General features: G+C 46.9%; 6 protein-coding genes across 13 annotated transcripts; 3 read left to right on the top strand and 3 right to left on the bottom strand.

Moving 5' to 3' along the window:
* Window positions 1–11438: 11438 nt before the first annotated feature.
* POU4F3 (POU class 4 homeobox 3) lies at window positions 11439–12738 on the bottom strand (the record flags this gene model as incomplete). The annotated part of the gene is made up of 2 exons (XM_084295389.1): window positions 11439–12323; window positions 12619–12738. The coding sequence occupies 2 exons, from the start codon at window positions 12736–12738 to the stop codon at window positions 11439–11441; spliced, it is 1005 nt and encodes a 334-aa protein (XP_084151515.1).
* Window positions 12739–27425: 14687 nt separating this feature from the next.
* LOC311214671 (RNA-binding protein 27-like) lies at window positions 27426–49861 on the bottom strand. Of its 5 annotated transcripts, none has more exons than XM_084295392.1 (21): window positions 49710–49861; window positions 48183–48301; window positions 47370–47494; window positions 46134–46228; window positions 45345–45538; window positions 44336–44596; window positions 43554–43787; window positions 42158–42292; window positions 39867–40016; window positions 37894–38041; window positions 37451–37604; window positions 36082–36345; window positions 35825–35953; window positions 34983–35105; window positions 34424–34498; window positions 34153–34317; window positions 33629–33733; window positions 33329–33520; window positions 32189–32275; window positions 31625–31735; window positions 27426–30999 (listed from the first exon to the last, which is right to left on the bottom strand). In XM_084295392.1, the coding sequence occupies exons 1-21, from the start codon at window positions 49766–49768 to the stop codon at window positions 30913–30915; spliced, it is 3012 nt and encodes a 1003-aa protein (XP_084151518.1). In that variant the 5' UTR covers window positions 49769–49861; the 3' UTR covers window positions 27426–30912. The 5 variants fall into 5 exon arrangements, with proteins under 5 accessions (XP_084151518.1, XP_084151520.1, XP_084151519.1 ...); XM_084295394.1 differs by having other exon boundaries at window positions 44336–44593; XM_084295393.1 differs by having other exon boundaries at window positions 46134–46225.
* Window positions 49862–50065: 204 nt separating this feature from the next.
* Window positions 50066–77604, top strand: LARS1 (leucyl-tRNA synthetase 1). Its single transcript, XM_084295072.1, has 32 exons — window positions 50066–50192; window positions 50407–50525; window positions 52800–52887; window positions 53596–53676; window positions 54109–54249; window positions 55353–55514; window positions 55774–55886; window positions 56323–56386; window positions 56912–56979; window positions 57322–57547; window positions 58856–58943; window positions 59050–59126; window positions 59775–59828; window positions 60805–60945; window positions 61616–61693; window positions 62711–62796; window positions 62889–62954; window positions 63055–63137; window positions 63783–63921; window positions 65443–65655; window positions 67060–67117; window positions 68081–68144; window positions 68673–68856; window positions 69064–69154; window positions 70045–70185; window positions 70786–70926; window positions 71033–71143; window positions 72256–72366; window positions 73725–73829; window positions 74980–75075; window positions 76057–76189; window positions 77195–77604. Exons 1-32 carry the CDS (start codon window positions 50187–50189, stop codon window positions 77398–77400), a joined length of 3534 nt encoding a protein of 1177 aa, XP_084151198.1. The 5' UTR covers window positions 50066–50186; the 3' UTR covers window positions 77401–77604.
* Window positions 77605–90904: 13300 nt separating this feature from the next.
* On the bottom strand, window positions 90905–121018 carry SH3RF2 (SH3 domain containing ring finger 2; the record flags this gene model as incomplete). The annotated part of the gene is made up of 9 exons (XM_084294995.1): window positions 90905–91198; window positions 91855–92222; window positions 94121–94353; window positions 95956–96126; window positions 98134–98228; window positions 103307–103630; window positions 105394–105489; window positions 107919–108188; window positions 120647–121018. 9 exons carry the CDS (start codon window positions 121016–121018, stop codon window positions 90905–90907), a joined length of 2223 nt encoding a protein of 740 aa, XP_084151121.1.
* An 11188-nt stretch (window positions 121019–132206) lies between these two features.
* Window positions 132207–136686, top strand: GRXCR2 (glutaredoxin and cysteine rich domain containing 2; the record flags this gene model as incomplete). Its single annotated transcript, XM_084295546.1, has 3 exons — window positions 132207–132614; window positions 134650–134865; window positions 136507–136686. The coding sequence occupies exons 1-3, from the start codon at window positions 132270–132272 to the stop codon at window positions 136684–136686; spliced, it is 741 nt and encodes a 246-aa protein (XP_084151672.1). The 5' UTR covers window positions 132207–132269.
* A 1701-nt stretch (window positions 136687–138387) lies between these two features.
* Window positions 138388–155648, top strand: PRELID2 (PRELI domain containing 2). Of its 4 annotated transcripts, none has more exons than XM_084295164.1 (7): window positions 138388–138478; window positions 143358–143415; window positions 145387–145460; window positions 146552–146712; window positions 149077–149182; window positions 154544–154609; window positions 155067–155196. In XM_084295164.1, exons 1-6 carry the CDS (start codon window positions 138404–138406, stop codon window positions 154586–154588), a joined length of 519 nt encoding a protein of 172 aa, XP_084151290.1. In that variant the 5' UTR covers window positions 138388–138403; the 3' UTR covers window positions 154589–154609; window positions 155067–155196. The 4 variants fall into 4 exon arrangements, with proteins under 4 accessions (XP_084151290.1, XP_084151291.1, XP_084151289.1 ...); XM_084295165.1 differs by lacking the exons at window positions 154544–154609; window positions 155067–155196 and adding exons at window positions 149343–149380; window positions 151709–151777; XM_084295163.1 differs by lacking the exon at window positions 154544–154609 and having other exon boundaries at window positions 155067–155648.
* Window positions 155649–245430: the final 89782 nt, after the last annotated feature.

Here is a 245430-nt window from a genome sequence, read left to right as displayed (position 1 = left end):
TGAGAGAATAGAGGTTAAATACGCAAATACATACATACAGGCTAAATAAATAAATAAATAAATAAAGGTTAGATAAATAAATAAATAAACACGGGCTAAATAAATAAATAAAGGTTAAATAAATAAATAAATAAATAAATAAATAAAAAGAAAGAAATAACCAACCCGGCGGGGCCCCAGCCATCCATGCTCCCGCCCTTCCCACCTCTCTTTCTGCCAACAATAAAAACCAGACTAAAAACCCAAAGAGCTTTTTTCCCTGAAATGCTGCAAGCAGCCAGCACCGCTACGGGGCCTGTCGGCAGCGCTGTGCTGAGGCTCCCGGTGCTGTTGCTGCCCAGCTCCTTCATGGCCCAGTTGTGCCCAGCAGGGCTGCCAGCCCCGGCCCCGCTGCCCGCACCCCCCAGGAGCCGCAGGACGGGGCCGAGGTGCATCAGATGGGCTCGGCTTTGTGACGGCAGGAGATCAGAACGAGTTTTGGACGTGATGGCTCAGATCCTCCCCAAACAGCGGGGCTGTCTGTCTGCCGCTACTGCCTTTCATCCCCACTTTCATCCGCTTGTTTCAGGATTGTCTCAATAATTTATTAATTACGGGCTGGCAGATCGGAGCATCTGCGAGGCCCTCTTCCGTGTTCAGCAGAGAGCTGGCCCCGTTCCATGCAGAGCCCCACTGCACCGCAGCCCCCGCCCTTACTACTCAGATTTCTTTTCTAAAAAACAAAACAAAGCAAAAAAAACCCAGCCAGTAATTCTTGGGCTGCAGCTCTTTCATGAGCAATTAGTTCTGAGGTGCACAATGCAAGTTGCTGTGATGAGCTTGTGTTTAAAATACATTTACACCTCACCTAGATCTTAGTCCACATCTGGATTCTGAATGCAGAAGTTGCTGTTGACAGCAATAGCCTCACTAATTAACCAGCAGGGAACACTCCAAGAGTGCAGATACAAAAGAGGACCAACAGGACACAGACACCAGCCTGGCTCCCGCTGCTCACTCACGTCGTAGGCAGCAAAACCTCAGAGCTGCTGTCTGGGCTGGAAACACACTGTTGGGTTTGCGCCTTGGGAGAACAAGGCCTTGGCAGTGCTGGGTCTCATGGAAGGAGCCCTTCAGGGGCAAACCCAACACCAGAGCAGCTTTGGTGACTGGGGCTCTGCAGGGGGCAGTAAGGGATGCTGTGACAGTGTGAGTGCAATGTCTTCTGGGCAGGCTGGGTATCTATCCGGAGAGGTTTTTATAAAAGCCTGCTCCCAGGGAGCCAGCAGCAGCCTGGTTTCAATCCCTTCTCTGACAGCAATACCCACGGTCTCATTGCTTCAGGGCAGCTCGGGAGCAGTTGGCTCCGCTCTGGGGTGTCACAGCACGGGGGCTGCTGCTGTGGGTGCTGGTTGAGAGGGAGCATTTTCCACAGAGATTTATAAACCTTCAGCCTTTTCAAATGTTCAGGTTGTTGTGATTTTTTTAAGGTGTATTTCTTAAGTGATCCAACTTCCCTGCCAGGCATGCAGGAACGATGCTTGACATTTTATGTTTTGGGTAGTCCCTCTCAAATCTGCCCAAGTTCCTTATGTCGCACCAGGTGGCCTTTGTCTTCCTCTTTGCAGCTGTGTGACAGGAGCTGATATCCAGCCCCGTCCTTGGGTTTCCCCTGCCAGGGAGTGTCACAGCCCTCGCGATGGTGACGGCTCCCGCGGGCAGGTGCCACCCCACAGCCCCCACGCCACGTAGCTGTGCTCCGCAGCTCAGCCGCATGGGCCCAGAGATGCTGACATCCTGTCATTCTTTTTCCATTTTTTCAGATTTCAGGTTGAAGTCTGATGCTGAATTAAAATTTTTGCCCTGGGCTGTCTGCAGGGCCTGCAGGCTACCGCGGTGCCAGCATCTGCCAGGGAGACCCGGGGGTGCTGTGTCGGAGGGCGGCAGCCCCGAGCTGGCACCGGGTGGCTGCGGGGGGGTCCCCGCTGCCAGGGGGCTGGCAGTGCCCCCGGCATTCCCACTCCCTGCAGTCCCAGTCCCTGCCCTGCCTCACCCCTCGCTGCTGCACAGTGCCTGGGCTCTGCACGGGGACCCGCCTGGGCCAGCCTGGCCACAGCCCCCCAGCTGCAGCGGTCCCTGACAAACGCACACTCGCTGGCTGACGTGGCAAACGGCACCGCTGCGCAGCGGGGCTGTGCGTCCCCTGATGATGTGCAGCCCTAGAGCAGCGGCCATCGCAGATCTGCAGGCACTTGGCTGGAAGCAACGTGCTGCCTTTACCTCCAGCATCACTTGTACCGGTGGGGCTGTAGCAAGGGGCACAGCACAGCACCGCCCCACACCACACTGCATCTCAGTGCCCAGCACCTATCCCTCTGCCCCTCATTGTGGATAATGTTATTTAAACCCTTCACCAACCCTGTGGCCTCATTCTTCCCCTACATTTATATGAAAAAATCCAGATTTTTCTGTACCTGGGGAGTCTGTGGGTCCTAGGTGGGCCGGGGAGCTCAGCTGTGGTGTGGCTAGAGATGGAGGAGGTCAGTGGGTGTGCCCACAAGCAGCGAGAACAGAAGGTTTCCCAAACTCGGGCTTGTTCGGAGGTTGTAGGGTGAACCCAGCCAACAACGCTGGAGCCGAGCCTTTCTGCTGAGTGTTCACACCACAATTATGCTCTTGCTGCACCTCCACAAGGGGTACCATATGCAGGCCATGCCATGCCATGCTGTAAACCCTCCTGAAAATGTGCGATAGCCCTGAGTAACGTCAGCCCCATCTTGCTGGCTGCACTCGGGGCCTAGGACCCGATGCCCTGGCCGGGAGGGACGGTGTGACGGGGACACTGAAGTCTGTGGTAGTCCAGGGGAACTTCCCTGCTTGAAAAACAGCCACATATCTGACACTAATGGAAAAAGACCATTAAAAAGCTTTATGATATTCTGTTCTCCTACTTCTGGTCCCTCTTTCCCTTCATTGCTGCTGGCATTTTATGAATTATTGATGTGCCTAGGTGCTCTGCTCCCCCGGTTCCTGCGCCACAGCTCCCGGTGCCTCTGCTGCTCCTTCCCCGCAGCCGCTCCCCTGGCCCGGGCCGGACACCGTGGAGACGCCCAGCCACCAGCAGCCAGGAGCCCACCAGAGGTGCCCGGCAGAGGCCCCATCAGGGCTGGTTCCCCGGGGCAGGGCTGAGCACGGCGCTCCCCGGAGGCAGCGGGGGCCTCAGGCCTTGCTGGGGGTGCTGTGGCACGGCCCCACACACCAGCACTCCTGGGGCGCCCGCAGCACCAGGCCTCCGGTGGGCCCCGGGGGGTGGCAGGGACACGGGGTGCTCCTCGCCCTCCTGCCAGCTCCTGCCCACAGCTCTGCTTCTGCCCGGGCTCCTCCTGAAGCACCGTCAGGGATTCACATCCCCGCTGCTGTGTGCAGCCCGGCGCAGGCAGTGTCCCCGGCCCGGGCTGGAGGGCCACCAGGCAGCGTAGAGGCAGACGGTGCAGCAGGGCACCCCAAAAGCAGGCCTTGCACGGGGCACTGAGATGTGCTCCTCCCAGAGGCACCGTGAATGCTGTCTGGGGGCTGACCTGAGCTGGGCACGCCATGGTGAGCCCTCCTGGCCTGTTGTGCATTTGGCTGCCGGGGGGTGCAGTAAATTGGAGCATTTCTGGCTCTGCTTCAGGTCTGCCATGAGTCCTGGGGAACGGCATCAGTGTTAAATCCCAGGACATCCAGTCCCATGACCAATTTCCTCGTGTTTCAGCGGCGGGGACTAATGTGTTTTCCATGTTAATGTGCACGCACGTGGCACCCAGCCCGTCTCAATGTGGAGCTGCTGATATGACCTGACTAACTCACTCGCCCTGTTTGCGCGGGACCCCAGGCAGCTTTCCTACACCCTCTGGCTGCCCAGGCCTTGTAGGCATGGGGCTGGAAGGGGCCCCCCTCCGCGGCCTCCCAGGACCATGCTGCAGCTGGAGGTGGCCACACAGCCTGGCGCGGGGCAGGGCACCAGGTCGCCACCTCCAGCCGGAGCTGCCCTGGGTGGGAGGCGCTGCGGGCTGCTTCACCGCACGGGAAGCGAGCGGCTCCTCCTTCCCTGGCATCTCTGACACAGAAAATGCTTCACTCTGTCCAAAATGCTGCAGGTGCTTTCACTGCTCCCTTCCTTTTAGAAAGCTACTGGGAAAAATATCACCTTTCTCACCCTTCTAAAAGCCCAGCAATACAAGTATTTCTGAGTATTTCCTTCCCTCTTTACACTGATACTGCTCGCCGCATTCTGAGCTGTGAGGCATTGCCGTGCCATCGGCAGCCCCAGCACCGGGGCTGACCCCCTGGAGCTGGTCCCAGCTCCCCCTCGCCTCTCTTGATCCGTCTGCAGCCGCCCGTCCCGTTCCTCATCCAGCACAGGGCTGGGGGGGGGCAGCACAGCCCTTCTGCCCGTCAGCTGCCCCCTGCCATTGCCCAGCCCTGAGGCAGAGCATAAAACCAACCAGGAAACAAGCAGGAGCTTGGATGTTTTCTCAGGTGCTTTTACATGTTCTCACTGCATTACCTGAAGAAGGACGGTGGAGTTCTGCATTCCTGTTTGTTTGTGTAGAGGCAGAGAGCTGCGCTCAGGCCATGCTGTGGCAATGTTTGTAGACTAATCTGTTGTGGCGTTTGGGGAAAAACAAACGTATTCAGAATCAACCAAGGTCTCAAACTTTAAATGCTGTCTCTGACTCAGACCCTAGCCACATCTGGTTCCTGTTCCCTGCGCAAGGAGCGCTCATGGTGGGGCTGTGCCAGGAGCTCCGTGCAGGTTGCTGTCCCCAGCTGATGGCCAGCCCCAGGGTCCGGGCACGCAGCCCCACCGGCACCCAGGCGGGGTCGGGGCTGCTCGGGGCCCGCTGCACTGGGCAGAGCGCTGCCAGGGGCCTGCAGGAGGGCCCTGGGCTCTGGCAAGTGGCCGTGAGTGCTGACACCCCGCTGGAGCAGCCGTGCGCATCCCATGCAGGCCCTGAAAATTCAGTCCTCGTGCTGAAAGTGTTCCTGATTTTTCAGGGGGTTTGTCCTCCAGGCCTAACGTTCTTTTATGTGGTTTTTGTTGTGCGAATTACACAGAGTGTTTGGGCAAGCTGCGTGCAGCACTGTCCCACAGGTGGCTCTGAAGGAAGATTTCAAACACTGAAGATGAAAGGGATGTTCTTTGTGTGCCATAAATACTTCAGCTTCTGCGTGTGGCTCTGCTCGCTGGGTGTCTGAAAGCACAAACAGCTCCAACCCATTTGGCTTCCCTTTCAGAACAAGTAGCTCAGCCAAGCCCAAGCGCGCTGCTGTCCCTGCACTTCGCGTTGCCTCTGGCGGTGTGAGCGGCCGGTGAGCTCTGCGCAGCCGGTGTCCGGCGGAGAGCGCTGACCTTGGCCCCGGGCTCCGGTGCCAGCGTACTGCCTTCTGCCCACAGCACAAGTGGCTCCGGCTGCTGCTTGGGAGCAACCTCAGGATGCAGCCACAAGGCACTGGGACGCCTGCGGTGAGGTGGGGGGGCTCTGCAGGGCCGGGCACTGGGGTGAGCCCCCAGCTGCAGCACCGGCACCTGCTGCCCGCAGCCGCCCGCGGTCCCGCAGGGATCAGAGGAGCTGGAGCCCAGGCGTATTGGCAGCACGCGGTTCCTCTCCTCCCGGGTGGAGATGCATTTTCTGCACACACAATCAAGCAGAAATCCATTAAATCACACTCACTCTCATTTGCAAAGGCACAGGCAGCTCTGCCAGGGTAACTCTGAGCCTGTTTCTGCAGAGACCGTCTGTTGCTCAGAAGCGGCCCAGCAGCGCAGTCCCCAGCGGACAACTTCATCCCGGGGCGATGTCCCCAGCGTGGTGTCCTTGGTGGGGCCCCTCCCAGCCACCCATGGGTGCAGACACGTCCCCTGCACCCCAGTCCTCCCTGGGTGCCTTCCCGGTGCTTCCAGGTCCTGGAGGCAGGGCTTATGCCGTGTAAACAAGGACCTGGTAAACTCACAGAACGCATGCATTAGACACACCGTCCTCAGGAGGAGAAAAATCAAAGGTTTCCCTGCAAATCCATCTGCCCTACATCTCTTCTCCATTTTGATCTCCAAACTCATGCAAGTTTAAAAAGCAAGTAAATGCTGACAGTGTGATTAACCTCCCCACCTGCTCCCTGCCTCTTTCTCTCCTGAACAGAGCAGCTCACCTGCCTGCTGGGAGCATCTCCTTCCACGCCGAAGATGTGGGGAGTCAAACCGGGGCGGTTCCACTGAAATTACAAAACGCTGTGCTTTTAAATAGGTGCTGAATTATTTAGTGCCTTTGCACTATCCGAACGCTTTGCTCTTTTGGTGGGTGATGGCTCGGTTTCTGTCCCAGCTTTTCCATTGGGAAAGTGAGTGGGTGGAGGGGTACGGCACGCCTCGGGCACCCAGAGCCACCCACCCGCAGGGCGGCGCCCAGGGGTGCTGCGGGGGCTGCCGGGGCCGGGCGGTGCCGGGGGGCAGGGAGCTGATCCCCGATCCCCCTGCCTGGGGACAGGGCGGCGCTGGGCGCTCCCGTGGCAGGGACCGAAGGTGCGGGGGGAAGGAACCCGGCTGGGGCCGTCGGGGGTCGCCCCGCAAGCCCACGCTCTGCAGCCCCGGCCCAGTCCCTGCAGGCTCTGTGTCCAGCCGCCTGGTGTTCTCCTTCAGCACACACCGGCTGTGGGACCCCGTCCTTGGGATGAAGCAGCAGGGCACTGAACTGTTAAACGTTCCTGAATGTGTTCCTGTTACCTCCACATCCCAGAACCATTTCATTGGTCTGCAACAAGCCCCTGGCAGAGAGGGCAGAGCTGCAGATGAGAAGTCCGCTTCCACGTAGGCTGTTCCGTTCTGATCTCACACCAGTGCCAGCGCTGCCTGATCCCTGCCACCTGTGTCCACGCACACCAGAAATCAATGTCTGGCACCTGGCTGACCCTGAGCACCCGCAGCCTCTGCGGCGTGAGAGGAGGGTGCGGGTGTTCCTGACATGCTGCATTCAGGGCTTCATTTTCACCAGGCAGGTTGGCGACGTTTAGCTGGTGTCAGTACTATTTTACAACAGTTGATCTAGATTTATATAGCATTATTGTACATTTTTAATTCTATTTGGATTTTAAAACAAAGCATTTCATTTTCATCTGCATATTGTTTCATTCCTCCACAAAACGTTATGACACGTATCTCCATCTATAGTTCTACATTTACTTTAGAAACAAAGCCTAAGTCATGTCTTGATGGCGGAATAAAACTAACTAACATTTCCAGGCAAAATGCAGAGCACAACTACTGGCATTAAAGACAAATTCACTTAATTGCTTTAAAACGCTCTGTTCTGAAAATAACTGGAAAACCTGCAGGACTGCAACCGATTGCTGCTGCTCTGTATCGGTGTAAAGCAGCATGGGTTTGAGGCAGTGCATTTCCACAGAGCTCTGTGTTTGCTCTGAATGCCCACATGCAGCCTGTGGCAACGAGTCCTCGGTGTCCCCAGACTGCCTGGAGTTGCAAGAAGGGGAGGAAGGAGAGGGAAGCCCCATTTCTGCTGAGCTGAGCACGGCGTTTGTTGAGGCAGGGATGGGCCAACACCAACTTGTGCTGCCCGGGGCCCACCGGGCTCTGCAGCAAAACCCCAGCGTCTGAGGTCGTCTGTGGGGAAGAGATGGACCGGGTGCGGCGCTGAAACATCCCCACATGGGGGTTGGGGCAGCTGGGCTGGGATTGGGATGGGGATGGGACAGGATGGGATGGGACGGGATGGGATAGGGATGGGATGGGCAACGTTAGGACAAGTTCAAGGCTAAGCAGGCTGTGCTAGGGCTAAGGTTTCTCCAACCCCAAGCCCAGCTGTCACCGAACAGCTCCGTGATGCCTGTATAACCTGCAGGTCCCACACCTGCCAGGTGCAGGCGGTGCTCCTCACCTTAACTGTTGTGGATGGCAAAACAAACCCACCAGAGCAGGGGCCAAAGCCTGGGCCACCCCCCCAGCGGCACAGGGCAGGGGCCGGGGGTCCCCGATCCCATTGCCCCCTGCTCCTCCTGCCCCTGCCGTTGTGCGTCTGGGGCCCCCTCGCACATCTCCCTGTGATATCAGATGTGCTTCTATTGATTTCCTCCCTGCATTTGTTTTTGTTATTCATTATTAATGGGATCATTTTTCTATCCTTCGTGCATGAAGGCAAATTTTGTGTAAAAATCAATTGAGTGAGCACCGCCAATGGCTTGTTTGGTTTTCTTTGCTTTCATCTCTCGTGCGCAGTCCCCGGGAGACAGAAAGCAGGATATTAAGGAACAAGCACGGAATGGGGAAAAAAAATAATAAATCAATTGTTAGTGGTTCAGAAACCGTATAAAGGGATTTGCCTGCTGGATCTTTGTCTCAAACGCATGTGCTTTACTGAGCATTTTTCTCCGCTGCCCATCTTCCAGCTCAGGCCAGGTTTCACTTTCTGCTTTCTGCCAAGGCTGCCGTTTGAAGGCAGCTCCCCTGCTCGCCAGGGCAGCAGACTGGCCTGGATGGTTTTGTTTTAACAGGGCTGGGGGGAGCTTTTGCCTGTATGTTTGAGGGGTGTTAAGGAATTAACTATCACAGGGTGTTTGCCACAGACCCACTGGGCAGCAGCAAGAGCCCAAGCCCTCTGTGGAAGCGGGAATCCTGCATCCTCACACGGCTGGAGGTGAACAGGGGTACGAGGGGCTGCATTTTGGCAGCAGCTCCTCCCGAACTGGCACCCGCATAGGGTGAGGTGCCCCCCGCCTGCCCGCCTCAGAGGGAGCTGGGCCAAAAAAGCTGGGGTGGAGCCGGTGCCCAGGGGCTCCCCAGGGGAAGGATGGAGCCAGGCACAGCCGTGACCCTTCCCTGATCACCCCTTGGCTTTGTTTCCCAGCTTCAGGGCACAGCCCCCTACACCAGGAAGAAAATATGTGCCGTTGCTTCGTGCCTCCTCAGCAACAAATACCAGTTCCAAACTATTCCCGCTGCAGTCAAAAGAACTTATTCCTCAGCTCCAGGAGGATCAGATGAGTTTCATATTCAGTGTATGCACCTGGAGCCGGAGCTTTGACAGCCAAACCCAGTGAAAGACTTAGGCATCAACGGTGGTTAAAACAAAACGTACCTGAGCTCCAAGGAAAAACCCCAAGTGAAGCACTCAGGTCCTGTGTGTCACATCTGGGCAGAGCAAGGCACAGAACAGCACGTGGAGAGTAGAAAGAAACCTGGAATTCACAGAGAGTGAAATCTGGGCAAGGGGAATCATCTCAGCCTGAGCCACGGGGAGCTCCTCTCGGGGCAGCTGTCTCCGTGCGGAGAGGAACTGGGAGCAGAGGAGGACAAGCAAGAAGGATCAGGTGCCTCAGACCTCACTGGCCAGCACATGTGAAGGAGAGAAGGAGCACACGGGAGCTCTTGTTTCAGGGAGAGTAATTGTAGATTTTGAGGTCTAAAGTTCATTTAGGAGTTGTTTTACATCTTTAAGCCATTTTTGGGACCTGGCCAAAAAGGACAAATGCAAAATTGTCACACAAACATGGGCAAAATAAGAACAGTCACAAAAAATAAAACCTTGTGGACACCTTTGCTGCTGTAAGAACAAGCACGGTCCCATTTCCCTTCCAGAAGTGAACAGGTGAGAAGGGCACCACAGCTGCAGCGTAGGCTTAATAAATACCAGTGAGCAGAAACACAGGCTACGTGAGCTAAACCTGGCTGAGCTGGGTTTAACACAGGCTGGAGAGAATCGTACACCCGTCTGAGGGCAGCGCTAGGAGGCTTGAAGTTATTCCTGAGCCTTGCTGGAAGCCAAACGCCGTGAGGCTGCGACGTGCCGCCGGCAGCAGCACGGCCCGGGTGCGGTGCGGGTGCGGTGCGGGTGCGGGTGTGGGTGCGGGTGTGGGTGCGGGTGTGGGTGTTCCTCTCCGCGGCTCCCGGGCACCTCCTGTCCGGAGAGCTGCTGGCACCGGCCGCGGGCTGCGGGACGGGGGGCGGCGAGCTCAGCCCCGCAGCCTCCGGCAGCGCCCCGCGGGCTGCTCCCGGCCCGGCCCTGGCGGCTCGCACGGCCCGGCACGGACCGGGCGGCCCCGGCCCCCTCCCGGCGGCTCTCAGGGCACCGCAGCCCCGCGGGAGGCGCCGGCAGCCGTGAGCGGGAATGGGGCGAGGTGGAAACGGCTCTTACCTGGCCTTCCTACAGCACAGTGCCCGCTCCGAGCCCCGGCAGCGCCGCCGGCCCTGCCTCGGAGAGGATCTGGTGAAGTCCTAGTGGACGGCGGGGAAAAGATGCCGTCTGAATCGCCTTCTGCCCTTTTTATACTCCGGCAGGCAATTAATATTGCATCACCCTTATTTTAAATTTTCAGAACCCGCAATATAATGTAATGGCATGAGGGCATTTATTATTAAAGGACGTTTGATTGGGGGAAAATCATTGGGGCCGATTGGAAGCACCCGGAGCCAGGGAGCGTTCAGGCTTCCCGCGCCCCGCAATTAAAAGGCTGAGTTTGTCAGGGCGCTGCCTAATGGGGCAGGAGGGGGGGGCCCGGCTCCGCGGCTCGGTGTTTGCCACTCAGTGAAACGCCGAAGTGAAATATTCAGAAGAGCGCTTCCACCATTAATTTTTAATCGTTAAGGTGCTTCTGGGAATCATAAATAAAAGCCTTTTCCCCTCTTAAACAGCATCTGAAATGAACCCGCGGTAGGTGCTCTTTGGGTGAGTTTTTGTTCGAAGCCCGGCGGAGGGGCTGCGGCCCCGCGCGTAGCCGCGGCGGGCACCGGGCACCGGCACCGGGCACCGGGCACCGGGCACAGGTCGCCCGTGCCGGGGGTGGCGGCGCCCACAGCACAACGGGGGCCCGGCGGGGCGAAGCCTGGTCCCGCTTCCCGGGGGAGTCGCACCGCCGGCGGCTTTTCGTTGTTCTCGCACTCGCGCGCGTTTCCTTCGTCCTCCCGGCGCCGTCCGCCCAGCTCGGGACACGAGAGGGAGCCAGAAAAGACACGGCCCCTTCGGGTTGAAAAATAAAGCCTTTATTCCAGAGTCGAGGTGGGGAAGAGCGCTCGTGCCGGAGCTCTCCGCGGAGGGTCGGGACGGGACGGGACGGGACGGGGCGGGCGGGACGCACAGACCGGGAGGGGCGCGGAGCGCGGCCGCGGGGCTCGGCTCCGGTGCGGGCGAGCCTCCGAAAGCCGCTCCTCGCTCCGCCACGCCGGGTCCGGGCACCGCGGAACGGCCCCGCTCGGCGGCCCGGCCCCGGCAGCCGTCGGTGCCGCGGGGCGGCGGAGCGGGGGGCCCGGGGCCGGGGCGCCTCGGCCGTGCCGGGGGGCTCGGGGGGGGGGCTGGTGGCGGCCCGGCCCGCCCCGTCCGGGCGCTCGGCGGGGCCGCGCGGCCTCGCCCCGTCCCGTCCCGCCGCAGCCGCGGTGCGGAGCCGTCGGGGCGGCGGGGCCGGGGCCGCCGTCAGTGCACGGCCGAGTACTTCATGCGCTTCTGCTTCTGGCGCTGGTTGCAGAACCAGACGCGCACCACGTTCTTCTTGAGGTCCAGCTTCTCGGCGATGGCGGCGATCTTCTCGGAGGACGGCCGCGGCTGCAGCGCGAAGTAGGCCTCCAGCGAGCGCTTCTCGGGCGCGGCGATCGAGGTCCGCTTGCGCTTGCGCTCGGCGCCCGCGAAGAGCTCGGGCTTGGCGGCGCGGTCGCGGTGCGCGGCCTCGGCCTCCTCCAGCCAGGCCTGCAGCACCGGGCGCAGCGCCGTCATGTTGTTGTGCGACAGCGTCAGCGACTCGAAGCGGCAGATGGTGCTCTGGCTGAGCGAGCCCACGCCCGGGATCTTCAGGTTGGCCAGGGCCGCCCCCACGTCGGCCTGGGTCACCCCCAGCTTGATGCGGCGCTGCTTGAAGCGCTCGGCGAAGGCCTCGAGCTCGCGCGGGTCGGACTCCACGTCGGGCAGGCAGGGGGGCGCGGCGGGCAGCGGCGGCGCGGGGCCCCCCGGCGGGCCCATGCCCACGGCCAGGTGGCCCATGGCGCCCAGCGGGTGCGGCGGCAGCGGCGGCGGCACGGGCGGGGGCTCGGGCAGGCCGCCGACGGCCAGCGAGGGCGAGAGGTGCTCCAGGAGGTCGGCGTCCAGCGCCGGGTGCGCGGCGTGGTGCGGGTGCGAGGTGAGCGCCGCGGGGTGCGGCAGGGCGGCGGGGGCGGCCGAGGTGCAGGGGACGCTGCTCATGGTGTGGTAGGTGGCGTCCGGCTTGAAGGGGTGGCTCTTGCCGTGGGAGACGATGTCGACGGCCGCCAGAGCCTCCGCGCGGGCCAGCAGGCTCTCATCAAAGCTTCCAAATATATTGCCCTGGAGCTGCGAGCAAGAATGCGCATAGTGGAGTCAGTGGGGAATACTGTCATCTCCGGATTAAAAACCTTGCCGAGCACAGAGATTCCTCCTCAAAGCTCAGGTCATAAAAATTAATATGAAGGCAGAAGCTTTGCTCGAAGAGACGTGTGGATCAGAGACGAGAGCGAGAGGGAGAGGGGAGAGGGGGGGAGAGAGAGGCTCGGAGATACGCGATTGTTCTGGTGACATGAAAAAAACATTAAGCGAGTGCCTGTCAAAAATTGTGCCTTAAAGCGGTAATTATGCTTAATCTACATACCTGCGGGGCTGGGAGGCAAACTCTGCGCATAGCCTCCGAGCTGGAGTGCAGGCTGGAGTACTTGGGCTCCTGGAGGGCAGCGTGCATGGTGAAGGGCTGCTTGGCGTTCATGGCCATCATCTTTGCACACCTCGCAGGTAGGCAGCCCGTGACATCGGCTCAGGGTTGTCTCTCTGCCTCGCCACTGTCAAAGTGAGCTATTTTCAATGACAGAGCTTCCCTCTCCGCGCCCGCTCGCGCCCCCCCCACCCGCTCCTTCACTCATCTTACACGCTGCCTGCCAGCCCCGGGCCCCGCGCAGGCGTGCTGCGGGGCGGCACCGGAGGGCACCGGCACCGGGGCAGCGCCGAGCCCCGCGCCCCGCAGCCCAGCCCCCGCGGCCGCCCGGACGCGCCGTCGGGGCCGGGCCGCTCACCGGCGCGGGGCGGAACCGGAGGGGAGGGGAGGGGGGCGGCGGGCAGCCCCCGGCCGGGCAGGGCCGAGCAGTGCCGGGCAGGCCCGGCGGGGAGCGGAGGGGCCGCGCCCGCCGCCCTCGAAGCGCCCCGGCCGCAGCCCGGGAGCTGCCGCCGGCGGCGGCCGTCGGGGGGAGCGCCGGGCCCTGCCCGCCCGGCGAGAGGCCGGGGCAGCCCGCCAGGAGCGGCCGGGGGGCGCGGGGCAGCCGGTGCCGGGGAAGGGGGCGGCGGGGACAAGTTTCTCCCCGACAGCGCGGAACACGGGCGAGGCCCGGCCAGGGCCCGGCGGCTCCTTGGACTCGGCCAGGAGGAGAGCAGAGCCCGCATCCCGGGCCCGGGCGCGGGGGGGCTCCCGCAGGGCCGCCGGTGCCGAGGTTCACACGAGGTTCCCGCACGGCTCACAGAGCCCCTGCAGCCCTGGCTGAGCACCGCACGAGCTGCTCGGCAAACTGGAAAGGCGGCGGCGCCCCCAGCTCCCCCCAGGCGCCGCCACAGCAAACGCCCCGCGCCGCCCAGGGAGCCGGGCTCGGGCTGCGCCCCCCGGGCAGCCCCGGTGCCCCCCCCGCTGCCGGGCCCGTCCTGCGCCCCTCACTCGGGCAAATCTCCCCTGAAACCGGGGCCGCGGGGTCAGGCCCCGGGGCCGCAGTACGGCCGCGTTACACGAGAGGAGGGACCCGGGGAGTAAAATTCCGCTGATTTCAGCGTTTGTCGGCGTTACGAGGGTACAACATTACGGGGGGGCGACATTTCCGTTGAGGTCAAGATAACGCAAGGAAATATTGCCATCGAGGAATTTGTTTTCATAGGAAACCGCGCGTGGGCAGACCGCGGGGCTTCCTAAACGTCGTGGGCGCAGCTTCAGGTCCCGGCAGGGCTCCGAGGCGCCCCGCGGCCGGGTCGGGAGGCTGCTGGGCGAGGTAAGCCCCTCGCAGGCTGCCCCGGGAATCCGAGCTGAGCCGTGCTCAGAGCAGGCAACTCCACTCCCAAGCGCCCCAAATAGGCTGGAGGTGGGCATAATTCTCCTTCGGAGCAGTTGCTTTATTTTCGATTTCTCATAATCGTCGCACATGGTCAGACGTGACACCTACCAGACTTGATGGTCCGTGAACTTAAGCATTTTGCAAGCGTGAAATTTCCCGTTCTTAAGCAAAAATAAAATCTACGCCCAGCTTTAGAGTTTCCAAGAGCTTTATGAGCCCTAATGCACACCGAACAAGAGCCAAAGGACGTGCTGGCTTGGTTTCCTGACAAGCTTGGATGCGGCCAGAGGAAAACAGAGGCACAGCTCCCGTGGGGAGATGCCCTTCGTTCAGGAGACACCCACATACCCCGAGTACACTCACAAAGTCCTGCCTCCACATCGCACAGCAAGGGACAATGAGGGCTAAGGGGGCAGCAGCCTGCTCGGTAACCCGCTCCAAGGAGGAAGTTGCACAGCCCCAGGCCGTACCCAGTGCTCTCCTCCCCGCGCCGACCGGGCTCGGCGCAGGAAAAAGCCCTTCCTCGCCGAACAGGCGGCCGGGGCGAGCCCCCCGGGGCCGGGAACGGGGCCGGGAACTGGAACGGGCACGGGCACAGGAACGGGCACGGGAACTGGAACGGGCAGGGGCCGGGCCGGGCCGGCAGCACCGCGGACAGCGGCCGGGCGCGGCGCGGCGCGGGTCGGGGCTGCAGGCACGGGGCTCGGCGGAGCAGCCTCCTGCCGTCGAGGGGGAGGCGGCGTGCTGCCGCACAGCTCCCTGCCCTGATTTATGATAAAAAATTTAAAGGAAATCATTTATATTTCAAAGGGCCTAAATAGCTGCATGAAAGTTTTATCTAAAGTGGCACCATATTTATAGGCAGCCCCGCTTTGGTGGAAGTAATTAATAGAGGGATGAATTTCAGACCTTTGTTTTGTTTGGAATCCTCCCTTTATTTAGGCCTGGCTGGTTAACGTAAATAAATAAGAGGATACAAGCAGAGTGCTGTGAAGCTGGAGGTACTGCCTGCTCGCCAGAGCACGTTTCCCCCCCCCCCAGCTCCGAGAGCGTTTGCAGGGGGCCGATGCTCTCCTCTTCCGTCCCTCGGCTGTTGCCAGCCTTCCCTCTCGAGCACGGAGCTGCCGGAGCCCTCAGCGAGCTCCTTTTCCCATCCCGCGTGAAAGGGCAGGCGCTGCTCAGACGCTGCGCTGCAGCCAAGCGCCACAGGCTTGGATGGAGAGCTCGGGCTGGGGTGGCGCCGCAGCAGCACACCCCGAGAACGCAGCTTGCCGACTGCCCCTGGTAAGGACAGCCTTCCCCTTCCCCTTCCCCTTCCCCTTCCCTCCCGCAGGCAGCTGTTCTGAAAGAAACCGGACTGGGTAACCTAGCTGCCGAGCTCCCTTTAATTAAAGCTGTAAAATATTGATGCTCCTGGCCCCGTCTACTGACGTTACACCTTACAAACAGAGGAGAGAAGTCCAAAGGATAAACAATAACAAGTTAAAAGAGCCCAGATGGTTTGCCATCAGAAACTATCTGCAGACTCAAAGGTGTCACTGCAATAGATTTCAGAGATCATTCACCTACTGGTAAATAATTAATGGTAGTTCTGGAAGGAAAAAAAAACACCAGACCCATACCCTGATGAAACATCACTGGTGAGTCATTGAAAATCTGAAGGTAGAAGTCAGATTAAAAGCGTGCATTTTACCCGCCGTGCGGTCTTGTTCAGTGTCACAATTCAAAGATCATTACCCATTTTCCTAATACATCAAAATATTCTGTTCTCATTTAGACTTTAATTCAAAGCCCATCACAGTCAGCGAGTTGTCAATAGGCTCAGTTTCATTATATAATTGAGTTTAGGAATTATGTAGTAAACGCTTACACAGGACTGACGGAAAGCTTTGAAATATAGCAGTATGTTATTTAACCACAGGTCGTTCTCATATATTCTCTACAATGGGCTGTAAATAGCACTACTTAACACAATCACAAAGCCAAAATGACCCATGAAAATTTCCTCAATTGCGATTTACAACAACCACATAATTTCCTGCAAACCCAAAAGCATACTGCTGTGATAGTTTACATTTCAAGATGTACGAGTGAGCTGAAGCACGCATACCAAACACAAAGATATTTCCCTTGTCCTCACAGGGTGAACACAATAGTTTATACCTGCCTTCTGCTTCCTACCATGGAAAACTAGATCCCCTGCCCTGGCCACGAAGAAGCCTGAAAGGGGAGGATTTCTTTGTTAGTCCCTAGTATTTTTCTTTACTGTGCATCTGAAAATTATGTCTGTTTTAGAAATAATATTTTTCATTTTTCATTCAAGATTCAAGTCATAAGTTCTTTTTGCTGAGATGCAGCGTCTTATCACAAATTGTCTGCTTGGAGGAAGAGTGAAGAGTGCTGACTTGTGCAGGTTCCTGCAGAACCTGGGTTTACGAAGCACATTTCCAGCCCCACGAATGAGCAAGCAACGCTGCACACAGCATGATATGGCTGTTCCACTGCACAATCTGATCGAGGAAATATCTAGGATTACCCAGACAGTCAATTATTCATCAGCTAAACGGCCAAGCATCAATTACCTGGCTTGATTCTCTTATTCATTAAGGAGATTGAAGAGCCCAACTTAACAAAGCAAAAAGAAAGTTGCTAAGTTACAGGAGCTGCCCGGCTCAGTAGCGAGGCCGCACAGTGTCAGACTTCCAAAGGAAACCGGCCTAAAGAGAGGAAGTCTCTCAGGCTATAGGGTAACACTCCCAGCGCTCGGGTTTAGGAAGCCCATACCTCCACAGGGTTGAAAGCAACAGGGGGTTCTGCAGAGACAGGGCTTTGCTGGAGGCTTACCTCCACCTCTGCACAGCGAGATGTCACCCGGGGCCTTGACTCAGGAGAGCTTGAGAAAACAAGAGGTGGTGAGAGGGTATTTTAGAGAGGAGCTTGAGGGGTTAGGGAAGGACCGGCCTCATCCTGGGAAGCTTTTAATTGAGGTGTGGTTGGGATGGAAACTGGTCCCGTGTCGGCACAGAAAGCTGTGAGTGGTGTCACCACGAAGCTGCCACTCGGCAGATAGCCTCGGCAAGGCCCTGCACCAGTGACACCTCACACCAGGTTCCAAGAAAAAACACATCCCTCCTTTCAGCTGGGCTTCCCAGCTCTCCTGCTCCTTGCTGTGCCCGGGTCCCCGCGTCCCGCTACTGAGGCAGGGAGAGCCTGGGGGCTGCAGGGCTGGGAGGCTGCAGGGCTCCTGCAGGGGCAGCCAAGGTGCGCAGGGAGGGCTGGCTGCACAGCCAAAGGCACAGCCCGCTGCCGTTCAGCAGCACATCCCTCACCCCTCTGGTGAAACCCCGCAGGTCCAAATTGCTTAATGATGCCCAACACTAAAAACAAATGAACATTTCCAGTGTGTGTTTGATGTGCAGCCCCGCTGCACCTGGGGCCTGTCTGAGCAGCCTGGGGCACGGTGCAGGAGGGTAAAGGATCCCAGCGATGCTGGTGTGTGGAGAAGCAGGAGGAGAACCTGGGCCTTATCTCGTCGCTGTGCTTGACAGGAGGCACAAGCAGCCGCGCCTGTACGGTAAGGACCTGCAGCAGGACACACAGCTCCAGCTGACAGACAGCCTACCCTGAAGCTTGCTGGAGCTTGGGAGAGAGTAATTAGAATAAATTAACAGTCAGAAAACTGTAAGCACGTACAGTAACACAGCCGATGACACTTTCTCAACCGTCCTGTGACTGCCAGACCACTCTTTCTTTAAGGGGATTTGAGAGAATGATACAGGGCATAGCATCTTGATGAGACGAGCAAGGTTCTTACTAAACGGGTTTCCAGTAAGTACTTGTCTCATCATCAGTATTGATCTTCTCTGGTAGGGAGCCTTCCCGGGCCATATAATTCAGCTGACATCACCGAAGCGGATCAATGCCGTGTGCTCCGAGCAAGGGCCTTCCTTGGGCAGCTGGGTGGCTCCCTGTTCTGACGCTGCCCCACGTCCCCTGGATGTCACTCACGTCCCTGTGAGTGCTGCCTGGGCGCTGGCGGCAGTGCAGGAGCCGCAGCGTGCGGTGCTGCAGCGGGTGGCTGCCCTGGGGCACGCTGCCGAGTGAGGAGCAGAACATGAGGGCCCTGACAGCAAAAATCTAAATTAAAATTGGATGTGAAATTGGATTTTAATTGGCCATTTTATCTCACTAGATATGAAACAGACATACAATAATAATAAATAGATTAATTGATAGGTCCATTAATATTATTAAAAGTTTCCTTTAGACACCATCAGGTGAGATTTTTTTTTTTAATGTAAGAATCAGGGGGCTCACATTTGCTTGAATATGGAATATTCAAATGGTAACCCATAGGAATGTGCTCTTCAGAAATAATAATAGAACTTCTTTCCAAAAAGAGAAATGAGGAAATACTTGTGATGTCCATGCTGTTTAAATTAAATTATTAAGGCTCTCTCTCACCTTCTGTAGTTTAAAACAAAACAAACAAAAACTTTTGCCTTTAAATTTTCCTTCCCTCTAGATACATGCAGGGGAGCCATCAGAAATCAAAGTTCTGGCTACATTAGTGATTACAGACAGGGGGCACGGACAGTCCTAGAAGGCTAGGTAAGGTGTTTGCAGGTATTCCTAGAAAAGAATATTATGGCTGTATTAGAAAATTAAAAGGGCCAAAGCTACACTGCAGCACTGAAATGCTTGGGTGATGGGAGGTAAGCAGCGTAAACATCCTGTCTTCCAACTGCACGACTTGGGAAACTGACGCAATCTTATTCCTGAATTTTTCAGTAAACAAGGTTTTGATTTGAGGTAACAGGGATGCAGGATGCCAGACAGTTCATGCTAGCTGGGAGGTCTTCCTTGTACTCATTTGTAATGTGCATGAATTATAGAACTTGTTTCTTGTATCTTTCCCTGAAATTAAAATTGTAACAAAGCAGACTTCTGTGCTTGTTAAAAATAAAACCTATCTATTTCTGATGAAGATAATATGAGCAACACGACGATATTTTCCAAGGCGGGAGGAGAGCAGAGTGCTTATCTGTCAGGCATCTCTTTCTTCTTATATTTGCTCCTAATTCTAGAAATACATCTAAATGTAGTCTAACAAGACTCTGTTCCACAAGAAATTAATGAGGAACAAACATTAATTATTCATGCCCTGAAACAGTAGGTCTGCTAATGTTTCTGCTAATCAACAAGTCAAACAGCTGTATCTTTGCAAGGGCAATCTTGGGGAGTATGAAGAAAGAGCAACATTGATCCTCTTTACTGGACTGCCCCCAAAGTTTTCTTCTAAGCTCTTGCATTTCCCTAGCACAAATCCAAGATTCCTGCTGCTTTCTAATGACGTGCATTGTAATGGGACTGAATTGAAATGTATTCCAGCAAAACATCACCTCTGACTTGACACGACTCTGCTGGGGAGGCTACTGGGAACTCCTGTGCTGACTTCACTGACCTGGATTCAGCCCTACATAGGGAAAGTGAAGGGAATGAGCCAAGGAAAACCAACCAACCAACCAACCAGAAAAAGGAACAACAGGTTCAGCTGCACGGGTCTGAAGCAGAGACTGAACAATGGAACAAAAGCTTCGTTTCTGGTCTTCTGAATCCCAGCTCCAGGTCAGAAGGCTCTTTGCATTATCTAAAATACAGCAACACACAGGGAACATCCGACAACATGAAAAATGAAAACTGTAAACAGGTTTTAAGGTCCCTTCCAACCTAAGCCTTTCTATGGATCTATGTTTTTTAGGGCTTACTTTTCCTGCAGTCACCTTTATTTAGGTGAATGTAGTGAAATGAACCTAGGCAAATGTCTAAACAGCGACATTTTGTAACAGAACACACTTAAAAATTAATAGCTTGGTTTGGAAAACAATAAAATAAATGGAAGCATAGTTAGAAAACAAGCTGCCTTCAGAAAAGAGCTTAAGATATTAAACAAAATTTAAAAATGTATTTCCTTCAAAGGAGTAAAGATTATGTAGCCAGGAAAGGACTTAGAATCCTCCCGCTTTGCCCAAATTCACTGGCCTGAAGCTGTGCTTTTGGTCGCTGTGAGACTGTTTATTGCTTGAACAAAAGCAGCATGGGGACTGCTCAACGTGTGTTTAAGCAGACACTCCTAGGCAGCCTCCGTCTGATTCAGCAAGCAGTGTTTGCCTCCACATCCAGCTAAAGGAGCCACAGAAAGCATACGGTGGAAAAACTTGTGAAATTACACTAGCCAGCAATATTCAGCAACAAGCAAGTTCAAGCAAACAGTGCCAGAGAAAGCAGTTTAGCATCCTCAGGCATTCCCTCCAACATTACCCGTTTGCCTCATATTTACCACATTTTGGCCATCATCCACAAGCTAGAAAGAGCAAATATTTCCACTTCATTAATAAGCAATCCATGATAATTAACATAAAGATGAGAAAAACTACGTGCTTCTGTAGGAGAAAAAAAAATCAAAACCTTTTGAATGCTGAGAGGCAGCTTTGCACTCCCCCCTTTAAATGGCTTCTGAAACATTGCAAATCGTGTTGAAGCACCGTGAGTTCAGGACTCAGCCTCACACACATCCTCAGTGCCAATGAGTTTCCACAAACCAAAGGGATTTTATGACTTGTCCTTATTATAAAACCTCTCATCTATGCGTCCAACACAGCTGGAAATTCCATCAGCATTGCTGCATCTTAAAACTAGCCCAAGGAGCAGGTCAAGCTGCTTAAATCCTGCCTCCACATCACAGGCTCCATATCATAGCTGGCACTGCAGCAAGCAACGCACTTTCCTCCCAGGATCCCCAGACGAGCTGGTTATCAGTTTAATGACCAAACCCATAGCACATTCCTGCTCCTATGCTCCAGCAAACAATTTTCCATCACATGTGCCTTGGGAATCGTTCTGAATTTGTTCCAGTTGTACAAAGCACTATGGGACCCCACACCGAGGATTACGTGTTGTGTCCAGGAGGGAATGTTTGTCAAGATCTGCACCCCTGAAAGCTACTGATAGCCCACAGGCTGAAAATTATAGGGAGCATGGATGTTTGGGAGGTGGTGGATGCTTGTGTGCCCTGTAGCTCTATAAAATTATTCAGCTTTGTGCTGCCTTCACATTCCTTTTACATTAATGCTCTCTGAAATCTTCATTAAAATTTGAAATTAAAATGTAACAATCAGAGGGGGATGGGAAGAAATCCTGTCACCTGACATTAAACTCATCCCTTCATCCATTTACATTTCCTGGATTTTTAATTAAAGAAGTCACACCAACCGCTATATCAGAGTTCGGGGAAAACAAATTGTCACTGGCCAAAGCGTGCATGTGTTAGCTACACTCCCTCAGCAAGCCCCACGTACGGTGTCGGTGTTGACAAGCCAAAGTTTCCTCTGCCACTTAGCTATGTTTTATTGAAGAGGCAGCTCTGCAGGGCCACGTCGCTGGCAGCGCCTGCTGTACACACACCAGCTGAATTCCCTTTGCCACCGCAGATGCTCTACGGCTGCGTGCATTACGCTGTATTTTTAGAAGCTCTGCATGTTGTCTTCCGTGTGACATCTCTTTGCTTCTTGCATAGTTTTTCACCTATCAAACCCACCAAGAAGCCTTGTTGTGATCAGGCAAAGAAAAAACTTAAGTTCCTAAGTAACTTTATATTTAGAGGAAAACACCCCACCTAGAAAGCCCTATGGGCAAGAAATATTTCCAAAGCAGCACAAAGTTTATGTATAAAAACCTCCCCTTCAATGCGAGGTCTATCACACCGCCTGTTTTCCCAAGCTATTCTGCTGAATTGTGTACCGGGATGAAAATACTGTCTTTCCCATAGGTGAACACGCACACCTCTGCACTGTCCTTCCCCGCAGCCACTGCTGCCTGCAGCCTGGCTCCAGGGGCTGGAGGGGCTGCAGGGCCAGGCTGGCCACCAGGACACGCCGCCCGTGCTCCTGCAGGTCAGTCCCTCTCCGACCAGGTCTGCCCCACTCCACCTAAGATAACATATACAAATATGCAAATGCACGTATACTCGTGTGTGCAAATACGTACGTGTTTATATGCACATGTAAACATACGGAGTGCTGAAATCTCAGAGGCATTAGTGTAGCACTGATGCAATTTTGCTCCCACCTTTCCTTTTTTGCTGCTCCCACTTCGCTGCTGTCCCCGCTTGTTGGTTTAATGCCACGTCCATACCAGACAGCACTGCTCGCTCAGAGGGGCTGCACTGGTGCTGGGGCAGCAGTGACAGGCCTGTGGTGAAAGGAAACTGTGGGGCTGGTACCAGCTCCTGATAATCTGCATGTAACTAGAAAAATAAAAGAAAATCCTGACTGCAAAGCAGACCTGGTACTCCACGTTACATAACACACAGTGGCCACATTATAGTTCAGGTAAGTCTCTCAGCAGAACTTCCCGTGGTGACCTTTCCACACGAGCAGCACCAGGCTGAAGTTTTCAAGCCTGTAAGCACACACCTCTGCTGCTTGAGCAAACGGACTAAGAAAGAAGAAATTCACACCGAGCAAACAGGAATCAGAAACAGACCAGGAGCCCCTTCCCTTTAGGAGGAATTTAGTTCAAGGAAGCCCAAGCCACGTATAAGAACTCCTCAGGCTGACAGGTAACAAGCTGAGCTCGGAGAATTCAGCTCATGACAGACTTTTCTACCCAGCAGCCCAGGACACCCGCAGAGCACAAAACGTCTCTGCCTGGGGACAGCCCCACGCTGCGCAGGTCCCCACCGCGCGCTGCGCCCGTCCCCACGCTCTGCCTGGAAGCCGACCCCGCTGCCCCGCACCTTCAGCAGCGCCTGGCTCAGCGGTGCTGCCGTGCCACCTCCTGTGGAAAGCGTTATGCTTCCTGCACAGAAAGTTTAGGTTTCCAGGGAACACTTATATGTGAGGGTTGCCAGAAACGTGCTCCCAGGGAGCTGCAAAGTTGCAGAGGAGGTGTTGGCTCCTCTCAAAGCCAGTCAGAGCTCAGACAATTGAGAGAAGTGTTTAACGGCAGCTCACTGAAGCATAGCAGCGTAAGAAGCATGCCTAGGGCAACACGCAGGCATCTTGAGGGGTAACCATGGGCAGGAACTTGTTTCCTGTGTGGAAGCAGGTTCAGCAGCACCGACCAAGGCAGCACCGAGACTCGCAGGGTCTGCCTTCCCCACTGGGCTGCCTCCAAGGGTGACCGTCCCTCCTCCCAGCTCCTGCAACAGCCCCAGATGTCGCTACGCCAACTGCTGTGCTAGGAAACGAGGGCAGCGGTGCTGGGGCTTCACTGCAGCAGCAGTGCCTGGCACAGGGAGAGGGGAACCTTTGTTCTCCATAAGGTCTGTGCCCCTGCTTGTGGAGTAAGCAAGGAGGCTCTGGCCCAAACCGTGCAAAGGCTTACATTGCTAATGGTAAAAATACTTTCTTATAGGCCTAAATATGTGTCAAGTTACACATACGTCTATCATGATTTATACTTTTCTAATATGGGTATCAGAAGTTGGAAATTTGCTTGTTAGAGAACTCCTCGTCACTTTTCTTTGACCTACAGATAACCCAAAGTCACATTAAAAAGCGAAAACGAAGGGTGGATGAAATTGTTTGACATATCTTTAGCCACCAGAGACCACGCAGAGGTACATTATATTGAGTTGACTCCAAATAATTTTCACATGAATTACTAAAGTGCCAGAAATGTATAATTTATTACCATTTAAATAAATCACGGAGCAGAAGTGCTTTAAGGCTACCAGTATAACATGCGCAGACTAGATAGACTACATTTACCTCAGAAGTACCGTGGAGCTTTACCACACTCACACGACCAAGGCAAAGAGCAGAGGAGGTTTGGCTCCTAAACAAATCAAACCAACGATACCAGCAACCCAGCCACTGAGCGGCAGAGGAAAGCTGCTGTGCTCCGCTCTTCTTTTGAGAGGTGGCCAGAGTGAAAATTATCATTTCTTGTAGTGTCAAAAGGGTCCTGCCTCATGTGTGCAATATTCAGTATTTGTGCAATCACAAGTTTAAAAACCACAACATCAGCTTTTTCTATTAATATGATTTTTTGGGTCATATGAAAGCTGCAAGATCACAGCTGAATATGTTTATAAACTTTCAATTTATGCCAGGGTTAAAAACAAGACATCAAGGAGGAAAATATTGAAAAAACACAGCAGCATATAAAAATCTGTATCATCATAACTGAGTTTCCTGTTGTGAAAGCGCATGTAAGATCAAATTGAAAAAAAAGCAAGCAGACAAATCACAGTAAAATGCATTAGATTTGGATGAACATTGCTAGGGTCACAGAAGATATTGCTTTAAAATATATTTATCCTGGGATTAACATAAATCCTGTGTTACATGGTTTCCAATAAATTTTCTGCATCTCCCTTCTTCCCCAGAGATGCAATCCACCGTGCAGGCGGGGACGGATGAAGCTAGGGGCGAGACTCGAGACACCAGCCAAGCAGCCCGCTGGCAGCGCTGCTGCACTCACCTCTCTGCAGGCCTGCACGAACCTGGACGGGCAGGGAATAGGCACAGGCGTCCCTCTGGAAACCTCTCCCCCCAGTCATTGCTGCTCAAGGTCCAAATGACACAAAAAAACAACACCAGCCAGCAGAGGGGAGGGCATGGCCTGACGGGCTCACCCCTGCCGTCGTGGCCACAGCCTGGCAGTGGCGGGCCTGCGTTGGGGGTGGTTGGGGCACCAAACGAGGCGCCCCTGCCTGACAGGGGCATGAGAACACAGGCTGTACTCACCTATCCTCAGGCGGTGTTGGACACTGGCCGAGCACTTCATCCTTATTGCAAAAGTCCCAACTAACCCCCAGAAGCCTCAGCAGGGATGAGCAGAGGGCAGTGAAAATGCTGTGGGGTGGGCACCGGGTGGGAGGAAGGCACGGAGGAGTGCAGGCACTGGACACCTGTAACTGCAGGAGGTGGAGGAAACTGCTGGCCCCTGACTTGTAAGTGGAAAAACTGTAAGCTGATGAGCTCCAGCAGCCGAATGCCAATGTAATATGCTCACAGTTTTATAAAAAAATAAACCTTGGGCTGCACCCTGTTCGGAGCAACCCCCACCACTCCAGACGAAGCAGCTATCGAGGCGCTGCAGGGCACAGCTCCGTGTGCAGGCCTGGGACAAGCCGCTGAGGGGAAACGCTCCGTTCGTGCAGCTGTCTGACTTTTAACCGAGTGATGTGAACTCATTTCCGATATTCACAACGTGCAAATACCTAACAATGCAGATTTCTAACAGCAGCAACAAGTTCAGATAAACATTAGGTTCTGGTGCTTCTAACTGCCGGTTGCATCCGTCTCCAACGGGGGGAACACCCGAGGGATGCTGAAGCACCTCGGGTGCCGCGGAGCAGCTCCCGGCCTTCTCCTGCCCTCTGCAGGGGAGCTTCACCAACGCCAGGTGAGGTTCTCCAGCCTACACGGCTCACCCGCTTACACCTGGCTCCTACAGCTGAAGGGAAGGCCCCCGGATGGAGGTCAAAGCCCTTTGAACACTTCCCTGGCGCAGGCACTTTCTGTCGCCTGCACCCCCCACCCGTACCTCAGGGCACTTCTGTACCTCAGGGCACTTTTCTGGGAGCTTCTGAACCTCACGGGGCGAGCGCCCGACGCCAAGCACTGTGCTGTTGCTGTTGTCCCTCACTGGCTTCCCCCATCTGGCTCCCACCTGCAGAGCCACAAGCCCTGGGTCTAGCACAGATCAATCTACCTTAAAACTAACCAGCATCAGCCGGAAACACTCCGGGGGCAATTCTGAGGAAAAAAGAGAAAAACCTCTAGTGAAACCAATGGTGGCACGTTGGTTACCGCTACTATGGATCCATCATAGAAGTAAACAAATAAACAAACAGAAAACCAGCAGCGCAAGTGCACCAAAGTGTTCTTTAGAGGAAGTGGAATAGTAAAAACTGGCATAGCTCACTGGTTTAACTGCCTACAGAGTCCTCACACCTAAGAAAGGTTTCAGGTTCTCATTGCTTTCTCCTCAAGGACAGACCCCAAGCCCAGCATTCTGCACCGCGCTGCTCGGCCAGCTGGAGCCGGGACGCCGGGAAGGCTGCTGCTGGCACCGGCCAACACCACGCAAACCATGTCTCCATCTTCAGCCGCACGCTTGTGTCAGTACTCCTGACAAGAAGCAGAAAGGTGTTACACTACCAACGGATACATTGGATACACAAGACAGAACTGGATCCCACGATTCAAGAAAAATTAAAATTATATTACCATATTTAGGAAACCTCTCTATATACAATTACTATTGAATTTCATACAGACAGAAGTGTAACTACTATATTAGGCCAAGAACCTCTTCTTAGAGGAACAATTTACCTTTATGTATTCGTTCAGCTAAAGCAGTTACTTGGCGTACCTTTCTTTAAAATGGCTGAAATTCCTTTCCGTTGATTTAGTCACATCCTACTAAAACATAGTTCTTTCCTTAATAGGGAAAATTTAAATATTTGAAAAAGGCAGGGAAAAAATTATCCAAAGCCACATACGTACACAAATAGAAAATGCTATTCTCCTTTCTTGATTTATTTTTATTTTTTATTTTTTTGCTATTAAGATTAATTTTGATCATACAGAAAAATGCTTTTTTTTTTTTTCCTTTTTTTTTTTTTTTTTTTTTTTTAAAAGGAACAAAATATTTCCCATTCAAAGTCTAGACTCCGTTTCTTCAAGGGATTTTATTGCATCTTGCAAAATAATGAGGATAAGTTGGTGATTGATTATTTATATTATACACAGGAAAGCGGACTGTGGAAGGATTCTAAAATTAAATTATTGACAATGAAAATAGGGCAAAAGGCATAGGTTGATCATGAGAACTCTGTTCTACGATAACAAAAAGCCAGTTCATGTTCTAAAACATTTATATTGCAGACCACAGAGATGAGAGAGAGAGAGAGAGAGAGAGAGAAAGTATAATCACAACAATTAAATGCACTAGCAGGTTCCTTCCACTCCTCCCCCTATCCCTCAGAATGAATGCAGTGAAGAAAGGAGGGAGGGAAAAAAAAAAAATCACATCCCTGTAAAACGTCTCTTTCCAAAAGTCTTATTGCAGCACACCAACAATCCAGGTTATAAAAAAAAAAAAAAAAAAAAAAAAAAAAAAAAGGAATGTGAGAAAAGTGTAAGAAAAGATCACAAATGTTTACATTCATGAAAACAAGATTGAAAGGGAAGGGAATAAGAGGAAGTAGAATAAGAGAAAAAAAAAGAAGGAAAGACCAAAGATAAAGTTAATGATAAACAGAGTAAAAGAATAAATTAGTTTTCAGACCAAAATGCTGAGGGGTTAAAGATTGCATTTATACAATTTTTGGTTTTGCACTCGCTATTTTCAATAACCCAGCAATACTGGAAATCTGTAAAAGAGACCATGGAATCCACTGTAATCTATAAAACATTCTTGTTTTCATATTAGAATTTTGAACTGTCCCCAGAGCGTAACATTGTCTTTGCTGGAACTCTGCTCCCACTTAAATATGACTAGGGCTTATCACCTGTGTCTTCTCCCAACAAGTTAGCTATCTTAATCTGCACCATTTCAGAGCACTGAAGCACTTGATTTTTCTCCTACCTGATTCAGCAATTACTAATGAACATTCACTATTAAGCAAAATAAACTTGCTTGCATTCTCCACATATAAATACCCTTCACACATACTTCCAGAAAAAAAAAGTGATAACGCTCTTTTTGTGATAATTGTATTTTTTTTTGAATGGTTCTGCTGTCCAATTTATTTAAGTTAGTTTTCATTTTTTTCTAAATCTTGAACCATTCCATAGTATATCTTTATTGCAAAAATTCAACATGCATCTTAGAAATTCAGATTGTAATCAATAAAACAAACATTACATATATGAATTTAAATGTATAAACAGTTAGAAATTCAACAATATCTCCTATTATACTATTACACAAGTTCACAATTTTGTAAAAACTATAGTACAAGTTTACTATACACCAAGAGGAACTTTATTCCTTTTCACATGATTTTGCTAAGGAAAAAAAAGTGTTGGATTTTCCACAATAAGCAGGCAACTGTTTTCATATTTATCCTTTTAACTGTTGGGGTTTTGTTCTTTCTGCTTAGCTTAATTAGATAATGAAAGGGAGGTAAGTATAATTCTATGTAACAGATAATTTCTTTTCCGATCGCATACACTTTCAATGTTCATACACTATGCTTAGACTGGTAACATCTTATTATACATGTCCTGTAAATATACTTGCTGGTGTACAGAAGTCCCAGTGTTGATTATAAGTTCTATCTAATGTACTCTCTGAAGTTCATTAATTTCACAATAAAATGTTACCATAAAGCAAGCTGTACTGTCATGTTACCTATTAAAATAAACAAAAAACACACGCAAAAAAAAAGAACAGTTTAATATTGCCTAGTACATACATCCTAAGGTACAGGGAGATAAGCTTTGGCAAAATGAAGGTCACTTTCAAGCATCTTTTATACTCCTTAAACACCGCAAGTCAGATACTGCTATGCTGCCCATCACTTAAATCCCCAATAATATAATAATAGCATGCTTTCAATACACAAGCTGAGTTCAGAGGCACAACTCATTTTTGTGCCTCAGCATTTACAAATCATGTTTGGGATGTCACTTGAGGATTTATGTAAGCCTGCCAATGTGTACTCTAAAGGGAAAAAAAAAAGTAATCATGTGAAGCTCTCCAAAAATCATTAAATAAAGCTACCACAGTCGCTTACTTCCTGTCTTGCCCAACTTGAAAAGCCAGCACGTGTGGGAAAGGGCGAGTGTCCCTGAATATAGCGTGCCAATCAGGTGTCATTTTAGAGCTAAAACCATATGAAAAGGAATCCCATTCTACGCGTGTCAAAGGCTACTGCAATTTTTCTTACAGCTTCATTCATTCACTGTAATTTTCATTTTCCAAATACAAAAATACAACAGTTCTTATTGAAATCTATACGCTGGTAGTTTTAGTACACAAAAAGCAAAATATTTACAAAATTATACAGTTTAAGAAAAAACTCTGTACAAAAAAATATATAAATCCTTTGTTCCCTCTATCATTTTTAAACTGTCAGGACTCAAATATGGTTGCTGCAATGGATTTTTCAAAATATACACTGACTGAGCCACAGACATTAAAAAAACATTAGAGATAATGGGAGAAAAATCAAGACATTCTAAGTATGTAGGATTGGTTTTCCCTTGTTTCTTTATGTACGCAATTTAGCCTCAATATTAGCAGGAAAGTCCTAATTATAAAAAGAGGTTTTAATGTGAAGAAGAATACTGAAAGGCATATTATCTTCAACTGACAAGGAAACAAACAAACAAAAAAATACTATTTTGATTTTTAATATTCCACCACAGCAAAAAGGTAACAGGGGAACAGTAAACTCAAAGGCTTGCTCAACTCCATGTCATTAGCTAAGTTCAGAGCCACTGAAATTTAGAGGTCTTGATGCAAATTTTTCTTTAGTTGGGAATTTGCTGACAAATAATTCTGGTAAACTATTCAAAAGAGGAGCACAGTTTTGCACCGACATTGTTTATTTTGTATAGAAAAGTACATAAAAATGTACTGAAAAGTGTACGGTACAAATACAGAGAGTTAAGGAAAACACTTGTTCATGAACTGCAAAAGCCACATAACAGTTAAGATACATGGCTTAAGTATCTAAACTTGTTATACTAATTTCTATTATTATACACCATTTTTGGTGTGTGTTTGCTTTTTCCTTTTTTTTTTTTTTTTTTTTTTTTTTAAATATGGTAAAGTGACGAGGCAAGTAAGAATGTAACGGTATTCACCTTAAATGTGTCTGAACAAAACTATACTTGAAGATAAATGGTTAACATTCCCAAACCAGGTCTGAACACTACTCTGAGGGCTCACTGACCAGCAGACTGACATTTTTTGGATAAAAATATTTTGCTCTGAACACTTTACAGATTTGGCTTGAACATAAATAAAACAGGGATGGAAGAAGAGTTTCTAATGGCTGGTGAGCAGTTCCCAATTTCATTCTTTTTGGGGAAAGCATAAAACATCATATTCACAAATACTGAGATGCAAGAGATGAACAGTATAATTTAAATTTGAACACTGTACTGAAACTACAGAAGGAAATCTCAAACACTCACTCAAATCTGTGTCGTTGCTGATGTTTTTGTGGAGCAGGATTTGAAGAAACAGAGTGAACTGGACAATATTATAGTAATAACCTGTTGAATTACTTTTTCCATCTCCTCTGACAAAAACCAGAATATAGAAACTGTGTGGCCTTCAAACATCCTTAAATAAGTGAAGGATGAATTTAGCCACGAATAATTTCTACAGTGAGTGATTGCATATGAAATAAAATGCTACCTTTTTTCAATTAGTAAATGAGGCATTTTTTCTTTCATAACATTTAATGAAAGTTTGTGTCTTTCCCCCAAGCCTGTAATATTGCTAAATAAAACCTGTAACATCTTTTCAATTATAAGCTAACAGATCAATCACATTATAAAAAACAAAACAAGGTAATACAGGTGACACGAAAATAGGACAGGAAAATACTAGTATTCACTTTCTTTCTCTCTTTTTAACCTTCTTAAATAGAAAAGAATCACCACCCTGGTGAGCTTGATAAATCTGTAAAAAGTTACTGGGCCTTTGGCTAGCTTGGCATCACAGCTCTTATCTGAAATGTTTTTATAACAAACTTTGCTCACTTTAAATCTTGTGGTTTGAAAAGAAAGTAAAGCTTTTTTTGGCTCATCAACTTTCTTAAATAAAAGTTTAAAAGATATAGCTTGAACTATATTCCTAAAATTATACATTTCCAACATCAAGTTTCATCTTCTCCAAGAACGGGATTCATCCTCATCTTCATCATCATCATCATCATCTTCATGCAAAAATAAATCTGAGGTTTCAGTCTCCTAGATAAAGAAAAAAATGGTTTTTAAACAAAGAAGTTCCATGCTGTATCCTAGGAAACTTGTACGACAACACAGACTCCCCATTGCTCTTTACATCAGGTTCTTCTTTACAGTAAATCTCACTGAAATGCACACAACTATTTACCACAAGCTTTAGGAAAGAACAGTAGTCTCACACATAAGAAAGGGAAAGGAAGCCAAACTTCAAAGAAAGCAGGAATAAACAACCACCCACCCTCTCTGAAACAAGTGTCTGTCAAATGCCTAGGCAGAAAAGCCTTTAAAAGCCTTAAAGTGTTCATAATTACAATCTAAGAATATACATGTACAGGACTTATCCCTCAGTAGAGAATTAATAAAGTGAAAAAAGATTAGCAGCATGTACATATGTGAGGATGTGATGTTTATCATTTCAATTTAAAAATCTAAGTTTTTGGAATGGATTTATTTTTTTCTTTCCTTTTTTAAAACATGGAAGTTGTACCTGACTATTGAAAAACAGTTCAGTTTCTGGCTTGCAGAAACATTTAATGGAATTTCTCAGTAAACAAAAAACCTATCTGAAAAGAGCTCATAGCTTTTAGACTGTTAAAAGAGTGATAACTTTATCAACATATTTTCATACCTCTTCCTTAGGCTCCTCTTCCTCAATTTCTGTTGACACAGAAGGTACCTTAGGTTTGTACCATGATATCTGTAGTCTTCGGTCTTTGAACCTGGATCCCTGGTTAGCAGCCTACATTGTGTTTAAAATGAACATATTTTCAAAAAGAGAATCAAGTAAAGGATTTTTAAGATCATCAATAATGAGCTAGACCCAGTGAATACCTATCACGGCAGAGGTGTATCAAAATATCTCAAACACATAATAATCATCTGCTTCAGTCTCCAAGAGCAACTTCATTTAAACCTGAACCTATAAACAATGCTCATCTACTATCAATCTGAAAAGACTAACAGAGTTCTACACTGATGGGAACATTGAACCTACATCAGAAAAGACCTTTACTAACTCATGTTATTAAACATGAGTTATTTCACCTTTTAGCAAACTATACGTAAAAGCAACAAGTATTTGCGCTATCTAGCTTGAAATAGCAGGATCAAAGCTAGCTCAATTTTAAAACACAAGAAAGCAGACATGAGTAGTTTGGAACCAGGAAAAAAAATAAGCCATTATTTCACTTACATTCTCAGCTTCAGAGCGAGATTTAAAAGTTAGAACAACACTTAGTGGGGAATCCTCTTCTTGAAGGTCTTCAATATCTCCAAATTTCTGTAAGAGGAAAAACTGATTAGGAAAAATAGTAATATTCTCCTCCAGAAACATGATCATCATGTACTACAAATACATTGTTCTGTACCACAGCACTACTGAAACCTTGCTATTTTTTGGGCAGAAAAGAGAGACAAATCTCAGCTGCATCATCTGGCAATGCTGTAGCATTTGTACTTGTATTTTTGGGCAACAGCTCAGACTTATTAACGTTCTAATAAGTGGGGGTTTATTTTGCAGGAGAAAAGGCACTATATAGCTGACAGGTGAATCCAGAGAATTCACCACTTTATATCTTCTGCCTTTCAATCTTGTACTACTACAGAGCTGTTAAGTCCTTTAGAGCTTATTTACTTGCAAAAGAAGAGATTTGATCTGTAGGAATCAAACTTTGCTATATAGCTCCTGAATATGCTAAGTACAGAACATTTTTTTCATGGAACAGGAAAAAAAAGTCTAGTATGGCTAGATTAACAGAACATTGCATCTTTAGAAACGGTATACTGCATAATGTTAAAAAATTGAATGTACACAGCAATGATAGATGTAAAAAAAAAAAAAAAAAAAAAAAAAGGACAAAGCATCAAACTAACAAACACACACACAAATTTATCTATTTACGAAGTATTAGATTATCCCCCGTACAAATTTACTAGGTTTGCAAAGGGAAACATTTTATTCTGGGTAGTGTTAACTGAAGGAAATGTCCAATGTGTTTATCTTTTATTGTGTTAACTCAGGTCTGATACTAACATATCGATTAACTCAGCTTGCAAACTACCAGCTATTTTCTGTACAAGTTTGTAAATAAGTTTAACTTACAGAATTAATAAGATGAAGCCATTTGGCTTTTCCTATTAAAGGAATGCATTGGGCAGCTACTGTAAATCACCTATAAAAGACATTATATTTACATCCTTGATAACTCTTGAAACTGGTTATCCATAGCCTGTTCCATGAATTCAGGATAAATTTGTTTGTATTACAGAAATAAAGACTTGCATCTCCAACTCTCCTCTCCCGTTTCTCTATTTAACGTAACCTAATACTTACAGAGAAGTGCTGTAACAATTCATCCTTTTCTTCTTCAACAAATCCTCCAACTGTTAGTGCTTTGGGACGATGGTCTACCACCATGTGATTCAACATGCCCCTTCCTCTCCCACCACGACCCCGCCCTCTTCCTCTTCCTTGAGCTGGCATTGTCTTTCCTCGACCAACAGGCAAGATACCTAAACGGGCAGCCTGTTTAAAAAAAAAGGCAAATAATATATAAAGCTTATCTGCAGCTTGAAAGGATTTAAAACATTTAGATATCAAATACATTAAAAACATAAATGCAGACACACTTACTTCTACTTGTAACTGATTTAGCTTTTTCCGCAGTTCAGTTGTGTCTTCTCCAGAAGAAAGTCTTTTATGGAAGTCCAGTTCTGCATCTAGAAGTTCCTTTTGTGCCTTTAAGAGAAATGTATAGAAAGAGAAAGTGCATGGGAAAAGCAGAACATGAATGTCTGCTTTTAATATTTAATTCCACCTTAGCAATAAATTTATATAAAAGATAAAGGCGGACCAGCACACAACTTCCATATCTTCCTCTAAATTCAGTTGTTTGTTTTACTTGCCTCCATGTGCTTCCCCCCACCTTTTGGAGGGACCCAGAATTCTACACTTCAGAACAGGAACAAGCTCGAGTAGGTTATATGCAAACTGGGTCACCCAAGGTACTTAAAACTACTGCTTGGTTCTCCATAGCTATCGCTCAAATTCAAAGTACTGCTGGGAATTACACCGATCTAACAGTGTTGTGTTTTTAGGACACATCATTAGAAACAATTATAGGAGATTGATGACCAAGTGTCTTGTACAATAAATACCTCTGTCTTGGACTTTAATTTTGATGGTGTAGAGGTTGCAGATGAAGTTTTTAACTCATCCTTTAATTGAGATATTTTTCCTGCTAGCTCTTTTAAGGTCTTCATTATTTCTGCTCTCTCTTCTGGTTTCATAGTCTTATTTTTCTCCAGCTTGGATATCAACATCTATGTATTAATAAAAGAGCAGGAATATAAAACTTTAGCAAGAACAGCACTGAACAGATGCCTAAAAAAATCAAAACACATTTACTGGAAGCCATTCCAAACTTACCTTCTGACATTCTATTTGTTTTTCTAACATCTCTTGCTTCTTTTTCCTCATGTCTTGTTGGAGTTTCATTGCCTCCTGTGAGAAGAAAACTCTTCGAATCAGAAAAAGCAGTCTAGCATTGTATGTACTCGTATGTCATATTTTCTTCTTCAAGATATATAAGCAAGAGCCATAATAAAAACTACTAGTCTGTGAACTACACTAGTATTAATTATATCTGCTCTGGAAAGTAACAATTAAAACTTGCCCACTTCCTGCTCTGAGGTAATCTATTATTTTTTTCCTTTCCTTCCAACACCCCTTGAATATCCTGTGCTGTCGTTTAAGTTTTCACATCTACAGAGATTAAAACCAGAAAAATATCAACAACCCCTTATCGCTTGCTCTTTAAAAACAAAAACACCAACCCTCAACCTGCATCTGCAAAAGTGAATCATAAAAGCTACACTGATCATGTGTAGAAAGCTACATAGCAGTATTTGAGGTTTAATGTGTCTTTCAGTCCTTTCTTTTTAAAGTACTTTGACCACTACACTGTCGTCAACATATAGCAGAGCACCTGTTTTTTTTTAAGAGCTTCTTGCACATCATGAGGTTTAGACCCTGCACCAGGCTTCATAGCTGTCTTTAAATTTGAAGTACTGTAAACCGTTTTTGAGTGGCTTGTAGAAGTAGGAAATGTCTGAAATTGTAAAAATACACACACACAGAAATATGTAATAGGTTAAAAAGAATGTGATATACCACCATCATATAGTTTAAAGGGAGATATTCTATAAAACAAACACAAGCTTCCAGATTTATGCAACGATTCGTAAATTAAAATACATGCATAAAGTCATTAATCTAACGGTCAATTTGCTTGGAAGCAATCATGTTACACACTTTTGCAGAAAATGTTTTAACAAGATAATTTATTTCAGTCGTTATCCAAAATTGCCTTTGTATCCCAATATCCACTAGGAACACTGCTGAAGCCAATCTTTTGTAACTGCACTATATTCAGCTTGGTAATACAAACTAACATCACGCTTACAGATCAAACACTTAAAAGAAATAAGGCAGTAACAGTCACTATACCTCATTGGGAAAAGCAATCAGATTTATCAACAAAAAGCTGACGTCCCATGTAGGCTGTCAAATTTGTTTAATAGGAAGCACTGCCAAAAATATTTTATGATACTTAAAATAGTGGTACTTTGTTTCTGAAATAATTCTCCCTAGTATATATAAGCAGCTAATGAAACTAAGAAGTGACTGACCACATTGTATAGAACTTCAGTGATAAGGAAATAATCTACTAGGAACAGAATTGTCAAGTTCTATTTGCTAGGTCCCTTTTTCAGCTAATGGGTAAAAGCTTTAAGCGAGTACAAAGATGGTCAGCTTTCAGAAACATACCTGAGAATCCTCTCCTACAGCCCCAGCCTGACTTAAATCAGACTGACTTCCACCTGCTGCTCCAAGGCGACGTTTCACTGGGACTTTATTAAGGACATAGGCACCAGAGGCCAGAGGTTTACTCATTGCCTGTGTATCAACAGATATTAAAAAAATAAATGAGAAAGGCTCTGTACTCTGCATTTTAAAGTCAACAGCTGTCACTTAAGAACACTGATAACCTTCAGCATGTCGAAGGTTTGTTTATGAAAGCATACCTTTGACATATTGCTATGCATCGTTACGGCTGGAGGCGTGGTCAGGGCTTGCTGCTGAAGGTGAAGCTGGTGATGAAGAGACTGTGAGGGTGACTGCTGCTGTGGTTGCTGCAGCAATGGGGGATTCTGTTCACTTTCTCTGTGCCACAACACCCTTATAAACCGGTTGTTTAAAACTGCCTCTGTGCTTGAAATTGCCTTCCTGGCCTCATCGTTAGTTAAGTACTGAATTAGTGCAGCTTCAGGATCATTCTGAAAAGCAACCTAAAACAAAAGGTCATAAAAATACATTATTTCTCAAGAAAGAAAACATCTCAACCAGTAGCAAACCAACCTACAAATAATCTGCAGGAACAAGTGGAATATCTAACGATATTAATAGCTCAAAAATGAAGGTAACTATTTATATAATTAAAGCCAAGTACATTTTGGAAAACACACATAATTACAGCAAAGACTATATGCAGTAAAATAAAATCAAATAAATAATAAAAGAGACTTCTCCAGCAAATATCACTGGATAATCAAAGCACAGTAAAACACTATTGGGATATGACTGAAGAGGCTGATACAAAGCCCAAAGCTTTTTATTCTACTCTTCTGAAATAAAAACATTGTCCAAGGATACGTAGTGCAAAGATTCACCATATTTCCAAAGAAACATTATCCAGCAATCATGAAACAGACAAATTTTCCCCCAAAAATTAATCATCACAGAAATAAAAACATACTTCGTAGTACGATATGGTTGAGGTAATGTGTTTTAAATGCATCATTTAATTACCATCTTCTGGGCTAGGCTAAAACCGTCAACTCAAGAAATAGAGAGGCCTCCCAGGTATGTCTTTATTCAGACCTCTAAGCAAGGACTCTGGAGGCCATTGTTTTGTGTAAACAAAACAAAAGGAAATTAAGTAGTACTTTAACAATGCAACTACCTGCGTTTTGCTTATACAGTGCTTTTCCACTTCTTATAATGCAAGAAACACCACTGAATTTGAGCCAATTCTAGGATGCAAAATGATAGTAAACTGATGCATAAAGACTCTCCTGTAGCATCATTGCCCAAATCCTAAGAAATAATGCAGGACTTCCATACAAAACAGAATTTGCTGGAAGATCTCTCTCAAAATTTATGCTCAAGTTGCTCAAAAGCCTGATAGATACTGTTAAATTTGCAAGACTTTCAAATGTTATAAGACCTCATGAAGGCAGAGGACCAAGAAAAGGCTTTTTTGAATTTGATTACCTACTTTTGTTAGTCTCCGCTAAGATTTCTCAGAAACAAAGTACGGCTACTGTATTCAAGAAGGCTCCAGGGGAAATAAAATACCCACATGCAGAAATAAAATTGTACTTTGTTTTTTACCTGAATGTTTACAATAGTTCCAAATTTACTGAAGTGTTCGTTGAGCTGTGTAATATTGTTCATTTCTGGTGGAATTTTTCGAACTTCTAATTTGGTATTAGTATACTGATTCTTTTTCAAAAATCCTGGCTTATTCTGGTTGTTATTTGCTTGCCTGGAGAAAACGAGAACAAGATATTCGTTCAGAAAGACATAAATGCACCGAAGTAGGGCAGCCATTGTTAATACACATTTAACTTTTATTTTCTCATTAGAAGTACAGACTAGAGAGTAACAACAACCGAACTACCCTACCCCCTAGTAGTTAGTCTCTGATTATTATTTGGACATAGATTTTCTGACTCAGCCCACTCAAGTTACAGGGACTAATGAATCACTCTATTTACAGCACTGATAGCATTAAAGTGCATTCCAGTTAGTCAACTGCAGTCATTAATTCTTACTTTCCCAACCATGGTTTCTTCAGCGGTGGACATTCCATGCTACTTGGAGATCGTTTTCTGCTGTCTGGTTCAAGCACAACTCTAGTTACATTGCTGCTATTATTCGTAATGGGAATGGGAGGTTCAGTCTGGATGATAATATTGGCAGCTGGAGGAAAGGAAAGGAATGGAAAAGATGTATTGTTTATCATACATCAATGGAAACATTGACAGCTTGCATTTAAACATCAAGATCTAGATGATTTTAAAAACCTAAGAAATAAGACTACGTTCTGTTTATAAAGTTACTTCAGAGATTGCTTGCTAGCCTAACAAACCAATCTGAGGAAAACAAGCATTTAGTCCTGCAAGCAGAGATGGGATTTTCGACCTTCAAGATTAGTATCAGTTTGAAGAAACAAAAATAAAACTTAATTTTGCAGGTACTGAAGCTTTAGGTTCTGCAGACCACCAGCACCACAAAACAAAACAACCCACTACATTCTGAGATTTTGGCTTAGAGTTCTGGAATGTGGCATGGGCTTAACAAACAACCAACTTTCCCTGAATTAACCTTTGATAGTGAAAGGCAACCAAGAACCCATTCCTCCCACTGCTATCCCCTCGCCACCCCTCCATCCAGTTTTCAGCAACAGCAACTGTCAATTGAGCACAGCTACAGCATGAAATTATATTCTCTGAGATGTTAAATTTATTATCTGAAGCAAATTCTACAAACACAAATCCGAAGCACTAGATCATAATTTGCCAAGTATTTATTACATCCATTTGAAAATTACGCTATTGCTGTTGGCTTCTTGTGTATGCCAAATATTCAACTCCTAAAAAGAAGTCTGAGTTGTAAATCAATTTTCTGTGGTTTTTATATATGCCAGAGCTCTGCTGATTACACTCGTAAGAAAAAACAAGACTAGGCTTTTTCAGGCATACAGTTTCAGTCTTACATTGGAGGATGATTTCAGAGTAAACCTTTCAGGTACTTGACAAAGGCAGCAAAACAAGCGGCCTGAAGCACCATAACCAAACACAGACCCATTCCTTACAACTGGAATGGGTTCTTAGAGAGACCAGCAATAGAGCCCCAACCCTGCCTTTATGACATTTATTAAGATGAAAACAGCAACAACAATTTCTACAATAACATTTAAAAATATTCTTTATAGGATGAGTCACGGGAAGGGAATACTGGGAAAAAACCCTTTCTTATCCACCAAGAAGCACTGAAGTGTAACAATAAACACTGAAATTTACCAACTTTTCCCTTACAGATCATGGGGAGAAAGCAGGAAGGAGAAAGAAAGCTACGCTAGCAGAACAAAAATTTCTTTGAAGAGCCTTGACTTCTTCTCTATCCTAAAAGAGGCTTTGTACATGCCACGCTACATCCACATTCATCCAGCTTATGATTCAGAATTACTTAAATGTAGACTGGGATTTCTACAGGCTAGGAGAATTAGAATTCTACCTGCAACAATTATTTTAATATAGCATCTGGCTGACAAAGTCAGACCATCAAGTACAAACACATGATAGCTCCCCTCGCAACTACTATTGAACCAGACGAGACATCTGTGCCCCAGCTCTTAAACATGCCCTTGGCAAATCAGAAGTTTCTTCAAAACATACTGTTTAAAGTCAGCTTGCTGTATCATTGTTCCTTCTAGAAGCAACAGCACTCAAAAAGTACCTTTGTAGGCTAAAGACGAATAAAAACCCAACCAACCAAAAAACACCAAAACAAACCAACCTTGTAACATTTCCAAGCCAGTGGTTATTTTTAATCAGTAAGTCTGCTGTTACTTCAATATGGTCGTATTAGCGTTTTTAAAAAAAGTTGAGATGTCTGAAAATTGCTCTGAAATACTAGATCAGTGAGAAAAAAAATATGCTGCTTTTAGCCTGAAAAAGGGGAAAATAAGTGTTGACGTTCTTGGACAAAAATAGCAACAGCAATGACTAGAAACCCTTCCTACCTCTTGGATTTGTATCCATCTCCCCAGATGTTAGGCCAATTAGATTTGGACGCTGCGTTTGTGCTCTTGTAAAGAACTGTCGATATTGAGATCTACCAGCACTGGTAATACTAGGAGCTTCAGGGTTATAGCCATCTGGCTCATATGTATCTATAAAAAAAGGAGAGAAATGAAAGAATTTTTCAAATGCGTTTAAGACTCAGGGTTAATTTTCCTTTAAGGAAACGCATGGATGTCCAAGAATCAGAAGCTGTTTTGGACGAAGAGAAGAGAGAACAGAGGTTGTAGAGCCAATGTCTGTAGCTATTTAAAGCCCTCATCTCAACTTACGCCTAAGTCTATTTGGGCATATTCCCCTTCAACGACTGCTACTGCTTGTACGAAGTGCATAGATCACAACTATCGAGTACTGATGATGAAGTGCCTGAAAAAGAAGTGAGGTTCCTGTATCATATCCTTCACTGAGTCTGACAGTGTTTCACGGGGAGCAACTAAATATTTAGTTTGAGCATTTGTTCTTACATCTTATCCTGAGATGTAAAGAGATTTTGAGTCTTTGTTGCGCTAACAGATTATGTTACTTCAGGGAAGGATTTTTGGAGAAGAATGGGCTTAAACGATTCCAATCAAAGCAAGCTGAGAAATCAGGAGATTTGACCGATACTTACCTATTAAATTATCTTAATTTATGCGAGATTAGCTGCCTACCTTCATTAAAGTATTAACGATTACTTAACTACAAGAGACAACTGTGAGAACACAAGATGACAGAATTGACTCATGTTGTTCCTCTAGTCCAAGGTACATCAAAGATGATGTATTTTTCCAACAATAAAATGGAACAGCTATACAAGACCTTGAATGAATTAAACCCATGAAAAGCCTCCATAGGAACACAGCACATCCTGGAACAGAAACAGGTGCCAATACAGGGGGATCCAAAAGACCTGAAGCACTCTGCATGTCAGCTCCTTGTTCTAAAATGACAACGAAGACTTGACAATTTAAAACAGATGCCTCAAAACTTCAACACTGATGTTTTGTCATGCAGTGCTGAATCTGCAGTCAGGAGTTTCAGACTCTGCCAAGAACTTTCATTAAACTCGTGTGAGCTGAACTAGAAGTTTCTCTTCCAAGATTCTTCGAGCAATTGCAAGAGCAGTTCATCAGCAGTTTAACCATAACAGTCCAAGAACAGGACGTGAGAATCAACCTCCACACAGGTTTTGGAGAAGAGAATTACACAGTGCAATTGAAGTCAAAGATGCCCCGTGAGTTACAACACACGGGATCACTCCTTAGAAGAAGCTCTGAAGCTGAAAGAATCTGATGGTAGCATGGCCTGACAGCACTTGGAGACAACTGAACAGAGATCCTAACAAGATATTTGAGTGACTGATGTTCTAAAAAGCATGGAATTCATGAAGGAAATGACATGGACCATAAACTGGAGCTCTCATTTGAATAAAATCTAGAATATTTATGTTAAAAAGAACAATAAATATTATAATTACTTATTATTATTCATTGTATTATTTATAATATTCCAGAAAGGTATATTAGAAAACAGATTTTAATCACCTTATTTTGCTCACATAAAACATGAAAATGTCATTACCATTTTCATTATCAAAGATATATACATTTTATTTGATTTAAACTGAATGATTTGGGTTTCTCCAGCTATTTTGTTATTCCTTTCATGAAAAAAATAAAAAAGTGCTCTGTAAGGAAGATATCATGTCCATTGAAAGCAGTCTTTTTTTTATTTCTTAAGTTAGAAAGCCAGGATTAAGTCAATTTTGAAACAAAAACAAAAACAACAACAACAGAAATAAAATACTACTGCATATGAAGAACCTAAAGAAAATTTTGGTACACAGATGAGAGAAAAAAGTCTCTCATATGAAATAGTAGTCAGAATTGTGTAGGAATAAAGACCAAGTTAAACAGTAATTACAAGTTTGCAGATGCATCTTTTCTCTACTGATGTTCTACTAAACAGCTTGAAGATGAACACTTTTTTTTCTTATCCTACAGTTTTATTATTTTGAAAATATGAAACCGAAAAGAAGCTCCTGACAAATGATCTTTTCTCAGACAGTGACAGAACACTACTGCTATCTCACACAGTAACAGCAGATGAAGCACTGACCACAAGGAAAGCCATCAGACTTCTTTTTAGATTTGTATTCACTGGAGGAAGATAAAGGTAATCACTTCTAATTACACAAGCAGAGGAACTTTTAAATTTACATGCCAAGCAGATTTTAAAAAAGAAATTTGCTTACGTTCTGATACTGTGTACAGTAGGTTCTGGGGTAACGGAGGAGGTAGCCTTGCTCCTACAGAGGCAAGACTGGGCACGGCACTTGTCCCAGGCTGGTCACGATTATTTATCAAACTTGACTGTGTTAAAGGTGGTCCTACAACGACATCATAGAATCACTAAGACTCCACAGATAAAACGTACAAACAATTCTGTGCGATTTGTTTATTCCTTGTAAATAATCACAACGCATGAGAAGTCCCACTCTGTTACGTTACTCTGATTCCAACACTTTCTCTTTCCCAGAAAGAAGCTTAAGGAGGGGAAAAAAAACAACAACAAAAAAAACACTTTTCTTCCCCAGAGCTTTATTACTGTTAGAGCTTGCATTAACGAAAGCAGCTCCTCCCTCCCTCAGCTCTGCCATGGAGAATCAAGGCTTGCTCAGAGCAAGACATACCAGCAACATTTAGATTACAGTTCTAGAACAAAAAACTACAGGGTGAAAGGAATTAACAGGCAAGGAATCTGACTAATTTTTGCTTTGTTTGTACCATATACAATACACATACTTCAATTTACTATGTAGCCAAAGAGGGGCAGTGAATTAATCCTATGCAATGTACTAAAACACAACTACAATCAGAGAACTCTGAACAGCAGCAAGCCAACTCAGTACCCTCTAAAAGGCTCAGGCAAAGTTTTGAGTAAGTTATCCTGGTAAGTAGAAAAGCTTGCCTTAGATAAGGTAAATACGGTATTTCCTACCTTTGCCATTTTAAGCTTTTGCTACTAGGGTTTGTGAAAATACATAATCCAAGGAAACAAAGGCAGGAATAAGACTAAGTGTGTATGAACAGATATAATCTACAGGTGCCTTTCACGTAATTGTAGCCAGGCACAGTTTCACCAGGAGCACCACTGTTTTGGAAATAAAACTAGCACAAACAACAACTATATTCCCCAAGATTAATTTCATAATTAATCCTTCTATTACCACTGTAAAATGTTTTCTAGAAGCCTGCCCACTAATTGCCTCGTGTTAACCCTATACGAAAACTATTTCTTATCCCATAACTGCTGCTACTTGTTACAACTATGACAGCATGTATTGTGTAACTGGAGTCAAGAGTACTGAAACAGAGTGACCATATATCCAATATACTAAGATTTTTCTTCACAGAATTTACAATATGCAACGAGATAAGAAAAAAGGTTGAACAGACTCAGATCACTGTTGAGCTAAAACAGATCTCAGCTGCTAAGAACAACACATAGTATAGTACAAACACAGATGTATTAGAACTTTCAATAGATTAGATCTCAAATTTTTTTCATTAGGAAAAAAAATCCTTTCCAGAAAGAGCCATCATTTTAACTTTGTGACATACAGTAAAACAGAAAAATGTTTAACTCACTCGGTACAGGAAGCACAACAGGAGGTGGTGCCTGTGGATGAGCTTGTGGTACTGGCATCCTCATATTGCGAGCTGGACCTGGAATCGGAGGCAAAAGCATACCAGGAGGAGGAGGAAGTCCAGGAGGTGGTGGAGGAAAAGGAATCATACTTGGCAAGGAAACTTCATCTACTACTAAAGGATCGTTTCCATGATCAAACTGGCAAAGATCACCAAGTACACAAAATCCTCTCTCTGCAAAACAAGAAAATTATTTATCTTCTTAAAGGAAAAAAAAAATAGTTGTCAACAATTAATGTCATCTCAGTTTTTGCTGGAATTTCTTACTAAAGAAAACATACAATCAATGACTTAACATTATCAGATGAGGTTTCAAAATACTTCAAATTATAGTAATCTTCCATAAAAGCATACAGACATATGTATGTATGCACAATAAAAGCCGTGGAAAAACAAAGCATGAATATGTAAGTTTTACATTAAACACATGTAGTGAAATCTTTTTCAGAACTGCCAGTCATTAAGTTATTTGCCAAGGCAAATCTGTAGCATTGTGAACAAAATCCTTATGTTCTGTCCAGCAGCTGTCACATTATGAATGAACTGCTGTCAGCAAGGTAAGTTCCTTTCCCAGTAAAATATTGGGCATTCATGCATTTTTACATATAAAGGTACACCACAATCTACTGCATTTTGACTTGCTACACTTAACTTGAATACCTAAAAAAAGTTACAGAATTATTGAAACGAGGTAGGAAACCAAAGACTAGAAAACAGTTTACCATCATAATCTCGACATCTTCTTTTAGGTGGAGGGTTTCTGCCAAATGAACTGGGATTGCTGTGATTGTTATAATAATTTGACCAGCTCTCTGTTGTGTTTTCCAGGTGGTGCGCAGGTGCAATTACAGTAACAGCACTGGGAATAGATTGTGCAGAAGAATACTGTTCAGTAGAGTTACTTGGAGACACAGAAACTGGATTATATGAGCCTTCAACATCATTTCTTTCACTCTTGAATTTTGATCTCTCACGGTGCTCTGCTTAGAAAACAAAACAAAAACAACAAAAACACAAATTAAGTACATCTTCATACTTTGTTCTGTGCATCAGAGACCTGAAAAAAAGATACTACACAACAGCATAGACGTTTACTTAAATATTCAGTGTTCTGCACATTAAATTGTTCTTAAAGCAGATTAGTCTTACCAATGGAAGACAAACTAAATATAATGCAAACAGGGTTTTAACTTCAGAAATTAGTTAATTTCTGCTCCTTATCCCTTCTTGGATTACAGCTTTCTTTTGAAGTAGAAAGGGGGAGAAAAGCAACAAACCAGTAACTAAAGTGGCCTCAACACACACTGAAATGTGTGGTAATCTGTGCCTCTTAGTTTTCCAACAGTTCTGAATTAGCCCTAAAAGCACAACGTGTGGTAACCACCTTGAATTAGAAAGAAAACTTCTCTAAGAATATACAATAACAAAGTGAAAGAGATTTATACTACTTAGCAAAAATATAGCACGTCTTTGAAAAGTCAACAGCTTTGTTAACACATACAGCACATAAATATCAGCTACTGATATACACCTGTGGATAAATTAAGATGTTAGTGAATAACACAATTCCCTTAATTATTCTACTCTGAAGAACAGCATCTTAATGATTTCAGCAACATGAAGTTCTCAAAATTTGCTCAGACTGCTCAAGGACACCTGCAGCCTGCTAGACTGTACACCACACGTCACTGACATTAGATCTTGTCCTAAAGCAACACCTTGAGTACTCACCAACATTTCTGCTTGAATCGCGGTCTTTGCTTCTACCCCTACTGCGGCTACGACTTCGGCTTACCCCTCTGCTTTTACTACGGCTTTTACTCCTGCCTCGTCGCCAGCTGGACTTGTCTCTGTACAAGTCACTCCTGTCGTAGTATCTGTCATAGTCCCTCCATTTTCCATCATCTCTCTTTTTCTCTCTGGTTCTAGAAAAACACATATGTAGACCATATTTATGAAAAGAGAAACCCAATTCAAAAGCAAGTTTGCAAATTAACATACCGTTTTTCCATCCTGTCCAGTTTAGACAGCAAAAAAAAATAAAATATATTTGAATCAGAATTTCTCCAATTACACAGAAAAATACAGAAGCACTCATTCATAGAAACCCGCTACAGGAGGATGAATAAAAGTAGGAAAGGTGGAAAAGTTATAGATGAACAGAACAAGTTCTAAAAACAATGTTGACAGTGTGTGTTGGGGGTGAAGTATAGGGGAGGGGCAGTAAGAACACTGCCGCACCCCAACAATGCTTTTCATTTATCTAACAAGGGAAAAAATGGAACCGAGAGCATCCCTAGGTATTAACATTTGAGAAGTACTGTCACCTTTCCCAAAGAGACTAACATCTAGTGAAGGGTTCTCATGCATGAGATCAGCACTGAAACACATTGCAGACAGAGAAAAGTGGGAAGGAAATCATTGCTTTTGTGAAAATCCTAAGAAAGAGGTAAAAATCCTCAGTTAAAGACTGCCAGCAAATACAGAAGGAGATATCAGCATTTTGGTTCAACTACTAGCCTTTGTTCACTGGAATCTCCCCGGCTTCTCTGTGGACTAGAATGCTTCTTTTTCCTGCCATCCCGCTCTTCTTCAACTGATTCTTGAAAATTCTGCTTAAGAGACAGCCACCAATTAAGCATGAGCATAGCTTCTTTTTTTTTTTTTTAATGAAATGAAAAAGACCAAGATTAATTTCATAACAGAGTTAGTATCTTGTATAAAACAACATTTTAAGTATTACTTGCACAGAATACCTAAGCACGTCAAGTAATCACACTGCACAGGTTGATGGGCTCTGTGCTTTAAATCTTTCAGGATTTTCTCTAGAGGAGAGGCTCCAAAGTAAAGCTACTTTGAATTTTTGTTTTTAAACAGGATTCACAAAAGACAAATGTTATATCCACTTTCTATCCCATTAGAATTAGCAGTTATACAAACCAGGCATTTTCTGAATCTCATAGTAGGAACACAACAAAGGAGAACTACTTCTCTCAACATAGACAGGCCGGTAATTCACATTTTGAAATAAATGCTTTAAAGCCAGAAAAAAAAAGACAAAAAAAAAAAAGACAATAAACCAAACCTGTTCACATAGTTGAAGTAATCACATTTCTCGCTGGCCTCAACAAACGCAGTATTATAAGTCTGAGTTTCCCCAATACTGTAAATCTGTTTGAACGCATTTTGTACGTTTTCATGCATTTGCTATTTTACTTTGCTTAGAAGTTACTGTAAAGTTGGGTGGCAAAAGTTTTCCTGCAGTAATATTTAAGAGTTTTTGAAGTCAAAACAATACTACAAGGCAGGCTTATTAAAAAAAAATTCATCCGTGTTTAAGATTATATATAAAGAATTGGTAGAAACACTCAAGAATTGGCTTGACAAGGCTCTGGATAGCCCAGTTTAAGGTCCTGCTTTCAAAACAAGATTGGATGACATACAGAATATACAAAATTGAAACAGGAAATGATTTGGGATGTTTTTCCTTCTTTCTCATCTCTTAAATCCTTTCAAATCACTGTCAGCTCTTATTGCCAGGGACATCTGAATAGGATTTCTGAATGATATTAACCTAGATAAAAGTAAATGTTCTTTCTGAATGATCACCTTCCATTTCCATTCAGATACACAGGGACAAAAAAAGATTACTAGCCACAACAAAATAGATTTTGCTTTTGCATTTTACCTCACAGATGATACGGCAGGGATAATTTGAAAATTAGAAACAAGTAGAGAAAAAAAAAAAAAGGTTACCTCCTCCTTGACTTCTTCTTTTTCCTGACTTGCAGGCTTTGCTTCTACTTTCGTGGGTTCAAGAGAAGGAAGGTAACTCTTTGTGTACAGACTTTCAAAAAGTTTATCTACAAAACCTGAAGTTTCTGCGGATAGAGAAGACAAAGAAAGATTATATACCAATTTAAGTTCATTGTTTGGAATGGCTTTACCAGAAGAGACCACAAAAAAAAAATAAAATCTGGGTAGACTGCTTAAATCAGGAGCAGCAATGCCTTAGGTTAATGAACGTTAGTTCCATTCGAGGAGATGGAATTACAAGACAAAAAAAAAAAGAGACTTTTCCTTCAATCACATTTACAAATTTGCAATGTTCTAAGGGCCAAGCGTGACTGAAACTTACATCAAATCCACAGTTAGTCCGCTAGCTACAGGGTTAGCAATTTCTTTTAACACTTTGAATTTAAACCAAATTGCCCTGAGAAGCTTGTCAGAAGCCTGAGAGATCAACGTGGGTCAGGTTTTCAGAAGCTATCAAATATCTGATACGGAAACTTCTGGCAGCATGATGTACATTTTAAAACCAAATCAAGTGGTAGCTTTTATTTTAGAGGATTTCCTCCCACCCACTGTGAACGTGACAGGCTACAAAACCATCTTGTGGAAAAAAAAAACACACACAAGATTTTTGTTCCTTCACACTCTGTAAGAAATAATCAGTTTATGGATAACAAGAAATATTTTGAAGGAAACAACAGCGTATCATTCTCCCCCCACACACACACTGAAATGAAAACCAGGGAACAGGAGATACAGAAGCGTAGACCACGGTACCTTTTTGCAGAAAGACGTCCAGCTGATCAGCACAGAAAGCTTTCAGCTCTTTCTCCGGTTTGTCTTTCTTAACTAACGCCACAACATAGTTGGCTAAAGCCGACGGGTCTGCATCACATCTACGGAGAGAAAGAACCATTCCTGATCCTGCTGAAGAACGCCCAAACCACCGCGTGTCGGACGGGCGCTGGTGCAGGAGGGCCACTGCAGAAAGCCCAGCAACAGCCACGGGACGCTGCCCTGACACCCGGCACGGACACAGCCACTCCTGGATATCTGCGATGGCAATCTTTTTTCCCCAATTACAGCCAGACACTTTAATCACCTTGTGACCACCTCCCGTGCCCTGCCGCAGCTGGCAGCCTTCCCAGTCTTTTGCCCCTTCCTCAGGCGTGCTTCGGCAGAGCTACCTTGCTGCCTTGTTTAACAAGGATCCAACTCTAGGGCAACTGAGCAGCCGTCAGTGTTTTGCAGCTTCCTCAGCGCATCGCAGCCACCACCAAGTGTGGCCGTCCCAGAGCAGCCCAGCAACTTCCCGGAAAATCACCGCGTGTCTGCTTTGCAGCACTGAACTGGCTTTGCAGCACCGAGGCAGTGTCACAGCTCCTCACTCTGCCTCTCTTCAAAAATACGCGAATGCAAACTATCAGAGGGTAGGAAGGACCCCAAAAGAGTTGGGTGATTTATTTTTAAATTAACTTTTAAAGAGAGGACCGATTTTTTTTTTTTTTAATAACGTTAACCATGGAAATGCAGGGAAATAGCATAGAGCGAGTAGACCCCCGAATCACCTCAAATAATGAAAAACTAAACTAACAAGCCTAAAGAAAACTGCAGATGACAACTGGTGAAGGAATTCCCAGTGAGCTGTCAGTCAGGCAGCTCGACTCCAGATTAATTCGCCTGTTTCCGAGAGCTGAGGAAAGCCGCGTCAGACACAGCAATTAACAACAAAGAGCCCACAGACCCTCAGACCGCGCGGCTCTCCGCACACGCTCACCGAAAGGCGCAGCCCCTGAGCGCAGAGCCCCCGCCGGCTGCCTCTGCCCCTCCCTGACCTTGCCCAGCCCCTGCTCCACGCGGGAGCGGCTCCCGGGCTCCTGCACCGCAACGCGGCGGGCGGCGGCCACAGCCGGGCAGGGGCTGCGGGCCGGGCCCTGCGCCTACCCCCTGCCCCCTGCCCGGCCCCAGGGGCGCGGGGCCCGGCCGGCAGCCAGCGCTGCTGCCTCAGGGCGAGGCACCGGGCCGGCAGCCGGCACCCGGCAGGGCAGCGGGGCCGCTCCGCACCGAGCCCCCTGGGAGCCGCCTGCCGCGGGGCCGGGGGCCGGGGGCTGCACCCCGCGGCCGGGATCCGGCCGGGCCCAGCCCCGGGCCCACCCCCGTCGGCTCCCGGTGCCGGTGCGGCCCCGCCGCGCTCCGGGCCCGGCCCTCCCCGAGCGCCGCCCGCGCCCCGCGCCCGGCCCCAACGGCCCCGGGCCCGGCCGTGAGGCGGCCCCGGCCCCGTCCCGCTCCCCGCCCGCTCCTCACATGGGCTCGAGCAGCCGGGCCAGCCAGGACTTGAGCGCGTCCACGTTCTCTATGATCATGGCGCCGCCGCCACCATCGCCCCCGGCCCGCGGCGGTTGCTGCCCCGGCCCCTCCCCCGCCGAGGCCCGCTCCAGGAACCAGCGGCCGGCCCCGCCGCGGAGCCTGCCGGGCGCGGGCGGGGCGGGGCTGGGGCAGCAACCGGCCAATGGGGCGGCGGCGCCGCCGCGCGGCGGGCCAATGGCGGCCGGCCGGGAGCGCGACCCGGAGGTCGCCGCGCGAGGTCGCGCGAGCGCGTGAGCCCCGCGGCGGCGTCCTGGGGGGGGCCTTAAAGGCGCAGCGCCCCGCCGCCGCGCGGCCGGAAGGGGCGGGGAGGCCGCCCACCCCCCCCGGCCCCGCCACACTTGGTACGGCCCCGCCGCGTCACGCGGCGACGCTGCCCCCCCCCCCCCCCCCCCGGCCCCTCCTCCTTCCGGCGCCATGGCGGTGAGCGCGACGGGCGCGGGGCCGGGGCCGGCTCGGGGCAGCCCCGCGGCCGTGCGGGTCCTGCCGGGGCCGGGCTGCCCGTGGCGGGGCGGGGGGGGGGTGGTTACCGGGGGGTTGCCGGGGGGTTGCCGGGGCCGGGCAGGTGCTCGCGAACGCGCTGTGGGGTCCGTGCAGGCAGCGGCAGCCCCTTCAGCCCCTGTTCTCCGCTTCGCAGGAGCGCAAGGGCACGGCCAAGGTTGATTTCCTGAAGAAGATCGAGCGGGAGGTCCAGCGGCGCTGGGAGGCTGAGCGGCTCTTCGAGACCGATGCTCCGGACGCGCGGAGCCACGGCAGGTACGGGCGCTGCGGGCTGCGTGTGCCCGGAGCTCGGTGCCCGGGGAAATCTTCCCTCAGTAGCCGGGCAGGGAAGCAGCGGCCTCCTGTGAGCGGGCAGCGCGCCTCGGCCGCCCGGAGGTTGTCCCTGGGTGAGCGTTCCCCTGTCGGGGGCCGTGAAGCGGTGCCGGGCGCCTGTTGGCGAAGGTCCCGCAGCCCCTCTCGTCCCTTGGTGTGTTCAGCACCATCCGGGACCTGACACACAAGGTTCCTGTTTGAGGTGTTCGCTTCCTGACACGTAGGAGCCTCTCTCAGTATGGTAGAGGAGTGGCAGGGCCTGGCAGCCCCCAGCCAGGAAGGAGCTCTCCTTCATCTGCGGCGTGCACCCGCTCTGCTCCGCTGAGAACAGAAAATCCTGTAACAAATACCTCGGGTCCTGGCGTAGGCCAGCCTGTTCTGCTCTGTGTATAAACGGACAAAGGCCGGGGGTGTGATCATTACGCAGATGAGGTGCTGTGATCTGTTTTATGTATGAACTGTATTGACGCTGTGTGACTTGTTCGTTAGTCACAGAGCTTCGGCTGGGCCTGCTTTTGTTGCGAGCTGCAGCTTCAGCACTGTTGGTCTTGGGACTGTGCAAATTGTGACTGACACGTCTGCCCCTACACGGGTCAGAGGAGTTGAATCCTAAATCTAGGAGGCATAAGAAAAATGGTTGTCTGGGTACACTTGTTAGCGTTGTAGAAGGCTTTTTTGGCTTAAGAGAAATGCAGTCCAAAATGTAGGGTTGTAATTGATACTGAGTTTCTGACAGAAATGAATGCAGTAGGGCATTTTGCAATATTGAGCAACTGTGAAACTTCAGCGTTCACTGTGACTATGTATGCCCACCCTGTAAATCAAGAAAAGCTGCTTTGCTGACTTGATTTTGTTATACTCCAGGTAAAACAGTGTGCTTTTACTTCAGTGCTTTGTCAGAAACTTCTGTTTTCAGAAAAGAGCTGATACTACTGCAAGCTACCCTAGAAGAGAGAGAGGCGCTGCCATGTACGTTTCCGCAGTTGTTGCTCATGTAGTCACAGCGGGACCTGATGCTGTGCAGGAAAAGGCTTTACCTGTGATGCTTTTTGTTAAGCTGAGCTCTTGAAGCTCCGTGGTAGTGTGATAGAACTGCTGTAAGAGATTTGGTGCCATTCGTGCAATATTCAGTCCTAGGAAGTGCTAGCAGAAACGTCCGCATCAATATTACATAGCACAGTTATTCAGAGAAAACGAGCCAGGAGAGATGACTTATTGTGTGGTTGATTGCTTCCAAAATTCAGGCTTAATGAATTCTTTGATATAATCTCTGCTTATGCTTAAGGGGATTCCCTAGGAAAAAAGAAGCCCCTTCCTTAAAGGGAATGGTGTTCCACCACAGCTCTTCTTTGGGTGCTTTAACAGCTGATGATGTTTTTGTTTTATTTCAGTTACCTGACCTCAGTTCCAATCACTGCATTTCGTTGCATTTCTGCTTCCTTGCTTAAAGCTTCCTCTGCGAATGTAACTTCCGTGTGTTTCTAGAGGTGCTGTGCCTCAGCCACTTCTTGTTTTTTGCAGTTTCCATTTCATAATGCCCTTGATAGGATTACTTATGTTCTTTCATTTTGTTAAAACAAAATTCCTTTTGTTTGTGTTATCTGCGTGTGAATCTGTACTGAGTTACCTAGGCATTTTCCAATCCTTGTTGGTGTTTGTCACTTCAAATTCATTTGAGCTACTATGAATTTCACTGTGTTTTTCTTATTATTATTATTATTTTTTTTAATAGAGCATTCTACTTTGAATCTGTGCTGGTTTCAGTTAATGTAACACTTTCCTTTGATAACAGCCATCTGGTCTTGTGGTGGAATATTCCCGAGCTGCTATCTGCCTGTTATAGAAGGTGCTTCTTTTGGTGTTTAATTTCCTCCCGCTTGATTGGTTTCATTATTGCTCTTAGCTTTCTGCAGTTGCTTCTTCTAAAATACCAGTAGCACCGGTCTGGTCTCTGCTATGTGTAGCGCCGGTGTGGTCTCTTCGCTCTTTCCCCGAGACAGACGCTGTCTGCTCTAGTGCCTGAGCAGCTGCCAAGTTTTAGTTTTGTGCGAGTTCCCTCATGATATTGCAAGAAAAAAAAGTATTTTAATATTGCTGTGAGCTGATAATATGGGAACGTACCTAGATGTTAACTGTATTATTTATGCTTTTCCTGGTGCTCACTTTTGAAGGATGTTTCTATGTTTGTACGTTTCAATTCTTTGATTTTCTTTTCAGCAAAGGAAAGTACTTTGTTACTTTTCCTTACCCCTACATGAATGGACGACTTCACCTGGGACACACGTTTTCTTTATCCAAATGTGAGGTAAAGTTTTCCATCGCTAATACCTTTAAAGGCTACTTTTAAAGGAGCTAATGCTACTTTTGTAGTTACGTGCTAATTTTATAGTTAAATGTCAAGCTAATGGAATGCCTTGCTAATTACTTCGTAGATTCAATCATGATGTATTCAAGCTTTCCTTTTTTCATATTTCTGGAAGCAATATTGGTGGTTGAAAAGAAAGACTACGTATCACTTTTTTTTTTTTCCAATTTATTCTGGGAAACTAGAATACAGGTGTTTCCTCTGGTTCTTCCTTCACATTTGCAGGTATTTTTAGGAGGTGCTGCTTCCTATTGTTTGTTTAGCTGCTAATTAGTACAAACTTCACAAAGAACTTTATTGTCTTTTTTGTTTGTGAATACTGTGCTCTGTTACCTGTATGTTAACAGGTTTTAGATACTAATGGATAGGATTCCACAAAATTCATTTCTTCTTTGCATTCTTCACTAGTCAAAAACAGTCCCCTGAAAATTAGAAGACTTTGTACTCAGGCAGCCAGTCAGTGGCAGACCTGGTAACAAAATGTGTTTTTACCTTTTCCTACAATTGGCTTCTTAAATGCTGTTGGCTGCATTTGTTTCTCTTAGTAGCTTCATGTGGAAAAGGAATTACATTTACGTTTTGGGAAGGGTGTTGATTTAGCCCTCTACCATTCTTATTTCATTTGTTTTGTTTTTCCACTTCTTATAGTTTGCAACTGGGTATCAGCGGCTAAAGGGAAAGAGTTGTTTGTTCCCGTTTGGCCTACACTGCACGGGGATGCCTATCAAGGTAAGAGTTACTGAGGGTTTTTTCTCATGCTTTCCATGTGTAAAGGTGTTTGGAGCATTGACTGCTGTCTGTCTGGAACATTATGGTAATTTATTCAAAAAATTATTAAGACAGTGTGATTTGGAACCTGAATTTGTAGTTAAGATGTGTTTTGTGCTTGAGCTATTCAGTGTGACGTTCTAGAAAATAAAATGCTTCAAAATTAAGTCCAAGTAGTTTTCTTTCATTTGCAAGTAAATCCTCACTGTAAGCATCATCCTGCCCCGGCAGGCTTTCTTTAAGTTGCAAGGTGTCCCAGAAGGTCACGTAACGTCCAGTAAAAGTTGAAGTGTTGTAGTAGAACAGAGTGTTATCAGTAGAAACTGATCCTTGTCAGTTGCTTCAGTCATAGCTATGGAAAAGTACTGATAGTCTACCAATAACTCTATTTAGGCTTGTGCAGATAAGCTAAAAAGAGAAATGGAATTATATGGCTGCCCCCCTGAATTTCCTGATGAGGAGGAAGAGGAAGAAGATAACTCTGGTAAAAAAGAAGAAGAGATTATCATCAAAGACAAAGCAAAAGGGAAAAAGGTAAAGTTGATTAAACAAGGACTCAGGATTGGCAGCTGTGCTCACAAAGCTTCAAAGTATTCATTGTAGTTTGGTGTTCCTCCTACACGCACTTCAGAGAAGCCTGTGATAAAAAATATTTTGATTTTTTTTTTTCAAGATAACTTGGTCCTTTTAAGGTTGACTCGAAAAAAATGCATTTACTGCATGGTTCCAGAGATACCACTTTAATACATGAAAACTTAATGATAAGCTGGTGCACCGTTTGATAGCCTCCTAAGAGAAATCAGATCATCCGGAGTAATATAATATCTGAATCTTTTGCTGCACAGAGCATTCACAAACGATGAAATAACCCTGCTTTCTTAGTGGTAGGGGTTAGATGTGCTATTCTGAGTACTCTATTGTAAATGCCTTCAGGAAAATCATTCAAAATACCGTGATTTATCCGATTTTTTAAGAGATGCATGATTTTGTGAGTATCACAAAGCAAGGAAAGAATCAAGTCCAGGAAAACTGTAGAGGTGTTCTAATCTGTACTATTTATTCCAAAGAGATTGTTGCAGTATAAGTATTAGATTGAGGATTCTGCCTGTTATGCATCAACAGTAGGTAGGATCTTGATTGCTCTTGCAGATAGTTCCAGTTGGGTAGAAACATAAGATAGACAAAGGACAATAGCTGGAAAAAGTAGTATGAGCAAAGTACCAGCAGAAAAGGCTTTTATTACAAGGATTTGGTATAGGACCGCTCCACCTTTTCATGGTAAAAATACACATTTGTTTGACCAGCACATCAATTAACTGGTCATTTCTTGCCAGTGTCTCCTGGCACACGTTTTCTGCAGATGTATCCTGATATCGAAGCATGTATCAGTTGAAAAGAAGGGAAGGGTACAAAATTGTGTATACTTGAACTTGAGATAGGAAACAAAATACTGTAGATCAAACTGTAGTTGTCTTCACTGCTTGTGAAAGGCAACTAGAATATTCACATTAACTTCTATATCTGGAAATAGAAACCACAATGTAAGTGGAGGGGAAAATGCACTACAGCATATGAAGGTATTGTCAATGTGAGAACATGCATTTTTTTTTTTTTTCTAATCACAATTCTCCTGTTAGAGTAAGGCTGCTGCCAAGACTGGGTCTTCCAAATACCAGTGGGGAATTATGAAGTCTTTGGGTCTATCTGATGAAGAAGTAATTGGTTTTTCTGAAGCTGAGCATTGGCTGGATTATTTCCCTCCCCTTGCTGTCCAGGATCTGAAAAGCATGGGATTGAAGGTAACTGTATGAAATCTAAAATTCAATTATGCAAGCAGCCATACTTGACTTGTTACTACATTTGTGGATATGCTTTTGTCTTTAACACATCAGCTCTGAAAGACCAAACACATGCACATTGCTCCCTTAGTATGATATGTACTTGCAATATGTTTTTGGAGAAAAGTGTCTTTTTTAGTTTTAAAGTTATGGTTTTACCGTATTTCAAATTTCCTTCAATTTCTTTATTTACTTACTAGAAACTTTTACACATTTCCAGGTGGATTGGAGGCGTTCTTTCATTACCACAGATGTTAACCCTTATTATGATTCCTTTGTACGTTGGCAATTCCTTACCTTAAGAGAAAGAAATAAGATTAAGTTTGGGAAACGGTAAGTCTGCCATGAGTTTGTGAGTTTGGATGAACTCAGCTTTATAAAACATGGAGCCCTGTGAAATGTTTCTAGAACTTGCCTATGACTCGAATTAAACTAAAATCCTTTTATTTCAAATGCCCTATAAACATTGTAACGTAGTGTCTTTATTGTGCTAGCCGCCTTTGTGAAATAGCGTCCCTGTGTTTTAGTTTGACAACAGATGCCGACTCAAAGTAAGGTCAATACTGAAAGCTCTGGCAAAAACTTACTGACAGCAGTGGAAACAGAGGCAAAATTTGAAAATAACCATTTAGGGAATTTCCTTTTAGGAAAATCCCTAAAAATTAGGAAATATTTAGGGAATCTCCCTTTTGATACGAAGCTTTTTTTCCTTCTCTTCATCTATAGATTATAGTACTTACTACTAAGTGAACATACACCTTTTTTTTAGGTACACAATTTATTCTCCAAAAGATGGACAGCCTTGCATGGATCATGACAGGCAAACAGGAGAGGTAATATTTTTAGTTGACATTTTTATGCGTTGCTTATGGTTCTTAAATACTGAATGGAAAAAATGTATCTTGGTCAAATGTATTTTGTACATACTGTACTATCTGTTCTCAGTTGTCAGTACCTGTGAAAATTGAATGAACTCCACTTTTGAGAATACTTATCCTGAACTGTGGATAGTATTTTCCACTGTAGCTATTTCCTGTGATTATCTGGCAATTTGTGCCACCAACATCACTACAGCATATCATTATCTATTTGTTGAAACAAAACAAAAAGCTTTTGTTATGTTGCTGAAATAGCTGCTGTCATGAATAAATTTTCAGACGGAGGAATAAAATAGAACCTCTCTTTTCAGACTGCATTTTATTAAGCAGCCATTTCTATCAATAGAAATATCATTTTCTTTGAAGAAACAACTGGTGCTTTCAACAGCATTTGTGTTAGGTGACTACAGAATAGAATTTTTCTTTATTGCTTGAGTCAACTTCATATATTGATTGGTGCATTGTTTATGTGAACTGTAGGGTGTCGGACCTCAAGAATATACTCTAATAAAAATGAAGGTGTTAGAACCTTACCCAGCAAAATTAAGGTAGGTCTTGAATTCATAATGGCAAATAACTTCCATCTTATGGCCAGAAGTAACCATTAAATTAGTCTGTTCTACCTAATGCAGAATTTAATTTTGTAGTGTTATTTCTGTCATGCAATGACTTGGTCTCTGTTTTGAGCTGCCATATTCACTAATCTGTGTGGAACACAAATTGGGAGTTCAAAAACAAAGTTAAATTAAAAGCCCCACAAAGAAGCTAATGAGCCACTTTCATCCCTTAGGAAGTGTTACTTACAGTTCGTATTAGCTTAAGAGCATGTTTTATATTACCCTGAATGTTTTTATTTTGGTGACTTATAAAATACTTTTTCCCCCCCCCAGTGGCCTAAGAGGAAAAAATATCTTCTTGGTGGCTGCTACGCTCAGACCAGAGACCATGTTTGGACAGACTAACTGCTGGGTTCGCCCAGATATGAAGTACATCGGCTTTGAAACTGCGAATGGGGATATTTTTATCTGTACACAAAGAGCTGCCAGGAACATGTCCTACCAGGGCTTTACAAAAGACAATGGAGTCGTACCTGTTGTCAAGGAACTGATGGGAGAAGTAAGCATCTTGCAGCTTGTGGGCCAGGTTTATCTACTCCTGTGAAGCTTATACTTAGAAAGGTGGTTGTAGAATTCTGCTTATAAAGAAAATAGAGGAACTACAAAAAAAAATCTGAGTGTCAAGTAACTTGAAAACAAAAATTAAAAATGCAAAAGAGCTGCTTTGGCAGCTACTACTACATTTGGGAGATTAACCAGATGCACTGTCTCATTGACAAATGCATTACTGTTGCCTTTAGCAGTACTGATAAATAAATGATTTAAGTAGCGTTTTTGTGTGTGCTGCGAAGAGTGATGACTTCCCTGTGCTAGGAGTAGAAAAAGAAGAAAAGTAACAGCTGTAAGGTATTATGTGAAAAAGACCAGTGCTGAAGCTTCCATCTTTGTGAATACAGCTTTCTTAGTTTTGTAGTTGAATGTTAATTTTTGGTATTTATGGAGAACAGAAATTAAAGGGTAGTAAAAGCGTGGTTAGAGGCATTTGTTCATCCTAATCCAGAGTACCTTCATGCTGTTTACCTCATTTGATCTTTGTTGACTAAAATCTTTCCATCCTTCTTGATCCTGCTTTGCATTAAGTAGAAAGCACACTTTTTTTTTCTTCATTAGTAGAGATGATATGAATCCAAGCAAATTAGAGAGGGAGAAGACAACTGCAGCACCTGGACTACCTCTTGTCAGTGCATAAGTCTTGACGATATGCTTTTACTGCCTTTAGTTTAATCTAGCTTTCAAAAGTGGTTAGCTAATTCTTATAAAACATTGTATAGAATAGATTCAGTTGGAAGGGACCTACAAAGGTCATTGAGTCCAACTGTCAGACTACTTTGGGGCTTACCCAAAGTTAAAGCATATCATTAAAAGCACTATCCAAATACCTCTTGGCTGATGCCTCGTGCCTGTCCATGTCCACCTCTCTAGGAAGCCTGTTGCAGTGGCTGCCTACCCTCTCGATAGTGTCTTGATGCTGATGTGATCAAAACGTTTGGACACAAACTGTTTTCCTGCTTCTTATCTTTTTTCCAGCTCTAGACTTTCTATTTCAGTAATTTTGCTTTGCTCTATATTATTTTGTGTATATTATCTGCTAGTTGATTTTTTGACTAGTAAATAGTCCGTGTATTATCTCAAATGGTACACAGATGCTTTTCTTTGTACTTCTCCTTGTCTAACAATACAAGTAGTTAATTTGTTTATAATATGTGAGGAATGCCAGCAAGTTTAACATACTATCAGCAAGCAGAGCTTACTCAGCTAGACTGAAAAAGTGCTCTTTATAGTAATTATATTCTTTTGCCCCATGTAGGAGATTCTTGGTGCTGCACTTTCTGCACCTCTCACCACCTACAAAGTTATATACACCCTTCCCATGCTCACAATCAAGGAAGATAAAGGTAACGTTGCAACAGCTTCGTGCCTAAGCCTGTTTGCACACCATACATCATGTTGTCAGTATGTTGACTAATTTTTTTAATCTGTTTTATCTTTTTCTTTGTCAAGGAACTGGAGTGGTAACAAGTGTCCCTTCTGATTCTCCAGATGATCTTGCAGCCCTGAGAGATTTGAAAAAAAAACAGGTCAGTCTCATACCTGAATCACTTTTCTTTCTATTTCCTTTCCAGAGTGTGGAGCAACAGAAGTGGATATCCAGTGGGTAAAATGAAACTCCCTTTGGTGGTTGTTCTGCCATCTCTAACTTCAAATCGAAGTAGTTAAACAATAAAAATAAAACCAGCTGAGGTCAGCAAAGTTTTTATTCTCGGTCTTCAAGGAGGGTTTTTAATGAGAATGTCACTTCTGTATCTTAACATACAGAGAAAAGTGTCAGTGAAATGGAAATGAATTCCTGTTGTGAAAATAACTTCCAGAGATGAGCACTCTGTATGAATTCAAAATTTCAAATGCATTTCAGGTTCTTAGAGTAGCTGTTGCTATCACAGCTTCAGAAGGACATCACTGTCTAAACAGTTGTCCACTGGCTGTTGAAGTTCCATTCTACACAGCTCTAGTGTGGCTTTTTCCATCTTAGAAATGTATACATTCTGATAGAAAATCACGTGAAAATGAGACCGGAATTAATGTCAGGTGCGAGAAATGGTGAGCATGAAGAGAAGTATTTTTGTCTGTTTTATAATAAAATATTGTGTCCATGAAAGACAGTAAAAACCTTCAAAGATAGAAAAGTTTACTTCTATTCATGTTGTGTTTTTTTCTGACTTTCAAAGGCTTTCAGAATGAAGTATGGCATTAAAGATGAAATGGTCCTGCCGTTTGAACCGGTGAGTACACCCAGCTGTGTGCATCTGCAGAGCACATGGCTTTGTATTCACTGATGAGAAATGTGCCAGAACTGCCTGCCTCTCTCAGAATTTCTATCTGATTTCTCCCGAACTTCTACTTTTCAGATGAAAGAGATTGAAAATTCAATGTTTTCATGTTTTGTTACAGTAGTAATATTTGGTCTGTTAGGGTTTATAGTCAAGATTTATTATTCTGTGCTATACCAGAGTTAAATAAAAATACCAATTCTTTTGGAAATTACTGTTTTGGAGAAAGTGCATCATTATATTGATAACCTATTGGTTGGTTAAAACTTAAAATAACTATCTTGTCTTCAAGGCTGCATCTGTTCTGTGCAAAGGGCTGAAGTCCCTTCCTATTAACACAGACTCATGGCTGAATCAGTTTTCATTGGAAAACAGGTGATGGGTAAAGCTCCCCCAGCATTCCGTATTACCCTTGCTTCCATAGGCTAGCTTCAGTGCTGGTACAACTTGGTACTGGCATGATGTGAGGAGATAAAAGTGGGTTATTGTTGGTGGGAGAGCAGATCAGAAGTCCCAGCAGGGACTACCAAGAGTTCTTGAGCTGATCAGTGGAAGTGCACCGATACGCCCGTGTAATTTGGTTACTAATAGATGCTGCAAATTTACACACAGAGTAGCGCAATGTGGTAGAAGTTGGCCCTTGTCTTAGCAGCTGCTTCTGTTGTTATTAGGGCCGTTTAATACTGCTTTTTGCCAAGATATCATTCAGCACAAACACTGTGCAAGTAATAACCACCTCTTGTTTCCCTTCTCGATCTCTGGTTCAAACTCATGTTAGCCTAAGGCCTGCAAATCAAGCAAAATATTGTCTCTCGTTCAGTGCATCACTTCTTGTGAAGTATGTCAAATCTAGAAGACGAATCCTTGTGTAGATATTACATTGAGATAACTTGAAGTCAATATGTGACACTGTTTTGTTAATTCTCAGGTGCCCATCATCGAAATGCCAGGATATGGCAACCTTTGTGCTTCATCAGTCTGTGATGAGCTCAAAATTCAGAGCCAGAACGACAGAGAGAAACTTGCTGAGGCCAAGCAGAGAGTATACCTGAAAGCATTTTATGAAGGAGTAAGTAATAAAAGATTTGGCTTTGTTTGACTGGGAGAAAAAAAAATCATGGGGCAAGGTAAATAAATAATAATAAAAAATAATAATAATAAAAAAAAAAACAGCAGGAAAGAGGGAATTTTTTTTTTTTCAAGAGTCCATTTTACATTAAGAATTTTTCAGCAGTTGCATTCTACAGTTGGAGGAGTTGTGTAGAAATGAAGAAAGAACAGAGAAATGTATGAATACAAACCGAGGCTCATAATTTGGTTTCTTAGCAAGTGGTCACGTTAAAGAACTGATCAATTTGGTTAAAGTATTGATTTGGAAACTGATAGGGAAAGATGGCAATACATTTTTTTTTTTTTTGTTATCTACTTGTGTAGTGGGTTACTGTGATGTAATCCTCAGCTGTTTTTTTGTAAACTGGAAAGAATTTGCTGTTCCTACTAGCTGTGTGGGGTTGGCTATATGCATGTATACAGCTTTGGTTTAGGTAAAGAAGATTGTCTATTAAATAAAACAAACCAACCAAACAAAAAACAAACCAACAAACAACCTGGAAGCTTGATTCCTATTTGTGCCCATCAAAAATCCAGTAATCACTATTTCTTTCTTAGATCCAAAGACCTACTGCACCTATTTCTTCTTAATTTAAAAACAATCAACTCTCTTGACTCCTCTTTCACAGGTAATGTTGGTGGATGGATACAAAGGACAAAAAGTTCAAGATGTCAAGAAACTTATTCAGAAGATGATGGTGGATAATGTATGTCATAGAATGCATGCAACTTCTCCTAAATCATCCATTTTGTCTTTTTTCACAGTAACAGTCTCTGAAGAAACCTCTCTTTTGTTCTGCAGTCCTCTCAGTGGTGCTTATGGGTAGCTACAGAGTATATTGTACTGCTCAAATCGCTTGTGTTCTTTTGTTAAGTGGGATGAATAGCTTAAGTAGAGACATCTTATTCCCTGCTTCATCCCATCACCTTGTCTAGGAAATATTTTGGTCTGATTTTCATCTTTGATATATCTGTGAAGATACTGAAAGTATAGGATCTGAACTTAAAGGCTCTTTCAAGCAGAAGTAAAGGGTAGTCATTACATGCAGACACCCCATGTCTGGGTGGGGATCGTCAAGCAGAGGAGAAAGAGTAAATGAAAAATGATTGTCATTTCTCTGGTAAGATTTTTCCTAGTGAGGACTGGAAGTGAGAGAGTAATCTGTTACTTTGTCACTGTTAGCTTGTCATTGCGGAATTGTATGTTCAGCTTATAACATAACACTTTATCCTGTTTCATCCTGTATCAGAATGTATGGTCTGAAGGAAGAATTAAAGCTCACCATTCCATTTTTATTTGCCTTCCCAACACCTTTTTTTTTTTTTTTTTTAATGGTAGCTGTGATTTGTTATATTTTTTAGATTCTGTTGTGAATAACTTTTTCCCAAGAATATTTTCAACTGCTAGGGGCATAACTAATGAGTAAGATTTCTTTGCTTCTGTCCTCCTTTTCGTAATGAATGGAGACGTTCTTCACAGAATTACATGAACTGACACATCTAGGAAGTACATAGTCAAATGTTATTCTTATTTTGCTGAAGCAAATACTGAGGTAGACAGCCAGTGCAGTTATGAAGACCATGCAATAAATGTTGTAAAACAAATGAGAATAAAGATGGTGGTTTTTAGATGTGAGGATTTTCAAGGCTCTGATAAATTAGCTTTATTGCCCTTTATCTTGGCTGTATTGCCCTTTTAGGTGCATAATGATCTCTTCCCATAGGATGAAGCCATGATTTTTATGGAACCTGAGAAACAAGTTATATCAAGGTCTGCTGATGAATGTGTTGTGGCCCTTTGTGACCAGTGGTAAGCAAAGTAAATCTGTAGTTAAAGCATTACTGTCAAGTTATTTCCAACTTGCTGATTGCTTTGTTATGATAAACTTTTCATGGCTGTAGGTATTTAGATTATGGTGAAGTGGGCTGGAAGAAACAGACGTCAGAGTGCTTGAAACATCTAGAGACGTAAGTTGTCAAAGCAGATGTAAAGAGGAGTGATCGTGTGGTGGTGGTGGTGTTCTAAGAATACTGAGAGGAGTGATTAGTAATAGCTTATTGCTTACAGGTTTTGTGAAGAGACTAGAAGAAATTTTGAAGCTACTTTAGGATGGCTACAAGAGCATGCATGCTCAAGGACGTATGGGTTAGGTAAGCAATAAACTTATTTGCTCACTCATTGCTTCATGAGCTTGGTACTCATTACTTCATTTGGAAGGCTGAAGCATACCTCGGATCCAAAATGGGACAGTTAAATCTGTTCTATGCTTATCCAATTTAAATCTTGACACAATATCCCAGAGAAGGCACCCGTTAACTCGTAAACTCGTGGGGCTATGGATAATCTCTCTGGCATCTTGTTTTTTGACTGGGCAGTTGATTTGGAAGGGATCTTAGCAGAAGGGACTAATTCCGTTTCTTGGGTGTTCTCCTCAAATGATGACTAGCCTTTGGCATGCGTAGCCTGCGAGGTGTGTAAGCAGGTGCAGCTTGACGTGGGACAGCTGTTATAACTGCATTATAACCTGCAACAAATAATCATGAATTAACATTTGTTTATCGGTTAGTTAAGATGCTGGCTACAAAAATGGCAAGTATTTTCTATTGAATAAAACTTTCGAATGCATGGGTTTCTTTTAAAGGATTTTTAAATGTGTAAGCATGAGTACTTGCAGAAGGAGAGAGATTCCACTAAAAGTCATGAACTGCTTATGTATGCTTGAATGTCTTGCTTGTTAGACCTGCAAGTAGGGATGATGCTGGCTGTGTCTGGTACCACGCTTCCATCTTTTCCAGGTACCCGTTTGCCTTGGGATGAGCAGTGGCTGATAGAGTCTCTCTCTGACTCTACTATCTACATGGCCTATTACACAGTTGCTCATCTGTTACAAGGAGGGAACCTGAGCGGCCAGGGAGAATCTCCTCTAGGCATTAGGTAAGGAGAGTGAATCACTGAATTTGCTTGTTTAATTTTGTGTCCTCTTCTGAATTGTTCTTGACAAAGACTTGTCAAGCAGGCTGATTTGCTTTTGTGTTTAAAAAGCATTACTGTCAAAACTTAACTTACTTGTTAGATAAGTTGTAGCAATGCTATAGAGAAATACAAAGGAAAAAGGGAAGTAGTACTGTGGCTGGAGAGTGGGAAGGAATGTCCTTGAGAGCAGAACCTCTCCTGTGTTCAAACCTCTCTAATTACAGAGAGGTTACCTACATCCTAGTAGTGTCCGGGAACAAACTTTGGAGTGACCATCCTTAGCACTGAATTATAGATTTGATGTATGTAATTAAGTACCTAAAATTGCATTGTGCTATTACATGAGTAGATAACATCTTTCTTTTTAGTATTAGCAAATACTTTTTTTTTTTTTTTTTTTTTTTTTTGACTAAGACTAACTCTGTAACTCTGGGTACAGTAAATAAGGGATTCATGGCACATGTCATTCATCATTCAGATACACCAATCTTTAGCACCAAACATAGAAACAAAGTCACAGCACCCAATGGTAAGTTAAAGCATAGAGCAGTAACCACCTGCTAAAGCAGAAAACTGGTGCATATATGGCTATTCTGAACTGCTGGTATTGTCTGTCATTTGAACTGTGTTTAATATGTGCAAAAGTAGTTTGAATTCAGAAGGGTTTTTTTTCCTCTTTGTGTAATACAGGGCCAAAGCACCTTAGTAGATGTTAAAAGATGGTAAATGTGGATTTGACATGATTTAATTTGAAATGTTTTCAGGTAGTATATGGTAGACTCCAGTGAAATTCTAAGAAGCTAGGAATAAAAAACTATGTAAAACAATTTCTTTTAACTTGTGGATTCTACTTCCAGTAATTGTTGGAATGTGTCTTATTTGGTAGTAATTTTGAATGAATTTGGTATCCCAGCTCTGTGTTGGTAATGAGGGGTGGGGGGCGCACAGGAAGCGGGACACATTTTTCCATGTAAGAGGGTGATCTTGAATTGTACAGAAATTTTCTTGTATTCCTGCTATTCTACTTTCATAGAAACCAGAAGGAATGACAATATGACCTAGTGCAAGCAATGCAGAGAAACTTACATACTAGTAGGTTTTCATTACAGAATTAAGGTCACAAGGGGTGCCTAGAGGGGAGGGCATTTGTAAAATAAATGGGTTTTCAGGACGTTCAAGATTATACTTTAATTATTAATTGCTTTTTCTTTACGGAAGTCCTTATGGTTATTAGGAAATATCAAAGGGCATTTTAAGCAGGGCATGGCCTGAGCTGGTACATCTGAGCTCTGATTTTGTATTTGATGTTTGACTCCTTCAATTTTGAACAAATTACCTATATTTTTTTTGTTCGTGTTTGCTTTTCAAATGTGGAGTATGTTGTGAGAATGAATCAACAGATTTAAGAAGTTTTATTCAAAATGCTGTGGCTTGTAAGAGGAGTTTTTAATCTCAGATTGAGATGTCAGTAATTCTGTGCAGGGCACATCAAATGAGCAAAGAAGTTTGGGATTACATCTTCTTCAAGGCAGCTCCATTTCCTAAAACAGATATTCCAAAAGAAAAGTTGGACAAGCTGAAGGAGGAGTTTGAATTTTGGTATCCTGTAGATCTCAGAGTCTCTGGCAAAGATCTCGTTCCAAATCATCTATCATACTACCTCTATAATCATGTGGCTATGTGGTCAGATCAAAGGTAAGTTTGGAACCAATGTAAAACAAAGGTGTGCAGGAGATAAAGCTGGAGTGTTTTTAGTTTTGATGGCTTTGCTAATTTTTTTGATTACCTAACATTCAGGATTAGCTTAAAAACTTATTCTTTATATTGCAGTGTTTTTACTACTGTCTATACTAGAATTTATTGAAATTGAAGGCTTTTTACCCTTGTTTTTCCTTTTTTTTTTTTCCCTAGAATTCTTTAAAGATTTTAAGATACAAGTTTTTTTGGTGTTTTTTTTTTTTTTTTTTTTTTTACATACGGATTCTAAAATACTGGCTACAACAAAACTGAAATTTAACTGCATAATACGACTCTCAGTCAGCTTGTTGAAACCCTGTTCTAAACACTGGAATGCTTTCGTGGAGCAATCAATTTGGCAGTTTAAATCATAGCTCTAGATCAAGCCGAAGGATTTGCCTGTTCTAACTAAGCAGTACCTTTTCTTGTTACCTCTTTAGAGGGTACATGTTAAAAACATGTTAAACCAGCATTGCTGTATCTTTAAAGCTTTTCTCTCTTTGAGAACTGGAGAATATACAGTAGCAACATCTAGAACTATATTCATATGCAGCTGTTGAAGGAAGCTCTGGTGTTTGCCACTATTTTTCGTTTGTTTTGGCTATCTGTGGAGGCACGAAAAGCTCATAGTTAAACAGCCACATTAGAAAGAAAACATAAAAGTAAAGAATCTTTGCTGTAGCCTTCATTCACCTTTCTAAAAGTCAAATGTATTCTGTATTCTGTGGATTTTCTGGTGTTGAATCATATTCTTGTACTGAGATTTAAGTGAATTTATTATCATTGCTTTCTTAATTACTTCTCATGGACTGTTGAAACTGTGTGTGTGTGTGTGTATAATGATGTGTAAATAACGATGTAGTTCCTAAGCATGAATATACTGTTTGTACTGCCTTGAACCACTAGTTAAAAGATGCCTAAAATTGTACGTAGGAAAAGGTGTTTTCTCATATGCAGTAACAATGATCATGGAGAAGGAATCTGCTTCCTCCACTGGTCGAGATATGTGGGTTTGCCCTACAGAAGACTGTGTAGCTCTATCCAGTGCTGTTGAGCAATGCTAATCACAGTCTTTTAAACTAAATATAGCTGAAGGGAGGGAGGTGAGGTAAGTGAAGTGTAATTGTCGGTGCAATGCTCCCTGCTTTGCATGTCAGCAATGGTAAGCCCTAGCCCTTATATTATATTTCTTTTCATCTTCAAAGACACTCCTTGATTTTTTTTTTAAAGCCACCTCTCCAGATACTTTTTGAAGATTCCATTTAAATTATTCATCCCAAACAGGAACATAAAATGTTTATTTTATCTTTTAAAAGGAATATTTTTACTAAATTATATGCTTTGCATCTTGTCTTCAAACAGAGAAAAATGGCCAGTAGCTGTGAGAGCAAATGGACATCTCCTTCTCAATTCTGAAAAGGTATAGTAAGGTTCTATGTATGTAGCTGTCAAAATAGGCACTTGCCAGCCAGATTGAAAAAAAAATCTATCTAGGAACTTAAGAGGAAGAAATTGTGAAAACTTCAGTTCCTTCTTTGGTGCTCTTGAGTTTTTCATTCACTGGAGGCAAAGACATGCCTTTCCTCCCATACTGTCTTAACTCTTTTTCCTGTTGGCTCTTGTATTGCTTCATCAGTTTAGTGAAGATTTCAGTGGATTTTTGTTAAGTTTTAGGATAATTCAGAATGTAGAATGCTTTTTTTTTTTTGACTGCATTTTTGCTTTGTTAAGGCTTGGAGTAGGTATAAGAAGAAGAAAAAGTTTGTGTGACTAACTTTGTAATTCCAACAAGTTCTGAAATTGAACTTTATTGAATTTAAAAGTGCCTGAACCTTGGAATTTGACCTTGGAGACTGTCTAATTGAAACAAAAACAAAACAAAAACAAATAATAAAAAAAAGCAAACAAGCAAAAAAACAACAACAAAAACACAAACAAGACTCTACCTCAAAAATTGATGTGGGATAAGTTGAAAATGCCAATTACAGAGTATTATTTTGATTTCAGAAATTTAATTCAGGTAACTTTTGGGATTGAATTTTGGTATCATTTGTCCTATTTTTCAAAGTCTCATGAATTCTAGTTTGGAACCCAAATGAGACAGAAAGCTACTATTTCCATGCAGTTGTGGTGTATGCAGACCTTAGTAGTAACAATTTGTTCAGTCTCAAGAAAGTTCAGGAACTGGATCAATACCTGCGGAATTTCGTCTGTCTTTGCTATGAAACGTAGTTCAGTTTTACCAAACTGCTTTTGCTGTGATTCATGAGAAAAATTCTCAGACAATCAACACTTTCTCAGACAATAATTCTTGTTGTCTGTCTTGCTTATCCAACAGCAAAATGAATGTAGGAGAAAAACAAGGTTTTTCTATTTCTTTCAGATGTCTAAATCTACAGGCAACTTTCTTACACTAGCTCAAACTGTTGACAAGTTTTCTGCAGACGGTAAGTATGTTTTGACCTGTTACTGTTTTTCAATTTTAGTCATTTTGGCATCATTAATGTTTTGCTCCGGAAGGAGCAGTGGATATATTGGAGTATTTAGCTGCAATAAGTCTACCACTTACCAGCTGGTTTTGTTTGAAAAGTTGAACTTCATGTAGAAAACTGGGATGTGTGTTAATACAACACTTGTTTAAATCCAATACTTCCAATGCTGAGGCTTTCTAGAAGGTGCCTGGGTGAAAACCCATTCTCGCTGGAGGTCAAAGCATCAGACAAATGCTGTTGTGTGTGCATAAATGTGTGCCATGCTCTTTCTTGCATCCTCATGTTTTTTGAACAGTGACTGTACTACGCTCTTGTTGTCTGTCTGATCTTCTTCCTTTTTATAAGAAGGGCAGTGTATGCATCATGGATAAAGGGCATCTTTTGAGATACCTCTAGTAATAGAGCTTGAGTCCCTTGCCTCCTACATCCCTATCTACCAGCTAATTGCATGCCTGCCATGTTAACTAATGTGGTTTCCTTCAGGCATGCGTTTAGCCTTGGCTGATGCTGGAGACACTGTTGAAGATGCCAACTTTGTGGAAGCCATGGCTGATGCTGGTATTCTTCGTCTCTACACGTGGGTGGAGTGGGTAAAGGAGATGATTGCAAACAGAGACAGTCTAAGAAGCGGTCCTGCTAACACCTTCAATGACAGAGTCTTTGCCAGGTACTGTACAAAGGCTAATGTAGTTTAGTCTTTTTTTTAATCTTGCTAGGATCATCTTCGTAGGTTTTTTTTTTTCTTTCTACAAGTTAACTAATTCCATAAAGCAAAACACATTTTTGACTCACTTCCAGAATAGTGATTGTGTTGCTTTACAGTGTTGCTGTTAAGTGAAGTGGACAATATTGATGATCTCACTTTCCTCCCTAGTGAAATGAATGCAGGCATAATGAAGACAGATCAAAATTATGAGAAGATGATGTTTAAGGAAGCACTAAAAACTGGCTTCTTTGAGTTTCAGGTAGGTGATCTCTCTTCAGGTGTAGAAAACTAATACTTGCCATTTATTACTTTTGTGTGGATTTCTTTTGATCCTAATGTCTTTGATCCTTAATTGTACTGCTGAATTGGAATCCAAATTATATCAGGAAAAAAAGACCACTTCAGTAGTCTTAAATTATAAAGGTCTTTTTGTGGCATTTTGCAAAAGTCCAGAGGTGGGCACCTGTGATGCTGCAAATAGTTCTGATACCTAGTATGAGCAAAAAGCTGTTTAAAAAAAGATGCTATTGAGAAGGGTGTTTCCTTTTTGCTCCTTTGGAATAAGGAACTCTGCATAAGAAATACAGGTGATAATCAACAGAATTGTTTGGAAGTAGAATGCTTTTTTGATATGCTCTATAAACTATGTCTCCAGAGTGTCTGCTGAACTATGCCACTTCACATAATTACAGAGACTCCTCTATGTGGTTCCTTTGTGTTGCAGGAGTGTGATTAAGTAGGCTGTATTGTATGCATAAGGATAGATCATATTCATTACCTTTTTCTTACTACTTTTTAGTATTAGTAGTAATATAACTTACTATTTAGCAAGTTATTGAAAGTGTTAGTACCTGATACACAGTTGTGGATATTTTTGTATGTTATGTCTGCTCAAAAAAACACTTCTTCTTTTGAAGTACCATGCTATTGTACAATGGTCAACTGACAGCTTTACACTCGCATGCTTAAGAATGTAATTCTTTTAATAATACATTATTGAGTTCTAAACTTGTTACGTTCTAAAGGAACGTTAGAGCAAAGAATTGTTTTTAAGTGTTTCTCCATGTCAATTAATGTGTTCACAATGGTTGTTTTAACACATATAACATTATTTTAACATTAACAGTGGTTAAACTGGCTTTATTTCAGGCAGCAAAAGATAAATATCGTGAGCTGGCAATAGAAGGAATGCACAGAGAGCTGGTGTTTCAGTTTATTGAAGTTCAGACTCTGATCTTGGCTCCCATTTGTCCCCACTTATGTGAACACATCTGGTCACTGCTGGGAAAGGTACTAGTAGTATATGTTTCAGTATTGATATTTCATTCAGAGCTAAGCTTTTGCTGATTTTCAGTAAGGTCAGTATCAGACTTGAGGATGTCATTCAAATGCAGCTAAAAGAAACATCTGTCCTATATCAGTGTATGAATTGCCTTAATGGGTCATCACCCATATCACAGCAAGCATATTGAATTAATCTGTATATTCATGGTTACTGTAATGATATATGTAACTTTCATACAAGTCACTTTGACTATCTTCTCACTGAGAGGTGATCTAAAATTAATCCAAGTAATGAAACATTTCTACATTTATGCATGAAACTTAGCTTTTGAACTTGTGTTGGCAGGTCAAGTGGAGAAATAAGTACTTGTAAGTGAAGTTACGTGGCTATATGGCAGGTGTGCTTGTATATGTAGTCTTTAACATACTTGCAAACTAGTGCTTGTTGGCTGTACGCTTGTTCCTTTATAACTGAGTTATGGGTGGGTGCTCATTGAGATTCAAATTGTGTAAGCCAGTTTCCACTCAAGCTATAATGGTTTGAAAAACCACCAGACACTAATGTATTTTTATCTCACTGCAAGTAATTTCTTCCTTTCTTCAAAGCCTGATTCCATCATGAAAGCCTCCTGGCCAATAGCAGGTCCTGTGGATGAGATACTAATTCGCTCTTCTCAGTACCTCATGGAAGCAGCTCATGAGCTCAGACTTCGTCTCAAGAGCTTCATGGCACCTGTGAAAGGAAAGGTGAAGTGTACTAAGTCAGCCTTAAGTCTTCATACTCAGTAATTTTGGATTGCCTCAGAACTCCCTCCTGATGTTACTTTTTTTTTTTTTCCTATTGTTCCCTTAGAAAAGTACTAAAGAATCTCCCCAGAAGCCTTCTCACTGTACCATCTATGTGGCAAAGAACTACCCACCTTGGCAGCACACCACCTTATCAGTTCTGCGCAAGCACTATCAGGTGACTGCTCTTGTTTCTTTGGGCTGCTTACCTGCTTTTTTGTACTCTTATTTTCTATCTCTAAAGAAACTTATAAGCTGTAACTTGCTACCTAATTACTTAAATATGAGGCAGTTTTGATTTCCTTTATGCTTTTATATCTGTCTAGTAGTTTTCAATGCTTAATGAAGATGTTTGGAGGAACACCACTGATTGAACAGTATGACCTTGTTCCTTTTGACAATTTGAGTGAAAACTGGCCCATGTTTTGTTATTTTTCATTTTTTAAGTGATAAACTTTTAAAACATTCTCTTCCCCGGGAGTATTTCTGAGGCAATGTTGTTGACTAAGAGATTAATGTTACTATGCAAGTGGGTTTAGAAGCATTTTGTGATCTCTAAGTAGGTGTATACCATTCAGTGATGTTGCAAGAAACATGTTGAAATGCAATATATCTGTCATAAGCAGAAGAAATTAGCTTCTGTGAAAGCAGAAGAGTCTGCTTCTGATGTGCAAACTGGTGAGAATGGCTTTTGGCATGCTGATGCACCATCATCTTTTTCAGCTTAAATAATCAGTGTTGTAGCTGATAGATGAGAGTTATGACTCTCAACGTGCAATATTGAGTTAAAGCAATGTTCTTTAAGTAAAACCTGTCTTTAGAGTATTAAGTTTCAGGAATTGTATAGCCTTTCTTGTATCAGTATTGAATTCTGCTGTTCAGTCTGATGCACTGACTTGGAGTGTTGGCAAATATCTGAACTGTGAAAGCAAAATATAAACAATTTGGGAAAACCACTGCATGAAAATCTGCTTGAGGCAAGACTTAAGTGTGGATTTAAAATGCATCTTAGATAATTCAGGTACCTTAATATATTGTCAAAGGTAAAAGAAGAAAACATAGAATAATACTGAGTTCCTTGAACGGCAGTAGGTAAGTGGTTTTGGTCAAGATTTTACAGTCTTACTTATAATATTTTTTAAAAGGATGAGGAAATGATTGTGTGGAAATCAATGATAATAGCGTTTGCTGGTATTTTGGGAAAACATGAAGGATATATGATATTAAAGGGCAAGTATTTATTTTTTAAATGATGCCTGTTCTTTTTAATGTATATTCATTAATATCCAGGACAGTGGAGGTCAACTGCCAGATAATAAAGTAATTGCCAGTGAGCTTAGCAACTTGCCAGAGCTGAAGAAGTATATGAAGAAGGTTATGCCTTTTGTTGCCATGATTAAGGTAAGTGATAGAGGGACACTTCTTGTATAGAACAAAATTAGTGATGTCCTGGGCTGCAGCGGGCAAAGTATTGCCAGCAGGTTGTGGGACATGATCCTTACCTTCTGCTCAGCACTGGTGAGGACGAACCTCTAATACTGTGTCCAGTTTTAAAATCTCTTGCCTCATTCTCTTGCCTTCTAAGGTCATTCTAAATTATTCTGTTTTCTGATAGCTCAGACTTCTAGAGGAATAGAAAGTACAAAGCAGCTATGAAGCTGTCTGTATAAGTGAAGTTTTTAAAACAAGGTAGTATTTATTAGATCAGCTAGTACAGTTTAAACAGATCAGACAAACTTTCAGATGAGTAAGTTTAGGTCTGAAACACGCCTGGTTTTTGATAGTGTTCATCTGGCAATAGTTAATGATTCTGTTGCATGCAGGGAATGGGTTGGCATGCTGAGGCTTACCCAATAATTGATCCTTGCCCTTTCTAAGATGATTGGTAAGTGATTACATATAAATACATAGAGACTTCTGAACTCAAATTCCTTCGACCAGTATATTGTTCTGTGAAACTGATTGTTCAGCAGTTCCAATGTACAAGAAGCATTTTTGCTTTTGCTTCCTATTTCTTCAAAAGAAGGCTTAAATCCCAAAGCTGTTTCTGTGTTTACAAAGGGGAGAAACTCATTGTTAATTTAGGGAATCTCGTACATTAAACTGACGAGGAAACTACTGCCAGGATAAGTCTGGAGCAGAGCTTCTAAAGAGACATCTGGCTCAGCATATGAAAGTGAGAAAGGGACAGGTTAGATTCCAAAGACAAAGTTCATTTTTTTTAAGGTATTTTTTATATTGCCATTAATACTTCAGATCTTGTGATTTGGTTTTCTGTACTAATGAAGTTACCTTTATGTTAACATATACAGTGATTGTTATTTCCCTGCAGAGAACTTGTTTTACAACTGTTGTGAACATGTCCAGTTGTTGTATGCTCATTCTTTGTTTTAAACTAGGTCATAAGACTAAATTTCCTGCTGTGAAACAGCACTGAAATGCTGACTTACTTGGAGAATTCTCAACCTGCACATTAAATAGAGATTATAAGTAACTTAATATAAAACACCTTTTGAATTCTGTATTAAAGATGCGTTATAATTGCTCTTACTCCTCCCATCAGTGTCACTAACGCCCTAAGGAAGAAACCCTATTACGAGAGAATTGTTGCTCCTGTGCTAGCATATTGTGCCAGCAGAGAGCTCTTATATTTAAAAGCCTGTTCTTTTCATGACTGATGTGTGTTGCTTGCCACTTTGAAGCATTATTTTACTTGCCATATTCAGAGGGTTTTAATCATTTTTTTTTTCCTCTGACAGGAAAATCTGGAGAAGAAAGGTTCACGTGTTCTTGATCTGGAACTGGAATTTGATGAACAGGCAGTGCTCATGGAGAATATTGTCTATTTGACAAATTCCCTAGAGGTTAGTATATATTGGCATCTTTGTTGCTTGATTCTTACTGGGATAGCTGGAGGATTGGCCTGTCCAGTGACACTTTCGAAGAGACATTTTTCTCAGACCTAACCAATATCTTAAATTTTTCAACTGAAGAAATGAGAAGGAGATGTTCATAGGCATCACGAGTAAGAATGATCACAGCCTCGTATCTTCAGACTCTTACAGTGGCACATGTTAACTGCAGCAGATTACTTCACCCTCTTCAAGGAGTGGATTCTAGGCAGGGTTTTTAAAACTGTTATATTGTGAAAGGCCAGTCTAGAAGCATTTATGCCAGTTTTGTATGATAACCAAAATATTTGAATGAGAGAACAGCTCAGGCAGGTTTATAAGAAATAGCTTGTTTCAAGAATTAGAAGTTGCAAAAAAATAAACTACAAAACTTCATTTTTTTCACCTGTGCAATATAATAAATGTGGGTTCATTGGATTGCTCCTATATCAGAGCAAAGTCACAAATGAGCAATAACTTTTGTTGTAAAATGTGTAAATTTGAAAAAACAAAAACAAAAACAAACAAACAAAACAAAACGAAAAAAACAAACCACTAACTGGTAGAAGAAGCAGTTGTCCTGCTAAAAGGTGGAACTTCCATGCAGGAGAATATACAGAAGCATAAGAATTAGACTCCCAAATCATACAAAGTTTAACAGGAGTTGTCATGTTCTGTACCAGGGCATAATAACTCCATATTTCCGGATAAGCTGGGAACTGGCTGGCTGTCTATCAAGTTTGCTACAGAAGACACTGTGGTTACTATGGGGCTGTCAGGTTTAATGCAAGTTTAATGTGAGTGTGCTGTCACTGCAAATGAGCCATGCTGTTTGTTGACCTACATTAGAAAGAGTTATCTATATAGAACGTGATTTGGGAAGTCATCCCTCTCAGCTCTGCTGAGCTCAAATCTGGAAAATGTGTCATTGTTTTGCCCCTGTCTCATCCTCCCCCATTCTCTACCCCTATTGTTAAAGGGATGAGAAATTGCAGCTTGTTGAATAGAGGACCACCAAGAATGTTGGGGGGGGACCTGGAGTGCATGGAGGTCTGATAATTCCTGTTGCTCCCTCCAAAATGATTGAACTCCTATTTCCACGCACACATATCCTTTCTTACAGCTGGATCACATTGAAGTGAAGTTTGCTTCTGAAGCAGAAGATAAAATAAAAGAAGAATGCTGTCCTGGAAAACCGTTTTCTGTATTCCGAACTGAGGTAAAATCAGAAATTTAGATACTGGAAATCTGAAAACATAAGTTAAAACAATCTCACAAGCATGCCATTTAAAAGTTATTTAGATATACAGAGGAATTTTTGCCCTTAACCCAACACCTCATCAAGACAGGAAACACTTCCTGAAGTGGTTGTAGCTGTATATAGGGGGCAGGGGAAATAGTAAATGTGGCTGTAATTGCACCTTAGCCTCAAGGCTCTTTAGGTCAAATCTTTAAATTGTGCTGACTGGGACTGTTAAAAACGAGTGACTTGAGCATCATCATATTATATTTGTTTCTTTGAGCCACACGCCTCGATTACCACTCTTCAGATAATTAGATGGTATTCTAGTTAAAACACAGGTCAGGAATAGAGAATTGAGTAGTCTTGATTCTACTGGTCTTGTGTGAGTGTGACTGAATCTCACTTTACCATGGTTATTTAGAAATTCTGGCAGTTATGCCTTTTTTTTTTTTTTTTTAAAGGTGCTTTAAACTTCCATATGAAACTTAGCTTGCTGAATCCTAAGGTGTTTTTTAATATTTTCAATGATTCTCTGTTAGTTTAAAATTGGCTAATAAACCGCATTCAGTTGCATAAAAATAAAGCCTTTTGAAATTATTCCTACAGCACAGTGCAATGTAGTCCTGAAAGATTTAGTGAGTAATGTGTAAAATTAGTGAAACTCTATGGCAGTAGTATCATATATGAATATTTCTAGCTGTAATACTTTTCAACAGTAAAAATTTCATTGATTTCCCTAAATATGTCCTAAAAAATTATGCATACTGTGGCTTATATTTTAAAGATTCCTGTGAGTGCTTGCATTCTGCCAGTGGCAGTCAGTGTTTCTAAATGAAGGTTATCCATCCAGATTATTTGTTGATAGATTATGTTTATTTGTTTTATTTGCATGTTTCCCTGAGGCTTTGATCACAAACACAGATTTTGCTTTTACTGTTATTACCGACTCTCTTACAGCCTGGTGTGTCTGTATTTTTGGTGAACCCTCAACCATCAAATGGCCATTTCTCTACAAAAATTGACATCAGGCAAGGAGATAATAGAGAGACAGTGATCAGGCGCTTAATGAAGATGGACAGAGGAATCAAAGGTAAGTTACTAACACAGAAGCACAGCTATCACATGCTGATCAGATTCACGTTTCAAGGAGCCAAGTGGGAAACAAACATGAAGTTTCTGGCCAGTGTAATGAAAGAAAATAGCTTTCTTAAAGGAATAGCAGCTGTGTTTGTGTTGAAGAATACAGAAATTAAGATTCAAACAAATCTGAATCACTGTAGAGCTGGGCATTAAAGGAAAGATGGACTTGATCCAACAGCTTGTGACAGCAGAGACATCTTTTCTTTCCTTATTTTTCAACAGCTTGTGTTTATATAAACGTTTATCTGTCTAACAAAGACAACTGCCCATTGATGGTGCACACAGACGGAGGAATATACGATAATGTGCAGCAATATGCACTTGGGGAAATGTGCTGTGTGTGTAGTAGATGTGTATGCATATCTACTACCCTACTGCTGAGTGAACATTTTGAAATGATGGAAAAAAAGTGACTCTTCATAGCTTTCCATCTTTTCCAGAAGGTGTCACTGTTCTGTTGGTGCGCAAGGGATAGGAGGTGGTACTGGAGGAAGGCTTGACTAAAAGATCTGAGGCTTCACAGTGATTTTCCTGGTCTGCTTAGCAATCTCTTATCTTGGTGTGAATTCTAAAATGGAATTGTATTTACAAAAATCCTCACCTTCCTCTTTCTCACAATTCCTGAATTCTTTCCTCAGAAAATGAAGACAGTAACTGCACAGTTACTCATCGCTGTCACAGAAACAAATAAGGGAAATATAATCCTTAGAACATGGTGTTGAGACCTGGGGATAAAACAGACTAATACTGTTTCTGCTAGTAATGTGCTCTGTAACCACTGAATGACATCTTTGGAGTGGGTTTAAAACTTAATGTGCATAGTATCCTTGAGAGAATATATTTCCTTGGGGACGATATTTTATGAGTACTAAGTCTTAAGTGTTGTTTTAACTTATTTGATACTATAGCTTGTGGGTAGATCCTGTAACCCAATTAATGAGTCTTTTTCTTGCAGATCTCTCTAAAGTGAAACTGATGAGGTTTGATGATCCCGTACTTGGACCCCGTCGCGTTCCAGTCCTTGGCAAAGAAGAAGTGGAGAAAACACCTATTCTAGAGCAAGCCATCTTCCATATTAACCTGGATGAGAAACGTGTTCACATCACTGAGAATGGCCTCACAAAGGACATCGGTGACACAATTGTTTATTTAGTTCATTAAACTGGCACGCACATGGCTCGATTCCTGACAGTGAGAAGGTTCATAGAGTGACTTTGAAAGCATTTGTAACGAACAAAGATGCTTATTTGTTCTTAAAGAAAAAAAAAAACACACACCCCAAACAACCTAATTAGGCATGCAAGTTTGTCCCTACTCTTTTAAATGTGGATATAATAAAATTTAATAAAATTATTTTCCTCTGGCCATTTGACTTTGCTTCCTTTTTTTTAAAAAAAAAAAAAAAAAAAAAAATCCCAAATGCTAACATGATAAATTTTCCTTTTCAGCTTTTCAACTGTGGCCTATTTTCAGTATCACTTTTGAGTACCATATGGAGAGAACTTGGCTGTAAATATCCCACAATAGAGGGAAAAACATTGCTTGTATGCTTACGTGTTTTACTTTTCAATGACCCGAGTGACCGACCACCGTTATGGTATTTTTACATGGACTTACCAATTCAGAAATAACTTGGTACTGGGGAACTCTGGGTGCATTGCCCGGACCTGAATATTGTTGCATATTTGGCTTCCTTGGAGACAAATTTGTGCCAAGGCTGAGAACAGAAATTTCTTACAAAAGATATGAGCAAGGGCTTTCTAAATAACTTGAATTAGACGCTAGATTTGCTCTCTGAGCTCCAGGTGAGAAGGCCACTGTTTTGGATAACTGCTAGCAAAAGCAGTACGTGGTAAAACAAACCCTTGTACTGCCCTGGATAGCAAGGTGGGACTTACAAACAACTCCCAAATACATGTGTTTTGGTCACCACGACTCTACAAAAAAAAGTTACCAGGTGAAGTGAACTGATCATTTCCTTGTACAAAAGCACCTTCATCAGTTCCAAGAAGCAGGGAATACAGCAAGAAAACATTAATTTATCTGGCTGCTGCTTTGTCAATAATCTGAGCAGAGAAAAGTTACTTCAGAGGTTTAGAGCAAAAGTTGCTTTGTTGCTCTTACGATACGGGCATTCTTGTTTCAGCCACCGCCTGGAGAACAGCCTCACGTGCACGCTGCACAGAGCTGGTTGGGAAGCCTGGGGGGTGTGTGTGCAGTTGGTTTTTTCTCTCATAACAGGGAAGTTAACCAATGGTGGTGTTCCTTACATTCTCAGTGTTTGAGTGAACCAGACAAATTGATTCTTAATCAGCAAGGCAGAGCTAATAAACTGGATTTTTTTCTGCAATTGTCTGTTGGCTTCCAGGAGATGTCACTGCTGTGCTCGTTCGGGTGCTTTTTTTCTCTAGTAAAAGCTAGTAACAGGATAAAGAGTTTTTTTGTTGTGTGTGTGTTGGATTTCCCATGTTATTAAGAAAATTCTGGTCTTTCCTAATATTCTTCCTGGTATGATTTTAGTTTAAAATAAAAAAAAAAATAATAATCTGGAGAGAGAACTTTTTTTTTTTAAACCCGAGTATGTTTTTGAAGGATATAATTTCACAGGTACAAGAACAGGCCTCTTTCTTTTATTTCCCGACTTCCAAATTTCTGCTGTCATGCAGTGGGGTGTTTCCTTTACTTTCATTGTCCTTGGGTTTTCCTCTATTCAGAGGAAAGTACAGATACTTTTCGCAGAAATGCTATGAGCTATAAATAACATCACGGAAGGAAGTTAACGTTTTGGCAAAAGTTCAGTGGGACAGCAGGGGACTTCGGCCACGTCCCTTGACGCCAAGACTGGATGGGATCTGAAGCTGCACAGCAACTTCGGAAATGTGAAACTAAGCGCTAAACAGCGTGTAGATGTTTTGATGTCTGGATTTTTCCAAAGCAGAGCGAGTACGGTACCTGTCTGTGGTAGTGCCCTGCTGCCCGCCTCATGATGTGCAGGAGGTGGCAGGTTTGATTCAGGTTGTCTCCTGCGTGCATCCTGCCCAGAGCGAGCTCATAGCGAGACGAACGTGGGCACCAGGGCAACGGGGAACTCTTTTCCCACCCATCTGCCTGTTATGCAGGCACTTGATAAATTTGCTTCATTTAAAAAAAAAAAAAAAAAAGCTGTGTTAAATTTCCCCTGATATTAGTAAAGCGTTTTGCTGACTGACAGGATTCAGGTTTAGTATGTGTTTGGAAGGAGAAATATATATTGGCTGCCCCACAGAAGCACTGAAGCTGCACCTAACTTCTTGTTGGAGGGATTTATGTCTGTCCTGGGCCGATTCAGCCGAGCGCTGGACCTGATCTACCTGAGGACCTTCAGCCACCCCGGCCCTGCAGCGCGCTGCTCGCCTGTGCTCTCGCGTTCCTCTGGCTGAGTTGCTGCCGGACTGCTTGGAGTAGTGCAAAGCAGCCAGCTTCGAATTCTGCCTGGTAATTGCCACGAGTTTAAGGGCTGAAGGATGTGCTAGCACTCTTTGTGGGGCAGCACCAGAAGTAACAAAGAGCTTGCCCAGCACCAACCCCTCGCCTGGGGCCGCGGGCAGCAGCGTGTCCGTGGGGCAGGGCAGGGCGGGCGGCAGCGGTGCCCTCACCCCTCGGGTTGCTCAGGTTCCTCCAGCAGGCGGATCCATCTGTTTCCACCCCCCGTGAGGTTGTTGCTCCGTGGTGAATGCTGCTGGGATCCTGTTGCTATTTATTCCTTCCTGGATGACCCCTGGGGTTGGGACCTCTTTTTCTTTCTGGCCTCGAAAGAGGAGTAAGGTCAGGAGGCTGATCTGTGGCTAATGTTATAAATAATCTGGTATAGTATAAAAATCTATGTAGGAAAATCTATATAGGAACCATATAGATGAGGAGAAATGAAAGCTCCCTGTTGCATATTTCACTAAAATATCTTGTTCCTGACACAAGACTTAAGTAGGGCTGCCTCTGACTCAGGAATTCAGTTCAGAGAAGTTTATTAATCCCTGTGGGTTTTGCTGGCAGAAGAGAGAATTATTGACTCTGTGGCACCAGCAAAGTATCCCGGATCTATATTTTGTTTAAAGCAGTAACAGTTATTCTTCAGTGCTGTCTGGCTGTGTTAGAAGGATTGCTTGACCTTCGGTGAATTATTTTCCACTGAAGGGGGGAGCAGCTGAGGGCACCGAGTGAGCTGGAGGTGCCATCGGCTGCTGAGCAGCAGGGCGGCTGCCAGGGAGCAGCTACCAGCGAGGTTCTTTTAGAATGTTTTTTTTTGTTTGTTTGTTTGTTTTTTTTTAATATTTGTGCAGCGCTTCCAAGGGGTCGCCATTAACACTGACTGGTTCTTGAGCTGCCTGTGTATGGAGAGGAGCCCCCTCAGCACGCACCCCTCTGGCAGCGGTCTCTGTCTTGCTCCTTCCCCAGCTTTGAGGCCTTCCCGCAGGGAAGGAAACGCAGGCTTCTGGTGGCTGTTTTTGGTTGATGGGCTTTTTTGTTCCTGGTTTTGGCTGGGTCAGTTTGATCGTGCAATTGTGTTGCGAGGTCTGGCTGCTTAACCTTGAAATCCCCTCCCTGATCTGCAGGTCCCTGCTCCGTGTGACCTCCAGCAGCTGCCTTCAGAGCTTTGGCTGCTGCAGGACGCAGCCGATGTCCAGGTACAACTCCAGCCGCTACCCAAACCAGGGATTAGGCAGAAGGGTTGAGGCCGTGTTGTTTCCTTGCTTTTGGTATTTTTAAAGAAATCTCTTAAACCGTGCAGGGATTTCATAAAGAGGGACTTACAGGTGAGTTTAACAGAATGGGAAATGCTATATTTTTATAACAGCCTGGTGTTTAAAGTACTGTCATTATTCTGCTAAACCAGATTTAAACAATGCGATTCCATAGCAAAGGTCCTAGAGCATCAGTTTTGCTGAAGATGTTGTGCTTTGCTAGATGTATTTACTTCTGAATTGCAAACAAAAGGCAATTTAAATGAATTGCGAGCCTGTGATAGCAAAACATTATTGAATTTACTTCGGGCAATAACAGTGAGAGAAAACCAACACATCCAAATGGAGTCAGCACTGAGCAGGTGCTCTGAGGCTGGTGCAGTTTATGCTCAATTCTTTTGTTCCTCCTGGAACAATGTTTCACAGATTTTGAAGTCTCTTCACTACTGTTGGGGCCACAGCTAGAAAAGGGTTTTCTTTCATCCAGCGAGCAGCACCGTGTCAGCAGGCAGAGGAGATGACGCCTGGAACCCAAAATGTGTCAGGACTAAATTCAGTGTGGGGTGTAGCGTTTGCCATAAATACAGGAAATTTGTTGGAATTCAAGCAAGGTTTTAAATACACATGCACATTAGGAAAGGACCCCCTTTCCTGTGGCTTAAATCTGTTCCTGTAGTATAAATCTGTTGGTGATCTGGGACCTTCAGCTGAGATTTTTCTTGTCTAGCAGGCTTGAAAAATTTTGGCCCCACAGCTGTGCAGGTTTATTTCCCAGTGCATTTGGGAAAGATGAAGACAGGCTGAGGGAGTTGGGGATGTTCAGCCTGGAGAAGGCTCCAGGGAGACCTTACAGCAGCCTTCCAGTACCTAAAGGGGGCTGCAGGACATCTGGGGAGACGGACTGTTCATCAGGGATTGTAGTGATAGGACAAAGGTAACAGCTTTAAACTAAAAGAGGGGAGATTTACGTGAGATATACAAGGAAAATTATTCACTCAGAGGGTGGCGAGGCATTGAGCAGACTGCCCAGAGACGCTGTGGATGCCCCATCCCTGGAGGTGCTTGAGGCCAGGCTGGACGGGGCCCTGGGCAGCCTGGGCTGGTGGGAGGTGTCCATGCCCATGGCAGGGGGCTGGAATTAATGATCTTTATGGCCCCTTCTAACCCAAACCCTTCTGTGACTCTGTGATGTGACCACTGCTACGGCTGGCACCGCAGTGTTTGGTCACTCCTTCAGCCTGCGCGGCCGGGCGCTGCTGGGGCAGGGAGCCCAGTGCCTGCCCCTGGGGCCGGATCCACGCTGCCAGCGGTGGGGCGTGAGGAGCCCCGTCCTGGGGTGCGCTGCTGCAGCCCCGCATCTGCAGGTGGGAGCCGTGTCCCGCAGCGCGGCGCCGAAAGCGGTGACGTTGGAGTGACGCAAATGTGAACAGCCCGTTTGGGACTCAGGCCTGGAGAAGATGGATTCCACCCACCAGCCCCCACGCTGTTCGCACCGGCTTTTGCAGGATCCTACAGCCAAATTCCTTTTTGATCTGAAAATCTGTTCTGTTACCTTGATGCATTTTTAAAGCTGAACTAATGCATTAAATCTCAAGAATTGCCCTGTCTCCTGCACCGAGGCAAAAGCGGTATTTGTTTCATAATAGAACGGCAACTCCAAGCAACTACTCATGTTTTTAAAGTACTTTGTTAGAGCGCGGCTGTATGTGGCTGTGTAGCTGCTGTAGAATTACATAGCCCAGAGCTGGTGCTGTAAAATATACATTACTGCGTAATCAGGGTGGCAGGGAACAAAGAGCCCTTTGAAGCTGTGCTGGAGCCTCCATTAAGGCTGAGGCAGGGGTGTCCTCAGAGCTTTCCGCAGTGAAATCTGCGGCTGGCCAGCTGCAGACCCCTACGGACCCGAGCTCCCTGCTGAGCGCAGCCAGCGGGTGGGAGCGGGGCCTGGCCTGAGACGGGCGTCGGGGTAATCCTTGGGCTGGGTCTGGGCCTGGCCTGTGAATTCCTTCTGCTTGATCTTGGTGTGCAGGGTGAGGCGGTGAGCTGGCCCCTGCTCACACGGAGCCACCGTCCTTCTCTCCCAGGGGCTCCCGTCCAGCCCAGCCTGCCCGCTGCTGGCCTGCTGCCGCCTCAGGGCCGAGTGCTGGAGAGGAGCGCAGCGACCCCGCGCCAAGTCCCTGCTGCTGCTTCAGCTGGGGGCGGCCTGCTGAAAAAAGTCCCCAGCAAGGGAGCCTGAGTCATGATGCTCTCTATCCATCCACTTCTTCTCCCTCACCACCCACTGTGCAAAATGCCTTGCTTTTAAAAATAAAATGTATGAGTATTTTATAGCCATCTCTCTCAGCTGCTTCGCGTCGCATGATGTTAAGCGTGGATATGATGCCCAATAACCCGCTCTTCATGCTAGGCAGTCATATCGAAGCAGTTTACCGATCCAGCCGCGGCTTGAAAGTATGAACCTAATTTGTCATCTTGGGCTTGGACAAGTGAGCTGAAAACCATGCAGATTTACTCGCTTTTCTGAGAGGGAACAGCAGCGACCGAGTCCTGCAGCAAAGGGGGCAGTAACACAGCGCAACAGCAAGAGATGGGACAAAGCGGGGCAGGAGTTCCCCTCCCCTCCTCTCCCTGCACTGTGTCAGTGCCTCCTGCAACTTGCCTTTAACCAAGCAAGAGCGGAATGAGGTGACTTGCTGCTCTCTTATCCAAAGGTTTCAAAGCAGTCAAAAAAAAAAAATTTTTTTTTTTTTTTTAAAGTCAAGCATTGCTTAGTGCTTAATGTGATTGTTGTATTTGCTTGTAGGGAGGCACAGAACGTCACCAGCACAGATCGGTGGCTGCCGCTCGGCCCGGCCATGGTGCCAGCTGCAGCTGCGGCCCCGAGGCACCCGGAGCCCCGCGGGTGAGGTGGGGGCGAGCGCAGCTCCGGCTCCTGCCACCGCGGAACTGAGACGAGATCAGAAATAACCATTCCTGCTTTTTCATGCAAAAACTTTAATGGTAGCACAACAGCTTCTACAGGATGGAATAATGCACGTCTGGCTCTGAAAATGTCATCAAGACCCGTATTTTCCACCCGTTGACCTCCACCAGGCTAGCGAGCGAGTTTTATAGAGCGCTCATGCCGCAACTCGGTTCTGCCGCTTACACTTCCAGGTACAAGGTGCAGTAATCCACTTGTCTTCAGTTAACTTCTTAATTAATCTACAGGTTACAGACCTAAACTGCAGTTTTATAAACTTAGATAAGTAAACTTTTGAGAACTTAAAATATTTTTAAACCATTGTTTTTCAGTTACAGAAATACAAAATAAATATTTTGAAGATTATTACAAACCAGAAAATTAATATCTTTGTTTATTGACTTTTTTCTTCTCCTTAATAGTACGATAAATTGAAAAAGCCTTTTTAAAAAATGAACTTCACATCATGGAAAAAATATTAAGCATCACTGAATTTGTACAAGTATTTCCAAACAATAAAGTAAATATATGTATTCTATTTTTTTTTTCCTACCCATCACCAAATAAGAAACGATTATATATCTTACTGTTTCTAAACATATGCATGTAAAAATAGTCATTTCTCTTTTCTTATTTATAGTAACATGGCAGTAACATTTCACTGTAATGTTTCCTGGGCTCAATGCAGAAAGTAGGCAACAAAATTCACTGGTCTATTATGCAGGTGACCACGGTAAATCACTATCCATTGATCCTTCCTGTCTCTAAAATATATTCAGGTTGGAAGTTTGGTATTAACAGATCTTTTGTCTGCTTTTATTAAGTGTATAGTCTTCATCAGTGTGACTGCTGTTCGGTGCCCTGTGTGCCAGACCAAGCGGAGGCCTCTGGTTTCTCCACAGCTTTCTGTTTGAAGCAGGCACAGTCGGAGCGATCGCCCGTGAAGCTTCTGCCGACGCGTCCTGTAAGTCCCCATCGCTGCACCGGGGGTGCTGGGTTCTGAGCGCTGTTTTGCCGAGTGTTTGGAAATGTTACCTTTTAAACGGGACATACTGAGACTTGGGGACGGGACGGGACAGGACACATGACTTAAAGTCTATACAGCTGTTATTACATTGAATATATGTAGTGGCACAAATGAACCTCAAATATTTGACAACAAATAAACCTTCCAAAATACTGATAAATGTGCATAGGAACTTGCTCATTCCTGGGCTGCTCTGGTGTTTCCAACCTAAATGTTTTGAGGTCAGATTTGTCCCTTTCACTTTCCTGGAGCTAGGTACAGAAAAGGGCTGGGGTGAGGGGCTCTGCCCCGGGCTGTTTGGGGTAAGGAGCCCCCCCGAGAGGGGGCTTGCCGGGACGGACTGCTTGTGCTCCTGGGCTTTTCTCTCCAGCTAATTTTTTTTTTATTTTTTTATTTTTTATTTTTTTTCTGAATCTAGCTGAGGTGCTTGGTGCTTTAACTGTTGTGGTTTTGGGTTGGTGGCTTATGAAAAACTAAACAAGATCAAGTCAGGAAATGAAACACGTGGAAATAAGTGTTCATTAGAGCACCTGGTGACTGAGAATATATCACGGCTTGGATGTCTCAATGAGCTACAGCCTTAATGTTTGTTTGTTTGTTTTCTAATGTTTTAGGAAATGACCCATTACTAAAGGGAGCACAGGGTGGTTGGGAGAGTGCAAGAAGTAAATACTGGTGTTGCACAACGTGGTCTTTCACTAACTTAGCGGTATTGCGATACCTTTTTTAAAGTCCCATGTTCTTGCAATCATGTGATCATCTAAGAAAGAAAAAACAAACCCTTGACTTCCATTTATAAAAGAGGAAGAAACTCTTGAGAATGACTGTCAAAGGCTCAGCAACTGGAAGACATAGAAATCACAGCCCAGCAGGGTTTCATAATTATTGAGCTACCGGTGGCACTTGGGTTTGTCAGACCAACGTGGTTCCAGCCAGCAAAGCCTCGAGCCTGCCCTTGCCCTCTTGAAGTCAACGCTGTTTCCAGTAGCACCTTTCTGTAATTTTTCAGCACGTGACAAGATGTGATCATAAAGGCATTGCATTGCTTTGGATGCAGCATCCTCTTACGTGACTCGTGTCCTCTCACCAAGGAATAACGAGATCCTCTTCACCACAGAGCAGGCGCCGGTCCCCAGGGACATTTTATAGACCCCAGTCTGGCTACAGTTCTCAGGCTCCTAGGAGAGCAGCCTGCCAGCTTCCCCCTGAGATGGCCGTGCAGAATTCCCTCCTGAGGAGCCCTTTGGGAGCCGTGGGAGGGAGCCCTTTGGGTGCAGCTCCGGGAGGCTGGGGGGCTTCCCTCACCCCTGTGCCTGAGACGAGTTGTCCACTGCGTGAAGTGTGGGGAGGAAGTTAGTTAATGCTGTTTTGTTACCTCTGCTGCCTTTGTTCGTAATTCATCAGGAAACATGACTGCAGTTCAAGCTCAGGGGGGTAGGTTACTTACTGAAGTGCTCCAAGGTTTCTGCCAGGCTAGGCAGGCAATTAAAGCAGAGCTGATGAATGGTCTGATTCAGCTCCAATTCATTAACTAATCATAAGAAATGAGCAGACAGAAAATAAGCCCAACTCAGGGACTTGAGAGAGGTTCGTTAAGGGTCCCTCTGTCCCCATGTGCTACCCTGTGTGCTTTTCCAGAGCTCTTTTCCTGCGCTCCCTGACAATGCGATGCTGCAGATGGTTGGAGCCCCAGCAACTGAGTGCCTTTGCATTCAGCCGGGGAGGCAGAGAGCAATGTGTTTTCATTACAGAAATGCATTATGCTGCAGTACAGTTGCAGTTGTATTTTTCCTTTCCCGCTGTTGTTTCCTTTGAGCTGGGTCACGGTGAGGCAGGGCTGAGCCTGGGCAGTTCAGTGAGCGGGGCCGGGGCCGCTGCAGGGAGCAGCACGGGTGGGGTCCGGCCCTTCCCGGGCTGCTGGAGGAGATGCAGCAGCAGGGGCACGGTGCTGGTGTCCAACCTCTCTTCACTGGGGAAACTGGGCTGAAGAGAGTCTGGAAGAGGGCAAGAGAGGAGAGAAGATAAATATATACATATGAAAATGAACACACACCCTTAAAGAGCTCACCCGCCTCCATGCAGAGCTACCACCCTCCTGCCAACATGTGATGCTCCCTTTACATTGCTAACGATAAAAAAATAAATTAAAAAAAAAAATGAGAGCAGCCAGAGGACGGACAGGGGTTTGGAGCAGATCTTCATGAGAGATGTAGTGCACTTCTGGTCCCCAGCCCAGAGCTGAACCAAGAAAATGCTGTTTGTGCTCCAGGCTCTCCCTGAGTGGCTGTTCTGCTCACAGAACAGAGGTGATTAGAGTAATTGTTCCAGAAGAGACATTTCTGGTCTGGTGCACTTAGAGAATTGCTCCTGGCAGACCCCGTGGATGTTTCCCCTGGTGTGAGCAGCCTTCCCGTGTTGATGAGGACTGCCTGTGGGGCACTGCCTTGCTCAGCGCTTGTGACACAGCTGCAGGTTAGCTCCCATTGGGGGTTCCCCTTTAGGCTGGGTTTTTGGGAGAAAGCTCTTGAACCCTCCCTCCTTTTGCCTGCAGTGTTCCTCGGTGAAATACTCCAGTCCAGATGCTGCACCCCACCATTTTGCACTGGGCTGCAGGATTAAACCAGTGGGAGGTAGGCGTGTGGCTGGGAGTGCTGGGTGCTGGCAGTAAGATGCTTATTGGAGCTGTTGCTTTAAAATGTGTCCTGTTTTCAGTTCTTTCTTCCTGCACATTGTGGATACATTTAGGGAACTTATCACCATAGCATCAAAGCACTGAAATACCCTGTGCAACAGACTCTGAAATCTGTCCCAAAATAGATTCCTGCTTTTTTTACCAAGGCACCAATTTCATTGTCAGTGCTTCCTTTCCCTCTTGGTGCCTGTGACTCTGTGTGTGTGTGCACGCATGGGCACAAATGCCAGAGCTTTTTCTCTCCCCATCAGCCCAACGCTGTCACGTGTTGCCGTAACGCAGTGGGTCAGCTCTGGGGGAGATCTGTGTGCTTTTGGTGTTTTTGTGTTAAGTCTCCAGTGCCGTGTAATGGGCTGAGCAGTTTTACAAGCTTCCCTGTGTGCATGGGTCTGTGAAACCTCACTGCTGTTTATCTTGGTGGAAGAGGGTGGCTTTGCTTCATGAAAGGCAATGTTCTGAGCTGACAACGTTATGAGCAGCATCCAGCTGTTGTGAGCTCAGATGTTGAGACTTTATGGCTTATTAAGTCTTCAGGCATGCTGAGCACCTTTGGATTTTCCTGATGCTCACGGAGTCTACTGAGGCTTGGCTTAGTGCACCTGACAAATTGGGTGATGCTGTGCTTCCTCCCCCCTGGGCTTTGGTGGCAGGACTGAGGCGTGAGGAAGGAGCCCACAGGCAGCTCTGCAGGTGTCCCTCTCTTTTTCTCTTTTTGCAGCCCCAAACAACTTCAGATTCTTCCTTGTTGCCCGCCTCTTGTGGGAGCCCACCCCACGTGCAGATTAAATTTACAAGGTGACTTCAGCGTACATCTCTGCCTGAGGCCCCAGGGAGCTCCCGTGTGCTGTTTTCTCCTTGTCGCTCGCGTTCAAACACCTCTCTGCATGCAGGTTGTGCTGAGCCCCCGGGCGTCTGCAGTCACTGATGCGCTCCCTGCTCTCGAGGAAGGCTCCTTTTGAGGTCCTGATGGAACGGGCTCTGGGGTCTCGCAGGGCAGAGCTAATTGCTGGCAACAGGCGAGGATCTCAGATCAGAGCTGCTGCAGGCTCCCCGGGCACTGCCTCGCTGCTGGCTCTCGAGGGACCTCGTGCTCTGCTGGTCCTGGCAGGCTCGAGGCTGCCTCTTGCTGCTGGGTGTAGAAGCCCACCCAGGAGGGGCAGCAGGCACCAGCAGGTGCCCCTGCTCTGTGAGCAGCATGGACAGGGCCCTTGTGTTAGGCTGGGCTCTGCTGTACTAGCAGGAGGTGAGGATGCTCCTTTCTGGGGGCAGTCAAACACAGCCGTTCCCCTTGCTTCCCTACGTGTGCTGTCCCTTCTCAGCACCGAGCTGAGCTTCACATTTCCTTCCCATTTCTCCTCTTTGGCAGCATTTCTACCTGCATAATTAACTCTCACGTGTAGCTCCAGCCACCCATACCACTGTCTTGAACGAGTCTCAGGGAGGTCAGCTGGCGAAACGCATTGGATGCTTCATCAGCAGGTTACGGGTCAGGTCACACCAAGCCACCCGGCCTTTCATCAGCACACACCAAGTGATGGTTGGAGCCAGGCGTGAGCCGGCAGCCCCTCCTTCCCCTCCACACTAACTATAAATTACCGACTGGGACGATCCTGGACATACTTAATGCAATTCTGTTTATTTCTGACTGTGGCTGGGAGAAGCGCAGTTGTTCTTGGTTATAGAGACAATGTATGAGGCTTTCTGGTTTAGTTTTAAAGGGTTGAGAGGAAACTCCAGCGAAGAGCTGCCATTTTCTCTGTGTTGTTCAGTTCCCACTGAAATGGCATTGCTAAGAGCTGTCTTCACCCTCTTACTGCCACTTGCACCACCTTTTATACCTGGGAAAAGTGCACATTTTCAGTTTGTCAGGATTTTTCTGCAGGACCTTAAATGGTGACAGACAGCAGCAGGCAAAGAACTTATCAGTACCACTGGTTATTTCTGTGCTACTGAAAATCCCTTCTTGGGGAGAAGCCAGCTTCCTGCTTCACAAACAGAAAAGGCCTGAAAGAGCAAAAAGCAGGGTCTGTGGGCTAGTGGAGGTTTTTATCCATTTCCTTTCCTTAATTCCAGAAGAAAACCTCCTTCTCCAAGGCACAGCCTCAGAGAGTTTCCATCCACCAGCAGAGTTAATTCTGTAGGTTCTGTATGCGATTAACCAAGGGTGTGATTTTACAGCAGTTTCGGAAGAAGCACAGCTGCTGCTGTTAGGAGCTGCTAGGAGATCTAATGTTTGTTTGTTGTGGCTCAGGTGGGAATCGGTGGTCTCTAAACCAGCAATGAAAGCGAGGTGTGAGAGCCAAAACCTGCTGTGCAGCAGCCTGCTGGGCGCTGCCGGCTTGCCCATGTGCTCCCAGGGGGGTGGCTGCAGGGCTGGGCTGGGGCTGGGGCTGCCCCAGCAGAGGGGTGCTGAGTCCTGCTCTCTGCTCCTTGGATGATGTTTCAGGCACCCTAATGTAGGCTCAAACCCAAGAATCCCATTTAGGGTGTTTACAAAAGCAATATCCAAATGGGTGGGTGGTGAAATTGGAGTAAGCTCATGGCCAGCTGGGAAGCGTCTGTCAGGTAGCTAGAGGAAACCAAGGGACGAGGAGAAGCAAGATTCAGTGCCCTCGTCTGCACAGTCTAAGTGGATGTTGTGAGGACATGTCCCTTTCTATTGTCCCTTTCCTCAGCAAATCACCTTTTAAACTATTTTCTGAGTTACAGCTCCTGGGCTAAGACCAGAGAGAAAAGCAAGCAACCGACCTAACAAAAAATCCGAGTGAAAGCCCCTCAGAAGGGAACGCGAGCATCCAGCTAGAAGCTGACTGATTTTGATTTATGGTTTCTTTATCCTGCAGAAGTAGGAAGGTAATGAACCACTGTTTTGATCTCTGTGGGTTTTCCTGTGGCAGTGAGGAGATCAAAACAAGTTTAACTGTTTCTGATACCTGTGTGCTTTCTTCCCTCTCCCGCTCCTTCCCCGACTCTCCTACAGGCAGCCCTATGCCGTGCCGAGGAGTGCTGGCTTCGTGTTGCCCTAAGCCCAGCTCCCTGCTGCTCTGCACAGTTCCCCATGGGGGTCCCGCAGCCCAGCGTGGGGCCGTGATGCCCGGCCGGCTGGGGCAGGGACAGCCGCTGCCTTGTGGGGCTCCCGAGCTCTCAGCTGGGCCCAGGTGCCGGCAGCATGGCCCACGGGGAAAATTCCCCGGCAAGGAGGGGTGGCAGCGGGTGGGACAGGGAGGCACATCGCGGGGGGACACAGCGCGCGGCGGGGATTACCGTCAGTTCGCAGAGACGCTGCTGTAGCTCTTCCTGATGGGGAAGGTCAGCTGGCCCGAGAGGTCCAGCGATGCCGCCTTCGGGTGCAGCGCCCTGCGCGGGTGCAGGGGGCTGGCGCCGAGCCGGGGCGAGGGCAGCGCTGGCAGCTCGGGGCCTGGCGGGCTCCCCTCGGGCAGCGGGGGCTCCACCACGGGTGCCGGCTCCGTCCTGCTGCGGGGCAGGCGCGGGGAGGGCTGCAGGCTGTGCCGCTTGGGCGGCGGGGGGCTGTGGTTCTGGAACCTCACCGTCTTCACCTGCTGCAGTGAGAAGGGAACACGTCACCACGGGGAAGTGGGAGGCTTGCCGGGAACGCTGTGGTCCCCCCTGAGCTCCCAGGGCTGCCCCCCTCGGGGTCGGTGCAGTGACTTGCTCTTTGGGTGCCCCAGGAGGGGAGAGCTGTCAGCAGGGCAATGACGGGGTGTCTGCCTTTTTACCCAGGCAATGTCGCTCTGGCTGCCAATGGGGAGAGAAATCTCCATTCCAGGCGGCTCAGCCAGTGATGTGAGGGAGATTTGGGGGCACACAGGAGTGCTGCACAGCCCGGCCCAGCGGAAGGTCTGACATCCAGGTCTGGCATCTGCTCATTTGATACCAGACTCCTGGCGACCTCTGTGGGATTCATGCCTCATTTAAGACCTCAGAAACTCTCAAAATTTGATCACGACCAATGTTCATTCATTCACTCCGAAGGAGACCCTGCAGCCCCCGGCCTTTCCAAAGGGCTTAATTTGAACAGCAGAGTCAGCAACACCACTACCCGATCACTTAATGCAGGTATGGATCCTGCTGATTTCTATCAGGAAAAAACCTGGTGAGAAGGGAGCGAAGCCTGTAAGGGATTGGGGCCATGGCCAGTGCTGGGCTGACACCAACTGTGGGTCCCTAGAGGGCTGTGAGGTCCCCCCGGCCGTACCTTTTCGGTGCTGTTCCGGGAGGTGTCTGGTTTCACCAGGATGGACGGTGGAGCTGATGCAGGCGGCTTTGGGGCTGGCTCACTCTTTGCTGGAGGGTCTTTGGCATCCAGGATCACTGAGCTGCAGACAGAAGGCGTTCTGCTTTCCCCTCCTCTGACCACAAGCACTGGTGAAGCATCGTGGGAGAAGTTTGGCCTCATTCCTGCCTCAGCCACGCCAGCTCCAGGAGGGATGCTGTGCGGCTGGGCGCTGATGTGCTGATAGAGCTGAAACTGCAGCGGGCGCACCGCGGCCGTGGGAGGACGCCGCAGGGAGCCGGCAGCCTGCACGGGGCCCCCTGGCTGCCCCGGCCTCTGCAGGGACCCATCTGGGGAGCAAGAGCCACGGGAGGAGGTGAGTTAACAGGAATGCGGTGGGTCCCGAGAGGAAGACAACAGCAAAGCAAAGAGCAGAAGTGAGCGGTGGTTATGTATCAGCAGCCCTGTTCGCGGGCTGGTCCTCACCTGCCCAAGCCCTGTGCCGGGCAGAGACCCTCATTGGGAAGTACCCGCAGTGGGGAGGCAGCACATCCCCGTGGGTCTGGGCACCTTCTGCCATTTTTTTTTTTTTTTTTCTGAACAAGCAAGAACTGTAAGCACAAGCCCTTATGCCTGAGCCGTCCCCACAGTGCTCGTGGTTTGGTGCTGTTTGTTGTTCCCACTTTGGCTGCTCCATCTGATACCTGCTTTCCAGGCTGCAGTGCTGGAAGTCACACACTTTATTTCTTCTGCAGCTTCTTGCTGTTTGCAAGATTGATTTTTTAAACAGAGCCACCACAGGGGAAGGAGTCCTTTGCAGTAAAATAACTTTTAAGATAAATCCAATTTTGAGTCTAAAACCACTGACAATAGTTCTTGCAAATGAGCCTCACCCCTGCCAGTGACACTGCCTATCTCCAGCCGGCAGCTCCGCCTGGAAGTATCGGGGACTATGCCAGAGTTGCTCAAATAGACTTGGAAATATATTCCAGAGCAGCATGTATGTTCTGAAGATAAACCCCACCAGTCTCATTGGAAAGCGTTTAACCAACTGAGCTCTGAATAAGCTTTCAAAAAGAGTTTTTCTTTGCCAACTCAAAAAAAATATATTAAAAAAGGAATCACCAGAATAACCACAGCTGGGGAAAGCCCGCAGTGCTTTCATGGGGTGCTGCCAGCCTGGCAGGAGCATTTGCTCGGGCATCCCCTGCAGCCCGGGCACGTGGGACCAGTGGCTGCAGAGCTGCGTTGGCTGGCAGCACGGCTGACCACAGAGTGACCCCTGCTCCTTATTTTTGTGAAGTATCCTTTCTCACCTTCAGCCTATTGATGATTTTATGCACCCTGGATATTTCCAAGCTGAAAAATTTTGCTCCAGAAATAGAAGTTATTCCATTCTCTTGATCATTCTTTTGTATACTTACTTCTAATTGTACTGTATTCTTATTGAGGTAAGAGAAATGTGAGGTATTTGGGATATGAGTTCACTAGAACTCCTACAATGACACAGCTGAGTTTTACTCTCTTGTTCTGAGTTCCTTTCTTAATAATTCCTGCTTCAAATAACATTTCAAATTAACCTTTTTAAATTGCTTCTGAGCATGGAGTTGGAGCTCTCAGAGTCATCTGTGACAACTCCAAAATCCCTCTCTAGAGGGACGCAAGTAATTTAGGGCCCAGTGCTGTGTGTGCATAATTAGGGCTTATTCTTCTCCACATCCCTGTATGGATGTTTCAGCTACCGCTCTAGCTCCCCGTGTTGCTTGGTGTTGTGAAATTATCTCGTGGATCTTTGCAGCCCACCTCAGACATGACTGCGCTGAAAGCCCCAACACCAGCGGCAAACTTCGCATCCCCGTCCTCGTGCCTGATGCCAGCTGCGCTCCGTGCAGGCGCTGCTCACGGCTGTCCCCGGGGGCCCGCGAGCGAGCTGCTCTGCGCAGCGCTGGTGGAAGCTTTTTGGCCGTCCGCTGTGCTCAGCAGCCACCTGTTTAGGCACTCCAGCTCCTTCAGGGAGCTCAGGCTTGTTGAAAAGACTGCTCTGATTCCCACCCAACCCACCATGTGCAAGGTTTGCCTGCCTATCCTCTGATTCCATTTAGGGACCGATCGTATGGTCTCAGTACAGTTCACCTTTAGCTCGCTGGCACTTGTTTCACTTACTTTGACGGCCAGCCCTTTGCTCGGCACCCCGTAATGCTCAGGGCCCCTCCCAGCCCCCCGGCAGCACCCCTGGCCCCGCACTTACTCTTCCTGGTGCTGCCGCGGCCGCGCCGCAGCGATGCCTGCCCCGTGCCTCCCAGCGCAGCCGCGCTCCTGCCAGGCGAGGGCACGGGCACGGGCAGCGCAGCCACCTTCAGCGGCCGGCTCTGCCGCTGGCCGCTCTCCGAGATGCTCCCCTGGGAAGAGAGCGAGGAGGTCGACAGCGTCCACGAGGCGTACAGGGAAGGCAGCTTCGAGTCGGAGAGGCTGGGCTTCCTGCTGGCAAGGGAGAAGGAAGGGTGTGAGCTGGCGTTCAGAGGCTTTCCATAAGGAAAGCAGCAGCTGGCCCCAAATGTGAACTGGGTGGGTTTAAATGCTCCTGCACTGCTCCTGTGCCAGGGTTTTGGTGGAAAACACTACAGATGGCACAGGTGGTTCAGGAGGGTGGAATATAGCGCCCAGATCAGTGTTTGTGGTGGAAGCACTTTGTGAGGCTCGTTGGGGTGGCTGAGCTGTGCTCTCCACTGCTTGTTCTGCTCCGTTTATCAGTCAGGTGGGGCCGCGGTGTTATCGGAGCTACTCTGTGAGCTGTGAAATGATCTTGGGGGTGCAGGTGAGCCACCAGTGTGGGTGCACGGAGGGCAGCGCGGGGACCCGAGCAGCACTGGGACTTCTGGTTCTAACTGGGAGATTGGGCAGAACAGAACATAAACAGGGAGCGAAGGGCTGAGGGGGAGATGAACCAAAAGTGGCAGGAGCACCTTGGAGATCAAGTAAGTTTTGGATTGACATCAGGATGCTCTGGAGAGGCAGAGGCCGAGATCCCCTTGATCTTCTGATGGCAGTTACTCAGAACAAGGCAAAGTTGCTCATGAGGGAAGGAGGGGATCTGTTTTGTCCACCTCACAAGGAAATGGGGGAGAGGGAATGCTGGCTCTGGGCTGGGGACAAGCAAGGCACTGGGCGCTACTTTTCTAAATAACAACATGGTAATCTGCAAAGAGGCTTCTTGGCTCATCCCCATGCTTTCTGTTTCAGACCCAGCACTGCATTTCTAAGCTCTTTGTCATGTCTTTGCCGAACCTGAGCAAATATCAGGGGAACCGAGGGCACAGGCAATTTTTTTCCCTCACCTAAATTGCATATTTTAATTATTGCTCTTTCTAATGCATGTTTGTTTAGTTAGATCAGCGGCTTCTAGCATTTAAATGCCTGCTCTAAAGACAGTATTTTGATGCTAAGAGAGCCTTCAGCTTATAGTTTCCCTTCTGGCAGAAAAAAAGAAGAGTGGTGTCATCCAAAATGAACAAAGGCGAGTCTGAGACCAGACCAGCTGCTGCTCAGCCTGGCTCCCAGACTAACTCATCACTGTGTGGTGGCACCTGCAGGTCTCTGCCCAAGCTCCTGGCCTGCATTAATCAGCCGTGTGAGAAGAAAGAGATGTCCCTGCCAATATCCCAGACTTAAAACCAGCAGACGAAGGCTGACCGCACCATTGGTGTGTTTAGGCTGTGTGCCACCCCAGGGCAGTGCTGCTGAACCCATCAGCTGCCTGACTTCTCCCTGCACCAGCCCCTGGGTGTTGGGGGGAGATGTGATTCCCATGTAGTGCACGCAGCCAGGCAGGTGTGCAGAGAAATAAAGAGCAGTGGGAGGTGTCCCTCCCATGGCAGGGGGTTGGAGTTAGATGATCTTTAAGGTCCCTTCCAACCCAAACCACCCTATGATTCTGTCATCACAGCCCTGCGAGCAGTCATGGGCTGTTATCAGTGCTGCAGGAATCCCGTGCAGTGATTCCACCGGGGGGAGGAGAAGACACAGCATCCTACACGTGACCCGCCCCTCTCCACATGTCTCCGTTCCATATAAGAGAAATCAGACCTGAAAAGAGGAGCGACGTAGTTGCTGGGGAAGATGCCCACTCTCCCCGTGACCAGCGACATGCCCCGCAGCCAGCCGTCGTGGTACTTCCCAAAGATGCGGACCCCTTCTCCTTTCTGCAGCTCCAGCTCGTCCGGCCCATGAGCCATGTAGGAGTGCAGAGCCACGCACCTGGGGAGACAAAGAGGGGGTGAAGGGAGGGAAGGCAGCCTGCAGAGAAGCCACTGCCTGCGTGCGAAGCGCCTGGAGCACGTCCCGAAGCGCCTGGTTTTAGCCGTGCTGAAGAGGTGATGCTGCAGGGTCTGGGTGAGAGGCTGTCTGCCTGAAGCCTCCTCAGCCAGCGCTTGCATCAAGTCTTTGGGTGTTGCTGGTACTGTGGAGAGAACGTGCAGGGAAGAAACAGCCTGTAACTTTAGGCCAAAGGGGATATGAATAAAAGAAAAGCCAGCAGGAATGAAGAACAAAGCAGATCTCATCAATGGCTTCTGTCCCAGAAGAGCCAGCCAAGCCAGCCAAGGGCGACAAGCATCGGGGAGGAGAAGGCTGCTGTCCTTACACAGCAGGTGCTCCATTGAAATAACTGGTTAGGGACCAACCGGGGCCTGTCCTGAGGCAAGGCACCCTGGAAGAGTGCAGCATGGTGCCCTGCCCAGGCGATAGCGTCAGGAATGTGTTCTGCCTTTGAAGCACCCGGTGAGCAAGAGGCCCTGAGACTGCTTGCCCTGAGCATCCTCTGGAGGCGCGGGAGGGAGCACGGCAGCGCGGGGCGGCGGAGGCAGCGCCAGTGCTTGAAGCCCGTCCTCCTCGCTCCCCTTGTCCTGCCGCGACCACAGCCGTGCAGAAACACGCTGGGACCCCAGTCACTGACACTGGGGGGGGGTTAAGAGAGAAGCAGATGAATGAGGAGGGAGATGGATCTCCTCAGGACTAGTGAGGAAACTGGTTTAGAAATTCATTTGAAATTTCATTTTTCCATGGAGAGGGAGATGTGATCTGCTCCCACTATTACGGGCTGTGTGGCAATTAGTGGTTATTTAAAAAAAAAAAACAAAAACAGGGGACTGTCCAAGACTATCCCATAACTTTTAAAATGGTTTGTTCTCTCTCGCTGTTGTTCAGAACAATCAGCTGACAGTTTGTCTAAAAAAGTCTAAGATAACTTCTGCTGCTGCTACTTGCACAGACCAGACAAAGTTCAGTGTAAGGGTGTTCTGATTCTGCAGCGGCTTATTTTATACAGGACTTGTCTTCAGGGGCAGGACAGGCACAGACTGGTTTCATACTGTAGGGCTGAAAAAGGAGCTGTGCAGAACAGGCAGCTGATAAAACGCTAAAATACAATCCTCATTCTGAAAATTATTTTAAGGCTTCAGGAGCGTTCTTATAGTTAGAAATCACTGCGTTTGTGTGCAGCAGTCTTGGATGACCTATGCTAATGCAAGAAAATAGCAAATACCATGAACATAGAACAGATTTCTAGATATTGCTCATGCGTACAACTGTACCCAAAGGTCTGGCTCAATACTGGGAAGGTGCTAATTACTATGTAGACAGCTTGTTGCTATTTGGTTGTTATTGTGTAGCTTACCACAGTGCCAGGCTGCTGAACCCTATTCAGAGGAAAACAAATAATCACAACATACTTACCTACTAATTTTAACTCTGGGAAACTTTTAAAAGATTGGATCATTCAAAACATCAGTGACCTTCACTGCCTTAGAGTAAATACATAGGCTCACTTAAGGTGTGATTAGTTTCTTAATATTTAAAATCTTTAAATGTACCATTGATAAGTGGGTGAAACTATATATACATAAATATGTAAGTGAGGTAGTAAGGTGCAAAGATAGTTCACCTGCGGGAGATATAATAATTCAAAAAGATGAGCACAGTAATTTGGAATCTGTCTCAAATCTTTCCAGCAGTGTATCTAAATTCTTCCATATCCCCTGATCTCCCTAAATTAATCTTCAGCTGCCCCAGTAGGTCTCTGCGACCTCCTGCTCAGAACTGCCATGGATACTCATGCCTGGATGGGCACTCGGATCCGGACACACGGCACCCGCGCTCTGCTCTGCCTGCATCTCCTGGCACACCACAGCCTCAGGCAGGGCTGGCTCAGCTCAGGTGAAGGTACAGGACATAGCACGACACCCCAGTGTTTGTTTCCTTACGTACATGTTGGCTGATAGGTGGTGCTGCAGGTGGGGGAGAGTGACAATGGCTGCTGAGTGTCCCAGCGATCCTGAAGCGGGGTAGTAAGATGCACTGACCTGCAGGGAGAAAGAAAACCACTGTTAGTCTGAGTATAGGCTTATTTTAGCCACTGGGAGAGCGACTGAAAGCATTTAACAGGCCTCACCCATGCTTCCAAAAAAACGAAGAAAAAAAGACACAATCTTAAAGAGAGGATTTCTGTTGGCCTGTGGCTCTGAGGAGCACCATGTAATGGTGGATCTAGAGGAGACAACTGACTCAAGCGTAACCCCGCCTAGCAGCAATTACTTGCTCCTCTTGATATCTCCAGAAGATTGCAGAGAATGGAATGAGTATCTCAGTGTATTACATAGGAGACAATTGCCTGGCTCCATGCTCCGGTCTACATGGCAAGTAATGCTGGCTGTTGGTCTCAGTCTCAGCAGTGGAGCTGCAGGTGCACAAGAAGAGGGTTGGTGTGCACCATCCCTCTGCCATGCAGCCACGGACCTGCTGCTGGAGGGGTCTTCTGGCTCAGCTGGTCCCTTCCCTGCCCGCAGCTGCACTGGCCTCGGTACAGGGTCAACTAGGGTACATTTTTTACAAAGACATTTCAGGTGTGAGAGGAGTTGAATAAAAGTCCAAAATGTAATAGGAGGAGTCGTGGTCCTTGTGATTTAGCATTGACACACTTTCCAGGGTGCAGCTTGGTGGGGCTGGTGGAGCTTCTCCCACTCTCTAAGCAAGGAACTCAGATTTCCCTCTCCCCGTGAGGTTGTCTACCTGTGTCCGATGCACTTACACCCCCTGTGTGCATTGCTAAAATGAGGACGAGTTCCCTGAAGTAAATAAAGAAACAAGGCGTTGAGCAGACAAATATCATGTCTATGTATAAGTGGGATATGTCTAGATTTGCTGTTGCAGCTCTTGGTGCAGGTTCATCTTTGATTCAGGAAGAAAAAGGAGCTTGGAAAAAAAGCATTTCTGACCCAGACTTTGCTAACCAGGAGGAGACTGTCACGTCTGCCAGGTGAGGGACTGTATAATCCTTGTTCTTTTACTTGTTTACCTCCAGCTGGGAGCACTGGCATTATCTAAAACCTCAAAAAAATATAGCCTTCATCCCAGTGATCCTTTAATAATTGTTATTAAAGGTGTTTACCATGTCCGTGGCTGAGGAGCTCCACAAGCACTTGCACGTGCATAGTGCAGCCCCCTTGGGCAGAGGAGGGAAGCAGCGAGGAGAGCCCCGCGCAGACGGGCGCTTGGCTGGAGCTGCCCCTTCCCCACCGCCCAGAGCTACCAGGGCCCCAGCGCCCAGCATGTCCTCCCCTCGCAGGACTCTTCTGTGCTTCAACAAAGGACCTCAGCCCCCTTCTGCTGTTGGAGTTCTGGGTTTAAAACTTGCTTGGGTAACAGCACTGAAGTCCTGCTGCATAACCGCTGCAGGCTTTAGGTGTTGAGGACAGATGGACAGATACTAGATCCCTTTTTCTGTCTACTGTTCTGAAAGAAATCTCTTTCAGATACTTCTGTCTTTGTTCTTGTGCACAAACACAAAAACACAAAATGTGGGATGAGGCCAAGTTATGGGGGAGAAAACATGCTTCAGATGGGGTTCATCAGCTTGAGAGGCTGTGACAGCACTTCCATACTCGGGGCAGTCTGGGTGCTGGTGTGCCCTGCAATGCCAGCCCGTGCTCATTAGCTACCAGCAGCTAACAGATGGCATCTGCTTGCCTTGGGAGAAAACATTTGCTCAGCATGGTGGCTAATTTATCTAGGCCAGTAAAGGAGGACAGGCACAGGTGGGTCAGAGGCTCTCATGTACATCCTTCCTCTAGGAAAGGGAACCAGAGAGGTGGTGTGGGAAAAAGCAAAGAGGAAACTAAATATGGGTAATGTGAGGGCTGTGATTACCATTTCATTAGTTCAGCAGTTAATTTCAAGGGTTTAGGATAAATAGGATGACCTCTCTGAGGCTAGTAAACTGCTCTTCCATCTCCAGTGTACTCTGCAGGCTGAAGGAAGCTTCCAGATGCAGGGAGCATGACATGGAGATGTTTCAGTCAGCTACCAGTGCAACGTGGGTTAGCGTTCAGAGCTGCTTGATGGAATGAGCAGTAGAAATGGGTACTGGAGCTACTAGATATGGGAAATGCTAATCCTATTCCACAAGCATATACAAAAATGCAGATAAAAAAAATCCAACAAACTATATTAGCCAACTATACCGACTAGACAACATTCTTCAGTTAAGGAATTCTGCTGAAGGGCTCAAAGGACGTCACAGGTCTGTGAGCTGCCTCCTGCTCCCTCTCCCCTCTCCTCGGGCTGTGTCCCCTGGCACATACAGCAGCACCTGCCCCTAGCCAGCAGGCTTGCAGCACGCTGGTGGTAGTCCCTGCTGTACCAGGAGGGAAAGGCACTGGCCTGTATCCTGTTGGGAGCTGCAGGACAGCATGCTTTAATGGAAATACATGTATTTCCTTGCTGCTGCAGACTGATTCAGCAATCAAGGTGTAAGGCCTTTCAAAGAAAACAGAATTTTTCTTGGGAAGGTGGACTCTTCCCTCGCACTTGAAAGTCCAATTATCTTTCAAATGGCAAATGCCAAACAATTTAATCTGAACTTTTTTGATTGGTTTTAGCTGGCTGCCTTGTTTACACGCTCGGCAGGGAGGCAGAGGATTAACTGGAACAAGGACAACGCAATCCCTCTCCTCCCGAGGAGTGGTGCCAGGCAGGGGGCAGCACGTGGCCGTAACACCCTGCACTCCTGCAACGCCTTGCTTGGAGGATCTCCAAGTGCTTTACAAATATTAGGAGATTAGCCAGGTCTCTCAGCCCGCAGAGGCGGGGAGGTTTCATTATCTCTGTCTCACAGACGGAGGCCGAGGCCTATGGCGTGAGGCGGAGGCAGCAGCGCTGCCGCCTGGCCCTCACCAGTGCTGGGCCCGTGGGCTCGTCCCTCGGCCACTGGCAAAGCGCGTTGAGGGTGAGGAGTAGCGGTGCCCGGCGCTGGTGCAGGAAGGCCCAGGCTACTGAGCTCACTGCTCTGTGCCACCATTGCACTCCTCCAGTTTGTGCCCAGTGCCTCTTGTCCTGGTGTCGTTCACAACTGAGCAGAGCCTGGCTCTGTCCTCCCTGCACGTATTTATAGGCACTGATAAGACCCCCCGAGTCTTCTCCAGGCTGAATGGTCCCAGGTCCCTCAGCCTCTCTGCACAGGAAAGGAGGTATAAACCGTGGCCTACTTTGTTCTCGAAACTTGCTCAGCCGGTGATTTCCCTTTCCTTCCCAGTGATGCTCTGTTTGTGAAAGGAATTGTTATGGAACCACCGCCCTTTCAGACACACACAAGCCACATGAGGCTTTTCCAAAGCCCCAGCACTTACTACCAAGGCTAAACCTCCACAGGAGGCTGCCGCCTGGGCAGACTAGCCCTTGGGACAGCATCAGCTCTCGCCTCTTCCATTGCTCCTCAGTCCTGCAGCTTCTGTTCTAATCAGGAGTGTTCCCTTATCAGCAACTTCAGCACCGCGGCTGTTCAAGCTGATTACTGTCAGGGAGCTGTATGCACCCTCAGTGGGATACGACCAGCAGTATCTGGCTGGCAGTTCATATCGAGGCTTGCACTAGAGTCTCAGATTTCCACCTCAGTCAAATACCGTAACCCAGAGATGGAGATGGAAAGAGGAAAAGCTGCAACCTCTGTGGCCACGTGCACAGCACATAGATCCCCCCCTAAATCTGCAGGAGAAAAATTACTGTTTATAAGAAAGGAAATTCAAACCGTTCTAAGGCAACAAGTTAACACATTCACTCTATTGCTTATGCTGTTGACAATAGCTCACGCTGAGACACTTTTGGTAAAATTATATTGGGTTCATGAGACATGATACCATTTCAATTGAATTATAGTTCTATTGTAAGGCTTCATTTCCTCTCACATAAACCAGGATCTAACATCCAAGGCTCTTCACAGGCTATTGCTAAGTACAAAATGCCTGCTGGGTTTTATTGCATAGACACTGAACTACCAGGGGCTGGCTTATTGCTTTATAAAATGTTAGAGCAACCTTGAGTATGAAAGATGCCATATAAATCTAAACAAAACCTTTTTTCTCCCATTTCAGATGATCTGTGAAGATCCTGTATTGAGATCTTTAGTCAGAGTGTGAAGAAGGAATGAGACTCTTTCGCCTCCTAAAATAAGGAGAGGATATAGTCCAAAAGGTCAGTCTACTTTTATTAGCTCAGCCCCTAGTTCAGCTTCTCTCAGCACAGGCTGGGGTTTAGCCTGCCGGCAGGCAGGGGCTCCCTGGTAATTGCCCTCCCGTGGCAGGAGCCATTCATCTGAGAGAGGCAGGCTGATTGAGGACAGGGCAGCAACCCTGACTGCTTTTCGGGAGGCTTGATATCCCTGCTTAGGAGCAACAGGAGGCTAGACCACTATTGCAGCAGACGTCCTAATGCGGCTTTTTGTGAGGAAGCCTGTCCTGCTGACAGCTTGTCTCTGAGGGTTAGAGCAGCACGCTGCCAGCTGCTTACAGGGCTGTGCCTCGGTGCCGGGGACCTGGTGGGCTCTGGGCGTGCGGCCCCATTTGCTGCGGGCTGCGCCACGTGCATGGTGCCAGCAGAAATGCTCCACAGGTGTCCAGCGTCCCCGGATCCACCTGGACCAAATCCCCATGCAGAGGAAAGGCTGTTACCAGCCACTGCCTCCCCTACACAAGGTGGGAGTGAGGCCTGGTGAGTGCCCCTAGGGATTTGTGTTCCACACTGACCCTTCTAAAATTAAAAATACTGGATTTTGCAAGTGAAGGTCTATGTTTTCTCTGGGAGCTCACCGCAGTAGTGTAGGAATTGGAACAGGAGAACGGAACACTTTATCTGAGTTTAGTTACTCTGATAACTTCACTTCTCTTTCTGTGAATTCCCCAGAGTCCCCAGACCTACGGACAGACTTTTCAATTCAGAAGGAGGGGAAAACATCACAGGCAGCCTGATGCTGCGGATGACAGTATCTCACTGATGCTGTCAGCCTGGGTTTTGTGTCTCTGCACGTGTGTGCTTCAGCTTTCTGGGCACCCGCCTACACACCCAGTGTTTCTGTCCAGAGCCCGCACCCCGCACTGCGCCGCTCCCTCACCTGGGCAGGGGGGCCCTGGGGGGCGTCCGCCTGCTCGCTGCTGGGGGTGGCCACGCTGGGGTTGCTGGAGCTGATGAGCACCGGGGAGCTGATCTCCAGCACCGGCCGGTCGGCGGGTGCGTGCACCATGCGGTTCAGGGTGTTGAGGGCGGTGGTGATGGAGAACGGCCGCAGGCTCTTCCGCCGGGAGTCGGGCGCCTTGTGGAGCGCGGGCGGCTCCCTGCCCTTCGCTTTGGGAGAGGCCGTTCGCAGCGACGCGCACTTAAACGGGGGCGGCCAGTGGCTCTTGCTGGTCTGCAGGAGCTGCCTGGCTGTCGTGTTGGGCTGGAAGAGGCAGAAGAAAAGGCTGGTGATGCCGCTGCAGCGGTTCCCCTTCCCGCAGGCTCAGCCCAGGGGCTGCTCAGGAGCTTTAAGCTGCCCAGCAGCACAGCAGCGGGCAGGTTGCAGGTTTACATGTTATCTGTACAAATTGTGGCTCAGTTATGTCCTTGATATGTTTTCAGTGACAAATTTTGAATGCAAAATTACCAATGCAGAGCTCACAGTGAAATTTAAATTGGTTTGAAACATTTGTTGCTTAGACAGAACATCAGTGAGGCTAAATACCCCCATTCCCCCCGATACTCTGCGGAAACTTCATCCCTTGCCTAAGCCCTTGACTTGCAGAGGTGCACAAAGATGGCAGGCTCACTAGCAGCATTGCAATAAAGCCAGCTATAAATCAGAGGGGACATTTGGGCACACCTTCCTGTTCTGCGTCATGCTGGCAAGCTCAGGTGCACCTGGCAATGGGATGCTGCATCTCTACTGCCGAATTTAGGAACAGACTTGGAGAAGCTCTCACTGATAGCAGCTTCCCAAGCAAAGCTGGAGCCTCCCATTACGTCTCCGTAGCCCAGGATGTTCATGGCTCATTGCTGTTGCCCCTGAAAAGAGCCCAGCTTGGTAACCATCGGTTTTAATGAGAGAAGAGCCAGGCCCTGAGTTTGCACAGAGGCAACAATCAAGCAGTATTTCTTGGAAACTGCTGATCACTACAGTATTAATAGCAAAGGGCATGTGGTGACAATGTTTTTCACCATGATGACTGCCAAAGGAATTAATCATGATTTACTGCTGACATTAACGAATTGCAAAACTTTGAGATTCTCACCCACTCATGTGAGGCAATATGCCTGGCTCCGCGGATGAAGGAGAATTAGGCTAACACAGAACAGGTAGTTGTCTCTCAAGCGTTATCATTTTAAAGCATGGATTGTTTTCACATTTCCCTCCTCCTCACTTCTTAAAGCAAATTTTAAAAAGCATTGTGTATGCATACGTACACATATAAGGTGGTAATATTGTCATTTATATATGTAATCAAACTTTAGCCAGAACCAAAACCAATTTTCTGCCTTTTCTAACACCAGGGGACTTGACAAAGAGGGGCACAAACTGGAACATCAAAGCCAAAGAAAGCCTCATGTTCCCCAAAGTAGATCTACCTTTGCTTTCTCCATAACTAAGAACTTTCTCCATAACGAATTCCCTGGTGTCTTTACGTGGCCCTACCTAACTTATTTCTGTTAACGCCAGAGTTAAATAAGTCATTTCTGAAGCTAAAATGATTTCATTAAATGAAAAGACGTTCTACAAAATGTATTAGAGCTTCAAATTAGATGTTTTACTGATGTCCTTTTATAAAATAGCCACAAAGAGGCGCTTGCTGTAATTATGATGATTATAAGTATTAATTTTATTTCTAGGAATTCTTGTTGGTGCCATGTACACCCTGCATCCCCAGCTGAGCCGTAGGAACACAATTAATGTCTAGACCGGTGCTCACAAAGGGCTGGCCGGGAGCGGGGAGCGGGCGGCTGCAGGGGCTCCGGGGGAGGACGCTGTGGCCAGGGAGCGCCGGGACAGGCGCCTGCGAGGGGTGGCTCTGGTGCTCGGCCGGGGTTTGGAGCTTTGCCCCCCCCGTTTCTCTGTGCCGAGGAGGCTTCGCTGCGGTGGGACGGGGCGCAGGGGCTCGCTCTGCCCGGGATGTGGCAGCGGCCAGCGCGCGGCGCGGTGGAAGCGCAGGTGAGAGCGGCTGTACCTACCTCCACGAACAGGACAGGGAAGATCCCTACTTTGTCGCCTAACTTGCCCTCTGCCCAGTTTCCATCAACTCTGCTGATGACGGTGATGATATCACCCTGAAAGGCAGGAGCACATTGTTACCAGCCGTCTCTTGTGGGAGAGGTGGATGGTGGGTGTGAAGATGGGCTCGCCCTATAATTTCACAAAGCAGCCTTGTTAGGCAGCCTTGCCGGTGTCCCCTACAAAGTCCTCTGTTCGGCAAAGCTTTTGGTATGTATTTATTCTGAAACACAAGCTCCTCTGTCCTTATTCAGCACAATGCTCAAACACGTTTTTAATTTAAAGGTGCAAGCGTGGCTGAATCGGGACCATGGACACGCGTCTGACAGAGGAGACATGAAAAGCAGAGGAGCTTTCCACTTGTTTGAAGGTTTCCACCGCGTGGAAATGCTTCTGTAATCACCATGCCCAGAACTAATAATGAAAATGGTGTTTTAGCTACGAATGAAGCAAAAAATCCCTGTGTAAGTGTCCAGGTAATTGGTGTCATGATGCCAAGAAACTCCGATCATTACTTCGGGAGCTGAAATAACCTGATGTTACTGGCATGTAGGTATTGAAATGCTCTGGAGGAAAAAAAGTTAGTTTGTGTTGACGAATAGCTAAATCTCTTTAGAAAGACTCACGTTTCTGAGCTATCCAGCAAAATTAAATCTTGTCAATTTTTAATATGCTTTGATTTCATTTTAATGAAATCTGCTGTAGGTTTATGGGGGGCAAGTAAAGAGAACTCTACAAGAGTTTTTTTTCTCTCTTTTGAACTAATGAACAAAGTTTGGGTTTAAACTTTTATCTGCTCTGAGGTTCAAGGGGTCAGAGAAGGCTGGGTCCTGCCGGCCAAAATATTTACGCCCATGCAGGGTACAAGCACGAATCTTCTACCTGAATTGGTGAAAATTTTGTGTTTGTCTTGCAGCAGGTGAATGACTCTTCAGGCTCAGACAGGCAAATGGGAGCTGGCTACTGGCTACTTCCATGAACAAGAGCAAGAGATTGCTCTTCAGTGCCGCACACAGGTCCAGGCTTGTGGCCAGCTCTCTGCAGCTTCTCCTGAGAAGCCAGATGGACCCGGCGGCCCTCAGACATTCTGTGACTTGGTGGTTCTGTGAACTCTGGCATCACCCATCCAAGGCTCCGCTGTGCCTCTGCTGGGGTTCCCCTGCCTGCTGCGGCTCCTGGAGGGAATCATTTACAGGGCTTGCAGTAAGAGGGCTCCCCAGGCTGCTCTGCATCACTGAGCATCACATCACCTGGAGGCTTCTGCAGAGGGGAGCTGCTGAAGTTCCTGTGCCAATCTTCCCAAACTCTATGCAGAAACACCTGACGGGTGTTGCAGAGCTCGGGGAGAGGAGGATGTTCGTGCCTCTTTGAAGAAGCATCTGTTTGTTTTAGATGTGTGCTCACTCCCCGTGTGTGAACTCTGCTGTGGGAGAGGAGAGGAGCACAGCCTCCCAAAAGCAAATAAACAGAGTGAGTAAGCCCTGAAACAAAGGCAAATAAAGTGGAAGAGAAAAAAGACACACAGACAGCAGGAAGCTGAGGAAGGCGCCTCCTGCTAATAAGTAAATCCTAATGACAAAGGAAGGACTGCTGGCTGCCCAGGCTCTCTGCATCGGCGCTAGCAAGCTGAAAACCCCCACTTCACAGGGCTGCTGCTGATGTGCAGCGCTGTTCCAAACCGTTTTTTTCTTTTGTTTCCTCCCCTTCTTAGTCAGAAACCACATCTGGCTCCTGGCTGTTTGATTTCCCATCCCCTGGCCTCCCCACATCCGGCTCTGCCTCCTCAGACACCTGGCCTGGACCACAGCCTCCCTCCCCTGCCTCTCCTTTCTGCTGGGGAGAGCTCAAAGAGCCTCGGCCTGTGCTGCCAGCTGGAGAGAACAGAGGTGGCTTCCCTGCTAGGACACTGATGCCTCCAGGCACTGCTTTCTCCGCTGTGCTTTGTGATGCCTCACCTCCTTTTGACAGTATAGGGACAATTGACTTTGCTGGGAGGTGCAGTTACTCAGAAAAGTGTGTCCTCTAACCGAGAGCAAATGCAAGCTCCGCAGCCTTTGGGGAATAAAAGCAAAGGCAGTAAAAGTTCAGGTCCTACCCTGCCAGTGTGTGCATTGGCTGAATATGTTCGGGCTGCAGAAGTGAGGTATTACCAGACTGGAAGCAATTTTCTGTAACGTGTCAGTGGGTGTCTTTTTGGTGCGTTGTGGTGCTGAGAGCAGCCCACCACCAGCAGCTGCTCCTCGTCAGCTAAAGCAGCTGAACCCAGGGGCTGAAATTGCTGCTCAAGATGACCTCATCCTGACTGTGTCTGTGCATGCCCTCGGGGAGCCATGGGGCTTTAGCCACTGCTGCCAGTGTCTGAAACCTTCCTGACTTTCAGAAGAGCTGCTCTAGCGCTGTGAAGCAGCCAAACGCGATACAATCCACAGAAGAAAGCCAGCCCAGCCCGTGTCACCCAGCCTTTGGCTGCGCAGGGTGGTGTTACCTTGTGAAATGTCAGGCACTCTTTGTTTTCACTTTTGTCCCTGCTTCTCAGGTCAAAGTTGTAAAGTGCTCTGCAGAGGGGTGGTGGCAGGGGCAGGTGCTTGATGACTTGCACAGAGCTGGCTGGGAAGACGCCGCTGATCCCGTTGGCCTCACCCAGGTACCAGTTCTCATCCAGCTGTCGGAGCAGCATGATGATGTCCCCTTTGTTGAACCTCAGCTCGCCAGGATTGTGCCCTCGGTAGGTGTACAGTGCCTTGGCTCGTGGAACCTGTGGGATGAGAAACAACCCTTAGAGCTCAGCTGTGACAATGGTGTTTCACATAGACAGAATTCCCCAAAAGTACTTGGTAATTACTGGGAAAAAGTTAGAGGTCTAAGGCTGAAGCATGCATTTATAGTGATTAACTACCCACATCCTTTCTTGATGTCTTTTTCTAATGAAGAAGCTCCAAAATACTTATTCCAAATTTGTATCTAGATGAAAAGCAGGCTGAACTTGTCTGAGAATATTAAGAAACAATTAATGCCTTAAACTAGTCTTCCCATGGGATTTTTCTGCCTGCTCTAAGCTCTCTTCTAATAAAATGCCTGTTGTAATGAACATGGTATTTCTGTTTCAGCATGTCCGGAGGTGACAGCAGCTGTGGGGCACCTGATGGCTGTCACCTGCAGGGCCCAACACAGCATCTTCAGGAGCAGCTACGGGATGCAGGTGGGTGCAGGTGCCTTCCTGTGGGCATTGCCCCACTTCAACACTGTGTGACTGTGGTTTTATGTCAGCCTTTAATCTGAGTTTCAGGAAGAGAGGTTTTCTTAATGTTATTGTTGCTGCAGTATAATATGAGAAAGAAGATACTAAACCTAGCGGAAATGAGGGAACTTTACTATCTTGACTCTCATTGAAATGAAGCCACAAGGTTCACTTAAAATAACAGCTTTCCTGACCTTTATCTGTACTAGAAAACTCAATTTAATTTAATACACAATGCAACAGATCATTTAGATGGCTGAATAGATGCAGAGCCAGCCCTGGCCTTGCTGCTGTGAACCCAGACGGTCTGCTCTGGGGCTGCCTGCAGCTGCTTTCCTGCCAGGAGCGCCGTTAGGACGGAGATTTCTGCTGAGGTCCTCTAGATGTGTGTTTTGAAACGGCAAAGCCGAAAGGCTTGCTCTTTATGTACTTGTGTGGAGATCCCTCGAGCATGGTGCTGTGTCCCACAGAGGCACATCCTGAAACAAGGATCCCTCCTGTGGGCCCCGCAGCCTTGGCACAGCCCCAGTGGGTGCAGAGCCCTGGCTCTGCAGGTGGCTGGTGGTGGAAGTCGTAGTCAGGGGAACAGACGTCCTTGTGTGTGCTTGTGAAGCATTACGTGCGTACCGATGCTGTTTTAGCACAGGCTTGTGTTTGTACACCACATTTCCATCATGTATCGGGTGAGCAGTCCTTGCCTCACATCCAGCTGGGAACAGCGGGCACAGCAAGATGCTTGGCAGTGGTGTGCCGATGGGAGAAATTGCTTCTTCACTCGAGGCAAATAGTGATTGGTTTTGGCATGAAGTAAGGCAGCAGTATGAACTAAACTGTAATCTGAACTATTAGAGGTGCAGGTATTGCTTTCTTTGAACTGTACCAGATTCCTGGCTTTGATAGTATCCTGTGTTGTGGGTTTGCTCTCCTTAATCCCTCCTGATTAACAGTAACGCTGTTTCTGACCGTGGGAGCTTTGCTGCCTTCGGTGCGAATCCTGCGTTACGGGACGGATCCATTTTCTGCCTTCTGACACGGCAGCGTCTCCCTCAAAGGGCTCCTTGGACCAGAGGGGAGGCTTTGCACTGGGGCTGGGGAAAGCAGCGCTGGCAGAAGGGACCGGTCCCACAGCGCGTCCCCCTGCCTGCCGCGGGGCTCCATCTCCCGGCTTTCTGTGGGGGGCTGCGGCATGGACGGGTGGGTGGCGAGGGGACTGCGGGGCCGGGGGCTTCACTTCCCCGGGTCGGTCCCCCTGGGAGGGCAGGAAGGGGAAGGGAGACGCAGCGCTGATTCCTGGAGTGTGGAAAAGACCACAGAAAATGTTTTGAGTCTGGGGAAAAGATCTTTCAGCACTCCCAAATGCTGACACTTGGTAGGGAAAAGGAGCCAATAAGTGGAAAAATTGTATGTACCGCGCTTCCTTCAAAGCATTTGGAACAGGAAGCAATTAGTTTAATGTTTAGTTCTAATTGACTCGTCCGTTAATTTGCACTAATAGTAAATGCATGCGCTTGGCTTGTTAACACTGAAAGCACATTGCTGAAAAAAAGGGAAATAATGAAAATCAGAGTCAGGCAAGCTTTGTTCTGCCATCCATCCTCAGAGCACAGACTGGAAATACTGACTCGGGCAGCACTCGAGCAAAGAAACCATTGCAGATGCCTGCCTGGGCACGCACACCTCCTCCAGCAGGGCCCAGGCTGCGGGTCTCCGGGGGAGAAAACCTGCAGGGTCACGGGAGGGCTCGGCCGCATCCGCGAGACTCGGAGACACTCCCAGTGTCAAACCAGGACGAGGAGCACGGCTGGAGTGCTTTAGGAGTGACCAGAAAACGTAAAGGACTCGTGCAGACTGTGAGAGCAGGGCTTCTAGAAGGGGAACGCAAACGTCCGGGAAGATGAGAGAGTGGTTGCACAACGAAATAAGGCCAAACATAAAAGGCACCAAGAACGAGTTATGGAAATGTATTAAAAATAAGAGAAACTCTGAAATGAAATGCAAACCTATTACTGCTGGGAAATGGTGAACAAGCAATGGGGTAGTCTGGAATGTTCTTTCTCCAGCAAGAAAAAGGATGATCAGATACCCTGAGAAATTAATTTTAATGAGACAGGAGTGTGGGCCTGACTAGAGGACTGAAACCTGGCTGGAACAAAGGTGTTTGTGACATGAGGGCTTGCAGAAACTCACCCCTGAGTGCGTGAAGAAAGGGTCAGGTACCCTCTGAGCAATTAGTGCTTGTCTGCAAGAGCTCCTGGAAGGCAGAACTGCTCCCGCAGGACGGGAATAAAGTTTCTGAAGCTGTGTGTGGCCACGACCCCTGCCTCCAGACATGCCCATGCAGAGCTGAAGTTTTGTTATAGGAAAACTTGTCTCCCTGGGTGCAGCAGAGTATTTCTGGCATTGCTAGAAATACCAGCAGCAGTGCACCTGGTGGGCAGGGTTGGCGCTTTCGTGGCCCTGCCACAAGCGCCGATTTGTCTGGCAAATAGCGCACGGGGGTCTCCTGGCTGTGCAGGGCAGGCGGGATGCGGCCAGCGCTGGGGTACGGGCTGCTGGCTCCCATGGTGGGGGGCCCAGCCACAGCTCCCGGCTGGGGAGGACGAGCAGGTCTGGTGCTCTCGGGCTGGGCAGACGCCAATGGAAATGGCCCTGGCTTGTGGCTCGGTGCCGGGAGGCTGCGGGGGAAGCGAGCGCAGCCGGCGGCGGGGCCCCTGGCAGCAGCAGCGGAGCTTCCCAAACCCGTCCTGGGAGAAGGGCCCGCGGCACTCCCAGCTCGCCGCCGCAGCCCTGAGGTTCCTCGTCCCCGCTGCTTCCCCCGGCTGGGAGCCTGTGGCCTGGGCACCCCATGGCTGTGCCCTCTGGGACATTCCCAAAGTGGCGTGAGGGGTAACGGGCTGGGCCAGGCCGGACTGGGCTTTCTTCCTCTGGCCACGGTCACAGCCTTCGCTTCTTTACCTCTTCTTTCACCTTCCTCTCACTTCCATGCCCTCTCAAATCTCACTGCTCCTTCTGCTTTCCAGCGTCCCTCTAAGTCTCGTTTTTTCTCCCAGCTGTGTCCTGGAGCTTGTAACGATGAATTGGCAGAATCTCACCCAGATTCTGTGTGAGCAGAGCATGTATTCGCTCACTGAAACTTGTTGCAAAACATGTGGATGCAAAATTATACTTAATATTAATGGTTATATGCTTCTTTAGCATCCCAAAAAATATTCAGAATCTTGGTCTTTTGGGACTTCTTAGTCATTTTGCACACTCACAAGGTGAGGTCGGTGTGTCCCTTCATGGCCACCTCGCCAGGAATCGTTACAAGGCTGGTAAGCCCACGAGGCGGGTGCACCCTGTGGCTGTTCCCCACGCAGTGGATTTGAGGCTGGTGGGGGAGAAAGGGTTTTCTGACCATTCTTGGTATTTGGCACTGGCTGTGCTAGGCAGCCATCCAATACATCTGAGTTTCCCTCCGTACAAAACAAAGACGCAAATTAAAAATATGCACATGTGTGTGTAAAGAAGCGATTCAAAGCATCCCTTCATAGCTGGGAGAAATGTGCACTATAATTATCTTAAATGAGCTAGTTATAACGTCCTCGTTATTGACAGAGGGTTAACGTAAGAGCACACCCTCACAGCACTGGTATTGAAAAAAGAGAAGTGTACGGGGCTGCGGGGTGGGGGTCACCGGGGGCTGGCAACTCACGGTGCCAGGGGCGAGGAAGGGGAGCTCCCAGCACAGCGCTCTCCCCGCGCACCCTGTTGGTGGTGCCAGGCAATGAGGCTGTGCCGGTGGCAGTGCCTGTGCCTGAGCAGGACGGAGGTGCTGGGCAGCAGGGGGCTGACACACACACACAGACACACAGACACACAGACACATGCCTGTGCTGGGCTCCGCTCGCTGCCTCCTGCCCAGCCAGGCAGGGCTCACTCCGAGCGGCCGCGGTGCTGAGCTCAGCGCTTCCCAGCAGCTCTGCCTGCTGCAGGAGGGTTGGCATCTGTGTCGTGCAGAGGCAGCGACATTCCCACGGCCCCACCATTCCCTAACACCTAACAGACACCCTGAGATGAGAGATTTATTCTAGGATAGTGCTAATCATTGCCAGGAAGAGAAGAAATCCACTCCTGGATGTTTTCCAGCTTGGTTTCTTTCCCAGTAGACACTTTGGATTCTGTGTGGAAGTGTTTTGGGGTTGTTTTTCATTTGAGCTCTAACGCCTCGGGGCTGTTGGAGTGTTTGACGCTGTTCGGGGCGGGGGGCACACAAGGAGCTGCGTCCCTGGGGCTCACCCACGGGGCGATGCGAGGCAGCGCCCTGCCTGCCCCTGACGCCCTCGCGCTGGCTCCATGCCTGCGTGCCGGGAGCCCGAGTCTGAGCCGGGACTGGGACCCGCGGTGCTGCTGCATGCCGAGCTGCAGGCACCCACCACCCACATCAGGCTCCAAAGGGCATGGCGGCCTTTGGTAACGAAAAATAATCATTAAAAGCTGCATCCATTTGATGGCTAGATTTCTGCAAGCCTCCTTTAACGTCCTGCCAGGGACTGCCAGCCTTTCAGCTGGGATGAATGAGCCCTGCCTCGTTTCCTTTGTGTGATCAGTGCAGTTTTTAGGGCTCTTTAGGATCCAGTTGGATGAAAAGAGCTATTTGAATGTAAATTAATTGCCATTACAATTCTGTTTTTCTGCTTTTCAGCAGAGGAGATAACTCCAGCCTTGTCACATAGAACAAAACCATCAAAAGCGAACTTGTCATTTCAATCTCCTCATGTAATTATGTTCTGAGGCTTCAGACAGTTGGGTAGTTTCGGCATTCCTTCTCCCCGAGGAGGACGGCTCGCATCTTCCAGGCGCCAGCAGGCTGCTCGTGCAGGCGGAGCAGCTGGGGGGGCGCGAGACGGGCTGCGGCCAGGGGCTGGGGGCGAGCGCACGGACACGGCCGGGTATGGAAAGCGTTGTCTGCAGCTACGGGTGCTGCTGGGTGTGTTCACTGGCTGGGGAGATGAACCCTGACCAGCGGGGCACGAGGCGGCAGGCACTGGGCACTGGCGCAGCCCCGTGGGGTGATGGCAGTGGGGGGAGCGCTCGTGGCCTGCTCACCACTGGGCTCAGGATGGGAGCCGTGCTGAGACCTCCTGAGGCCACTTCTGAACTTTGCCTGTTGTTATTCTGGCTGTGTAATGCAGGAGGGGGGGAGTGGGAAACAGGGAAAATGGTTAAAGAAAGTGCAGAGCAGCTTTTACCACAAGAAGCTCAGAGGATTCTGCACCCAGCAGCTGCCTGACTCAGTGCCGACGCGCACCCACCCCTGAGGTGGAGCTCAGCGGCTGCTTGCAGGAGCTTCCCAGCGGCTGAGAGGAGCACAGTGCCATATTAGGCCTCGCCTGGCCCGCGTGAAACCGCAGGAGAGACTCTAGGCAGGCAGAACGAGTGCCAAGATGCAAGCAGTGCAGGCGTTACGCCAGGGCTTGGCTTCGTTTCGGGGATGTGCTCTCCTGGGCGCAGGTAGAGCTGCACAGGGGAGGACGGGGGGATCAGGCGGGGGGACAGGGGAGTGCTGGGGACACGAGGGGGGCGCAGCATGGGCACAGCCGGGCACCCAGTGCGGGGCCGTGGCTGCAGCACCCGCACCGAGCCCCCCGCCTCCTCCCCGCCGGCGGCTGCTATCAGATGGCCGTGTCTCTGCTGCAGTCAGCACTCTGGGATAGTGGCTACCTTGTGTGTCACGGCTTTAAGCCGCACGGAAAACAAAATGTGTCAGCCCTCAGCATGCCTGGTCATGATTCTTCGGGACCTTGCTTCTCAGCCGTGGCCGTGTGCCACGAGGGAGGAAACCCGGGCACTGCTCCTCTCCGCTTTCTGCCCTCGCGTGTTCCTGCCGGCTGTGCCGCCTCCCTTTGCCGGGAAGGGGAAATCGTGCTGCCGCCCCAGCTCCCAGTGCTGCTGCTCTGAGGTCACTGTCCTCGCGGCCTTGGCTGTGCTCACTCTCACCCAGAGCTGGACCTGGAAGCAGGAGCCCTTCTGCCCTTTCTGCACTTACATCTCCTGAAGGAGGCTGACTGACCCTGGAACCGAGTTATGCAAGAATCAAGCAGATGTGGTTTCCCAGCAGGCAGGGCTTGCTCTCCCTTCTCTGCAAAGCCAGCAGGAACTTCTGGGCCCATCAGTTGTTCAGGACCCAAAGGAAACCCTTGCAAAGGGATCCGATTTCCATAGGACAGATGTTTGTCTCTTAAAAAGAGTGCCTAAACTGCATTGCCCATCCTGGCACCCAGACAAGAGGGAGATTGCCTGAGCTAAGAGTAAAAGGCTAGGCTCAAATATTCACTCACAGGGTCCTAAGGAAAAAGTTTTCTTAAGAACAAAGACTATGATTCTTTATTCAGCTGCACAGCAGAATTCCAATGCTCAGTGGAGTTTGAGTACCTGACAGTTAGTAACAGCACAGCAAGAGCCTGCATTTAAGGGCAAGCGCTGCAGCTTCCCCTGTGAGAAGGGCAGAGGAGATGTAAGGGAGAGGAGGGGAGGCTCCGACTGCAGTAGGGCATCGGTGTCCTCCCTGCCGGCAGTGAGCCCCCGGGGCTGCCTCTGAGCTTTGCCCCGGCAGTGCCACGCAAGAGCTTTTCTGTCCCTGTGCCCCCAGCCATCGTGGGGAGCAGCACCAGGCAGGTGCCATGCGGCAGGGCCCGGGGATGTGCCGGCCACGGGCGGGGAAGCTCGGCGAGAAGAAGGGGAGCCTCAGACTTTCAGCCTCCTCGCTGACCACGGCGCTTAATAGGTGAACGCGCTACCCTGCAGAAATCCTGTTATTCTATTCCTGACTTGCCAGCTGAGGCTGACTCATTGCCTTGGTAACAAATTAAAACACTTTCATGTGTTAGCTCAGCGCCCAGTTTTGTGGAACCAGGGAAACTTGCTCCTGCTGCGGGCCCCAGTGCCCTGCGCGGAGCAGCCCGGGAGCGCCCCGGCCCCGCTGCGGCCTCAGGCCCCGGTGGGAGCTGCGCGGAGCCACCCGTGTGGGCCGAGCCGCCTGCCCCATGCCCTCCCCTGGCCCTGGGGCTGGCGTCCTGCATGGGGACCCCTGACCAGGAGGACGAGTGGCTCTGTACCGCCCTGTGTAACACCGGCTCTGCTCGTAGCCACCTGCTTCTGGGCGGCCGAATGCGCTGCTGTGGAACGCGCCTCTGTGGGGTGCGAGTTGTCAGGCGATCGATACTGAGGCGGCTTTACTCTCTTCGATAGATATGGGATGTTGAAACTACATGCAAAGGGGGGAGAAGCCATACGATGGGGTGTGCGTACGAGGCCAAGCAGGGGGCAGTCCCTCAGGTTGCCCTGATGGAGGCAGCTGGAGGAGAACTGGGGCAAATCCATCCTCCCAGAGGGTCGCAGGACCCCACAGTGTGCAGCAAAATGCAGCGCCTTGATTTCCAGGGGAAGAGGCAGCCAGGGCAGGTGGCAGCCAGGCACAGGGATGTCCTGCAGCCGGAGGGCAGCCTGCACCATCCCGAGGTGGAGCCGATGGGATGTGCAGAGCTCCCCTGACTGCAAGGCCCATCCAGCTCCTGCCCAGTGCCGCCCGACCCTGACACGTCTCAGTCCTGCGATGGCGCAGGAACTGGCTTTTGTTTTCCTTAGGGAAGTTGCTCAGTGATCGGGGTCAGAAAACGTTCGCTCCTGCTGGGTGCAAGCATGAAGGTTGCTTTGAAGAAGGTTTTGAAAAGAGCCAGCAATCCAAATCCTGTCTGTCAAATTCAGAAAGGAGCTGGAGATGTTTCTGGAGGAGCAGAAAATACCAAGGCGCAGGCACTATATATAGACGCCCATGTGAAGGTGGCGATGTTGGAGTGTGGTGTATTTTTATCCCGATAGAGGTGTTATCTGTCTATCTCCATGAAGTGCTGGAGGGGGCTGTTGCAGCACTCGGTTCATGCAAAGAGAGAACAGCCGAAGTCACAGGTAAAGAGGCACGGTCTGTTTCCACGGGCAAGCCGTCCCTCTCGCAACCCTTCTCCTCCGTCTCATTTGGCCTCGTGTTTGCTGCAGGACAGAGCCCACTGCCCCTGCAGCTGCTGGGTGCCTGCCCTAGCTCTGTGCGCTGCAGCACAGCGTCCTCATCCCCGGCAGCGCCAGGGCCGTGCTGGGCTGCAGCCCGCTGGGACGGACGCTTCGGCAGAGCAGGAACCGCATCTCGCACACGCCAGGGGCGGCTCCTCAGAGTTCAAAGGATTCAGCGTAAATTATTTACGCATTCACCTCCCAGCAAATCCTTTCATTTCTGAGTTCCAGACAGTTTATTACGTGGAGATCCTGAAAATCCTAAGTCTTGGCCTCTTGGCATAGACGTTAAAGATCTTAAGCCTGGCCAGACGTCCCCGGAGCAGCTTCCCAGGCCGTGCTCACCGGCCACATGCACAGAGCTGGAGCGCGCCTGGCCTGTGCTGGGACTCGGGAGGCACATTCAGAAGGGCTGTCAGTGCCACCCAGTGAGAGAGAGTTTGGGGTGGGCTGCAACTGAAATATTCCCTGTCCTCTGAGGGCTTCGGCTCCTTGGAGCTCCCGCCTGCAGCCGGCATGGCGTGTTGATTGTGCAGCAGCTCTGCTGGGGACTGCTCGCACTTCACGCCGAATGTTGTGAATTCTTGGCTTGCTGTGTGACGAGGGGATTTATTTTGTTAATTATTTATTTTTGTTGGCTTCATGGACACTTGTGAGGCTGAAGAGCAACAAGCTGGCAAGAAAACACCTCCGAGAGGAGAAACTTCAGTCTAACTTGTGATTTCTCAGCTCCATGAAGTAATTCAGTTTATTTATAGAAGGTCTTTTTGAAAAAGCAAAGCATGTCCTGTATCCCGCTTCTGATGGCATATCTGGCTGCAGTGCGGCATGGCGCACATTAATTTTGCTTTGTAGCGTGGTGTGCAATATTGGCAGTAATTAGCAGTCTGTGCGGACTGGGGCAGTCTTTCTTTGGAGACCACACCACCTTCCAGCGCATTGCAGATGAATGCTGCATTTGGGGTTACCCAGGAAGCAGCTGCGGTGGGGCAGCTGTGCTGGAGCAGGGCCGCAGGAGCTCCGTGCCCCTTGGGGTGAAGCAGGTCTTGTCTGATGACACGAAGGCCAGACCAGTGCCAGCGCTACCCAAAACCCAGCAACAACCTCAGTGCGCCCTGAAATGCCACTTGGTTATGTGCATACAAGCAAAAAAAATGCCTTTCAGGGCCACGTGCATCCCTCAGCGCAATGGTGCCACCTCCCCCCGTGCCAGCCCAGGGACAGGACAGGGACGGGCACAGGATGGGGACGCGCTGCCTGCGGGGTGGTGGGGACAGGCAAGCACCGGTCACGTTCCTGGGGCTCTTAGCGTCTGGGTGCCAGTGAGGCTGCAATCAAGATGCTCACGAGCTATCTCTGCATCTGACCAGCTGTTTTACTACTCATCATTTTCCCCTGGTTTGGGCTTTTTGAACTCGGGTCATTTCAAGAGTACTATCAAATCCTTGAAGATGCAGAGATGAGAAAGTTAAAATCAGCTCAGAAGTTTGAACTTTTCCACAAAAGAGATCTAAAAATAATCTTAAAACCAGATTTCTGTTTTGGAAGATGTCTTTGTGCTTGCTAAATAATAATAATAATAATAATGGTAGTAGGAGTAGTAATAATAATAACAGTAGTAGTAGTAGCAGCAGTACAATGGTCTTAAATAAGCCCATGGAGAGATGCTGATCTCAGACGGACATCATAAAGGGTCCTTTCCTGCTCACTAAAGTCTTCAAGTGTTTTGTGAGCATCCACTGATGCCAGCTGGCCGCAGGGCTGGGCAGTGCTGGTGGCAGGAGCCAGCGCTGCTGCCGCTGCTCCTCTGATGGGAGGTGAGGCTCCAGTCCTGGTGCCCACGCTGCTCATGGGAGCCACGACCACAGACCGCCTCCCAGCCTCTTCTGCTGACAATCTGGCACTGTTTGGTTCTATAAAAGCCAGCTGCCACAGAAGTGTCTGCTCTGAAGTTCAAGTTGCTGGAGGCCTCTGCGTATCCAAATTGCTTCAGCGATGTAACTCATCACTTGTTCCTGGCGTTTGTGCGCTCAATGCTGCAAGCAGACAAGCCGTCCTTACTGTGTCCTGGCCTCCTTGCAGCACAGGCACTTGCAGGGGTCCCTGCTGCTGCAGGGGAAGAGCTGGTGCCGGGTGTCAGCCCTGCAAATGCTGTGCGTGCACTCCTGCCCCCTCGGGCAGCTGTAGTGGCACAGCCCTGGCAGTGTGTGTTTGGAATCACCAGAATCCAAACGTGACTAATGGTCGCGTTCTTCACCTCGTAGTTGAGGTTTTCAAAGTATTTTCTAATTAATTAACTCATTAAGTCCAAGAGCATTCCAGTGTACTGTGTTTTACACCCCTTCATCAGAGAGCATGGGGAGCCGGGGCCACCCGGTGCCTTTCGGCAGCGCCACGCAGTGCTGGCCCTGCTGAGCACCACAGCCAGGCTCAGCTTTGGCAGAAACACTTTGGGAGCTGCCAACGGGAGAGCTGCCATGGTGCAGCACCAGCAGCAAGTTTCTACCTGTCCTAAGAGCTAGTATGGAAACGCAAAAGGGGCGAGAGAGAAGAAAAACAAATATGAGCATGTTTGCTGGGGAGCGCCGCTCACTGCCAGGGATCGGGCTGCCCCTCTGAGCTGAGGCACGAATTCTTGGTACGGAGGAGCACGGGGCAGAAGTGGGAGACACCTGTGGGGCCGGCCTGCCCACCGGTGGGCACACACAGCCACGTGGAAGCAGCAGCCGTGGTGCTCCCACACGCCAGAGCCGCTGCTCCTCACCCGACTGCTGCGACGTGCCCCAGGGTAGGGCACTGGGCACCGCGGCACAGGAATCATGTCTGCTGCCCGTGGTAAAGGGACTCATTGCACGTCTCAGGGCCACACCGCCACGTTTTCCAGTGGGAAAACCTGGGCACGAGCTCCAGAGATGGGTCTGGCTGCTGTGTGTGACACGTTCAGGATGAGCTATCAGTGCTCCAGAGCTTCCCTGCGGTGCCTGCAGCAGCTCGGGCCCACACGACGCGCGGTGCCCTCTGCAGCCGTACAGCCTCACGCGCGAGGATACGCCTTTACAACACGCCGGGCAGAAAACCTGCTACGGGTCTGCCCCTGAGTTTGTGTCTGCAGTTCTGAGGAGTGCCCTCAGGTTTATCAGCCAATCGAGTCAAGCTCGTGAATGTTACGGAAAGCTTCCAGAGGTATTGTACAGAACAGTGCAGGTGAAAGAAATGGGAATCCAGGAATATAGCACAGGAACGGTGAGGCCACGAGTCAGTCTGCTCTCAAAATGCAAGCTGAGCCAGGCTCCTTACCAGGTCTCATACCACATCCTAATTATTTCAGGAAAGCTTTTGTACTGTTAGAGAAAATTACAGAAACAACTTACAATTTTAAAATTAGCCTAGGAAATCATCACTAGATGAAGCTGAGCTTAATTTTTTTCCTTAGTGAACCTCAAAGTGTTTTACCAGGGATATAAACATCATTATGCCCACTCCTTCCTTTTTAAAGCCTGGGGAAACTGAGGCGCAGATGAGAAACACCTTTCTCCACCTCTAATAGCCTTGCAACAACTGATTTAATTGCTATCACTCAAAAATCAGTGAATTGCCTGAAAGTTAAAGCATCTGAAATGCCCTCCAAATGTCAGAAGCACCTGAAAACTCCAGAGAAAAAAGCTGCTGTGAAGTTTTTGTAAGGAGACAGGCAAGCTGTCTTTATCTAAGCCTGGGATTCGGTGCAATTACTGTTGTGATGAGCTCCAAATAGTCAAATATCACAAGGAAACAGCAGCCAGATTTGCAAACAAAAGGACAATCTCTCTTACTTCAAACATCAGCATGTATGCATAGCAGCAGTGCTAGCATGGAAGTTTCATAGCTCTTGGCACAGAGGAACAGATCTGTATGCCCACGGCAAAGTGGAGAATGTGGCTGGTGCTTACCCCATCCATGTGGATCCTGGGGCTGGTCGCCAGCCGGTGCTGGTGGAGCTGCAGACCCCGCGGCAGCCTCCGGATGGAGGCGGGGGAGGACAGGAGCCCCGACCTCTGCATTGAGCCGAACCGGGGAACATTCTGTCCGTATCTGACTCCATCCAGCAGGCGAATGAGCAGCAGGTTGGACGGGAGCTGCTCGATGCCACAGAGGACGAGCGTCCTGCACTCGGGGCACCGGAGCTCCTTCTGGGATTTCAGGATCCTCTGCAGACAGGGCTTGCAGAAAGTGTGCTGGCACGGCAGCACCTTTGCTGTGGCGTCGAGCTTTTCAAAGCACACCGGGCACTCCAACAGGTCGAGCAGAGCCAAATCATCCATCTTCAGCACGGGGCTCCCGTCACGGGCTGCGCCGGGGACATCCACATGACACGGGCAGCCGACACGACGCCTTTGCGCACCCACGAGACCGGCGCCGAAACCCTGGGCTCAGGCAGCTACCCTGCACGGAGAGGAGGGGAGGAGGAAAAAAGAGCAGAGCTCGACTGCCGGAGTATGTAATACATCCCACCTACATCGCAAGGCAGTGCCTCACGAGCCAATTTGCAAATGCATGCTTTGCGCTCCCTTCCAAGCCCCGAGTGAGTCATCCGTGATTCAGGAGCGCGAGGGGGCCGTGCCCAGGCGGGTGCCAGCGGCCGGGGAGCCCCGTGGTGGGCCAGGGGCTGCGGCGAGGCCGAAGGCTCCGTGCCGGGCAGGGCGGCTGGGGCAGGCCGGGTGCCATCCTTCCCACTCACGCTCCAGCAAAGTTTTCTCAAACGCTGCCTGCTCTGTGGGTCATAACTGGCAGCACCGCACGGGTGCCACCAGCCCAGCGATGCGAGCCCCATTAAACATCGCCTTGAACCTGCTTTCTCTCGGCTCTGGCTCAAAGCAGCCGCCGGCTGCCCGCAGCCCCTCACACACCTACACACTGCCTTGTTTGCAAGATCAGTCCTAATTAAGCTTTCTATCTACCGGTTTTGACAGCAGTTCTATAAAAAGCCCTCCAAACGCAAATATAATCCTGCTTTACCTTGGAGAGACGCGGGGAGCTGCAGTGACACCCGCGCCCAGCCGGGCTGCCTGGGCTCTCCCTGCAGCCCGGGACGATTACTGCTCCCAATTCCGCCCCCAGCCTGAAGTCACTCAACCCGTTCGGCTCCTTTGGGGCTGCGCCGATCTTCACTCAAGCAGGCGGCTGCGGGTTCAAGTCACGGCTTGTGGGAGCAGCGCATCTCCCGAGCACCCCTGGGCTGGAGCAGATGCTGCAGCCAGCAGCGCCGTGACACTCGTGCGCCCCTCGGCCTGCCCTGGGTGCGCGCTGCGGGACGGCTCCGGCTGCGCTCCGGCTCCTTGCTCTGCTGCCCTACAACAGCGAGCGGCGGGTGGAGCAAAGATCCGAGAGATTCGCCTTTACCATCTCTTCCATACCTCAGCTGTGTGTTTGCAAACTATGAATTAGAGGAAAGGATTGTAAATCGAAAGGAGTTACTTCAGTCTGGTCCTTCTGCAGACAATGCACAGGACACCCTTCATGAAGGACTACTGCAGCAGGCGCTGTTAACATGGTTCTTTTAAAAGTTTTCCCTGCTGATCATGATTTTGTTGAAGCAAAGTTTTCCCTCTCCTGCTCTCTCTCTCTCTCTTTTTTTTTTTTTTTTTTTTTTTTAATGGTGGCCATTTGGCTAAATTAAAACGTTGATGAACATCTTCAGGATAATGCAAAAAAAACACAATTACTTCACTCTGTTTCATCTCAGGTTTCCATCTACTTTGGTATTTCTTTGTAGCCTGTCATGTGTTGATTCATGCTTGGCTGACTGAGTGCACCATTTTTAATGAATGACGTTGAAAACATCTAATCGACTGGCGTTATAAAATGCAGCGTGTGACATCAACTACATTGAAAACAGTTTTTGAAGTTCTTTCCTTTTTTACATATTCTTCCCTATTTCTGTTCTGTGGCTAATACCTACACGGTGCATTTTCATCTGCTTAGAAATGGAAGAGAATTGTGAAATACCTTGCAGCTAGGAAATGGTGGGAGATGAAGCTGCCCAGCTGATTTTGTGCACGCTAGGTAATGATAATCTTTCACGGAATTTGTTTGTGAGTCCTTTTGCAATTTTTCTTAAACTTTTGGTAAGGCCCAACCTAGTCTGATTGTGCTGTCCAAACAACGGGTGGGGTTGAAAGTCTGCCTGAGAGGACACTGCTTCATGGGGCAGTTCTCTAGAACGGCAGATTTCCGTGGAAATCCCTGGGTGCTGTGCAGCGGGGGCGGGCGCGCTGCTGCCCCATGTCCCAGCCGGTTCCAGCCGTGCTCCTGTCACCTCCCAGCCGTGCTGAGCACTCGTGGCCAGGGCAGGAGCCAGGTGCTCGGTGTCTGTGAGCCTGCTGCAGCACAGCAGCAGTCCTGGGGCTCTCCAAGGGCTGCATCTTCATTTTCTCGGCTGAAATGTGTTGCTGTTGGCAGCAGGCAGTGTTTTTTTCTCCCAAGAATGCCACGATATGCTAGAACTTTGGGCAGCTCTTTGTCCGTGAATTCAATAGTGATCACAGCCCAGCTCCAGCCTGCCCAGAGCGTGTGTACTGGGAATCTGTCAGGCAGGGAGCGGGGACCTCTCCTACCAGGAGCTTCCAAATCGCCCCGTACAGTGAGGCCCTGATCTTGATTGCAGTCTCTGGGTTCTGCTGCAATATAAAAAAACGATGATGCCAACTCTTAGCATTTATATAACTCCTTCAGTCTTCAAAACACTTTCCAAACACTAATTCATCTGTGGAACGCCCCTTGGGCTGTCACCCCCACCTCGTATGGAACTGTTCAGGGGACGAGGCCACTCCGCAAATCAGTGCCCGAGCGGGACCAGGCTGTGAGGCTGGTTCTGCACCCGGTGCTCAGACCGTCCCACCGAGCTCCACTGCCTGCCGCTGCCTCTCCCTGGCGGTGCGTCTCGTAACTGGTGCTGAAACACAAAGGCAGAGCTAGAAAGCTGCCAGGGCTCCCCTTTCATTTCAGCCGTCTGCGCTTGATGCCGATGCTGTAATTAGCTCAGGGCTGGATGCGACGGGCGCTGCTCCCCCGCAGCGACACCGCAATGACCCAGCGTGGTCGCCCCCAGCCCCCATGGGGTGCCCTCGGCCCCAGGCTGCCCGTGGGGCTGTGCTGGAGGGTGGCAGGGCAGGGCAGGGCACGCTGCCCTGGCTGAGGCGGTGGATCGTGCCGCTGGGAGCTGGGAAGCAGCATTCTGGGCAGAAACAGCCGCTCCGCTCTGGTTCAGCGCCTGTGCCTGCAGGGAGCAGCGTCCTCTGGCCTGGCCCCATCTCCAAAGCTGTCTCAGGAAGCGGCTCGGAGGAATCCCGGACAGCAAGCACGCTTTGTCACCTCGGCTGGTGGCAGCCCCATGCCTAGCGAGGGGTTCTGTCCCCCCAGGTCAGCTGCCACAAGGAGAAGCTCTCGGTGTTTTCTCAGGGCTGCCCTGGCGGAGCCCCGCGTCCCGGCGCATCGCTCCTGACCTCCCCGTGCAGGGTCCCCGGAGCCCACCCGGCGCTCACCTGCCTGCAGCTCCACCCCGCTGCTAAAACATTCTGCCTGCGAGCTTCCAGCGCACGATCGCACCACTGCAAATAGTATTTCCTTTTGCCAGTTTTGAATTTCACACATTTTAACATCGCTATTTCCAGTTCTTGTGATTATGAGACACTAAGGTATAAATAAGCTTTGCATTTAATGCCTTTAGATCACAAAGAACTCCATGCAGCTAGATGTAATCACTGCCTTTTATGGAGGGGGGAAACCAGAGGTGGGGTGGCTTCGCAAGGTCATAAAAGCGACCAGCGGCAGTCAAGAAGGGGCCCGACATCAAATAACTGCTGTGATCAGCCTTGCCTCACGCACAACCTGGCATACTGTGAGGCATCCTTATAACATTGAAATGAATTTCCTCTTCCTACGGCTGCCTGGGCACGGTTAACAGAAGACAAAGCATTGCTGTAGGAAATGGGAACCTCCTCGCCTCTCACCTCATGCCTATCTGTGTTGAAGGGTGATGAACCTGTGGAAATCCAATGCCATGGCAAGGTGAACATACAACTGGTTCACACAGCCCCGCTAACTTTTAAGCTGATTGCTGTGCCAAACAAGAGTTTCCTTCAGACCTCGCCGTGCCCTGCTGCCTTCCCGTGCTCTGGTTGACCCCGTGAGGGCGCGGGCGCATCCCTGTGTGGCTCCTCGTGCAGGGCTGCCCGTGGGGGCTCCGGGGTGTGCGGAGCAGCTCTGCTTCCCGCACCTCGTGCTGGCTGCTTGAAATAACAACGCTGAACGGTGTGAGCGGGTGGAAGGAGCTTCCCCCAGCAGCCCTTACAGCCTGTGTTTCGGGGTCCTTCTCCTCGCCTGCATGCTCTGTCCCTCCAGGCGACCTGCTGGGTGGCTGGGGACCAGCCCCGCACCCGGGGACCCCGGGATGGGCACGGGGCTGTTACGTGGCTGCTGCAGCCACAGCCTGCATGCGAGGAGCCAGAGCTGGCAGAGGGCAAGGGCTCGGCAGCACCTCACCAGGAGCCTATAAAAAGCCTTCTGTCACACTGCTTATCGCGAGTGGGTGCCACACGCCTCCTCCTCCGGGGAAATAAGGGACCTCTCGTGCTTTTTTTAGATCCTGGAGGGCAGGGAGAGGGGGTGCCACTCACACGCTGCTACAAATTATAGATCTGATGCTAACAGCTTGTCCTCCTACCACCCACCACCCAGGCATGCTGAGCGGCTGTGGTGGCTGCGAGGGGAGGCGAGCGGAGCCCCCGCTGCCCCCTGCCCGGGTAAGGGATGGGGGCGCCTGCCCCAGGCACTGCCCTGCTCGCGCGGCTGCGCCCCATCTGCGGGCAGCGGCACCGGGGCTGTGGTGTGGCTGCCGCACGGGCAGTCCTGTGCTGAGGGAGAGAAGCTGCTGCACGTTTAGCAATTAGACATAATGAGGCAGCGTGGATCTGCAGGATCTGTGCAGCGTGGGGCCCTGCAGCGAGCAGAGCAGAGCAGAGGCCACCCCGTGACATCCGCCTGGGCTGCAGTGCCACCGAGGCAGCGCGGGGACACGGGGTGCTGCTACCCACATGGGACATGGGAAGTGCTCGGCCAGGTGTGCCACAGCGGGTGGAGGGGCACCAAGCACCGAGGAGCCGCCTGCACCAGACAAGAAGAGTGTTTTGGAGCGCTGGTCATTGATCTTAGGGCAAGTCAAATGATGCCGTTTGTACCTAATGGCCTTTAACAGCCTTGCTGCTGGGTAACATGAAGCCTTCAGCCCATCCAAAAGGAGCTGGAGCAGAGTGGTACCTATCTAGAAAGAGAAAAGTATTTTTAAATGAAGCTCAGATGCTGATTTTCCTCAGGATAGCCTGCTACACACCCGCTGAACTGGCATTAGCAGCAGCATGGGCACCGTCCCGTGCCCCTAGCCCCCCACAGCCAGTTCCCCACACGGGGCCGAGGGCAGGGCTGGGCTGGCTCAGGGCTGTGGTCCTTTCCCTGCAGTGCACTGAAGGACCACAAAATGTGCAGCACTAAATCCTCCTTCACTGGGATTTGCCCAATAAGGGCTGAATCTGCAGGGATGCAATTTCCATTTTTTAAGACAAGAAGAAATAAATGTTCTCGAGTAGCAATAGACCCGAGCACCAGCCTAGCAGGCCTTTGAACATTGCTGTGAGTACTTCTCAGCTGCTCTTCACACAGGTCTGACCACAGAAAATGTCAGGCTTCAGTTACCTAATTAAACACAGATGCAAATAGCAACGCTACTTGCAAGGATACATCTCCCTTTAGTGTTCCCAGGTGCTCCTGGCCAGCAGGAAGGCAGCGACTGCCGCAGCCCAGCCAGGGAGGCGAGCTGGGTTATAAATGCACAGTGAGCACCAGTGCTGGGTGTGGAGTGTGGGGGTGAGGCTTTAGCAGCCTGTGCAGAAATAAATCTGCTGAAAATGTGTTTGTGCCTTGCTGAATTAAGGAGCAACCAGTCCAGCTATTTGCTGCCTCTTCGCTGGGTCTGTGGCTGGGGGCTGGCAGCAGGGCTCTGCTTTCCTAACAGCCCCTGCCCGAGCAGTGCTGCCTGGGGGAGGTTTGGGGAGCGGGAGCTGAGCGTGGCAGGGTCTGGGGAGCAGGGCTGCTCTGTGGGGTGCTCTGGTGTCTGTGCTGGGAGCACCCAGGGGCTGTGCCGCAGTCCTGCTGCAGGCTGGTGGTGGCTGTGTGCTCGCCTCCCATGTGAGGTGGTGATAGCGCAGGAGCTGTGGCTCTGTGTCACCACCTTGCTGGGAATGCTCACTGGGAAGTAACGTGTTCTGTTGGTCGTTGGGTGTGCTTTTTTTTTTTCTTTTTTTTTTTTTTTTCTTCCCTGGGCTCTGGTTTCATGCAGATCAGTTCACGCTGCTCCCAGGAGGCAGCCTAGGGAGGTTTGCTTCTCAAGGTAGAACTCAAGCCCTGGGAATTTCCCTCTTTGAAGCACTTTTTTTTCCTGGTTTTTGTTTCCTTGTGACTTCAGGATTTTTATGCTTACTCAGGACTCTTCCCTCACCTGCCCATGCAGTCTCTCGGGCTGAGGTGGGTGCTCAGCGAGCTGACTTTCATCCGGAGCCTGCACCGCTCCTGGAGGTGCCAGGCATCCTCCGCTCCCGTTGACTTCAGCCCGCAGGAATGCGTGGCAGGCCCTGCCTTGCACGTCAGCCAGGAAGCGGCCAGCCAAATGAGACGTTCCTGGCTTGTTTTCCTAGAAAAATGGAGCCTTGTGGATTGGCGGTGGATGAGAATGTGGGTATGTGTGGCTGTGCCTGTCTGTGCACCCCCGCACCTTGTGAAGCCAGTTTGGTGGGGAGGAAAAGCGCCCAGAATTTTAAACATCCAGTAACTTTTATGAAAATGGGAAGCTAGCCCCGAAAAGGAGACCCTGCTAGCCCCTTCCTGGTAGGAATGATGCAACGTGCCTTCGTGAATCTACTTTGACTTGAAAAGCAGGCGCCAGGCTCAGCGATGCCTTCCTCAGGCTGGTGGGGCGATGGTCTCAGCCACCTCCACCCCGCTCCTGCTGCGGCACTGCAGGCGCTGCGAGACCCCCATGAGCACCACCGCCCCCGAAGCGGTCCCACAGCAGCGTCCTGTCCCCAGGGCCAGGCGCCTCTCCCTGTGCCTGCCCCCACGCCTGGCCCCTCACACCTCGTCCTCAGGGGTGGGCCCCAGTCTGTGCTGGCAGCCGGTGCCTTTAAAAGGGAAGCAACTCGTCCTCTTTAGCTTATGAGATCAGAAATAGGAGGATACTTTTCCCCTGGGGTGAGGACAGCGATGGAGGCAGGCTGCTGGGCAGTCTTCTCGTGTGGCAAGGAGCTGTGGCAGCCGCTCTGCGTGGTGCTGGGTCCCTGTGGCTGGCAGCTCAGCGCAGCCAGTCCGGTACCGCTGATGCTGCTGTGGGGAAGCTGTGCTCGGTCTGCTTGGCAGGGGATGGAAAAAAACACATTTTGCAACGAGTGACGGAATTAAGCTCTGTCTGTCAGGACAGGTGCAGCGGTTGCAGTGCTGCTTGCCGTGCCCTGCTGGGAATGCCAAGCCCTGCTGTGCCCGGCTGCCACGCGGCGCTGGGAGAAGTCCCTGCTCGCTGCTGCTGTGCCACCAACCATGGTGCTGCTGGCGGTCCCTCTGCAGCCTGGGGACAGCGGGGAGCAGCTAAAGGGAACCCAGGGGCTGGAATGAGCTGCGAGCACATGAATTCATGGTTCTCAGGCCAAGAGCTGAGAACCAGCCTTGGCTGGGTAGCCCACGCTGCTGTGCAGGGCTCTGGCTCTGCTGCTTGGCATCTGCATTTCTGCTTTCGCAGGGGCTTATCTCAAAGCCTGAGCTGCTGGCTAACAGGCATTCTGCACCCACCAGCTGAAGGAGGAGAGAGGCTGTGGCTGCTCTCTGTAAGGATGTCAGGAGGTAAATCTTCCAAAGGAGAAGTGCTGTTACACTGGAGGACTGTGTTTGTGCAAGCACAAATGTGCACCAATTGGCTGCGAATAGACCTAGTCAAGAAACCAGAATATTCCTAACCATGCAGTGAGCAAGGGTCTGAAACAGCCTCTGACAGAGCCGCAGGGCCAGAGCCTGCAGGTGCTCCTGCCTGCTCAGCTCCCCACGGCGCGGTGCTGCGGTACGTGGGCAGCGCAGGCACCACGGGGTCAGGAGCCCCCCAGGAGCGAGGTCTGGGGCCAGCCCTGGCCGTGCAGGCTGCCTGCTCCGTGCTGCCCGCGGGGTGCCTGGGGACGGGCTGCCCCTGCTGCGGGGAGGCACAGAGCAGCAGAGAGGAGGAAAGCTTCCTTCTGCTAACACACAATTATGGTTAATGTGGCATGCTGATATTTCCTCGTATTCACCACCACTTTTACTGTGGTAATGCCACTATCTCCTCACCATTAGGTCTCACAACTGCTTTGTGATTCCTTCCCTTTCTCTTTGTGCATCCAGGAGGTGTCTAAGTGCCGGTGAGTTTTTCCCAGCATTTATATTAAAAAATATATTTTCCATAGGCTAGCAGCAAGTAGCTCTGTCTGTGACTTCGTGCAGTATCTCTTCTCTCCTGCTTTTACTTCATCTCTTCAGCACACACACACAGGGCCCTCTCCAACTCCATTAAATTATTGGCTAAAATTATCTTCTTGACCTGCTGATCTGAACCTTTCTGCTTGCTACTCCCACACTGAAACAAGCTTAATGCTTGTGTCCTTCCAAGCTTCTACCTTGCTCCTTTGCTTCCTTCCTATCTGCCCTGCCCTCTGCTCCATGCCTGCCTGCTCCATAGCCCTCTGGCCTCTCTTTGTGTCTGCCAAAGCTGGCTCAGGCCCTTTCGTGTCCCCTCTCTGCCTTACTGTAAGGAGCCGATGTTGTGCTTAGAGTAATGCGACCAGTGGGGCAGGGCTGCGGTGTTCCGGCACTGCAGCAGCTGAAGCTGTGAGGCCTTTCCACATCCCTGCATGTTGCCTGCCCGGTGCTTGCACAAGGACGGGCACTGCAGTGCTTGCTGTAAGGAAGTAAAAATGGGCAAAGCACAACAAAACATTTTTCAGCGAAATGTGCAGGTGGAAACATGTCCTCGCATTGTTGCAGGGCAGTTCGCTCTTGCTTTTCTATCTGTCCTAGTTTGTACATACCCGGCCTTGTTGCAATAGATCTAAACCAGCATGTTACACTCCTTAGGGCAAGGGCTGTCCATCTCTTTGTTCTGCAAAGCCAGCACGCTTCCAACAATCAGTTAATGTCTCTTGACGTGGAGAGGAGGATGAAGACAGGGTGCATGCTTGAAAGACAGATGTCATTAGAATTCATTGGAAAAAAGGCTGAAGTAAAGCACAGTGCGGTGATAACCCAGATCACGAAACAATGATTTCACTGCTGTATGCAAAATCGCTGTTACATCTTTGGTGAGGACTGACTGGCTGCGGGAGACAAGCCCGGGCTGATGCAGGAGAGCAGAGCGAGCGCTGCTGAGCGAGTCCCGCTGTGCTCCGTCCCGTCCCATCCCTGCCCTGCTCCCGGCTCCGTGCCGAGCGCTGCCTCCCTCAGCACGCTGCGGTGCTCCCCTGCAGGAGCGAGGCTGATGCGGCATCAAAACCTCTGCCTGGAAAGCCCCAGCTGGGCACACGCGGGGTGGGAAGGTTGGGGAGCGCGGCCCAGGCAGCCGCAGGCGGCTTGGAGCCAGAGGAAAGCTGTGTGATACTGCTCCAAGGATGGGATTGTTCTCACACGAAAATTACAGGGCCGTGGTAGGTTTGCTGTGTTGTGACAGCACCTGTAAGTAACTGTGTGTACTGGAAGCCACTTTGCTCGTCTAGCAAATGTAGCTTGTGACTGTGGTGCTCTCATTGCTGCTTTCAACTTCTTTTCCTGTTTGATTGTTCCCTTAATCAAAAGAAAATGAACACCAATTAAGCTATCTTACAAAGTGTGATTTGTGTCAATTAAGACTGCTGGTGTGCCTTTGAAAAGCAGTGATGCCGAGGCCTGGTTCACGCAGGACATGTAAGAGAAAGGGGTGGATCAAGCTTCTCGAGTAAATGCAGAAAGAGCTGAGCTTGATTAATGCAAATCAACGTGTTCTTATAAAGTGAGATCCTCCCGTTTGAGATAGGACGGCAGCCTGACGTGAACATTACAGAAATGTTTTGGAAATGCACAGGGTGTGTCCGGGGCTGTGTGTTTACACGGGCAGGTTCGTGCAGGTTCTCTCTGCAGAGCGCACCCCTCGCACAGCCCCAGGCACCCGAGGCTGCCCCAGCACGGCCCGGCCGGCACAGGAGGGCTGCTGCAGCAGGCTTCTTCCAAGGGCCGAGCGTGTGCTCCGTGTTTAACAACAAACACGCTTCTGAACGGCCTGCCTAGTGTGTCATGAACAGGAATTAAATGAAGCGTTGGCATTTGAAGGAAGAGATTTGAAATCTTGCTGTGTGTACCTGATAAAACCAGGTATTAGAAGATCTTTAAAAGCTGGCCAGCAGTTGCTTTTTGGGTGCATGTTGCACGAAGCACTCTTCGTTTTTCCTCTCAGAAGGAGAGGGGCACGGTGACCGAGCACCTCCTTCAGCAGCAGGGTGTCAGCTGCAGGCGGGGGGCTCCTGTGAGCTCAGAGGGGAGCTGTGCGTGGGGCATGCGGCTGCACCAGCACCAGGGAAATGCGGCCCCACGGGGTGCTGGAGGAGGCCGGGGAGCTGTGAACCCCCCGGGGTGCTGGAGGAGGCCGTCTGCCCTCAGCACGGCTCAGAGCTCCCTGCCCAGCAGCTGGGCCCCCGCAGCCCCGTGCTGCTTGTCCCTGGGCAGAGCAGTGACCCAGTGGGGCGGCCACGGGGGTGCTCCTGGTGCACGGGGCTGTGAGGAGCAGGGGCTGTGCCGCTGGCCTCTCTCAGGAGGCGGCTGGCTTTCGGAAATTAAAAGCGAACCAGAACGGTCAAAAGGCCTGGAAAGCCAGCAAGAATTACAAATAGGGATTGAAAGCTAAAGAGAGAGAAAATCTTAATTAGATCTCCACCAACCTGTAGAGAAACACATTTGGATTAAAATGAAATGGAGCTTTGTACTCTCTGGGTTTCCGAGCAAGAATGGAAGAGGAATTATTCACAATTGCTATTTGTGAAGCTGGATTGCTTTTTCTGTGAACTTGTCTTTTTAAATTTTCACCTTGTCAGAAAACGGTGAAAAGCTGCGGGGATGGTGTATTTGGGATAGTTCTTATCACAGGACACGGCAGAAACATTTCCATGGCTGCAGAACACAGGCAGGGCTTCCCATTTAATCCTCTCCTCCCCACGGTAACTCCATTTCTCATTTCGTAGGCCAGCCTGTCCACCATTCAGCAGAGTTCAGCAAAACTTGCCTTCTATTTCAGCACCACAGATATTTTCTCTTTGTGAATATCTATCAATATTTAATACAGTGGTGTCGGTTTTGCCGTAAGATGAGAGGAACTACTAGCAACCTTGAATTATACATGGTGTGTCCGGGGGAAGCTGCGGAGAGTTTTCTTTTGGGCCCAAAGCTCCTCCAGTTGATCTCCAGGACCTGCGACTTGAAATCATAATCATGGATGAGCACCAGAAGAAGCTCAACCAAAGGCACGAGGGAAGGCCCCGCAAAGTGAGGTTCAAAATATCATCATCCTACAGCGGTCGAGTGCTGAAACAAGTCTACGAGGACGGGCAGGAGCTGGAGCCCCCGGCCAAAGAGCAGTCCCGGCGTTTCCTCCGGCACAGCTTCGAGCTGGGCAACCGCCCGTGCACGGCGGGGGACGCGGCAGAAGGCAGGCTGTGCCCGCCAGCCAAGCTGAGTGCCCAGCGGATCAGCATATTCAAAGAGGATCAGAAATACAGCCTCGCCAGCACCTCGCCTCTCCTCAGCAACTGCCCCCCCAGTGCCGGCCACTGCAGGGTGAGTAACGCCCAGCCCCGGCTTCTGCCTGTTCTGTAGTGAGATGCAGCATTTCCCTGTGTTTCTATGCAGAGTAATCCTAACGCATCGAGAGCAGTCAAAAGTAAGGTGAATATTATCTTAATTAGTTATATTTTAAACATAAAAGTTGCATGATTTGAGCTGGCAAAAAGGTTAGTGCCCCTGGCAGCCTACCTGTGAGCCTCAGAGCGAGTCATGGGCATCCTCTGGAAACTCAGAATTGCCCTACACCCGCTCTGAAAATCCCACCTTAGTTTCACTGGATACGTTATTAACATCTAATTAACACCACTGATATAGAAGTGTCCTTTTAGCCATAATAAAAAGCAAGTACACATGTAATATGTTAAATTGATTCATATACGGGGATTATGTTCATTTTCTTGTCCAGTCAAATGAAACTTCTGTTATTTTTTACTGCCATTTGTTTTTATGAAACCTCTGTGTGCCAGCCAAACAACCCATGTAACAGCGTGGTGTATTGGTGCTGCTGCTAAAAACCACGTTATCCGGAAACAAAAACTCCAAATGAAGTGTGTTATTGATAGATTGATGTAATCAGCAGATTTGTGAAATTCAAGGTGGGTCTGCTCAGAAAAAAATGATAAAAAGGAAGACAGCAACAGGTAGCTAGCTTGTTCAATCAATATACCAGGCCTTTCCCTGGCAGATACCCCATCTCAAATCCAGTTCAGATTGAACGACGAGCAGTTGTTATTCAGAGGCTGGTCTGTCCTTTGCCCAGGACACCCCTTGCAGACACCATCCCAGTCCTACACTGGCTGCTTGGTGGTACTGCCCCAGTTGCTAGCAGAAAGGTCAAGAATTAAGAATGTCTCCAGGGAGAAATTTGAGTACGCCAACAGCTGAAACACACAGAAAGTCGTACCGTCATCTGCTGTGGTCTCTTGAATAGACACTTTGACCACAACTAAAGGGACTTGGGAGTGCTTTAGAAAGCATTTTATGTCTTAGTTTAAATACATTAAAAGTCTATTGGTGCTAATCAAAGTTTCAGAGTTGCATGTAGGAACACCAGACCGCTGATACTTGAAGTATGTTTAGTTGATACGCCGGGCATCTAGTTTAACCAAAAATATCAAACCACTACGAATGTCTTTTGCCCAAAGACAGAGCACTTATGTGATCCTATCTATACCATTAATTTGTTCTGCATTCTTGGGTAATACTCATCTCTATTCCCTAGTCTCCCTAACCGTAAGTACTTTGAGTAATCATGCTATCCAATATCTGTTTTGTTTTGTATCAACATGCGCTCAGTATTTGGAGACACCACGTCTGCATAAGAAATACGAGGTGTTTAAAGCCCTCCGCCAACGGGCAGGGTTTGAGCTCGCTGCCCCTCCATGCCTCTGCTGGTGCAAAGCAGTAGGTGCCCGGCTGCCAGCAGAGCCATCAGCCAACCTGCGCTGGATGGTGGGAGTCTGTCACGGCATTTTCTTAGGAGAGCATCTCCTTTTGCATCACTTCTTGACAGACACTTATACAGAGTGAAATATGAAGAGTGTGTAAAGCAATAGGCTATGGCAACTGCCATATGATACCTGGTAAAATGCTAAGGGAAAGAGGGACCAGGTAAGCAAAATGCTGCTTTCAAAATGTGTTTGACCAGATCAAGGTTAGTTTAAAAATAATTAGAAAAGAATGCAAATTCGAGTTTCCCCATGGATGGGTATTTAGCCTGGCTGCTAGGATCAAAATTTAACATTAGAACATTAGAAAATGAGCTTTTTTTTTTTTTTTTTTTTTTTTTTTTTTTTTTTAATCATCTGACCACTTTGCCAGCGTTAATGGCCTGTCTTTCCATCTCTCCTCCCCTGTGCCCCTGTGTGCACCGTGCTCTGGAGGGCTATGGGAAGCTGGCCTGTGGGGCAGAGCCAGCCTAGGGGCGGCCAGGCAGGAGGGAAAAGGGAAATTCTTCTGGGAACCCAGGGGTCGGCAGTGCTTGCAGTGTATTCATACGGGCAGGGCATTGATTAAGATCCTTCTACAGGCTTCCCCTGTCATAGATTTTGGTAAGATCATCATCTACACAAATAACCTGAAAATCATCCGTGCACCAATGGACCAGAAAGAGCTCATGAGAAGAATCATCCAGACTGAGGGAATAAATGACTGGGCCTTCATATACCACGAAAGGAAGGACAGAATTGGCACTGGACATAAAAAAGAGGTGGAGAGAAAGGTTGCCTGCAACCAGCATATGCAGGTAAGTGCATATATAAACAAAATTGCTTTTGTTCCCCAAGGCTTTTGGGTCTTGCAGCCCCAGTCAAACAGCTCAATATTCCCATCCAAGCCCCATCCATGTCTGTATCTAACACTTCAACTACATTTGGATTAAAAGCATCACTTTGTTCCTCTTCCAACATGGAGATAACTAATCAGTACTGCAGCACGGTTTGCACTCTGGGGACAGCTGCTCTGTTTCCAGTGTCCTCATGTCTCCCACTTGATGTTTCCCTCGGAGATCGCTGACATTTATGTAGTTTGGCTTAGGTCCATCTTTCTTCACTCTCTCCCAGCGGAATAAGAGCAGGCCTGAGTTTCTCCAGCCTGACAAGGCTAAACACAGCTGCCGTGTGGCTGAGACTGCCTGAGGCTAAAATTTTAATATCAGCTGAAATAGGATTGTGTCTTCCCCTTATTTTCTCACGGGTTAGTCTTTGTTGGTCAGAATCCCAATTAGTCTGACCATAATTTGATCCCACAAAACAATGTTGTCATGCAGGGTAAATACCAAGCATTACAAATTTGCCAACCTGAAACCAACCTCCTGTGCATAATGCAGGTTGCCTTGGATGCTCTGCAGCCATGAGCCTTGCTTGGGGCTCACTTACGTAAAGTCCCCGTGAAAAGTGAGAACAACCCTGAGAAGCTAAGCAGCCTTTTTGTCCTTTGTCAGTATTGAAATAAACATAATTTTCAGAAAGAGGGCTTTGACATCAAAGGTAAGATTCATCCCATCTACTGAGAGAATTGCTTGTCTGAGATATTTGGGAACAATGAGTAAAATCTGAAAGAACCAAGACTGTGGATATTTTTTTTCCAGAATAGTTTTGGATTCTTTATGCACTGGTAATACAAATAATCAATGAGATGACCAAACCACAGGAAGGTTATTCTCCTGAGAAGTCAGCTAATTTGGCCTGTCAGATTACCATGTAGGCACGATGTAAAGCATACCCAGCACCAACTCCCATGTCTTAGTTAAGCCTCATTCTGTTCTGCTGGGTAAGGCAGCACCGTGGCACAGGAATGATGCAGGCCACTGAACTGACACCAAAATGGTGAGCCTGTGCCCGGGTACGTGCTCCCTGCTGCAGATATTCAAGCACTCCTGGGCTCTGTGGAAGTAGTGAATTTAAGCTGGGATTTGAAAGAGGCTGGCAGCCCTGGGGCACGTTGCAGGCACAAGGCGAAGCCTGAGAGAAGCCGCGCGTGTGTCAATGCTGGGGGACTGGGGGGGCAGAGGGTGAGGAGCAGTGCACAAGGGAAGGAAGCGTGGCTTAACACAGAGCTGGTAAAAAGGCCACATTAAGAAACGACAGGAAGATGGGGAGCTATGCAGACCCTTGCAAGAGAAGAAAAGCTGAATTTCAAAGTATTGTGTTTCAAACCCAGCCACATTAACTTTCCATTTTGTAGAAGTATCCACAAATCGTCCCCAGACACACAGGAGCCTTTACCTTGGAGATCTTGCTATAGAGAACCAAATGCTATTGGCAGAGTGGCGTCAGGAACCACGATTGCTTTAAAGACCAGAGGAGAGAATCTCCTGCTTTCAGCTGTTACTGACTGTGATGTCTGATCTTGAGTACAGATTTTGTTTGTGATCTTTCTGTTGCAGGAAGGAGATGCTGAACACGCTTGTTCCCAGTGTAAAGGATCAGGCTCTGCTCCTTGCTCGCTGTGCCATGGAAGCAAGTTTTCAATGCTAGCAAACAGATTCAGAGAGTCCTACAGGGCTCTCCGATGCCCAGCTTGCAATGAAAGTGGTGTGCAGCCCTGCCAGATCTGTGCTGCATGACCAGAGCTGCAGCAGTCCACAAGCACTGCACCGATACTTTGTGAAGAACTTTGAATTATTTCATCTTCAAGCAGCCTCGCTCTAACAGAAAGTTTTTTAAAGATGAGAAAGGTGCCTTACACACGTCTCACCGTAATGTGAACACAGCACCTCTGCTACCAACTGTTCCTCTTGTTTGTTACACACATCTGTCCAGCTTTTTAATCAGCCCAGACCCTGCTTTGCAAACATGCTGCTTGTAGCCCTGTGGGGTGAACATATCCAGGCTGCTACATGACAAGATCTGCGTAAATGTCTCCTGCATCAGCTTGGCCTGGGTCTGCTGGCACTGCCCCTTGGTGCAGCTGGATCCCCCCAGCAGGCACTGTGGTAGCACAACAAAAAGCAGCAGCAGTAGGCGCAGGTTGGGCACGTCGTTAACAGTCCGGGTGTGAAGTGTGTTTGTATGACAGCAGGGCAGAACCAGAGTGGTGCCTCCTCTGGGTTTTAATTTGCTGAACATTTTAACATTACACCATCTTTTGCGATTAACTCTGAACTTGCCTTGCAGTATCACAAGTGTTTCCCGAAGATTTTACTGATTCTTACATCTGCTTTTATGGACACGGTGATTCCTGTGGGGTCTGATTTATGGGGGAAAACTGAAAACTCTTCCCAAATCTGGAGCTATAAAAATGCACAGTAATTTATTATTATAAATAGAAGTTAATGAGTTTTTGGCCTACTTATGAGGAAGTGCTGAACTAAAATTCCCCTCTCCAATGCTCAGCACTTTTCAGGATCAGGCTGGTGGTGAGCAGGATTTTTGTTGCTTAATATTAATCCCATGTCGTAATCTGCAAGAGGTAAACTCTAATTAGTTGAGGTGAAGCAATGATGCTGAATACTTTGCAGGCTGCCACTGGTGGTGCAGAACACAAGGGCTTCAAAAGGTGGAGGCAAACGGGGGAAACTTCTTTTTTTTTTTTTTTTTTTTTCTTTCCTCCCTCCCCATAGCCTTAAATCATTACATTTCATATTCATGAGTAATGGTAATGCAGCCTTCACTTGCATATTACCGCTGAGACTGAGGAGTTAAGAGGCTGCTCGCGCGTTCTCGGTGCTGAGGCTGCACGCCTTGGCAGGGCGGTTTACGGCCAAGTTTCTCCTTCTCTACGGGAGGCTATAAAACTTCTCCCCAGTACTGAAATCACTAGAAATAACGCCCTTTTAGCTCTTAGACTTCCATGTGTCTCCTACTGAAATTTTCAGTGGGTCCAAGGGTTTAATTACAAATAAACACAAATGTAGCCGATGCTGGATTTGCTTCGTTTCTCCGCCAGGCTCTGTGTGCACCCAGCCAGCAGCTCCCCCCCGGCGGGCCCGTTTGGTCGCTGCCGCTCTCGTTTAGAAGTTCGCCAGCCTCGGATAAGAAGGAGGCGATCAGGCAGTGCTGCTGCCCGACACTTGCACGTTTACAGTAAAACCAGGCGCACACACGCGTTTAGGCAGCGTGTTCATTGTCCTCCAGCCACCCCCGTCGGGGCAGCGCCTTCCCGGCCGCAGGGGGGCCCGGGGCAGGTGCCGGTGCCTCCAACGAGCGCTGCGGTTCCTCACGGGCTGCTCCGTCCCTCCCGGGTCTGCCCCGGGGCCGGCCCCGCAAGATGGTGGCGGTGCGGGGCGGGCCCGCGGGCGGGGCAGGAAGGGGCGGCCGGGCCGTGGCGGGCCGGGCCCCGCCATGGGGGTGACGGTGGAGGTGCACCGCGTGTACCGCTACCCCTTCGAGCAGGTGGTGGCCAGCTACCTCCGCAAGGTAACCGCGGCCGCCGCGGGGCTGCAGCGCCTCGCAGCGGGCAGTGCCCGGCCCCATCGCGGCTCGGGGCTCGGGTGGGCGTGCGGGGAGCGCTGTGCGGGGCAGGGGGCGGCGGGGCAGGGGGCAGCGGGCAGGGGGCAGCGGGCAGCGCTCCGTGCGGGGCTGCTCCGTGCGGGGCTGCCCCCTGCAGCTGCCCCCTGCACGCTCCCTGTGCACGCTGCTCTCAGACCCGGCCTCTGCGCCGTGCATCAGGGCTGCCCTTCCTGCTGGTGCTTTCCTTGAACAGTAGCACAGAAGTAGGGGTGAGGTGGAATCCTCATGAAAAACTGGTGCTGGGCTTTTGCCCTCCTGCTGCGACCAGTTTTTGGGAACACCAAAGTGGAAAACAGGAGCGGGCCCCATGACGGTTGGTCTGGCCACAGGTGTTTAAACATTAACCACAGAAGTGAATGGGACAGTGTGGGGATAGCGCGGGGTGTTTCCTTGACACAGAGCCCCGGGGGTTTGTGACCGTTCTCGTCAGGACAAGAAGTCTGCACAAATGCTGACTTTGGGCTGAATTCGCCCTTGTTGTAGCCAGCGTGCAGGCGAGGAAGGCTGTGTCCATGTCCATGCCCGTGCCCGTGCCGTGGGCAGGTGCCGGCTCCCAGGTGCCCGCTAGCAGTGGCTGGGCTGTGGCGGAGCCGATGCCAAGGGGAGCCGGGAGCGTGTCCACCCCTGGCAGAGCAGAGCCCGAGCCCCGGGGGAGCAGCCCCGGCCCAGCAGCGCTGGGTGACGGCCGGCAGCGAGCTCCTCACAGCCTGCCTGCCGTGGGCACAGCCGCCTCCTGGCAAGGAGCTCTGCGCTGAAACTGTCAGGCCATTAACAATGGGATCGGTTTTATGGCTCGTGGTAGGAGCACAAGGCTTTTCATCCAAGAAATAACAAGCTTTTAGTGCTGAAAGCTTTTGAAGACTGCGTTGAAACTTGCTGAGGTCACCAGGCTTTTGCCGGTGGTCTCAGTGGGGTCAGCTTCCTGCCTGCGTTGTCAGTTTCGCGGGATAATGACTGACCAGGTACACACAGCTCTAAAAGATGTGGCGTGGTTTTTTTAATTGACTGCCTCATTTTTTCTGGTGTTCGGCTCATTATAAAGGGGAACCGAATCCCTGTGGTGGTGCCTTGGCCTGTAATGAGGACCAAATATGTTTTGTGTGGAACTCTTACAAAGGAAAAATTCAAAATTTCTTTGCAGAATTTTGCGTAAAAATGCTTTGTCTGGAATCTTTCTATTTCTCTTCTGTTTCTCTTAATCATCTACAGATGTTCTTTTCTTGTCCTAGCACAGGACTTTAGAAAGATGCATTTAAGGTTTCCTTTAAAAACAGAAAAAAAGAAATGGCAAAAGAAAATCTTTTTTGTCCTGCTGCAGAAAGCCTGAGCTGTATAGTTGGCAAGCTTGGGTAGTCAAATTTACTCACCATGTAGTTTAGACTGCCACGCTATGGCTGACTAATGGATGTGCTTTGAAATATTAATTTGAAAGCTTTGAATGAACTTGGAGAAGAAAAGGCAGGAGGCATCTTTTGCTGGTTTTTGTGAGTGTTTGGGAGGTAGCCTCAGAAGAGAAGCAGGGTTAGTGCTTTTCATTGTGAAAGATACGAACCAGAGTAGAAATACACATAGAATTGTATTCTGTAGTATACTTCTGTGTGACTTAAGAAGGGCAGTTGGAGGTGAACAGTGAGGCTGATTATGACAGCCAGAGGCACAGAGCAGGGAGGTTAAAATAATCCTTGTTTGTATGTGCCAGCAAAGCGCATCACTTGCTTTCAACCAGGAATTCAGTATGATTGAAGGATTGGTTTAGTTACTCATAAATCCTATAGTTAAAGTTGATTTTCAGTGCTCCCGATCCTGTTCTTTCTGTCAGGGTCCTGCGAGTTGAACCACTGAGTGTTGTTATGTTGCGGTAGGGTGGGAAGGTGCAACGGGGCTTGCTCTCAGAGAAGGCCACAGTCAGGGTTCCTCAAGGGCATGTTTGTGTCAAGTCATCTCCTGGCTTGCAGAAGTCCCACGTATTGCCTGTACTGGGGCATTTTCTGTATTGACTGCATCTTATGACCTCTCTCGATTGATCACAGAAGTCAAGAGGATCACTCTGACTCTGGAAGGCGTTGGTGTGTTTTGTTCCTCACCCCCTGCAATCCTCGTCCCCCTTACACACCTCTCAGGTTCAGTTTAAAGCACTGCTGCCCTCCGCAGCAAAGTTTTCACCCAGCCTCTCTAAAAATGTGCCCTGACCGCAGAATGCTTCCTCCACTTTGATAAATCAGTGGTCATCAGACGGACAGCCTTCTACCTCAGATACTGAGGTATATACTTGTACGTCAGTTCACAAATACCCTGGAAAACCTTTTGCCTGTGTCATGCATTTCTTGAGACACAGGATCCAAGTCCTGCAGCGCATGGCAGTCGTGAAGCCCTGCAGATGCTGCCCACATGTCTAAGCCCTGCCGTAGCTCCTGGTGGCAAAGGGCAGGTAGTGGCCCAGCTCCATCCTTCCTCAGGGACGTGCTGAGTGAGGTGGACACGTGGTGGCTGAGGTGACACCTCAGGCTGAGCCCACGAGCAGTAACTCAGGCTCAGTTCAAGTGTGACAGATTGATTTGTATTTGAAATAAATGTATCCGGATGTGAGAGGCCTATGCATGTATTGATTTTCATTGCAGTAAGTAATCTACGCAGTGGGTTTGCTAGAATTTTTTTTTAATTCACGTTTATTCACAACCACCACCTTTCCGACCCAGTAATAAAGTGGAGGAATGTGGAAAGGTTTAGCTGATTTCGCAGTGTCACCGCTTCATTTCCTTGCTGTTGGAAAAGAAAGAATCAGAATATATATGAATTTAAATATTATTTTTCGCAAGTCTTTGAAGCTGTCATTTTGATTTATGTGGGCTCCATTTGATCTTGCATGTAAAACCAGCCCTTCATTGCTTTGAAATACTTCATTTTTGTACAAATCATTATGTGTAACTGCAGTGATTTCTCTCTGCTGCTAAACACAGTGCTGCTTTTAAAGGTCTACTATTTCCCTCAAATAACTTCTAAGAAACACCACTGTGGTTAGAAACTGCTGCTTTTGATAAATGATCTGATGCATTCCAGTTAGGAAGGATATGTAGGGTCTTAATTCCCTGGATTCAGAGTAATGACTGATGGAATCAATTCTGTGTTGGTACTCGTAGAAAACAATCAATACATTTGCAGGAAGACCGAGTAGGGGCACAGGAATTACTCCCTTTTTAATTGTCACATTTTTGCAAATAGGGAATGGAAAGCTTCAATTTCAGTAAGCAGCGAAATGTGGCAATAAGTGTGGTGACTGCTCAGATACTCCCCGTGCTGAAAATGCGGAGGGATTTTCTGGCTGTGGGACTCAGCTTTGGAAATGCTGCTTGCGGGCGCCACGTTTGTGCACTAAGTCTCTAAAACGGACTCAGCATCTTTGGGAAACACACGGCTGGCAGTCACAAAAAAAAAAAAAAGAAAAAAAAGAAAAAAAAGAGTATTTTAAGGACAGTCAGCTTCATAGCTTCTGCTGTTGATGATTTGTTTGGGGTCTTTTTAGAGCGACGGAGGGACAGACGTCTCTAAAGTGAGCACATCGGGAGTCTCCCTCCTCCTCGGAGGTGTTCGGGACCTGTCTGGATGTGGTCCTGGGTGGCCCTGCCTGAGACACCCTGGGGTCCCTGCCAACCTCAACCCTCAAGGCACTGGGGAAGCACAGGAAGGCAATTTACTGAGGGAACTCATTGGAACTGCATGAATGACCGCCGTGGATGAGCAGCGGGGGCTCCAAAGCCCTCAGTGGCGCTGGGCATGGTGCCCGGGGTGTGGGGGCAGCCCTGTGAGGAGCGGGTACGGCAGGGCTGGGGCTCGCTGTGCCCTGCCCGCAGCTTTAGGGAGTGGGGCTGCGCAGGGAGGCTGCGGCTGGCAGGGCTGCTCTGTGCCTGGCAGGCTCTCCAAGCCGCTACATCTGCTTGTGGGCCTCTCATGTTATTTCTTTTTCTGAGCCGTGTAGGAGATTGAGTCTATGTCTGTTTAAGTACTCGGGTAATAGAGCCTGCTATTTAGTGAAAGATTTATGGAAATGGTTCTGTGTTTCGCACGGTTGGGCCTTACAGCGTGAGTTACGTTGATAATGCAATTACGCCAGTACTGCCACTTCACAGCAGCGTGTTGTGGGGAAGGCTCCAGCTCCTGTGCAGAACAGGACTTGAAAACCTTGCGCTTTTAGAGTCAACTTTTGTTCTGCAGTGAGAAGCAGGAGAGCTGGGTTGTAGAGCAGCCTGCTCTGAGTTGTCGACCTTTTTGGCCCAGAACCAAAGATCTCGTCAGGATTTTGGAGCACCCGTGGTTACACATCGTAATTGCATTACCCAAATTGATTTGGTCTTAAAATGCAATTTCTCCACCTTTTCTGAAGCTCCCTACTATGTTCAATGCTGATTTTAATTTGGTGTTCAGCATGTCTCCAGCCTGGCATTTTTTTTTACCATGGATGTTACGGTAACTTTTCAGCATTATTTGAGTTCAATAAATTTTCTCGTGCTTTACATTTTAGATTTTGTGATTGACCTGAGTGTTGATCGCTTTGTGCAGTGGAAGTAAGGTCCTTGTAGCCCTGTCCCTCTCATTTCTCTTCTAATCTTACTAAGCTGGTCTTACCAAATTCTTCCTGATCCGAATGGAGTCTGCAGGCTGTTGATGCGAAGCATCCTGTGCCTGTTGAGAGAAGCGATGCGACTGCGTTCGGCTCTCCGCGTGGCAGGCAGCCCTGTGCTGTTACCCACGTGGCGAGCAGTAATGTTTACTCTGTGCATTTTTATCCCAGTACCCCAGTCCCATGGACAAACACGTCATGGCTGTAGAAACAGTGGAAGAGAAAACAGGTAAGCTGCCTGACTTTTCTTAAAAAGCTAACTAACGCTTCTCATAACCTTCAGTGTTAACTATTGAACAGCTTTATTTCAGTAGCAGCTGGGCACTGCACACATCCAGCATGCAGGACTCCTAGGCATAAGTGAGACTGAGAAAATATTTAACCTGCCCCCACAAGCATGTGTTTTAGCTGGATTAAGCATTTGGATTTTCAGCGTAATCTGAGGCTGTCAGAGATGGCTTGCCTGCTTTTCCTGCAGCACGTTCTGCTGCTGTGCGGTTCCCTGCCACTTCTGTGACAATTTCCAGCCGTAGTGCTCTGCAGACCAGGGGTAAGGCAGCTGGAATTGAGCACGGTGAGCGCTGGGGTCAGGCCTCAGGCGCTCTGCAAGCACTTCCCTGCCTTGCTGTGCAGGTCCCTGCCCGGGAGACGTGTCACTGTCCCACCGCATGGCGAGGCAGTTCCAGGGCCCAGCCACCTGCACGGTGGCCCTGTAGGGTGCAGGCAGTCAGCCGGTGAACCCGGACCCTCAGTCTGCCCCTTATCAGGGTTCCTGGAACACCAAGAGTTAGGCACTACCACTTCCCAGTCGTAGTGACGGGCAAATAAATGTGCTCAGGTCGGAGCATGGTTAGCAGATGAGGTCTGGTGGTCCTGCACGGGCTGTTTCCCATTGCTGAGGTTGCAAGATGTGTTTGCAGTCAGGCACTTCAAGTAACGTGCCTGTGAGGTATTAAACTGTTGTGCCACCACGTGGGAATCAAATACCGTAGGACTTTGCACAGTAATTATTCCCTTCTTCTAAATACTGGATTAGTGATCGAATTCTCATTTGGAAAGAAGTAAGAACCTGTTGACTCTTAAGTCTTAGTCCCAAGTGCTTGTGGCTGCTCTTTGTCGTACTTTTGGAGATGTCTTCTGCCTTGCAGCTCAGGGTTAGCGGTGGCCCTCAGTGAGGTTGCTCTGAAATTAAAGCAAACAGAACATTAGTGCTGCCCTGGCATTTTTATCGAAGGGAGTAAACCACTCATCTTGGAGATGCTTTTCTGCTCTCTGTTGCATGGAGATGCTTCGTATTATTTATGTGATGTGTTTGTTCCAGTCCTGAAAACCAAACCCCATGAAGTTTTCATTTCACGGACCCAACCAAATGCTGTTTGAGAACACACTCTTCTATCTCTGACAAGTCTTTAACCTGGGCTGCCTGCCAGTTGGGTTCTCGTGTGGTACTATCCCGAGGTTTCTGTTCTTGATCTGGGTCATTAAATATTAAAAGGCAAAGTGGTTCTAAAAGCCAGCCATTTTCTGAGATGGTAAATAACTGTAATTTGTTTCCTAATAGATAGTTTTGTCCTTGTCACTGCTCCAATTCAATGCAAAAATAAATGCGTAAGGAGACACGGCGGCTCTGCAAATCATGTGTGCAGTACGTCTGCCCGGAGAACGAGCTCGAGAATATAAATCGGGGCGAGGGTAGAAATAAAGGGAAGCTTCAGGCTGCGTGTTGGCCCGGCAGCTCAGGGGCCTGAGCGCTTCCCTCGCCCCAGCCAGCGGCGTGCTGCGGGACAGGGCAGGACCGGGACGGGCCCTGAAGGCTGCCACCGGCACCAGGACCGGCCTGGCACTGCCTGCTGCGGGGCTTGGCCGCCCGGGATCACCGGGGCGGGCACAGGGAGGTGTTTGTGCCACGCTCTGTGAGGGTGCCTGGGTGCAATGCTGGGTGCTGATCCCTCCTGAGGCAGTGCCCGTAGCAGCCTTGCTTACAGCCCTGTCTGGCAAGCAGCAGGCGTACTCTGTTATACTTAGAAAACAAAAAAAAAAAGTAAATAAATAAAAACCCTACTGCATTGCTAATTTGCCAACATTTCTGCTTGCACATTTGCTGTCTGTGAAGTCTTGCAACTACTTTTTTCTTTTTTTTTTGAAAAATGGTAATATCTGCTGCCGTAACTCTTCCCTTCTGCTTGGCTTTTACCAACAGATTTGTCTACAGGGATTGTTTACCGGAGGAGAATTGCAACGTGCAAGAATGTAATTCCTGAGATCCTGAGGAAGGTAACTGCTTGAGCTCCTGTCGGATGTCTGATCCATGACTTGGACCACGCTGGGCCGTTGTCTCTAACGAAAAGCCACTCTGAAAGGAAACTCAGAGGGAATTAAAATAATGCTCAGTGTGCCTCTGGCATGTTACAAGTTAAACATGGCATCGCTGAGTCCCTGTAAGGAGGATAAGGTGCGAGTCCTTAAAGGCTGTAGGAAATGCAAGGACCCGGGGTGTGCAGTCCCGTGGTGTTTCAGTCCCGTGCCTGGTGAGAGCAGTCCTTTCCTCACAGTTTGTGGGAGAGGACTAACCTCGATTTATTATTTGTTTGTTGCAGAGTATCTGGCAGCATACAGCCTGTATACAGAAAAGTATGTTTATGTTCGTGCATGGGTAAATAACTGTTTTTCAAGGCCTGCATGCTTCAAAGTATACATAGCTCTTTTTCCTGGTACTCTGAAGACTCTGTGTGTTTTTGCCTCTAAACATGTGTTTGTCTCTTCCAAGCCTCATCCGCCAAGGAGAACATATCATTGCCCTATACATGCAGAATGTAAAATAAGCCGATGGTGAGATTTCCATCCCTTCCGCAGCCCACGTTGCCAGATAAAAGCCTCGCAGGTTGAGTGGGCTCTAGAGGAGGCGGCTGGGGCAGGGCTGCCAGGGGCGTGCAGGGGGGCAGTGCCCGTGGCCCCCCCGTCCCCGTGGCCCCGGGGGGCGGCTCGCAGGTAACCCCATGGGAGTGGGCTCTGTCCCCCCGGCTGTGAGGGAGCCGTTGGCAGCAGGGCAGGGGACACGAACGATCAGGTAACTTGGTGCCGAGCAGTCCTGCGAGTCCGGCTGGGGGCTGAGCAATCCCCAGGAATTTTGGAGCTTTTGCATGGCCTCCAGTGCGTGCTGAGGAGGTTGGCTCTGCTCGTCAGCGTGAGCCAGAGCTGATGTCCCCTCCTCCGTGGTCCTCAGTCTTACCCCCTGAGGCTACAAGTGTATGCCAGGTACTGAGAAGTGCTTCTACCCTCTTAAAATGCTTTTTTTTCTGTCTTTTATTTATTTATTTATTTATTTATTTTCTTTTTTCAAAGCTCTCCAATTCTTTTACTTGCAGGTCAGTGCCTTAAAAGTGCCCGACATCTACCTGGAAGAGGAATCATGGCTTAATATGCAGAAAAGAAATATGTCTATGAAAACTCACTGTCTCACATGGACACAGTATGCGTCCCTGAGCGAGGAGTCTGTCTTCAGGGAGAGCTTGGAAAACCCAAACTGGTGAGTGCCTGTGTGCCTGCTCCAGGCTGCTGTGGTCCCCTGGCCCAAAAAGTGTTTTCTGTTGCCTTTTGAATGCTTGGAAGGGTCTGAATAACAATTCTTTGCTGAGTCTTGACTGCGTTTAAAGCAGCTACTATAAATGTTCTGTGGCTTTCCGCTGGCTCCTTCAGATGCTGGGCTAGGTTCTCTGGCCAGAGCACAAATAATTGTTGGAAATTAATTTTCCATGTGCTCCTCTGCAGTCATAGAAGGCTGCCCCGCTGTTTCTGCACAGCAGGCACAGCCAGAGCATTCACTTTGCTCTCATGTCTACCAGCAGATGCTTGGCTAGCAGTTTAAAAATTATCAGCTACCTCCTGCTTGCCAGTCGTTGGCACGGAGCGCTCTTGCTCCCAAACAATTTTCTTTCTCTGGTGTTTGGCCCACCATGACCCAAAGGTGTAAGCTGGCATGGGACTTTGCCTGCGAGAAAGATAGACTTGTGTTTGTGCTGAGTGGAGCACAAAAATGTCTTAATGCATGTTTATGACGGGGTAGGAGTGGAATTTCTAATTCCTGCAGCAGTGAAACGAGCAGCTATGTAATACATGCAACTGCCTTTAAAAATAGATCTGTTTCTAGCTGATGTCAACCCCATTAGTTTTTACTGTGCTCTGGTGTCCACTGTAATTAGTCTTTACTTTTGCCGTGTGATGTTCCTGGGAAGTGTGGCAGGGCTGTCCAGCAAGGTCTGCCTGGCTTCTGAGAGCTCTCAGGATGCTAAAGAAAGAAACCCACAACTTCAAACAAAATTCAGTTTTGGGGGTTCAAGCAGTTTTGAAAGCCCAGTGCTGGGTCTTTGCTGTTCAAGGATATGTTCCTCTTGGTTTTTAAGTCACGGTGTTTCAGAAGTTTGCTGAGCCCCCCTGTCCTTGCAGAGGGATGGAGCCTGTCCCACGGCTCCCTCCGGGGAGGACGCACCTTCCCCTGCACCAGCACGGCCTTGCAGCTGTAGGTGTTGGTGCTGCTGGTGCAGACACTCGGTCAGAGCCCCCCGCCCTGTTTTCAGGCCTGCTCCAGATTAGGAAAGATGCTGTCCTCGGCGTGTTTCTGCCTCCCCATGCAGGAGAGCTGCCCACAGAGGCAGGCACTGCTGCTTGCTCTGACCCTGAGGCAGACTGGCACTCGGGAAAGCAGAGAACTCCAAACCCGGCTGTGCAGCTGGGCTGCCAGCAGCACGGGGCAGCCTCAGCAGTGACACAGCCCCTGGAGCAGGCTGTGCGCTGCTGCAGGGCCCCCCGTGCCCCTCCTCGGGCATCAGATGCAGCGAGCACTGCTGGCGAAACGGGCGCTCTGCCGTGGGAGGGCAGTGAGGGTTACCTGGCGTGCGATGTGTGCGCGGTGCCCTGCACCACAGAGCGGGGTTAAGGATCTCCCACACAAAAGCTGCCCCTCGTGAAGGGCCAGGCGCTGGATGTTTTGAAAGCCTTGCAGGCTTTGGGGACCCTCCCTGACACCACCTGAACAATATCGCTAAAGACGCTTTAATTAAACTCCCATCACGAAAACAATTAGACCAAATTTGTCGTACTTAACTAGTCAATAATTTAGTAGTTGGGTCTCATTAATAGACTTCACCCTGTGACTGTGCTGTAACGAAGCAGCATTGCCAGCTGTGTGCTACAGAAATCAATCTCAGATCGATATTTTCCTTGAGCTGCCCTTTTTGGTCTCCGAGAATGGTGAAACAGCAAAATTAATGGATCAGTCCCAGCCAGCACAGCCAGGTCCAGGGGTGCCCAGCATTCACTGCTGACGTCCGTCCTGTGCCAGGGGGAGGCTCCTCATCTGCACCAGCTCCTTCACTTGAGCGCCGTGTGTTTGTCTTCCTGATGGCTTGCATGTATAAAAAGTGGCTGTGGCCCGCTGGGGGCATCGGTGGTGCTGGGCTCAGGCGAGTGCTGCTGTGGTGGGAGTGGGAAGGTGTCCACGTCGGACCTCTTCCCCCCGCTGTCACTGCCTCTGTCTAGCTCGATGTCCTGAGGACCCGCAGGATCGCACAAGCTTTGTTTGCTGTTTCTGTGGTAGGCTCCCATGACTTAGAAGCCTCGGTCTGTTGCCCGTAGGGTACAGCACCTCGCTGGCCCAGTCCTGGCTGGCGCTGCTGCTCCCGGCACCTGCAGCAGCTCCCATCTGAGCTGGTCCGAGAGCCGCGACTGGCACGCGCCTCGTGCTGCTCCGTGCCTGCGCCTCCCAGAGCCTGTACACAGCGTGGGGGGACGGCGTGATGCCTTGCTTGGGAGTCAAGACAAAAACGTTATAAGATTTATGTTTGATTACTAAGTAGGCGGAGAAACAAGTTGGTGTCGTGTTCCTGTTTCGTAGGACAGACTTCACCCAGAAAGGCAGAATATCGGTTACGGGGGCCGGTTTGCTCAACCGTGTGTTGGAAGCTTTCGCTCAGTCATTCTTAAAGCAAGGCGTGAAGAAGGTAGGTTTATTTACTGCCTGAGCTTCTTCCTGGAGTCATATTCAAAATGTTTCCAAATCACCGCATTGTCTGGGATTAAAGCTAAGTTGGTGTTTTAAGCCTGGATTCCTAACATCTTGTAATTGTTGAAAAAATATTTGACCTTTTCTTTTGCCTACAGAGAACAAGCAGAACAGAAATGGATTTAGTTTTATTATGGTAATAGTTTTATTTCAAATACATTTTAAAGCATGGTATATGTGTCTGTATCAATTTCTGTAATTCATTCTTATTCCTGATTTCCCTGAGGCATTGAAACAGTTTTTCTTCCTAATGTCTTATTGTACCAGCTAATACTGTAATAATAATTTTAGGTTCTATAGCACCTTCACACTGAAATAGTCAAAAATAGCCAACATGAATTTATATCATGTCACACATTTTTCTCCAGTAACATTAGATTTTTTTTTTGGCAGCTTGATGTATTTACAATAGCCACAGTCAATCTCCCTGTAGCAGTTCTGTATACTTCAATAGTTCTGTCTTTCAGCAAGAATTATGAAAGAGGATAAAAGCTATCCAGTAGTGCATCCCAGAGGAATTAGCGTTCAAAGGCCTCAGTTTCTGGGAGCCGTGTCATATTGATAAACTGGTTTTAACGGCAGTGTCTCCTGTAGCGCTCGCTGGGAAATGCAGTTACACGGCAATCCTGGTTTGGGATATTTGTGACTTGGATAGATTTGGGGGTTCAGGCTGTGGTGAATAAAATGTTTAAAATTCGTACCTGCTGAAAAAGGAGCAAGAGGAGTAGCTGAAAGGAGTATTTAGTTAAACCCTTTTGATGTAAATGAGATATTTTTTGCCTCCCACACAGTTTGTATATTGTTTCAGATGAGTGAAAGCATATGTTCGAGCCTGAAAACATGGCAGTTTCACAGCTGGGCTTATGAATCTCATGTGTGCGAGACTATAATGAACCTACACCTACCGTTATCCCATTATTTTTATTATTTTTAAGTTATCTATTGGAGAAATTTGTTGTTCAGGTATACTTAGAAGTCCAAAGCCAGATCATGCCTTATGCCATTCTTTAATTTTTCATGCGGACCAAGCAGTTAGTAGTGTTTAAAGTTCTATTTTAAAAATGTATTTATTTTTATTTTTTATTTTACTGTGTCCATACCAGTGTCCCGTGTTTCCTCCCTTTGCTTCAGCGGGTGTGTGAGCACACAGTGTCGCAGCAGCCTCAGCCCTTCCCCGAGCAGCGCTGGGGGAGTCCCCGCGGGCAGTGCGGGGGGCTGGCAGCTCAGCCTCTCCCTCCTGACGTTGGAGTCTGTGCCCCAGGAGCCGTGGATGGAAATGTAGTTCAAACCACAGCATGACCATTTATTCCTTTGCTTATTCTTGATAACTGTAAGATCTTTGTTGCTTTTTAAAGTGGAGAAAAAAAAAAAGGAAAAGCAGACAACTGTGCTGGTGGAAGCAATGGAGCGATGGCTGGGTAATGAAACCCATCCTGCAAGCTTAGGGCAGTGCAGAGCTCGCAGATGAGACAAACGAGCTCACAGCATATCTCAGTGCTGCGTTAGAAACCCTTTAACAATTTTGGCTATGTCTGCAGAGCTCTGAAAAACACAAACGGGTGTCTGGTACACATCTACAGACTTGCCTGGTATTTTTTTTTCCTCTACAACGTCAGTCTCCCTGTGGCAACAGCTGCGTGTATGCATTTCATTTCTTCTGAGCTGTTAGGTAGGATTTCTTTTGTGGCTTGGCTAGAGAGTAATTTTGAGACACATTTTACCCAAATGTAATAAACAGCAATGCAAAGGTATTATATCAAGGTATAAAAGAAATGTCGCGTGAGTGACACTGCCTGATAAACGTTCTCCGGGCTCCCATTGTGGCTGGTTTACTTCTTATCTTTGGAGCCTGATTTACATCCTTCCTAACGGTCTGATCGAACAGGTGCTTTTCTTGCCCCTGGTACACCTGGTTGGGAAAAGTAAGGATGTTGCTTCCAAAGCCAAAGCATTATTCCTGCTTTATCTCCTCCATCCTGACAGCAGTGTGCTTCTCCATCCCTGTGATGCAAGGGTGTAAGAAAGCAGTGGGAGGCAGCAACCCGTGTGGGGCAGAGGAAAGGGAGAAGAGTGAGCTACCTGGAGAGCAGGAGAAAATACTGTGGTAATATTAAACTTTGTGAATGAATACCAGAAAACTCATATATTCACACAATCAATGTTAAATATCTCTGTGTTACAGAGTGAGAGGGCAAAGTTGTGATTAATAGAGCTATCCTTGGATGCGAAAGGCAGATCTTTTTAACCGTTGTTTGTTATTGACATGAGCCTATTCTGTAGTGTTTTTTTTTAATGCATGACAGAACAACCGTGATGTTTTTATATTTCTCTTACTTTATTCCAACCATGAACAAAACAAAAAAGATAAAATTCCCCTTCCCTGCTCTTGATTGTAGAAGTCATGGTGTGTTTTGGTGGAAATTGCAGCATTTATGCTTTTTTTTTTATTTTCTTGCCTGTTCAGAAAGGCTATTAATGAACGATACGCACCCAGATAATGGCCAATAAAACTTTCCTCCTGAACAATTTCAAAGTCTGAGCAGATACGCCAGTAAACCCCAGCTGCCAGGACAGCCTGCTCTGGGCCTGTTGGCGTGGGCTCTGGCTCCCTTTGGAAGGGGAATCGCTCTGCAGCGGGTGAGTAAAGGCTGCAGGAAGCCTCCTGCCGGGGGGTGCTGGAGGCCAGCAGTCAGCTGGTGTGTGTGTGGTGTTCAGAGCTTGAAACACGACCCGATCGTCCCATCCTTCTCCAAGTTACGGCGATCTCTGCTAGTGTTAAGCAGTACAAACGGCAATGTTAGGAGCGATTTTAAGGCTGCATAATGAAGGAGCATGTCTAGCAATACATTTTTGTTGTATTGATATGTTTTATCCATTGCCTCTTAAACGTTGCAACATTTCTGTCATTTTCACTTCCTGATTTCTTTTTTGGATTCCTTTTCCATTACTTGAATATGTAAGGGGTGGAAAGGAACGAAAGGCTGTAACGTAGTCTGGTAAATGGAGCTGAGCTCAAATAACAATATTTAGCTGAAACATTTTGTCATGGTTACAGCAAGAATGCAAGGTATTAGGTGCTCTTTTCAGAGGCAGCAGAACATTTTCTGTTAGTCCATTAAAACGTTCCCTGCTTTTGTGCTGGGAATGGAAATGGGCCGTGCGCTGCAATGTGCATTGCCTTCAGATTAAAACAAGCCACTTACACCTTCCTGCGTATCACTTAACCTCTTGCTTAGACCTGAGTGTTCGTGGAGGTGTGGAGCACATTGCAGACATAACGCCTGCTCTCTGTCCCACCCAGCTGCGGTTCCAGTTTGGCTCGTGGCATATATCTGGATACAAACATCGGCTCTTCAACAGGTCCGTGGTGTGGGAAGCTCCTCAGACTGCCGTTCCACGTTTCCCTAGCTATGCTGTCGCCCAGCTGCTGTGTCCTGTGCCCTGTTTGCTGTGCTGCGTGCTGTCAGCAGCATCAAACCGGCCCCACTGGAGCAGTCACCTGGAGGCCGCAGCGCTCCGGCGGTGTGGGTGCTTCGGGCTGCTGCAGGGATCCCGCTAAAAGCACGGAGATGCTTGCAGCACGTTGGCTCCTCACAGCAGAGGAGTTCCTCCACCTTTGAAAAGTGGAACTACTCTGTGGCTTGTCAATCAGAGAAGCTTTTAAGCTGTAGCTGTGGAGGTGCAGAGTTTAATGGGTAGGCAATGTTTGCTCTGCATTTCGAGTGCATCATTGCACTCTAAGTAGTGTAAATTTAGCTCCTTTAAGCCTGATCTCCTGGGGCTGAGATTTAAGTGTTTGAACTTCAGTTGAAAGGAATATATTGATTAGGCTTTGATTTAGTCATTCCTTGCTGAAAAGATACTGGGTAATGAGTTGTACCTGCCCTTTCGTATTTTTATTCATTTAATGGATTCCCCTCTCATTCCCCTTTTCTTCCTCAACACTTTTCTGCCTAAAAGTCTGCAGTGCTACGAGGAGAAATAAAAGAAAAAGCAGTTGTCACGCTGTGAACATAATTGATTCAATAAATAACATTTTTAAATTCCCTAGGCAAACCTCAGTCCTCACTTATGTCAATTAGTGCTTTATTCTGCAAACAGTGGCACGTCTGGTTTAGACTGATAGACTGAGGTAGTCAGCTCATGGCCTTCTATGAAGGGTAGCCATGGAAGAGGAGCTGCTTTTTGTAGACAGATCTTGTCCATCTGTCATGGAGATGTGGAAAGAAGTTCTCCTGACCTATTTGTGAAAGTTGTCTTTCTTTTGTTGTTTTCTGTCATGATGGCTCCAACTGAGAACCCTCTTTTTCATTTATCTTGGTAAACAAAGAACATCCTAGGGTAAGCCTCAGTCCCACTGAGGTTATAAGTAAGCTCCAGGCTTGCTTGCTGCGTCTGCAAGATCTGACCAAACATTAGAAGCAGGGCTGGCAAATGGTTGTAACTGTCCTACAAGGCATTTGGGAGGAAGGGATGTTCTGGATTTTCTTCACTACAGTGACTGGTTTTGCTTTTCCACCAGATGCGAAGCTGCTTCTGTCTCACTTTGTACTGAAGAGCTCATTTCAAAATAGGGAAGAACTTTGCTGTGGAGCAGTTTTTAGCCCTGATATGGGAAGAGCACTTGGTACCATCAAAGCCTCCCCCAGATTTTTTGATGGCTGCTCTGTTGCCAGCAGTGCAGTGTGCCCGAACAGTTGTTGCTGGTTGGTAAGCACCTCGGGCTGACCTGCATTGCACCCCCCACTCCTACAAACAAACAAACAAAAACCCTAGAATCAACCTAAATTTTGCTTTAATAACAGCTTAATGCTTGACAGTTCCTCTTCTCTTCACAAATCAGTCCTTTAGAAGAAAGATTCACTCTTGTGGTCCTCTGATGGTATTTTTGACTGTGTTCAGTATTTCTTTCCTGCATTAGTAGAAATATTCATATGTAGAGCTTTGATTTGCACAGACCCAATCGCCTGTGAAGAATACAAGTGACAGTATTTCCATTTTAGAGGAATTTCTCATTCCCATTCCTAACTGAGTGCCCTGGCTTCATGCTGCCTTGCCTTGCGAAAATGTGGAAGCTGCAAAGAGTCTTTTGTCTTCTCCAGGTTCCTGTCAGAGAAGTCAGCGTTGTAAGTGCTGTTTGTGCCATCCAGGCAGCAGAGAGAACTACACTGAGCTAGTACAGGATCATAAAACACAGTTCTTTTTAGGGTTTTACTGGTATATCGTGGGGCTGTTCTTTTGAATGTGTGAAATAGTTATACTGTGTGTAAAGTTGGCATGTATTTGTGCTTTTTTTCAGGGTATTAAAATAATGGAGACTCTTCTTCAGGAGCAGTGTGGTTGATTGCACTCTTTATGAGCTATTGTAAGTGCAGCATCCGTCTACAGATGAGGAAAATTGTTCAAAGCTTGTGATAGCTATTGCACAGTGTGGTCTTTGTAATTCTACAAATAAACTTTTTTTTTTTTTTTTTTTGTTCCATTATAAATAGCAGGCAATTTTTATAGACTTTTCAAGAAAAATAGTGATCTACTATTGCATTAGGCTTAACATAATTCAGAAAGTTTCAAACAGTATTCAGTAAGACAACTCTTGTGTCCGGTCTTTTGTCCTCTCCTCTCCGTGAATATATGAGTGTGGAAGTCTTGGTAAAATAAGATGTTGTTTCTTTCTAAAGATTTCCTCCTGAAGAGTAGTATCTTCAAGGTTTATCCGTGGTGGGAATGTTTGGTCAACTCTTTAAGTAGCTTCAGGACAAGAGCAAATGACTATTGATTACCTCCTAATAAATGTTCTAAAACCTATTTCTCTGCTTTTGCAGGAGAAAATGCATCTGTGTAGTTTCCTTGGAGCAGCCTATCTTCATTGCCGTCGGAATTCTGTGGCTGTTACCTGAACTTTGCTGGTGCCGTTTTATCGAGGAAAGAGAATTTAATGTGCATAGGAGAAAGGGACTGTAGACTGCAAACCTTTTACAGAAGACTAAGGAATCATGCTATGTAAGGGAATGTTGATCTTGAAAATCACGGAGAAACAAATGCAAGCTTGGAAGCAGAAGCATCTTGTGAATTTGTTCTACAGTCTCTAGAGATTAAGCCTTCGATAAGGGAAGGCAGAACAACAAAATAGCCCTCGTTGCTATGAAGAGACCCTTGTCTCGTTAACCAGTTGCTTTGCATCTTATCAAGGGAGGTGCAAGCACGCCCCGTGTGCTGTTTATTTCACAGCTTAATTCTGTGGGATAGAGGCTTCATTGTACAAAAATGAAGCTCAGCTTCAACAGCGGAGTAGGGTTACTATTCCCTGCTTGAGTCAACATTGCTCATTATTTCAGCCCTGATTGCTGTGTTGGAAATGTTTGGTTATTATGCTCCTGCCAGTGTGATTATTTTCAGTTGTAAGACCTGCCTCAATACAAGTTTTAAATTACATACGTCTGAATTCTTTCAGCAAGTATTTTTCTCCTGTTGCGCCTGAACAGGGGAAGAAAGCCGTAGGAAAACTGGTGAAGTGCAAGCAAAGTTCCCAACCGTGTCTCATTTGCTTTTCTTCCTTTTGTTATGTGCACTGCAACAGGATAGTTTTATTTCTAAACTTCCATTGAAAATTCAGGTGAGCACAGACCAGCTTCGATACCTTTACTGAAGTTGGTTGACACACACTTGAATTCGGATGCCTTGAATCCAGCATTTGTGGAGATTTGAGCCCATTAGCTGACTGCCATAAAGCAGAAGGGCCAGCTGCCGTTCTTGGGGGCAGGTTGGGTGTTTTCCAGATGCGATGTGAACCCTGGGTGGGCTCTTCCCTTTGCTGCGCCCAGGTGCGGTGCTGCCAGGCGTGGTGTCACCAGGCCGGGGGGCTGAGGCTGCAGGGCGAGCTCTGGCCCCTGCCTTGGGATGAACGAGACGAGACCTGGGCCTCTGTGCTGGATGGAGTTTGTACTGGCACAGCAGAACAAGATACTTCCTTTCTTCCTTCTTATTTTCGTTGGTAACTGGCTCTTGTGAGTTTAGACTCTGGGTGCCAAAAGGTACATATTTATGAAACATGAAGGCCAAGACTAAATACATTCATTAACGTATTTCTTCTTCCTGAGTTACTGCTTTGTGTGCCTGAGGAAACTATCAGATTACTTCCTTTTTAGTTACAAAGTACAGTTTTAGGAGTAACGTTTTTATTCTTGTAGTGCTCTGGATTTTGGGATTAGAATAGTAAGCATAGGCATTCTCCCTCCACCCTGAAAGTAGTAGTATGTGAATAGTAAAACCCCAGTGAAATCCAGTCCCTTCTTCAAAGACTGCAGTCATGATTGCTTAAATAGTGCTGTGAGTTATTCCTGGGGCCCAGATGGTGCCGGGGCCTTGAGCAGCTCTGGCCCTCCAAAATCAGTCCCAGCACTTCTACAGCCCTCCTTTTCTAAATAACAGGATGGCAGCAGGAAAAGAAATATTTTTTTTTCAGATTGTTTTATCAGAGTAGTTAATACACACTTGCTTAATTCTAGGAATTTAATTAATTCTTGCTTAATGCGTGGACTAAAAACACACACAGGTAACTTTGGTCAAAGCCTTGAAGTAACAAATTTAAAAATTGAGAAAATTAGTATTTTATTCTCTTAATTATTGTACTAAAGCGACTCTGTGAACATTTCCATTAAAAAGTCATCTTCTTTGATCACCAGCTCTTGTCTCTGGCGGATGATGCCGGGTGTCAGCTGGAGTTCATCTCTCGGTTTGTGGTGTGTTTGTGAAGCCAGCTGCCGTGGCTGCCCCGCGTCTCGCTCGGGATGTTTGCCGTCTTGCTGGGTTTCATTTCGCCTCAGTGCCTGAACCCCATGTGGCGCTCTTAGGAAAACCTTGGGGTGCTTTAACTTCACGGATGTAGCAGAGCATTTTCATAATGTGCTGCATTTATGAACAATTTCCTTTTCAGACATCTCCTGCTGTGCTCAGCCTCTTGGGTGAAGTCTCCAAAGCCCCCGACCCTCGCTGCGTCAGGCTGGGCTGGGTGGGGACGTGGTGGGGACGTGTGAGCCCAGCGGGGACACGGGAACCTGCAGCTGGCTTTGGAAGGCAGCAGGATGGTTAAGGATGTAAAAGAAGTGCTGATGCTGCTGGCACGACACCACCCCTGCGGTCTCCTAAAAGCCCCTCGGCTCCAGGTGCTGGATGAGCTCTTGGGGCTCGGCTTCACGTGGTCGAAGCTGCCCCTGCGTCACTCCTTCCCTTCTCTCTCAGCTGCCTGCTTTCCCCCTCCAGTGGGCTAGATGATTCGTATTTTCTAGTCTATTTACTGTAAATGTGTGCAGGTGCCTTAAATATCACACCCCGGCTGCTGGCTGAGGTTTGGGAAAATCACCATAAATGCTGCAAAAAAGCCTGCAAGTTTTCAAACCCTTCCTTGCTGTGACATATGCACAGCTCTGTGTATCCAGAAAGATGACACATTTTATTACACGAGGAAATCGAACAGTTGGCGGAGGAAAATAATTTCACTAGGAACAGGTTTCTGCTCCAGACATTTAATTGCAACAGCAACAGTGTCAGGATCCGATGGGCTGCTCTGGTTTGGGTTAAAAACAACCCTTTTGTGTGTTCAGGTGGGAGCTCCAGCAAGCCCTGTGTGGCGCTGAGGGGGCGCCCACAGAAGGTGCAAGAGGGAAACGTGGCGTGAGGGGAGCGTGAGGAGGAGGCTGGGCCGGGAGGTGCAGGGCAGAGGCAGCGCTGGGGCCTGGAGGGCTGTGGTGGTGGCCAAGAGGTGGCCCAGCAGTGGCCGGGTGCTGCAGCTGCTGCTCCTGGTGGGCACCTGTGAGGCCGGAGGGCAGCAGCCGAGGTTTGTCCTCCCTGAAGCAGCCGCTCTCCTCGTGCTGGGGAGCTGGCGGCTCTGAGGGACACAGATTGATCAGCCCCCGTGCTTTGAAAGGGCTCGTTCCCAGTTTCCAGGTATGGTTTTTTTTTTATTATTTTTATTTTTTCCTGTTTGTTTCTTGTTTTGTGAATTCTGTTTCATGTTTGTCTGCCTAATGATACAAACACTTCTGTAGGAGTGGCAAGATTTAGAGCACTTATCTGTTTTAATATTAATTACTTGCCTTACTGGGAGCACTAACGGGGCCCTGGGGAAAGCCAAGCTTGTAGCTCCCTTTGCTGTGGGAAGAGCTTTGCCCTCCGGGAAGGAGCTGAGCAGAAAACCTTCCCTCAGCAAGCCACCGTGTGTGTCTGTCGCCAAGTGAAGGACGTCGGGTGCTGGTCCCCCAGGGCGCAGAGGGAGCAAGCAGAGCCCAGGCCTGCAGTTTGCATTTATTTCCCCTTTATTTCCCCTTTATTTTATATTATTAAAAGTCCCTACTGTTAAGGACAGGAGAGCCCCTGATGCAGTGAGCCTGGTAAATGCTTGCCGTGCCGGCGATGGAGCCTGCCTGCCCCTGGGGACGTTCCAGGGCAAAATGGGAGCCACGATCCTGCGCTGCTCCCATGCAGCCAGGCAGCGCCTGAAGCCATGGGAACATTTAGGACACATCCAGCAATTAAAGCTGCTTTAGGGGAGCCTGCTTAGGAGAGGAAAAGTGGGCAAGGAGCTGGAGTGGATCTGGGGAAGGGATGCGGGGGGTTTCATGGTGGAAGGGGCAGGGATGGGGACAAGACCCCATCCAGTGGGGTTCCTAGGACTGCCTGGGCATCTTCCTCCCCGGTGCCGTGGTCGATGCCCTGTGCAGAGCACAATCGCGGCAGGGCGCGGGGCTCCCGGTGCTGCAGCGAGGAGCCTTCGGTGCCCGCTGCCCCGTGCCTGTGCCAACATCCTGTTTCCCACTGGTTTAATTCTTAAAACTTTTATGTCCATTGGAAATTTCGCAGTATCTTGCTTCATGGTTATCTATGCAGATATATCTTTTTGTTGAATTTGACTGGAACTTTTTTTTTTTTTTTAATTTAATTTTTATTTTTTTTCTTCCAGCCAATAAACTGCTCTCCTTCACTGCAGACCAGAAAACCTGGTTTGGCTGGGAGCCTAAAACATCAGACATGGGCAAGCAACGAGCAGACAAGAGACCAATTAAACGCAGAACACTCTAAATCCATCTAATGCCATTATGCTTTGTTTTGCATTAGCTGAAGAAACAAAGTGCCCAGATAAAAATGGACTCTGCAGACTGGCACTGATCTTTTGTGCTCCTTAGAAATCAAGTTTTTAAAGCGCTGAATGTGTGGTGAACAGTATTTTCCTTAAAAAAAAAATCAACAAAAGTTCCATTATACTTTAGAAGGAAATAAAGAACATGCATGATTCAGTCCTTTCAAAGGGAAAATAATTTCATTTGCTCCCACAATCAATTAGGAACGCCTTGTGAAAAGGGACATTGCTATTGAGAGGCAGGATGTGTTTCAGAGCATGGCATTGAAAAAACTGTCACATTTGCTGCTGCCTTGTAAACAGAAAGTGTTTTAAATGTTTCTGACATTTGGAGGGACATCACTGTAATCTTAGGTCACTAACACTGTCTTTGTGGGGAAGAGACAGTAAATTTCCACTGATTTTTTTTTTTTAACTGCCAGACGCCGGGCGCATGAGATATAAATTGTTCCAAATGTCAAGAATGGCTCTGCTTTGTGCAGAAATTGAATGATTTGGCCTTTAAAAGCACAGTTCACCCTCCCATGCACGTGGAGGGTCTGCCGCCCACCCGGGCTCTGCAGAGCCGGGACCTTTCTCGGTGCCCGAGCTGCGCACAGGGTGGCCGGCACGGAAACCTGGGAATTGCCGTGTGCCTTTGGTGTCGCTGGGGCTAACCACCAGCGGTCTTGAGAAAGTGTTTGTGTGCCTAAAGGCTGTGGAGGGGTTCCCAGGACCTTGGCTGGGGTCCTGCCACGGGGGTCCTGCTCTGGGGATGCGAGGTGGCTGCAGCACATTGCTGCCTCCTCCTCCTCCTCCTCCTCCTCCTCTTCCTCCTAATCCTCCTCCCTGGCAGCCGCTGGGAGCAGTGGGGGCTCCCCGGAGCTGTGCTGGGGGCATTGAAGGGCCTGGGCCACCTCCACTTCAGGCTCCCGTCCTGGCAGGCACTTTTCAGCTTCTGTGTTGGCCCTTCCCTACTGCTTCTGTCCCATTCTCCCTCACAGATTTCTGGTTTAGTAACAGACAGCTGGGGATGTCCGACCCAGGCGCCGAGCACAAACTTTCCATTTCAGAGGCATGTTCTCACATTTCTCTGTAGAGCTCCTTCAAACCCATTTTTCACTTCCTTTTGCTTTGATTCTCATTTGTTTTAAACACCGGAGAGTCTTCTGCCAGAGAAGCAGACTGGACTCTCTTTGGCAATCCTGGTCTCTTGCAAAGCGATGTGGAGAAGCTGTTTAAGTGCCAGGATTTTATATGCTTTTTCCATTCACACCGCTCAGAAAGACCTTGCAATGCGATTGCCCTGCCTTGATTGATTCATTCTTATTATCAGCCCTGAATTATTTGCAGAGGTAAATGACAAGTCTTTATTTTCTCATAGTGCTTTATCTTTTTACAAAATGCATCCAACAAAGTTGCTAATGGAAAAGCTTTTAACCTTCCGTGGCAGCGGGTGATCTTTGCCCATTTGTGTTAGCGTGTGACACGTGGAGCTGACTAAAGCTACGTGCTGCAGAAAAATGCTGCTACCCGCTCTGCAGCCATCCCTGAGGTTATTGGCAAATTTAATAGGCAGCCCAAGGTGACTGGCACAGCAGCGGGGATAAATTGTTTGCTTCAAAAATTAAAGAGAATAGAAAGGACAAGTGTATTCCCTTGCTTCAGAGGCAAGGATGCTTAACTTGTGTTTCCCGACTGCACCGCTGGCTTTCCAGGGAGCTGGGAGGCAGCAGAGGTGGTGCCAGAGCAGCGTGAGTGTGAGGCAGTGACAGATGTCAGGCCTGTGATACGGGTATTTGTGTACGTACAGAAATGAAAAAAGAGAAAAGCCAAAGGCTTTGTTTTCAAGGTCTGAGGAATGCATCTCACCTGTCCCAGCTTTGAGACCTGCAGTTGCAGGGCTGAGCAGGGCTCCAGGCTCTGTCCTCCCCAGGACGCGGGCTGGGTGCCCGGACCAAAGGCCGTGTGGTTGGGTGCACCTGGTGAGGGGCAGCGCACCCCGCTCCCCCCGCTGCTCCCACACTCACCCCTCACTATTGCAGACGTTTTCTCTCCGTGCCCAGCCCCTGGCTGCTGTCAGGGCTCTGCCCAGGAGGCTGACGGGCCCCTCGAGTCTCTGCAGGTACTGCCTGGTGCCGGGGCAGCTGCCAGCAGCGGTGCAGGGCTGGTGCTGGTCTCTCCCCGGACTCAGCCATTCGTATGAGCACATTGTTTTCCCGGCCATTCCACGCAGTTGCTGCATTTAAACCAGTTGAACTCTATGTAGAAATTATAATAATCCCTAGCTATGACATTTCTCTCTGTCCTTCACTCGCAGGGTGACAATTTGTCCTGTAATGATGGAACAGATGGGGGGGAAATATTAGGAAAATCAGATCAAATCGTGGTATAATGCCATGAGATGACTCAGTTCTATTATGGTGTAGTCTTACAAAAACAGGATGTTGGACAAAATGTACTTTTATAGAAAAGGATTTTTAATGTTGTTATTTCTTCCTAAAAGCTGAACCAACACTCTTCTGATCTATATCCGTGTATGATGTTGCATTTCTTTGTTTGGGCTCATGGTATCCTCAATGACTTGGTGGGAGGATACTGACAAAGGGATGATAGTGCAATGGCCCCACCAGTACCAGCATTTGTGTGCTGGACATTGTCTGGGATGAAGGTCAGCGAGGACAGCCCAGAGCACCGTACCCAGCTTCTCCCCCTGCTTCCCCAGGCCCAGTGCAGGAGCTGCTCGCAGCCACGCTGCTGCCTGGTGCCGCGGGCTCCAGCCTGGCCCCTTATGAGCAGCAGCCACCTGGGGTGCCTTGTAAATTTTGGGTAGTTTTGGGTACTAGGTTAACTAGGGCAGCAGCATGGCCGTGAGCAGCTGGACACCCCCATGTCGGTGTTGTGGCATGGCAGGTTTCATGGCATGACACCCAGTCTACGGTTTGTGCCACAGCCAAAGTCAAGCAGGCTGTCAGCTCCCTGCTGTCCTCGTCCATCGCGGGGGAAAAGCCTTCCCAGGGAGGCACGGAGCTGTGCTGGGTCATCTGCCTGGTGCTGGGCCCGCTCTGCTGCTTGCCAGAGGAGTGGGGCTGGCAGCCTTCCTTCTGCCCCGGTGAGCCTAACGCATGAACCGCTGCTCTGTGCTGCTCTGACAGCAGCTCTGCTTCCTTCCCCAGCTGGGGGAAAAGGCCTGCCTCTAACCTGGCTGTGCCCTCGGACGTGGCAGCCCTCCAGGATCGCTGCCTGCTTGCAGTGACGGGGCCGCAGCCTCAAAGCCCTGTGCCTGCTGCGAGCCCAAGCCCCGGCCCAGGCAGGCCCTGGCCAAGCGGGGCTGTGCCGTGGCCGTGGTGCCTGCTGTGAAACGCTTCCCTCCCCGCCTGGAGTGAGAACAGAGCCTGCAATGAGCCCTTGTCAGGTGTGCCGCTGTGCTAATAACGCTGCTCGCATTGCTGCGCTTTGTTGCTTTGTATTTTTTAAGCCTACAGCACTTTGTGGCTAATATGAAAAGCAGCCAGCTTCCGGAGCACTCGGGGAGAGAGATGCAACTCTTAGGAAGAAGATAAAGAGCTTCTGCAAATATTTATGCACAGAAAATCGATCAAACTGTAATGTATCTCGTTTAAAAAACGATTGTGTGTATTTGTGTGGTTGTAGCTCCTGCAGCTGGCGTGAGAAGGAAAAGCTGTTTATCTATCGCAGGTGGATGGGTGGAGAAATTGCCCACCAAAACACTCATCCAGAGGCAGCGTCAGGGACAAGAAGGGACAGTTCCTGTGCCACGGGGCAGTGATGCCACCTGGTCCTCAGCCCACCAGGAAAGCACTCGGTGCTGCAGGAGCACAGACTTCTGCTGGTGCCTGTGATGGAGACACCTGGGGGCATTGCCAGGATTTTATTTAATGCTCTCAGTCGCCTGCTGGGGCTGTTGAGAAACAGGTGTCTGCATCTCCTCTGGGGCCTGAGCCTGTCCTGGTAGCTTCGTGCTGCTGCAGGGGCTTGGAGTTTGCCTCGTCCTCCTGCTGGCTGCTGCTGCTCTCTGCCTGCCCCTGAGCACCTCAGGTAGGGGCCTCTGGCTCTGGGGTTTCTGTGCTGGAGGGGACGGCCGTGTCCTGCAGTTTTAGCTGGACGCTGTGACTGCTGTCTGAAATCAAGCTGGCTTAACTCTAGATTCTGTGTGAGGTTTATAAGCAAGCTTCTCTTTCCTTCTCCATGTTCAGCTTTTCCCTTTGTAACACCTCAGAAAAAAGACTTTAAATACTAAAAGCTGGTCAGATAAGCTGTCGTGTAATAGCTGTGTTGCTCCTGAGTTGGTGTGCTACAATAAAACAAAGGACTAGAATAAATCTCATTAACAAGTAAGCATAATGTATGTTGTTCTGAAAGCCCCGTAAAATCTCTGCTACCTGTCAGCAACGAGGCTGTAACTGCTTTTCTCCACAGGTACTGCGGAGACCCACAAGCTGCCCTTTACTGTGAGGAAATTTAAAGCAAAGGCAGTAATTAATAATAACCCAGCATGATGGGAAGTGTTCTGCTAGGCAGGAAATTGTGTTTAAATACAGATGAGCTCTTTCTGTTGTAGCAGCTGAGCCTGAGCCTCCAGGAGAGTGCTGCAACTGTATTCAGAAGCACAACAGCAAATTACTGACAACTTTATATATATATACATATATATACACACACACACACATATATATGTGTGTGTGTATATATATATACGTATCTATATAATCATGGGTTTTATTTAGTTATCCAAATTTTTCTTTAGTCTTTGACCTGATCAAGTCTATTGTTATTGCAAACAAACCACCTGGCCACCAGCTTCTCTCCCTGTATAAGGAGAGGAAAGTGGGCTCATGCCTGGGCTGGAGGAGCACCTTGGGGGTGCTGGGCGGGGGGCTTGGGCTGTCGCCAGTGGGTGTCTGTACCAGGACCTGCTCCTGGGGGGCTTCACAAGTGTTTGTTGGCTGGGGTTTGCTCACTGCGTTGCCATCGTCCTTCTGAGCAGAAGTGCCCCAGTAGGAAGGAAAAAGCCACCGACACCAAACCAGCTGATGGCTGGCTGCTGCCAGCTCAGCCCTTTGGCTCTGTAGTGCCCTGCCCTGCCCTGCCCGCAGCCTGGCCCTTCATGTCAGGGTCCCGTCACCCTTTCTGTGCCCCCGGGGTTTGGCAGTGCTGCGGGTGCTGCCTGCCACAAATCCGCCCCAAAGCTGTCCCCTGGCTCCTGGTGGTGCCGGAGCGGCCGTGGGGTGATGGGGTGGAGAGGGCAGAGCCGGGCGCTCCCCATCCTGCTGCTCAGGGTGGCTCGGTCTGTGGGGATGCTTGCTCTGGGGCAGGAGCGAGCATCTCACCTCTCGTCTTCTTCCTGTCGGGTGAATAAATCACTCCGTGGCAATTACTTCTGCCAGGAGCCTAACATCTCTTTAGAGAGAGGGAAGTAAAAATAGAAAGAGGAGGGAAATTAACGTTTGGGGAACGTGATGCAACATCTAGATTCTCAGTACTTTTCTTTGCTTCTAAATCCAAGGAAGGATAAAAAATGTAACTGTGCTTAAATATGAATTAAAGGCTGGTACTGAAACCGCAGGCTTTGGACACGAGGGAGATCTCTCAGAAGCTGTGCTGCCAGTTCCCCTGCTGGTGCCGCTTCCTGCCTGCAGCATCCCTCCCCGGCTGCCTGCAGCAGCCTCCCCGCAGTGGAGCCGTCCTCCGCCGGCTGCGTCTGCCTCTGTGCCAGAGGGGGACTGAAACAGGGCGCTGGGCCCTGGGGCTGGCAAAGGAGCCCAGGTGTAGGACGGGATGGTGCAACACGGGCATCCCTGCGGTTGTTTGTGTGATCAACTTAACCTCTGATCCCCAAAGCTGCTTCCTACAGAGGCTGATGCGTTTTGTATTGCAATACATGTTTAGATTTATGTCAGTAAGCACAATAACTTTATCCTTCATTATATGTCTTGGGAAAATGCTTTTACTCGGACATCTTGGTTCAGGGGCAGCTGGTCCGTTCTGCTGCTCCCCTGCTGTGGGCTCCTGCTTGGTGTGAGCTCCTCGTGGCTGCTGTTTTCCTCGTGCTTGTAAGATCAATGCAGAAGCTTCCAGGGTGTTTATGCTTGAGTTAGGGTTGATGCAGAGCTCTCAGAGATAAATGCTCCCCTTGGTCTGCCTGACAGAGCTCGCATAACATCAAGTCATGCAGCCTGACTTTTAACATGAGAAACCAATGTTTTTTTCCTCAATCAATCTTGCCAGGTGTATTATTTTTAAAATACATGAGCACATAAGAGCCAATGGTTATATCTAAAAATCCGCATGCATCCAGTCTCAGTGACTTTCTGCAGCCATCAGGTCTCTTTTTTTTTTTAATGTGATAAATAAGATATCTTGTTGCTGTTCAGTCCCTGCAGTGCTCAGAGCCCCGCTGCCCCTCAGCAGGAGCTCCTGAGGAGGCTGGGGCTGACAGCATGGCATTTCTGCAGTCGGACAGAGCTGGGGAAGGAGTGGGGGTGAGGGGTCTGGCAGGGCGTGCTCCTGGCCCGTCCCGCAGGAGCTGGCTGTGTCTGCAGCTTTACGGGGCTCAGCCCCCTGGGTCTGGGACTGTGACATCTCGGCTGTGTTTGGCTGCTCCAGGAGCAGGCTTCCTGAGCACAGCACCAGCCCAAAGCCACCTTTCGTATTTTGAGATGTCCCTGAGCCTGTTTTTCACTCACAGTACAAGTCCTTCCCCTCTGGTGTTCACCTTTATATGGTGCAAATATCTGGGAAATTCCACGCTGTATGCTGACCTACTTTAAGCAGTTTTTTTAAAGTACCAGGAAAAGAGCCAGAAAGCGAAGTCTTAATTTTTTTTTTCTTTTTTTTTTTGAGGTTGCTCATTAGCTTCTGCTGTTCCCTACAAGATGCAAAGCAGGCGTTAGGGTCGCAGCTGCAGCCTTGCTCCCCAGGTGAGCCCAGAGCGTGGTGCAGCTCCTGGGGGGGCTGTTGTATGCCCAGGGCTTTGAAATTGGCTCATCCTTCCTCAGCTGGGGCAGCCTGTACCTACTGAGCTGCAGGACGCAGGAATAGCCGGTCAGTTTTTCTGAGAGGAGCTGGAATTACAAGGATGCAGTTTTTATATGTAGAGAATCCCAGGGCTAGCTGAGAAATATTCCTGAGCATATGTGGAATCCATTTAGTTTTCTCTAAGATCAGCCCTGTGTGTTGCTAGGAGGGGGGTACATTTGTGTACCAGATCCCTGTACCTACAAGTCCATCACTTTACTAATAGGTCTGGTACAGAGTTTGAAGTGGGGAAAAAAGGCGTATTCCTGGTTTCTCAAAAGCAAAACTTTTTGGGAAAAAGCTTAAACCTTTTCTACCTGCAGTGGCCTTCCTCTATGAAGGTCATGGGAGAGCCTGGATGGGAAGGACCCTCTGGGGGGCTCAGGTCCCCAGGTCTTGACAAATCCCTTAGTGAAGAGGAAGAGGTGTTTGGATAATGCCCTTAACAAGCCATAGCTGTTGGATAAACCTGGGAATGGTTTATTGTGGAACTTGTGTTTTCAGTCTTGCCTTTGCTTTGCTATGGAGAAATCACGTTCCAGTTCCTGCTGGAGGAGTTGCAATCTTCCCATCCTTTATGGTGGGCAAAGGACAGAGGTGCTCCAGCTTCTAACAGCAGGGAAGTGTTGACTCAAATCCTTTTCTTCCCACTTAAAGTTCCAGAGGGGACCGCACTTCCCTGTTCCTCCCCAGACTGCAGCAGCATCAGCTTCATGCAGCCCTACCAGGTCTTCCACCTGCTGATTTTAAAGCAGCCTCTGGTAACAAGTCCCAGCTCCTAATTAGTGCCTTACCAAAAGGACTGTCTGTGTGGTGGTGTTGGGGTGGTGCCAAGGGCTGTGCTGTGTGGGGACGCCTGGCCCAAGGCAGGCAGGCAGCAGGAGCCCGCTCGTGGCTGCTGTCCTCGCTGTTTGCTGAAGCCTCTCTGAGCACGCTTAAGGCACAGGCATGCCGGCTCATAGTCAAAATGATTTTTTCCTGGGTACACTTTATTTTACTTTAAAAGGAAAGGCAAGAGTTGCGCTGAACTTTGCAACTAACCTGAGTTGTTTTCTGCAGCCATCTTTGAATAGCGCTGGGAACACAAATGAGCACTGGGTAGGAGGTTGCCGCGCTGTAGTTCCAATTAGAGTGCCTTCTGCTCAGGTTCACGGGCTGCAGGTAATTCGTACAAAGTGCTTGCAGTACTCTGGATGCTTGCGCTTGATGGGGAGAGAAAAGGAGGTCGGTGTTCACCTGAAATATGCCTGCTATTAGCTGCACTTCTTGGTGTTTCTGCAAGGCATAATTTAAAAACAATTTTTTTTTTCTGAATTGCACCATCTGGAGGAGGAAAAAAATCAATAATGTATTTACATGAGGCTCAGTGGCTCTGCCTACCGCTCTCACATCAGTGGGTGCACCTCCTATTGCTCTGCCACTCTCCGGTTATGGATCCAGGCACTGTGCTCTGCTGGGGCACGGGGCTTGCAGTCCCTGTCCCTGGGTGGGGGTGCGTGGGCACTAGGCTCTGCTGCACTGCCTGCCAGGGCTGGCGGTCACTATTTGGGCTTTCTTTTGTCTGGAGGAAAAAAAAAAAAAAAAAAAAAGGATTGAGAACTTCTACTTCCAATCATGTTGGCAGAAGGAGCACCTCCTGCCTAATGAGATGAGACCCAGGCCCGATGACGTTAGCTGCTGGGGGAGAGGGCTAAATCCTGATCTGGTGGCAATGAAGTGCACTTGTCCATGGCTTTTTGTCACTCCAGAGATCAGGAGCATGGACAGCACACTTCTCTGATTTTATTGATGAGTTGATCCCCAACTGCTTGTTGTCTGCTGCCTTTGTTAGCTGGAGGAGGCTGCAGGATTTGCTGGATGATTTCAAATGCTCTTTTTTTAGGTGTCACCGAAATAACATGTTTTCTCTGTTGTTTGGATCTCGGTTTTACTGGAGTTGTAGATAAACCAAAGGTGAACAAAGAAAGCTTTGCTTTTTGCTATGTCCCAGCATGGTCTCTAATACGCAGCTGGCAAAACTGTGAGTGTGAAACCTACAGCCAGAATTATCTGCCTGGGAGCAAGTCTCCAAGCTGTAAAGTTGGTGCTGAATTACATCTTAAAAGAAAGCTAGGCTCAACTACTGTTATAAGTGGCCAAAATAGCTTATTCTAGAAATAAATTGTTGATAAAAAATCTTCTACAGTGCTTTTTTTTTTTTTTTTTGTGTGTGTATGGCACTCCATCTAAATACATTAGAAATTATTGGTGTTTTGTACTGCTAGTGAGAAGGAAAATGCAGCTGTTCCCTTTCCAAGTGGATTCCTTCCCCTGGCTCAAAGAGAACTTTGGGGTTAGCTCTCTGCTGCTGTACTTTGTGACCAGGATAAAATTTCAGCCTGCTGTTGGGGGACAGGGCTGTGCCTCCCTGCAGCGTGGGGAGGATCAGGGGCTGCCTTCCCTTTGGTGCTCCCTATCCAAGCAGTGCTCTGGGGCTCCTGGCCAGGCTGTGGGCGCTGTGTGCTCAAGCACCACGAATCGTGCCTCCTTCCCACCTGTTTGGGTGTGGTGTTAGTGCTGGGGACTCTCTGAACTCACGAGTCTGTGGGATGTGTCCAGCATTTCAAGCCTTATCCTGCAAGGACACCCAGTGCCTGAGAGCCTCACGTAGTTGTGAGACCCTACAGTCTGGAGCTAATGAGAAGTGCTTGTGTTGGCTTTGTTGTTGACTGTATGAGAAGTAATCGATGGCTTCTGAATTGTGTTGTCACCTCTCGTACTATCGCTGTGTGGCCTGGGTCAAGTGGCACTGCCGTTGTCCTCCCCTGGTGCTGCGCAGCACATCCAACGGGTCACCGGGCCCGGCTGCAGGGCTGTGAGCAGGGAGAGGAACCAGGAACCCGGGGAAAACCAGCAGCTTGGAGCTCAGTTCCTCGGCTGCACGGTGGGATCAGATGTCCCTGGGCCCTGCAGCGGGCTCTGCTTGCTCGGCTGTGCCCGCTGCTGAGAGGCTGCCCGCAGCTGGGGCTGCGCTGGGGTGGCAGCGAGCACTGGTCCCATCCCTTCTCTTGGCTGCCCGCAGAGACAAACGCAGGGGGTCAGTTAACAGGGGACAAACGGGCTCAGGGACAAGTAACAGGATAAGCCCCTGATGCTGGATCAACAATTAGGGGATTTTCTCCAGCGTGCTCTTGCTTGGAGCAGCACCTCGGTGCCGCTGCTGCTGCTCTCTGCTCCCCTCCTTCCAGGCAGAGCCAGCTGCAGGTGAGGGCAGGGCAGTGCTGGGCAGCTGGCTCCTGGTGGATTAGGCTGCAATTTGGGGGCTTTCATCTCTGTAACCAGGGGAAAACTCTGCAATTTGGAGCAGGACTTCTTTTCTTTTCTTTCCTTTTTTTTTTTTTTTCTTTTTTCTTTTCTTGCTATTTCATCTTATGTTTCTTTTGTACTTGTTGCTGCTTTAGACTGTAATGAACTCTTTATTTCTTTTTCTTTTAGGAAAAATTCCCATCACTTTGAAATTATTACTTTTTTTTCCTTATTGGAAGATTTCTCTTCTTAATACCACTGACCGAGGGCCCAGAAGATTATGAATTAAATAGTAATTCTTCTGTCTTCTCTTCCCCATTTTCCTTCTATAAAATCCCTTCCTAATGACCAGTGATCGCAGCTTAGCCTGTAAAGGCGAGCCTGTGAGCTGGGGGTTACTTCCAGCAGTAGCAGGTGATCGTTCAAAATCCCATTAAACATGCAATTTCAGAGTGAGCTCGAAATGTGTGAGCAAAGAGCGAGTATCGGGTAAATGCTCCTTTGTTTCACTTGCAGCAAAGTGTTCCCAAGAAAGAACTACCTGCTCTGTTTGGTGTTACCTGTGATGATCAACTGATTGAATTTCATTGACCAGGTTAATATTGAGCCCTTGTGCAATTACTGGGAAAGAACAGAATGTGATTTCTTTTTGCCTTGCTTTTGTGATGTGGAAAGGAAGGTTTATATTTCAAATGGTCTTTTAATTTGTGCAAGCAGTCTCTTGAAAAAGATTTATTTAATTTAGGCCAGGTTAGGAAAGCAATTCTTGAGGTCATTCTTAAAGTAAGGCTTTGTTATACCCCTCCACCCCCCTCTTTAATGCAGAGCTGCAGGAGGCTGTTAATCTTCATTACAGAATAAGCCTGAATTAAGGCTGCATGGGCTCTGCAGCCAGAACAGTTTTACCTGTGTAGTGCACGGAGCAGGATCGGAACAGCTGCTGGCAACACGGGTTTTGTTCTTGTTCTTTGCTTCATGTCTGTTCAAAATCTGATGGACCTCTTACAGGTCCAGGTCTGCGTTAAAAATCAGAATAATCCCTGCCTTTATGGCTCTCATGCTGCAAAATGGTTGATGGGAAGTCTGTAAACAGTTCGGGCTCCTCGTGGGGCAGGGATCTGCCACGTGGGGCAGGGGGGACCAAGCAGCACGATGGGGAAGGAGTTCCTAAAAGTCCTGGTCCTGGTTACTTCTATCTCATGTGCCTTTCTGAAAAGGGTCTCAAATGGGATCAGAAATCATATATTTTGGCATTAAATTTAACTGTTGAGTTCACGTGAAATTTTGGAAGTCTAAGATCAATAAAAATGTCTTTCTGTGCTGAATCTGCCTCGTATTAAAAATAATAACAAGCTTGGCAATGGAAAACTAATATTAAAATGCCTTGTTTTGACACTTCTGACAGTATTTAATGAAATGTTGTCAATTGGTTATTTAAGAGCTTTTAATACAGTAACGTCTTCCAGCGGAAAACAGGTTTGGTGTAAACTTTCTGTAAATGTTTTCAATTAGCAGGGCTGGCACAGAGGCAGAAAATGCCTTTTCATGCATGGGCATATGGAAGCTGGGGATGGTGCTAAATCCCAGCAGCCGTGTCAGCACCCGCTCCGTCTAACCAAGAGGAAAACCATTTTGTTTCCTCTCCATAGGAAGTGAATAGTCAGTGGCTTTTTGCACCTGTTAAGTGAACACAAAGCATTGATCGTAATACGTCCACACAAATAAAAGCTGTCCGGCTGCCTTTGTGACCTGTCCTGCCCCTCGGTGGCTCTGGGATGGCTTCCTGCCCTGACAGCCTTGTCCCCAGCCCCTGCCCATGTGGCCAGCAGCACGCCACGGTCCCTGTCTGCTGCCGGAGGGGGGCCAAAGGCTGACTTTTAAAACCTTGCTGCTCTGCTCCACACCTTGTGCTTGCGGCACAGCTCTCACTGCTGTGAGCGCCCTGCTGCTGCTGCAGGCCCTGCTGAGCGTGGGGGGACGTGTCCCAGAGGTGGCTGCAGCAGGGCGAGGGCAGGGTGCGGTGCTGCGTGGGACATCCCTGCCTGCCGGGGCTCCGGGGCAGGAGCCTCTCTCTGCATTGTGTCAGCCTTTGCCCATTATTTCCACAAACCCATTCTATCGCTTCTGTGCAGTTTATCTGTGTTTGGTGTTAAAAGGATCGCCATCTGTTAGTTTAACTTCTTGCTTGTCACTTCATTTCATGCCTCCTTATTCCTGCATTATGAGAAACAGCAATCAGCCGATTTCCTGGTTACGTCCTCTGACGCTCACGGTTTGATGTAGCTGCATCATAGCTGTCCTACTGCAGTCCCTGTGGGCCAGGGGATCCTGGGCTTCGTTAAGCTGTCACTGGAGCTTTTCTGCTACTTGGTTCACTGTTGTCAGCAGTCTGCACCTCTCCTTCCTGCTGGAACTGTACTCAGAAGCAGCAGCCAGAAAAACAAAAAAAGCCAGCAGTTAACAATATCAATTAATCTTTTTTAAACTACTAGCATGTGCACAGCAACACACATGTGAGCTCAGGTGGTAGTTGTGGTGTATGGGTTTTTTCACTTTTAATTTCTTCCCTGTGATCTGTGCCTGATCCCTTAGAAGCAGGGCATAAGATGTTTGGTTATTCTGCAGTATGCAAATGGTGGCATGACTTCTGACTCTGCACAGATCAGAGCATGTGGACTCTGGCTGTGCTCATGAACTCCTCGTGTGGTTATGACAAGCTGGCAATAAGGAGCTGGGGGAAGCAAGCCAGGTGTTGTCTTGCTGGGCAGTTAATACACATGCCATCGTGCTGACCAGGTAACACTTCCCCAGCCCCTGTCTGTGCGATGCTGTGCGGCTGCCTGCATGCAGCACGTCTCCAGCTGCATTGCTGCTGCTGCTGAGGGGCAGGGCTGCCCCTTGGGTGGCAGGGTAAGGAGGCTTCATTGGATCCATCTGGTGAGAGGGGATGCATCTTTGTTAGAAAATGATCCTAAATGCAGAAGAACTGCAGGTGGTCAAACGCTACCCTCGGCCTTGCGTCCTGTGACTCTTATGGAGCTTCCCTATAACGGAGGTTGGGAAACAAAGCTGTGCAGGGTGAGATGATCCTGCCCCAAAGCCCATGGAGTCTGATCTCTTGGCAGCACGCTTCCAGGCCTGTGTATGGGGTTTAAAAACAGCAGCGCCGGACAGTGGGTAAGCTGAACTCCACACTGATGGGCAAGGGACGTGGTAGATGGCCGGGGGAGGCAGCAGCTGCTGGGGCATGGGCTGGCTCCGTTCTCACCTCCCTGTGCTCAGCCTGGTGCTTGGTGCTCAGCCTGGTGCTCTTTTGGAATGTCAGGATCTGGTGCAGGGAATAAAACCCGTCTCTTGTGTTATCGGGTGGAAACCTGCCATAGTGATGAATATCTCTTCAATAAAAATAAATCAAGAAGCCAGAGCCTGCATTTTTCTGTATGGTGTAGAACACCGTCTGTGTGTGTGGTGTACAGCAGGGTCTGTCTCTGGCATGCCATCGCTCCCCTTGTGGCACGAAGTATGAGCTGTGTTCTCCACAGAGTTCTTGTGTGGCATTTGGAGCTGTTTTACCTGCCTTGAAGCACCTCTTGGACAGGAGTCTACAGTCCAAGTGTGCCCTGAAGATGTGTAGGATTAGAGCGAGCCTCCTTCCCAAGCTGCTGGGTGCCTTCTGTGGAGCACCACTAAGGCAGCGGGCGGTTGAGGTGGTCAGCTGGTGCGGTTGGGCTCCTGCTGTGTTGCAGGCTTTGGTAACTGCGAGGTTGCTTTGTGCTGAATTTGAAACAAACCAGTCACGGTGCTGGGTGCGTGTTTCCTGCTACAGGGTTTGCAGACGAACAAAATGTTTTTTTTGCAGTTACAGTTTGTGCTGCCAAGATAGCCAGCTCATAGGATGTTAGCCTTGCAAATTGTAGCTCACAGATATATCTGACGCATCAGCGTGCAGGCTGGATACACAGAAAATGGTAAAAACTGCAGCCTTGCTGCTCGTGTCATGGTAAGGCCTAGGTCTGCTGTGTCCTGCTGCAAGGAGCCAGCTGTTCCCGAGCCTCAGGGCACTGCCTGGTAGCTCCTGGCTTTGGTGATTGGAGACCGAGTGTCTCCGAAAGTCTCCAACTTTGGTTGTTGCCAAAGTACCTCGGAAGTTCTTCAGAGCTCTGCTGCAGGTCACTGGAGATGAGACTTCCTCCAGGCACGAGATCATCTTGGTCCTGAAGTCAGAGGTGATGTAGACATCTCTGTTTTTGGGAGGGAACAAAGCCCAAGAAATACAATGCAATGCTGAAAACCAAGCTTTCTGAATGGTATATTAAGACTGTAAAACTTAGGAACTGGTGAAGATTTTTCTACCGCTTCCAGAAAGTGCTCAGGTTTCCTGTTGCTCAGATTCCTGAACTGGCAAGAGCTGTCTGCAGCTGCTGGCACCGGGGGCTGCAGGCACCTCCAGCTCCTCCCTCATCCACACGCTTCCCGAGATTGCTTGGGACGGGAAGGCAAAACCTCTGTACCGCAGCTGCTTTCCTTTGCCTCTGTACTGCTCAGAAGAGGCAGGTAGGGGGTTAATTCAATACCAAGTGAAAATTGTTTCCCCCCGTTTAGAATGAAAGTGCCTAATGAAAACGTATTAATCGTTCTGCCAGAGCGGAACGGAGTGTTTAGCGGAGTAAGCAGCAGTCAGGTCACTTCAGATCAATCTTCCCCTGATTTCTGTGTTAACCTGAAGCCACAGGCAAGCCGGGCAGAGCTGTGCTGCCAGGGGGCTGCTGGCCCTGTGCTATGCCTGGCTGTGGGGATGTGCCCCGGCAGGGCGAGCACGGGAGCCGGCGGTGAGAGCTGGCACAGGGACACGGGGCTGTGCTGTGCCGGTGTCCTCGGAGCTGTGCAGAGAAAGGCCTGCTCTCTGGATGCCATCTGCACTGCACAAATTGATATGCCTCTGAGAATATGTCAGCAGCTTTCGAGAATGTGTTTTTGAGGCAAGATGCCAGTTGTTTAGATGGAGAAAATCAGGGGGGTATCTCTTCATTTCAATTAGGCAGCCTGCATATTAGCATTTTCCCAGTAGAAATTGGGCTCGTTTCCTCCTTGGAAGCCAATCTTGGTTCCTTCTGTTATTGTTTACTGTTTTAGATGTGCATTTCTTCCTGCCTGCAGAACCTGCTGCAGATACAGGTCTCCTCATTTCTCTCCTCCTGGGCACAGACAAGAGGAAGGCCTGGGGACTGCATTCATCTGATTTCATCTGATAGCACATTTCCAGTAGGAGCTGGTCCACCTTCTATGGCTAAACAATGACCAGCATGGTGATGGCACAAAGCTCTTCACGGTATTTAAACAAGCAATGGAAGGTTACTTTAGTGTCTAGGAAAGGCCTTAAAGATATTACTTTTCTGAGGCTTTTTAAATTGCTTCTGCTATGCACCTATGTTTCTCCTGTGTATAGAGCTGATTATGCTTTGTGGCTACCAGCTGATTATCCTATTGTGGACTGAACTGCTTTTAATATGCCAGAACACTGAAACTGTGCTCTTGAGCTCCTGGTGGCCACCCTAATCAGCTACTCCATTTCATAAAGGGCTGTTCACTTTCCTTGAGTGAGCTGAGGTATTTCTGAACTGACTTCTGTGATCTCTCTGCCACTTTGTTTGCAGCAGCTGAAGCTGAGCAATCAGTTGATCACATCTGAAATCAGGACGCACCAAGCAAGCTTGTGTTTTTCTCTGCTCAGTATTCTGCAAATGTTGTGATCCTGGGACAGTTCTGTGGGCTTTTGTTCTGGAGTGAAAGAATGCAAAGAACAGAACTCTAAAAATGATTTTTCAAGTAGCTCCGCTTACAAAGTGTTTTGAGAAGCTGGTGGATCATGAGCTCCTATTAGTGTTTTTCCTGGCAGCTGCTGTGGGTTAGCCTGGCAGGTGGCTCAGCACCACGCAGCCGTTTGCTCGCCCTGCCCCTCAGTGGGATGGGCAGGATCGGGGCAGGAAAAAAGTAAAAACTCATGGCTTGAGCGAGAGACAGCTTAAGCAACAGCAGCTTCCCAGCCAACTCTGCTCGGTTTTATTTCTGAGCATGATGCTACGTGGCGTGGAACGTCCCTCTGTCCAGGTTGGGTCCTGTCCTGCTCCTGTCCCCTCCCTGGCAGGGCGGTGCGAGGGGCTGAAAAATGCTTGGCCTGGTGTAAGCACTGCTCTGCAGCAGCTGAATCACAGCTGCGTTATCGGTGTTATTTTCCTCCTGAATCCAAACCACAGTGCTGTACCAGACACTATAACAGAAATTAACTCTACCCTATTCAAAACTAGGACAGAAGCATTTCTCTTCCTTGTGAATTTAGACACTGATATCATTAAGCTAGCTCCTGGAGGATGGTTTTCCCGTCCGGTTGTTTAGCTCAAAGTAAATGACACGTCTGAGTACATGTGAGATAATGTTTCCCCATGGATGGTCTTACGTGCTGGACAGAGGACCCGAGTATCTAGTAATGTGCTTGAAGGATTTCAGGCCTATTTTATGTTCTGAAATGCAATATCCAATTTAGGTGATTTTCAAATGGATGTGGCAGCATGGAAATTTCAAGAGCATCTTTTAGAGCTTTACTGATTTTAATAGTATTGGGCTTGACAGCTTTAATGTGCACCAATGATGATGAATATAAAAATTTGTGATGCTTCCTGTAGTAGTGTGGTTGCTGCGTTTTCTGTGGGTAGCAGCATCCATCGTAGCATGATTGGCACCAGTGAAGTTCCTCTGATGTAGGTGCAATAAAACACCTTTAATTACTGACACAATTAGTTCTGCTGATGTTTGTGGTACATTGTACAATTCACTGAATGCTTCATGAATATTTACGCCATCATCCACAGATCAGAGGTTTAAACCAACTTCTACTGGAGTCTGTTATTTCATCCACCATAGATGTCTGCTCCTCTTCGGAATATCCCGCTTATGATGTGAAGTGCTGCAGTTTCTGTTCTTTCATTCTGGGTGAATTTGTCTGGGTTTGTGAACGTTTCAATGTTTTTTCAGCCATTTTGAAATATCAGGATACGCTCTGCCTTCGAACAGAGCAATTGAATAAAATTATGATCGATGTTTCAGTTTAAGAACTTGTTTTCTGCTTTTCACTATGATGGCCCTTTTTAGTACAACCTCTTCTCTGGTGGCGTAACGTAGGCTACTTACTGTCTTCAGTAAGCAGATATAAAATCTGTCTGGAAATTCTGGATCTAAATAACATGGCATTAATGAGGATCAGCTGGGACACTGAGGGTGCAGCTTGAAGCCCCCAGGTGGCAGGATGAGGACTGCTTGCTGTCTAGCTTTGTCTGCAAAGCAGGTCAGGCAGTCCTGTCGGGGGTGTCTCGCCGCACAGTGTCACTGACCGAAGCGATCTAGAGACGACGATGCAAAGGCTGTAAGATTGACAACTGCCCCAGGTTTTAGGGAGTATTGGTACTTCTAGGCAGGACAGCTCTGCTGTGACTATACAGCAATGAGCAACACAGTGACTTCAAGAGAAGAAAGTCACTGTGGTGCTTACCGCAGGGTATGCCAGCTCTAGGATAAGGCTGCTGTTCCCTCTTACACAGACCCTTACGGCTTTTATTGTTATGAGTGGCGATGGAGACCTGGTCACACTGGTGAGCTATGAGATGCACCTGGTGAAATGCCAGTGCCCCACGATGTGACACTGAGTGTGCCCTGTACGGGGCAGCAGGACACAGCCCGTCCCTGTGGCTGCTGCATCTCCTGGGGACGGTCAGCACCCCTTCAGTGCTGAATACAGTAAGCACGCGTTTGAAATGAATACCAGGCTGCATGGAGACGAGCTGAGGATGGCTGAGGTTTTTTCCCCTGCACAGTGATGGACATGTAAGCTGAAAGCCTCTGGAGATGAAGACTTAGAAATAAATTAAACTCTGTGCCCAGAAGACTGAAAGCTCCCAAATTCATTAATGAATAGTGCTAGAGACCTCAAATCAGTCATTTGGAAGAGAAGACAAAATGAGTCCCAAGGTAGCACATCTGCTCACCCAGGGACTGCCATGATGGTGTCAGCTTGTCGAAAAACTCATGAACCCAGCCACCTTCTGTACATGTGCTGCTTGTAATGTAGTTTCCATTCTGATGGTGGAAAGATTTGTAAAAATATGCCTTATATGCTTTGTGTGCTGCTGAGGGTTTGTGGAGTGATGCAGTGCCTTCACGGGCTTCTGCACGTTGTGCAATGAGGAAGCAAACGACCCTGGCAGCAACAAGCTCTGCACTTTGCACTTGTGTGCAGCGATCTCACTGTAGTCCTCTGGAAGGAGGAAAGCTTGATATGGCTAATGAAATTGAAGCCCTTGCTTGGGATTGTCTATATTTCAACAGTGATGGGTACACTAAGGCGGAAAACATATTAGTGTGATGTATGCACCTCTCTCCCAGGTTTGAAAAACAAAGAAGCAAGCCCATTCAGCCGTAGGAGTGTTCCCCCAATGGTCTGCAGAGCTTCCCTAGGGTAGAGTTCCTGGTATAATTAGTTCCTTGTTGCTGGCCATTCACTCTGTCTCCGTGCAGCCTCCCCTGTAAGGTCTGAAATGGCAAATTAACCAAGTTAAACAAGAACCTTTGTGCACTTTGTGATATATAATCACACTTTGGAGATGTAGCAAAAGCCCTGCGAATACCAAATGTTAGTTACTGGAGGGAAGGTAAAGCCCAGACAAACTTGAGACCCTGTAACAAAAAAGCATGCCACTCTGGCTGTAATGTCGTTTTTGGCATCTTACTATTAATTTTGTAAGTATCTGTGCATTTCTCTTCTGGGTGAATGGTTTGTTAAGTGGGTCACACCCCATTCCCAAAGCCTTTGGATGTGTGTGGCCTGCTCGTCCTCATAGAGTAGATTTTAAACAAAATGACATCCAAACTGCACCTACGTGCTTCCAAAGAAGTCATTTCCTTTATTAACAAATTGCTTTGCCTGGTAGCCAGTTTTGCAGCCACCTCAGAGAGCTTTTCTTGCCTGCAGCTCGGGGCAGGGCTGCTGCTGGTTGCTCCTTCCCTCGCGCTGTGCCAGCCGGGTGGATGCTGCTCGGTGGCAGCACGGCTTGCTTCCCCGTGGCCCCACCACCAGGCTGTGCGCTCACGTGTGTGCAAACACAAGTGCTGAAATACTTCAATCCAAAGTGCTGAAGGGGTGCCAAGTGCTGTGCTGATTTCTGGTGGTGATGGTAGAAACGTGCCAGGGCTTCAGTAAGCACCAGATCCTGGCTGGTGCCATGCGTTGCCCTGCGCCTTCCCAGTGACCCTGGTGAGTTGTTGCAGCAGTAAGCTCCTTTTGGTGTGCACACTGTGACTGGTGCCTGAACTGCTCAGAAATAAAACCAGCTGGCTGCAACAAAAGTTGTTATTCCCAAGGCTTCATAATTATTTATGAGTCAGACCACTGAGGCGAGTGCTGTAAAAGCACAGTGGTAGTAAACAGCATCTTAGTCTCTGAGAACTGCTGACTTACAAAATGCAACACCTCCATCTCCCTGAAACAGAATCACTAATATGTTTATTTTCACGTTGTTTTATTTACGTGAATATAGATGATTAATTATGTCATAGTTCAGCCCATGCAAAATCCAATTTGAAATGTACTCAGGGTGATCTTGCAATTTAATTATCCAGTCTGCCTAAATTTGGCTTTTGGTGTTTTAACATTAACATGTGTTCGTCTGAATGAGGTATGGGTAGCCCAATAATTAAGTAAATAGTTTTTTAATTCCATCACTGTTAGGGTTATTGGTACTAATACGTATGGTCAACAGCAGGCCTTACCTAGGGAGTGCTGCTGCTTCAAATTCTTGTTGGGTGGAAGACCTTTCTCTTCTTTTTGTGATGCATGTCTTACTTCTACTTCTGCAATATTTGTTTAACTTCAGCTGTCAGTAGTTATATAACACTTCACTTCTGTCTGCAGTTTTCAAGGTCAGGCTTGAGATTTACTTGAACAAACAGTAAGTGCCTGCATGGGGAATAGGAGAGCTGCAGACAGAATGTGTTCCCAATACCACGGGAATGCCTCAAAAACCTGGCTGCTAAAATGGGCTACTGTAGTTGTCTGCCTTACGTGCTTTGGAAGGACTACTTTAGAGGTGTTTTTTATTTTTATTTTTTTGTGTGTGTATGAAAGATAGGTTAAAATCTTAATTTGTTGAGTTGTCTCCTTTGGTTAGCGTGTCTCCACATAAGCGCATCTTGTTTTATCTGCTCATTGTCCTCAGTTTTCTTTATGTTCAGAGAAGTCAATGAAACCTGTGCTGTGGGTTTTTTCCTTTGTGAACACTTAAATTTGGAGTCAGGTTATTATTTTAATCATTACACCCATTCATCTGCCTTGAGTTCTGTCTGAAATTCTGCACAACTTTGGGATAGGCTCTCTAACTCCTGCAAGGTCTGGAAGTTGTTGTGGCACTGAAGACTTTGGGTACCAGAGCTGATCCGACACCAGTCCCCATATTTCTCATTCCTCCCTTAGTGGTCCTGTCCCCCTTTGCTTCCTGCACAGGGTCTTCCCCAAAATGAAGTCAAAGCTGGAGAAGGCCACGTTACTCAGAGACACTTCCAGGTGGTTTGCAGTCACCACAGGACAGCACGCCAGATGTAAGAGATGAGAAGCACAACATGGACAGCTTTGATAACGGCTCAGAAATCAGGGCAGGGTAAAAGGTCGGTTTGGGCAAGGTGAGCTGCTAGACTGGGTTTGAGACTGACTGCAAGTGTAAGTGTGGAGGCACCCCTAAGCATAGTTCATCAACTGTTTCAAAATGTCCTGGCAGTAGGCAGAGGCCCTGTACTGCTTTCTCCTGGCTTCATCCTGCACCAGAGGGGGCTCAGCAGTGAGCACTGGGAGAGGTCTCATCCTGCAGCACGCTGAGGTTGCTGCACACGGATGCGCTCCCGGCACTAGGAAGAAGTTTTCATATGGTCATAATGGGCAGCGGCTATTTAAAAGGTGTCTGGGAGTTTGTATATCTGACAAAATCAGTCTCCTTTTCCAGCTGTACAGCTCCTCGGCCAGCTTGCTGGAAGTTGATTGACTGCCTAGCTTGAGGGGAGAAGACGATTAGGTTCTCTCCCACCCATCAGCCCTAAAGGAAGAGTGTGATAGATGGAGCTTCAATTATTTTCAACAGTGAAGTCTTGATTTCTCTGTGTGGGGAGCTTGCAAAACATCTTTCTTTACTACGTGTGGTCGCTGTCACCAGACCTGCTCCTTACCTTTGGGAGCAGCATGGTCCCCGTTCTGAGGTGACTGTGAGAGTCAGTCCGAGGCAGGATCAGGTCTCCATCTCCACATTCATGTAAGGAGAACAAACACTGCATAGTTTAAATCTCTGAAGCTCAAATATCTTGGAAATCTGACAAAACGTATTGCTGCCGCCTCTCCTTTCTGACAGATAATTTAGTTCTGTTATAGCTGACTGGATAGCTGTAAATACTTTGTGTAGTGTGGATTAATACTTCGAGTGTGCTGCCAGTCTAGGAGGAGGAGAAGGAAGAGCACCAATATCGTCAGCTGTTGCTGATTGGCTTTTCATCTCCTGGATGAAAAGTTGTAAACCACTTTTAATCTAAGTAACATAGCAAGAGAAAGCTCTAGCATTTTGTGTTTAATTTACTGTTTCTGTAGCTTGTTACTTTGGCCTCAGTAGAGGCTCTCCCATCGTGCCCAAGGAGGGTGGATCCATTATCTCTCTCTTACAGGTAGAAAACTGAGGTGTGGAGAGGCAGCGACTTGCACAGGCCTATGAAAGGTTTTAGTAGAGCTAAAACTTCAAGATGGATTTCTCAGATTCCAGGCTGACACCATAGCACAGTCTGTTTTGGACTTTGTGTTATAAAAACACCAGGTTTTTTGTTTGTTTGTTTTACTACTAACTTACTAATTGAAATTAGTTGGAGGAACACAAATCCATGATGCATGTGTAAATTTAAACTCATTTCACTCGCATTCTGTCTGCTGTAGCAGCTCAGGCTCTGACTAACCCTCGGGAGCAAGGTGAGCTTAGAGCTGGAGGTATATTAACATGGCATCAACAAACCGGGCATTTTCAACTACAGATAAAGCTATTTATTGAGGCTTCGAATCTTGGATATAAGAAGAGAAGAATTTCTTAGGAAAACCAAATCCTTTAACTGCAGTGTTGGCTGTTAGTTATTCATGGTGGATGGCTGGGGAGCAGGCAGGGAACAGAGCTTCGAGGGCAGCGAGCAGAGGTGAGTGACGGCACCTGTCAGGGGTTTGTAGCCGTGGTGTGTGAGGAACAAGCCAACCCCAGACAACTCAGAGCTCTGGAAATAGGCTATTGCTTTGATTTGGAAGAGTGAGCAGTCTCTGCGGAGGGTGAGGCTCTGCACCATGCGTGTTGTGAGCACTCCAGGGACCTCCTGGCGCTGCTGTGCTCCCCCCATGGCGCAGGCTGTGCGTGCTCCTGTCCCTGTGAGCGGCGCCAGCTGGAGCTGGGGGAGGCTTCTGCTGCGTGTTGTTGTCTCAGCAAAGATCTGAAAGGCAAGATCCCTCTCATGTTGGGCTTGAACAGATGTATGAGCTGAGATACTAAAGCTGTCAGCCCGTGCAGTGTTGGTGAGCTGAAATGGGAGCCTGACACTGGGCACCAAGTGTCCCTGGGTGAGATGGGGTTCATGTGAAATAATGTCACCCAGAGCCTACCCAGCGTGGTGGACCTGTCCCAGTCCTTTGATAGCAGCCTGGACCACTGTCTTTTGACTTGTTACTGTCCTTCAGGATTTGTGTTTTTTATGAAACCTGTTTTCCAAATACAGGTTATTGAACCTCTTCACTTTGCCCTTGCACCTCTTCTCCCAGCAGGCATGAGCTGTGTAATCTGAAATAATCTGAAATCACATCAGGCTGTTTCTGTTGAGGGGTTGCTGAGGCATCTTGTCAAACATGATAACATCTATAGGGCCTGATTTCCCCAAACTTTCATAGTTTCCCCTCAGCACGTTTGTTTTTGGAGGACATTAAGGTGAAAAGAAGTCCTGTGAGGTCAGTGCTGTTCAGGTGAGATGGCTGGCTGGACAGCCACTGCTGCGGGGGTGGCTGTGTGCGCATTCATGTCAACATGGGCTGGAAGAACCTCCTGCATGAACACGAAAGGTTAAAAATGCATAATAAGTAATAGCAAAATAATGGGCTCTAATATATTCTGCCAAGATACTGCACTGTTTTCAGTACTGTGCAGCTGACAGTCTTCTGTTTTCAATAACTTAAAGTGGAGCCATAGAATTTCAATCACCTTCCATCTTACGAAGAGCCTAACTCCTCCAGAATAACTCAGAGGAATTGACTCAACCATATTTTTCATGTTTCCCAAATGAGCAGTGCTACGGCATGGAAATGAGGGTGGAACAGGAAATAGCTGCACTATCTCCATCCTTCTGAGGAGATGAAGGTCAAAGACACTTTCATTCTTCTCAATGCTTTTCCTCCCAAGTGGGTTGTAAATAAGATCACAGCCCAGTGCAGTTAATTGTGAAGAGAACCAATTCCTCTTCCCTCTTAAAAATATTGAGTGTGAGGAGTTCTGATTACATTAGGCACTGTATTTGGTAGTGTTCTCTTCCTTCCATATCTTGGACCTTGAATTGATTTACATAAGTGATAGCAAAACTAAAAGTTTCTTGCATGCTTGACCCTAATTTACCTCCAGTTTTTAATTTCCTCTGTTGTGTATTCTGCTACGTGAACAAACCCTCAACATTTCTTAGGTAGTCAGTCTGGAAGAAACCCTTTGTTCCCATGGTATACGGACCTGTCACTGACTTTCTGCCTTCAATTCCCAATGCTATATGACAAAGTTGGAGATAACCTCAGTGATCTGTCATCTTCCTGTTCCCTCCTAGGTATAGCTACCTTTTATTCTTTTCTGTGTAGTTCAGGTGAGCAACCCTTACATTACACAAAACTCTTAAATTTGAGTATGGGCAACTAAAAATCGAATGCAGGTATCGCTGCATGTGTCAAACAAAAAACAACTCCATCTTATAATGAGGGCAAGTGCAATAAAATCTTGGTCTTGTGTTTTGATAAATCATAGGCACGTTTTTTCTGAAACCTTCATCTTCTGCTGTTTTCTTATCTGAAACATTGCTTTTGCTTGTGGTATCACTTTGCTTTCCACAGCCGCTAACTAGAGAAATTTCCACTTCTTCACATATAACACATTTCATTTTATTTTTGTCTGAAATGGCACAAATGAATTTTCCAGGAAATAAAATTAAAGCTCACCTTCACCTGTCAGGTAACAAACATTCAGTTTAAATCTAAACCATGGCCAGTTTCTATACCTTTAGTCAATGTATTTTGTCTTGATTCTCACAGATAATTGAATGTGTTAAGTAATAGACACCTACGTAAATACTCTATATTGATTTATTAAATTACAATATTCTCCTGAATACCACTGAGGACATCACAGTGAATGTACCCATCATTAGCAATGAGAGGGTTAAGGTTGCTGAGCTCACTAAAACCTCTCTTAAGCCTGTGCTTGAAAAGTAGAGGAGGATTTCTAAGTAATATACTATTTTGGCTGAGGGCTAAAATGAGCTCTTCTTAAGGAAAAACCCATCAACTGCATTAGAAAGTATACATACTGGTCATTACTGAAGGATTTCAGGTTTCCCCAAGGAGATGTTTAACTAATGAGAAGGTTAACTGTGCATATATACTTGTCAGTCAAGCGAACAGTACTCTACAAAATCCTCCCACAAAGGAGAACAAATAAAGAGAAAAAATAATGGAGGGAACATGCAATTGCCCACATCCATAAGGCACAATTTCTCCTCTCACTGGATCATTCTGTTTTGTGTCAAAAATCCTATGAAAGAAACTGTTGCTATTAGTGTGACCTTAACTGCTTAATGCAGCATGGTGCCATCTGCATTATTTCTATGCTTTCTCTGCTATGTAATAATCATTCTCAGTTTAATTTAAGCAAATTCCTGTTTACATGTTATACAGAGCTGGAAGATAGCAGTAGGCAAATGGTTGTTGTGTTTGTTGGCCTTTAAACATGCACAGTAGCATTTAATGATTTTTCTAAACCGAAGTTGTTGCATCTCCTTTAAGAACTGCAGCATACAGAAATTTAAGTAAAATCGGTTGCAACTAATTTAGTGACAGAAGGCTCTTGAACTTGCTTATACTAAAACTTGAAAACAGTCCAGATAAGGATTTTTCAAAGCAGAACTTGTTTAAGAGGAAACATTGCAAGTAACTTTACACTGTGACATTAAATCTGCATTAATCTTTATGTATGGCAGTTTAATCAGCTTCCAAAATTCTTAATATGGGCCAAAAATGTGTGTGTAGAGCATACTATTGACTGCACAGTTTTTCATATAGTTATTAACGTGAACTGCTGGTGCTGTTTGGGAAGGCTCATTTTAGTAATGGCCTAAAGCACCAGTTCCGGGAGCAATAGCATTCCGGGGAAGCAATTCTTGTGTGGCAGAAAACACAAAATGGAAATACAAAAGGCCTGCAGTGGGATCCTCCCTCAAAGTAAAATTAGAAAATCTAAAGGCTGCTTCTTCTGTTCGGTGTGTGATTGAGGAGGCAAAAACCCACCCGTAATGGCCAACGGAGTGCGTGCAATGGAACGCCAGGAGACTGTGGGGCGTTCTCATGCAAAGCTGTATTGGCAGGACTTGTTACACAGCGTTTCAGTTTAATGAAGCCATCAGGTCAGTGGACACGCTTTTGGTTTCCTATTAGTGCATTCGTATTTGTATAAAAGTCGTACTGCTTCCTTTTGATTTAACAGCCTTAAGAAGATGCCCAAGAGCGCTCTTGTTGGTGCTTATTGCTGGCATGGTTCCCCACATGTTTGCAAAGCGAAGGGGTGAACCCTGCTGCGAAGCATTCCTCATCCCTGCTGCTTTGATGTATTGTCGGTGTAAAATCATCAATTACACAACGCATTTTCAGTCCCTGTAACATCATGTTGCCAAACTACTTAATAATGGCATTAGCAAACTAGGATTGAATTTCTTGTAGGTGGTTTGAGCCAAGTTTGTGACAGCTGATTTACATCTGATTCACTCTTATTCACCACTTCCTAGGCCCTTGATAAATCAAACTCTTTAAAAACATCTAAATGTGTGTAATTTGCATCTATGTTATGGAAGTGGGAGGAATTCAGTTCCTCATAGGATGGCAGCACTTCCCAAGAGATTATGTTTTGTGTATTTTGCAGAAATTCACACTCACGTTCTCAGCTCCAATCCTTTCCTTTTTTCCAAATCTGACAGCGTGAGAAGCCCTATTGCCACATGACCTGTGCCAGGGAGTTATTAGACTGGTGCCTTTTCAAAAATGTATTTTCTTGTAGCTTTTGGTAGCTTTGTTGGGTATTCCTTGAATTCTGCCCTCAGAAACCAGGCTCAGATCCCTTTCCTCTTGACTTTGGTGCCCCTGCCTAACCTTCGCAGTAGCACATTGGCATTAGCTTCCTCAGACAACTGACTGAGGTACATGGATGGCTTTGTGGAAGGTGAAAACTACTGGACTGTAGCTTAGCTTTTTGCTTCCAAAGCAAACAACTCATACCCGACCCCGATCTCATAATTCAGCTGCAATTTCACGTGCAGGCAAGATCACAGCTGTCCTTGGTGCCACGCTGCTGTCAAGGAGAGTGGCTGTGAAGGCAGGTGTGGGGAAGGGCCTGGTCAAGGGGCCATATGAACATGTTAGTTTTGAGGAGGAAATGTGCACAAACAGGTAATGTTACAGGGTCTGGAGGCAGGACAGTGCCTTCCCCATAGCCCTCCGAACTTGTTTTCTCCAGTTAGCGAGATGTGTATGTACAATTACAGGACTTCTGCAGGAGGATCTGTATCTTAATGCATAAAGGAGTGCTGAAGTCCTCTAGAAAACCTGGATGCTTTCTTTGTATGAGCTTTTTCTTGATTATAATTACCAACTGCTGTTTTAAGGTGCTTGAGAAACAGAAACATATTGCATGCGTTGATATCTAAACATAAAGCAAAAAGTTACTGCTGGCTGGTAAATATGTCAGCCTTCAGAAGCATGAAACAGCCTGGCTTGCTACTGCATGTCGTGTAACTTCTCATATGGCTTTTTCTTCCCTGCTATCTACTGTGCTGAAGTTTGCTTTATTGTACAATAATGCCAAATTCAGCAATTTACATTTCTCTTAGCTTGAACAACTCTTTCCGTTGCTTATTACTTTGCAGATGCCATAAGGTATCACTACACAGGCAGCTTTCACGAAGGGAGCCTATTGTGTTTGTATTTCCTTGATTACACTATCCTCTGGATCCTCTCTGTGCTGCTTGTTAAAAGAAAAAAGCCCTCGGCGTGTCAAATGCAGCTGGATCGGCCTCTTGCCTTTGATATGGAAAGTGCACTTAACATTTTGAAGAAGAAGCAGCAGCAAAAAGGTGCTGCAGGAGAGAAGAGGGTAGGTTGTTGTTTTCCTCAGCTGCAGGATGAATTTTCTGCTCTGGTGAGCAGAGATGTGGCTGGGCAAGGAGCCTCGGGTGCCCAGCAGCTGATGCGGGGTTTGCTCCATGTTCATGCCTTCCCCATGCCATTTGTACATGGTGCCTCTGCATGTGGCATGCGAGAAGGGGGGAGCCTGGGGGAGAAATGTAAATTGCTCCTTCAACAAGAGCTGTAGCAGGTGTCAGCTGAGGAGGCAGAGCTGCCCAGCCTCTTCCTCATGGCCACGCTGCCACTGCCTAAAGTTTCTGTGAGCGCTGGAGACAAACTGGGTGCGGGCACTCCTCTCAGCTTTGGGAGTCTTGAGTAGCACTGTTGTGGTTGGATTGTAAAATGGCACGGCAGGAAATTAGGGCTCAAACTAGATGAATCAGGTTTGGAAGTGACCTTTGGTGAGCATGGAGGTGTAGTGAGTGGCAGATCCATTGGCCTGAGACACGTGTGAGGTGCCCACCCAAGGCCATGAGAAAATCAAAGTGGAATAGGATGTGAAAAATAATGACTTGGAGCACCTGTGGGAGAAGAAACCTGTCAGAGCATGGAGTTTTGGGAGCTGCCATGAGAGCGGGTGCAGCCCCAGCACTGTGGGAGGCAGCTGCCTGATGACTGTCTTCTTGGAGCAAATGGGAAGTTCCTGAAGCCTGGTGGCTTTTGGGCAACCTGTCCGTGTTGTAAGGCAATCAGGTTGCTCAAGCGTTTCCACTTTCAATTTCATCTTCTTGACCCTGGGTGAAAGAGCAGTAGCAGTCAGCCTCCTCCACGTGTTGTCGTGCAGAGATGTATGAGCTCATTTCAGTGCTGGAAAGCTGCTGGCTTGACCAGTTGCCTCACTGGGGACACAGCTGACAGATCCTCCAGCCCTGTGCTTCTCAGGGATCTGCTCCCGGCTGGCGAGCTCCCTGCTGGGCACCCTGCTCTCTGCCCATGGTGCAGCACCTGGGGACCTGCTGACAACTTCACTGAGATTCCTCTCGATGGAGACGTGCCTCCAGTTACATGAGCCGTGTTTCATAAAGCAGCCGCTGTGTAAGGGCAGGTGTTGTTATGCCAGCATTTAACAGCGTGTCCTAGAACAAGTTATTTAGTCTTCAGAGATGTACTTGAGAAGCTGCACGAAGTAACCAGCTCCTACCGTGGTCTTTGTTCTTCCTTTTGGCTTCTTGATGCATGAGGGGCACATCCTTTAATCTTGTTTTATGTTTTATTAGATTCCATAACAATATTTCTGTAACTTTTAACTTCAGAGAGACTAATTGCTTTATTGCATCTCTTTCACAGAGTGTTTTGATACCTACCTCTTGATTTCTTTTTTCTCTGCTCCTTTTTCTATGAGAGAATGCAGCAGTACCGGTATCTGTGCATTGATTAAAACATCCAGGCTCCACTTAAGCTGAGTGGCCCAGAATAATGTTCAGTGATGTTCTGGCACAACCAGAACTGAGCCTTATTTTCTGTAAATGGTGCTGTGAGCATGAAATGGCCTTTATGAAATGTTTTCTCTATCAGGAGCTTTGAAGAGGCTTTTTAGTTGAGGTTTCAAGTCAGATCTTCATATTTATTATCCTGAGAGGTTAAAAAATAGATGAATTGTAATATTCTTTCTTCTCAGGTCATTATATAGTACTCTCTCTACTTACTTAGGAGGGAGATGCTTTTTTTCATCTTTTCTGAGACTGAAGCCAAAGGCTTTTTTGCAACAGAAACATAGAATGTCATGAGAGTGATTTTTAATAAAGCTATATAAAGTAAATATATTCTACCCACTTCTTGTCTTATGTTTTATGCTGAGCTCTTCTTATTAAAAATGGGCAGAAGTGTCTACGGAATGATCTACTGAACTTCACAAAAAGCATCTTAAGATCACTTCATTTTTTTACTGTAGTGAGTAAAAACTGAGTTTTGTCTAAAAGTTTTAGACAGTGAATTCCAATTTCATATTTCATTCATGTGTAGGGAGTTAATTTGAAATCTGAGCAGTATGATCTGATTAGTGGGTCAAGTGGTCTTCCAGGTCTGCACTGGAGAAACTGAGCTTGGAGCTGGATTTCAGTATGCGTGAAGGCTCATGGTTAGGCATCTGGAATTGGATTCTACAGGTCATCTACAGAAAATATTTTCCTTTAACGTAAGCATTTCTGACAATGAATTGTTTACTGGAGTATTTATAGAAGTGAACATACAAAGACACAAACTTCAGAAATGAAGCAGACTGATTTAAGGAGTATTAACCCCCCTCTTTTTGTTACTGTGTTGAACATGGAGTACTGGGCACCAGCTGTGTGACAGCAAAGATAAGCAGTCGCAGTAACAACTCGCTGCATTCTGATGTCTTCAGGGCCTTGCAGAGCTGGTGCCTGCGATGTGCGAGTGCCAGCAGTCCAGCAGGGGAACGCTGACTTGCACGAGTCTGCTGCACTACACAAACCTCGGTTCAGTTCCTGTGGATATTGAGTAAGATACCTCATGGGAAGGATGACTGAGGGGGTGAGATGACTTTTTTATCTGTGATGAGATGGGTACAAGTGCATTTCACGCCTCCAGCCTGGACACCAGCCCCCCCAGCTGCCTGCTCTCCTGTCGTATTCAGATTGCAGAAATCACACCTCGATTTCAGGTTTTCTGCCAGGAGCACTCAATTCCAGTTTCTCTGCACCTAATACAAAATGGCTATTTGCATTTATTTCCCAGACCATTGCCTTAGCACTTCCAAGATTTTATCCAATATGACTTTTTCTAACCTTGTGGAAATTGCAGTGATGGAGGATGCTTCAGCAATTTTCAGTCTTATTTCTTTTTCCGGCAGTGCCTATCAGCTTGCTTAACAGCATAATGAATGAGTTCACAGGTGCTTTTCTTTTACTGTCTTTCAGTTGTTTGAAAGGAGCCATATTTTGGTCAACGAGACAGATGATAGAGAAGCAAGGTGAACTAAAGTTTACCTTTTTTAGTCCGTGTCTAGCAGAATATGATTAAACGTTAAAACTATGCAGTTAATTCTACTGTATTTACCAAAAGGAAATTTGCTGAGGAGTGGTTGTTATGGAAACAGTAGCCCTCTGTCCTTCCGAATGGAAAAGATTTATTTTAAGGGAGCTAAAAACCTTTAAATATTCAGCAAGTATAAAAAGGTGAGATCGTAACATTCCTCTTGCATATCCCCTACAAAGCTTCAAAAATGTTTGTGGAGATAAGAAGATAGTGCAGTGTAGCAAGTAGGAAAGGCTTGAGCCTGTGTTTTCATGTGGAAAAGTGAAGGGGCTCATAAATAAGGGGAAAAGGACATTTGTAAAGCGAAATGAGACTGCTCAAATACAGACAAATGATCATCTGCAAACCCTGCTTAGATGAATAATCCACCAGTCACAAAAACCAGCTAGCATGCTGGCATCAACCTCCTGAGTTTGATGGGGAAAAACCAGGGAGTTTGATGGGGGGGAAAAAAAAAAAAACACGCCACAAAACTACAAAAAACCAACCCCCACCATTCTCCTCTTTATCTTGCTTTCATCAGGGAACAGGCATCTCAGGATGGCTTCTGTGCCTTGCTGCATGAGCAGGATCTGCTCACAGGGGCTGTGTGGGCCACAGGGCTGCGTGTGATTAAATCTGTGATGTCCTGGCGGCGTTCTTCGCACATTGTGGGGGAGCTCCAGAACCGGGCTCTGGCGTATGAAAGGGATTTTAGACACGTCATACCAGAACTCAGCACGCCAGCAGCTTCAGATGACAACTTAACATACTATAGTTTGCTGAACCATGATGTGGAAAAGTTCAAATTAAAGAAACAACAACTCATAAATAATAACAAAATAACCAAAGTTCCAGTAGACAGCAGGAAAATTGTTCCATGAAGTACTTTCACGTGGAAAATTGAGCATCAGCTTCACTGCATTCCTGTTTCTTTTGTGCTCAATTCCCAAAACCCTTGAAAGCTCAAATACAGATTAAAGAATTACATTTTTTTTCCTGAAAATTATTTGTAAATGTGTTTTGAATGGGACTTTTTATTTTATTATTTATTTAGTTTAATTTAGTTTTGCTTCTGACCACATTTAGACTCACAAGTGCACATATCAGGTTGCAGCCCTGATTTGGCAGAATTTAAGTATTATAAAGAAGTATAAAAATTGATTTCTTCTTTATGGTGGAGCATATACATGATGATAAAACTGCAGTGATTAACAGTAAGGGCTGGCAGTGGGACCTCCCATGTCCCTGTTGTGAGGACCTGGTGTGATGTCCTCTCAGTTATTGAAACTGATGGAAAAGGTGAAAAATCTGGCAGCTCAGGGGAAAGGAGCTGCCTGGTCTTAAAGGCAGCTGGTTAAATGCATAACAACATCTTATTTCTTGGGCTCTGCGTAGGCATGGCATTTCCATGGCAGTGTAGAAAGCACTGATGGATGAGTGGAGTGACAAACTCTCAGTCAAGATGGCCTGTTTTACTTCCATTTCCACAGACTCTTCAGTAATATTGAAATTATATGCCAACTTGAATAGTTTCCTATGTAAGTATTTTGATTTTAATTAAACAAGACACTGCTTGCAAACTCTCATCTGAATTTAACTCACAATGTTTCATTGTATGCCAGAAGTAGATTTTTAAGCTTTCAGACCAAATAGAATTTAACGTAGGTAATAGAAAAACAATGCTGCTTTAATATATATATATATATATATACACACACATATATAACATGACTTTCAATGAGTTAAAAATGAAATTAACCATCTTCCAAACTCCTGTGAAAACACAGCGTTTGGTAGAAGTCCAAATATTGCAGGTGCGATGGAGAAAGAATGAATCATGGCACGCCGATATCCAGGCTTTCAATGTCATGAACGTGTTTGCTCCCTGCAGAAATAAATATCAGTCACTACAGTCAGTGGATAATCACGTGGAACCACTGTACCTACCCATGGCTGTATTTTGTTTGCTATTTCTTTTGTTCGAGTGAGAATTGGGGTCTGCAGAAATCATTAATACTGCTCCATGCCTCTTATGGTCTATTTTGCTGATCCTTTCCAGAGAGTGCATGTCACCTTTGTTCATAAACTTGCCAGCTGTCTGGGGAAGAAAGCGAATTTTAGTTCTACCTGAGGTGCATCACGTTCTTTTCCTTGGGAGGTTTTATAATGATGTGCTATTTTCCTGTTAGATTTTACACTACAGAAAACAACATTTGTGTAACTTTAAGGCTCTGTCCTGTCAAATCCACTCTAATTTGCAGCTGCCAAATCTCTGTTAGACACGGCCTTTTGCTTTTTCAGCTGCATTTTCAGGGTTCAGGCCTAGGGGCGGCAGCTCAGGGCAGCCTCCAGCTACAGCTGGGAGCAGCTGGATCTGGAATAAGTGTTTGGTCTGGCCTGGGTCCAAATAGATCCATCCCAGAGGGGTGGTGTGCTGTGTTTGTGCATTGCAAGAGGGAAAAAATCACTTTTTTGCAGAACTTCTCATGAATTTCAGTGAGAATTAGGGAATAAATTGCCAAGGAGGCTTTAAGGAACACACAGAAGGTGCAGATAGGCTTTTTAGAAGAAGTGCATGACACCGAAACCCCGAATTTGCCATCACAGGCAAACCCAGAAACCCTTCTTTTGCTGGCAGGCCTTGAAGCAGCAAGAGGCCCATTTCCATGTCTAGTTATATTCCTTTAATAGTGCTCCAGATCTACCTGTCTGATTATCTATGCTCTCATCCTTCCTCCCCAGGTCCTGCTCCGGCAGCATTCTCCTCAAGTCTGCCTCTGACTTTGTGTTTTGTTAATGGCTCAGCCTTTTTCGTAATGGAGTAGAAATAATACTCAGAGGTCAGCTTCTGAACTTTTCCCAGTGCTCATGAGAAATGCAGAGCTACTTTGGAGATCCTTGCAAGCGAATGACAATTATATCCAGATCTTGATCTCTGAACCTTGCGCACTATAATGAGCATTTCTGGGGAATTTGTGCCCTTAATGAAACAGCACTTTCCAAAGGGAAGCGGTCCTGAACACATCAATGGATGTGTGTGGGAGCCCTCTAGGAGAGTATCTGAGCAAAGTGCTGAAAGACTCTGTGCACTTTTTTCTTTCTGAATCTGAAATGCCAGTGCAGACCTCTGAAGTGCCTGCCCGCACTCACGTTTGTTGCATTCTGTATAGCTGAACTGCATGCTTAAGTGCTGCATTTGTAAAGTCTTTGTAATGATATTTTCTAAAATATTTAAAACATATGGAATCTCCTGAGTCCATAAAAGAACACTAATGCTTGGCAATGAAGTGCTTGTGTAAGGTGGGTGTAGAGCTGAAAGTTGTGGGTATAGAAAGGGCTTTGCGATGGAATAAGAAGGTGAATTCATCGCCTAGATGTTACTGCCTGTTTTCTCTTCTGTGATCTGGTGATAAATCACTTGCTCTGTGAAGATAATGGCCTTGGCTTCTGTTGGGGCTCATTTCTCTACAGCAGGTTGATCTTCACAGGTGGTCAGCACTTCAAGAGCAAATTCTACCTCTGGACTCCGATTCTGCAGCATACTGTGAAAATTTTAATGTCCTTTTGTTAAACTCCATTTTAGAATCTCTAAAACACATATATTTTGGTTCTACATCTTGATTTATTTTACTGAACCACCAAAAAAAACACAACTCCACTCCAAAACTTATTGTCCCTTCTTCACTCCTCCAAAAAAAAAAAAAAAAAAAAAAAAAGATGGTTAGAGAAGACCTATTTTAACCAGAAGAAAATGCTCTAAAAATGAAATATGAGAAGAAAAGATTTTGTTTGTCCCCTGGTTGAGAAGAGGGTACAGCTGGGCAGTACACAGAAGGCTGGCTACTACAAAGGAAACCAAACTCCTCCAGACTGGTGAAACTAAACTTTTAATTGCAGCTACCTACATCCTTTTCAAAACTATTTCATGTTAAATTCTGAGCTGTATATCATTGCTCTTGCCATCACTATAAGTACTGGTAAATTGTAGAAGTCATTTTACTTTGTATGCCTACACAGTAATTTTGGTATTTGATATGTATGGCCAGAGGTCATTCCAGTCCAGTTGTTTTTATGTATATTTAAGTATAAAATGAAGTTATCAAGAAATGGTTCAGCACTTCCAATTAATTTTAATGGGATACTAATTTAAACCTCATTGGATCAGACCCTGGGATTTGAAAAGTAGCTGAGCTTCTTAATATACCCTTACAAATCTTTTCCTAAATGTTGCACGTGACTTATCAGACTTGGGCTAAGGAAGAGCTTACTGTATCACTTTATCCTGACAGCATGTGTCTCTGATGTTTAATTTCATTAATAAAGGAACATTTGCACAGAGCATTCAGAATCGTGTGGGGCTGCTGCTGTGGCAGAGAGTTAATCATCTTGAAACAAATGACTGCTTCGGGGCAATTGAGAAGAGTGGCAGGAGGAGGATGAGGGCATTTGAATTTTAAGAACCTGTCTTCACGTTAGCTACTTGGTGCAAGTTGTGCTGGGGCTGTGGTGCAGCTCTTTGTGGGGAAGTGACAAGGTATCACAGGTTTGCTCTGAGCATACAAAAAAAAAGTAGCAGGACAAAGTTTGTCCATTTGTTAAATTTGGTTGCTTTTTTTTTTTTTTTTTTTTCCCCCTTTTCTCTCTACAAACTAGACAGAAACTCATCCAGCCCTGGTCATATGCTGGAGTCTGAGCTTGCTGTGGAGAGGCTGGTGCCCAGGCCTGGCAGCAGGGCAGGGTTAGCCGGGGTGGTGACATTCCCTGTGATGTTCCCTCTGACATTCCCCGTGTTTCCACACATCAGTTTAGAGCAAGACGCTCTAACGCATCACCTCCTTTTTGTGGGTGCTGCCTGGGGAGCCATGGCAGCAGCCGGGAGGTGTGTGTGCTGCTAGACCCGGAGCAAGCAGCCCACGCTATTGCAGGAGCTGCGCCCCAGGTGTGCTGCTGCAGCTGGGGGAAACAGAGGGCGGGGGGGCTGCTGGTGGGCGCCCTGGTGTCTGTGTGAGGTCCTCCTCAGCATCAGTCTTACTGGTGTCTGTATACCATAGCTGTGAGCCATTGTTAAGGTACAAGGAGAGTCTCAGAGTCTTTTGTCTTAAGTCTTTTTTATTAATTCTCTCATCATCATATGTAAAGCACAGAAGGCTACATCTGTTCCTGAAATGTGCCCGTTTCTGAATGAGAAGGTGTCCTAGGGAGGAACATAAGGAGGGTGAAACCAGCAGGGAACTGGATTTTGGGTAGAAAGGAACAATGAGCATCCAAACGAAGGAAAAAAAAACAATAACCAATCCCTGAAGATGAGTGGACAGTATCACAGGGAGACTCAGCTGAGAAGTAGCTGCTGTTCTGCCCATTGAGAAGGAAGAATTGGAACTGATTACATTATTTTAGCACCATGGTGTATCATAAGGTGCTTTTCATCCAAGTATCTGATCCAGCCCTATTTGGTTTATGAGATCTGACAGGAACCCTGCATAAAATCTGATGGCTTCAGGCAGGTGATTAGTGTAAGCACAGTTTATAATTAGTGAAGATGTTTATCGTGCAAGTTAATGGAAATGAAAGCTTTACTCACACCTATTAAATTGAAGTATGTGTGTGGGTATATATGTGCAATGAATTCCAGTATTTTATCACGCCTGACCTTCAGTGTGAATCGGCCTCGTTCCTGTGCTGACTTGGATTTGGGTCTGGTCATTGCTGTGAGGAAATAACATTAGATTTTCCAGCATCTGTTTTCTGGTGATATTGTTATTGCAGTCCTGCTTTGCATCCCGCAAGGCTCGTTCGCATCTCCCCCTGCTCCTCGCTGCTCCTGCCATAAGCTTGCTTCACACCTGCAGCAGCAGGCTGCAGAGAGGCACATCCCAGCCCAGCAAAGGCTGCCCGGCGGCCAGGCAGGGGGGAGCCTCCTCTAATCCGGGCTGCAGCTGGGCAGGCTGCAAGGGGAGCAGCACTCTGCAGATCTGCTGCTGCTGGATGAACATTCCGAGTATGCTCAAAGCTGTTTTTGTATTTTATCTTATTTCGTGTTAAAAAGTGGGTGGAGTGAGGGAAGGGAATTTGGAGAAGCATGATGTATGGTGTGTGTTTGTAATCCGTTTGGGAGACCATTCTTATCTTGCACATGCTTCGCCTTGGGCAGTCTAGAATATTTTATCAGCTCTTAGGGTTTTATACCCTCCCAAATAAATTCCCTGTGCTGGAAAGCCATTGTCGAAGCACCCTGCTTATATCAGCTCTGTGAATGATAGCTCTGAAAAAAAGAATGTACTGGAAAAAAATGAGGTTCAGAATGAAATATAAAAGAAACAACAGCAATACTCTCTCTGACCAGAAAATAAATTATTTTTAATTGTATCATTCCCTGGTAATAAAATTATATATAAGTAACTGCCTCAAACAGAAATTTTGACTGTGACTCAGAACTGGAGAGAACTCTGAAAAGTTGTAAGGACTTGGCTGTTTTTGTTGGTTTTATGGGGAGTAGGTTTGGAAGAAAACATGATGGCAGAGTTAGATAAATAACTTTTTAAAAATAATAAAAAACCCCAACAACTTTGGGCACTTAATCTTCATTTCATACATTGCATCTCCTGAAGAGGCTGTGGATGGATTACCGTGTGGTTTAGTGAATTAACTTACATGCTCTTACCACATACCTGAGGCTGGGGAATCTGAACTCATCCCACGGAAAACTGACTGAAAATCAATCAGCTTGGATAGATGTAAAGAGCTCACTGGGGAAATGCAGTCAGGCAACTCCATCCCGCACTACTTATGGTATGACAACAGCAGCCTGCATTTCCACTAATTCAGCTGTCTCCAGGGCACCCAGTGTACGTGGGTCCAGGAAACGTGTTTTTAATATTGCAGCTGCACAAACGGCTGTGGTAGGAGGCATGGCACGAGGTGACTGCTCGCAGTGTGCTGCAGGCACGTTGATTCCCTGCTGTCCATCCACGCGTGCCGACTTCCAAAAACAGTGAGGCTGTTGGTGCCTTGCAGGAATCCAGGAGTATTTATCAGTTCGTCAGCCTAAATTATTTCCTTGCATGATTCTGGAGAGAAGGAGCATTTTCTTTAAATATGTATATTTAAAAAAGAACAAAGCAGCAGCTCCAGTTAGCTCCATCACTTACCTGCAGAAGGGCTGATTCCAGCAGTGGACTATGGAGTTGCCCATGCTCCCTCCCTCACTTTGTTCTCAAAAACTATGAATGTGGTTTTCATGTCTGACACAAGATGGTTTGCAGTTATTTCTGCCTTACCCTCCTACCCCTCAGACAGCTGCTAACCAAAGCCCTGCTTTCATTCCCGTTTGTGCTGGGTAAACGCACCATTCGTGACTGAAATGTGTTTTCTATGTCATCCTCTGCCTTTTTTCACCAGAAGAGCTTGCTGTTAAGAAATCAGTGACCTGATGTTGCGATTAGTGTGTGATGTAACAGGAAGGATGCTGTGCTGTGAAGTCAGAACTGGGGTGCAGTCTTGGTTCCCTGAGTGCAGTTCTGAGGATGCAATTTTCCCTACTTTTTCCTTCTTCCATCTCTCTCATAACCATCTTGCTATGAAGGAAGCAAAAGATGATTAAAAAATACTCTGCAACTGGGTTTATTAATCAAGACTTTATGTTTCTGAGAAGTTGTGTCCTTCCAGTCTGACCCAAGCTGTAAATGTCTGGGTTAGCTGGAAGCGAGCCGTGCTGCTGGTGAGGGCTGGTGGCTTTGCGCCGGGTCCTCGGATGTGCCAGGAAGTGGTCTTGGGAGAGCCATGAAATTTCTCTTTATTCCTAGCACTCATAAAATAGGCTTGTTTCTGAAATAACCCAGAGGAGCAAAGTTAACGTTTATTCGGGCTGACTGATGCTTTGCAGCCCTTTGGTGAAGCCGTGTGCGAGTGGAAAGCTGCTGCCAGCGGCGGGATGCTGGGCTGCGGGGCCAGGGCTCAGGCAGCTCTGTGGGGAGCACCAGAGGAGGGGGTGGGGTGAGGAGCATCAGTGAGGGGACCCACTGCGGGGGTGGGGGCAAACCTTGAGAATTCGGGTCTGGCCCCAGCTGGAGAGCTGGAGCTCCCAGAGCAGCCCTCGGTGGGGCGATGCCGGGCAGGACCCTGCCTCCTCCCAGCTCCTCTGCTTCCTCTCACTGAAGCTTCTGCCCGGGGGCAAAGAAACTGAAATGAGTTTTACCCTCCCTTTCCTTTGAACATTGGATTAGCTGATTTCTCTCTAGGCTGAAGATCAAAAATAGATCCCTAGTTCCTGGTAGCAAGGGTCAATAACGAAAAGGCTGAATTTATTTGAAGTTCAGTTAAGTAATATTTCCACACAATGCCATTTAAACTCCTGGTGATCAAAGCCTTAAAAATAAGGAGTCTGTGCTCATGCCAACATGTTCTTTTTGTATCCTAAATATTTATAGGTGCAGTGCTGGCTGCTGCAACCCAAAGGCAGCATCCAGCACCCTGCTGTGGGCCTGGCAGGGTCCCGCTCCCTCGCGGCTCTGCCCTTCCCTTCGCTGCCTCTCACAGGGGCTGCGGTGCCCACGTGTCACGGGGGTCTGAGTTCAGGTCTGTGTTCAGGACGTGTGTCTGTATGGGGGCTACTAAGGGTGGGCAGGAGGCCATCCTGCTGCTGAGAAGCAAGCGGTGCTGCCTGAGGAGGGTGTCGTGTTCTGCTGGCTTGCCCAACAGACTTTTGTGCATTGATTTCTCAGTTAGCAGAGAGAAGAAAAGACAAAAACCAATAAGAAAACACTAAACCCCTACTGAAATTCAGGGAGTCTGCCCTTTCTGAGTATTTAATATTATTATTATTATTTTACTCCTAGGTGGAGGATTATGGTGATGACTGAAATCCCTCTCTGGGGGGCCCAGGTCCAAAGGGGAGCCCTTCCTTCCCTGGCTGCCAGGCACCCAGGCAGGCTCGCTCACCTTGAGGCAGTCCTAAACTGACCCAGATTTCTCTCAAAAGATTAAAGATGTTGATGACCTGTGATCACCAACCGGATGATATGATGGTGTACTCCAGGGAAACTGCTTCTGTTTTGTTCCCCAATCCTTCCCAAATTATCATTAAATTAATTTAGAGAGGAGAATGGCGTCAAGACTCTGGAGCTGCATTTTTTTCTCTGTAAATATGTGGGCATCTCTGTGCTTTCTCCCTTCTACTAACTGTGCCTTCAGGAGGGTGAAAGGTTTAAGCTGATCCCATTAATGTAAAGGGTAAAGTAAACCCTTTCCATGCTGGGTGCTGAGTGATAAGGAAGAAAATATTATGGAAGGCCACTGGATTGCTAGGTAATACGGTCATGGGTCTTAGTGAAATAACACGGAGAAAACGGTTGGAAACTTTCATCTATGCATGACTGGGGAGTTTTATTCTGGAAGGGTTTGGGGGATGAGGCAGTCTGTAGCTGGTGGGGAGTTGCCTCTCCCTGTTAGGAAAACTGAGGACTCATCACGGTACTGCTGGTGCACACCAAGTTTGCAGGACTGAGGCACTGCAGGGAAAGCTAATCAAACCTGAGTGTTTGAAAGTGAAAATATTTTTAAACAAGATGTTTAAAACAAGAAAAAAAAAAGTGTTCACTGAACAGCTTCCACCTAGGATGACGCAAAGCTTTTGCATCAAAGCCCTCTTTAAATGCTAAGGAAACCCTCCAACCAGTCCTGCCATCTCTCTGAAATGGCTCAGAAAGGCCAGCAGAGTTCACAGCGCTGGTATTTCACAGTTCGGTTGTGCTTTGCTCTTTGGTTTGCGCCACGCTCTTGCATCAGAGACTGTCCCAGCTAGAAGAGAGTGTAGCACTGTCTGTGCTGTAGAAATTTAAAGTACTTTACATATTTGCTGTTCTTGATGACTATAATAATGAAGCATTAGCACCTGAGTTTGTAAATGTCTTTGATAGTACTGGATTGGGGTAGACTGATCAGCATAGACACTGCTACTAAAGGGGATTGTAGGAACCAAAAGTAGTACTGCCAGCAGTGCAGGCAGAAAAAGATGTTCCCTTCGTATTTTGCTGTAAAAAAAAATTTGATACTGGAGTCAGCAGTTTCCAGACAGAATACTAGCAATGCCTGTCTGGTCTAGGTGTTCAAAGTCAGCTGCCTGCTTTGTAGCATGAGGTGTAACAGAGGGGCTCGGCACTCGGTGCAGCTGGGACTGAATTCCCACGGGAGCATTGGGTCACTTGGCTCTGAGAGGTGTAGGATTCGAGTTTGGTTCCCAAGTTAATATATGATGAGACATCATATCTTGATGCTTGCACACAGGAAACAGGCTTGGCAAAGCTCCAAAATGTTATCTCAGTGTTGATAATTTTATTAATACTGGACCTGAAGACATAGTGATGAGTTGGGAGGGTGGGATGGGTGAGGACCCATCACCTCTCTGGGTAAAACTGGTGAGGGGCCTGGAGAACAAGTCCTACGAGGAGCGGCTGAGGGAGCTGGGCTTGTTCAGCCTGGAGAAGAGGAGGCTCAGGGGTGACCTTATCGCTCTCTAGAGGTACCTTAAAGGAGGCTGTAGTGAGGTGGGGGTTGGCCTGTTCTCCCACGTGCCTGGTGACAGGACAAGGGGGAATGGGCTAAAGTTGCACCAGGGGAGGTTTAGGTTGGATCTTAGGAAGAACTTCTTTACCGAAAGGATTGTTAGACGTTGGAATGGGCTGCCCAGGGAAGTGGTGGAGTCACCATCCCTGGAAGTCTTCAAAAGACGTTTAGATGTAGAGCTCAGGCATATGGTTTAGTGGGGACTGTTAGTGTTAGGTCAGAGGTTGGACTCGATGATCTTGAGGTCTCTTCCAACCTAGAAATTCTGTGATTCTGTGTGATTCTGTGATAATTCAGCATCACTTGACGCTGGCTGTTTTGCTCTAACTTGGTGTGCAGCATCACAAAGCTGTGCTGAGCACCGAGTGCCTATGACCATCTGGGAGCTTCAGCAGGGGCTCATGCCTTGAGGACTTGCAGCTGCAGAGAGGAGATGCTCTGCACTGCGAGTCACAGCTGAATTTGGCAGGGATTTTCTCCCAGGTCCTTAGTCTGGTTGGCCACCCATGGGCTTGCAGCAGTTGAAAACACAACCTGCATGTGAACATAGTGGCTGGGAGCCCCTGAAATGTGGGTCTGTGGCTCCAGAGCCCAGGGGGCCAGCACCCCCCGTGCAGCAGATGTCTGCGGGGTGCAGGGATGCCCCAGGAGCCTGGGCCAGACCCTGCCGGAGCCCCTGCTCCCTCCGTGCTCTGTGGCCACTTGTTTCCATCTGCCTTTGCTGCTCTTGCTCTGTGACATGGTGTCTTGCCTCGGAGCTTGAATTATTGCCTACATGCATGGGTAGAGCCTTTGGAAAACAACTAAGCATGTAATTAAGAGAGTCAGTGTGTTTTATGGGGATAGTGACGAAAGGAAACAGCTTTTCACTTTAGTAATTGTGAGCGCCTGTCAAAAGAGATTTGTGGCAAAGAAAGGTCAGTTGGGTAGGGAGCTCCTGCTGCAGAAAGCAGGCTTCCTTCTCAAGTGGATATAATTGTGTTCACTAGAATTATCAGACTTTCACCTGAATTCATCAGACTTTTTACAGATGTAATGCATATGCATTGGCTCGGTGTTCTCAGGGCACACACAGCCCGCTCTGCAGTCTGAGATGAAAAATCTCCTGAAACCAAACCCCACGGACCTTTCTGAAGAGGGAGGAAGTGTCAGCAGCTCATGCAGGGCCAGAGGTTTCGGTGCCAGCTCACTTTGTGCAACAGAAATCTCCATCGCTGGGAGGCTTGGGCAGAGAAGCTGTGGTCTGAAGGAAATCTGGATGTGCTGTGGCATTAAGAGACTTAGGTTTTTTATTTTCAGCGCCTTGCAGAGCTTCCACATATGTTAACAGCAAGTGCTTTATAGTCACAAGGCTTTTGTATTTACCTTTAAACATACAAACAAAAAATACTAGCTAAATTAGGAATAAAAGAATCGAAAATGCTTTTAGATCTTCTTGTGAAGGCTACGAGTAAACAAAAAGCAGTAATTTGTTTAAAGTTGCAAAAAGTGTTTGTTTCTGAGCTGATTTGCTGCCATCTATATGCCATGGTGATGGTGGATACATAGATAAAGACAGGCAGAATAAAGGAGGTTTTTGCTGAGATATTCAGATTGTTGCGCTCTTCAAATACTTAATCAAGTGGCATATTAATTTATTTCCTTTGTTTTCCAGTAAGTCATTAGTCGCTTAAGTGAAGTTGCTCATGCCAGTTTTCCCTTTCATTAAATATTCATGTCTACTAATGGAAATTGTCTTGACAAATTGGTCAAACTGAGCAACTTATGAATTTATGCCATAGACTAAAAAAAGTTGTTTGGAACTCCCAGTGAGCTGAAGTAATGCTCGCAATCATTAACACTTCATTGATTTTATAATTAAAAATCTGTAGAGTAAACAGAGCATCCTTTTAAATGTGGCAGAGCTGTTTATCTCAATGGTTGATGTTAATATTCAACTTTTTCCTGAGAACACCCACGAACTCCTGAGGTGCTCCCTATTGCCCCATCTCAGGGCTCGCCCCGCGGAGCTCCAGCAGGTGGCAGTTGCAGTTTTCAGCTCCGAGGGCATTTCTGCTGGGCACTGGGCTGTCCCCGCTGGTCCCGGTGCCTGGTGCACGCGTGTTCCAAGAAGAAAATTTCATTGCAAAACCAAGAGGCTGAGCTAAGACAGAATTAACATTGCCTGAGGCCACTGTAATGAGTATTAATTAATGGATCTCTATCTTCTCTAAGCAGGCTTATGTGGCCGAAGGCTTATGATAAAGTCAAACGGGGGTAATTTTTCATGGAGACTAATTCAGCCCATTAGCCAATAACTAATAGCCCATAACTAGTTTCATGGAGAATAATATTTCGATTGCTAGCCCCAAAGCATGACTGCTAGAGTGTCTGAAGGAAAGATAAGATCTTTTATATATAAGATACATTTTTTAAAAAAGCTTGAATTCATTTTGGGAATAACCATGCTGTTGCTTAAAACCAAACCAAATACAAGACAACGAAGTCTTACTTACATACAGATTTCCATGCCTTGCATAGAAGGAGCTCCCTCTCGGGTCAGCAGGCGTTAGGGAGCTTTGCAGAGAAGCATTCTGGCCTGCTGGCGCACGTGCACCTGCAGAGGCCTGCCGCCATCTATGTTCTTATTTTTGAAGTATTTTTGTTCCTCGATTAATACTTAATATAAATGATATATATTTAATACATAAAATGTGCATACACAGTATATAATGTTTATTTTAATGCTCATATAATGTTTAACCAAGGCTGCTCTCAGTCTCTTGGTGTGATAACAGGCTGGCAGTGTTACTAAGAGTGACATTTTGTACGATGTGTGTACAACGAGAGCCGAGCTCAAAGCAGGGCTGTGAGCACTGCAGGGCTCGTTGCTCTCAGCAGCAGGCCCTACATGGGATCTGTTGAGAGCAGTGCTGAGGACAAAGGCGTCTGCCTGGGAGATCAGTGCCACGCCGAGCAATGCTCCAGAGCGCACAGAATGGGACAGCAGCGTCTCCTTTCTCTGCAGTCATTAATGTTTGATCTCCTTAAATGTAAAGGAGCACAAGTGCCTCTGGACAGGAGGGCTGTGGGGAGCACAGCACAAAGACTGCTGTCAGTGCCCCCGATGGCCTGGGAGCTGGACGCTGATGGGCAGCATCTGTGTGAGGCTCTTACAGCTGGTATGGCTGGGGAATAATTCACAGCAGGTGAGGTAGGGAGGCAACAGCAATTTGATTTATAATTTCTTTTATATTTTTAGGAGATAATTTCTGGATGCCATAGGGAATGTTAGTTTGCTAGTCTGGGTTGCAGAATTGAGTTAATATCCTCAATTAATAGATTTAATTTGAAGCTTTAATATTCTAAGTTAATTGGCTACCTCCTGGTGCAAATGAGCAAAACTACACTTAAATGGTTATAGAACACGTTGATTTGAAATGCTTCTCCTGCAGGCAAGGGGGAAAAGTCTTAAAAATGTTTCTGGGAGTTTTTGCTGATTCTGTATCAAGTTAGACTCTTTGATTTGTGGTTGGTTGGTTGTTTTTTGGGGGGGCTTCTTAATGATGCCTTTAAGCAAAATAAAAGCTAAAGGCCCAGGCAAGACGGGGATCTGAATGCTCCTGATGCGACGTTCCCCTTGTGCCAAGACCCGAGGACGTGCAAGTCCTACATGTCCTGGTTAGAAGGCTTAGGGAGCTTTTTCCAAAACAGGACATGGGAGGGACAATCTCAGTGGGACAGGCTGGGCGACTGCCTTCACCCCGCGTGCCCTCGAGGTAAAACTTCCCCAGAACTCTTCTGAGGAATGACAAAATCTTCATCTGCTTGTTTTTCACAACAGCTCAACGCAAACAGGAGAGGACCCATGGCACCTATATGCTTGGCTCATGCTACGGAAAGCAAGCTGCAGGTGGAAACCAAAGGTAGGTGTATGAGCCATTGCTCATTAGAGCATTCCCTTTCTGGATTTGTAAATGCAAACTTTGCCAGGTGGGATTTGGAGAAGGGATGGCCTAATTCTAAATCAACAGTAGATCCTATTAGGTTGTGGTGCTGGGTTTGTTTTTAAATATCTTTTCTAACTTCGTCTGCAGATGCATCTTAAATTTTCTATATTCATTTCCAGTCTCTTTGCATTGTTATTTATGTTTATATTTTGCTTGAGGAAGAGACTTCTTCCCAGGAAAATTAATTTCTTTAATCTCTTTTTTAATCTCTCCTAGTAAATTTAATCTCTTTAGAAACCAAAAGGAATGGAGAAGGAAAAAGTAATGCATGAGCCTGATTTCTCACCTTCCAGCCCAGAATGCTGAAGAGCTTTTTAGCAGACGTGGAGGGCCCATGGCTGATGGAGCCTGTTGGGAACCAACCACCTGAGGCATCCCTGGGTTTAGTGACACCTAACACAAATTTTTATTTTAATGTCGCTGTTCCAGTCAGTATTTCTCCCAGAGGTTTGGGGTTTGCTTGAGACTGACTCATTAAGGTACATGCCACGCAGCACAGACACGATGCAGCTCCTTCTCTTCGGGTTTCAAGGAAACACCGACCTTCTGCAAGGCCTCTTAAGTCACTGGAAAACTTAAAAGGGACTTACTGCTACAAATTTTACTGTACATTTTTCACAGCTATCTATTAAAAAAAAAATAGAAACAAAACAGCAACCCAAGGCTTGCATCTCTTGTAACTGGTGACTTTGAATGGCTTGATGCTCAGAAAGCAGCAAGTCCATGGCTGAGCCCAGCAGCAGGGCGTGCACGGAGCCCATGCTGACAGCCATTTGCTCTGCCTGGGTAAGAAATAGCCTCTCTCATTTAATTTCTGCTGGCATACCTGGTGCTGGATGCATTAAAGGCAAAAATACCTTTATTACTTTGCTCCTCTCTCTCTCCCATGTGCATTTGCTTCTCAGGTAGGAGAAGATTACCTCTTTCAAGCTGTTCTTTCCCACTTTTGTTCTTTGCTGAGCTACTGCTTGTCAACACATTTATCCATTTACTGCTTTCAACCAAAGACATTAAAAAAAAAATGAAAAAAAAACAGGTTAAAAAAGGAGCAGGTAAAGAAGTTTCACTTTTGGCACCGTATCTGCATACCTGAAGAGAGAAATGTTTCCAACTGCCTCATGAACTGGTTCTTCAGATAAGGGTGTAAGTAAAACAAAAGCACTCACGTGGATTAGCTCTTCGCTGGATCAGCTCTTAGCTGGCTGCACCCTGTTGTAAGGGTCGTGGGCCACCTACAGGGCAGAGACCTTCCCAAACTCAAGATCCAGGTCAAGGTTTGGGAAACTTCCAAGGACTTTCCAGTCTTGGAGAGAAGAGTGGGCTTGGAGCCAGCCCCCAGCTGAGGAAGGCTCTTCTTCCTGCTCTTCTTCTTCTTCAAGGCTCTTCTTAGAATCATAGAATCATAGAATCATAGAATATCCTGAGTTGGAAGGGACCCTTAAGGATCATCAAGTCCAACTCTTGACACCGCACAGGTCTACCCAAAAGTTCAGACCATGTGACTAAGTGCACAGTCCAATCTCTTCTTAAATTCAGCCAGGCTCGGTGCAGTGACCACTTCCCTGGGGAGCCTGTTCCAGTGTGCAACCACCCTCTCTGTGAAGAACCCCCTCCTGACGTCCAGCCTAAATTTCCCCTGCCTCAGCTTAACCCCGTTCCCGCGGGTCCTGTCACTAGTGTTAATGGAGAAAAGGTCTCCTGCCTCTCGACACCCCCTTACGAGGAAGTTGTAGACTGTGATGAGGTCTCCCCTCAGTCTCCTCTTCTCCAGGCTGAACAGGCCCAGTGACCTCAGCCGTTCCTCGTACGTCTTCCCCTCCAGGCCTTTCACCATCTTCGTAGCCCTCCTCTGGACACTTTCCAACAGTTTCATGTCCTTTTTATACTGTGGTGCCCAGAACTGCACACAGTACTCGAGGTGAGGCCGCACCAGCGCAGAGTAGAGCGGGACAATCACCTCCCTTGACCTACTAGCGATGCCGTGCTTGATGCACCCCAGGACACGGTTGGCCCTCCTGGCTGCCAGGGCACACTGCTGGCTCATATTCAACTTGCTGTCTACCACGACCCCCAGATCCCTCTCTTCTAGGCTGCTCTCCAGCGTCTCATCGCCCAGTCTGTACATGCAGCCAGGGTTTCCCCGTCCCAGGTGCAGGACCCGGCACTTGCTCTTATTGAACTTCATGCGGTTGGTGATCGCCCAGCTCTCCAACCTGTCCAGATCCCTCTGTAAGGCCTTTACGCCCTCATTTGAGTCCACAACTCCTCCAAGTTTGGTGTCATCAGCAAACTTGCTCAAAATACCCTCTATTCCTACATCCAGATCGTTTATAAAAATATTGAAAAGTACCGGCCCTAAAATGGAGCCTTGAGGGACCCCACTGGTGACCGCCCGCCAGCCTGACGCAGCCCCATTTACCATAACCCTTTGGGCCCTGCCCGTTAGCCAATTGCTCACCCATCGTATGATGTTTTTATTTAGCTGTATGGTGGACATTTTGCCCAGTAGGATCCTATGGGAAACCGTGTCAAAAGCCTTGCTGAAGTCCAAAAAAATCACATCAGCTGGTTTCCCTTGGTCCACCATACGGGTGATCTTATCATAAAAGGAAATCAGGTTAGTTAGGCAGGACCTACCCTTCACAAACCCATGCTGGCTGGGACCAATGACTGCTCTGTCCCCCAGGTGCGCCTCAATAAGTCCGAGAACCAACTTCTCCATGATTTTACCAGGCACTGACGTGAGACTGACAGGCCTGTAATTGCTAGGGTCTTCTTTCTGACCCTTCTTGAAAATTGGCACAACATTTGCCAGCTTCCAGTCTATCGGGACCTCTCCAAATTCCCAGGATCGTTGAAAAATAATTGAAAGAGGTTCCGCGATGACATCCGCCAGCTCTTTCAGCACCCGGGGATGAATCCCATCCGGACCCATGGACTTGTAGGGATCCAGGTGGAGTAGCAAATCCCGCACACGTTCAGGGTCAGTTGGGAGTTTGTCATCCCCACCGTCCCGGTCCTCCAGCTCAGGGCACCCTCGGTCCCGAAGCCCATCATCGGCATTGAAGACAGAGGCAAAGAAGGCGTTAAGCGTCTCTGCTTTGCCTACGTCATCGTCTGTGAGGAGACCTTCCCTATCAAGGAGCGGCCCTATGTATTCTTTAGTTCTCCTTTTTCCATTTACATATCTAAAAAAACCCTTTTTATTTTCTCTCACAGACACAGCCAGCTTCAACTCTAGCTGTGCTTTGGCCACTCGAACTTTCTTCCTACAAACACGAACAGCATCCCTGTATTCTTTCCATGACTCCAGGCCCTCCTTCCAGTAGCGAAACACTCTCTGTTTCCGCCTAATCTCCATTAGAACATTCCTGGTCAGCCACGCCGGCCTCCTTCCCCGCCTGCCTGACTTGCGATATTTTGGAATTGCCTGATCTTGTGCTTCTAGGAGGCATCGCTTAAAGAGTGACCAGCACTGGTGGACATCGAGGCCTTCAAGAGCAGTTTCCCAGGGGACCTTGCTGACTAGTTCCCTGAGCAGCCTGAAGTCCGCTTTCCCCATATCTAGGGATGAGGTTTTGGTGGCACTTTTCCTTCTGTCACCATAAATATTGAACTCAACCACTTCATGGTCGCTATGGCCGAGGCGGCCACCAATCACCACATCTCCCACCAGACCCTCTCTGTTTTCTAGCAACAGGTCTAGGAGGACACCTTTCCTAGTTGGCTCCGTTAGCACCTGCACCAAAAAGTTATCATCTAGGTGCTTCATGAACCTCCTGGACTTGCTTGTGTCAGCTGTGTGGCACTCCCAGTTAACGTCCGGCAAGTTGAAGTCCCCCATAAGGACAAGGGGAGTTAATCTCGAGGCCTTTCTTAGTTCTGTAAAGAATAATTTATCGGCGCTATCGTCCTGGCCAGGCGGTCTGTAATAGACTCCCACAACGACATCCCCTTTATTCGTTCGTCCCTTGATCCTTACCCAGAGGCTCTCAACTTTGCCATCGCCGACCTGAAGTTCCACACAGTCCAGCCCCTGCTTCACATACATCGCCACCCCACCACCTCGCCTACCCTGCCTGTCCCTCCTGAAGAGCCTGTAACCATCTATCACAACACCCCAGTCACAGGACTCATCCCACCAGGTTTCGCTTATGCCGATGATGTCGTAGTTGCGGGACTGGGCCAGGACTTCTAGCTCATCTATTTTATTCCTCATACTGCGTGCGTTCGTGTAAAAGCACTTCAAGTGCGTCTCCTTACACTCAGCACCTTGTGGATCTGACCAAAGGACCTCACTGGCACACAGCCCCTCTGATTCTAGCGTACCATCCCTTAGATCTTCACCGGCGCGCCTGGTTTTAGCCCCTTCCCCCTTCGACTCTAGTTTAAAGCCCTATCTATCAGCCCTGCCAACTCCTGACCAAAGATCCTTACCCCTCTCCGAGAGAGGCGCATCCCATCTGGTGCCATCAGGCCCGGTGTAGCGTAGACCTTCCCATGATCAAAGAAACCGAAATTCTGCCGGTCACACCAGTCACGAAGCCACGAGTTTATGTGAACAGTACGTCTTTCAGCTTCGATCCCCCCTATCGGAAGGACAGAGGCAAACACCACCTGCGCCCCTGATCCTCTAAGTAGTCGCCCCAAATCCCTAAAGTCTCTTTTGATCGCCTTTGGACTTCTTGTTGCAACTTCATCGCTACCAGCCTGAAAGACCAGTAGCGGGTAGTAGTCAGTGGGCCGTACCAGGCGCTTGACTTTCTTGGCAAAGTCTCTCACCCGAGCCCCAGGGAGGCAACAGACTTCTCTGCGGGTTGGGTCCGGTCGGCATATCGGTCCCTCTGTCCCTTTCAGGAGGGAGCCCCCCATAACAATAGCCCTTCTTTCTTTTTTGAAGGATGATGTGGCAATGCAACGTGTAGGTCGCATTGTCTTAGGCGCCCCCTCCAACTGGGATGGGTGTTTGTCTACTTTGTCATTTAGATTGTCTTGCTCTAGTCCTTCATATCGATTATTTAAGGGTAGATGAGAAGGTGAGGTGGGCAGAGAGAGGGCTCGCCTACCACCCCGAATAGGCACCTGCCTCCATTCCCCCCCTTGATCTAGGTCTCCTCCCGCTGCCTGGCAGGAGGAGGGAACCTCCGTCTTCTGCGTAACAGGAGACGTCTGTGCTGTGGCAGTCTCGTGAGCCTGCCTCAGAGAGGGTAGAGCGCACCTCCACCAGTCAATTTCCCTCTCTGATTCCCTGATGCTCCTGAGCCTGTTCACCTCCTCCCGGAGCTCCGCTACCTGGCTGAGCAGTTCTTCAACCTGGGCACACCTCCCACAGGCATACCCACCACTGCTGTCGGAGACCGACAGAAGGCTGGGGCACACTCTGCAGCCCAGGACCTGGACGGCTGCGTGTTTCCCCGAGCCCTCCGTCTGAGTAGCCACGCTGGCGACCGTGGCTGGAGATGCCGCACGAGATGCGGAGGCCACGGTTTTCTGCCTGGTCGATACCATGGTCAGGTTCTACGCAAGCAGGTTGCAAGCACCGAAGGGAGAGGCAGCTGCAAAAGAGCGACGATGGGCCCCCCGCTCGCCCTGCCCGCGCGAACTGCCGCGCAAACTGCCACGCCCTTCGACGTGCCACGCCCTGTTTGCCCGTCCTGTTCGCCGCGCTCCTGGTCGCTCGCGCTCCCTAGGGGCAACTTTTAAACAGCCTGGGAGGGGGCGCTGCTGGCTCCGCCCTCGCCTCGTCAGCCTCCCTCGCGAGCACAGCCGGGTCCCGGCGGCTCCCCCGAGTGGCCTCGATGCCGGACAGAAAGCCCTGCCCGCCTCGGTCCCCTGCTCCGCTGCAGAACACGTCTGCCCCGGAGCCGATCGCCTCAGCAAATGGCTCTAAAACGGTGGCAACGCCTGATTTAAATAGCCCGCCACTGACGTTGCTGGCTCCGCCCTCGCCTCGTCAGCCTCCCTCGCGAGCACAGCCGGGTCCCGGCGGCTCCCCCGAGTGGCCTCGATGCCGGACAGAAAGCCCTGCCCGCCTCGGTCCCCTGCTCCGCTGCAGAACACGTCTGCCCCGGAGCCGATCGCCTCAGCAAATGGCTCTAAAACGGTGGCAACGCCTGATTTAAATAGCCCGCCACTGACGTTGCTGGCTCCGCCCTCGCCTCGTCAGCCTCCCTCGCGAGCACAGCCGGGTCCCGGCGGCTCCCCCGAGTGGCCTCGATGCCGGACAGAAAGCCCTGCCCGCCTCGGTCCCCTGCTCCGCTGCAGAACACGTCTGCCCCGGAGCCGATCGCCTCAGCAAATGGCTCTAAAACGGTGGCAACGCCTGATTTAAATAGCCCGCCACTGACGTTGCTGGCTCCGCCCTCGCCTCGTCAGCCTCCCTCGCGAGCACAGCCGGGTCCCGGCGGCTCCCCCGAGTGGCCTCGATGCCGGACAGAAAGCCCTGCCCGCCTCGGTCCCCTGCTCCGCTGCAGAACACGTCTGCCCCGGAGCCGATCGCCTCAGCAAATTCTATGATTCTATGATTCTATGATAATACAGAGGACACGAGTGGCACATCCCAGAGCCCTGGCGGAGTCACCCTGAGCCGGCCGTGCTGCCAGCCCTGCTGCCGCCTCCCGCACGTGCTATTCAATGAGAAATGTGAGTTTTATTGGGGGGGGGAATCTTCAAATATTCACTTTATTGTGAAATGATTTTTTTTTCCTTTACATGTGAGATTTCCAGAAACTTGCCAGCACGGCGGTTCTCTAAGGATGAACATTTGCTGAAAGCCTGTTTTAAAGGATGTGTGTGTATTCATAGAAACAGCCCTTCGCATTCTAACACACGACTAACTACAGTGGGAGTTGTCCTTCCCACAGCTACTGAGACGAAACTGGGCCTTGTTACTTATTTTATCAGTTGCAGATAAGCAAGGTAATGTGGAATTAACGATCTACAGTATGGGATAAAAAACTATTTAAAGAGGCTGCTTCTTGGTTAAAAATCATCAAAGAGATAACAACCCATCTTGTATCTGCAGAGAGAAAGATGAATCAGTTATCCTACTGTAGAGAAGTACTTAAAAATACCCTTAAAGTTTTTTTTTTTTTTTTTTTTCATCTTCTCTAATGATTTGAGAGACTTCTCTGTCTAGATATGTTGATGAAAATCCGATGGAAATTCACAGCTTTTCTGAAGCTGTTGGCTCTGGCTATGCAATGTGCTTAGGAATGTTTCCAAGATAAGGATGTCAAAATTAAGCCCAGTATTAAGCTTTCATTTCTGATACCTTATAACAGGATTCATCAGGATTTAGTCCTTTTGATCAAGCCAGGAGGTTTAAGAATCCCACAAGACTCGATACGATCTTACCAGCTGAGTGCTTGTCAGTGTCTTATTTCCACACATCACGCATGATCCCGTGATTTGTCTTTGTTTCTGTCTTTTTACTGTGTTTTGTGGATCTTTAGAGGAAGTACATTGCTAAGCTTAGTTTAACTAGAACAATCTCTATTAAATAAAATTTGTTCTGGATAGATAAGTGTCCCTGTTCAAAATCCGAGAAGATATTTATTATGATTCTTATTTCAGGGTCTGATAACCAGTAGAAACGTAGACGTGCTCTTGTGTATTTATCTGGATATTCTTGTTCTTGGCTGAGTTTTCACTCTCAAAGGGAAGAAAAATTCCCTGAGAAGAGACTGGATAAATCAAAGCAGAGGTTCCACACCTTGGAGGATGCTGTTGTAGAAGGCTGATGAAGTTAAAGTACATGGTTACCTAAACTGGGTGATGTGACCAGATTAGGATGCTAATTGTCTCGGCTGTCCTGTCGAGGTACTGTAACTTGGGGTGATTTAGATTAGCTAATTTAGGCATCTGGTCCCTCTCTACTGACCCCTTAGAGACCTTAGTGGTATCAACCTCCTATTTTAATGGTGAAATCCCAAATCTGATAATGTCAAGTTTTCCATTTGTATTATTTAAAGCAAGGAGCTGGAGAGGTGAAAGGATAGGTAGTGAATAAATTAAAAGATTCAGTGATGTTTATGGGGTTTTTACCTATTCAAATCACACTGCCAAAGGCTTTATTTCCTCTTCATGAAGTCTCTCTCTGGTGGTCTTGCTGGGGCGGGCCGGTGTTTGGAGGCCAGCAACAAGGCTTCCAAGGAAATTGCACAGAGATTCATTTGTTTACACGTATGATCTTGAACACTGTCCCAAGAAACATCCTTTTTATTGCTTTGCCCTGAGCCTGAGATTGTTTACAAGTTCTTCTATAAAGTTTTGCCTCATAAAGGAAAATCGGTCGGAGCTCAGTGCCGCTGTGGCCATGGTTTGGAAGTGGGCGCAGAGTCTGCCCGCGCCTTCAGCTGCCCGTGTCTGAGTGAGCTCAGAACCAGAAGCTGCTCGGGGTCATCATGCTACATCCAGTTTCATACTCTGACTCACAATAGACTTTTCTATGAAATAACATTGTGTTATTTCATTCACTCTGTTACCAGCTAATTAGTCTGATACGATTTCTGGACCATAGCGAGCACAAACAGCTGTTGTTTGCCTCTGGAGCATCATTGCTCTAGCTGCTTCTCAAGACTGTTTCCCACGTCCTTGCTTGCCTTGCCAACATCTCACTAATGCTCACATCCTCCTCTGTTTTTCTGCCCTCGGTTTTCCTCCTGCCAGCTGTGTGAGTTCTGCTTCCCCGTCAGCCGTTCGCACGGAGGATGCCTCGTGCGCAGCCCTGCTGGGACTCCTCCAGCAGAAGTGTTCTTACAGCCCGGCCCCGCCTGGGCCCAGCCCTGCGTGACATCCCTACCACAGTAGGAAAATCTCCCAGATCTGGGAGATTCTGTAGGAAGCATCAGTCCAGGCAAAAGCTATGTGTATAGAATGAAATGGTTCACATTTGTCACTGGCATTAAATTGTGGGGCATCTAATGAGTGAACATTGTATAAACATTGGGGGGAATAGCAAAATCCCTTGTCTGGATGATTAAGGAAGTAATTGGAGCAGGGAAGTAGACAATTTAAAGTGCAAATAGCCTGTGAAAGTCAAGACAGAGCAAGCAAAACCCCATAACCAAGCCAAACTCAGAAGAAAACTACTGAGGGTACACTGTTAGTCCAAATCCTGGGTTTCCTAGGAGATGAAAGGCATTTCAGATATGGCTAACGACTTGGTTCGTATTGCTCAGTGAAAATAACTCTCTCTGCCAGTCCCCAGCTGCTCCAGGCTTTTCCTTGGCTCCGTGGTAATGAACACGCATTCAACCAGAAAAGCAGATAGCATGGCTCTCACCCTGCCTTGCTCCTGGAGGTAGTTTGCTGCTTCAGAACTGGGTTTGAACTGAAATATGATTATCTGACAGCTCACATTATGCTCCATTGATTGCTTTTCCCTGATGACTAGAAGAGTTAATTTATTTCAACAGTGACACGATCAACATTTAACTTTAAGTCTTAAAAAAAGGAGTGAGAAGGCAGGGAAAGGATTAGGAACATTCTCCTTAGGTTAAGCCACTAAATTTCAAAGTTATGTAAGGATGTGATCTGGAGTAAATCAAAATGAAATGATACGAAATTTCTCATGTGCCATCTGCTTTAAATGTAGTCAGCGCTTGCTGTCATTTAAAGCACGTAATTCTGGGTAGCATGGGCACTCAGAACGTGTTGGTCTGACTGAGCACAGCTGGATGTCACTCTGGAAGGACAGCCTGGAGTCGAGCGAGCCCTGCTGAGCCACTGGGCGCTGCGTACCATCAGCAGGAGGTGGCACAGCCCACGATTTAGAGATCTTTCGTACATCACAGCCTTAAGTGCAGGTATGAGATATAAATAATCTATTTAGCCTTAAAATTTTGGAAATTGTTGCTCAAATCTGGCTTTGCGTTCATGCTTTTAGTGTCAAAAGAGTGGCGAGATGCTGTACCCAATTTCTGCTGCTATTCCCATAGTGATGTGCCCACCTCTGACCTGGCACAGATTCACATGCATGTCCTTACATGTGTACCCAGCATTTATGCAATGTATTTAAATATTTGTCGTCTTTAAACAAAAGAAAGCAAATAAATGCAAAAAAATAAAAATATCTGAATGCTGCTTTGGGCGTGACTCACAAACCCAGCACCCCTTACTGCAAGTTACCTGTTTCAGATTACTGTATATTGCCCAGACATTTGGTTTGAGAGTTATGCATAACTCTGTTGGCTGATTTCACAGGATTTGGCGATTTCCTGTAGCTCTGTTATTAGCTCTTAAGAGTCTTAATTTAGCAGGTTTTTTTTGTGGCACATGGTCCTTGATGTAGGTCCTTAAAAGTGCATCTATGCTGGGCAAAATGGTGCATTTACGTGTTTTAAAACTGGAAGGGATCAGCTAGGAAATAAGGTCATGGTTCTGGTTGCAGAGGGGCCCAGGGCATGGCTGCCTGTGGCAGGGCTCAGCCGTTGGCACGGGTTTGGGATGTGCCTGTGGGATTCTCCAGGCTGCACCCAAGAGCTGGCATCAATGGGGAGCCTGGTGGGATGGCGGGGCTTGCTGGGTGACTGCAGGAGGTGCCGGAGTGTCACAGCAGAGGTGAAAGCTGACTTTGTATCTTTAGTGGAGATTTAAAACAAAAATCCCAGAATTTTCATGTCTGGAAAACTTTTGGGAGGAAAAAAATAAGAGTTTGCTGGATTTTGATCTGAGCCCAGCTCTATATTTCAAATTTGTTTCAGATCCTTTTTGTTCTGTATTTTAACGTATATTCTGTGTGTCAGTACAGATTGAACAGATGTCCTATATTCTGTATCGGCTGTGATTGTACAAAAAACATTCTGTATTCTTCCCAGATATGCATTTAATGTTGTATTCCCTACACTTGATTCCCCTTGCTTTTGTTTTGTATTGTTTTACTTCTCTCTTTCCCTCCAATCTTTTCTTTCTTAACAGTAGTTGTATTTAAGGTAACCACAAATGCAATTGCCTGAAAACCCTCGGTGGTTGCTTAACTGTGTACGTAGATGAACTGCGATAATAATGGAATAAAATGTTCCTTTTGTTGACATTGTTGTAGGTCTTTGTGGTTTTAGCGTGGATCCTCAGCTCTGCAGGGCACTGCCAGCCCCTCGACACAGCATCCTCCAGCTCCTCCTCCCACTCCCCCCAGGCTGGGGCAGCTCCTTCTGCTCCACGTTCATGGCAGCACCTCCAGCTCCTGGGGACACAGGTTGGTGCTAGTGCCGGGTACCTGGGGTGACTGCACTGATGTGGCAGCGTGGTGGTGGATGGTTTACATACTTACAGCCTCTACAAATTAAGTAGTGCTGTTCATCATAAAGCATTATCTAAATTTGTTACAGAAATGCTCCTAGCCACAGGGAATTTGCTTTATGACTTGAAAAGAGTGGCACGTCTTTCAGTGCCTATAGTAATGGCTGTCTGTTTCCTGAGCTTAAAGATCATTATCCAGCACTCTTTCATTCAGCATAACTTTTATGTCTAGCAAATTAAATTCCTGGACAAAATAATTACATGTAAATGCTGCTAGGCTATTATTCACAAGGGGCCAATTTTCTAGCCATTTGTTGGCATTTGAAATGTCAAATTTATGGCACTGTAATACTTACAATGTATAGTTCAAAAATAGAATGTGGAAGGCTCCAATCTAGTCTGCCGATGTAAATTTTTAAGATAGCTGGACATCAGAGAGGGAAAATAAATTATCTAAGTTAAGCCAAATGGCTGCTTTATTCCAAATGCCCTTTGGTGTCTGTTCCATGCCCCCAAAAGTTGCTGAGCTCCTGGCAGCCTGTGCTGCTGTTCCCGTGTCTCCACTCTAAGCTAGAGTTTTTCCAGACGTTTTTCCTACTTCTCAGCAGGAAACCTGACTTTGCATCCAGTTAAACAGCCTTGCTGTTTCCTTTTCCCACCCGAGGTGGAGGTGAAGCAGGGAACTTTTTATTGTTGGTAGTCTAGTGAACGATTTTATGTACAATTTTTCATTTACCACCTAACATAAGGAACAAAATTTGAGCTAAGCTTATGCTATGTTAAGAGCAGCAATGCCATTGTCTGGAGAACCGTGCCATTGTCTCGGGGCATGGCTGGCTGTGGCTGCAGCCAGCTCTCCTTAAGCTTTTGTTGCGTTTCCCAAGGAATCTCGGGGGTCTCTGCTCAGGTGGGGAGGACCTGTGTTGGTGCTGGCACAGGGGCAGCCTCCCAGCCTGGCTGCCCGATGGATCACAGCAGCTCTGCCATGGCACTGCAGCTGCCTCTGGCTCGGGAGCCTCCTGTAAATTAAGATTAAAGAGCTGTGTATGCATCTCACTTGATGCTATCTCCTGGTAAAGGTTTTGTTAACACAGACACCCGCGTGTTCTTGGTTTCTCTCACGGTGCTGTTGGAAAAACAATCAATGGAAAGCCCTGCCGTCTCCTCTAAGATGGATGACTAATGAGTTGTAATTGCTCCCCAACCCTATAGGAAACTAACTTCATGAGGAGTTAAGGATTATCTAGCTGTATGTCCCTAGGAGGTTATTATTCTGGGAAATTAATTTAATTAGCTTAGACCTATTAGAAATATAGAGATAGCGCTGAAGATTGGCAGGGCAAAGGCAGAGCAACGCATTTTTTTTTTAAATTTTTTTTTAAATTGTAAAGACTGTGAGTAAAAGGGCTAATTTTACGTTAACAAAACTGCTTCTGCCTCCTTTGGGGCTTTATTGTTCTGAAAACAAAATCCTGTGATGAACTTGAGGGCAAACAGCTTTATTCTCCCCCGTGCCTGCACGCTGTGCCTTCGGCGCGGGCCCTGCCTGCAGCCAGCCTCTGCCTCGCGACCCCGCAGTGTGCTGGGGGGCCAGGGGTGCTCTGGGCTCCACCACGTCCTCTCCTGGGTGGCTGTGAGCAGATGCAAGAGGAGACCAAGGCTCTGATTCTCCTCATTGATGCCCCCCCGGATACTCACCTGTCCCTGGCTGGTTTCAGCTCTCGAGACTCGCAGAGCAAGAGGGGTCTCTGCTACGTGGTGACCCTCTGTGTCTCCTCTGTTGCACTTGTCCCATCTTGTTTACTTATTAATAGTGTAAAATCTAACTATGCCTGTAGATAGCTATATTGGAATAAAGCAATTTGGTGCCGTGCTAGGTAATGAGCTTAGTGCCTAAATGAGCGCGGTGTCTCATCCAGACAGGAGCGGCACTATTCCCCCAGGGTGTGCTTACAGAGCGAGCCCTGTCGATGACAGAGAAATTTAAAAATACTCTTTGAGCTTGCTTCAGCCTCAAAGACTGCAGTATTGGCGCGGCATGGCGTGCTCAGCGGGGCCACGTGGATAACCTGTGGGTTACCGAGAGTGGGTGCGCTCCCGTCTGCTGAGGGAGCCGGCCCCATCCTGCCCCACTGGCATCATGGGTGTCCCGGGCACCTTCCCCAAGCAGCTGTACCCCTGCTTGCTGGCTTGTAAAACAGGGCGAGCTCTCTGCTCGTGCATGGGAAAGCGTTTGCTCCTCTGTGGGGAGTGTTGGGAAAATAGTGAATTATTTGTAATTATTTTAAAAACAAATGTATCTGTGACATAACGTATGTTCCCAAGGAAAAATACCTGCTGCTTGTGAATTTCCCACCAGTGCTGATCAAGGGAAATCTGCTCTTTGATGGAAGTCTCTCTGCTGGGTCTCGCTTCCCATGGGGAGCCCCTCTGCCCAGAGGAATGCCCCCGGAAGGGGTGTATCTTTGCTAAAATATTGCGACTTGTGGCAGAGCAGTTCCATTTGGGCTGAAGCTGAGGCCAACCTTGTAATGCGGGGCGAGAGGACCCGGCACAGCCCGGCTCTGCCCTGTGCATCAAGAGCAGTGGGAGGAAGGGGCCAGCCCCAGCGCTGGGGGTCCCAGCAAGCCCCTGTGCTCCTGCCGTGCAGGGAGAACTTGTGCACGTGCGGGTTGTGAGGGCTGGCAGGGAAGGGCTGCTGGGACTCTGCATGTTGAACACTAATTGTGCCAAGAAAATAACAAGTTTGGGAGTTGTTTGTGTTTCCGGTAGGAGATTTATGCAGCGCGCTCAGGACGGGTTTATCTCAGCGAGTGGGGAGATGGGCCCTGAAATGGATTTTCATGCTTAAAGCTTCCAAACACAAGCGCTGTGCAGCTTTCAGTTTGTTTTGCAAATCCTTATCATCCAACAGCTATTGCTTGTGAAGTGGAGCAAAAAATGAAACCCACCGAAGAGCGGGTGGCAGGACTCCTGCTGGTTCGCTTGGCCCTGCTCTTGTCCTGGGAGGGCACGCGTGCACGTCGTACAGAAGCCTCCAGAACAGGATCTGCATGCAGAAATTAGTTTCTGAGTTTAGCCTTCTAGGAGCTAAGTTTGTTGATCTTCCTCTCCTTGTGAGTTGTTAACAGACAGTTTGCTTCTTGGGTTCTTCAAAATTATTTCGTGTCTCAGTATTTTATTTATTTGGTAAGCGAATTATGATTTATCAATGTAACAATTTATTTAAGACAGGAGACTGGAAATCCAGCAGTCCATCACTTTTTAAATGTTACCACAAACCTCACCTCTTAAAACTGAGAAGGCTGGGAGGGTGTGTTGTGTTGAATATTTTGCAGGCAATTGAGTCAAAACTAAGACAATTTTGCAGGTAGTTTAAGTTTCATTGTACTCTCATTGTTGTCTGGAAAACTGCCTAAGTGTTTTGTTAAAAGCTCTGCTTGTTGCGTCCTGCCCTGCCTACTCAGAGGGTCTGTATCCTTCTTTCAGAAGCATGTTAACATCCTTATCCGTGGACACCAGGGCACATCCTTATCACACTAAATTATTCAAATCCTGTGTATCAGACTTTCAAAATTATGTACATAGTAATAGCAAATGATTAAGATCCTATGGAAGTACAAGATAATTTTTTATAAGTAAAACTTATGCAAAATTTCTCAATAGACGGGCTCTTTTCAGGAAAAGAGGGATTTTGGATTCCACCAATAATGATTGCATTTGTTTAACACAGACAAAATGACTTTCAGTTTGTCAAGTGGCTTAAAGCTTCCATGGGGTCCATGTAAATGGTTGGAAAGTAGGTCAGTGTGGCTTTGCACATTGCACAATTATGATGCAGTTGTGTGTGAATTCAATTACAGAGCTGTAAAAGCTTATAGGGAAAGCAATGTGGTATGCAAGTTCTTTGGCGTGCTCTTTTGCTTTAATCTCTCCAAGCTGGTGAGTCTGGGGAGAGCTTAATTAAAGTCGGTGAAAGTAATTCTGAAAAACACAAGCCCGTGGAGTGCCTGGATCTGCTGCACATTCTGGCCTGCTAGCCGGTCTCCTCACCATATGCTTTCCTCTGTTTCCCCTGCCTGATTCCCAGGGAGGACGACAGGACCAAAATATTGGCTGACTCTTGGATACCCCTCCCTGTCGGGCAGGAGCTGAGCCGAGGCTGCCCATCTGCGTGTGGCCGGGGGCTCGGGGCACGATGCCAGGGGCTGCCGAGCGCTCCTGCCCTGCAGGCAGCAGGGTGCCGGAGCTGTGTGCTGCTCTGCCCCTGGTCCCATCACCATGGCCTTGTGCTGGCAGCCCTGTGGGCAGAGCAGCGCACGTAAGGACCTATTGGGAGGGCTCCATCCATCACAAACTGCTGGCTGCAGCCGGTCCTGTTCCTTCCTAAAATCCCGTAGCACCAGCTCGTGCCTGGAGCCTGTCAGTGATGGTGGAGCGCACACCTCCAGCAGAGTCAGCTTCTGATCCCTAATAGTTTGTGTGTCTGGATTGCTGCTCCAAGTCCTTGAGCAAGACAAGTGCCGAAAGAGGGGTTTGAACTCGGGAGGAGAGAGCATTTAATGAGGGAAGGCAGACGGGGCGGCAGCTCTGGTACTGAAGGCAGGGAGCTGCAGATGACAGCATGGTGGAGAGCAGGAGCTGGTATTCAGAAGGCTTTTCTTTCTCTTGGAAATGGAAAAGATTAGAGATGTGCTGTGATAAAAGAGGGAGAAGTGAGGCTTCTCCAGCGGCAGCACTGTTTCCAGCAAGCACCCTAGTCACAAAAGCAGCAGCATCTTTCCTCTCCCCCTACCAATTTTCCTGCTCCTCTGCCAACAGCTGCCACTAAATTCTCCTGTTCTCTCCTGTTACTGGTTATTGAGTGTTTGGATAAGATGGATTCAAATTATATGCATGTTCAAAGAGAGAAGATAAAACTAGACTGCAGCATCCTTTATGGCTTTTATAAAATTTTGATGTATGTTGTTGAAATAGATGGAAAGCCACCACCACAGCTTGAGGGCAGAGCTCTTCTTTGAGAACCTTACTGCTGAATTAATGCAGTCAAATAGTTAGTATAAAGCAAGCATGTGCAGTTAAGATTGGAAAAATAAATGTTTTATTTTTATATATGGGCTGCCAAGTAAGAGAGATACCCGATTAAAAAGTTGTGATTTTGGTGCATCTCTAAGGTTGTGCCAGAAGTATGTATAACTCAGATCCGTACAGCTTCTCATTGCAAACTGGGAAGGCAGAGTAGCAGAAAAATGGGAAGAGCAGGAAAGGGAAGCAAAGCAAACATAGCCCAAACTTTACCGCATTTTGAGTGTGTGTGTGGATTTGTAAGTGTAAGCCTAAAATGTGCTCTTCATAGTACCTGATTTTTCTGTGGGACTGACACCTCCTTAATTTTGTTGTCAGCTGTCAGGTGCAATTATTTTGTCTGTCCATCTGCCCAGAGATGGTGCACCAGGTTGGAACAGCAGCTCCTGCACAGGAACAAGTTGCGCGTCCATGCACAGCTATTTGAGACCTAGGATTTATCTGCGTGGAGAAGCCACTCAGAATCCCGGTTTTCTTCGTATTAAACACCCCAAATAAACCCCAGGTAAGGATTAAGGCTGCTTCTCGCTACCTGTAGCAAGGAGCATGCACTTCTTGCTCACTCACTGACCAAGGCTGTGCTTATGGGACTCATCCTGCTGCCACCTCCAGCGAGTAGGAAGCTCTTTGCTGGGGGTAATGTACGTACTGAGCTTTGAAATGACACAGGGCAGCAGGGTCCTGCAAAGTCAGTCCTGCAACTCTTTGCAATATGTCCGTGCTGTGTTTTGGTGCAAAGGCAATGTACCAAATGTTTATGCACAGCCGCATAAGCTAAAGCTAAAAGCTTCTGAGTGAATGAGCCTGATTTCTTTTATGGATTCAGCATTAATCTGTCAATATTATTTACATACCTGTCTGATGTGACATGGCTTTGAGTCTAGCATGACTCCTTTCATTAAAGGCCTACAATTACCTCCAGATAACCTTCTTTTTTTTTTTTTTCCTTGTTTTATTCATGACTTTGACATTTCTGGTTGATGTGCTTCAAGCTTCACTTGGGTTTTGAGGAAGCAAATTTTTGTGCCTTGGTATAATGATTGCATCGTATTAGTATTCAACATACATGCACGGGATTGCGGCTGTATCGTTAAGGTAATGTCAAATAAGAAGGTTGACACGTTGCCAACCTTGCAGGCATTTTGTTCTTCAGAGTTGATCTCCTGACTTTAACAGCTTCATTCCAGCAGTACTCTTCTCAGGGTTGTGTTCTGGAATATTTATTTGTGTTTTGACAGGCAGGTGCCAGATGGACTCCTGGGTCTAAGGGATCTCATGGAGTCCTAAGTTCTCTAGACCTATAAACTTCTGTTCCCTGAATTGGTCCCTAATTACCCTCTCGTAGTATCTCTTTCTCCAGCACATCACAGAGCATATTTTTTTGGGCCTAATAAGACATCTACATTCAATATTCAGTACATCTGAATATCGTCATACTTAACCCACTTTAGGCATCACGAAGACTAGAATCATATTTTTTGCAGTTTTACCAGGAATTGCTTGGAATATCACACCTACAAATAAACAGGCGTTAATTCACCTAATGTGAGTATTTGCATGTTGTCATCATGCAAGAACTTACATATACACAACGCATACATGTTCAGTTGTTTAGTTGCATATAGAAATTGTGTGGTTATGTGCGCACATGGATCTGTGACAGCTGCTACATGCTTGTTTTAGGAAAAGAACTGGAAATAAAATCCTTGCAAATGTATATAAACTCCTGAAAAGCAGGAAGAGCTCAAAATGCTTTTCAGTCTGAAGAGTAAAGGAGCGTGTGCGTGCTTTCTCTTACACAGACACGTACATGAGCCACTTAATTGGCTCTTCAAGAATTAAGATAAATATCTCTTGGTTGTGTTTTCATCTCTAAACTAACAATCCAGCCATTTGCATAATCTCCATCACTGTAGCAGAAACGTGACTGCCACCACACAAGGTTAGCATGAATTGCTGAGGATTTGCCACACTACATTATGCAATTTTTGTTGTGGTTTTAATGAATAAATTCCAGAGAAGGCTGTTATTAATTAAGCTACAATATGGCATAGTCAGCTAGCAGTGAGAAGATGCTAACTTGATCTGAAGGACCCATCTGTGGAACTTTCTCTTTCAGAACCACAGCCCAGTTGTCACCATATAGCAGAGGGAATCTTTGGCAGCATTTCAGTGCGTCACTATGCCAGAAAGGTGCCTTTGGAAGACAGAAATAAATTGGAAGCATGGGGATTCATTGTGAAATGCCTGCCAGAGATAGGTAGCATGGGGACAAGGCACAGTCCAATATATTACAGTCTTGGGTGTGAATAGATGAAAAAAACTCCAAGCATATGCTAAGCTACTCTCCATATGAATAACAGTTTCTAATTTGCTCAACACATCTCTAATAGCCCTGGCAGTCTCTCTTTTCGTAATTAACATCTTCATTTTGTTGCTTTCTAAAGGTGCGACGTGTATCCAGTCTCAGAGGAGCTCAGCCCCTCGGTGCCAGCTGCGGGCAGCGGGGGCGGTGTGGGATGGGGGCCCCCTCCTGCACCCCGTGCGGCTGAGCCAGCAGCGGCACGGCCCCCCTGGGGCCCTCTGGACCTGTGGCACTGCTGCAGCCTGCCACGTGCACTGAAGAAGTTTAGAAAAAGTGTAGATGAATATAGACTTTTGTATGTGTGTAATACTGGTTGGGTATATTTTAGCTCCTTGTTGGCATAGCTTATAAAACTGCCCTATTTCTTCACTGTGGTGACTAAAACAACCGCTAGCACAAAGCATGTTACTTGGGCTGTTGTTGTTGGATCCTGCAAGGAGTGGAAGCACAGTGCTTTTACACTCGGTGTCTTGTTGCTGTTAAAGTCACGGGCAGCAGCCCTGTGCAGCCTTGCTTCTGCAGAACTTTGAATCCCAGCATTGCCTCTTATTTTGTGTGTAAACAAAACCCAGAGGGGAATGCCACTGAAGCATGGGAGTTTCCTGATGCAGATTTGTGTACGTGGTCCAAACCTAACCAAACCCATCCTTATTTAGTCAGGAGTTGGAACTAAGTTGTGAAGAGCTGGGATCTGTCTCGTCTCTTACCTGCTGTAGGATGTGTCTGATTTGGCGGAATGAGGGCTGGTTGTGGACCCCTATGCACAGATGCAGTAGCAGCCTTGACAGAAGCAGTCCCTGCTTGCAAGAGACATTTGTCACGTACAGATTGTCTGCACAAGGACAGCTCTGTTGCATAGCATATGAACACAAACACATTTTCTAAAAGCAATTGTAAGCATATCATGATTATCCCCATAAACTATATCCAGAACATATTCAGAATCATTCCTGGGGAACGCATTTTAAATCTTATTTTCAGAAAATGAAACATTCCCAAGGTGTCTGTGGCCAGACGCTGGCAGCAGGGCCCATGGCACCGCCAGGCACCATTTCACCCGCACTCCTTTCACTGCCCTGGAGGCCATGTAGCATGCAAATATTCAGCAGTTAGGAAAGCAACTTGGATTAAGCACTCAGTTACCCTTTTCTCCACTGGGTAGCAGAGCAACACACAATTTGTGCCATTTATCTGGGCTGTGTAGCACCTTGGAATCTAGGGGCATGTGTGGCAGTGGTGCTGCATCCCCAGCGGTGTGGTTCTCCTGGTGGGACGGGGCCTGGCCCCCTTGCTGAAAAGTCTGGCCAGCAGGGCAGGACAAGGCAGCGATGCCTGGGGCACTGGGGAGTGCGTTGGCCCTTCTGGGGGTGCTGCTGGCCAAGCCCCAGGCTGTGGAGCTGCCCCAGCACTGATCGTGCCCCAGCCCCGCGCTGCCTCGCAGCAGGGAAGCTGGCTGTGTGAATTATCCCCAGAACACAGAAGTTATTTCCCTCCCACAGCTTCTCCTATCTGTGTGACCTAGTTACTGACTCAGAGCACATGCAGAAAGCCACAGGAATAAAAAAAAAACAAACAAACAAAAAAAAAAAAAACACAACAACAAAAAAAAGGCAAAACAACAACAAAAACCACCACGTATCTATTGAAATAATGAAAGTTGATTACTATTTTAAGCCCTTTATCATGTAGAGGCATTTCAAGCTCAGACACCCTACTCATCTCTAGCAGTGAGAGAACTATAAAGGCTTTCCCTGCCTGCCCTGCAGTTTGACAGTACTGGAGTTTCAGGCAATTAAAATCACTTCACACGTCTCTAGTGTACCTGTTAGTCTCTGTATTCTCATGCCAACATGATTCAGACTTGAAACAGCAAATTACCTTGTTTGGAGGAGGTGTTTTATAGGTTCTTTTACTTAATTGCTGCAAGGTGAATATTTCAGTTGGATTAATTTAACTAAATGACACTAGAGTTACTATATTGCTTTGGGACAGAGACAAGGAAAAGCCCCTGTGCCAGTACCTGATGCAGATAAAATGCTGCTTTCTTTTTTTTTTTTCTTCTTATTTATTTATTTATTTTTCCCCTCTATCCTCTAAAATAAAGCCACAGCCATTCCTGTGAGCACTTCCTGAGCAGCTTATGAATACCCTGGAGATGCATATCCCAGACATCTAACATTTAGGACCAGCATCCCTTGCACGTTTGGTTGTGTGCATCTTAGGCAGGCTCCGTGACCCTGAAAGAAGGTACTGTATTTATGCAGTCCCAAATAGCAATGCCTTTATGCAATTACATCCATGCCTGAGCTAAACTCCAGCTCCAGAGGCCAGCCCCAGCTCTGGGGGCCGCCGTCCTTGCAGCACAAACGGGGCCGTCGGCTGGTGGGACGCCAGGGGCAGTGTTGACACAGTTCAGGCTGGTCTCTGTGGTCTGGTGCTGGGTGTGAGAGGCCTATCAGCCCTACAGGTGAGAAGAGGGCACTTTGTTAAATTAGATTCTTTTTTTTTCCCCTTCCTGAATATGTAATGAAAGCTCTGTGGAGGAGCTCCAGCTCTCCTTGGGAGATGGCTGCACTGTCCTGGCACAAACAGACCCCAGGGGCACGCAGCTCAAAGTCCTCCTGGCAGGCAGGTGGGAGTGTGCACACCCATGTGTTTCAGCCTGAATTTGGCATCCTGCAGACATCCAGCTCCTCCTGGAGCACTGCCAGCAGCACGTTCCTCATGGGAGGCAGCCTCACCCCCAGGGTGAGGGATCCGGCAGCAGCCGCCTGCCCCAGAGATGCTATCGCAGAATGACAGACTCCGGTCTGTGACTGATCACACAGAAACCCCAAATGACAGGCTTGGTGAAGTCTGATAAAGAGAACTTGGGCAAAGAAAACAGGGGGGAAAGACCCTCGATCCCATAACACTACGCTTCTTCAGTTGCCTTCCATTTTTCTCACAGAAGTAAAGTGATTTTCAGTTGTCCTTACTTTCCCCTGAGTCTCACAGCAGATATTTATGGCTGAATAAATACATTCTCCCCTGCAACCTCTGTTTGTGTTTTGCTCTCTCCAGCAGCTGCACATCTGTTTCTGCTGAGCAGTCACCTGCGCGTGATGCAGAAAGCACCGGAGTGACTTTGCTGTGGGCAACCAGAGCAAGAACGTGGGAGAGCCGGACTCTGGGAGTCTGTGAAGATGGACCATATTTTTGGCATAACATCACTGACAGGAGTGTCTTGGGAGCTACAAAACAATTTACAAAATATATATCAAGGTATGAAACATTAATTTCTCAGTGTTCCCCACCCCTATGTTTTGGGTGAAATCTCTCTAAAACTCCCTCCCAAGAAATGATAGAGAGAGAAACCCCTTCAGCTCGGCATTCCCAGGTGGGAATAGCTGAGAGCCAAGGCTTGAACATTGCTCTGCCCCATCCCAGAGGCTTGCTGGGGGTGCCAAAACCAGCCACGAACAGATCATCCTAGGTACAGAGCCACACGGCCAGGACCTTGTATCCACCATCCAACATGGGCAGGCATGGCATCACCGCTGCTGGCATGCGAACGGCCCTTCGTCTGCCTGGGGTTTTCGTATCTCTCTGTATTTAGTGTTTTCTTGAACTGAAGATCAAAATGCAGCTGCTGGATAATGGCGTTGGGAAGATGTCCCGTCTTCCCTGGGGGATTTTTTCAGTAGGGAGGTGTTTGATGTGGTGTATCTGGGCACTAAAGGTTAAAGAGGGCCAGGGTGCTGCTTGTCCTTCCTCCTCTGCCTGGAGGATGATGGCAGGCCCTGCTGCTCTGACAGGGCTTGACACAGGTTTGGCAACAGAGAGCAGCAAAGTTCAGAACACATTTGGTGTTTCTTTAGTTGGCTTTGAAAGCTGTACATTCAAAACAGTGAAAGCAGTGGGTCCAGCTGCAAAATACTAATCTTGTGCTGCAACTTCATTTAGATAAATTACTTCTGTGAGTTACTAATAAAAACAAATGTTGGCTTGTGTCAGAATTAGTGAGCAATTCTGATAACAGGAGCATCTATTTTTAATTTTCTATTAACCCAGTTCAGCCTAACATCAAGTTGTATTAAACTCAGAAGATACACATAGGATCCATGCTGGTTGCTTATTTGCCTTGAAACATGCCAAAAGCATCTCTTCTGCTTCACGTAGCAGGTGGGATAAACGTGTAGCTGAAGGCAAGTTATCTGTCAAGGCTCAAGCAACTCTTATCATCCGGTGTGCTAGTAGTGCGTGTTGAAGCATTAAGTAGGGCAGCAGGCTCAAGCCAAGGAATGAGAATAGCAGAGGGCCACCAAAGACGTGGACCAAGGAACCTGCCCTACAAAGAACATTTTCCACAGCTGGAACAGCTGCGCTTGGCTGGCTGCACGGCACGGCTCATGGAAAAGCAGGCAGCCCGAGGAGCTTGTGCACAATGCTGGGAAGGTTTTAGCATGGCAGATGTGCCTCTGCAGAAGGAGGCGTGTTATTAGGGACGTGTTAGCATCTGCTTTTGAACATTTCTGCTACTGATGATCGAGGAGGAAATCGCACATGGGAAGCTGAACGCCTGGTCCTGTGTCAGCAGAGCTGAATGCCAGAGGCACAGCACTGTCGGTCGCATCCTTCCCAGGTGTGTTTGTCCTCCCAGTGCTGGGCTGGGGGGGTTAGGGAACGGCCGTGGGCTCTTCTGCTTGCTTCTTGAGAAACTGAGGCCCAAATAGCATGATTTGGTGTTTACCTAATTAAGTTTTTTGCTGTTTATTGGAAAATTTGTTTAATTATCTCAAAGGTTACTATTTAGAATTCATATCATATGAAGTTACATTTTCTTCCAGAGCAACGTAAGTAGGAAGAAACACCATGTAAACAGAAAAATCCAGACCTAGTTTAGTTTCACTTAGTTTAGAGCACAGAGAATATGCTTGATGATAATTCTTGAGAAGTTTTGCAAGTTTTCTTTCACTGATTCCCTTTTCCACCCTTTTCCAAACTTTTAGATTTTATCATCTAATTTTATTTTATCAACTAACAGTAGCTTTGACATTAAGTGCATTGCTAAAACAATTAGCATGCACAATTAAATCTCTACTTATACTAATTTTTCTCTTCATGGGAAGAATTTTATTTCAGCTCCTCATTATTTTAAAGCAATCTGCAGAAAAAGTATCATTAGGAAAATTAGGCTGATGGCATTTGGGGTGAGCTAAACGCACTGTTAAGCAAATCAGAAATTAGTGTAAATTTCTTTCATTTGACTTCATTTGCTGTGGATCAAGTTTGATACTAATGATGAAAAACAGGTCAAGCTTTTAAAAATATTGATGTCTTTCTGCACAACAAAACTGAATAAAAGTGCAAAAGTAAAACCTAGATTATTATTTTTTTTTTCATGATCTGAACTGGAATATTTTTAATAATTCTTTTTTCTATTGAAACCAAAGTGCAGCCTGTCTTAGAGAACATCACATGTACATGAAGAGCCTTTCAATGTATTGGAAACAGGGCAAGGTATGCTTTGTGTGTGCCAGCAGAAGGCAGAGGGACCTTGGTGGAGCTGTGAATATCCACATCTGCCTGGTGCCAAGATCAGGTTTTTGTTCACTGTGCTGCTCCAAAAGTGCAGAAAAAGAATTGGATGAGTTTAGTCCAGCATGATAACTGATAATATTCGGGATCATTTTTACCTAATGACTTGTATTTTGCTGCTTCACACTGAGCTCAGATGTTGCTGCATTTTGGGATGCTCTCTGAGTCTTGTTTTGGTGCAAAACCACTTCCTCTGTGGCACAACTGGTCCTTAGCCTTTGCAAGTGCGTGGCTTATGTGTATTGTGAAAAGGCTCAGTACCTGGACTGTATCTTGTGATGTGATAAATATGTAAAGGGTAGGAGAGAAAAGAGAAGAAATTAAATGCCACAATTCTGCAGTTACTTATATACCTGTCTAATAGCAGTTGGAGTATTCAGGGTAGAAGATTACATGTCATCAGTACACTTTGGGTAGTATGGAAATGTATCCTGTGGGCATTAAAACACCAAGGAATACGGAGAAGCTGCTGCCGACTAGCAAAATAGCAATCAATAGATAATACAAAAGGAGAAGAGAACAAACATACAAGTAAACCAACCGACCAAAAACAAACAAAACAAACAAAACCAAAAAACAAACAGAAAAATACAGAACCCCAAGAGTATTCCAGAAATTTTGCTATTTGTTGAATCACTTAACGTGGTGTTTGGTTGCATCAATGTCCTCTGTCAGAACATTTTTGCATGAGAAACCAATGCATTATTTACAATGTAAATGATCATTTTGTATTTATTCAAAAGCCTTTTCAATTGTGCATTGTTAAATCATGAGTAAAGCCCTGAAGACAGAAGTCTCTGGACAGTTTGTGCTGCATACTGCTGCAGCTCATGCCCTCTTCCTCTGAAGTCAGCAAAAGCCACAGCAGAAGAACACAAGAATACCTGGGCCCTTTTCTGTGCTTATCTGATAAGACCCTGAGTGCATCAGGTACTATGGCAAAATGTTGGAAGGTTCTGAAGAGCTGGTGGTTTCAGCAGGAGTGTGAGTACTCAGAAGATACATGGATTGGTGATACTAAAAGCCCATCTCACTCCTATGAACCCGACCTGAGAGAAGGTGATCCCATGCAGGAGGTGCGATTGAAGGTAAGACTGAGAAAGGGTTGAAGATGAAGCAGAAGATAAGTCCCATGCTCAGAATCTCCTGATCAAAGACAGCCAAATACTGAAAGTTTGCTTCACTGTATTTTCCTTCCCGCCTTTCACTGGATGTGAATGAACAGGGAAATCTTCCACATACTCCCTCAGTGTATAAAAAAAGATGTGCTTTGATTTGAGAATGGGATGCCGTTTTGACTGGAATGGTAGAAAGCATGTCAGTAGTTTAACAGTTGTAAAATTAGAGGGAAGGAAAACCCCAAAGAGATGAGAAAATAACTCGTATTAAAGCAATAGAATAGTTTTATGCTATAATAGCATTCTGTGCAGCTTAAAGCAGCTCAAAGCAATGCTTTTCACACAGTATCTGCCAAATCCTATCAGGAGTGTAAGGTGACATTATGAAGTCTCCAGATGTATTTTCATGTCATTGGGCTGATTTGTGTCATTTGATGAATTGCATGTTTGTAAAATCAATGTTATTCACCCTGTGTATTTTGCTTTTGTCAAAGTTCTCTGCTACAGACAATAGCAATTCATATAAGAGTTATCACTTCATAAGATCTTACCATCACTTTATTAAAAAAATTAATTTTCCAGTAGTGTTGGTATAAAAGATTAACGGGATACAGGAAGAGACATAAGGTAAATTCTCTTTAATTTTGCCTAATCACATCTGCTATTTTTTAACATGAGGCAAAAGGGAAAATTAAATCTGCATGAGAGGCGCAGGACAAACTCTTGTTCTCTTGCTCATGGCAGTTGAGCCCAGGACGGGTCCATTAACCCCTGATGTGGCTGGGGGATGGCTCAGTCCCAGCCTGCCTGGGCTGGACATGTCATAGGCAATCAGCTCGATCCTGTGTTACCTCTCAGGGCTTCTCCAGCTCCTTTCAAGGAAGAGAATGGGCAGGTGTGCTGAACTCGAGGTTCTGAGGAGTACTCACCGGTGGTGAGATGAACCCACCTCTGCTGAGCACTAGGTAAGACGTGCACCTGGGCTGGCAGGAAGGGCTCTGTGTTTGTGTAGGCACGCCAGTGAAGTGATAGGTGGGGTTTTGTCTTCAGTAGATGTATGCAATAATTAATCCTGTGAAGGCTTAGAAACCAGAAAAATGTCTGCAGCAGAACACTGAGTGGGAATGCTTTTAATATGCTCTTGATAGGTGCTGGTGATTTTTTAACTGTATTGAATTATTTAGATGGAGCCTTTTGGTCCTCCAGGATCTGTGCTGAAAGTGCTGTGGTAGGCATTATTCCTCCGATTTGAACAATGACCTTGCAAGTGAGGAACAACTGCCTGTTACAGCTTATTGCCATAGGTAAAATTGTTCTGGCAAGCACAAGATAAAAAGAAGAGCATCTTAGTAGTAATATCACTTGCGACAGCGCGTTGTTTACAGGTTTAATGATCGCTTACAGATCAATGTACATTGCAGGAAGTCTCGTTCATCGCAGTTTTGACTTGATCATTACCCTGTGGCAAGTTCTCCACACCTTTCTGAAAACCATCTGCACCCCCCCAGCAGTTTCCTTTGAGCAGTGCCTCCACGATGCGACCACCTCACACCTCACTCTGGTTGGTACCCTCCTTGAAAGTGTTATTAATCTGTTGACTTTTGAATGTGCTGCAAAATCAGAAGTGGCCCTGCTGCTGTTGCTACATTTACGTTAATGTATTAACAGAAGTTTTAATAAGTACTGGACTACACGTGGCATGTCTGACTCACTGTGATTCATCAAGGTCTTGATTGATAAAGACTGTCCTTCCTAATTTCCTGGTTTTAAAAACAGAGATAGTAATAAATAAATAAAAACCTGTTTCTTCTTATCATGTGCTCTTTTAGACAAATTATTTCCTGACCTTTTATTTTTTTTTTCTTGCAGCTTATCAGCTTTTGCCTTTAATTTTCAAGTTTTATTTATTTATTTATTTATTTTGGCTTAGGTCTTGTCAGATAAGCTGACTTTGAGAGGAACATTTATCAGCTCTATTTTAGTTTCATATGCAAAGTTTAGTGGCTTTCCTGATGACCCAGCATAATATCTTCCTCATTTATTAAAAACAAAACAAACAAATGAAAAAAAAAAAAAAAAACAGCCATAAAATAGAGCTAAAAAGGACAATCATAAATTCTATTTTCTGTCTTTCCTGTCTTCTCCTTCTCCCCTCCCTTCCCGTCTCCTCTTTCTCTTTCCTTTTCATTTCTTTTCCCACACCATACAATACTTCTATTAGATACTGTGTTTGATCACACATAACAGCGAGCTTTATCAATAATATGAATTAAGTAATAACATTGAGCAGCTTGTTTGCTCCATTCTGGCTAATTTTTCATAGTGGTATAGGATTTTAATAGCCTCACTTGAGCTGTACTGCATAGTTAACAACACATTTGCTGAAGAATAAGTCATCCGTTTGAATAGTCTAAATAAATGGATTTGGTTCTGTATTGTAATTAACTCAAGTTTTCAAATTTGTATTTGTTATTCCAAAAGGGAGAACAGAATGAAAAATTCTGAAATGTGTCATAGTGTAATTATATTTATGGCTGTATCTATCCACCTCTTTGTCTATCAAAACCTGCATCCTTTCCTTCCTCTAGAGCAGCATAAGACTTGTTAGTGCTTTCTACACCAGTGTTTTAAAACTTTGGCTGGGCCATTGCAATCGTAAGCTGGTAGATGTTAGGAAGGGAAAAAAAAAAACAAAACCAAACCCAAAAACTTGTACAGTGACTTTACTGTCAATGAGCTGCAGCAGATGAGGTCTGTCAGACCACTTTTTGTGTGTGTGTTTGTGTGTAGGGGGGAAGTAGTACTGAATTAAAATGTATCCTCTTGACCTGACTCTCACTGGAAAGCCTTTGAAATACCTACAGACAAATGCAGATCAGTTACTCGTCCTCTAAGGTGCAAAGAGAGAGAGAGGTGCATCACTGCTGTTTCCTGAAGCTGAAGTGTTGAGGACATGCATCAAATCCATGTAATGGAGGAGCATCACATGGGAAACACAGCCTTCAAGAGAGATTTTAATGGTAGGTTAAATTCTAGTTCTAAGAGTGATAGTTGAATGAAAGTACGACATAATTATGGATTACAGGTATTAAGTTGCAGAGCAATTGCAGTTGTCTCTCAATATACGTTTCTTGTCATCCTCTACTGGGGCTCTGCTCCTCCTGCCAGTTCTGGGAAGAAGGAGATGATTCAAAGAGCAGCTAAAATGATTAAAGCTAGGATGGGATTTATGAGGAAAGATTAAAGAATTAAATATGTATAGGCTGGCTAAATGATGACTTAAGGGGAAGTATAACTTTTTATGAGTGTTTGAAGGTTACAAATGTAAAGGATTGGAAGAACCATTCAGGATGGCACATGTAGAATTGCTTAGAGTAATGTGGTGATGCTAAGAAAAAGTAAATTTTCAAATGCCAGTGATACCATTTGATCACATTTATGTAAAGAAAAAAAAAAAGCCAACCTAACTATGTAGAAATGACAGGAATTCAGGAATGTCTTCAGTTCTCAGGTTCTTAGGTTTTTAGTTGTTACACTTCTCACAGGAACACAGCCAGCTCACTGATGCACTTTTTTCTAGGTAATTCATTTTTAGATCTCACCCAGAACTCTGAAAATGCAGGGAGGCCTTCTTATTGTTATCCTTGAGCGATAGCCCCAAGTTAAACAGCATCAACTAAATATCTGCAAGGTGGCTGAGAACAAGTTTCTGAAGACTGTTCTGGGAAGCGATGGTGGGGTTGGCACGGCAGGAGCAGAGCTGGTGCACGTGTCCTGGCACAGCTCCTCCAGCCCCTTCTGACAAAAAGCAGCTCATTTACTTTGGACAGGACTGTGCCCCATAGCCCCAGGGGGGACAGAGTGCTAACATGCCGGTACACAGCATCACCTGGGACCTGACCCTCATTTTCCTAAGGATTTAAAGTAAAATGAGAGCCAGCTTTGCCAAATTGCCACCTTCAGATTAACTGTCCTGAGGCAGACAATATTTTGTTGCTCTGTAGGGGAATTAGATTCATATATTAGACAAGAAAAACCTGTAGCACCCTTTAGGAGCTTCTCTAGGTTTTATTTTGGGATCTATGTATGTGTGTGTATATATATACATATATATATATATGTATATATATAAAGAATATATGAAAATCAGAGGAAGTATTCTTATTAACTAGCTACGTTGAAATATGGTTGTGTTGACAACACATAATAAGATACAGACATTTCAACTAAAAAACAAAACAAACAAACAAAAACAAAACACACAGAAATCAAATTATTTCCCAAAGATAGGCATCATGGATGAAATTGCCTCCATACGTCACACTAATTAAAGTCTATGAGATTTGCTGTGACTGTCAGCTGGTATTTACTTTTCTGCTTAACTGTCTGATAATGGTGCTGAATTAACCAAACAGATGATCTTTATGATATTTTGATTTTTTTGCATGCCCGTATCATGTCTTACACTGATAGATAGCTTTTCTGACCATTTCATCAAAACACAAGCACTGAAAAGTTACAGTGGATTTAGTGTACTTTTGTTTTTGTTTTGAAGCCAACGGGATCAATGGGATGTTTCCACTGCATTCCAAGAGATCTACTCTATTAAACCTCCTGTGAAAGCCTCCTGTGACAAAACAGCAGCAGAATGCATTTTTCTCTTTCCTTAAAGCACTTTTCTGTCCATTGAGGAGCCTTGTTGCCACTTTCACATGGACTTTCTTCCTGTCTGCAGGCCATCAGTGGTGCAGAGACCATGCACCAAGCAATGCTCATTCTCCAGATGTGCTCAGAGGTGGCCGGGCAGCCAAGGAGCAAACATCCCTGCACTGACCCAGCACTGGCAGCATCCTGGTGGGCTGGACCGAGGGAAGTAAACAGGCAATAAGAGCAGCCGGCACTTTGAAAAAGTGATGGTAGGCCAGGTGGGGTCAGCAGAAAAATATTTATAGTGGAAATGGTGGAGCTTCCTTTGCACAGCTGATTTTTGATGTGATTCTGTTGTCTTTAGGAAGATGAAACTCCAGTAAGCGATCCTGCATCTTAACAGAGTTGTCAGCAAATGACTTCTGTCCCAATGTTTTGGTGCCATTTTTCCTGAGCTGCCTGTGTAATCGATGGTGAATCTTTACATGCCCAGAGTGAGTTACTCAAATCCAAAGCCGTTCTGGAAACGGTCTGTCTGACAGCCTTTTTATTGGCAAAGAAGCTATTTAAATGAGAAACCTGTGTGAGAGATGAACTAGCTGCCCCGTGTGATGGCAAGCGGAAGCTGATGAATTCTGCTCGGGCAACCAGGTGACCTTTCTGCTTTCCACTCTAATTACTTTCCTGTCAGATGTTCAATTAGAGTGACAGGGTCCCAAATTCCCAACGATCTCTGTTTTGTCTTAGAAGATTAAAGGGTGGCAACTATTTTCAATATGATTATCATCATTATCTCTGGGAGATTTTATACTTCTGAAGTCAAAGTCATAATAGCCCAGCTCACTGCAATTATTTGCAAATTGCCTTAATGTATTTTCCAGAAGCTTTTCCTGCACTTTGTAATTTATTTATTTGCTAAGCCAATAGAACATTAAAATGCTAAAATGTCTATGAACCTATATGAAACCTGGCTGATGGTAACTTGCATGGACTTTGCCAGCATCCTCTTTACCCACCAGTAATCCTATACATGTTTTGTTAAAATACCTTTATGGATGTTCCTTTAAGTAAAATACCTTGAAGAATTCCTCTTTTTTTTTTTTTTTTTTTTTTTTTTTTTTTTTTTTTTTTCTGTTTGGAGATGTTGCAGTAGTTTTCTATTGTGGTAGAAATGTTTGTGAAATTATTTGTACAAACCAGTATAGGAAAATACCAACAGACAGGAAACATGGTCAGCTTCTCAAAATACACCTTTTCTCTGGAAGCATGTTTCTGAAGTGGGAGACTGACCCACCAAGGAATGGAAACAGCAGTTTACTGGGAACCACGCAGTGGGGCTCCATTTTCTGTTGCAGGAACAAGCAGGTCTAAGAGCTAGTAGGGTGTTTTTGGGTGCGCTCACTGAATGCACTTTTTATTCTCAATGGGGAGTAGAGGATGGAGAGATGATGTGCCCTGTGTATTAAATTGAAACTAACCCAAATAGCTTATAAAACACGCTCAGCTAATTATTCAGGAGTAATTTACAGACCAAGAGTTACATTGCAATAATTGTGAATAATGACTAAACCACAAAAAAATGGTAGATGGCTTGCAGGCATTTTGTGAACAGAAAATGAGGCTAAATTCATTGAATAAATTAATTGCTATGGATTATTCTTTCAGCTTTAATCTGCCGCCTGCTGAAAGAAATCTGTGCAAATGGAAAAGCTGGTCCATAGCTTTCATTTTGAAATGTGGCTGCTTTGCACTGAATAGAAGAAAAGAGGCCTGAAAGGCTTTTTGCTGTGTTATAATAATGTATCATGCTTGTAACACAATTTTCACCTTCAAAGTTTTACCTGCCCTTTGGGATGGGGCAGTTTTATAATCCCATTTTATTAGCGAGAAGCAGATGGAGAGCCTGCAGGGAGGAGAGGTGATTTTTCCCAAGGCCACACATTGTCTCTTTGGCAGAATTTGAGTTGGAGCTTGGGATTTTACAGTCCCTGGCTGATGCTTATGATATTTTTCTGTTTGAAGACTTCCCTTTCCTGCAAAAACATGCATACGGGGAGATGAACAAAACAACCCTAAGCTGATTTGAAGCTTTGCCAATGAAAATGCAGAGAAAAAGAAGAAACGAGAAGACATGTCCTCCAGTCCATTTTAGAAGATCAATCCTGGCAAAGAGGAATTATATTTTAAGAACCAGACAGATTGTCTCAGATTTACTATCTTAGAGGACAGCAGTGAAGGCAAAGCATTTTTCTGTAAGGATTATGATTACCTGACAGGGTCTTATCATTACCAGGAGAAATGACCCTGGTTTAGAAATGATCCGTTCATTTGTAAGTAGTTGTTGCTTTTTAATAGTGCAGGTTTTTCTTACTGCTATTAATATTAATAAAAATAAAGTTAAGGCCCATGTCTTTACTTGGATGAAATTTGTGATTTAAAACATAATTTGAAGAGTCTTTTAGATCAATCTCTGGATTTTATAAGCTGCTGGCAGCAATTTATGTGGATGTTAGACCACAAAATCCTTTCAGGTACTGAGCACAAGCTGTCTGTAATGCCCTAGCTTGCGGCAGCCTTTTCTTTCCCGACTTGGTTTGGCGTGGCCAGGTGCCTTAACAGGGTGTCCTTGAGCTGGAAGTGTCTTGTGACAGCCCGACAGCTTAGGACAAGCTCTTTGCTATTAATGGGACTCAGAGTGGTATCACTTGGCTCAGATTTATATACTGTGCAAGTCATCCTTTTGAGAAAGCTTTAGCGTTCCTCCCTGTGCTGGAACTGACATCCCCTTGCTGCTGTTATTTATAGCAGGGCACTTCTGCACCCTGCCTGACTTGCTGCACAGCAATAGTAAACAAATCTATAAGTACTCTCGCATTTAGCTTCCAGTATGAAGTGATCTGCACGACACAGCAGCCAGCTTGGCCGTAAGGGCGTGCTGTTGCTGGAGAGTTTTGTTGAACAGAGTACAATTACCCCATCTGGCATGATTGTATCCACTCATTTTATCAAAATAGATTCTTCCCCTCCATTTGATAAAGTTTAACAGAGCAGAACAAGAACCCAAATGTTAACATGAGCCATAAGGTAACACGAGGGGAGGTGCAGTTCTGTCAGGCACAGGGAGCCATCGGAGGGGCCAGGCTCTGCCCGCTCCCTGAGCAGAGGGATGCTGCTCCCGCCGAGGGGTGCTGCAGTGGTGCTGCCCTGCCTGGGCTCCCAGTCTTCTTTACTGTAGATTTTAGTCTCTGGCGATCCTCACAGAAAAAAAAAGTCACCTTTCTCTTTGTGATCGCCACTGCTGGAATAGAGTTACAAAACGCTGACTGTTACATCATGTTTTTTTTAAATCTGTTGTTGACTTCTTTGGGGCATACCTTTTTTGAGCACCCCTCAGTTCCTGTTCTTTCTGGACAGGAAAGCCCTTCCTCTTCTGAGGCTGCAGGTCTGAGGGCTGTGTTTATCAGAAATGTCTAAGCCTGCTGCTTCCACGGGGCACTCCCAGCTTGCCTGGTGTGTGTGTGTTACGCTGGGTTCAGCGCAGTGATCCGTGTCCCTGTTGGTTTACTATTAAAAAAAGGTTCTTAGTTCTCTTGTGCAGCTTCAAACATTAATTGAGAGTCAAACTTCCAGCATTCCCTTGAAATGACACCAACATAAAATAAATAAATAAATAAAAATGTGTCTTTTCCTGACATGACCAAAGCTGTAAAATGATTTGTATAAAAATGAAAATCAAAATAAATAAATCAAAATCTTTCCTGCGTGTTCAGGAAGGTTAAACCTCCAGTAGCAATAGTAAAAAAAACATTGCACTGAGTTTTGCAGAATAATGTCACTCTTTTATTTCATTATACAATGCAGTTCACCCTAAATTACATTTTCTTCTTTTAATTTATTTGCATGAAAAAGATGGCATGGCATAAATCATCTTGTGTAGGTTGCTGGGTTATTTGCATTTCAGAGGTTGTTTTTAACTTTGGATTAGAAACGAATTTGCAGTTGAGAAGCTTTGAGAGGCATTAACTTTTAGTGACTGGTGATTCTCAAAAAGTGATGAACGATGTTCATTCCGCACAGGACAAACCTCCTGAAGTTTGTGTCTTGCTAAAAAAGCTTGTCTGAAGCAACGGCTGCAAGCCAGAGAGATCGGCTGTCATTTCAGGAAGCAGCTCCCGTGGGGAAATGGGGCAGGGATCCCGTGGGATCACAGGCCGGTCTCCGCAGCCTTCAGCACGAACCCAGCCCCAGAGGCACGGCGGTGCAGGGCCTGGTGCCTCCTGAGGCGGCTGCCTCCAGGCCGGCGACCTGGTTGTGCCTGGAGGTGCTGGTGCTTCAGTGGCCAAGGGCCCCGAGATGCAGCACGCTGTGGTGCCTGGCCTGGCCTGCCTCGGTGCTCTTTGAGGATGAGAACAGGATTTTTAACACCTAAGTTGGTCAATCCCGACACTTCTCATTTTTGCTTCAGATAGGACAGTGGGAGGAAAAGTGCAGTGCCACGTCTGTGCTGTTGGAGCTGCTTTTTGGGGAGAGAGGGAGGAGAGCTCGCTGGGCAGGAGCAGCGCTGCAGGGAGGCTGGAGCTGCGGGGTGTGCGCAGGTTCTGCTCGCAGGTGGTGCAGCCCGGTCCTGCACCAGGCAGTCCCCATGCCACAAGCGGAGCAGGAAGGAGGCCTGCGGGTAGCCGGAAAGGTTCCTTACGAGGAGGGAGGATTTGGAGAGCTGCTTAGAACAGAGGTTGGTCACACGGGTCTGTGCAGCATCTCCTGGTGCATTTGGTTCTGCTCTTCCTTGCTGTCCTTGTGTAGCAGCATCTGGTGCAGGGCAGCTGGAGCTCTGGGAGGCTGTAAGGAGGCTGCACATGGCTATTTCCTGCTTTAAAAAAAAAAAAAAAAAAGTATGATGAGATGTTATAACTTGAATTCAATACAGCGTGGAGCACACAGGGAACAAAACGGCAGAGTAAAATGTATTTTATTAGTGATGAGCTGAGGTTGCACATGAAAGAGCCTGTTAAACATCTGACATGTTAAATGCATTATATTTCCCTTCAGGAAAGAAGTAGTCAAAGGGACAAGGCTGATGAACTGAGCTTATTAACTTGACTTGGTGGTGATGAGAGTGGTATTGACAAAAAGGCTGCAGTAGACTTCAAACACACTTCCTGAAGTCATGAGTTGAGAGCGCTGCTTTGGCAAAAAGTGGGACCTGCTTTACACGGGGATGCAAAGTCTGCAGCGGGAGCCTCATCGTCAGAAGCTGAGCACAGGTCAGGAGTTGAAAGCAACGAAATATATCCATCTCCTGCAGTGGGTGGGAGCTGGAGACCATCAAAGCCAGCCCCACTGTGGGCATAATCGAGGTGAGTGCTGAATCACGGGATGAAAGGGACCTGCTGGAGGAACGGGTCCGCTTGCTTGCTACCAGGATACTATTCACAGCTCTTTAAAAGTGTGGGGAAATTGACCGTCACTTCACTATTCTCCTTGCTGATTCATCTGGCTATAAACTTTTGAACAGGTTGCTTACTGCTCCACTCAGCTTATTCTCTATTAGGGTAGATCTACAGTCAAGTGGTCCTTAATGATACACAAACATCCTAATAACATTTGTAAATTGAATCCTGGAGCTGACTGGGACTATCTCTAAGTGTCCAATGTGGAAAATAATTTCTAAAGTCCAAGGTGCCACCAAAACACCTTTACCATGCTGAAATATGTAGTATAACAATTATTTTTTTCTTCTTCTACAGAGGACTGCTCCTTTGTAGTTTTCTTCCTGAGTTGGCTTCCTTAGCCTGGGAGACTACACGCCACAGCTTTTGCTTAGTATGACTCTGACCTGCTTGTGCTTGAATAATGAGTTCTTGTTATTTGTTGTTTTCTCTATGCCTCTTTTGCTTTATGTGTGGGCAACAGCTATCTAACTTCCACTAGTAACATTTTCTGTATCTCTGCAGTATCTGCCCTCATGTCCTGGATGTACGTTGTGCACTAGTACTAGTAGTGCTTGTCTTTCATGACATCTACTTGTTGCTGGTCCCCCAAAGACCAGCAGAGAAATGCAGAGGAAATTGACAGATCTAATTTGATCACTGTTTTGTCAAATATATACTTAAACATGTGAAGATTTATCCAGAAGATTTATGCCTCTTATTACATTTCTTCACGTTGAAAGGTACTTTTTGTTTATTTGGTTGGTTTGTTGGTGGTGGGTTTGTTTGTTTTTAATGAAGGTCAAAGAACTAAGTGAGGCAATCTGATATCTTCTACAAGCTGTCAGTTTAATATGTTCTGCTAATGTCAATACTGTCTAGTCAAAGCACCAAATTCTGGTCGTCTCCAGGTGAACATCCCTTTTTGTGTCTGTTTGCAAGCCAGGGGCTGTGCTTTCCAGTGTGTTTCCTAAGTGGTAGTCCAATGCATGTTGTTCTTGGCCAAGTTTTCTGTGCAGTGGGATAACGGAAAAACGTAGATCCCAGTTGTCAACGCATTCTCAGTGGAGAAAATGAACAATTGTAGTTCTTTAAATGTTGAAGAGGAATTAGTATTGGTTGTTACAGCTCTCATAATAAGCAAGGGTTTCATGGTGGAGGAGTTGCACAAACCCACCATTTCCCCCAATGTCCATATTGGACTCCTTCCCAGGCAGTCCCGCGTCACCACGGGGCTTTGTGGGCTGCTGCGGGCGCTGCGTGGGAGGGTTCTGCTGCAAAGCTCTTCTGCTCCGACCCACAGTGCAATCTCGGTTGTCACAGAGACAGAGAAATAGCTTATCTGGGAATGTATTTCTTGGTGTGGTTTACGAAGGAAGAACTGACTCTGTCAGTATTATGAGAGTCGTCCTTGTAAGCCTTGCCTGTGTATTGGTTTGTATGAGTGGCTTGGACTTGAGGCTTTAGTCATTAGCTCTTAAAAAATTTGTTAGTATTTGAAACTATGGCCATCTCTTCTGCAACAGAAAGCATCTTTGCTCCAATGCCTTCCCCTTATCCCTCCGTGTTATCCCTGCTATTTTTTTTCATGTTACTGCTCCTGGAGAATATTGAGGCATTCTCTCATAAGAGATTCTTGTATTTATTGCTGAACATTATGATTACTATTGTGTAAAGAATATGTGAAAATGTTTAAATCAGCTCTTTTGCATTCACTAACTTGTATAAAGCCTTTAGAAGCATGAGAATTAGAGGGAGTGTCATTGCCTGGTCTAAGCAATAGCAGATACACTACTTTGAGGGCTAAAGGAACTTATCAGTATCTGAATTATTCTACATATAAATCATTGCCAGGAGGTCTGGATCACATGCTGAGTTTTTTGGCCTCACCCATTTGTCCTCAGTGAAGTCTCCAGAAGCTCTCCATGAGGATATCACAAAGGAAAGGATACTGAAATTTCTGGGAGGTAAAACTGTACATCTAATTGTGGAAAGCACAGGCATGGTGGTACTCCATGTTAAAAATATCTGTCTGTGCACTTAGGGAGGTGAAAAATCCTGTAAATCAACACCCATGTCTATTCTGTCATAGCCACACAATTTAGGGGTTACCTTAGAATACTTATAGAGATGCAGGTGTTGTTTTCCTATTTTTTAACTTTTTTGTTTTGGTAGAATTAGTATTCGCTGAATTGATGTGTATAAATTTTTGTACTTTCTGTTGCCTATGGCTATTGCACTTCAGTCTTTGATCTTGCACGCTAAGCTGGTTGGAGGTTGGCCAGTACTTGGATGAGAGATTTCATACGAATTTCATGATGCTGGGGGGAGTTGTTTTTGACTGGAGATGGCACTTTCTCCTGTGAGTCAATGCTGAACAAATACCCCTGGATGGCACCAGGGTGCCTGGAATGCCACGGGCTCCATCTGTAGAGGAGACATAAAATGTGGCCATGCAATCTGATTTCCTATGAATTACACATGTCCCGGCCAAAATAAGATCTATGTAATTAATCCTGCAGTCAAAAGTTTCAGATAATGTATTATCACTATCTGTCCTAACCCATTGCTGAGGTTTTCTGTGCACAGCTGCAGCATTTCTGAGAAGGATGAAGAAGGAGATCACGTCTGTGGACAGATGTAGTCATTATGACAGCATTTATTGTTGTGTATGTCTAGTGTGTGGTGAGGTGTGCAGGTACAAAACAGGTAACCGTATAAATGTTTAGCCAGTCAAGAAGGCCTGTTAACTCCCACTTGAATAGAGGTGGGGTTGTTTTTGTACACGCCATGGCCCATAGACTCCTTCCTTTCCCAAAGGGACATGTAATGAATCTTGGCACAGAGGTGCTTGGAGCTGGATCCACAAATCTCTGAGAGACCTGGGGAGTGCGCTTTTAAGGGCTCTCTGGTGCTGCATGGGGAATGTCCTGTGGTGGGAGATTTCCCCACATGAATGTGGAAAACAGTGGTGAAAAACTGGCCATAATTTTTAAAGCAGGGACTTTTATAGCAATATTCTGCAAACGGTGTCTCATTTGCTATTAGAGAGTGACCCCTTAATCACATTGACAAGTAATCACTCACATGAGTAATCCTATTGACATCAGTTGGACTGGAGCTGCATCATTATAATTTAGCAAATAACTACTCAGTTGTTTAGAATATAAATGCTTCTAATTTATGTGGAAATTGAAGGCATTTCTATCTCATTCATTAAAGAAAACATGTTGTGAATTATCACTTACTTAACATATCCAAGGAAAGGCAGTTTCAAAGCAGAATAATGCAATAAATAGAATGAATCTTCTTTTTATTTATTTATTTATTTATTTTTCAACCAATGGCTATGTGAGATTCCCAGTTAATGTTTCCTGTGTTTTTCTATTACCCAAATGGTAAACTCAAGCTGAATTTAACACTGGCTTCTTTCCAGATAAGTCATTGTCAGTGGTGAAGACCTTTTGTTTTGAATTTGCTTAGTTTATTGGTTAGTGGTGGATGACTCCAGGGTGGTCCTGCAGAGCTGCATGAATTTATAGAGTTAATATGAGTGAGGAGCAACAATATTTTTCTGCTGGAGATTTGCTGATACAACGCTTGGGTTATTCAAAGAGTGTGGACAAGCTGTAATAACCTGTTGCATTTTTTGTGGACTGGAGTATGACTCCACTTTTTTGGAAGCCATGAAAGCCATTGTTTTGCCAAATTCTAGTTTGGAAATTGGATCTCCTCTCCTTAAACTTCCCTGCAGTTCCATGCTAGTCAAACCTTGCCTTTAGCACCTTTTCCCAAGCAGTGATCAGCATTCAGCTGCTGCCACGTTGTGCTCAGAGGACAGTCAGACTTAGTCCATGTTTTGGGGTCCTTCAGGTGGAATACTGAAATAGCCAGCACCGCCACCACCCATATTGACTGTCTTTGCACAAGCATAATAATTTTCCCTCATTTTCAGCCTGGTGAAATGTTAGGGGTTTAAATTTTGAATAGGATGGAAGGTGGTAGGCATTGCCCAGATAATAGTTTTTTTATAGCTTTTAAGGCAATTTAAGACAAGTACTGTTTTCCTCTGATCTGTCCATCATGAGCTCAATCCAGCATTCAGTGAGGTGGTGGGGAAGCCTTTTCCCTTGGTGCCTCTGGGGTCCCATGCATGTGAGGGGTGCCAGACCCTGAGGTCGTGGACAGTGACCCAGGCTGAGACTCCTTGGTGTCTGGCAGCCTCAGAGCTGAGGTGAGACAGGGAGGAGCTGAGAAGCTCTTCGGGTTTCCCTCTTTCTCAGTGGGATCTCATTTTGCCCTGTGTACACTAGATAGCACGTACTGCAAAGAGCAATACCTGGTGCTGCTACCAGCTCAACTACAAGGTGTGGAGTGGGCTGGGGAAACAACAAATGTCGTCTAGAATAAAGAGAGAATGCAATGAAGCATATGAACAACAAGAAAATCCAGACCCAAGTGTATGTAAATACATATGGCACAGCTTTTCTCAAGCCACACTTTTATTTGTTTTGGTAGCAGAGTTGGAATGCTATTTTTGTCTCTTCACCCTTTGTTCTTATTGTGAAACACATTGTCAGAGCATTCCTAATCAGGAAGAGAGGAGTTTCAAATAAGAGATTGTCTCTTTTTCAGGGCATTCTCCCACACCTGAGAAATGGATGCATTTTTGGTAAATACTTTTTTTTTTTTTTTTTTTTTTTTTTTTTAGGAAAAATTGTGTGCCAGCTGAAATTCATGCATAATTTCCTGCATAGCCAGGATAGATAACTTAAAAAGAAATCTCTGTAGTAACACAGGAAGAAAAACAAACTGATAACTCCTGCCAGATTGATGGCTTCTTCCTTCATCTAAATCTTTATAGATTAGCATGTCTATTTTCTTTTCATGGATATGTTTGTTTGCACTATATCATCTAACCTAATCTGTAAGGGAAGTATATTTATCCTCGAGCTGTGAGGCATTTATACTGTTCACTTGTCACCAAGAATAATGGAGAGGATAGGTAAGATAATTTCAACTGTATTAAGGGCTGAGAGATGACTATAGGTATTTTGATAATAGGACACTCAGAGTGAATAAACTGAAATGCTTTTGTTACATATTAGCTAAAAATACACCTTCTGTTATGGTCTTTTTTCCTGTTTTTCTTCTGTCCCACTGCTGAGCGAGGGCACCTGGTGTTGCTCAAATCCAGGTAGACATCAGTAGCCACTGTGGGCTCAGCCAAGAGAC

The sequence above is a fragment of the Netta rufina genome (genome assembly GCF_964035555.1).
Source record: "Netta rufina genome assembly, chromosome: 14".
Lineage (NCBI taxonomy): Eukaryota > Metazoa > Chordata > Aves > Anseriformes > Anatidae > Netta > Netta rufina.
Note: the sequence above shows the minus strand (reverse complement) of the source record. Positions and strands in the feature narration are given on the sequence as shown.

Coding starts and splice junctions, on each gene's coding strand:
- LOC311214671 (XM_084295392.1), bottom strand. CDS start 49,768: ATGATCATAGAGAACGTGGACGCGCTCAAGTCCTGGCTGGCCCGGCTG. Junction 47,495..48,182: donor GGACGTCTTTCTGCAAAAAG/GTACCGTGGTCT, acceptor CTCTATCCGCAG/AAACTTCAGGTTTTGTAGAT. Junction 46,229..47,369: donor AAGAAGAAGTCAAGGAGGAG/GTAACCTTTTTT, acceptor CTGTCTCTTAAG/CAGAATTTTCAAGAATCAGT.
- LARS1 (XM_084295072.1), top strand. Junction 59,127..59,774: donor GAGATTTGAAAAAAAAACAG/GTCAGTCTCATA, acceptor TGACTTTCAAAG/GCTTTCAGAATGAAGTATGG. Junction 70,927..71,032: donor TGGCACCTGTGAAAGGAAAG/GTGAAGTGTACT, acceptor TTGTTCCCTTAG/AAAAGTACTAAAGAATCTCC.
- PRELID2 (XM_084295163.1), top strand. CDS start 138,404: ATGGGGGTGACGGTGGAGGTGCACCGCGTGTACCGCTACCCCTTCGAG. Junction 146,713..149,076: donor AGCTTGGAAAACCCAAACTG/GTGAGTGCCTGT, acceptor CCTGTTTCGTAG/GACAGACTTCACCCAGAAAG. Junction 149,183..155,066: donor TAAAGCAAGGCGTGAAGAAG/GTAGGTTTATTT, acceptor CTGCTTTTGCAG/GAGAAAATGCATCTGTGTAG.